This window comes from Balaenoptera ricei, chromosome 14, assembly GCF_028023285.1.
Source record: "Balaenoptera ricei isolate mBalRic1 chromosome 14, mBalRic1.hap2, whole genome shotgun sequence".
In the NCBI taxonomy this organism is placed as follows: domain Eukaryota; kingdom Metazoa; phylum Chordata; class Mammalia; order Artiodactyla; family Balaenopteridae; genus Balaenoptera; species Balaenoptera ricei.
In genome coordinates, this window is record NC_082652.1 from 82,936,910 (window position 1) to 83,225,267 (window position 288,358).

Here is a 288,358-nt window from a genome sequence, read left to right on the forward strand (position 1 = left end):
TTTAACAAGTGACAGCATGATACATTTTATTGAATATAAAAACAAATAAAATAAAGAATATAATATTGGGGGGTATTTTTCATTTGTGGAGACACATTTTGAAACAATAATTATTTTTTAAAAAAGCAAATTGTATGATTGACATGGAATTCTGGAGATGTTTATTTCTATAAGGAGGTAGATAGGGTGAGGGGCAGAGACAAGTGATTACTGCAAGGTCCTATCTCTTATTTGCAGTGGTGAGTTTGTAGGTACTTATTATATTTACAATGAATAAATATCAAGTAAATTTTTTAAAATGGTCATTCTTGGATCAGTGTTGGAAGTGCACCATGATTCAATGATTCTGATTAATCAAATTTTACGCACATAAAATATTCTTTTCAAATAAAATAAAAACTAATGATAACAGTTAATAAGACTATTGTGATGATTAAAAGTGATTACATGTGGAAGGAACTGTCAAAGAGTGAGTGCTTAATATTTTTTATGTGTTTTGTTAACATTTTTGTGATCTCTTAACTGTGCAAGTTTCCAAATAGAAATTATTTGCTTTGGAGTAAGAGTTCTTTACACTCTTTCATTCTCTACAGTTTTGAAAGAAATGTGTAATATATGCATTAGTCAGCATACAATTATACATACAAGTGGATGAAATTACCACATTAATATAATTAAAACTGTGCAGTCACAAACCTTCCACATAAATGCTGTATTCTGATTTGACAAAATTACTAGATATGATTTATAACAACTTAATATTTATTCTTAGGAAAAAGTGGGAGAGGGTATGGTTGGAGAATGGGCACTTAATTCTTGATGATGTATACTAATGAGAAAGTTGGACAATTACAAATTAGTGTTAATAAGGAACCAAATTTGTAATAAAAATACAATTGTAGACAGTATATGTGTATACATATATATATGCAAATATATATATATGAATTTTAATCATCCTGACAAACTTGTGAGGGAAGGAGATGCAGAGAACTGAGTTGGTTGCCTAATGGCATAACTAATTCAGGGAAATGCAGTTAGAATTCAGATCTTCCTAGTTTCCTATACTTTCACGTTTCATCTTAGCTATGAGTGAAAAAGTCAGATACCTGTAGCGGTACACAGGAATGTTATCCAGACAGCAAGTCAGCTTTGTATCTCCCCAGTATTAGCACAAAGTCAGGATATAAAAATAAATTACACAAATAAAGAGGTTCCATTTAGACAGAATCACCTCCAAAATGTACCACTTTGAAAATAACGCAATAGAAATATAGGCTACTCAGGGCATTAGTACTAAAAATACTAACCTTTAACAAAGACAAAATATGAGTGATAATGGTGTCCACATTTGGTACATTTTAGTATTGCTTAGAGGTGAAGCTAATTAATCATGATAATTAGCTTTAAATTCTCAGAAGTTCCCATTACCATTTCTTTAGCTTTTAGCATTAATATTTCATATGCATTTTATATTGGGAAATTCTGTCAGATAAACTGTTACTATGAAAAATATTTTTTTTACTTTGAAAATTAACTTATATGGTGAGTAATGTGAAGACCACTATTTCAATTTTTCTTTATAATTACTTTTTAAATTTTAAATTACCATTAAATTGCTATTGAACAGCTAAAGGATGAGAATAACTGTTCAAAATGGGAAATAGATCTGTTAGAAGTGAAATTTTGAGGCTTGGAAGATAATACTAGGGAAAATCAGCATATTATAAAATAATTCTTACTCTACTGAGTGTGTAGATACTTTTGTGTTGAGGGGATAGATGACAAAATGTATTTAGGCAACAAACTTTTTGTGTATTTGTGTTACATTTTTTTTAAAGACAGCTTTGAGAATAAATTTCAAGAATTTTTGTTAGACCTTTCTTACCTCAAATGCATCTGCCAGAAATAAATTTAAGTAAATCACAAAAAAACCCATCTTCTAAAAATCTCTACTATCTACAGGGTTTGCATATGATCTTGTCCTTAACCATAGGAAAAAGATTGATTCCCCAAAGGGAAATAAAATAATAGCGGTAGTCAGATGGCATCATCATTGCCTGTGTAATGATAGAATCTCTGGAAACAGAAACTTTCTTCTCAGGTGTTCACACTTACCCAGTTACCCTCACGGTAGGAGAATCAAAGTTTTTGTTTAAATTAATGGAGTTTTCCTCAAAGTGAAAATCTGATTTTTTTTTTAACGCTTTTTCGTTATCCGTGATTTACAATGTATGGTAAGTTCATTTGAGACATGTTCTTAAGAATGCATTCTTATGAGAATCGCTTAGGAAGATAACAAATTCCTAGAAAATAGAAGTTATACAAGCAACTTTTCCCTCTTCACCAGTATCGGTAGTGTGAAATGGGATAAGTTAAAAGTTTTTCTGTTTAAAAAGGTGTTGCTGCAAAAGCCATGTCCACAGACAAAATTTTCTCAGTTTTGAGGGACTTGTGGCACAGTCAGCAAGCTGTCAAATACGAAATAATGCCCCCTTTTTCACAGCGGGCACTTGTTTCTACAAGGCTGTCCAGATGTCCAATCAGGGATTATATTTCATAAAGTTCTTGGCATCTGGATAGTTCACAGATGACTTAGACAGAGATCAGACTGGGAAGTGTAAGAAACATCTGGGTCTTCTCCAGTCTCCCATTCCCATCTGCCCGCTGTGTAGAGACTGTTTCCCAGGGAAGGTGGGACCCCGTGTGAAAGAACCTGTATGGCTCAAATTGTTATATGGAAGAAAGCTGTCTGCCTACAAAGAACACCCGCTTTGGGTCTTTATATGAACAAAACATTGCTTTCATGGCATTACAGTGTTGAAATTTGGAGAAGGGGAGTACTTTTTAAAGCTGGTAGTTTAGATAAATGAACATAAACCCTATTTAAGATTCAATACTCCATTTGTGAGTATGGGGAGGTATAGTGATTGAATAAATATCTTCAACTGGCATTTGGATAACAGTGTGCTGTTATACATATTTGGTATTTTCCTCAGATTTCTCCGCAGTTGTGTGTCCTTAATACAGACCATCTTCACTCTCTAATCACCCTGCAGGCTTCGTGGACTTCTGGAGAGTTGATTCATCTTTGGGACTTCAACCTCTTTTAAAGCTCCATTGCTTTCTTTTAGAGAAATTCATCAACTTAACATTTTTATTTATATTTGTATGATTTCAGGTTTTAATACACTTATATATTTAATAACCCAACTCAAAATCCAAAACTAAATAAGAAATCATATGCTGAAAATTAGCCAAAAAAAATTCAACAATTGAAATAGGAATTCACTCCAGAAAAAGTTCATTCTCTGAATCAGTCTGACAAAGTATTAAAACAACTAAGTTTAGGAAGCTCAAAGAGATATATGAAGGAACAGAATCCCTTAAAAATAAATATAAATCCTGTGAAAGAATCAGAAACAATGAAACAAAACTAGGTAAAAGTGAATAAAGAAAGTCCAAGACCAAAGAAAGAATTGTACAAGAAATGATATGGGTTGATAAGCTAAACTAACTCTACTTAAAAATAATGTTGTATTTTTTATGGTTAGGAAAAGTAAAACAAAATTCTGGACCACAATAACAAGATGCCTAGCTAAAAGAAGTAAAGGGAGAATGTTAAATTTGGGTAGAATTTTTTTGTAGGAGAAAAACACTGAATAGAAAAATATATCACTAGGCCTTTATATTTTTTACAATTCTAGAGATTTTAGAAAAGAAAAAGGTAAATAATAGGCAATATTAAAAAATCATTGGAAAATATTATTTGGCATTTACATAAATCTAGAAGTAGTGGATAAATAATAGACATTAAAAATAGGAGAATAAATGAAAAAATTAAAACAAAAAAATGAAAATGTGAAGCAGAAAAGATATGATGACAGAAATTAGTTTAATATATCTGTAAATGATAAGTTTAAGACAATATTTTCAAACTGGATACAAAATTCCCAGGGAATGTACTCTGCATATGAACACCTTATAAACTATGCTATGATACACTATGCCCTATAACAAAAAAAGAGAAATGAAAAATATATGTAATTAAATGGCATGAAAATACTATCTAAAAAAGCCATGAAGTATTAGCACTATCAGAACATATTGTATTTTCCATTTAATTTACAAATACTACTATTTCTTGTTGAATAGCTCTTTTTATTGTTAGAATGAGTCCTTCTTTATCCAATTTGACGCTTTTAAACAATAACACAAAAGCAAATATGCAAAGTAAAATCTTATGTATACAAAATAAATTGACAAATTTATGATTATTGCAGATTTTTTAAAAATACAGTTTTATAAGAAACAGACCTTTCAGAACAATGTAATGTTCAATGCTACAATAAAACTATCAAAATTTAAATGATAGTTATTACTGAGCCTAATGAATAGAGAATATACATTTTTAAAAATCAACTTATATTAATATACATTTTAATTTTTAATTAACATACATTTACTAAATGGCAATATAAGCTCTCAGAAAGATCTCAACAAATTTCAAAACATTACTGTGACACAGAACATTTCCTCTCATAACAATTTAATTTTGAAATAAAAATTTTTAAAAATCTTTAAAAGTTTAAATGGTCTTCTAAAACTCTTGGGTGAAATAAAGTAATCAAAATTTTTTAAACAAAAATTAGTAAGTACTAAATAACAAAAAATGGTGGAATGCAGTTAAAATCTTATATTGAAGTATATATATATGTATATATATAGCTAAGCATACATTTATTTAAATGCATAAGAAAGACTGGAAATAAGTGTTAGAAGTTCAATGTAAGTTGGTTGAAAAGGTGTAGTAAGTATAAAGTATGGAAAAAGGAATGTTTCAAGACAGAAAATAGTGAAACACAAAAATGATCTGACCCAAAAAACCAAATACTGCTTTTGGGAAAAAGTACCAATAAAATAGTCTCCATTGAAGCAAGGATTATTAGAAAAGAAAGGAGAAAGGATTAAATAGCAACATTAAGAACGAAAGGGGAGACATAACCCCGAGTGGAAATTTTATAAATCATAAACGAATAGTTTGTACAATGTTATCACAGTTTATTTGAATGATCCTAGGAACTTTCTGAACTTACTCCAATTTTAACAGTGGCTCTTTCCGGGTAACAATATGCATTGATTTTATTTTTAATAAATTTCATGCATTATAAATAATTTTAATTATTGAAAAAAATTAAATTATCAGTCAACAAAATTTCAAAAGGAAAATTCCTTTAAAAATGTTATAAAGAAATCAAATATCTCAAGAAAAGATTCTCCAGTCCAATAAATGTGGTTATTTTTATCTTTTGTCATTCATTACTATAGTAATGTAGAAATCCAGTTACTGAAGTTATAAACCCTTATAAATCATTTATATTCTCTTTCATTCAACTGTAATCATGTGCAAAGGAAACAAAGTTTTTTTTACTTCCTTCCACGGTCTGATTAAATTACACTTATTAAAATTTTAAAAGTGACAAATAATATAGCTCCTTTCTTAAGAGCTTATGCCATAATCCCATCACAGAGTAGAACAGATATAATTCATGGAGCTACTAGAAAAAATTATATATATTCAGTTATAGAGAACACTCACGCTCAATATTCAGAATAAGATTGCTATAACATTTCCAGCACTTATTTTGTTTTAGTATGTATTAATATTAAACAGTTAACTAATACCTTTTTAAAATTCAATATTCTTGCATCCACTCTAGGATTTTGAAATTGAGTTAGCTGTCGTAGTGTAAAGAAAAATACTTTTCTTTATCTAAAAAGGAGTTCACGTTATTGCTTGAATGATGAGGAAAGCAGAAAGGACACCTTGAAGTACCCTTTTGATGGAAAATGGAAGCATCAATGTCTGTCATTTCCACAGATAATAGGTTGAATGTTTTTTGTGACCCAATCAAATGTAGTCCTGATTAGGAAGTTCCTCATTTCTGCAGCTCCAATAGTAAATCAATATCTCTAAGAGTCCAGGAAATGGAAAAAAATATATGCGTAGTGGGTAAAGCTCCCTTTCACAGATGGTTCTTCAATTAATGGTTGAGTATCTCAGGAGACAGGACAAAGTTACACTTAATTTTAAACCTACAATTAGTCATAGTTGTTGTTCTATACCTTAACGAAAAAACCTGATATTCCTGTGTCTAGCTCACTTTATTACTTTTGTTTTCCCAATCGTTGGACCAACACACTAGACCTGGTCCCTCCATTACACAAGCTCATTAATCTGCACTTCTTCATGATATTTATCAAAATTGTGTTTATGTAGTTCATTCTGTAATTAGTTTAAAATTGGTCTTCGCACATAGAATACAAGCTTCATAAGGGCACAAACCGCCAGTCTTGCCCACATTGTATTTTCTGTACCTAGTAGAGTACTATATGTTGATGACCAATAACTATTTTCTAAAATTTAATTTTAGCTCACTTTTTAGGCACCCCACACAACATATTTTGTCCCATGCAATATACACAACAATATCAGGATTGGAAGGTAGTTATTACAATCTTCACTGTTTTAATAAAGAAAGACAGTGAAGTTCAGAGAGATTAATTAACAAGATCCCACTATAAGTGACCAAGCCACCATCTGACCATTTTGGCTGCCTGTCAAGCTTGGACTCATCCCACTAAAACTTTATTTTATACTGTGTCTTTAAAGCCTGGAAAGCACTTCTGCATAGTAGCTGCTCAGGAAATGAGAGAAAATATCAGTGGGGTCTAGGAGTTAAATCCTAGCCTGACTGCCTTTCTGCTGGAAGACTCTAGGTAGGGAAGTAACTCCTCTGAATCTCGTTATCTGCATCTGGAAATGATACTCATTGATAAGGATGATAATTACTTTGAGGGTTTTGGGCCAAATTAAAAGAATTTCTTTATAAGGTAATATTTACTTGCACTTCCTAAGTGCCAGCCCTGTTCTATATATTTTGTGCAATGTCTTAGATTTAATCATTGCAAGAATTCTATAAGCTATGAGAAAAGGATTATGATTCCCCCGAGATTTAATGATAAAGAAGCAGGCACAGAGAGATTAGTGACCTGCCCCAAATCATGTATCTTGTAATTCACATGCAAGTTTCTTAACAATGACTGAATGAATGTTGAACAAAAGTTAGGCATTATTTGGTAAAGGAAAAGATGACAAAATAAGTGAATGAATTTAATATTCATGGTCTCATGCCCTCTGAGAACTGAAAATCTACTGGCAACCATTTAGGAAAATAAAACAATAATGAAACACATTGGAAGATCATTTCATGTTATGATAAGCATATGATGCTTGCATATTTCTCTTCAATTATCCAACTTTCCCACCTTTCATCAAAGGCAATAGTTTTTTTCCCCAACTACATTTTCTCTAGCAATAGAAGTGCTAACTTGTAACAATGTTTTAGGTAACAGAATATATAATAAATATACCTTATGATATAATGAAGGCAATGCCCCTTCTTCTAAAAAGAAGATGGTTTTCACAGCCCTACATGCTCACTTTTGAAAATAAATATTGCTTTGCTCCTCTATTTTGATGAGAAGTACTAGTCAAAGAGTATAAAAAAATTACTGTAATGTTATATGGTATTTCTCATCAGCACAGAACCTATTTTTCAAAAACAGATATCCTTTAATGGGCTATTATTTTACTTTTGTATGCAACAGCACAATAAAATGTTGACTGAAGTTGTTATAAAAGCAAAGGTGAAAATAGAAGACTGGAAATTCCTACAAAGTACTGTTCAAATTGTATAACAACTTCCAGTTCCATTGTAATAAAAAGTACTTAAGAAACAGAGATGACAGAGAATACAATCGGAGTTTCCAAATAGCGGCCTTAAGTTTCCACAATAGGAAAGTAAGACTCCAGAAATGATTCAGAATAGCGCCAAAGGGAGCCTTGATCCAGGATGTACAATACCTATTGGCATAATTCTCATAGATCACAGGATCAGAAGGACCAGTGGAGGATGGGAAAACAAGAAAGCTGTGTGTTTCTCTTCCAGGCAAAAGCAGAGGCAATTCATGGGAGGAGATGGACCTCTAGATTTTGTCTGAGGGATGCCCAACCACTCTCATGTCTGCAGATTTCCTTTATTTCCCTACTTAGAAGATATTGTCTCGGAATTTTTTTACTTGTAAACAATAGCCGAAGAGACCAGAACCCTCACCCCATACTGTCCTGTGAATGCTTAAAGTTTTACAGACAGTAATTTGAATAAGCAAAAGTAAACAACAGAGATGTAACTGCTTCATGATCTTATCTTTGATCCCATCATTGAGTAATGGGTCTGTGCTTTTTAAAACTTATGTAAATAAAGATCATCTTGGTATTCTGCTGAGAGAAGTGAGGTTATAAAACTTCAATGTTGTAATATAATAATTGGCTGCTAGCTATCTTAAAAAGACCCAAAGGAAGCAGATGGGGTTATCGGAGAGATATAGCCACCTTACACAGTTTCTGGGAACAAACAAACAAACTGGACAAACACATAACACATAATCATCCACAGGAAGGAAAAAAGGGGGAAGGAAGGAAAGAGTCTCAAATGCACATTTCGTGAAATTATGAACAAACATTAAAATGGAAACAAAGCTGGAAAGTTTCTAAGTAAAGCAAAAAATGTTTAATTGGAATACTAATATAATTCTGAGTAATAATTTTCTTTTTTCAATATTTTATTCCTTAAGGAGCCTACTTTCAGTTATTCTACAAATCAATCTTTCAATTATTATAAGTTAAGAGTTTTCATAATTATAGACTATGGATCATATGAATATATCTGGTATCTGTCTCTTTCTCAGTCTCTCTCTTTCTCGCTTTCTTCTTCACTTATTCTTAATATTCTTGAAAGCAAGATACTATTTCTCCACTTTATATGTCTTCATATCCCCAATCGCTTAGCAACTAAATAAATGGTGGCGGACTAGAAGGAAATGACATATTCCTGAATAAGTAAAAATATCTCTGAATCCATCTGTTATAACTACGAGTTAGTAGTGTGTGTATGATTTGACTTTACAATCATTTATATTTAAAACTGTAATTTCAAGGTCCCTTATTTGATGGCAGACTCTCAATTATCCATGTTCAGCTCACTGAATAGTAGCAAGGCATCAACAAATGAAAAAGATAAATAACCCCAAAGTTCTATTAGTTCCTAGTTTCAACCTTTTCTCCATTCTAACTTTCAGGAAAAGTTGTTAATAATAAATGACGTTTAAGTGTATTTGTTATACAACTGCCTCATTTCCTGGCCTATATTTTTATGGAAATGTTAAAGAGCAGTGAGATGATCAAAAGGTGGGTAATCACATACAGGCAGAGAGAAGAAAGAAGAGCAGACTGTCATGAAATCTAAACTATTGTACTCTCAGATAATTGATTATACACTATGCAAGGTAGTATATTTCATTTCTGCCTAGAATGGTTAGAATTGTTTAAGAATTTCTCCTTGGTGATTGAAAGCATGCTAAGCTCCTGGTGAATTTATGCCTTATAGCTATTTCTGGCTTTTCATGCAAGGAAAATGGAAAGCAGATCTTACTGGAAGGCCCTGTTGCCTCCAGAATCAATAATGGCATTAGAAGAAAAGGAGAAACTACAAAAGGAATGCCAAACAAAACAAAAACTCTGAATCACAGATCTTAGACCTGGAGACAGTAACAGATCAATGTTGTCCAGTGATTATCAAATTTTTAGGTTTTTAAAAGCAGAAGTCTTTTTTTTTTTTAAGGTGTATAAATGCCAATCAGTGAAAAAGACATTGGTGAAACTTCTGTGGTTGAAGCAGTGCTTAGAGCCTCGTTTCCTCAACCACTCCCCCATGGTAGCCTCTGATACTCCTTTACAAAACCCTGAGACTTCATAGAACAAAGGTGAGGACACACATGCTTTAATTGTATTGATGAAGAAGCCAAAGCACAGAGAGCTTAAAAACCTTTCTCAAGATGCAAGATGCAAAAATAGTATGATGGTCCAACAAGACCCAGCATCTGGGTTTTCCCACTTATTATCTTGTGCTTTTTCCACTGGTCCACCAGGCCCTGTGGGAAGACTTAGTTGTTTGGGCCTTTCCATTTCCATCACCAGGAAACCTCCAGGGAGAATGGAAAAGCCCTCCTTTGTCCCTCCACTCTCTCTGTAGCCTATCATAGCACTCATCATCTATTATTTATTCACTTATCCATGTCTCTGTTCTGAAAGTATAAAGCTCTTTGAGAAGGATTTAGACTTTTCCATCTTTGTATTCACCCCAAGGGGCACAGTGCCTGCCCTCCATGGGCTCAGTCATACAAACTTTCTTTCCTGCTATCTGCCCCATTGTGACCTAAATGAGAGATAATGCACATAGCTCAAACTTTGTAACATTTGATTTGAGACCTCTTTATAGGAGAAGAGTTCTTTAGCCATACTAAGCTGGATATAAATTGTATATTATGAACTTAACGATATTATAATTTTCTCACAGCTATTACAACATCTATTTGAGCTGAAGATTAAAAATAGCTTGTTATTCTGTTATTAAACATTTTAAACAAATTTTAATAATGTTACAAAGTAGGTTTGTGAGATAGAAACAAAAAATTGATAGTTCAAAGCTCTTACCTAATGCATAGTTAAATCTCTTCTGGTCTTACAAGAAACGAAATATCTTATTATGACATTATTATACAAAATGGAGCTTTCCAGTTTTCACCAAGTAAATCAAATGTTCACTGGCATCACTGAGTTGTAAGATACCCCAGGACCCTAACATAAACTGTTGAGCTGTAGAAGATAATGTCACCCCCTCTCTGAAAACATTTCCCACGGTAGAAGTCCTAAACAACGTAAGGTGGTTTAGATGTTCTTCCATGGTCTAGTCCGTGGCTACCTGTCTGACACCGACTCTCTCCTCTGGCCCCGTCCTCTACCCTCTGGTGGGATTCTACACTGCAGTCCAGCCCTGCTCTACTTAACTTGCATCCTAAGTCATGCTGTGCTCTCTGGTTGCCTACCCATGACACATACTGACTAGAGCTTTCCCCCCAGCTCCACCCCTGGCTAACTCCTACTCATCTTTCACTTTCTCCATATTTTCCCAGATTCATCCTCTACTTCAACCTAGCTTACTTTCATGCTTCTTCTGTGTAAGTCCATTGTAACACTTGCTTTCCAGATTTTAGTAATAATCACACTGCTTCTAATTGAGATATTTGACCACATCCACCACTAGACCATAGATTATGATGATAGAAATTTGATTTATCTTGTACCATAACTGTATGAGATTTTTTTTTCTCTGCTCTAACATTATCACAAACTCAGTTGCTTAAACAATATAAATGTATTATTTTACAATTTTGTAGGCCAGAAGTCTGACAAGAGATCCACTAGGTTGAAATCAAGGTGCTGACTGTAACGCATTCCTTTCTGGAGGTTCCAGGCAGGAATCGGTTTCCTTGCCTTTCTCAGTGTCTAGTGGGCAACCACATTTCTTAGCACATCACCTCTTCCTCCATATTCAAAGCCAGAAATGTTGGGTCAAGTTCTTCTTCCTTTGCTGCATCTCACCCTGAACTCTGAAGGCAAAGATTACCCACTTCTAAGGACACCTGTGATTAGATTAGACCCACTGGGATAATCCAGGATAATGTCTCCATCTCATCTACAGAGTCTCTTTTGCCATGTAAGGTAATATATTTATGGGTCTGGTAATTAGGGCAGGGACATTTGAGGGGGAGTCATTATTCTGCCTACCACAGTGATAGAGTCTACAGTGTCAATGAGCTTGGTTAATGTCTTGTGTTTTCATCTTCACACTAGTATATAAAAATTTATAAATTGACATTTGGAAATATGTCAAATTCCCAAATTTAATGTCACTATTTTCATTTTTGTTTAATGTCTGTCCCAAGTTGGTCACAGGATGTTACAGTGACAATGTACAAAATTTTCTCCATGGTTCATACAGAAGAAATGAGGGCAAAATTGAGCCATGACAGGACCCACAACAGAATATATATGACTGGATAGAAGTCCACCATGACACGTAGATGTGGTTCAGGGATCCTACATGTATATAGGATTGTACTGCATCATAAGTAATATGTAAAATCTACAACGGATAATTTATCTTTGCATCCTAAAAGTATTTTAATATCGTTTCAAGGATGGCTTATTTACTTTTTTGGTCTATCAAAATAATAAAAGAATATCTTTTTATTTTTAAATTTTATTTTTTTATTGAGGTGTAGTTCATTTACTGTCTTATTAGTTTCAGGGGTACAACCCATCAATTCAAAATTTTCATAGACTCTACTCCATTTAAAATTGTTGTAAAAGAGTGCCTATATTCCCTGAGCAGTACAATATATCCTTGTAGCTTATTTTATACATATAAAAGAATATTTAAAGAACAAGATAATTTTTAAAAGAGAAAAATACAGTAATAATTCTAGAAATGATAATTCAAATGATTCATCATGTTCAATTTCAAAAAAATCAAGTAGATATAAAATAAGCTATTACATCTATTGTTACTAAAGCCAGTATCACAAATTTAGTTTATAAAATATCATCTATCACATAATTTTAATAGTGCTAATTAGAATTTTATTGGTTACAGTTTTACATTGATTTAACTTGTAACTAGATTTGGTCTTTATGGTAGTAAAAGATCTATACACATAGGATGTATTACCATTTTGGGTTTTAAACATATTTATGTATTAATAACATTGCATTTGCCTCTAAAAGTTCTTGAGAATAATTAGTACTTTCTGACGTTCCTCAAATCTCTTGCTTGGATGTACTCTCATCTGTTCTCTTATCCACAGGATTGAATCTCAAACAGTATCATCCAAATGCTTAAACTTATTTTCATATGCATTATACTGAGAATTGCTGCAGTCATTTTAAAAATTTTTCGTGACTGTTCCACTTGTCTATTCTTCTTTATCTAATTGAAGCTCATCACGGTTAAAAAGCAACAAACAAACACGGTACCCCACAGTGCCTACGAAACACAAACCCTATGCATCCTAAGAAACAGAAGATCAAGGAAAATTTCAGTTAAAATTTTCCCTGGACAACAGTTCTCTCTCCTAGTGTATTTGTGACTTAAAAGAACATGCAGATTAATAGATTCTGCAAAAATCTTAACTACACTATCACCGCACTTAATTCAATCCTGAAAATAGTAGCTACCATTATTGTCTTATAAGCGTACTGACATAATAGTAATCTTTTTATAAACAAATTAAGTGGCAGGAGAGGCAGTTAGGGCTGGGTATTGGAATGCAGGTTTAAAGTGTCATCAGCTGTGTCAATGTTGTTACTTTTTTTAGGTTAGGAACTCAAATCTGACTAATTTTTAGCATATGCCATATTGCAGGTGGTTCAGAATCTCTTCAAAGTTCTGAGTGACAGATTTCTTAACTCTGACATTCCACATTTCCCCTGATGCATGGTACTCACGCAAATTCAAAGCCCATTAATTTATTAGCAGCATATAGAGCTATCAGAGACAATTTCAAGCCTGAGGGTAATACTATTACTAGTTGTTCAGCCCTCTCATTGTTCTTGGTAACATCAACGTAAGCCTTTGTACATTCGCATCCTACCTTTCCTATACAGCAGAGATATCAAATGTTCCAATAGCTGGGCTTTTGCCAACTCAAAAAGCATCTCATACAAAATTATTTTGAAAAATTAGACCAGGTCTCTGTAGCGTTTCCTGAATGTTGAGTTTCTTACGTTTAATACCAGTGATCTATCATACAACATTTTTATTACCTTGCAAAATTTTCCTTTTTAAATCTCATTTGGTATTTCCTGTTGTAGTACTTTGAAATTTACCACCTAGACATATTTCCCAGAACCTGGGCTGAAGTGAAGATTATCGGTTGCAAGTTGTGAACTGTCTTTTAAGTCCAGAAAATTACAATGTGCTACATCATTTTACTCCGGGATTTGGGTCATTAACCTTACAGACATTAATATCTTTTGGAGTCCTTGTAGATTTAGCTTCTCAGTGGTGTTTCAGTTGTTTTATATTGAAACCAAGGGGGAGAAAACTTTGCCTTATATAACCCTTTATCTTTCAGATTCATCTCTATATAATTGAGGGGTTGAAAAGCATGTTGTCTAAAGCTCCTTCTGTGTCTAACTATCAAAGTTTCCATAATCAGTAGACCAGAGCATTTCTTTCTCTGTCCATGATCCACAGCTACTTCATATGTTTCTCAATCAAGAAAGCAGCTATTTAGTATTTTTCTTAATATGCCAGTCATGGTTACTGGATGCTGAATTTATCAAATGTTCTGTTTTTGTCTTCAGTCTTCAAAAACCCAAAATATGTCAGGAATCTCAGTCAAGGGATGTGAAAGGACATATATACATTATCTAGGACTGGAAATGCTCTCATAGAGAAGCAAGGGGCTTGATGTTTCAAGCTAGCAGATTTCCCAGTACTTAAAAAATCGGAGTCCTGATTTATTTCATTTTGCCATTTGAATTATATTGCTGTCAAAAAAAAAAAAAAAAAAAGACGGGGACATAGATAGGCCTAATACTTCTTTTCTAATGAAGCCTGTGGTGGGTAGAGAATGTTTTTCTCTGGCAAGCAAATGGTTTTTGTTCCATGCGGTTAAGGCACTCCTACTCATCCCCTTCTGTGTACACATTAACGATTAAATACTACACGTGGTTCTTGCCACCAAATAGCTGAAGCTGTCTGAAGTTGCTACTGCTCCTTTTGATCCCCTGTGGAATTATAAAGAAAATAGCCACGTCCTGAAAATGTGCCACTTGGCTTCATCATTAGTATGTTCAACTAAGCAAGTGGAAAAAGTGAAAGTCATGACACAATGCAATTGAGATTTCAAGATTGCTGTACCATGAATACAGAGTCTTTCAGCCAGAGGAATGGGATCTGTTCAAGCATCTTCCTAAAGGATGCAGCTCACCTTACCAGCTACTCTGGAAACTAGAATATCAGCTGAGAGAAACATCACCTTAAGAGCAAGTCCAAGGCAATATCTGAAGGGGCTTTTCAATTCAGGATTTCATAAGGTTTAGAGAAAAAATATCTGAAGAAAAAAATGACCCTTTGGTATGAAATAAACTATCTGTTAATAATGGAATCACTATATTAAACCTGACTACTCAACTAGGTACAATAAATATGTGGGTAATGTTATATCTTAGGCAAGAACAACTTCCTATTATTGTCTTTCTCTTTTGCTTCTAAGGTAATTTTTAGACACTCTACCTACAATCTGTCCAAAAAAAAGTGTATGTGTGACACATACACATATGTATGACACATACACATATGTATATATACATATAAATATGTTATTTATATATACATATATGGTGATACATACATATATATATACACATATACACACACTCTTTAATAACACCACTTTCATTTTGCTTCACATAGAGCCATGAAAATGATAAAAATGTGATCTTCAATGAGATATTCTGAAGAATGCTTGCTATAACTTTTCTGTCCTGTGGTAGTACTGGTCGTCTTTTATATATTTGGCTGTTTTTCTTGAGACAAGTATCACTTCCAGGCTCAGTGTTTTCCTAAAATATTCCTTCAATCCAAGTCAACCCTTTACTTAATGGTTAACTCTTGATTTATAATACCAGGCATTAACCCCAGCCAATGCAGTTACAGGTAAAGACTTGCTTTCTTGCCAAAGTTTTACTGCTTAATCTGGAGAAAAATACTTGTAAGGAAGTAGAAAATGTATGCTTGGAGAATCATCACTTCAAATACTATGCTCATAGGAAGTACTTATATTTTTTTAACTCCACAGGAAAGGCAAGCTGTTCTTGAGAGTTATTACTGAGACGGTATCTTGTCTTGTTCTCCTTGAAGATTATAGTCCATATTAGAAATGTAAAACTGAAAAGAACTGACCTCTCTTCAGGCAAGAAGCCTCCTTTTCTTTATATATCACCTTGATTGAAAATAGTTTATGCAGACAAATAAAGAATCCCCAATTGTCTTCTTGAAGATCAAACATCTTGCTCGAAGGAATTTCATGGCTACAGCCTTATAAGCTCCTGTTACAGGCTCAGTCAAGAGTGCCTTTGGCAGTTACATGATCTTTTCTATCTGGGTCATTGCCTCCAAACAACGGGCTGAGTTTATCTTGATTTTGTCACCGAAGAAATTATTAAATAGAGAAAAATAAAGGATGTCATATGAATCTTACCATAAAGTAATTTTGTTTCTCAAAATCAGGATGACCACTCTCCCTCCCAACCCACCCCAGCTAGCCCAGGGTGTTCGTGGCTAAAGTCCATTGTTCTGGAATAATTATTAGTAGCACCCATTGTCACTCTCAGAATGACTTTGGTGGGGGTGAGTCGGGGGGGGGGGGGAGGGCGGTAACTGGGTAATATAATGTAGGGTCACCTATCCAAAAGGTAAACAAGAAAACATTCAGTTAATGAGAAAGAGGTAGACTGTTTACTTTCTTTAGCTGTCACTTCATAAGTGGACTAAATAACCTTCTGCAACATGTTATTTCTTTTCTAAGTTCATTCTAATAAAAATACATCCTAAGATGAAAAGAGATTACTTCTCTGCCCATTTTGCTTTCGGACTGTGTTCCAAAAACTTGAAAGAAACTGACATTAAAAAAAAAAAAAAGGAGGATGTGCTAGAGAGATCCTGTTTTGTGCTTCGATTCCAGCCTTGTAGCAATTGCTCTCGGAACAGATGTTGTCTTCATTCTTGATGCAGCAGCATTTCAGTCTTCATCCAAGGAAAGCGTTTCAGTTGTAAAGGATTTAAGAATAGAAATGGAAAATGATTCAGAGCAGAACTAGAAAAGAAGCAGAATGTAACAACATCATCATTCCCCTGGTGATTTTATTTCTAGAAGGAAGATTCTGAAAAACTCCAGGTATTGGGGCTCTGAAGCATCTTTTAAGATATATCCGCCTGGGACTTGGTGGGCTTGAAGACTGAAGGGTCTTACACTTTGAACATATTTTATCCTAAATACCTGTGGAACGACTTTCACATTTCATGTGACTTTAGGGGGTGGAGGGAGAAAGAAAGTAGACCAGATGGGCATAGAATGCGCTGAAAGTGAGCATTTTCATCTTTTTTGATAGGTATCTGTTTCTGGTTGTTGGAAATTACAGAGAGGCTTCTTGCCATATAAGGATGGGCATGAAAGTCTTTTTTTTTAAAACAATGATAGCCATAAAGATTTTACAAGGAAAAAAAAGTGAAAAAAAAATTAGAATAGCATCCAAGTTGTATCTGATTTGCTACGGCACAGTGTCCTCCCTCTGTCAGCTGAGTCTCTGGTCACTTTAAATTAGAACTAAAGCATATTGCTACACTCAAAGCCTAGAGCTGAAATATCTCTTGGTGACACTAGACTTTATAAATTGAATTCATAATTAAGCTTAAGCTTTTCATAGACGGTAAAATTCTTTCTTGCTAAATGTGTCTCATGATTCCTTTTTCTTCCCAATAGGTGATATTAGCCTGAGAGGAAATCTAAAACCTTCATCATTTCTGACAAAGGGAAACCACAGATTTTTTTTTTTCCTAAGTTGAACTTTCCGGCTCAGCAAAAACTCTTTAAGGACTCTAGCTACAGCTTAGTAGTTAGACAATAAACTTGTCTCTACTCTTCCATCATGCCTAGGCTAAAAATGATCAGATTCTTGATTACCTTATGGAAAGAATTGTAAATACAGAGTTTAAAGATATTTGTTTGTCTCTTTAATTTTCAAATAGCTGGGCCAGAAACAGCGATGGATGACTGTAGTGATGGTTGGTGTTGATAGAAGCTAGAACCAAATTTTCCCATTAATGAGTACTTTTACTCATTAATATTGATAGTATGTGGATTATCTCTAAGACTAAGGGGCTAAGTCTCAAAGTCTATGCAGGAGAGAGTACAATGTATTACAAGATGAAAAGATGGATTATCATCTTGTCCTTAACGTTTACATTATTCATACAGAGCCGGTATAGGAGCTATTAATGGTGGGAAAACGTATTACACAATCTAGAAAGCTTGCCAGGAGTATGATCTATGAATAACACACTATGACATGCAATAATTATTCTTAATCTTATTGTTTATGCAGTTTTGTCAATTAAATAGTTCTTATTTTTCAAACTCTTGAAAGAGATGTCAGTCTCTAGTAGCAAACAATACCAATAAAATGTTGTCAAAAAGATATGTAAAAACAAAATAACCACAATAATAATAATACCAACTACCATTTACTGAGGGTCTGATATGCACAGGCACTAATCTATGACTTTGCATGCTTTATTATCACTAAGTAATCCCTATAAAATCTGTGTTAGTTACTACTTTCTCATTTTATAGGTAGTGATGTAGCTTATCCAAAAGAAGGGAAGATGATTGACTTTGCTATAGGGATGTGTCCTCTCAGGGAATTCTAGTTCTTGAATCTGGTATCAATATTGTGGTTAACAAGTGAGCACTAGTTCTTTTTATTAAGCAAATTTCCATGTAACTGTTGCTATTAATCTACTGCTTTGTTGATACTTAGTAATTTTAACTTTCTGCAGTCGCTTCCTGATACCTTCTCTACTTGGGGATAAATGTCTATCCTACCCTTCCTTCAGACATCCTAGACCGATGTCCTCATTCACAGAAGTCAGGGCTGAGTCCTCATTAAGTGTCATGGGTCAACTCACTTGGTCAGTCTGTACCCTGGTCAGTGATTGTGGTTCAGTTTTATCCAAAAATACAGACTGTAAATGTGCCTGTACACACACACACACACACACACACACACATTGAGGTTGAAAGAGATAGAACCAATGGTAGAGTGAAATAAGACTTAAGGGCATAGTGTAATTAAGGGACAAGAAAAATTAAACAATTACAAGACAAAATACCTCAATAAAATTGAGCAAGGCACAGAATCCTAGACGCTGCTTTATTTATCCTGCTAAGGGTTGTTAACTTATATCATCACCAGGTCCTCCCTGACAATAATCTTTACAAGCGTTACCTAACTTTCCTATTGATTCTTTTCCAGAAAGGTTTTTCTCCCTCCTTTTCCTAATGGAAACATCAAAGAAGGAGGTAAACTCTACTGTGGTCACTGTCTGAACACTCCTGAAAGCCTAAAACCTAAGGGTTTAAGCTGATATGAGTACATATTACCAAGATTCTTCTCAGACCACCATATCTCCCAAATGCCCCTACATGGATGTGTGACTATAGAAAACAGAGACATAAAGCAGCTGGATTACCAGCCATTTGTCCTGACAAGAAAGGAATCCCTTGCTGTCTTTTTGCTGGATTCCAAACAAAAGGTGTTGATTTTATTTTATTTTATTTTTTATTAGAGTACAGTTGATCTACAATATTGTGTTAGTTTCAGGTGTACAGCAAAGTGAATCAGCTATACATATACATATAACCACTCTTTTTCAGATTCTTTTAAGGCATCGACTTTAAAATGCTGCCTAAAAGGAATTCTTGTTGAGAAAGCCTTCTCCAGCTGCTTTTGCATAAAGACAGCCCTTTTTTAAAACAAAAAATGCTCAGTTATCATTCTGGCTTAATTCTGTGGGATTGCCTGAACGTTTCTGTGCATTCTCTCTAGCCGAAGTCGGTGGGAAGACCACCTTGAGTTGTGCTAGTGACAGATGCTGAGTCACAACTGCCCACGGGATGTAGTCGTGTGTCCCGCCGGGCAGGTTGAGGAGAAGGATAGAATGAAGCCAGCAAGCCAGTCTCTGGGGAGGCTGACAAGCTAACTCCCAGACCAACGCACTTTAAGTTCCAACGTAAACGAAAGGCCTCTGAAGGAGAAGCGGTGCCAGGCCGTCTCCATGCGACTGCAGAATGTGGACCTATGTGCAGATGCCACTTACTGAAAAGTGCATTTAGTGTCCTCCTCAAGCCACACTTAACAACTACTGACAAGACAATCTGGTCTTGGCACCTGGCCAGGCCCTAGCAGTAACACAGTGTTTGTCACAACATGACTTTGCTGGGCAGGAGGCGTGAGGAGAACAGCTGACAGGAAGGGGGGTGCAGCTGTCACGTCCGCCACTGAAGAGGTGGAGTACGACCAGGGAGGGCTGAAGAAACGCCTCCAAAATAGACCAAAGCAGATCAAAGCGTACGTTCAAATGTTGGAGGCTAGCCATGAATGGCTCAACTGCAGAAACAACATGGAAACACTGGACCGACACATAGTAGTGAGGAATATAATAAGGTGGGCTTTTTTTGGGTTTTTTTTGAGGAAAACATGTAGGACAATGGAGTCTAAATCTTCAATTGTCATTAACTTTCACAACTTAGGGCAATGCCTGCACTCTCCTGCTTGCCCTTGGGTGTTTCTGTTTCAAGCGAGAGCCTCCGACATGTAGCTCACTCCCCAAGTTTGGTTTTTTAGGGCATCTACGAGTGGCTTACCTGGGATTCCTAATCTGGGAAATGGCAAATATTGTATTTTCTGAGTCCCACATTCTGGAATTCATGAAAGGAACTATATAAAATGCATTCATATGTCCTAAACACGTCGTGATTACTAATCAGTATGTTAAGCAAATTGGCAGGTGCGTTCGAATGCTCCAATTATTATTTTATTTATTGACAAAATAAAGATCCTTGCAGATTCACACGGAGCAGTAAAATAGAAAGGAGACCTCGGGTTGGCCAGATAAACAAGCTAAAATACCCCTAGCTGCAAAGAGAGTAATTTCAGAGCCAGATTAGCCCTGTAGCCTACAGGTATATCCGGAGGCTTCAAGATGTGTTTCAAGAAAGTCATGTAAACTCTTTGGCCAGAAACACCTGGGGAAACGTCTGCCTGATCTGCCCTGGAAACCTGTGGTTAAATAAACAATATCAAGCACATGCTATGCTTTGGGGTCTTTGATAGGCACTTGGGACACCGTTTAACAACATTAATGAAAGCAGTCAGAAAATGTTAGCTATATACCAGGCATCTCTCCATGTTCTACCTCTGTTAGTTTAATTAATTATCACAACAACAGTTTTATTATTGTAAGCAATTTTATTAATTGTGAACTACTTATTATTTCATAAATCATTATTTTACATTTGTTATTATTGTGAGGAGATTGAGACAGAGGCACAACACACAGATTTCCCAAATGTTCATTGTTTTGCATAGATTTGAACTTTTCACTCTCTGGCTCCAGGGTCTGGGTGGCAGCTGGCACCACACGGCTTCCCTGAGATGCTTTCGGTCCATTGCTCTTTATTCTGGAATCTCTTCTCTCTCAGATAATTAAATGTTGCTTATCCATTTTTACCTTTTCTCTTAATCTTTGAGTTTCTACCCAGGACCAGCTACTTGTTTGTTGCAAACTGATCTTATAATTCCCTGTTTAATTACTAAAAACTAAATTTTTAGAGTAAGAATATTTTTCTTTACTTCTAAAGAAAAATACTTCAAATGTAAAAAAATGAAAATTTGTACTACCAAATGAAGAAAAAGTACTACATCTGCAGATGAAGTACACGAAATGAGCTCCCAAAGAACAAGCCTATATAAAAATACCAGTGGCTTAATTTCATGGCTGTGGATGAAGAATTTAAAATATCTTTTTTTTGTTTGTTTTTAGTGATTTCTCAGCTGAGTTATGTCTTAAAGAAATGTCTTGGTTACCCAGAAGTTCCTTATACTAGCATACTTTTCAATGTCCTATTATAAAATTAATTAAAATAGAAAAGTAAAAATTATACAAATAATATTGGAATAAAATGTCCTATTAGAGATGTCTTCTACCTGAGTCCTGCTCTGACTACATTACCTATGGCCAAAATGTGTTTATAGAATCACCAGAGCTTGGCTGATTATCTCCTGCACACACACTTGTAGATAAATCAGACTTACACATTAAAGAGCACCCAGAAGAAGGATAGTCATGGAGTTTGGGACTGACATGTACACACTGCTATATTCAAAGTGGATAACCAACAAGGACCTACTGTATAGCACAGGGAACTCTGCTTAGTACTCTGTAACAACCTAATTGGGAAAAGAATTTGAAAATGAATAGATACATGTATATGTATAACTGAATCACTTTGTGGTACACCTGAAACTAACACAGCATTGTTAATCAACTATACTCCAATATAAAATAAAAAGAGCTGTGTGGCAATAATAACTCCTACTTCTTCCACAGAGTCAGGTATCAGTAAAAAGCATCCCTCCATTTATGTAATGTATCTAATGGGAGTTTTTCCAAACCCCACTTCTCAAGGAGCAGTCTCAGTCTTGCCAGTTTTTAACAGCACTCTTTCAATACAGAATTCACCTGCTACACTCTACGCACTCCCTCAGACCTGACACTCGTGCATCACACAGGGAGTCAACAGAGAGTGTGCTCTTCTTAAAGCTCTGATGTCCTTCTGCACCAGTTCTGGGCCAGAATTCTCTTTTCCTTTATGCATTCCTGCCTCTGGCTTTCCACTTCAGGAAGAGCCCTCTCTCTCCACTTGTCTCAGATAATAAGCATACAGAAAGCTACTTATCATTTCTTTGGTTATATCTACACTTTTTTAAAAAACTGGCTTTAAGCTCTGGGAAGGCTGGATTGCCTGTGTCTTTACTGGGATTTATCTCAGCATCTGACACAGCATCTGATGTATAATAGACTCAATAGAAATTTAACAAATGGATTAATGAATTACCATTGGGAATATTTGTGAATATTACCGGTCTTGACAAGCCAGACAGTACTTAAACCTCTTTTTCCTTTTTATTCCCTTTTCTTTTTATAACTAAAGTATACTTGATTTACAATGTTGTGTTACTTTCTGGTGTACAGCAAAGTAATTCAGTTATATATATTCTTCTCCATTATAGTTTATTACAAGATATTGACTATAGTTCCCTGTGCTATATAGTAGGACCTTGTTATTTATCTATTTTATATATAGTAGTTTGTATCTGCTAATCCCAAACTCCTAATTAATCCGTCTCCCCTCCTTAAACCTCTGTTTCTATCTGTGTTGGGTGAATTCTTTATAGAATTCTGGGTTATCAGTGCCCAGAGCACTTATTTTAAGACTTGCTTTTCTGAGCTGAGGGCATCTCAGAATTTACAGAACACTTTTCCAGGAGGCATTGTCATTAGCTAGACTTTCCCTCTGAACTAAAAGTGACTCTGTCCCCAGCATCTCCTCCTGACTGCTGATCTGGTAGCTCCTCGCCCACTGGGTCCCCTGGCTTTCACATCTCTGACTCTGGTAGATCTGAAACCCAGTTTCTATTCTGCTCCCCACACGTTGGACCTTAGATACCTTGGAGACTAATCTAAGACAACATTTTCTAGTAGAGAAAGTTTTCTTCAGTTTGCTTTTCTTTGTTCTCTGTAATACAAGCCTAAGTGTTAGCTCTTTTGAAGAGACATGGGCAGATATGTAGGTAAATAGATGCTGTAGGAATTTGCATAAAGCTATTGTCTAGGGATGTTAATATGACATATTACTTAATTAGGAGATTAAGCCTTTAGCAGTAAAAGCTCATCTCTACAATTACTTCTTTGAATCAAATCTGCTTACATAGAGTTCAAGAATTTTTGTACAGTGTGCCATTCTTAAAACATTAAAATGTGTTCATTTCATCTTTTATTAGTGTTTTATATTAGTGCCCCTGTGTATGTATACTTGCCTCCTAAGGAGAGGAATTTTTTAATATAACATAACTTAAATATAAGCCATACACATATGGCCCTTGTATTATCCCCTCTCTATATTTTGAGAAAGAAATAAAAGATGCTTTCTCTATATCATTTCCTATTCCCCATACTTGCGTTTCTACATTCCTCTCTCCATTCCTATTTTCTCCTACTTTAAGACAGCAATTGCTGTTGAAAGAACAGACTTTTCTAAGGAAAATGTGTTTTGCATTTAGTACTGCATTTCGGGTTTAGTATTGCCAAGATTGATGAAAGTTTCAAATAAATTCTGCTCTGGAGTGTGAATTGGGTAGGGGTAGCAGGAAGTTTTCTATCTCTAAGAGTTTAATTTCCTTTTCATTCCTTCTTTTTTCTAAAGTCATAGAAATTCAGGAACAGCTAGACTGTTTTTCTCCAATAATCCACAATTCCCAGTGGAAACACTGTGGTGGAGCTGTAAAATCTGGCTTCAATTTCTTGCTTAAAATCGGGGTGATTCATTCTCCAAACTCAAAGAGAATGACAGATAAGCATATAACACAGAGTTTGGTTGTTTGCTTTAAATTAAGTGTGATTTTTAACATCATAGGATATAAGCGCCATGTATGGCCAAAGACATTGAAAAATACAGTCATTCAACATGATGGATATGTGAAATACTTCTTTTCTTGAGGAAGGAAATGGGGGAGGATTAGTTAGTTTTTCGGTTTTTCAGAAGCTAGGGAAGTAAGTTTGAAAAGTTACTGAAGCTTCCACTTTTGGAAATATGACTAACTGAATGTCCTGAAAAAAATTCCTAGTTTTCAATATAAATATATAAATATATATAATAAAATATGTAAATATATATATATATATATATATATATAAATTCAGCATAGCTGAATTAGCAACAGTTAAGAGAAATATCAAAGGACAAAAGCCATTAAGCTAACCCCAGATAAATAAGCAGGTGCTGAGGTTGATGGCTCTGTGGGGTCACCTACAGATTTCCAGGGTCCTAGAGCTTTCAATTCAATAGGATGAAGGATAGGACAGTTGACAAAGTCTCTGGCCCATTCAACGTGGGGAACTGTATTAGAGGCACCACATAAAGTGGGCTTCTCCCTGAAACCAAATTCTACAGGGTGTGCACTGGAAAAAACACACACACCCAATGGGGATAGTGTGAAAACTTGCTTATTTCCATCCGAACTCTAGGTAGAGAGAAAATATCTGCCATATGAGATTTTAGTCATAAGCAGCCAACCTCATGAATGTATGGAACCCATAATCGCTGTGGAACTGAAAAAAATCCCAGATCAAGTACTAAATGGAAGCAGTCACAGCGTGGTGGTGACACTGGCACTTGGGTAGAACAAATACATGCATTTTCTAGAAAAGTGTTCTTAACTATTCTTAAAGCAAAGATGCAAAGAATTCCCCCAGGTGAAATTTCAAGGGATATGAGCTCAGAACAGAAAATACATGAGCAAACAAACCATTTGCTGTGTCAGTGGAATCAATGAAAGCAGAATCAAACATGCAAGAAACACTTTGCAACACTTTTAATTAATAATAAACACGAGTACTTTTAAATACTTAAGGAATTAACTTTTGAGAGAGTAACCAGAGAATAGTAAACATTTGGGGGAATACTGCTCCTATGAACTGAATTTTTGTGTTTCCCCCAAATTCACATGTTGAAGCCTTAACCTCTAATGTGATGATATTTGGAGATGTGACCCTTGGGAGGAAATTGTGGTTAAATGAGGTCATGGGGGCAGGACCTTGATCTGATCAGATTAGGGCCCTTATAAAAAGAAACAGCAGAGAGCTTTTTTTGTCTCTCTCTCTACCATGTGAGGACACAGAGAAAGAGGCTGTCAGCAAACCAGTAGGAGGGCCCCCACAAGAACTCAACCATGATGGCACTTCGATCTTGGACTTCTAGCCTCCAGAACTGTGAGAAATAAATGTTTGTTGTTTAAACCATGCAGCATGTATTTCGTTACAGCAGCCTGAGCAGACTAATACAACTGCAAAAGACTGTTCCTTCCAAAGAGGATTTGTGTTTACTTCGACCAGATTCCTTGACAGCTTCTTTTTTAACTTTCTTTCTTATTTTCTGGTCCTTGTTTGCTTTATGTGAAAACTGTAGGCCTAATTCCCCATATTTTGAGAATCATAGGCTTTGTCTTCTGACCTCTGTACAGCCCTTAAGGTAACAAACCCTCAGCATTAATAAGACCCCCCATTTGTCACTCCCACTGTGTAGCCAGATCTTCAGCACAGTACCCTTACCTGTGGTTTCTAACAACCTCTGTATTTCAGGACCTAAAGGTTTCCTTTACTTTCTTAAAAGTTCAATAGTTCATTATACAATCATCATTTTAACAAGTATTTACACATCTAAACTTCTTTGCTGTGGGAGTGTAACTTCTAACACCCCCCCTAACAAAGATGCTTCCCACCTTGTGGTTATGCCCTAGTTTTACATTATAGTTTGGAGAGACGGGCAATATAGAATATCCTTAGTAAAAAGTGAACTTTCGAACATGCTAGAAGGTGTTAAGTGTTATAAAAAATTAGACTGGGCATGTTGTGATTTTAGTAATTTGAGCTGACTCTGATAGAACTCATTAGGAAGGTAACATTTGAACAGAGACCAAAAACAGGCAAGGGAGTTGCCATCCCATATCTAGAAGAAGAGTGTACCCAGCAAAGCAAAGAGTCCTTGCAAAGGCCCTCAGTCAGGAGCATGCCTGGAATGTTCAAAGAACACAAAGGAAGCCAGCATGGCTGGTGGCCAAGCAGAAGGAGTAAAACGGACAGCAATAAGAGATGAGATCAGAGAAAAGTAACAGGGAGAGGTAGAGGGGAGGGTTATCAGGGCTGGGTAGACATGTCCTGTAGGGTTTTGGGTTTTTTTTCACTGCTAGGTTTTTCATTATATTTCGTGTAAATTTCTAGTTGTTTCCAGCTGGAGGTCTCACTGACTTTATGGTCAATATGATTGCCCTAAAATATTTCTCCCCCTTTTTTAATAAAGCATCTAGTTTATGAGCTGTACTTTATTTATTTAATATCAGTCCATGATATTATTCTTCTTTTATGTATAAGAAGATATCAGAATAGGTTAAGTAACTTGGCTACCACATCTTGTTAGGACTGGGGTGAATGCAGTGATCTTTCCACACTAACATATGTTTCCAATTACACTTTCAGTCTCCCTTGGGAAATGGATAGGACTTGTATCAGCAGAGATAAGAAACTGACATAGAGAAAATGAATACGATGGAAACTCAGAAGACTTTCTGGCATTTTTATTTTTCTGGAGCCATCAAGAATAAATCTTATCTTTGAAAGACATCACAAATCTTTCATTATTCACACTAATCATTTTCTGTATTCCTTAAGGTTGAATCATTTATCTAACATTCTCCTTCTCTTTTATGCTTTTACAGTTATTGGATTTTTTCTATAACATAACACTAACTGCTTTGTGCAACAATTCACATGATTTCCTCATTCAAGGGTAAGCACCTTGAAAGCATTAATGGTACCTTAGTGCTACGGACTGAATACACGTGTTCTCCAACATTCATATGTTGAAGCCCTAGTTCCCAATGTGATAATATTTAGAGGTAAGGCCTTTGGGAAGCATTTAGATTTAGTTGTAACCATGAGAGTAGAACCCTCATGATGGGATTAGTGCCCTTATAAGGAGGGGAAGGGACCAGAACTTGTCTCTCCTCACCATGTGAGGATACAGCAAGAAGCTGGCCATTTGCAAGCCAAAAGAGAGTTTCTCACCAAAAACCAACCAGGCTGGCACCCTGATCTTGGACTTTCCAGCCTCTGGAACTATAAGAAATAAATTCCTGTTTATAAGCCACCCATTGTGTGTTATTTGTTTATATAGCAGCAGTTAGTCATCATTGTTTTCCTATACTTGATGCAGTGTAGGGCTCCAAGTATCTACTCAATACTATTTGTTTAATGAATGATGCTGTATTGAAACCATATCATAATTATAATACTTGATGGATCTGGGGAAGGAGTTCATTGAAATGAAAGGAGGCAGTTGAAGACATATGTCCTTTTTAAAATTTGGCTTGGTGTCATTTTGATTTCCAAAATTTAGACATAATTTAATGGAAACTAATGAGGAAAATCTGCAAAAAATATATTACAGGTGATTGTTTTTCTTCTAAGATATAATTTGAAATTATGTTGTAAGTTTTTTTATGTGGTTTAATTTTTGTTTACAACCAGGTTAACAGAATTTCTGCCAACTCTAGTAAATTATGCATATGTTTAAAAAACAATCTAACAAATGATGATTTTTAAAGAAACAGGTTAAGACAAAATAACATCCATTCATATATTCAAGCAGCAAAATATCTGTAAAATAGACATTTTCTCAAAGAAAAAAAATTCCTAGAAATCTTATAAATGGACATTTAAAAAACAAAATCTACTCGTTATTTTATTCTAGATGTTTTATTATTTTGAAAAGGAGAGACACCCTTTATTCCCCTCATAGTTTTACATAATTTATTGGAATCTTATTAAATGACAATAATGTTTTATATTTACTTATTTTAACCACTAGACACTAATATCAGGCAACTCCCAAGTTGTATGTAGTATTCTATGGCTAAAGAAGAGAGAGATTCTCTTTTTAATGACATATAATTATGGCTGTCACATCACCACTCTTTTGGGGACAGTCATAATTTTAAATATTTTGTCCTATCATCATTACAAACAAGCATTTTCTTATTAGACTGATAGTTCAACATGGGGTGAGACAATATGATAAAATGTTTAATCTAAAGAAGCCAAATAATCTTAACTCCAATATACCAGTGGTATCCACTTTGGAATATCACCAGAGAACTCAAATTTATTCTCTCTCTCTCCCCTTCTCTCTCCTTCTAAAAATAATAGTTATTTTCAAGCTAGAAATTTACCTAAGAAATTAAAATGTTGGGTTAAAATTACTGCTCCTGAAGAACGTTTTGAAATCAAGCCAAAGTGAAATCCTCTCATTTTGTTGCACAGAGGCTGAGGTTTTCTTAAAAATCAGGCGTGCCAGATATTTGTGATTTAGATTTCATTTTCAAAAACTGTTCTGTCCATTTAAAATATTTTAAACCAGTAGACTGTGTTTATTTATTTATTTTTCAGATATCAGAATAAAAGTTCATCTCTCCTATCACTGAGTACAATACATATAGACTTCTTTTAAATACTTTATTAATTATGAAAATGTTAGCATTGCACTAGCTTAGGTCGTCTTTCTCTTTTTCTGCTTTAATTCTGACCTGATACGTGATAGTGTTTTATAGCACAAATTCTGAGTCAGGATTTTTCTCAATAATGTGTAACTATGATCCACGTTCCCCAATTTCAAATTGTCATGTCCATCTGCGGAGAGTTTAGTTAAGCTTCTCCAAGGTATTGCTGCCTCGGTGTCCATTTTGTCTGGGGAAACAGCCTGCAGGGACCTTGTCATAACCTGAGTGCCCCCTACAAGATCATGCCCTAGACAGCACCTGCTGCAGAGGCCCAAGCAACTGGAAGTTCCTGCTGTGACTTGCCCAGCAGCCCCTGTGATTGTAGTCACCCCTGCCTCTCAGCACCATTGTGCTTTATATGCCCCTCAGATAAAACCCCCATAGGGGTGGGTACCAAAACCCTGCTCTTTGGGTTTGAATTGACCAGTCTGGCCCTTGCCCAGGAACCCACCCACCCACGGGCCCTAATAAAGGCATGTGCCCAGGTCCTGTGCTCTCTGAACCCTGCCTTGATGTCCCCGTGTGGCTCCTGGAGAGCTGCCAGGTCCTTGCTCTGGGAATTGTGAGGACGAAACTCTATTTCAATCTCTCCTGCGGTCTGTTGTTGAACTGAGACTCACCTTCCAGCATTTTGTGCTCCACTTAACAAACATTAATTCAACTAAGTCATAACAAAGTCATAACACCACCAAAACAATTTCAGTCTATGCACTGATTCATCACAATAAATAGATGTGAAAATTGAACTTATTAATACACTCCAATAAAGTATCTTTACGATCTGGTTATTATACTGAATGCCATGGCAGACTTTGTGGGGAAGAAAAACATTCTACTTTGAGAGAGTCTGGAGTTTTTGAATTAAGTAGTCACTCCCTTCCCTCTCTCACTGTGGACCAAATACATTTCCCCACACTTTGATGTTGGCCGGACCATATAAACTTGCTTTGGCCAATAAAATTTTAGTGAATAGGATATAAGCAGAGGCTTAAATGTACCCAAGATATTTGGCTCAGCTATGAAATGCTGACAATTGATCAGGAGAACTTCCCTGGGATAGAGACTACCCTTCCCACCTGAGTCCCAGAATGAAAATAGGTGATACAAACCTGCACCCAACTCACAGCTAGAGCCACCTCTGATGACCTACAGACTCCATACCTGGAGTAGAACCATTCCAGTGATCCCACACTCATGCACACAGGAAAACAAAAAAACTTACTCTTGTACGCCACTGAGCTTTGCTTTATTACTTAGCAAGTCTGTGTCAAAAGCTCAGTAAAAACACGTGGACAGACAAAGGGGAAAGGTGGTGGGAGGGATAAATTAGGAGTTTGGGATTAACACGTACACACTACGATATATATAATAGATAATCAACAAGGACCTACTGTATAGCACAGGAAACTCTACTCAATATTCTGTAATAACTTATATGGGAAAAGTATCTGCAAAAGAATGGATATATGTATATGTATAACTGAATCACTTTGCTGTACACCTGAAACTTACACAACATTGTAAATCAACTATAATCCAAAATAAAATAAAAATTATATTAAACTAAACACTTGGACAGAGTTTGAAAACTACGACAATAGATCAAATAACTTTCAAACATTTTTTAAAAAGTCATAGAAAGGAAGGAAGGAAGACAGAAAGGTAGGAAGGTAGGAAGGAAGGAAGGGAAGAAAAACTGGGGGAAGGGAGGGGCAGTAGAATAAATGAGTAAAATGGGACAATTTTTTAATACTTACGTTAAATACAAAAAATAAACAAACAGCTAATTGAACTTTTCAAATACAATCCTAGGGGAAATACTAAAATCAGCCTGGCTTAAACTTTAAAAAAAATCTTGGAAATTTAACAGAAGTTTCATGATTTCAGCAGTAAATTTATAAGAAAAGGTTTAAGTGATCTGTTGTCATTCTTCAGGTCTTTGTTATCCTAACCACCAAAATGTGCTGGTAGGATTAAAAAAAAGATGATGTCGCAGAGAAAATTGTCTCTTAGAACTTGTAAAATTAACCTGAGGAAACTCTTTCTATATTTATGCTGTTATGTTATTACCTTGTTATGTGTATAGGCTCTGACTTTTAAGACCTTAGTATGTTAATGGTTCCTTCACTTGGGATCCAAAAAAAATATGAGTTTTCTTTTCCATTAACTCCTAGGTTTCCCAGATTTTTCTGATTTTCTGAATTATTAATAACAGCAGCCTCTGCTAACAGTTGCTGCCATCACACATTGATGAAGTACAGATCTGCTTCTAGCACAGTTAGCTGCTGTACAAAGTGAGTTAAAGAGACCTGACCCCTGCAATCTACAAAAAGTCAATCTTGTAGGGAGAACTGTGAGTGATGTGACTAAAATGAAAAGATTTAAAAAAAAAAAAAACTTGTGAAGCATAAAATAATCATTATACATGAAAGAAAGGAAATTGACTTTTATGTGGCAGTACAGTGTGGGACCTTGAAAAGACTTCATTAACCTAAAGAAAAATTTCAGAGATGTTTTGGAGGAAAATATTTTGGAACTGGAAGACATTGAATAGCTTGGTAAAATAAAGGAGGGTTGGACAGCAAAACTGGTAGAGCAAAGCAGAGGAGGGAAATGAGTTAATATCAATCAACTATTATTTATTTAGTGCCTTACAGAATGGCAGGCTTTGGATACTAATTCTTAAATTATTATTCTTGGGAAATAAAGTAGAAATTTTCGACCTTTATGATTTTCCTGAAACGTCAAAAACACACAGACGTATGCACAGCCAGCCATCCAAACAAAGCAAGAATTCTTCTTTTTCAGTAAAATATTCAATCCCCAGTATAATGGGGAAAACAACCATGAGAACCTTTGTCCAATTCATATTCTCACTGACAACCTCAAAAGAGAATGATTGCATTAGTTTTGACAGAAAATGAAAGTGTTGATGAAACTTACAGTTTACTAATAGATTTAAGACGACATCAGAGAAAATTTGAAGATTGGTCTCTCCATGAAACCTGCGACAGTGAAGTTTCTGAAATGTGTCTGCTGCTGTGAACTTGCTTTCACCATATTCCACCATATCAGAGAAGTACACATTAACGGTGTGTGGTTCTAGCGTTTGTGTTAAATGCTGTTCTCTTTACTGCTTGGAACAAGCGATGTACCACTAGATTTTGTTTAATCTGAGGTTAATTTCATCCTTAATATTTCCAACCATTTAAAATTTGACATAAAATTTCAGCTTCCCAGAGAGATATAAAACAGAATATTTCATGTACTTACTTGATACAGCATTAAAGGAACTGAAGCCATGAAAGTGTCCTGAGGCAATTTGGTGAAAATTTATCTTCACAGGGAATTGTCCAATTCGTAGTGAAATAGGATTGGAAATAATATTTTCTTCTATAAACCTTACACCTAGAAGACAATACATCTGTTTGATACGTTCTATTTGTAAAATTCTGATCTGTACCTACCAGATTGAGCTCAAGAGCATGTCGGTATTGTTTATGGCATATACATATACATACACCTTCCCCCAAAGCTGAATAATCACAGTGAACAAATATCACTTATTTGTTTAATTAGCCTTTTCATACTCAAAATATACCAATTACTGTTAGTTTACTTTATGGCTGAAAACATTTAAATATTTGAGATTTAGGTATTTCTCATTTCAATTTGACCAACAAAAACAAAATTTATTTTCCCCTGTCATCCAAAAATACATGCACACATATATACATATATGTAAATATAAATATCCTTAGTTTTGTGAATATGAGTATTAAAATATTTTTATGTTAAATTTCTCTAATCATGAAGTGTATTTCCCAGTGATTGCCACTATGAGGCTGACAATTTATTTAAAAAATCAAAAACCAAAACTAAAAAACTCCAAAACTAATGTGAAAATTTTTAGTAAGAAAACTATACAATGCCCCTGGTGTCACCCCTATGCTCAAACTTCCCATCAGATTGGTGAACCAAATCAGGGAAATTTTCCTCTACTTTTATACTCTTTGTCCTATTATTTCCCAGCATCTTCTTGATATTGACAAATCTGACAACATGCTCTTTCCTGCACGCAACAATTTTCCACACTCTTTTGTCAAGTTGCTTCCTTTCTTTACTTTGCATTTATCCCATTGTTTCACTCATTTCTACTTCCGAAAATTATACAATTCTTTAGATTTTCAGAAATCAGCTCAATAAGAAATGGCTTATAATCCCTTTGTTCCCCAACTGAATATAGTTTCACCCTTACTGGAAGGCCCAAACTTTCTGTGTATCTCTTTACCTTTTTTTTTTCTACAGTCTTCTTACAACAGTTACATGTATAATTGTAGAATAGGTTAGGTTATAAACTTTCAATTTTGGCATTTTGATTCATTATTCTTGTACCCACAAGCAAACCTTTTTCATTACTAATCACAAAGAAAATTATAACTTACTTTGGTTATGACTTAAGTAAGTAAGGAATGACCAAAATGGACATTGATAATACTGATAAAGATATCACTTAGCTCTGTGGAATTATTATATCATGTTGTTTCTAGTGACATATTGAATGCCAGCTACTTCCTTGCTCCAAACCCTTAAAAATGATAACAGTGTTATCATAATGATTTTATATATCCGAAGTCTCCTATATTTGTATTTATTTGGGAGAACACATATTTTTCTTAAGATGCAAAACATTAATTATAGAGCACATGTCAGTAGACAAATTACAGGGATGACTAAATGTTCTTAATGAGGCAGTCTGCTGACCTGTGCCTGATTCTGGAAGCCTAAAAGGTTTTAGACCATTCAGTTTTACTTGGTACCATTTTAAACCCTAGGAGCTGTTGTACAATGGAAAATTCTCTTCATAAGGACTCCAGGTTAGCAATTTTCTTCCATTCACTACACAAGAAGCACAGATAATTTAGAAGGTAGACAGCCAGCTTTTATGAGACAGAGAATTAATGACAGCACCTAAATGTTCCTTTCACTTACTAGTGTGCTTTCAGTGCACTGGGGAATAGTTAGAAGTGTATTAATGGAAACAGGTCAAAAAACGCTTTTACAATTATTACCTTTCACAATATAAAGGGTTTATCTGGCAATACATTGTCCTGGTCACTGTGAGTAGACAAAATAATTATTTATAGAAAGTAAAATTTACATTTAACATGAATGTATTTCTTTGTCAATTAGTCTGGGTAATGAGTTTTATTATTATTATTTTGCTTTCTGTAAAGTTAAAAAATAAAGTTTGCATTAATCTTTTCAAAGCCAATACCAAGAATGTAAAGTTCCCAGCTATGAATTAGTACTTTGCTCATTCACAGCTCTAATATCTTCATCACAAGTCTCCTTAGGTGTCAATATCAGGCACTTCTTAGTACTTTAGACTGAATTAGACATCAGTTTTGCCCTCTACTAGCTAAATAGCACACTGTCAGCACCCAGTATTCAATTATAAATACTGAAAAATTAAGTGAAAAGGCTAGGAAAACCATGAATTGTATGGGTCTCACAGATTGGTGTATGGAATATATATAAGATTCAGAGAGTCATTCTGAACAAAAGACAACTGGAAACTCCAGAAAAATACTAGGCAATAATGTATATTTAGTCTGTTCAAAAGTTTTAATCACAGGTACCAGGTACCAGTTACTAAATGAGGAAATCAATGTTGCCTCATTTCAGTCTTTGACTGGCAGATTACTTGTTTAGAGGCTTCATTGGGAGAGTGGTCTGCAAAACAGATGCTGATGGCCAAGTTAAATGTAACATAATTCCTTAATGTCTTTCCTCCATTACTGATATTATCTAGTATAGGAATGTAGTAGCCAGAGTCACAAAAAACAGGTTCCGAACCTACCTGCCCATTACAGATGTGTGGGGCTTCAACCATCTAGATTCAGAATTTGACTCCTCTGCTTTTTGACCAATGATATCATGTTCAATGCTCAAGTTCAGAATAGACCATGGTGTGAAGGCTTTAAATATTTCCTCCCCACATAAGATTGTAAAATTGTCCACTCTCTTTTCTTGTAGTAAGTCTCTGAGTATGTTAATTAAATTTACTTTGATGAAGAGAAGATGTCCAGAAGGGACCATTTTGAGATGTGTTAGAAATGAGGGATGGAAAAATGAATGATACGGCATCGTCAACATGGTCATTGAGATTAAAATCTAGTGAAAGATGAAACATAAAAAGGCAATCAAAATATAGGATGATTAATGCTATACATGAGAGATGCACGTATAAGAGAAACCCAATCCAGAACTACAGATTCTGACAGTTCTCAGAGAACATGACCTCCAGTTCAGACCTAAAGGATGAGTAGACAATAGCCTGGTGAAGGAAAGAGGGAAAAGAGTTGGAGAGAGAAAACAGTCTGAAGGGAGAACGTGTTTTCATGCAAATAGAAGGCACTCTGTATGGCCAACATGACATGTGAGAAATAGAAATGAGCAGAGAGAAACTGAGGGATAAGACAGAACCAGATTAGGAAGAGAAACATAAATCTTTTTAAAGGTGTTGGACCTCATTCTGAGGGCAATATGGGGCTTCTTTAAATGTCTTAAATAGGGAGTGATATGACTGGAGGATCATTTGGGCAACAGCAAATGGAGGGGCCAAGGCTGGAAATATGGTGATAGTTGAGTAGGCCGTTCTAGTGCTCCAACAAGAGCTAATGGTGGCCTCTAGGATGGTTTCAGGGGAGACAGAGGAGTGCAAATGGACAGAAGTATTTAGGAAGCAGTACTGAACTGGGCTTGATTAGCACCTGGCCATAGAGTGGGTGAAGGAAAGTGAGGCATCAGAAGTAATACCCAAGTTCCTAACTTCAGCACACTATGTGTACTGAGTTTAATAATCTGCACTTCATTACGGGTGAGAGTCAAGTCTGATAGAGGCAAGAGCCTCATCGATCCAAAATAAAAGGCAATGGTGATGATTCTCAAGAGTGAACAAAAGTTTTCTCACAATTATTTCTGGGGAAGGAGGTTTCAAAACGTTCTCCCCAAGCCATTCTCTGTCCTTACTTAACCCGCTGACGACTGTGAACATCTGCTGCCACTCTCAGGTGCTGTCACTTCTGTCACTCGAAGGTACAAGACTGACAGTATGGATAGGAATATGCCCTGTCTTTCAGATATTTGAGGCTAAATGTAAATTTAGAACAATTGATCAAAGGTTTTAAAAAAATAATTCATTATACCTTCCTATTTCCTTCTCAGTAGTTTGACTATTACTGATACAATGTATAGCTTCCTGAAATGTTAATTTTATCCCCCCTTCTGCTTCTCTTCATTTAAATAAGTATTTATTGAGCATCTGGTATACAGTAGGAATAATCATGAATGAATATTCATGATTTGCCTCCTGAGGGTGCTCACATATAATTCTTACCTATACAGATAGCAAGTAAAACACCTATAACAAAAGTACTTATTTTCACATTATCTGGTACAGGAAGACTGAGTCTAGACCAAAACAAGTTAGGAGGGCAGGCGAGAAGAATTCAAAGAAAATGTCAGCTACAGAAAAAAACCCCAGCAATCTGATGTTATTCTATGTCTGGTAGAAAAGAAAAACACTGAGTAGCAGACATAATTTAGAGAGGCTGGCCGGCTGACAGACAAGGATTCCAGCAATGGCCTTGACTCTCATAATCCCCCCTCCCCAGTAGATACCACTCAGTAGGTACCATTCCTTCCTTTACTCTTACTTATTATGGGATGTCTATGAGTGTTGTCTGATCCCATCTCATGGACCACAGCGCTTGGTTTAAGAGTGTAGAAGAGGGACAAAACCACCCCCTCAGAGTTTTCAAACTGGAACCGAGAGAGGGAAACTCCTTTTTTTATGAGAAGCTGGAAATATGTGAGCCCAATGCTGGCCGAAGATGCTCAAACTTTGAGATTCTTCTTATGGAAGAAACCATATATAATAGGAGAACATAAATCCTCTACACATGAAGGTGCGCAATGTTCAGGTGTCTGGTCAGTTTCTCTGAGCTGTTCCCATGCACGCTTTTGTACATTGCCTAATAATCGCTGTAGTTATTACCTGAGTTTATTCTTTCTGTTTTGCCCATGTAATTAAAATTGTTCTTCCTTCTGTATGTGGGGATCTGAGCAGTCCTGAAGCTAATCAGTCAAAGCCCACATGCTCAACAATTTCTATGAATGAGAACTACTTCCACTGCTTACATTTTGAGGTGATTCTGAGATTCAAATGAGCTTCCTTTGTTAGATGCAAAGTAAGTATATACGCTTCAGGTGTGTTCATGCTCTGAATATCTAAATAAGTAATCTGGAAAAAATAAGTGGAAACAAGAATTAATAATATTTCCAAAAGTTTCTTGCAAAAGAAACAAACTTGTAAATTCAAGGAACATCAATCACAATTCAGATGAACCTTAGGAAAAAAAGATTTTTACTGTGCCAGATCAAGCACATGTTTGCTTAAAACGTTTCTTTGCCCATCTCTTTAATGATACGGAAATCCTTTTACAGAGCTTTTGGTTACTTGTCCCCATTCTTGAGAAGTCCTAGATCAGTAAATTTTCTACTAGAAGGTCTCACTCGTTCACCATATAGTTCCATGTTCATTCTCTTAATACGATTAACTCTTTCTAACTGAGCTATGTCCCAGTAATTTCATTTCTTTCACGTTCTCTCTTGCGTCCAAATGCTAAACTATCTCTCCCCTCTCTCCAGCAGGGCCGCTTCCCTGCAACACCTTTCTGGGATAACCAAAGAGCAATTGATGACTTAGTTCAATACAATCTTTCCATATTGGAAACATCACCATCTTCTTCATTCACCTCATAGATTTATTCGTTTACATGGCTGAACATGTATTACTTTCTATTTTTCAATTTTGTTAGTACTGGAAATCTGAGGGTAAAATAAAACAAAAGTTGAGATTATATAATACAAAATTAATTACCTCCCAGATGTCTCTAGGGAATATAGGAGGAAGACTCAGAGAATATGGAATATGGCACTTTTTCATGCATTTTTTGTAATTGTGTGTGTGTGTTTTTTTTTACTTGTGGAGTAAAAACTAGTTCCTAAAACAGGGAACTAATTCTCAATATTTGAAAGTAGGAAGGTGAATAATTTTATAATCAGCCTTATGTCAATGCAACAATTATATATGAATTTCAAAGCAGCGGCAATGAGGTATGTTAAGTTCTCCAAGTCTTCAGATACCATTTTAATCTTTAACTACTTGGGTTTCCTCTTTAACAGAGACTGCTGAAGTGATCATCAGGGACAATATACCTATTTATTTTCATTTCAAAGCACTGGAAAATTACACAGCCTACATGGAGGGCTCTCTTACAGCTGTGAAGGAAGTGGAAGACTGACACTGGTGTGTCACAGAAGTAGGGGTGGAAACCTCAAAATTAAGCTGGGAATTTGAGAATAGAAAACTGGACCTCATCACACTATGATATCAAAATAGAAATGTATAAAATTTACTTTTTTGATGGCTAATTCACATAAATAATAAGTTTATCATGTATCCTAATTTCATTCTGTTTCAACCCTGGCAGTCAGGAAAATACAATTTTGAAGAGATTTAAAAAAATCATTTCTCACACGTAACTAAGTGCCTAATAGATAAAAGGAAATACCTGCATTATATTCTTTTCTGAAAGTAATATTAATTTTAACCTTCAAAATTTTGGTGATCCTTCTTTTGTGAATCATATCTTTGTCAGGAGGGATGACAGTAAAGTTGGCATACAAATTGACAGGTTAAACTTCATTTCTTAACCAAAACAATTTCTTTAAAATAGTATCATTGTTTTTGCCAAGGTCTCTACTACTGGTTGTTTCATTCTGTCTTAAGATTCTGCTTTTATAAACTCACTCCTCTACAGTACACACAATTTTGAAACTAAAGAATACAGAAGCTTATGGTCTAGAAAGATTAACAGGAATTCAATGAAGATGAATACAAAGAAATGTCTATTTGAGGAATTTAAAATTTAATTTTAAGCTTAAAATTCTAGTACTTATAATGATTTTTGAATGTCCTGTTAAGTATGATAATAATAAATTTCTCTTGAGTAAAGGCATTTTCTAAAAGACTCTGCTTACCTAGCAAGCAAGCACATGCAAACAGAACAGTACAACATCACTGCTATGGCAACTAAATCTAAAAGTTCTTATCGTGGTTCTGAAGGGGAAATTGAGCCCAAAGTGAAGGAACAGCATAAAGGGAGAAAAATCTGCTATGTTATTCCAGAGAGGTTAAGAAATTATTAGAAAAAGATATAGAGAACAGGATTTGACGAATGAGAGAAAGCAGGTAAGGTTGGCAATAACACCAAGGAGACCTGAATTCTAACCCAAAATATATTCAATTACATTTGGTTCAAATGTGAACCTTAAGGGCAACCTGTATAAATGTGTATTGACAATCAGATGGGAATGAAACATAATTTTTAATATATTACCATGTGGATTTTTAATCCTGTAGGAGATAAGTCTTTTTGGTCAGTTTCACAGGAGCATGGATTTTTTTCAGATGCACATAAAACTGAAATGTATATATTTAAAAAATATTTATCTTTACTACTTCTAAAACACTTGAGCACTCTTGCAGTACAAGGCATCAAACAAAAAAGAAAAGGGCGAATGAGGATGGTAGTGAAAGAAAATTAAGAAAATAAGTACATGAGAAAACTCCGAGTAAGAAAAGCTGGCAAAATTGTGTATAAAACTAAGCTCTGTTCTTCCAGGCAATAGAAGAATTAAGAAAGATGAAATAGATTACATCTCATTATATCATATAATTCTATCAATTTCACAATTTGTTAGGCACATTATCAGCCAAATACTATGCCATGCATTAGGCAAAAATAAATAAATTATGTACTGTGCCTTCAAGGGATACAAAATCTGTCTTAAATTATACAGAGTCACTCTTTTATTCCAGGATTTCAATATAACCCTCGTCTAACATTTTCCAATGTATAGAGTTGCCAGAACTTTAAACTATTAATCATAGATTCCTTTTGGTAACACTGTTTAAAGTTTTAGCTTTATATGTTTTATTTACTCTAATTTAAAGTCTTTCAATTAAATACGCTTAATATTAATAGATATGTCATGGTGGTCAAAATAAATCTATTTGTTAATGTAGCTTACATCTTAACAATGATATTGGGTGATCATATGAGTTTGGAAAAGGGAACATACCATACTTACATTTTGTTCCACTTCTAAAATATAATTGTGTAGAATACTATTGTGATACAGTTTAAATAAGGGTATGGACAAAATGCATGGTATACAAGCAACACATCTTCACGCCAACTTAATGCTGAAAACTGCCACAGGGTTAAAACAAACTAGAAGTCATAAAAACATAGAGCAATATCGTGACCATTCTGCTTTTCCCAGTCTTCCTGTGGTCAGTGAACATTCCTTTGAACTTCATCATAGGAGTATTAAAACGGGACGATGGAGTATACATTCTAAGACTAATGCAATTATAATTTGAGAAAGTATGTGTTTTTAATTATATCTGTTCTCTCTTTCAGGTAAGATCACAGTCCTTTGAAAGTAGGACCGCTTTTTTTGTTTGTCTGTTTTAAACTTTTATTGGAGTATACTTGATTTACAATGTTGTGTAAGTTTCAGGTGTACAGCAAAGTGATTCAGTTGGGATGAACATATACATACTACTATATATAAGAGAGATAACCAACAAAGACCTACTGTATGCACAGGGAACTCTACTCAATACCCTGATGCTAATTAATGGTGATATGAGCACAAATGGAGCAGGAAGAAATACAATAAAACACTAGAGAAAACAGAATGCCTTTACAAAGCTGGGCTCTTGGTGTTGGAAGACTGAAATATAAGACAGATGAACCTAAATATGTAGGTGTTGTTATTATTATTATTCATACTGTCTATATATTTTTTAATTCTCTGTATATTACACCACTTTGACATCTTAAAAAAGAAATTTTCTTGCTGGAAAGAGGCTCCCTCCATCTCTTGGGATTAGCCAGTTCTTAGAGATTCTTAAAAGGCCCAGCCAGAGCACGTCTTTAATATGCAAACTAACCAGTCCAGAGCCAGATCACCTCCACACCCACACCCCAGAGACAATATTCCTCTGCCTTTATCAGCCTGGGTCAGGTACCAGGCAACTAGGGACCAACCCTATAGCTTAGAGCCACCAAAATTATTCCAGCTAGCCAATCCTAACCATTTACGTTGCCCCGCTTTCCCCTAGGAAACCCCAATAAAGGCTCTCCCTCCCACTGTCTCCTGCTACTTGACTACCCTGGTATCTTTCCTATACGGCCCTGCAGGTGCATGCCTCCCATCTCTAGGCTCTGGGAATATAATAAACTTGGTTCTCCTGAGCTTTCCACCATCTCTTTTGTGGCCATATCTGACGGACCATCGCTTAAAAGTATCCGGAAAATTATCACTCAGGGTTTGGGGTACAGTGTTCAGTTATGAGTCACAATAACTCTTTTTTTTTAATCCATCCCCCACCCTTCCCTCCTGGTAACCATAAGTTTGTTCTCTAAGTCTGTGAGTCTGTTTCTGTTTTGTAAAGAAGTTCATTTGTATCATTTTTTAAATAGATTCTGCGTATAAGTGGTATCATACAATATTTGTCTTTCTCTGCCTGACTTACTTCATTCAGTATGACTGTCTCTAGGTCCATCCATGTTGCTGCAAATGGCATTATTTCATTCTTTTTAATAGCTGAGAAATATTGTGATCTTATGTCCTGCAAATCTCCCAATTTCTCTCTCACCACTGTTTTGTGTATTAAATGGGGTTGTTTGTAAATGCTAGTTTGTTTCAGAGGTTTATTTTTTAGGCAAAATGGTTTTAATTCCGTAGAGTATCTTCTCAATAATGAATTATCTGAATGTCTCAGAGTACCGTACAAGGCCAGCACAGCAATGCATTAGAAAAGGATGCTGAATCATAACAATGGAAGATGTTCTGTCAAAGAAAACTGCTCACAAAAATCACACACACACAAAAAGTTGTATCAGTTCTCAGCAAGATTTTCAAGTAACGTATTTCATTAGTTGATCTATCATGGGTACAAAAGCCATTTTCCTATTACTCTGTTTCTTGTCTTTCCCATTCTAACATCTTTCTCAGTTACATTGTCTACATGTGTGTCATTTCTAGCCTTTAGAGAAACAAACGAAATCTAAAATGTACGTGATTCTTTCCCCAGTATTTTGAAAACAGAGCTCAGTAAACAGCTTTATTAATCAGATTCTGTTAAAATGTTACCGAGTTGCTGAGCACCAAAATTGGTTTTTATCACAATTCTGTTAAGTAAAAATACTCATCAAGATTCTGGGCTTTAAAGTATTTCAAACATTTGGTTAATATTTTTAAAACTAGAAGGAGATTCTTTGATATGCAACAAAAAATTTACTGTTTATGTATACTACTGCTAAATTTCCATTAAATTTGATATGTTTCCATGTCATTTTTTATACCCATATTTTGTGGAGAATACCTCATTTTTGTTATCTTGAGTTAATCATGGTTTTATATTAACCCATCTTTAAAATAACAATTTTTTATATTAAATGCAATGTATGACTATTATATTTGGATAGAACATTAAAAAGTAGTTAACTCCTAATTTTCTTAGTCTAATATGATTACTTCAAATTTTGTTACACTGATGTAAGGGCTCGGTTATCAACACTACATCTTTAACTCAATCGAATATGCAAACACAGGATATTGTGGACATATAAGACAAATTTAGTAAACTAGAATTTTCTGGAACAAGGAGAAGGAATCGTGCACTGTTGAATTCTTACCCTCGTCTATATCACACTCCACCTTACCACCCCTGATATAGCAAAGTACCTTAGAGCTATTTATTTACTAAAACATCTGATTATTTTCAAAAGAAATAATCAAACTATCTGATAATCAAAATAATGAAAATATTTGACTATTTTCAAAAGAAAGAAGAACGTCCCTAAAAATGATAAAAAGTCTAAATTAGTCTAAGACTGCCAATTTAAAAACAAACAAACAAACAACAACAACAAAATTTGAACTAATTTTAGCAAAATAATTTTGGATAATTTTCATCCTAAAAAGTGAAGATATTAATTCTTAGGATGGAGATAACGGAATTAGCTCTCACTAGTTATGACCAGGTATAAAGTATCTCTTAGGTAATAAGTACACCTTGCTTGCTAAATAATAAACATAAGAGCAGGAGTGCACAATAGCAGTATCTGGAGAGATTTAAATCATGTTTCTCTGGTGCCTGTAAGGCTGAAAGCATTCAGGTTCCATCTAGCAGCCTTTCTTCTCCTTGACTTTTAGTCTGTGTAAAACACAAAGCAGGCACACTAGTCAACAAAAACAAGTTATATCACTCTCAATGAAGATCAAAATTTTACTATGTTCGAATAAAAATTAGACAGCTACCAAACATAGAATATGTGTGCAAAATTTGGAAGTGTAGTTCTACATTATGTATACATCACAAACATATATGTATACGTGATGCTATACTATATACTATACACATGATATGTAAGACATGAATGGTGAGGTACACATACTTAGCTTAATCCCTCAGTATACTATGTACAGCAGATGTTCACAATGTCTTATATAGTTTGGGTCAGAAGCATAAAATTTGACTATTTTGAAGGTTAACCCTAACTTTTTTTTGTTTTTTGAGACCCTTCAATGGTTTAAAATGGTCTATACAATCATAGGAGGTGTCATTTATTTAAGGAGAAACATGTTTTATCTTTTACAGAGATGTCTACTGAGATACAGCTGGGAATAATTTAATTTCCAGTGATTTGAGGAAATGCAGTGGCTTGAGTCTCTATCCCACTGCTTTTCTCATCTTGATTAGATCTTTTTTTGTGCAGCTAGTCTGAGACTCAACCAATCTGTCATTGACTATCTGACTCCAGCAAACAACTTTGTGGAAGCCTAAAACTTTTGCTAAATCATTTGTGTTGTGAATTTTGCCCGAGAAGCCCAGTTCCCCACCATTGTTCTACTAAGTTTTTCCTCCTGGTTTTTTGAAACAAAAAATTAAGCTGTTGTAGGCATGTGACAGCTTACCAATTTCTCAGTCTTCAGTAGATATTAGAATACTAAAAATAAATCCCCATTAATTTTTGATATAAAACAAGTTCTATATATTTTTATATTCAGCTCTTTAAAATATTTTATATATATAACTTCATATGTGTCTATACTACTCTACTATACTAGTTCTCACACCAAGCATTAAGTTCCTCAAAAGTACAAATTGGCCTCTCTTTCTTTTATCCTCATCATTTCTTTTTTTTAATACTTATTTATTTATTTATTTATTTTAGCTGCACCAGGTCTTAGTTGTGGCATACATGCACGATCTAGTTCCCCAACCAGGAATCGAACCTGGGCCCCCTGCATTGGGAGTGCGGAGTCTTACCCACTGGACTGCCAGGAAAGTCCCTATCCTCATCATTTCTTGCTTATATTGATAATTGAGCTGTGCTACAAACTGGAAGAACAATCTTTGTTATTTCCTGAAAGATGTCCAGTATTCAAGAAATTACATTAAACAGAAGTTAAATTTATCTAGATCTTGAGAACAAGAATTGTATCTGAATACAGAGGTACTGGCATTGCCTTACAACCAATTGGAGACAGCTAAAGAGAAAGAGAATCTGAAGAACACTGTGGTTAGGTAGAGGGGGAGCTGGAAAGGGATTTTTCAGAGGCAACCATGGTCTCCCAGTGAGACCCCAAAGTCCCCAGTGCTCTCTGCCACTAATATACTCTAATCAGATCAACAAGTACACTAAAAAAATGAGCAAAAATGGGGTACATGCTTCTCTTAGCCATGACCAGTCTTTTTTTTCTTTCTTTTTCACATCTTTATTGGAGTATAATTGCTTTACAATGTTGTGTGAGTTTCTGCTGTATAACAAAGTGAATCAGCTATACATATACATATATCCCTATATCTCCTCCCTCTTGCATCTCCCTCTCACCCTCCCTATCCCACCGCTCTAGGTGGTCACAAAGCACCAAGCTGATCTCCCTGTGCTATGCAGCTGCTTCCCACTAGCTATCTATTTTACATTTGGTAGTGTATACATGGCCATGACCAGTCTTAATGAGCAAGATGACCTTAAAGTGCCCCTCAGCTTCACCAAACTTTAGACAGGCTTCTTCCTGACTCTAGACTCTGATCTGCCTATTCTTAGAGTATTTACTTTAGAAAACTTATCATTGTAATTCTTTCTCTCCCTCTTTGAAATGTAAATACTGTTATGCTTTATTTATTTGACATATAGTTGATTTACAATGTTGTGTTAGTTTCTGGTGTACAGCAAAGTGATTCAGTTATACGTGTGTGTGTATAGATATATTCTTTTTCATATTCTTTTCCATTATGGTTTATCACAAAATATTGAATATAGTTCCCTGTGCTGTACAGCAGGACCTTGTTGTTTATCTATTTTATATATAGTAGTTTATATCTGCTAATCCCAAACTCCTTATTTATCCCTCCCCCACCCGCTTTCCCCTTTGGTAATCATAAATTTGTTTTCTATGTCTGTGAGTCTCTGTTTTGTATATAAGTTTATTTGTATCATTTTTTTATGTTCCACATATAAGTGATTATGATATTTGTCTTTGTCTGTCTGACTTATTTCACTTAGTATGATAATCTCTAGGTCCATCCATGTTGCTGCAAATGGCATTATTTCATTCCTTATTATGGCTGAGTAGTATTCCATTGTATATCACATCTTATTTATTCATTCATCAGTCAATGGATATTTAGGTTTCTTCCATGTCTTGGCTATTGTAAATAGTGCTTCTATGAACTTTGGGGTACATGTAACTTTCTGATTTAGAGTTTTCTCCAGATATATGCCCAAGAGTGGGATTGCTGGATCATATGGCAACTCTTTAGCTTTTTAAGGAACCTCCATACTGTTTTCCATAGTGGCTGCACCAATTTACTTTCCAACCAATACTGTAAAAGGGTTGATTCCCTTTGCTCCACACCCTCTCCAGAATTTATTATTTGTAGATTTTTGATGATGGCCATTCTGACTGGTGTGAGGTGATAGTTGTAGTTTTGTAGTTTTGATTTGCATTTCTCTAATAATTAATGATGTTAAGCATCTTTTCATGGGCCAGTTGGCCATTTGTATGTCTTCTTTGGAGAAATGTCTGTTTAGGTCTTCTGCTCATTTTTTGATTTTTTGTTCTGTTTTGTTTTATTATTGAGTTGTATGAGCTGTTTGTATATTTTGGAAATTAATCCCTTGTCAGTTGCATCATATTTTCTCCTGAAATGTAAATGTTTTTTAAAGTCTCTCTCCTGTTTTACAACTCAAACTGTCTCTCTCAAGTACCTAGGAGCCAGAAAGACAGCACCTCTATCTCCTAGTCTCTGTGGGAGGGTAAGAGCTAACTTTGATGGACAGCAATTAGCAAACACAGATAGCCTATGATCCCTCACCTCCACTCTATCTCCTAAAAATTATCCAGCCTGTGTTTCAGCTGAATTGAGCTGAAATGGAGTTCTGTCTGGGAAATTCTCTCTCCCCTATTGCAGTAGCTTTGAATAAAGTCTTCCTTACCTGTTTCACTTTGTCCAGTGCAACTTTTGCTTTAACACTTCTTTTGGTTATCTGTCCATGCAATGTTTTACAACATTGAACAAGACTGTAGGTTAATGTCATTTTTTAAATAAAGTTTAATTTCATATGCAGACTGAATTGATATTATTCATAAAAAACATACTTGTCTCATAAATATATATTTATACAGTGCTTTATTATTATCTCTCACCTGAAGCTTCTATTTATTTACTTCCAAAGATTTAAAAGACATTTATTGCTTTCAGAGCCATTACATTTAAACTGGAAGTTTAATTAAATTCATTCTTCACTGAATTCACAATCATTTTTTTTTTCTCTTGACAACTGCTTTACTTTTTCTCTCTAGACAATTATTAAAGTTATGAATGACAGGAGACATTATTTGGAGGTAACCTTTAAGATTTACTTTTAATGGTTCAAAATGAAGCTGTCCAAAAAAAAGTGAGGACTGAAAAAGGCAAAATTTAATAAAGGACTTACACATAAAGGAGACTAGAGTACAAAATTTAAAGGGTCATGCAAGTTAACAAAATGCATATGACTAAAAGAGACACAGTTTTATTTTTAAAGTATGACATCATAATTCTTGTTATAGCTACCAAATTTGACAACATACAAATGTTGGTTAGGAAGAGACTGGTTAAAGTCTGTAACAGTATTTTAAAAAGTATTGGAAAAGGGGAGTAAAAACATAAAGGAAGCATTAAGTTCTTTTAACTGATTAGAGGTTTAAAAAGTACTGGATCAATGTTCATTATTTTTGCTAGCTTGGCTCTTTGTGAGTTTTATTATTCTATGTATTAATACATTTGTAAGCAAAGAATGCTTTTTCCAAAAGTATGGCAATTTGGCTGCCCAGGTCCACATAGTTCAAAAGAAGAAAATGAAAGAAAGCTCAGGAATTATCCAAAGTGAAACAATTATTGTTCCTGAACCTTTTGGGTGGTCCCCAAAAGAATTTCCCTGGCAGGAGACTTTCGTAGTGTTTTAATGTAATAGATAACCATTCTAACAACTGCAAATTGACAAGCAAGCAGGGAACACATTGTAGGCCTGAGTTTTTGTAAGGATATCAAATCAATTCTGATCTTTTGGTTATTGCAGAATTATTTGTTCAAGGAGATTGTTTGTGAATGAAAGCCTAAGCTTTGTGTACATGCAAATTATCAAGTTCCCAGGTGCCAGTATTAAATGAGCATGCAAACTTAATTGCTTACAGTGTTAGAAACTTCAGGCTGGGAACTCCATGGGGTGAAACAGCGTTTAATTTATAGCAAAGGGTAAAAATCATGACACCTGTACCTTGTTTCTGCTATGTGTAATGGCTGGCAATATTTAACTGGCAAAAATAAGTTTTGAAATTTTACCTTGGGCCTTTTGGTATGTAAAGTCTAGAATAAAGAGGCCATAATGTTACAATCATAGACTCAGAGGATTTGAGGTTTTGCATTCAAATGTTTTTCAGTAGTCAAAATACAATAACATTTCAAACAAAAACAAAAAAACTCCCCATGATTATGGGATTAAACTGAATCAGAACTCTAGATATTGAAAGTGAAATTTAGACTTTATATGTAATGGTTTGTTACATTAAACATTTTTACTAGGGGGAAACTAAATTCAGACAACAATTAACAGGTACCATGCATTTCAATATGATAATTCCCTGTAACCATTCAAACTATATCTTCTAAATTGATAACAAAGCCAATTTATTATTTTTTAAAGATAGAATAAATTAAATTTAGGAAAGATGGAATGACTGTATTACACTTACTTATCTCCTCATCTAACATTAGTTTGCATTTAATAATAAAAGCAAAGAAGTTTAGCAATGCGGAATAGTCCCTGCTATTTCAGTATAACGTTCATATCTTTTGTGACACTGGATTGGTGGATAGAGTTGTTATATGGCTTCTCTCTGTCCTCGAGTGTGAACTACAGAACAGCATTACAGCTAAGTTTATCCATAAATGTAGAAACTTCATTATTTTCACCCAGTTATGTTTGCTTAGACAAGTGATAAAAATGGATTGCATTAGAATGCAAAAACAATAACAATATGGATTAGCTAGGAAAATGGTAAGCTAGTAAAGGACACATTGGGACACATCTTGAAGTTATTAGCCTCAATTAAAATGCCTAGAAATTAACAGAGCAAATGCATCATGCTGAGATGGAGTAACCTAAACTGTTTCAAATACTTAAAGTACATCCTAGTTGTGACAAAACTTAAGAAACAGAATTATTGACAATAATAGATCATTGGACACAGTATATTCACTCATTCATTTGTTTGTTTTTTTAAAAATGTTTTTTTCCTTGAGTTAAGATATTTGGAGAATATGAGAATTTTTTTTTTTGGAAAATTAGGTGGGAATAAGTGGCATTAAACTATTTATTTCTCCTTGCTTTGTATTACCCACGGTGCAGATAGTAGGGTATCTTCATCATTACACTGCTGTCAACAACTATAATAGATCTATCTTGCTATTTCAATGATGACTTGCATTGTCTACTCTTATTTTCTGTCTGGCAAAACATCATCTTCCCAATGCACCAAGATAGGCTAACAAGAAAGCTTATTCTCAAACTTGTGAGAACCTAAGGGAAAGTTTGGCAATGACCTCACCTTTGTGGGTGTCTTTTGAGGTTTTTGGCAGCACTTTTCATTTTGATGCTGCATTTGATAGGAAATGACATTTGCCTTGAGCTTTCCGTGCTAATACTGATTCCACTGGGTGGTGTCCAGATTGACTAGTCCATGGCCTTTTGGTATAATATTTCCTTTAAAGGAAGTTTAGTTTCAATTAAACAAAGGAAATGAAATGGTGATATGAATCAGGAGTGCCATAAATAAGCAATTTTTTGAGGCATTTTAACGAATTTTTATCCTATTTATAATTCTTCTGTTTTTAATGTTTTTAATATCTTTAAAAACAAATCTATGATTCAATTTTAAAGAGTTTTTACAAAACATATAGCATTCATTCATTCACTTATTAAGTTTTGGCCATCTTTTCTGTGTGCAATAAAAGCTAGTTGTAGAAAAATTATAAACATGCTCCATGAAGAGCCTATAATCTAGTGTGATAAATAAAACTGACAAGAAAACCAATTACACATATCCTGCTTAATAACATTAGAGGGATTAAGGAAGTTTTTGTAATGAAGGTAGAATTTGAACATAACCTTAAAATTGATTCAAAATATTTTCATAATAGTGACAGAATTTAAAGCATTCCACACGAACAAATAACAGCAGCAAAGACAGAATCATGAAGGTTACAGATATTCATAAATTTGGGGGGAAGTCTTAATTTAGAGTAAACATCTTTAAACTATTTATACAAACATATATAAAAAACTTTAAGGAGCCCAAATAAGTTATAGATGGCACATTGAGGGTTTCCAGTTTTCTGTGTTAATGGCAGCCGCCTATATTAAAAGCACTCTATTCCTTATCTAGAGCCATATAGAAAAATACTGAGAACAAATAGAAATCACCTGAAATTTAGAATAAGGAGAAGATTTATACAGTCAAGTGGGTAATGATATAAGCAAGACCAGAAGAATTGAACCTGACCATACACCACTGCTGGGTTTTGGGTGGAATGCAGAGTAAAGAGGACAAGGGGATCCTAGTAGTAGAAAGACCCAGATAACGACAAGGATAGAGCTCACCCCAAAATAGAACCATTTAGAAGTAGATGGAAAATTGGCTAATCAGAGCAAGCAAATGAAAAAAAGTGGGATCTTAGAATGTGCAGAGCGTAAGCAATAGCAGTTTTGCAAAGGTTCCACATTTGGGGAAGGCAGGCAAAGCATTTTGGAAAGCAATATTTATTAAAAGCAATATCCAGTAGTGAAGGACATAAAAAGCAAAGCGATTGATAGGCTTGATGTAATAAGATGAAATCTAAGAATATATAATATAGAATTTATAAACATACACATATGTATATGTGTATATATAGGTATATGAATAATAATTAAAAAACAGACCTTCACACACATAACCTAAAGGGATCATATAATAAAGAAACTGCTCTATACCCTAGCAACAGAACAATGAACCACTGAACCAAGAAAAAACAAACAAACAAACCAGAAATCCAATCTTCTTTCCCCTCTCTCATGTTACTCACAAGACTCTCCCTCCTGGTAATCACTAGTTTAAAGAATTTCAAGACATTAAAACTTAATAAGAAAAATAACATGCAAATACAGATAAATTTAAAGTAATATAAATAATATTTAGATATATATACTAAAAGAAAATAAAACAAAAGAACAATAAAAACAAAAGCAGCAACGAAACCTGGGAAAACTTTACATCAGGCAAGAGCCAACTGGAGAAATCAGCAGCAAACGGAAAATGTAACATGAAATTTCATTATTCATTAGAAATAATTACAAAGGTAATTGCAGATGCGATAAAAAAGAAACCACACCACAAATGCAAGATCCCAGAAAATGTAGCATAAACTAAGAAACATTTCAAATATTAAATGAGAAAACCCAGGAAATAAATAGAAGAAAAAATATAATTTTCCTGGAAATGAATACTAAATTCAAGTTACCGAAAGGATAATTGATTTGACTAAAAGTATAAGGAACATAAAAGATGCAGATGAGAAAAATCAAAAAAATAAAATACATATAAAGAAAGTGATTTGAAAGTATTAAAGAAAAGGAGAGTGCATCTTCCTGCACATTCTATACTACATACTTCTTACTGGATGCAAATGAGAAAGACTGTGGATAAAACAAGACCAGAGAGATCATTGTGATTATCTCTCAGAATTGTAAGTGTGGGCAGGGATTGTCTGCCTTGACAGGAAGAGAGCAAAGCCCCTCCTCTCCTGTTCAAATGATTCTCTCAAAAGTCTTAAGCTAACAGGGAGGGACGGGTATGTTGCTGGGCAAAGGATCTGAAGAAAAAACAAAAACACAGGAAAAGGAAACTCTTGAGCCTAGAATCCCAGATTAATTGTATGAGAGATATCCTAGTGCAGACAGAGGGGCAGAAACCTACTGCACAAAGTACGCCACATTTACATGGCAAAATTTAGCCCATGTAAGGACAGGCAGAAACACTGAAAAAGCTAAGCTGACACTATGTATAGAAAATTCCAACCAACAACAGCAGAATCAACACTTTTTTTAATAGACTAGTTTTAGATTCACAGCAGAGTATAAAATACAGAATTTCCATATAGTCCCTGTTCCCACTCATACACAGCCTTCCCCACTAGCGATATCTCACACTAAAGTGGTCCATTTGTTACAACTGATAAACCTACATTGACACACCTTTATCACTCAAGGTCCATAGCTTACCTCTGGGTTCACTCTTGGGGTTGTACAAGTTATGGATTTTGACAAATGCATAAAACATGTCCATCATTATATTATCATATAGAATAATTTCACTGCCCTTAAAATCTTCTGTGCTCCCCTGTTCATCCCTCTCTCCTCCCAGCCCCTGGCAACCACTGATCTTTTTACTGTCTCCTTAGTTTTGTCTTTTCCAGAATGTCGTACGGTTGGAATCATACAGAATGTAGCCTTCTCAGATTAGCTTCCTTCACTTAGTAATACTCATTGAAGATTCCCCCATGTCTTTTCATGGCTTGATAGCTCTTTTATTTTTAGCTCTGTACAATATTTCATTATCTGGATGTACCACAGTTAATTTATCTATTCACTTGCTCAAGGACATCTTGATTGCTTCCAAATTTTGGCATTTATGAATAAAGCTACTATAAACATCCATGTGCAGGTTTTTTTGTAGACATAAATATTCAACTTATTTGAGCAAATACCAAGGAGCACGATCGCTGCCTCGTATCAGAAGTGTATCTTCAGTTTTGTAAACAACTGCTAAACTGACTTCCAAAGTGGCTACACTATTTTGCTTTCCCACCAGCAATGGGTGAGAGTTTCTGTCGCCCAGCATCCTCCCCATCGTTTTCTACTGACAGTGATTTGGATTAGGCCGTTCTATTAGGTATACAGTAGTATCTCATTGTTGTTTTAATTTGCAACACCCTAATGGCATATGATATTGAGCATCTTTTCATATGTTTGTTTACCATCTCTATATATTCTTTGGTAATTTACCTTTCTATTCAGTTCTTTTGCCCATTTTTAATCAAGCTGTTTCTTTTGTTAAGTTTGAAGAGTTTTTGTATATGTTGGATAACAGGTCTTTATCAGATATATGTTTTGCATAGGTTTTCCCCTAGTCTGTTCCTGTCTTCCCATTCTCTTTACATTGTCTTTTTCAGAGCAGAAGCTTTTTTTTTTTTTTTTTTTTTTTAATTTTATTTATTTATTTATTTATTTATGGCTGTGTTGGGTCTTCATTTCTGTGCGAGGGCTTTCCCCAGTTGCGGCAAGTGGGGGCCACTCCTCATCGCGGTGCGCGGGCCCCTCACTACCACGGCCTCTCTTGTCGCGGAGCACAGGCTCCAGACGCACAGGCTCAGCAATTGTGGCTCACGGGCTTAGTCGCTCCGCGGCATGTGGGATCCTCCCAGACCAGGGCTCGAACCCGTGTCCCCTGCATTGGCAGGCAGACTCTCAACCGCTGCGCCACCAGGGAAGCCCCAGAGCAGAAGCTTTTAATTTTAATGATTTCCAGTGTGTCAATTATTTCTTTCATGGGTCATGCCTCTGGTGTTGCAACTAAAAAGTAATTGCCATATCAAAATTCTCCTAGATTTTCCCTTATTTTATCTTCTAATGTTTTTGTAGTTTACATTTTACAGTTAGGTCTATGATTCATTTTGAGACAAGTTTTGTGAAGGGTGTAAAGTATATGTCTAAATTTATTTATTTCATGTGGATTTTCAGTTGTTCCAGCAACATTCGTTGAAAAGAGAAAATATATTTCTCCATCATATTGCCTTTGCTCCTTTGTCAAAGATCAATAGATGATACATACACATTCTTTTCACATCCACATGAAGCATTTAACAAGATGGAACATATTCTATTCCATCAAGAAAACCGCAAAAGATTTTTTAAAATTAAAAACATACAAAGTGTTTTATTTGACTGCAATGAAATTTTACTAGAAATGAATAACAGATAGCTAGGCAAAGTTCTCAAATATGTGAAAATTAAGTAACTTAAAAATAACTCATATGTCAAACAGGAAATTTGAAAAAATAATATTTTGAATTAAATAAATTGGAAAACAATATTTTGCAATTTCTTATAAACAGCTAAAGCAGTTTTTTTCATAGTATTAAATGCTATAATGTAATATAATGGATCTTATTGAATTAAATGCTTATATTAGAAAAAATGTATAAGATTTATTATCTAAGCCTTCAACTTAAGAAACTAAAAAGAAGCAAATTTTAAAAAAAAAAGACAGATGGAAAGAATGACCAAAAATAATAAATAATAAAGATATTAGATATATAATAATATATAATAGATATAATATATAATATATAATGTAATAATACATAATGTATAATTATATTATATATAATATATAATTATATATTATAATATATAATTATATATAATATATAATTATATTATATATTATAATATATAATTATATAATATAATAATATAATAATATATAATTAGATATAAAATTTAAAACATAAAAAATAAAAATCAATGAAAACAAAATCTATTTCTTTGAAAAGAGAAAATGTATACATTTTTAGCACGATTGATCAAGAAAAAGAGAAAGAAGAAAGAAATCATCAATACGAAGAATGAAAGAGGAAACATCACTACAGATCCTACTGATATTAACATAATAGTAAGGATATATCATGAATGACTTTAAACCAATAAATGTGATGACTTAGATCAAACTCCTTGAATTACGTAAACTACAAAGGCTTACTCAAAGAGAAATAGGTAACTTGAATATTTCTGTGGCTATTAAAATAGTTAAATATGCAGTTAAATATAAAACCCATTTTCAAGGAAAAACAAAAAACAAAAACTCCAAGCCCAGATAGTTTCACTGGTGAATTCTACTACTAATGTTGGAAGAAATTCTACACAAACTGTTCCTGAACATAAATATATTGGGAATATTATTCTAAGTGATCATCATTGACCTTATACCAAAACCAGACAGAGATACTGCACAAAAGGAAACCTAAAAAGCAATCTGTTGTGAACGTAGATGTAAGCATCCTCAATGAACTATTAGCAAATTGTGCCGGGTAATATATAGAAAAGATAACACATCGTAACTAAGTGGGAATTTTTCCAGGTAGGCAAGGTTTGTTCAACATTCAAAAATCAGTCAGTGAGATTTATCCATAAAATGCTAAATTAAAAAATCATATAATTATCTCAATGGATACTGGAATACCACTGGACAAAATTCAATATCTATTCATATTAAAACTCTAAGAACAAGCAGTTAAAATCTACCATCTACCATTGGCATAATACTTTATATTTTCTTTTTTGTTCCTAAGTTCAGGAACAAGTCAAGAATGATTGTTCCTATCACTCCTATTCAATATTTTCCCAGAGACCCTAGCCATGGAAATAAGGCAGGGAAAAGAAAGAGAGGGGAGTGCATACAGATTGAAAAAGAAGAAATAAATGTGTTTATATTTGAAGATAACATAAGCATCTATGTACAAAATATCAAAGAGACTACAAAATGGCTTCTAGATCTAATAAATGAATTTAACAAGGTTTCAGGACACAGGTCAAAAAAAATATTAATTGGATTTCATGAACAATTACATGTTTAATTTTTAAAATTCCATTTACAATAGCATCAAAAATATAAAATACTCAGGTATAAATATAGCGAAGTATATATAAAATTTGTATTCTGAACATTATAAAACATTGATGAAAGAAATCAAATAGGATATAAATATAAGAAGAGATAACTTTGTTAATGGATTAGATGGCCAATACTGTTAAATGCACATTTTCTCCAAACTGATTTATAAATTTAAAAATTCTCAGTCAATCTCCCATTTTCTTAAGGTGCCGAAAAAGTGATTCTATAATTAACCTTGAAAAGCAAATGGAGTAGAATATGCAACACAATTTTGGAAAAAAGACCAAAATTGAGATTCAAACTACCAGAATTCAAGACATTATAAAGCTGTAGTAATTAAGACAGTCTACTCAAATGCTACTCTCTTCCAGAAACACCTTTACAGACACAACCAGAATGTTTTACCAGTCCAGTCAAGCTGACCATAAAATTAACCACCCCAGACACTAAGACAAAACACACAACTGCTGTAGGAGTTACTACGGTAAAGAAAGTAGGAAAAAGCTTTCCAAAGAGCTGGACTAGTATATGCAAAGTTCCTATTGAAAGAAGGAGCTAGTGCTAGAGAAAGACTTGTTTTTAATAGAGACCAAGGTTAAAAGAGGAGCAGAAAAAAAAGTAATACTCATGCAACATCTCTTAGACATCATTAAGAATTTGGTCCATACCATAAGAGCAATGAGAATGCATTCAATGTATTTTGTTTTAATGTGGGAGGCATCTTCAAATTTGCATTTTGAAAAGATTACTCTGATTGCATGGAGAACAAAAATGTTGCTGGCATTTGGTGGCTACTGCAGGATGCCCAGGGAAGAAGCCATTCAGTTGCAGAGCAATACAAATTCGGCTTCTAATCTTGTTATGCTTTACACAGACTTGGCAATGCTCTCCTGATTTTTGTATTCCCCCCAGATTGTGATTCCTTTTTCCTCCACCCTGGCTTGGCATCAAGGACCCATTACCTGAGTGCTGTGCTCAGCTTATAGGTAATAATCCCTCTGATCTCAGACTCCCCGTGCAAGAAGAACCTGGGCAAACACCGGGGAAAGCTGAGACAGAAACTGGAAGGTCTTTCACTTATTTTAAATCATACTCTTGTGGTCTGAGAGCTACTTAGGCAGTAGAATTAGTACAGGATAAGTTAAGAGTGAGGGACCAGAGGAGACAAAGGCAGATAATTGAACTATTTAATAAAATTAAATTCAGATGGAAAAGATTGTAAGAGATAACAGTTGGATATTCTCTATATCATTCATCACCTCCCTCCTTCTTTCCCTCCTTCTCTACCTCTCTTCCTTCTGTTCTTTCTGTATTTGCCTAAAACTAGGATAATCTAGTCTGGCTCTACAGTCTCAGTGAGATATCTTTAATGTCTTTATTATTCTGTTTATATATATGCACTTGGCCTTTTATTCTCTTTACTTTCTACTTGTCCACCTCTATCTTCTCTATTTACACCTTCCTTGCCAGCCAAAATGTAATCTCACTCTGAATACTCACCCTTTAAAGCATGTATCATACCAAAATGTTTGGAAGTTTAATAAAATAGTGTGACTCATGTTGATGACATTATTATTCTCAACTACAATTTCTGAATATTTATACGGTAAGATCCTATGCTGAGTATATAATATCAAGTGGTCCCTTCTATAGGAAGTTGTCGGCTAAATACTAGAAAATCATCCCAATTAGACTTGGTGTAAATTATGTGGGACATTTTAATAATATAAAAGTTAATACGAACTGAGGAGATTAATGTATTAAAGTTCAGAACGTATGAGAAGTGAAATAACTCTAAGTAATGCCAGCGTATATTTACACACACACACACACACACACACACACATTTGTAATTTACCACATGCTATACTCCTTCTAAGAAGTTGAAGTGTTTGAGTGATCAAATCTAAACTTGTAGGATTATTGACAACCACAAAGTGCTCATCCTGAGAGCTAATGACTTGCACTCTTTCTGATAACATGGCACTGGAGCTGAGAGTATTGGCTGGTCCAGTGCATTTGTTCCCTCTCCTTGTCAGCCTTTGGGTTATTTTATTCTACAAGTGTCATATTCCTGTCTGAAATAATTCATTTTGTCAGTAGCTTCAGGTTGGTGATGTCAAAGAATGTGGTAGCATAACTTTTGAAATTATATTTTGCCTTATGAATAACCAGGCTGTAATGTCGACTGATTCAAGAACCTGTTTAATCAGTAAGGCATACAATGAATATCCATCTTTTGCTTATCTTTATATTAGATACCATATTTATCAATTGCTTGCTACACAAATTGAGGTCAGCTTGCCAATCCTCATAAAGCTACAGTCTACTGCTCATTTTAATTTTTCCTAGTAAAAGCAAACAGCAGGTTAACAGAATCAAAATATAAAGAATTCTGAATTTTTCCTGAGATATAAAATTAAATGTGTAATTATTCAACTGCATAAGGAAGAGTTTACCATGAAGTGGATAGTTGATCCTCCAAAAGTTTTTCTAATGCACAATTTAAAATATTTATCATTTTTGCTATGCTTTCTAGAATAATATTGAGTGAATTATAGTTTTATATAATCTGACTTTTTTTTAGGAATCTTTAAAGAAGAGTACTTTTTAAGGAATTATTATTATATATGTACACACGAGTTCTGTTTTACACACACCATTACCATATGGTAATAAGGAATAATATTCCTTATTACCGTGTTCGAATAGAAATGATACATGCAAATTGTGTTTGGGTAGAGTGTGCAAAAATGGAGAACAAGCATATCCCCCAATGAGACATACCTGCATATTTCAGAATGAAAGGACATTCCATTGGATTACATTGCACAAAAGGCTGATAATTTCTTTAAACAAGAAAAGGCTTATATTTTATGAGAAATTAAAAGATTAATTGTGAGTTTCCTTGAAGTCCTAAAATGTGGTGATTTTTAAAATTTCTATCCTGTTTTTCCCACCTTTGAGATAATCATATTCTATGTATTAATGGTGCAATGTATGCTCACAATGGTAGTATCACAGAAATGTGACATTATTTGTTTTAGTTATTTTTCAAATGTCTTAAGATGCCTATAACAAAAGTAACTTCTATTTCCTGATTTTCAAAATGTCTAGATGTCTGATCCCTGGAGTTTCTAATCAATGGGACCCTTTTATATGCAATAATAATGTGTTTGAACACATAAGAAGATTTCTATTTCAAGGTTACCATTTATTCAGTCAAAACTTCAAGGTTATAAAATTGAAACCTACGGACACCAACTGCAAACAGCCAACTAGGCTTTGAGCTATAGCCGATCAAACTAATTTCTTTGCTTTGCTTCTACACTTTCTTTATATAGGTCTTATGGCTCCTGTCTGTGTCACGCTCCTAACCACTTCCAGTTTGGTGTTGCTCAATTCACATCAGTAAGTGCTCAGATAAACTCTTAATTTTTAAAATATTCATCAGTTTATCTTCTAACAGAGTGCAGGCTCTGGGGCAGGCTTCTCAGTGTTGCAATCGTGCAGTGTTATTGCTGGGACACCCTCTCTAAGCTTCCAGGTCTCACATGAAAAATGAGGACACCATCACTTCTGTGTTGGAAGGTATTCTTCACAACATGCTTTACTCTCACTATGCTTTCACAAACCTAGAAATAATGTTAGTTACAATTATCATTATCCTCAGTAATCTTCCCTAAAACTTAAGAACTAGAATGATCTGCTATTTCAGTTTAGCTGGGCATTCATAGGCCTGCAAATCTTGTTAGGAGGTGAAAGGAGCCTTAGGATTTTATTTTACTATGTTTGTGTTTGCTGTTGGTTCTCCCCTATTAAACAGAGCTAGTAATAGCTGCCAACTAGGATTATTTTAAAGTCAAGTGATATAGTGTTGTTTTTGTTATTTCTCTTCCTCTTATATGGGTAATGTGCTAAGAAAACATCTTCGATCTCTAGCTCCTTAGAAAAATCAGAAATTAAAGTGAGACCTACCAGCAAGGGGGACCTCAGAACATCTACCCAGATAGTAAAGAGTGTGCTAACCCCACTGGGTCAAAAGCTCCACATAGGAAAAAGTATAATTTACCTGAAACAAAACAAGTGAATGCTTAAATTGCAATGTGTTATGGTGATATAAGATAATGGCATTACCATTGTGCCTTTGGTGAACATTTTCTGTTTGGTATGTATTGTGCTACCTATAATGATTTTGTATTCCAACAAACTGGCAAGCATGATTCTCTTATCATGTCATTTCTTGTCCTGCTTCTCCCAACAATTTGTTCCTCTTTAAAGGGTCTTATTCTGGAAGTTTAACTGTTGTTTCTGCAAATTATAGGTTGCCAAGACTAGAACATAACATTTTTGTATAAAATCTACATTGACTTTATTTGCATTCAATTCCTGCATGTGTAATATCTGTTCACCCATCAAGTATAATTACAATAGGCGGGCTTGGAATTTACACACCTGAAAAGGTCACTTGAGTTAGTTCCAAAGCATCACACCTTTACCTAATATCCTTTCAGCACTGTCAAGAAGGCAAGTACCTCTTGCCGTTGTTTAATTTATGTAGTTTGTATATTAGCACGCTTAGTCATTTTCCATGAATGCTGTGAACATAAGCTCTTAAAACAATGACATGAATTAAGGTTACAGAACACTTTCACCCTTCATGCCTGAAAGTTTATTATGGAACCTGTTTGATGGTGACAACTTGTCTCCCCTCACTAGTGCTCAGTGCCCTGCATTTAAATGGGGGGGGGCTTTAATCAAAGAGACATATTTTCCTCCCTGTTAGAGCACTATAGTTTCACATCACAGTCACAGCCAGTGACATGCGGAAAGGTCTGTGCCCAACTATTTTTGACGTTAAACATCAATCATTTTTCCATCTGAGATTGAACATGCGCTATTAATCACCAAGGGAAATTGAGAATTTTGACAAAATGAATCAAATTAAGTGTTAAACGAATGTCATGCCAGGACCTTGTTTTAGCAAAGATGTTTGGTGGTTATATTTCACCACCGTGTTCATGCGGGTGTTTTTGCATTGTGTACGTATGTGCACTTTGATGTGTGAGCATGTATAACAATCCCATAGGGACATACAGAGAGAATCACATTGTGATTCATACAACCAAAACGTGCATATACTTCAACTGTCTGTGTAAATAGGAGAAAGCAAACAGTATTTAATAAAAATAAAATTGGAGGTGCTAATAAATACTCCAAGCAGAGTATAAAGACTGAAGACATCATAAGATAACAAGTCATGCATATGTTGTATGGTGGCTTCACCCTGAAGAGATGCAAAGTGGCAATGGGTCTTGCTGTTGGTTCATGCTGATGTAGTACTTAGCAGAAATGCATTAATTCATGGAAGTTTCTATTTCATGGAAAAATAAAAATAAAAATGGAATGTTGAGGTTTGTAATTAATGCATGTAAAGATTAGGAGAGAGAAAACTTCAATTGTCTCTACAGGTGCTAATTCCCTGCATGTCATCTACAAAAGACCTAAAGGTATTTGTTAAGTAGCCTATTGTATTCTTCACAGAATAGAATCGTTTTTATTGACAATGGGGCAGCAAAAATGTATTCAATTGTTATTACCAATGGCATACAGAGAGATTGCCTTAAAATGGAGCAAGGACAAAGACCCAGTAACAATTCTGTCTCAATCCAGCAACGTATACTTAATTGGTTAATACCACTGGAGAAGTTTCTAATCAGAAATACTTCTGTTTTTTTATGCAGGCAACTAAAAGACACTGCAAGGGCACACATACATGGTGATAAATGTTCACCTTTAGAGAAATGTGTAATGTATTTTGTAAGTGTTTGGATTCCTGTGAACATTGAGGGTCATAGTGATTTTTGATCTCATGACAGTAGTTCTTGGCAACTGTAAAATATGGGTATGAATTGCTAGAGACAATAAGCCATTTATAGAGATTCTTAATTGCCTGTTAACACTTATTTGATAACCTTTTCATTTCTCTCTAGGTCTTTTAGCATCTAACTATTAAATAATTAACACATAGAGGGTAGTAGGGAAAAGTGAAATGAAGCTAAAATGAAGTAAATATTGCGTTCAGAATAAAGAAAGTAAAAAATACTTCAGCAGGTATTTATTTAACAAAATTAATTATGTTAAATAAGAGTTATTATTAAACATTTTTGTTGTTTTGCTTATAATTAACATTTCTCTAATAACTTTAGCGTATTTATTAACATGTTAATAAGAATACCTAGTCTTTCTGTAAGATAATATATGTAGAGTCATAAGAAAGACTTAAAGTTTTTCTTCTAAAGTGATGCTAGGAAATTTTAACAGCAACATAAGCTTAGTGCAGGTTACAATACACAGCCTAGTTAGTACTTTAGATAAATCAAACACTTCCCTTGAAGACGTGAAGTGTTGCAGAAGTACTGTATACCTAATACAGCAGCTGGGACCAGATAATTGAGTTAGATGCCTGGTGGGTGATAAATCTAAGTTGGATTCATCCAAGATTTATGTGCAGAATAAGGTAGAAAGACAATCATAAAGCAAAACTAAACAAAGAATAACAACAACAATATTCTATGAAAGAAAAAAAAATGAGTGGGGGAAACAGTATCTTTTTTGCAAGAGTCCTAACTTCCTGGATAAGTACGTGTGCTTGGTCATTGTTTTCAATTAAGTATCATTGTACCACCCACTTCTGAGATTTCTCTTGCATTGCAGAAAAGTCAAATCTCCCAGGATCTCCTTCCTTGTGTACACAACAGGTTAGAATCTGCCAGCAATAGGCAATTACAAAAGATTTGGGGGCAAAAGAGAAAGGGAGGTCATTATTTTCCAGATGCAGTTTTAAATGCACATGAGCAGAGATAAGGTCCAAAATATCTGTGGAGAGATTTACTTGAGCATCACTGATGTTAATGATGGAGATTGAAATAGAAGGTAGAGCTTTCCAGAGGCTGGTGAGATTGACAGGGGTTTCAGGGTGAGATGATCTTGGATTTTCAGCAATTGCTGGCTGAGATTTTCAGAAATTCCTGCTTTGGAGAGGCAGGCTGATATCATTGGTGACAGCTTCTCTGACCTCTGTCCTTTCAAATTTACCAATGGTCATGTCAGCCTCTAATTCCTTCTGTTAAAACTTTTCATTCACCAATCACGTATTCTGCCTGATATGTTGAGCTCCATACATTCTCATTACTCTAGGCAGAAGATGGAAGGTTTGCTGCAATTCAGAATTATTTTTTGGAGACGGAGCCAAAAAAATTGAAGTTTACTTAAAGAAAGAAGGACATTTTTGCATTTTTTAAAATTTAACAAAAAATTGACTGTTTCTCATGCATCAAGCAAGGTCCAGAAAGTGGGGGCTATATCTGGACTGAAAGTAATATCCAAAGTCTCTGGCCTTATGGAGTTTCTAATCCAGTGGAGAGTGTAGTGGTAGTGATAGCAGGAGAAGGGTGTAAGTGGGGAATTCAGTCAAGGGGGCAAGATTGTACACAGGGAGTTTGGTTAGGAAGGAATTGCGAATATCCAGGTGAGATATGATAGTTGATGGAACCAGAGTGGCAAAAGTAAAACCTTATAAATTTATTTGAATGTTGACTCATTTTTTCATTCAAAAACATGTATCGAGTGTCTGCTGTGTGCAGGAAGGAACTATATGGGACACTGGAAATAAAACAGAAAAAAAAAATGATGTCGAACCTTACAGAATTTGAAGAAGAAACATGACAAATAAGTTGACTATGTATTATACTATGAGATTTTGTGTTATTGAAAAAAGACAAATCACAGTGTGTAAGAGAGAAGGAAACTGCTGGGGTGTGTGTGAGCAGTATTAATTAGGGAGGGCAAGTTAGGCTTCCTATCCCTGCAACCATATGCTTTGCTGGCCTAGACTTCTTAATTCCAGAGGGAAGAATGCTTCCATCAGGAAATAATTCCATTGAACAGGAAGTTGAGACTGCCATCCGGCCACGTTGTGCTCCTCATGCTTGTAAACCGACCGGCAAAGAAAGTAATTCCTGTGCTGGCTGGGGTAGATTGAGTCTGACGACTGTGGGGAAATTGGACTGCTATCCCATAATGGAGGCAAGGAAGGATATGTCTGAAACACGGAAGATCCCTTAGGGCATCTCTCAGTATTACTATGGCCTGTGATTAAAGTCAATGGGAAACTACAACAATCCAATCCAGGCAGGACTACTAATGGCCCAGACCTTTCAGGAATGAAGGTTTGGGTCACCCCGCTAGATTAAAAAAACAAACAAACAAACAAAAACACAACTAGATGAAGTGCTTGCTAAGGGCAAAGGGAATTACATGTGCGTATGTACATATATGTGTGTATATATATATATATATATATATGGTCATATATATAATATATAATATATATAATATCTTTGTTTCTTTCCTTTTTTATCCCCTTATCATGTAACATAGATGTATTGACTTTATATGATCGTATTTAAGTGTTGTCAACTTAACATCATAGTATTTAAGTTATAGTATACCAAGGAGAGAGTAAACATTTCTCAAGGACTTTATCTCCCCTTATGGGAAAGGGGTTAGTGCATTTTTGGTTCTATACAGGATAGTTGTATCATGTCAGATGGAAGTAACTCGTCTTTGTTTGGAGATTAAGTATGGTTTAAGGAGATGGTTTATTGGTACCAAGTGGACAAGAAGTGGAATTGTGATTGTTGATTTTATAAGTCAACTTGGCTGGGCTGTGGCATCCAGATATTTGTTCAGAGATTATTCTGTGTTGCTGTGATGGTTGGTTTTGGAAAATATTTACATTTAAATTGGTGGTCTTTGAATATATAGATTGCCCTCCATAATGTGGGTGGGTCACATCCAATCAGTGGAAGGCCTGAATAGATCAAAAGACTGCCTCTTCCCAGCAAGAGGGCATCCTCCAGCAGAGTGCCTTCAGACTTCATCCGTGACATAGGTTCTTCCTGGTATTCCAGCAGACTGCCTTTATATTCTAAGTGCTACTCTTTCCTGAGTTTCCAGCCTGCCCACCACCACCGCCACATTTTGAACTCACCAAGCCTCCACAATCCCATAAGACAATTCTATAAATCTCTTTCTATATACATATCCAAATCCTACTCTGGAGAACCTTGACTAATAGAGAAGATAAAGGAAAGACAGTAGCTGACGTATGGAGTGAAATCAAGGAGTTTTTCAGTACGGTAGAAATCTTCATAGGTTGATGTGAACAATCCTGTATAGAGAGGAAATAGATGTCAAAATGTAGGATATGACAGTGAGGTTAGCTGGGGTAATATCCCTAAGTAGATGTGAGGGAATGAGGTACAGTGCTTCAGGGATTCTGTTAGGAGTACGGATAGATCAGGAAGGTAGTGAATGGGAGGCAGAATATGTTGATGACATAGTGCCAGTGTGGTGAAGATGGTGAAAAATTATGGCATTCCAGATACATTTAGAAGGTAAACACAGCAGAATTCAAGTGGCTAGTATAGCTATGAATCCACAGAATCTTTAGTAAAGAAATTTATTTATTTTGTCTAGACATTCTTTTTCTAGACAACTGATTTGGGCAATCAACTCAGATAGACTAAGGATATAAAATAGAATATAAAAGTTGCTTTGGACAAAGATTTATTTTAAATTACCACTTATTAACTAATCCTAGTTCAATAACAAGAGTTAAAACAAAATACTCATGTGCTAATACACTATCAACTACAAACTTAGACATAAAATTTAGCACTTACGCAATATTACACACACAGGTGTACATATATATATGATATATTGGATATGCAATCTATTACATATCTCATACACATTTTAGTTCATTATGAATTATCAATTGCTTTTTACTAAGATGCTTTGGAATGCTTTTTAATGACAGTCAGACTGCAAAATGTGTTTGTGCTTTTATTTTAGAGGAAATAGTTTTCTTTCTTCTTTCCTTTTTTTCTTTCTTTGTCTCTTTCTTTCTATCTTTCCTTTCTTTCTTCTTTCTCTTTCTCTCTCTTCCCCTTCCTTCTTTCCTTTTTCCCTTTTTTCCTTCCTCCATCCCTATTTTCATCATTTAGCATAGTAAAAGTAACATAGTTATTAAGAGTTCAGTATGTGCTCCAAACCATGATAAGTACTTTAATTAAATTTTTTGAAGTGTAGACAAAGTTGTGCCTCTGAAGATTTTATGGTTTTTGTTAAAGAGACAAAATTAATGTTTATGAACCAATTAAAGGATAAGTACGAATGTTTAATATTGTCGGTGTAGAATAGTTCTAGGAAAGATGAAGTTTGGAAGAGGGAGAGACCTTTTTAGACCAAGTTTCATGAAAAGGCTGGCACTTGACGAAAGTATCTAGTATCATTTTAGCATAGTTATGAAATATAATAAGGTATTCATGTCTATATTGTCTTATAATATATTCTTTTCGTTTTTTCCCAATAATATATAGTACAATTCTCATGGGGTCTTCTCATAAGCTCTATTCTTCACATTGACAGTTACAGTGAATTTTAAAATAGCTCTTTCTGAAGTTGTCTACAGACAAAATTAGGTCATACAGACACACTGGCCAAAGTAAGAGAAAACTTGAGGGAATTACCCAGTGTTAGGCATACAACATGTCTCCTTACATTTTTGCTTTTGAATTTTTTGTCTTTCTTTCTGCATGTGTGTATGTGTGTCTGCACATGTGTGTTATGTATCTGCGATACAGATGCATATCAATATGTACGTATTCATACCCATATACGTAACACTTAAGAGTAATTCAGAATGTGGGTAAAAGCTTTTGATCTGTTAAAAAAGGATTAAAGAAGACAATTTAGGTGATACAAACAAATTTAAATTGAACACTTTATGAAGCAGGCCGTCTCCATTCCCAAAGGCTAGAAAACTGCAAAATAGGGCTGAAAGCAGGAGGCTTTATAGGATAAAGAATAAAGACCAAGGAAGAGAAAAATAGAAAATGAATAAGAAACAAGGAAGCCCAGAACGGAGCCCAGAATTGGCTTGGGGTTTGGGGATTGGCTGGCTAGATATACATGGTATTCCTGGTCAAGCAAAACATTTACAGGGACATGAACGTTATCTAAGTTTGCTGACTTGGCACCCAAGGCAAGAGCGGCTCCATCTTGGGCCAAGAAATTTATTTCAACAGATCTGAATGGAAGTGAATGCATCACAAATAGATCTAATAAGTCATAGAATAGAAAGACTAAATGGGTTCAGTACATGGAGAGCACAAAGAAATACCCAGGTATTGAAAGCAAACCTGCTTTCTTTCTTACAAGGAGCATTTTGATTTTCCAAGTAGAGTATTTGCTTAAAAATTCTGCCAACTTGTTATCTCCACTCATCCTTTTCCTTTACTGAAATGTGTTATTTGTCCAAATGTGCATGCTTTGTTCTCCAGGTTATAGCTTCTGCCTGTTTGGTAGGTCAAAAAAATATATATATATACTGTTCTCCAACTACTAATTTGATACTAGAAACTAATTTGGGATGTCTACAAAGAAGGTTAAATTTTACAGCAGAAAAAAAAAAAAGCAGTCTGTTGTTCTACATTATTCTGTGCAACTTTTACACTGATTTAAGCTGTAAGCTACTAGATGCTATTTATCAATCAAAATAACTCTTCTCTGTACTTCCCTTAGAGGCCAAAGTATCTGAGATTGGCTTCCCATTCAGAAGTGATCTAAAATGTCACACATAGGAATCAGCCTTTTCTTTGTTTTGATTTAGTTTTCACTTGTTTATGTAGCAGCACAATCTGCTGTTAATGAACTCAGTATGCAAAATCCTCTTTGGAAGGTATTACTACCCTTTCATCTCCACTGCATTCTCGCTGTGATTATTATTATCATTATCATAGACACTATTCTACCTACATATTGTACCGTTAAATGACCCCTCCACATACTACCCAGGCTGCCCCAGCATCCCATATTCTATAATATGTAATACACAGACCAAACTGTTTGCAATCATCTATTTAAAGATGGATTTAATTTCAAGTGTTTCTGATAACTAAGGTAAAATTCAAAGGCTACTATTTCTAGATTTACACACTAAAGGTTATGTTGGGAACACAATGACAGCAGTGAAATCCAATCCAGGTGGGCTGATTTCATACATGCAAGGCAACTCTCTCCTGCAAAATATTCCCTCATCTGCAAAGCTGATGCCTGCCATTCCGTTAACGAGGACAGGTAGTATTTTATTCCACAATACCACTGAAAGCTAAAAATACAAGTACTTCAGAGAGGTAGCTCATTGATTTATATTTATTCTATGCTGCAAATGACAGATCAAATCCTTTCCTGCAAGGAGGTTTTGTTACGAGGGAATTACAATTCTGAAAAGGAACAAAATTGACTGCCCCTGAGGGAGGTAAAGTTGTTAAGCAAGAGAAGGGAGATGTCTCAAGGCCATTGTTCCCAGTTCAACATTTTGCCTAAGGTCACCTTGATAGAAACACTGCTTGCTTAAGCATCCTGAAGAAGTAAGCTCTAGTGTTCTTTGAAGCTGAGGAGGGAACGTGCTAATGAAAGCACCATATTCTCACTCTCCATTCTCCTATCTAATGTCTATTACTGTTTCTGCCTAGCCGCTGAAGGATTATTTTCCTGACAACAGATGGGAGAAAAGAAGACAGAGATGCTTAAAAGTCTGCTTAATTCTTCCTGTTCCCTCTATCCAGCTCAAAAAGTAAAACATTTAGAATCATAAACATTTAATAGATATTTCCCTGTATCCAAAGTTTTATCCTATCTTTGCAGGGCTTTGGAATGTGAACTCTTGATTCAGGATCTAAAACAAACAAATGAAAAATCAAAAACACCTTACTTTAGCTGTGATTGTATAAACAAGTGAATTATTAATTTAATTGGTGTTTAAGGCACACTTGCCCAAACAACTTTTTTTCATGCTTAAGTACAGTTAGCCCTACATACCCTCTGGGTCCACATCCATTGATACAGAACTGGTTGTACTACATCATTTTGTATAAGTGATTTGAGCATTTCAGATTTTGGTATCCACAGGGATTCTGGAACCAATCCTCTGTAGATATCTAGGCAGGACTGTACAACTTCATTATAATAAATTATCGCTCAGAGTTCCACCTAGAAGGTATCACAGTTTTACAACGGCAAAATCATGTAGAGGCACTTGCTAATATTTTACAAATAGTAACTATAATCATTATTTCACTCACTGGCTAGGAAATGAAGAAACAAAATTCCTGTCACTTCCAGAAAGTCTTTAACCTCTATATTATTTTATCTTAATTTTAAACTTACTTCTTTGGGCCATATGTAAAGAGCTCCCAACGACTTATGACAATAAATATCTGAGGGTAAAACTTAGCTTTTTATTTCTTTACAAAATTCCCTGAGGTACTTTGGCGAATGAACTGAGAACCAGAAACATGGACCTCTACACTTTGCCTGGACCCCAATAACCTAAATCAAACCTTAATTTACTTCAACCTGACTTTGCTCTTTCCATCTTCATTAGCATTTATTCACTCTTCCAGGACTGTCCTTCCCAGACAACTGGCTTGATTGTTCATTACTGGAACTTTCTGAAAGCCCTAGCAACTCCTCAGTGGAAAACAGAACCCCTGACCAAAATCCAAGGTTAGGATTACTGTTTTCACAAATCCTGGGCTATTTTATCGTGTTTCTTCCTCAATCCTAGTCAAGATCCTGCACTGAAAGATGCACTTTAAACCAAACACCCAAATCGTAATGAATGCTGACTTTCCCTTCTCCATTCTGAGACAATACTTAGATGTGGAAAACAACTCAGCTTTGTCTCATAGACAGGTTGTGGTGGTGATGAACACCTGGAGAATAGCATGAGCAAAGGCATGAAAGCAGAAAACACGTAGGATGTTTAAAAAATGGCAGATGGCATATGTTGGCAAAAATGTAAATTGTCTGAAAACAGTTACAGAACATTGGAAAACTAAGGTAAGATCTTATTGACAAGGATCGTAAAGCTTAGATTACTTTTAGACCAATAGTTTCTCACTAAACTATGCCAACACTTTGGGATGTCTTGATCAACTGATATATGTGACAAAACTAATACATGATGGCATTAATTGAAATTTAGAAAAAATTTACTTTCCAAAAAAATAATAAAAGCCAGTTCAAAGTTTTCCATTTTATTTTACAGTGTCATATACCTTCTTTAATAGGCCAAGGCCACTAATTTGGTGACCATTTTTTCAAGAATTGCTGAGGTAGGAGACAGGACAGAGCAAAAGCAAAATGTTTTTTTTGAGCAGAAGCGTGTCAAAATCTGCATTTTAATGTTACTCCGACAAAATAGTACAGAACCCCGATTTTTCTGAAACTATGTGAAAAAGGAATATACCAGAATTTGTATGTATGTCTGTGAATAGAACAGTAAAGGCTATCACAATCAATTTCTAGTCTGAAAATTCCTAGTAGAGTGTTTGATTCTACTGCATTGACAGGAAAAAAGTCTTGATTGTACATGGTACCATGCTAGTCATAACACAAAGGGAAACTTTAGATAAATGTTTATTCTCTAAGCACTAGAAAAGATGCATGGCTTCTGGGAGGCATTGTTCATCATTCGAATAGAAGGAGCCACTGCTATCTCTCTCACCCTTACTTATCAAGAAGGGCAATGAAAGATAATAGCAGTTATCTTGAGACTTAATTCCATGTCTTCATGATACATCAGTAGAACTCTGTCTACACTAGGGATTTTGGATCAAAATAATTAAAACAATCAAGCAAGGGAGGGTTGGGACTATTTCTGTCTGGTTTACCTTTTTGTCTTATGCACCTGGCATGGCCCCAAGCACGTAACATTTATGTCAAATGATCATACAAATAAAGGCATTAAATCTGTACCAGAATATGCAGTCTACGTGATGGCAACAACATACAAAATGTGAAGTGGATAGAATAATTCTCCTCTCGTTTCAGTATATGCCTGTCTCCCACTGACCCAGTGCTGCCCTACTGTACTTGGTGTCTAAGTCCTATCAGTTCTAACCTTCTGTCACAGTCTGCTTGGGCTGCTTTAATAGAAGACCATAGACTGGGTAGCTTACAGATGACAGAAATGTATTTCTCACAGTTCTGGAGTCTGAAAAGTTTAAGATCAAGGCACTGGCACATTTGGTTTTTGGTGAGCACCCTCTTCCTGGTCTATGGATGGCTCTTGTGTCCTCACATAAGTGGAAGGGGGAGCTCTCTGGGGTCTCTCTTATAAGGACAATAATCGCATTCATGGGGGCAGAGTCCTCATGACCACATTACATCCCAAAGGCCCCACCTTCACGTACCACTGCATAGGGGTTAGGTTTCAACATATTAATTGTGAGGAGACACAACATTCAGTCTATAGCACTTTCCAAGTTTATTTCTAGTCAAGTCACAAGTGATAAACTAACATTAGCTTTAACACTAAGGTGTTAAAAGGAACAATGGCACTATACCACATTAGGGATAAAGCTTGTTAATCAAAGGTATGATACAATTATGCATTCAAGAGAATGGTGCTGGAGGAGAAGACTTTGGGGGGTTTTAGTAATTTCTGTGGATTTTCAATCTGTACTTCTAGAATATAACGAAAAAATAGACTATAATATGTATGTTAGAAACTGACAAATTGCACAGGCTTTTCCTATTCAGCTCATATTTATATAACACTGTGTTTCCTAAGTTGAAAACAGTAATCCTATTATACAATATAGGCATTATACACACAAAATATATATATGCAAATGTTTAAATAATTCATTATCACATCACCTAGAAAAATATAACTTCATTTTAAAAATATTAAAAATTAAGACTACTTTTGAAGACTGTACCCTGGCAATGACAAGGATACAATCTTCAAGTACACGAATTATTGCTTAGACAAGGTCAGTCTTAAATAATTTATGAGTTAGCAGGGATTTTATTTAGATATGTATCTGTCTTCAAAATATTCTTTTTCAATGGGTACTGATTGATATTTTTCTACAAAGATATCTTATAGCATTTTCCTTTATATCACTATCATTGCATTAATCAAATACGTCCTTGTGTATGTTAAAGGAATTTGGGTCTGTGCCTTATCTTTCCTATTCAGTACTAAGCATCTTGAAAGTAACAAGCCATATCTTGTTTATTTATATGACTGTCAATTAAGTTTTCAATATATTTGAGTTAAATTGCATCGGATACTAATAACAAACTCATGTAATGCTAACTAACTTTTAGTGATATGAATATATCATTTATTCCCTATAGTAAACCTGTGAGTTACATACGGAGAAACTGAGGCAGTGATAAGTGAGTTGCTCCTGATCATACTGTCAGTAGGGGGCCAAGAAAGGATTTGAAACTAGGTAATCTCTTCCTAGAGTCCACACTGTATACACTATGCTTTACTGTCAGTTGTTTGACAAAAGAAACCTACTATTCAGGAATTTACATAGCTTTCAATTCTGTATTTAATGTTCTTCTTTATTCATGTATATGAATATTCATTCATATTGATTCATATACATATTCATATGTCTCTATATATTCGTATGTGAAATCTTAATTACACATACATGTACGTTGTAAAAAATTCAAAATAAGAAATGTTTTCATCAAAAGTTCAATGCTTTTTAATCTTACAGAGGAGGAATAACCACTGCTAATAGCTGAGTGTATATTCCGTAAAACTTTAATTGTACACATATGCTGTACTTCAGGAGACATATAGAAGAATGCTCACAGCAGTACTCTTCAAAGCAATAAAACAGTGGAAACGTCATAAATGTCACTTGACTGGGAAGGAATTAATACATTGAGATATAGTCTTCATGGAATACTGTATTTGTCTTAGCTGTGTATCCTGGGAAGTGGGCTCTGAGAAAGCGAGCAGGTAATTTATTGGGAAGTTGACCCAGAAAGCTACAGGGAGGGCACAAGGACAGTGACACTAGGAAAGAGGAAAAGTCAATAAAGTGCATCAATGAGCTGGTTTCCAGTGCAGACAACTGGGGCTCATTTCCCCTGGAAACACTCTAGGAAACTGTGTGGATTGGATGTCAGAATCTCAGTGGTAAAGGTCAATTCATTCCTTCATTAAAAGCAGCCTGGCATACATGAACATATTCTGTGTGGCCTCAACAATCTGGTAGATGTCATGGAGTAGTGAGGTTCAAATGGCTATGTCTTATATCTACCTAATTCACTGCTACTTCTGAGCCTGACAAGTGTCTACCTGTCATAATCTTGCCTTGCACATAAAAGGGATTCAGTCAATACATAAAAATATGGATGAACAAGTGAACATACTTAGTATATGACTTCATAATCAGTTTTTTTTTTTAACCATGGAGATAACTTCTAAGAGATGTCTTGTGACTTCCTTCCTTTGGACCACTGGCCCAGGACCCTCGACTAAGCTGTGACTTCTAAAGCCTGAGTGCATCTATGTTAACATAAGATTCTTTAAAATTTGAGCTGCATGGTAATTCTGACAAATGGGAGATCTTTGAAACAGAACATGCCATTATGTTGTCATGAGAAACGAAGATCAGAATGCCTCCAGGTGAGTGCAGGGAGGATCATTTGACACAAGTCAGGCTTTATTGCCAATAGGTAAATAAATGAATCTCAGCTTTAGTCATCCCTCACTTAATTCATGAGTGATGAGGGGACACCAAAAGCAAGTACCTTTTAGATTGTTTGGCAGTCTATCAGAGCATAATCTCTTAGATACTTCAATGCTTTATAATCTATATTTTGTCCTTTTGGATGTGTTCTTGTTATCTAGACACTGCTCCTGACTTATCATCTTAGTCATCCCTATAAATTGAGTTCACATTATTCGTCTTGGAAAGATATTCACCTATATCAAATGAACATTTCAATAAGATGTTCCCATTTCATTTTCAGCTGATTTAAACCAGCATCTGAGCTCCAATTTGCAAGTTGAATTTGCTGGCTCTAAAATGCCACAGCTACAAACTAATACATAATTTGCTGTCCTTAATTCTCCTAGGATTTGATATCTTGCAACAGTGGGTTGGGTAAAGGAACATTCATATGTATTTCTTGAAGGGCTCGAAAATCATCTTCCCTTAAAAATGGAGAACAGTTTTAAGTTATGTGTACGCATGTATAAATTTAAACTGTATATGTATACCCGGAATAAAATCACACAAAGCAAGAGGATTATGCTTTATAATTGAAGGGTTTTGCATTGAATGCATTTCCCTACATCATATTTATGATATTTAAAATACTAAAATCCAGAAAGCCCATATTAGTAGACAAGTCATAAAAAGAATACATTTTTAATATAGTAAAAATGTAAATAGCAAAAAAGCTTCTCAAGCATTTTTAATATCTTACATATTAACAGTCACCTATATAGTAATAAGTAGCAGAATATTCCTCATATATTACATTTTTTCATTTAACAATTCCAAATTTAAATGTAATACTCATAATTAAATAAATAAATGGAAGTTTTTTAGTGAGGCACTCTCAGTATATATTGAAGTCTCATTTTACTAGTGGTAGCTGCTTCAATTATTTCCTTATATATGGTATTTCTGTAATGAAAGAGTAAATTATTTTGAAGAGAAAGAATTGTAGGAGTAGATAGATATATTTGCTATCAGACACAGAGATTTATCATAAAATATTTTTTAAAAAGTAGCCATTGAACATAATGGCTATGATTTAACTGATTTCATAATTTCCTCCTCTTTTTAAAGCAACAAAACGGGCAATCCAATATTTGGGCTTTTCTCTGTTGGTGATTTCACTAGTATGTATATATCACTGACAACATGATGGGCAGCTTTAATAACAATCTGTGACTCAACAGAGCTTTTCTCATTGTTGTCATTCACATATGCCAATATCAGCCTTCTCTCTCTGTCCTCGTGTCCCTTGTGTCAACAAAGGAGCACAATTACTTACAAATTCCTTTTCCCCTCATCTGAACGGAAGAATGCAACCTCTTCCCAGGCTCTGCAAAGACAGTCGGGTTTACACATGTGGCATTTTCTTGCACATAGCCTAGACTCAGTAAAGGATAGTGTTTTGTTTTCTTGTCCCTCCTGAAGTTGATGACCTGGACTGCAAGTCAGTTGTGTGTTAGAAGGTATTTACCATCACCTTGACCAACTGTCCTTTAATGAAGTCCTTTAGTAAAATATCTGCAGAGCAGTGAAACCTACAGAGATTCTGTAACTGAAACACGAAGAACAGAAATGCTTCTGAAGTACAGAGCTGAAGAAACTATTTGACATTGACAAATACATTATGTATTACATAACTACTATATTATGTAATCATATATAACATCATTTAAAATATATAGTTTTATTATAATATTGTTTACATAAATATTCTGTAGTGATTAAACATTATTGATACTTTGGCACTGCACCGAGTCACTATTATATTACAAGCATTTGTGCAAGAAGGAACAGTGAACCTAATATATATGAAATAGTGAGCATTTGTCAAACTAATTGAAGTATATATTCAAAAAAGCAATCTTATTCTATTCTCTCTAGAAAATTGAAATGAAATATGGTTATAACTTTTTAAATTATCACATAATAAAATATTATGCAGAGTTCTCAGAGAAATAAAAATTTTAATATTTGTTTAGAATCGAAATTGTGTAATTGGGGATTAGACAGTATGCTGCAGCTCATTTTGTCCAAGAGTTTTGTTTCAGAGATTGAGAAACATACACAAAAGAGTTACAGTTGTAGCTGCCAAGATTCACTAAGGAATAGTTCTGGTGCCAGAAATCAAGATCTCCAATGTCCACACACCTTCTTTTTTCCTAATAGGGTAATATAAGAAAACCCAATGAGCATGACTTTTTTTTGACTAATGTGCTCATGTAAATTAGAAATAAGTGTTCATTTAAGAAAAGGTATTACTTTTATGCGTATATAGGAGTGTATGTATGTACTTGCATATAGACACATTCCATTGTTCATTAATACTAAAATACTGGACACAATTATTTAAAATATTTAAGAGCAAATGGTTGGCATAAGGAATGTAACAATTTCCCTTATATGTCAAAAAAGGGATCGTATTAAAATATTTCTGTTGCTCTCTTACTTCATTAATGTCCTCTCTATAGTCCTATATAGCTTTCCTAGGGCTGATGTAACAAGTACAACAAACATAGTGGCTTAAAGCCACAGAAATTTTTTCTCTCACAATTCAGGAGGCCAGAAGTTTGAAATCAAGGTGGCAGCAGGGTTGGTTCCTTCTGGAGACTAATGAAGAAACAGTGCCATGCCTCTCTCCTTGCTTCTGGTGCTGCTGGAAAGCCTTGGTGTTCCTTGGCTGGCAGCTCCGTTCCCTCCAATCCCTGTCTCTATTGTCACATGACCTTCTTCCCTGGGTGGGTCTATGCATCCTCTCATCTTATAAGGACAATGAATTTATTGCGCCACTCTAATCCGGTGTGACCTCATTCTAACTTAACTAATTAAGTCTGCACACACCCTATTTTAAATAAGGTCACATTCTGAGGGTCTGGGTAGATATGAATCTGGGGAGGATACAGTTCAACCCTCTACAACTTCCTACCAAGGAATTGGTGGAGCAGTTAATATGGTGCTCTGGTAAGTATGATATTAGAAGCTTTCTTTCCACTCCTCCAGAATATCTTCGGTGATCTCAACTCTGAAAATGCGTGTTCTCACATAGTCGCAAAGAGCTTATTATATACACTGCCTCAGGAAAAGCAGAACTCATTAAAAAAAGCAGCTACTAACGTAACTCATAAAATTGTGTAGGAACATATAATAGTGCATTTTAGAAAACATTTTGGGGAATTCCCTGGTGGTCCAGTGGTTAGGATACTGTGCTTTCACCGCCGTGGACCCGGGTTCAATCCCTGGTTGGGGAATTAAGATCCCACAAGCTGCATGGCACGGCAAAAAAAAAAAACCATTTCGGTTGTCCATCAGTTCATCAGCTGTATTGGCATATAATTTTGTTTCATATCAGCATCTAAACTCTCTGCCAGTCATTCTTGTTTAATTCTATGAAAAGTTTAGAGAAAGACATTTCTTGGAAATTCCTCAAAATTTCCCTCTAATAGACATTAGATTTAAGAATCCTAGTAATTTCTTTCTAGTCATTGCAGGGCACTGGATTGTATGTATGATTTAGGGGTATAGAGAAAAAGGAACTTGCTTATGTTTTCTTTTCTTTTTTGGCCTTTCCACATGGCTTGCAGGATCTTAGTTCCCCAACCAGGGATTGAACCTGGCGGCCATGGCAGTGAAAGCACCGTGTCCTAACCACTGGACCCCAGGGAACACCCAAAACTTGCATATGTTAAATCTTACAATATATCTCTTTCTGAAATACCCCCTTTGATAATCAGGGTATACAGACTTACAGATAATTCTATTGACTGCCACATCATCACTCTTAAGTAGTTTCTTTTTTTTTCTGGGAAAAAAAATCTAATTGTGCTATCTAATTATCTAACTGTGTCATGTGCTTCAAAGCCTTGCCCTTTGAGCCTGAAGAAGAAAGAAAAAAATTATTTGGGTCTGTTTACAGAAATTTCTTCATTTATTTATTCATTTAATAAACAATAAGTACTGTATCTCTTATCTATGAAGCTATTTTTAAGTGTTGAGACTTTGGGAAAACAAACATCTGTGAAGATATATTTACATGGACTGAGCATATAAAATGCTCTAGAATTTGGAACTGATTTCAATAGATATTGAATCCAAGAGCCTACTTAGTTTCTTTTCAGAAATTTTTCTTAGCTTCACTTAAAAGTTATTTGGAAAACATAAGATAAGATTCTTGAGGTAAATAGGCAAAACTTAGAGTTCCAGAATTGTAAAACGTTGCTATTCTCACTCTTGCTGAGACAGAGTGGTTATTATTTCAGTTAAGGAAAATATTTCTAAGAGCCAAAAATTCAATAGCAACAGACTTTTAAAATAGTATTATAATTATAGACTGCAGAAGAGTTTTTACATGTATCTTACACCTGAAAAAAATGTCTGGCCACATCATTCTTTCAAGACATATTTTCATGTTTTTGTATCAGTGTTACATATTTTGATATTCTTATTTTTAAGAAATAGTCTCCCTTTAAAAATAAATGTACTTTGGCCATTGCTTTAAACCCATTCAATTCTTTATGTCCATATCTTCTAATTCTCAGAGAATGAGACAAAACATGTATTAAAATCAGTCATCTTCACTTGTTTGTCTACCCTTGATCTTTCATACTATCCTGATCTTTCCTCAAAACATCTTACATGTCGACTGAGTGACCCTACAAGTAAGGAAACATTGCTGAACATAAGCTGCTGAAAAACACCTAATATTAAAGAAGGTTGGATCACTCTTGCCAACATGATGTGGTTTGGGAATCTGCTTGGATTTTCTAATACCAGCCAATTCTGCCAGGAGCATGGTTAACTACACATCAAATGACACCTGGTGTAGCCCACTGATACAGAGCATGGGCAGAGTATAGCCATTCGCAGTGTTAAAACATTTGTGACTGTGAATAGATGAGAGTTTTATGAATAGCTATTTTTATTACAGGTATTATGTTGTAATATTATGGTTTTTTAATGAGAATTGAGTGAAAGGATTCTTCTTCATTTGAAGGAAAACATCAAAACTAATGTCTTGGGTGTGCCCTTATACAGCTGGAGTCCCAAACAGAATAGTCAGGAAAGAGACTTCAAACAACTATGGGATCATTTCAAAAAATGAATATTCTATTGGATCTTCTCTTACAGCAGATTTTCAAGAAAAAGGGAGCTTTTATCTCCAAAGTTACTTTGTTAAAAGTAGGCCAAAATGGAGAAAAATGATAAAAGCTTCGTGTGAAAATTCTTTTGCATGGAAGAAAATAATATTCAGATTATAGAAGGGTAAAAGAATGTTTGATATCATTGGTGGTCCACATGTAACTAAGGTGGTCCCAGACTCATTTTTTCCTTGTAATGAAATGTTTAGAGTGAAGTATATAAGATAACAAAGATAACTAAAATCAATGAATGCTTTATCATTTAAGAACTTGATGATTGAAATAGATGATGCTGAACAATATTCAATTAATCATTTTAGTCTAATGAGCTAATAATATTTTTTAAAATATTCAAGATCTTGTGATATTTTGGGTTTTTCAATCAGCATTTATAGTTGCTTGTTTGTTACTGCTTTTGTTTTTAATTGATAAAATGTTACACTAAAAAATAAGGAGAGGGCTAGGGCTTCCCTGGTGGCGCAGAGGTTGAGAATCTGCCTGCCAATGCAGGGGACACGGGTTCAAGCCCTGGTCTGGGAAGATCCCACATGCCGCGGAGCAACTGGGCCCGTGAGCCACAACTACTGAGCCTGCGCGTCTGGAGCCTGTGCTCCGCAACAAGAGAGGCCGCGATGGTGAGAGGCCCGTGCACCGCGATGAAGAGTGGCCCCCACTTGCCGCAACTAGAGAAAGCCTTCGCACAGAAACGAAGACTCAACACAGTCATAAATAAATAAATAAATAAAAGAACGTGAATTTCTTTAAAAAAATAATAATAATAATGAGAGGGCTAATAGGAAATAAACCAAAATTTTTTGACCGAGCAATTGGGCTTCTCTTTCCAGTTTCCTCTCCCAACCTTATGTGAAGTCAATAAACGTTTGCTCACCCTGACTTTCCACCCAGCATGAAACTGTAACTATAAACTACAAGATTTATTCTCAAGAGAAACTTAAAAAGAGAGGCCTTGGAATAATGATCAGACATGGTAGAAACAAGGGTTGAGGTACAGGGCTATGTGTAGTGGATCAGTTTAATTTTCATACACAGGAGTGGACAAGCCTCATGTTCTTTGTCCCACTTGCTCCTTCCATGCTGGCAAGCAGCCTAATGGCTGTCCTGTCCTCTCAGGCAGAGACTGCAGGATGTGTCTCTGGAAAAACAGAATGACTCTTGAAAAGACTCTTCTTTACTGCCTAATAACACAGCCAAAGTTCCAGCCTTGTCTACACACACAAAACATCTGATCAAATTGTCATGCTGTTCTCTTAAATAAGAATAGATATTCATGGAGAAATGAATATCTGAGAAAAAATTCTGAAATGAAAGAAAAGGACAAAATAATCAGAAAGGCACAAAACTCATAAGAAAGAAACAATGCAAGATCTGGAAGGAAACATCCAAAATAATTGTAACATACTTTGGGAGATAAGATGCTGCATCCATGAACCTAAAACACGATCCTAAAAAAAGAGGAATAATCAGGGATAAGATATATATATATATATATATATATATATATATATATATAGTTCCCCATTTGATTCATATGTAAATTTAGTCAATGATATTATGTCTCAAAGTTTATTCTCAAGAGATGTATTTCATGGGATGTCAAAAGATTTTAAAGAAAAAAATAGCCGATGAACAAATAACTTTGGTAAGTGCTGTGCAAGGTAAAGTTAATGGGTCTCTGTACTGAAAATTTTCTTAGTAATATTTAACATGATTATATGATAAATCAACCCCCAAGAAGGTACAACATACAGGGCTCCCCCAAATTGCTTGGCAATATAATATACCATTTTTTTGCAGATTATCTGATGATAATAGTGTTCCTCAAAAAAGACCATGGAGAAATGATGGCCTGTGCTGTTTCTTTATCAAGTTATTTCATAATATAAATTGCTTATTTAATTTTTGTGTATGATCTGAATAGTATATGATGTGCCCATTTCTTAAGGCAATATATTAAATTCTCATTTGTTTTTTCCTTAACTATATTCCTAACTTTGTCATACTGAAAATATCTTAAGGAATGAATGATTTAAGTTATGCTTATTTTTTCACTAGCTGCTGGAATAAGGTGTTTACTAAAAGTAATAATAGAAAAAGAAATATATAGGGAATATGTAAGAGGAGAAATTTTCTGTGAACTGTTGTGGGTTGAGTTTCTATGATTGCATAGCCTTGGGAGAGGGGTCAGTGTAATATAAGTTGTCACTGATTGAACCATTTATCTCTAAGTGGAAATCTTAGAGATAACCAAAGTCATTTCTCAAGAATAGAATATTTAAATAGAGCAGAAACCTGAGAACCCTTCAAGATTAAGTAAGCAGAGGAATTATGTTAAGATATAAAGAAGAATCTGCTCCCCCTCCTTTCCCTCCCTATTGTCCCCATTATACAATCTGCCTTTCGAGACTGAAACACTCACTAGGTCTTTCTCAGATATATTCCCACCATGTTTTTGTCACCCCTCACTCCTGTGGTCTCACACTTTTACCTCCTTAATTCTAGTTAATTCACTTTGGTTTCCCCTGGGCCCTCTCTACAAACAGCAAGATAATATTATTTACCTCTCAGACTTGTGAGAATAAAATGAGACAACGTATGAAAAGCACTGAGAAAAACACCTGGCACCTATCGTCAGCAGCGCTATTGGTAAATAGATTGGACTCAGTGGAATCTGTGCTATCTTATGAATATAATACCTTTGACTTCTGTCAAGACTCCAGAAAGTAAAGCCCATCTGAAAATCTTGGACAAGTACTATTTGGAGAACGAATAACATCATCTCCTTATGAGTTTTCTTTTAACAAGACAGAAACATGTATAAAAGTTTGTGTAAAATCTTTTGATACAGCAAATGAAGATCAAATGAAAAAAGCTGGATTTTTTGAAGAAAGGAATACAGCTGAATTATCAACATCACTGGGTCTTGGTTGCCCCACAAGGGATTGAGCCTGGGCCCTCGGCAGTGAAAGCGTGGAGTCCTGGCCACCGGACTGCCAGGGAATTTCCCAGAAGCAGTCTTAATATCTATTTAATATCTATCTGAAATTGTATATTATATTTTGTGACTTGACTTTGATTAAAAATCTGAACTTAAATATTTTTTAAAAGATATAAAGAAGAATCTAAACAAAACTAGTCCGTATATGCATCATACAAACAAGCAAGCAACCAAACAAAAATTGAACTGATAGATTGAAAAAATAAAAGGCATTCAAGACCTTAATTCTCAAAGAAGTAAGTTACATTATGTTCTTTCTTGAATTATAGCCTTCATCAAAACTTGCAGAAACTGGAATCCCTCAGAATTTACTGGTTATTTCAGTTCAATTGTCTCCGTCACCTCTCTGCTTTGACCTGCCTATTCCTCCTAGTTAAGGCCTCTCCCAATTACTAACACTCTTCTATGAACCTCGAGAACCCTCTCATGAAGAATATTACTTGGCTTGCCCAGAAGACGAATGGCATTTAGGCCTCTTCAGGAAACATATGATTCCTGGAATCACAGTGGCTGATTTTCTAGAAAAGAAAGATGACTTCTTAAAGGTTTTCTATCACATTTTCTATCACTCCCCCATACCTTCCACTGGCAGAGAGAGTGTATACTTTCATCAGAGTCCCAAAATGTGAATCACACAAACTATGTCAAAATTTTCATGTATGTAAATACAAATTTACATTGTTCAGAAAGGGAAATATTAAACTATGCCTCTAATTTTTCAAAGTATTCTGGCTCGACTCGAAGTAGGTACTGTTTTCTCCCATTTACTTGACTGACTGCCATGGTCCAGCAGGAGATGAAGATGGTACATCAATGGCAGACCCCTTTACTGGCAGTCTCCATCACTTTATCTTTCAATAAGCAGACACAAAGTAACTGGTGAGAGTGGGTCTGAGATGTTACCACATCCTGTCTTTAAACACTGTTGGCAGCCTAGGCCACCTGAGGGCCACATGTCTTAGAGTATATACTGTATCACTTATCTGATGTGTGAAGACCCAAATCACGTGTTTTATCTTGTTTTTTATTTCCCCACAGCCTTGTACTACCTGAATTTGTCTACTATCTTTGCTTATTTTTTACTAAAAATATTGTCAAAATAAACTCAATACTTAGTAAAATATCACAAATGATCACATATTCATCAAGAAATACTTCAATGTGAATTCCTCTAATTTTGAAAAAAGATATGCCTCAGTGAATTTTATTCTATAAGCTAATGCTTTATTATTTAGTAATCCTTATAAAGGAATAAATGTGTAAAATTTCAAAATATTCAACATTTAATGAGTTAAAGGTTTAGGCAACTATTTGAATAGAAATAGAAAATATAAACTATCCTTGCCTAGAGAGGGATTGAAATGCAAGACACGATAATCCATTGTTTAGTCATAATATTCATTTGCCTTTGCAATGATTTTGATTTAATGACTTACACTCACATAAAAAAATTAATGGAAAATAAATAAAGCAAGACCAAAGGAACTTAATTTATTTCTAGAACCAAATCAAAAACGAATATTTATCAACATTCTTAAAGTAAAAATTGAAAGTGAGCTTGTACATTATTATTCCAATATGATTCAACAAACATTTGTGTTCAACCTACATAAATATAGAGGCATCCAGTAGACACACACATCTTACTCATATATTCACCAAACCTACATAATCATGTATGTCAACTGGTTCTATTTCTACTATTTAGTTACGTGGCATCATCTTCAAAAAACACAGCTAAACATTGTGGTATTTAAAGTGTACTGGAAAAAGAAATTTACATGCATTTATTCTTATCAGAATTTCTTATAATCTGGCAGACATTATGAAATAGATATAAAGAAAATAATTAGGACATTATATTAATAGACACTAAGATGTTTAAAAAATACATACATGGGGCTTCCCTGGTGGCGCAGTGGTTGAGAATCTGCCTGCTAATGCAGGGGACACGGGTTTGAGCCCTGGTCTGGGAAGATCCCACATGCCGTGGAGCAACTAGGCCCGTGAGCCACAACTACTGAGCCTGCGCGTCTGGAGCCTGCGCTCCGCAATAAGATAGGCCGCGATAGTGAGAGGCCCGCACACCGTGATGAAGAGTGGTCCCTGCTTGCCGCAACTAGAGAAATCCCTCGCACAGAAACGAAGACCCAACACAGCCAAAAATAAATGAATAAATAAATAAATAAAAATAAAGGAATTCCTTTAAAAAATACATACATAATAGATATGATGTAGATGGATAGATGACCAAGAGAACTGATGACAAGAGATAGGAGAGAAAATTAGAAAACAGGAAATTGGGTATGTGATGTCAAGTTCCAAAATGTACAAATTTTAGTTCAAAGCAAAAGTGCAAAATGGAATCTAGTAATACCTCTTAGTTTCAGGAAGTTTCTATGTTCCTCAGATTTGTTCTTCTCGCATTATGGAGAAAGTTCTAGTTGCTCTCCAATACCAGCATTGTACATAATATCACATGTCTTTATGCTGGCAATAAAATCTTCAAATCAGTTATCTTGTATGGTTTTCCCAGATCCATCATAAAACACATGCTGATATTACATATAATTGTTGGAATAATATAAACAAGAACAGAAATATTTTTTAAAATTTCTAAATACTCTTCTTTAGTCTTTGTTCTGATTTCTGGTGGAGGTGAAGGAATTATTTTAAAATTGAAATTGTGAACATTTGATTTGGAAACTTGAATTAACATCACAAGAATTGTTGTTGCTTCATCACACATCTTTGGGCTTGTTCTCAGATTTTAACTATGTACCTTTAAACTCAATTGCTTAGGCTTCTCCTAGTCTAATAAAAGCCCATTCTTAGTCTTTCTAGTTAATAATTTTATTGAATACACATGTATAAATATCATAGGAATTAAAACTAAACCTCAGTTTTAGGAAGAATTTTCTGTGTTTTAAAGTGGATTATGTTTGATCCCCTTAGAGTCGCATTGACTTAAATTTTAAAAAAGTGTTTTTGGCCCTTTTGCCTTTTGAAAATATTTCAATTTTAATGGCTTTTTCTTCATAACTAGAACTTAACTATGCACAAAGCAGAATTAAATAAAAGTTAACATGTAAAGTCTGAATATAAATTTGGAGAGACTTATGACGACTTTATTATTGCTAGCTTAGTTTTATAGAGTCTTGGCTTTCTAATTATAGAAGTAAAGAACTTACTTCAGAATTAGTAAGTAAAAATAAAAGTCTGTATTACATAAAATACAGACGTTGAAGTATCTTTAGGTATTTCTTGATTGTACAATCCTGCAAGAGTGTTTATGTTGGAAAATGTATCATTTTGTTCTTCATCTCCTGCAAAGTTTAACTATGTTTCATACAGTAAAAACAAGATACATATTTTATTGTATTGAATTTCTTTTAGTGAAAATTGACAGTATTAGACTATGGCATACAAAAATTAGCTTTCACATGTTTTTGGAAACACACACACACACACACACACACACACACGGAAACCTGGGAAAACCATGCCAGAATATTGATTTGACGATCAGACATTTAAAAATATAACACATTTTTCTTCATTCCTTCTATATAATCCATCCTCTTTTTGAGTATTTTAAGTTTCATTTATCAGGTTATTCATTTATGCCATAAATAGTTTTCTGAACTGTATATTTAAAATGTGGGGCTTCCCTGGTGGTGCAGTGGTTGAGAATCTGCCTACCAATGCAGGGAACACGGGTTCGAGCCCTGGTCTGGGAAGATCCCACATGCCGCGGAGCAAATGGGCCCGTGAGCCACAATTACTGAGCTTGCGCGTCTGGAGCCTGTGCTCCGCAACAAGAGAGGCCGTGATAGTGAGAGGCCCACGCACCGCGATGAAGAGTGGCCCCCACTTGCTGCAGCTAGAGAAAGTCCTCGCACAGAAACGAAGACCCAACACAGCCATAAATAAATAAATAAATAAATTAATTAATTAATTTTTAAAAAAAGATACTCTAAAATGTGTTACAGTAATTTTTAAAAAACTAAATGAAACAAGCATTTATAATTCATATTTTTATTCTATTTAAAAAATTTTCTCTTTTAATACCTAACATGTCCATGTAGCATAGAGTAGTACTTCAAAGTATAAAGCAAACACTTAATACATTTTTTCAGGAAAATTTCATTTCTTTTAAACTTGTAAATCCTTTAACCTTCTTAAATGTGTTTAATTCCAATAGTCATAGATTATTAATATCTATATCACTTCAAAGCAAATATTTTCAACAATTTTCATGATATTTGCTAATTTTAAATGACACATTTTGCTGTCTAGAAATTTCGCCTTCATTTTCTGAGATGCAGTAATTATTTAAAACACCATGCTGGGATAATGGTATTAATAAAAAAAAAAGTCATTTTCTTTTCAGATTTGTACCTGCAATTTTTATGGTTGATATAATTTCTGAGACTTGTCTTATAGTACTCAGTGAGGGCAGAAGTGAATAGCGACAGATATGAAATAAGTTTGGCCATGACTTAAACAATTGTTGAATCTAGGTGATGGGTATGTAAGGGTTCAACACACTATTATATCACTTTTGTATGTGTTAGAAATTCTCTGAAATAAAGTTTTAAAAAATATGATAGAATTTATACATTGCTACCCTGTATCACTCCATCCTTAGTTTATGCTTGCCATAAAACCGGAGCATGATAATTTCCATTCTGAAACCAGGAAACTGAAACAAAAATGAATTGTAGTATATCTATACTTGGTTACACTACAATTATTCATATATGCAATATTTATTGGTTATTTATATCTACACATGTACAATTACACATATACCTGTATATATACATGATATACATGGATTTACATGAGTGGTAGCAACTTACAGATGCACCTGAGTGCAATATCACATGCCATTAGAGGAGAGAAACCTTCCCTGGGCAGAATTGCATGGAGTTGCAGAAGAAAACTAGAGAACATCTAACCAGCAATCTAGGGGAGAATTTTAGAAGGTGGACAGGAAAGTCTCTCTTAACCACATGCTGAAGTGTCTCCCTACTTCCCTAGTGAGGAGGAGAGAGCCGTTAACACAGAGCCTTGATGCAGGTTAATTATAGTGTTCTGCCCGTCTGTATCTCTCTCTCTTCTTCTCTTTGGTAACTTTTAGAAAGTAATATTCTGTTCTCATTATTGAGTGGGTTTAAGTACTGTCAATAAATTTTGTTGTTGTGTTTTTCCTTTTCTTTGTCTTGAGTTAAATAACTCCTTCTTTTACTAAACATATGTTGGAGTGCACTAAATATAAATTATATATGTACAAATAGAAATGATATTCAGACATTTCACATATTAGCATTGCTGCCAAAATTATTCTGCTCAGTGGGTAGGAAATATATCAATATACCTTACAAAGTGCTTTCTGTAGTTTACCATCTGCGTAGACTACACATGACATCTACAATAAACACTCACTTTTATTGAGCATATCTGGAAATAAAGAACTAACCACTGGAACAAAGCTTCAGATCTTAAACTATAATATATTCTAATATTGTCACTCTTTGTTTTCTGAAGAATTAACAATAAGAAATTTGCAACGATTCGTGTAAAAGGCCAAATGTTACTTGAGACATCAAGTTTCATCTTGGAAATGTAGAACTGGAAAGAGCATCACTAAATAAAATAAAAAGAAACAATAAAAAGAAATAAGAATAAAATAAATAAAAGAAAAGTGAAACACTGGACAAATTGCAAACTAGTGACTTTTCTTGAAACAATCAGACAACTGAAGATTCAGGGCCAACAATCCAGTATCTGGGGAGAGATAGGTTCCTACAGGGACAAAAAAGGAAAAAAAAAGACCTGAACTCTTGTGTACCTGGGCAGACGATACCAGACATCCTCTAAGCCAGAAAGAAGATGCAGCTAAATGTTTTTAATGCATTGCTAATGATCAAGCATGGGTGGTGTGAGAAGGTGAAGTCCTGGGGGCCTCCAGCAGAAGAAGGTTTGCCCACTCTTGCAATCTTTTCTTCTCTAAACCCACCAGGCATTTACAGGGAAGATTGGAGACAAATCTGCTGAGAGAAGGAAGAGTAGCCACCAGTGAAACTCTACTCATTCCCATCAGCCCTATCCACCCCACGGAACGAAAGCCTTATTATTTAGAGGAAAGAACAAGAAAACTTAGGACTGCTGGAAACTGTGGATAGAAGAAGGGGACAAGAAAAAAACATTTCTATCTGGGGGCAAGAGGCAGAAGAACCTGTAAAGCCACAGATCGGAGACCCAGGTACACAGTGCCTGCCAAAGGCTTAATCAGAGTTAATCAGAATAGCAGAGGAAGCCCCACCTTCAAATTCAGAATGGTGGGTACAGAGACGGAGAGCCAGTTGAAAAGAGCCAGCCTTAGAAAAGACCCAAGTACTTCTTCTGGAGAGTCCTAAATCTTTCCTGTTATCTTTTCTTCTTAACCCTTGGCATGTAATTAGTTTTTAAAAATCCCTACAACCCTCTAAATTTCAGTGTGTGATTTATTGACCAAAATAAGTCATTTATTATTATGACTACATGCATTTCTCATATATTTCATGCACCTACATGATTATTCTTCTCAATAACTATTCATACTTCAAAGATGGACGTAGTCATTCAAAAATATTTATTGAGTTCCTATTACAGGCCATCCATAGTTCTAAGTGCTAAAGAGATGGTGGAAAACAAAATATAAAGCAGTATCTATAATAAATAACAGAAATAAATACATAACATTGTTTCAATTAGTTATAAGTGTTATAAAGTAGGATAAGAGAGAGTGACCAGAGGCAGCAGAAGAGGCATTTTAAATTAGGTGATCAGGTGACAGCTGATAATGCCTCCAATGTTGGGAAGGAGTCAGCTATACAAACATTTGGAAGAAAATTAGGTCAGGGAAAAAGGAAAGAAAATATCAGACTTGATACTGTGTGTTCAAGTAGCTCAGAAAAGTCCAGAATGGCTGGGGTATAATGGAGCGTTACAGATAATAGCACAAGTTGAGATTGGAGAACTGGGTAGGTGAGTTCCAGATCATGGAAAGCCTTGTGGGCCATGAAAAAGTGTTTGTAGTTCTGTCCAAATTTAATCAGAAGCCACTGATGTATAATTAGAGGGATGATATAACCTCATTTAGGTTTGGAAAATATAATACAGTTCTTCTAAGGACTAATAAAGGAGAATAAGATGAAAAAAGAAAAAACTATTGTAGTAAATCAGGTAAGACATAACTAAGAACAAGGAAAATTATCCATTCTACAGATTAAGCATGTAATGACATTATTCTAGCTCTGGGGATAAATGCAAACAAGACCAGACTAATTAATACCTCCTTTCTAAATTATGTCATGAATCTTCCAAGCAGAATTTGCTCTTTTACGCAAGTTTCCATTACTTTTCATATAAATGTCTTATATATAATTCTTATGGATAGGGCTTCTTATGGATAGGATTGTTTATTTAAGTATCAGTATATTTTCTACACTTTTGTCCCCAAACCAAGCAAAAGTAGAAGTATTTCAGAATATATATTTTTAATTTTGAATAAGGAATGCTGGTGAAAATTCTTAAATTAACTGTAATCATGACTGAGCCAGACAGAGTCAAATGGTGCTTAGGGCAAATAATATTATAACAAAATTCCATCCTTGTTAATCCAAAGTAATTCAATTGACTAGGTAAAAGCTGATATTTTACATGTACTGTCCATATATGATAAGGTAGGAAGGTAAAAAATTGCTAGTTTTTTGGGGGGTTATAAATCTTTTTATAAAATCATAATGGTTAGGTTTCAGAAAAGCCAAGCGTGTCTTGATGAGCACAAAATTGATTCAAATAATTTGTACTTTGGCCTAGAGTGAGTGGTGGAGCCAGTATTTGAACTCAGTTGATTCAATTCTTGAAATATTTATAATGTATAAAAATATCTTCATATTAATTCTACTATTTTCTACTCAATGGTATTTTAGCATGTGATAACATACAAATTAATATTTTTCTTTTGCATGTATACGAATCGAATGAAGTGGCTGATTCAAATAAACAGTGAATTGGTATAGGGAAAAGAACTGTATTTGTCAAATTCTCACATTAAATGAATGGAGTAAAGAATGAATCAGCAACTGTGAAAATACTGGAGGTTGGTCTGAAATTACATGTCTTGTGAAAGTGAGAGAATTGACAATATTTTCAATTACTTTTCACAGCAAGAGTCCTTCGGCAAATCTATATCATTGAGTTCATATGCTGAGTTAGATGTTTCTATTGCAAAACAAGACACTGCTTCAGAAAACTTTAGGATGTGTGCCCTAAGAGCAGCTTTACAGAGATGTGTACTCATTCCTTGAGACTATTTACTAGTATCATAGTACAATATTCATTAATGATACATTAACTTATTCAGAAACTATTACCACCATCACATTTTCATACAAAATTATAGCAACAATATAATTAACTAGGTAAAATTTTTGATAGATATCCCATAACAATGAATTCAAGAAAGAGTTCTTAAATTTTTATACAGAAATAAAACCAGTTATGTATTTCTGTTCACATGTAAGTTTTGTACTCAAGTAATTCTGATAATTTCCGTAATTCTAAGAGCTAACTCTACTTACTTAGACTGATATATAAGTATTCTGGTTTGGGGATTATTATTATTTTTGAATTTATTTATTTTATTTATTTCAATTTTGGCTGCGTTGGGTCCTAATTGCTGCGCGCGGGCTTTTCTCTAGTTGCGGAGAGCGGGGACTACTCTTCGTTGCGGTGAGCAGACTTATTATTGCAGTGGCTTCTCTTGTTGCGGAGCATGGGCTCTAGGCACACAGGTTTCAGTAGTTGTGGCACGCGGGCTCAGTAGTTGTGGCTCACCGTCTCTAGAGTGCAGTCTCAGTAGTTGTGGTGCACGGGCTTTGTTCTCCACGGCATGTGGCAGCTTCCCAGACCAGGGCTCGAACCCGTGTCCCCTGTATTGTCAGGCAGATTCTTAACCACTGCGCCACCAGGGAAGCCCTTTGGGATTATTTTTCAATGCCACTTGAATGGGCCTCTTTGTAGCTGGTTTAGAGGTATTAAATTAGGTATCAGTCCTTATATGTTGCTACTATTGAAAAACTACGCACAGACACTGGTCATTGTTGCCGTAAATCACAGTTAAAATCTATAAGTAGATATTGTGTACCAAGAGATACCCAAGCAGTCACTGAAGTGTCAAACACACTCCTCTTTGTCCAGTAGCAACTCTACCTACTCAAAATAATCAGTGTTATTACAGTTTTTTAAAACAATAAATTATCTTTTAAAGAGACATAAACAAAGAAAAATATCTCATATATTTATCCAAGTTACTATTTCTGATGCTTTTCATACCCTATTTCCATCTGATATTGTTTTCTTACTGCCTAAAGCACTTTCATTTTTTTTGAGTGTGAGCCTACTGGTGATGAATTCTTCTAGCTTTTGTTCTTCAAACATCTTAATTTTGCTTTCATTGTTTAAAGATAGCTCTATCAAGAGTCACACAAGGTACTATGTACACCTTAGCTACTGCTTGGTATGATTTGCAGTAGTCCATTATGTGGCATGAACTATCCAGTTTTGCAAGGGCCAGATATATATTAAATACATCCTTTAAATCTTTAAGTGTGACACCAACATGTGTCATTCCTTTGAGATACAACATTGCTTTTTATTTACTACCTGGACACATGGAAGGGGCAGTTTCAGAGGCTTCCACATGAACTTTCCTACTATAGTAGCACTTGTCCCATTGAAGGTATGTTGTTGACAACCAAGCATGTCCATTGAAATTATACATGTGGAACCTGAAGAAATGACTAGAAGGCAAATCCATGTACACCATGGACACATTTTGACACAGATCTGGGTTAAAACTCCAGTTATTATCTAATTCCCATGTGTGCCATGTATCCAAGAGCTCTCAAAAAAACTTGGAAGTCCACTTTCCCCAGTGTATGGTTACCTTGGGAAATGGCCATAGGTTTCTTGGAAGACTGGGAAGATCACAGCTATTTACTCTTTTTCTGGTCTTACAAGCTCCTTCCAGTGGGGACCGGTCCTCCCCATCAGATAGAACTGACGTAGGTATGAAAAGATGGGCAACGTGTTGGCTTCAGCACCTCCATTTTTAAAAAAATTATTTATTTATTTATATATAGTTTTGGCTGCATTGGATGTTAGTTAACGGCATGCGGGGATCTTTCCTTGTGGTGCACAGGCTGTTCATTGCAGTGTGCGGGCTTCTCTCTAGTTGTGGCTCATGGGCTCCAGAGCACGTGAGCTCTGTAGTTGCAGCACATGGGCTCTGTAGTTGTGGCACATGGGCTTAATTGCCCTGTGGCATGTGGGATCTTAGTTCCCCTACCAGGGACCGAGCTGGCGTCCCCTGCATTGTAAGATGGGTTCTCAAGCACTGGAGCACCAGGGAAGTCCCAGCACCTCCATTATTAATCTCTTCTGATTATATACTAAGAAATACTATTTTGGCTGTCCATCAGTTTAGTTCCTGGAGACCCCAGGTACTAGGAGTCATCCCCATAGGTACCTGATGATCATATTCCTGATTGACACACCTATTTCTTTGAGACTTTTGATCCATTTTGCCACAGTTTGCTATGATAGTTCTGGCACCTCTACTCTGTTTAATGTGAACTATTTATTACTTTTGTCACTTTGCCCAAGCTTCCAAGAGCCATCAGAAGAGCATAATAGAGCTGTCACCAGGGTCTCTGCCAGTGTTTTGGATCTTGTATAGTGTTTACAATCACTTCTATCCAACTTTACATTCCACCTTTCTTGTTCTAGCATACAGGATCCATTCTTGGGCTGAGATTTGAGCCTAATTATTATACCGTGGTGGGGAGGGGGGACAATCCCTGTAGTGGGAAAGCATTTATCTTGTAAGGTATCTGCCGAATTTGAGTGTTCTGCCTTTTCTTCCAGCAAGAGGGTCTCTCTCTTCTAACAAGGGAGGGTGGGCCATATTTGAAGATTCAGTCGGTACAGGAGAAACTGAGAATTCAATGTTCTCAAATGCATCTATCAAGTTATTCTCATACCGAATCAAAGGGCCCCATTCCTTCCCTGTCAAGTGACTTTAATGTGAGACTTTCCTGAATGTCTTGCACTCTCAGAATTGTGTTACACCTGGTACTCAGCTGTGTCTGATTAGGGGCTGTAAGACATGAGGATCTATTTAAATACTGTGAAGTCTCTCTCTCACACTTGGCTTTAAATTACTGATTAATTATCTAGGCTTGTTTTTCCAGTTTTAAATGAATTGGTCATGCTGAGAAATAGCCATCCAGTTCTATAGTTGTTATTACTTCCATACCTTTCAAATTCCTGAGAGGGTGCCTGTATCCCATCCCAATTCAAACAAGTAAAAGTCTTTGGAATCACACTGTTATGGTCGCCAGGAACTTTTATTACTTCACCTACCACAGGAATGGTGTACTCCTTGCAATCAGCTGACACGTGATGCAAATCCAGAACCTCATGCTCCGAGTCTGCTTTCTAGGGCCATTCACAGCCAAGTGCCTTAGATCAGTTTCCCTAGAAACAGAGCAAAAGATGGGAATTCCTGTTTAAGTGGTTTATTGGAGGATTGCTCTCAGGACTAAGAGACTTGCTCCATAGTCAGCCTGCCTTGAAGCAAGAAGCTGTCATCTTATAGCAAGGTCTCCCCCAGGTGGGGACTGGAGTGGGGAAGGCCCTCTGAGTGAGGTGGTTCCCTTTGGCTTAAGGCAATTTTTTGGAAAAGGAGACAGCTTTGAATTGCTAACAGGCAATACTAACAGGCTGATAGGTGCCCTAATAGTACAAGGGGCCCCACCAGAATCCACGGCAGGAAGTTTAACACCATGAAAATTCTGTGCGTTTCTTGAGGCTGATGCTTTTAAGACATCAATTACACTCAAGAAATGTTTACTGAGCACTTACAATATGATAAATTTTGTGATAGGCAGAGTTCTCTATTCTTAAAGCATTAGACATCTAGAACAAAAGAGTAGATAGGTACTCCAGTTAGCAAAATGTAGGGCAGAATGTGGAAATTGCCTTAGTTCTAAAGTAAAGGGAGAATAGATCAAAGAAGCATTTATTGTAGAGAAATGCTTTCATGAGTATAATAGCTAGGGGTTTTCCTGATATTGTGACATATAAGAAAACTTGCTGTCCTTCATTGTGAAATTAATATGATGTCTCTATGCACGTTAGTTCTATAATTATTAGATATCAGGCTCTGTGGATATAAAAGTATAAAGGGTAAGACAGTCTCTGACTTTATGAAGTTTAGATAAATGTCAACATTACATTTTGAAGGATTTTTTTTATTTAACAGAAAAGTGAAAATAAAGTGGTTATAATTAGCAAAATTTTCCTAAAGTTTTTTTTGTTTGTTTGTTTTGTTAAACAAAAGATCTCTTAGTTTCTAGAAAGGAAGTGAAGCTTACTTGGAGTTTAAGCTAGTAAGAATGGCTGAGGGACTCCAAACCTTGAATTCCTTGTATACATTTCTTATCTTTCTTTGCATATTCTAACAATTACTTGTTAAACAGTATTGAAATGAAATACCAATATTCCAGTACTCCCAAACTTTAGTGAAATATAGTTTTATGTAGTGATATTAGGAAAGTGCAAGTATCAGGGAGGTATTTGACTTGGAAAAAAAATGGTAATGTAGAGTATACAATAGTCCTAGAGCAGGGTAAGACAACTCAGAGGACGAAGATGCTTAGAGAAATTTTGTATAATTATACTGATTTTTATTTTCTTCTAAATGATTGTTATAACTTTGGAGGCTCCTCTCCCTTTAAGAACTCTGTAAAGAGCATGCATGGGTATTATGATATTTGTTTTATAAAGCAGACTATTGCCTTAGAAGTAAATTATCTTTTCCAAGTGTGTGTAGATATTTGACGTTAGTTGATATGACAGCTGAGATAATACAATTTCCACCTCAAAGCTTTTTATAAGAACTATTGCCTCATGAAATTAAAATGTCCTTGATTTTTCAGGACAGTTTTAGAACTAGTATTTTTAATTATTGTACAAGCAACAGGTTATTCTCTCTCCCATGTATCTTGTCAATCTTTGTTGATAGATGTCAATTCAAAAGTATATGAGTTTGGACTGAAGTCAGTCTCCATTTCATGTTTGCATTTGAATTTAGGTCTGTCACAAGTGATAAAGAGTGATGAATGTGACATTGCCATGTTGAAAGATCATTAAATGTCACTCTGCCCTGGCAGCCAAATGGCTGGCAGGAAGTCAATGATGTAGACTCAGTGTGGAGCGTGGAGAGTGGAGATGGATCTAGGGCAGCACAGAATCATGCAAGCTGTGAACAATCAATCAATCATTTCATTCAGAGGAAGGGTGAAATGAGACTTGATGGAAATACTGTGTGAGTACCTACAGCGGTGGACATCTAGCTTGTAAGCGTTTTGATTTACACCTATAACCATCTAGTTGCCAGCACCTAGACTCATAGGCTGGGAAAACTACCTATTTGATCAATTTACTTGAAAATCTCCTTGACTTTAGATGTTCTTTATGCAGCTTACATCTTAAACAACTTTCCTAGCTCCAGAGTACAGACGGCCTGAAGTGACTCTGGTGTACAGTCAACCTATTAGAGGTACAATTTATACACCCCAATAAAGAAAGCACTAAATCTGCCCGGCAATGCTATTTCACTTCTTCAGTGGTTTCCCACAATTTGCGTATAATTTATTTAGCTTTCCACTTTACTTGCTGCGCTGCCATTTCTATGAATTGATTCCCTAAAGTTGCTAAATATAAATTGTACTTAAAACAGTGTGGAGGTGCTTACCCAATATTAATATTTATTTTCAAAAAGCTTTTAAAGCCATAACGCAAATATAGAGCACTTTTTATATGTTTATCCAGTAATTTACACCAATTGCATTTTAAATGTAAGCTAGAAAATAAAAAACATGGCCATTGGCTACTAGTAGGTATCCGTAAGACTGATAAATCTGTTTAATCTAGTTCACTTCCATTTGATGAAAATGGAGAGTATAAAATACACAAACTGAGGAGTGAAGTGAGAGGCATTATGACAGGAGATGGTTGCATTAGTGAGCTCTTTCTGTATTCATATATTTGACTCAGGGTATTTTAGCATGAGTTATGATTGTGTCAGTATAAGTGTACTGAGAATAATATTATCTGTTTCAAGTCATAACCATATTTTAAAATCTTTACTAGACTGTACAGGTAGCAGATATTCTAAATCAAATTCAGATAGTTATATTCTGAGGTAGAGTTAGCAACCCATTTTTTTCCTAAAACTTATGTCAATGAGATTCATAGAATTGGGCAGTATTCATTCAGCAATATTCAGTTGAATGAAGCTATCCAGCCCCTTTGGCAGAATTATCACTAAAGATGGAAATAATTGGATGGATATTTTAGCCTAATGTCATCAACAATTAAAATTATCCACTCAAATTCTCATGTTCCAATTTCTGGGGAGCAACAAGTGTTGTTTTGACTGATACTTAGAGTCCCATCTAGATTTTCCTACAGGAAGAGGGAAGAACGTCTAGGTGGCATGTTAGTGTCCAGGTTTTTTTGCAATTATGTTTTTATTTGAGGATCCATACATGGCATCCTGATTAAGTTTAAATGAATATTTTAGCCTAATATGCCTATTTTTAAAGAAGCAGTTATCCATATTGCCTTCATATTGTCATTAGATATCTACCTGCATCTGAATCCACCTTCCTTTTCAACCAGCATGCTGTGGGGTGTGTCTCTCCTATCAGATACTAGACCCTCTCCTTGCACTGTGATTTCTATCCCCATTTATCACTACAAAGATACTTCTTTTGGCAATTCCTCTCTTCTTACATCTTTTCTTTTCTCTCTCCCGCAGATCATTCCCTCACTATATTATTTCCCAACTAAGAAACATGAGAATCTCCAGTTACTCTTTACCTCTCCAAGCAACACTAATTTTTCTCTCTTCCTTCTTTCAGGTTACATTTCTCAAGAGTTTTCATTAGAGCTCTTCATTTTTTCATCTCCCCATCATTTCTTTTTTTAAAAAAAATATTTGAAACATAGCATACCTTCTGAAGAGTCTACAATTCTATGATCAGTTAAAAGAACACAAAAATTAGTGTTCCCAACAGCTAGCTGGAAGAGTTAGCTACCAGGACTTAGAAGTACCTGTGTGTGTTTTACCATTGCATTTCTTCTCTTGCCTCTAGAGGTAATCACTATCCCAAACTTTATTTCAATCTGTATGTAGTTAAATGATATATGGTTTAGTTTTCTTGCTTTTTACACTCATATGCACAGAATCATATGACATGTAATCTTCTATGGTGTGTGTCTATCAATCAATATTATGTTACATTATGTTATCCAATTCATCCATGATGATATCTTTAGCTGTAGTTTATTAACTTTCACCGTTGTATGACTACATCTCTGTGTGAACATAGCACAGTTTATGTATCCATTGATATTGTTGATGGAAGAGGCAATTTTTAAAACTTCAAATTCTTTGATACCCCACCCAGCCCAGCTAAGATCTATGTTCTCTCCCCTCTACTCTGGGCAGGTTTTATCTGATATGGCAAATAGATTATGACAGAAAGGAAGCTTTCCTTCCAATTGTAGGTAATATGTGACCATGGAACTTGCATCTTGTTCATGTGGATCAATTGTGCTTATTGCTCTAAGATGCAATTTTAGTAGCCCAACTACCCTGAGGTTACCATGGTGGAAACTAAACATATAGACACTCTGGTCAACAGTTTCAACTGATACCAGCCTTCTAGTAATCCCCATCAAGGAACCAAACACATGAGTGAAGTGATCTAGGACCCTGCAGACCAGCACATCTACCAGTTGAATACTACCAAGTAACCTCTGTCAGTGATGCATGGAACAAAAAGATCATCTAGCCAAGTTCTGTTAAAATCTCTGATCCCAAATCATGAGATCAACAAAATGACTGTTGTTTTAAGCCACTAAGTTTGGGGATAGTTAGTTTCGCTGCAAAAAATAAATGGAAAATAATTTTTGTACCTGGAAGTGGGATGATGCTATAACAAAACCTAAACTTGTTATGGGATAGGGTGGCAGTCAAGGACCTGAAGGGACTCTATTGGTGAGAGTTTGTGATAAAGTGAGAAACATGTATAGGAAGGTAGAGAAAAGAAGGCTCTTATTATATAGTAGTGGAATTTTGGCAACACTGTTGCCTGCAGTAATATGAAAAATAGGAAATCTTCCAAAGGAACTCAGTGATCTATTAAAGAGATTTCTGGGCTGAGTATTAAAGTTGTCACTTGCCTTCTTCCATTTTGCTTATCTTTGCTTAAAGAAAGGGATAGAAGAATGAAAGATATAACTTTAGTTTTTGAGTAGAATTTGGATGAAATGTTAGGGCCCAGCACAGTTTTTTCAACCAGAAAAGGGTTCCCCAAAAGAATGAAAGTCTCAAGGAAAAAATTAAATGCAACTCACTGTCAAATTGTCATCTCAGTGTGAAGATGGAGCCAAAGTGGTAACTATAAAAACCTTTTTAAAACCTTAGAAAGATTCAAGCTGATGCTTCAAAGACCCTTTCAGATAGACAAAGGCCTTCTATGGATCTCAAGATAGGCCCCACAGGTCTTATTTGTTAAATGAAAAGGCTTCTAAGAACCTTCAGGGCACTTTCCAACTGCAGCCTTACAAAATGCTCAAAGTAGAGAAAAACTTATCTCAGAGAGATTTGTGGATATGTCCTTTGACGGGTGGAATGGGTTACAGGTGGATACATAATACACTCATGCATTTTATAGCAATATATCAATTTGGTCTGAATAGCATGGAGAAAATAATTAGACTCCTAAATTTCAATGGGAAAAAAGCAGATTAAGAAAACTATTGAACTGAAAACACAGCCTCTTTCTCTCTTTTTTTCTTTCTTTCTTTCCTTCCTTCCTTCTTTCTTTTTCTTTCTTTCTTTCTTCCTTCCTTCTTTCTTTTTCTTTCTTCCTTCCTTCCTTCTTTCTTTCTCTTTCTTTCTTCCTTCCTTCCTTCCTTCCTTCCTTTCTTTCTTTCTTTCTTTCTTTCTTTCCTTCCTTCCTTCCTTCCTTCCTTCCTTTCTTCCTTCCTTCCTTCTTTCTTTCTTTTTTTGGAAGAAGGACTCAGAACATGGAATCAAGAGCCCAGAGGGCAAAATTAAGAACCATAAAGATTCATTCCCAGGAAGCAGTTTTGAACTTTGTACAAAGATTTGGCAACATGTGCCCAGCTGGTTTTCAGAATTGCTCTGAACGAGTGACTGCTGTGTGCATGCATGGTCCTATTTTTGGAGAGGGGTTTCTACTAAGGTGACCCTGTGTCATTCGTACAGGTTAGATAATTGGTTTCTAGTTCATACCTCTTTAGATCTGAGAAACTGGATGCGAGGACCCTCATCTGCATCTAGATTTGATTTGAATGAATATTCTAATCCTTGAGTCCAATCTTATGCCATCATGTGATGTGACTTTTGTGAGTGTTTTTGGCAGGAATTGCTTCATTTTGCATTTGGGAGTACGTGAAATGTATAGCCAGATGTATACATTGACATATTTTTGACAGACCTCCCAACAAGATGTGTAGTTCATGTTCCCTGCCCTTGAATCTGAGTGGTCTTGTGTCAGTTTCAACCTACAGAGTATAGTAGAACTACTTTCAAAGTTAGATCACACAAAATCATGTGGCTTCCATCTTGCCCCTGGATTACTTTCTCTTGGAGCTTTAACCACATGTAAGAAGTTTGAACACTTAGAAACACGAGGCTGGAGAGATGGCACGCAGGTACTCTGATCAAAACATCTGAGCCCAAATTTCCGCTATCCCTACTAAAGGGCATGGTGAGTAAGTGAAGACAGCCCTTCCATCGTCTGAATAACATCACATGACCTCAGTCAACGACACATGGAAATAATGAATCACCTAGCTGAGCTCTGCTGAGTTTCCAATTTCCCTTTCCCACAATATTCAATCCTTTCATTCTAAAATATATCACAAATCCACTACCATTTCTTCCTCTCAAAGAGGGTTTCTTTAACTTCAGTGCTTAAAATATTCGGTTCTTCTTTATTCTCTCTCAACCATACTTTATCTCAATCCCCTATTTTATCTCTTCAAAGCAGTTATAACTATCTGAATTTACATTATCTAATTATTTACTTATCTCTATGTTCATTATCTGCCTAATGAAATATAATTTTTCCAAGGGCAAGCATTTTCCTGTTCTTATTTATTTATATTATCCTTAAGCCAAGAAGAATAGCTTGTACTTTTGTAGATGCTTTATAAGAAAACACTGAATAGATGAATAAAGGAATTTCCACTGTCATCACCTGCTTCACCCACAGAACACTTTAGTAATTTTTTAAGAGTATCTTTACTTTTACATTGTCTTGCTTCAAATCACCATTATGTCTTGCTTGGGAAAATTCCAAAGCTACCTGAGAGATATTTTCTTCCTTTTTCAAACTTTTACCTTAAAATTGATTTTCCTCAAGGACATACTCATAGACCAAAACAAAATCATTAAATCTATGCTAGGAACATTTAATTTAAACAAATATCAAAATTCTTAACCATCGTTTGAAAGATAGTGCATTATTTCTCCTTTTTATCCTTCAGGTCTGTGCTTAAAAGTTCTCCCAGGGAGGTTCTTACCACGATCAATCCATCCGCAAAAAAACCAGTATTTTTCATCCATTCCGAGTGTCCAGAACAGCACGTAACACATACTTAGTAAATAATGGTACTCTATAAATAGTGAATGAATAAATGTATCAATCAAGGAACTGATCATATGTAATCAACATGTACACAAAGAATGACTTCATATGGAAGATATGTATAGCCCAATAGCTTTTTCCCCTCAAAACTCCATTGAAATATTAGTATATTATGTATATATATATATATCCAACTTAAAAATGCTGGATGATTCAATCCATGTACTTCTTAAATCCACAGGATGTGAAAAAGAGAAAACATTTGCTAAAAGGCAATTAATGCAGAGTTTAATACATTCATCTTTAAGCAACATTTCACTATTTCTTGTATATGTAGCAGAAATATTACAGGAATAGATACGACAGAGGCTTCCTGCTTTTAAAAAATCAAATCTGTTTATAGGAAAGCTCTATATCTAAATTTAAATAACTCCTTGCATTTACTGACCTTCTGCTCTAGTTAGATTGTTTATCTTATATTGTTTCCTACATAGAATTAAGTTAATTTTCATCACTATTCTTACTGTCTCAGTAATTAGAGATCAAACTACTAATTAGCGTAGTATGAAAGGTCATAAAAGTTTGAAAATTTTCTAGATAACAATTTTTATTCTTCCTATACCTTTACTTTGTTCCATTTCAAGACATGTTACATGATCAAATTCCATAATTTTATTTTACAATTGCAAAATCTCAAAATGTACACTCACATATTCATTTATTTAACACTTATTTGTTAATTATTTAATATGTTTCTGGCATGATACATATGAGGGACAGACACAGACACCATCTCAGGCCTAATGGTCATGATAGATCAATGAGGAGACCATCACTAAGTAAACCATACACATAATTCTATAAATCATGATTAAGTGGCAGGAAGAAAAACTACAGGTTGCAGTGAATATATACAAGTTAACCAAGTCTGAGGACTCAGGTAAGTCCTCCATGAGTAAATAGCATTTAACCCAAGGCCTGGAAAATAACCTGGTGTCATACAGGTAAGGGGCTGGGTAGGGGGATGGGAGTGGAAATGCAGACTGTGCCCCAAGCAGAAGGAAAGCATGGAAGAAAATCTATGTGTTTATTCTCTAAAGCATTTCCCATGAATGCCCAGATTTCTTCGTTTTGTATCTCATAAAACCTCTTAAAGATAAGGTATTTGTTACTTATTGTCTATTAATAAAACATTTCTTCCATGTGTCTTTGAATAATACATTTTTTATGACCACAAGTTTTGTAGTATACTATGCTTTCTTCTTTAACACTTAATTTTAAGATTCCTTTTTATTTCTAAAGAAGACTTGTAGGAAATTATGATTTTATTTCCATCACTTTTTAAGTGAAGATTCTAACTTTGCCCACAATGATTGAATACATCGGTCATCTGTGGCCTGCCTTCTTTCTTGCCAGGTAGATGATCTATCACCTGAGTAGTTAACCTATTGTTCACTAAGAACAGAAATGGTGCCCATCAGTACAACAGTGTACTGGTGGTGGAAGCCCTACATAAATAATGAAAAACTCACAACAGAAACTGCTTGTTCAGCCTCATTCTTTCTAAGTCTAACAAGAAAGGTCAAATACCCATCACGTGCACTTGGAATTTATTTTTTGCTAGCCCTTCCCATGAAAGTGCATGCCAAGAATATTCACTTTCCCAATCTCCACACTAATATCTACAGTAATAGCACCACTCCCTTTTATTTTCCTCTTTATTGAACTTCTTGTTAATTTTATGTTCCAGCTTTTCTAGTATAGCGTAATTTTCAAAATGGCCTTCTTTTATTCTTTGTTACTATAAAAATGATGGCATATGAATATGCCATGAATAGATAGTATCAGTAAATTCATGTTCTTTTGTTCATTTTTAACTGGCATACTAGGTGTTCATCTTGTCTTGGTCTCCTGGTCGTTTTCTTTCTTTCCTGACTCATCTGTTGAATGATGAATTGTTGATATTTATCTTCTGTTCTCTAATCTGCTAAACGCTGCTGTCTTCTAACGAATTTGGCATACCTTTGTATCTTTCCTTATACCATACTTTAAATTTTTAGCAATATGGTTGCTAAAATTTTATAAAATAGCACATGTCAGGATTCCCTGATTTCTGAGCTCTTCCTTAACTTCTTTTAGTATAATTATTTAAAAGCTATTAAATTGCTAATAATTTTATTTCTCTTCTATGTATATAGACAGGTTGTTCTAAAAAGAGCTCAGTAATTGAGCTACAGACACTTGACCATATTTTAAAATCGCATCCTTCTTTTCTTTCTTCTTTCTTTCTTTCTACCTATGCATTTTCACCCATGCAGCCATCAACAAAAGTTTATTGAATGACTGCTTTTGGCCAGGCACTTGTGCTAATTTCTGGGTATGTAGAGATGGATAAAATCAAATAATTCCTGCCATCAGGTAGTTTATAGTCCATTAAAGAAGGAAGATGCATAAATGAATAAATGAAGCAGAAATATAGTAGATTTATACATGGAGCTGAGTGGTGAAGGATGATTAAATGTCCATCTGTTAAATGATACATGGAAAGGACATTCCAGGCAGAAGGAGAAAAACAATCAAAAGCAGAATTGCATGTTGGTATCAGCAAATATGTTAGCATGTCTTATCAGGAAAAGAAGAATGAATATAAGGCAGGACAGATTCACTACTTCATGTCTAGAAGCTCACATTTTATTTTACATGATGAGAAGAGAAGATTTTGAAGAATATTAATTTGGGGTAGAAGAAAATCACATTTGGACTTTAGAAAATGAAATTTTGTTTCTCCGTTTTTTAAAGTCCTGAAAATATCCTACATTCTTTGTCCACTTTTTACAGACCTCTTTGTCCATTTTTTTGACCTTGGTATCACTTGATAAATAGCTCTTCTACTATTGATAGGTACTTATTTTGGTGTGATTTTATTCAGACATTTTTGTTTTATATTCATCATACTCCCCATGTTTTATGTTCTTTACAACTACTTCATAGCCTAGAATGAAAGCTTTGTTTGACTTGTTTTTTTTGCCATCCCTTTGAGTAAAATTTGAATATATTTTTGTATTTTGTCTTTGACTTCTAAAACTTTACTTGTTAAGACTTTGTTTTTTAATCCAGTTTTAGGTTCACATCAAAATTGAAAGGAAGGTACGGAGATTTTCCATATGCCCCCTGCCTCCACACATGCATAGCATCTTCCATTATCAACATCCCCACCAGAGTGGTGCATTCGTTGCAACAGATAAACATACATTGACACATCATTAACACCCAGAGTCCATAGTTTACATTAAGGTTCATTCTTGGTGTTGTACATTCTGTGAGATTTGACAAATGTATAATGACATATATCCACCATCACAATATCATACAAAGTATTTTCACTTCCCTAAAACTCCCTTGTGCTCTGCCTATTCATCTCTCCCCCACTCTCACCCCAGCAACCACTAATCTTTTAATTTTTTTTCATAGTTTTGCCTTTACCAGAATGTCATATAGTTGGAATCATAACAGTATGTAGCCTTTTCAAATTGGCTTCTTTCACTTAGTAACATGCATGTAATGTTTCTCCATGTCTTTTCATGGCTTGAGAGCTCATTTCTTTTTAGTACTGACTAATATTCCATTGTCTGGATGTACCATAGTTTATCCATTCACCTACTGAAGGACATCTTGTTTGCTTACAAGTTTTGGCAATTATGAACAAAGCTCCTATCAACATCTGTGTGCAGGTTTTTGTGTAAACGTAAGTTTTCAACTGCTTTAGGTAAATACCAAGGAGTGTGATTACTGGATCCTATGGTTAGAGTATGTTTAGCTGTGTAAGAAACTGCCAAACTGTTTTTCTGAGTGCCAAGACCATTGTGCATTCCTACCAGCAGTGAATGAGAGTTCCTGTTTCTCCACATCCTTGCCAGCATTTGTTGTCGTCAGTGTTCTGGATTTTGGCCATTCTAATAGTCGTACAGTGGCATCTTATTTTTGTTTTAATTTTCATTTCCCTGATGACATATCATATGGGGTAACTTCTCATATGCTTATTTACCATCTGTATATCTTTGTTGTTGAGGTGTTTGTTTAGGTCTTGGGACTCTTAAAAAAATCAGGTTGTTTGTTTGTTTTTTCATTGTTGAGTTTTAAGAGTTCTTCGTATATTTTGGATAACCATCCTTTATCCGATGTATCTTTCGCAAATATTTACTCCCAGTATGTGGTTTGTCTTTTCATTCTCTTGATATTACCTTTCACAGAGCAGAAGTTTTTATGTTTTAATGAAGTTCAGCTTATCAATTATTTGTTTTATAGATTTTATCTTTGGTGTTGTATTTTAAAAGTCATCACCATATCCAATTGAATTTATTCTTATATTATCTTCTACAAGTTTTGTAGCTTTGCATTTTACATTTAAGTCTGTGATTCATTTTGAATTAATTTTTGTGAAGAGTGTAAGGTGTGACTAGATTCTTTTTTTGCATGTGGATGTCCAGTTGCTCAAACACACTTTGTTGAAAAGACAATCTTTGCCCCAGTGTATTGCCTTTGCTTTTTTGTCAAGGATCACATGACCATATTTATGTGGGTCTATTTCTGGGCTCTCTATTCTCTTCCACTGATCTGTTTGTCTACTCTTTCACCAATACCACACTGTCTTGACTTCTCTTAGCTTTACAGTAAGAACTGAAGTCTGGTAGTGTCAGTCCTCCAACTTTATTCCCATTTAATACTATGTTGGCTATCCTGAATATTTTTTTTAGTTGGTATTACAGTAAGTCCCCTACATGTGAATGAGTTCCGTTCTGAGAGTGTGTTCGTAAGTCCAATTTGTTCATTAAGTCCAACAAAGTTAGCCTAGGTACCCAACTAACACAATTGGCTATATAGTACTGTACTGTAATAGGTTTATAATACTTTTCACACAAATAATACATAAAAAACAAACACAAAAAATAAAGAAAACATTTTTAATCTTACAGTAGAGTACCTTGAAAAGTACAGTAGTAAAGTACAACAGCTGGCATATAGTGGCTGGCATCGAGTGAACAGGCAAGAAGAGTTACTGACTGGAGGAGGGAGAGGAGGTGGGAGGTGGTAGAGCTGAAGGATAGTCAGCAATAGGAGATGGAAGGCAAGGTGCAATTTCACTCACGCCTGATGATGGAATGCACATTCGCATCTTTGAAAGTTCTCAACTTGTAGGTTCGTATGTAGGGGACTTACTGTATTATGATTTTATTATTTTGGGGTTTTTCTCCTGTTTAACTCAATGTCAGGTAAAAATCACAAGAAGTCCTTTGGGATTTGTGGAGATCAGGGATTATGGAAGTGAATTTAAATCTACTTTCTCCTTACCTCAAGGGTGTAGCCCTTTGAGTCCCCAGCTTAACATGGAGACAGTTCTTATACAATTCCCACCCTAGATTTAAATTATATCCCTATTTTTATACTTACTCCATGAGACTTTGAACTACAGCGTGCATTTGCTGGCTTGTCAGGACTGATAGGACAAAAATATTTGTATGCTCAAGTATAATGCCTGCATTTCTTTCTTTAGAGTTTCCCTGAGAATTTGGCTTGGCCCTATCCTATTAGCCTGAAGGCTCTTCTGAATGCATTCAGATCATCAAAAATATTTACCCAGCAGTTTTATTGTTTTCCTTGTAAAAGTCGGTCCTAATAAAGAACTTGATCCAAGTTATTAGAAACAGAAGTGTTCATCCCTGAATCTCTAGTACTTTATAGAGTACTTGACACAAATTAAACACTGCATAATGAAAAAATGAATTGTTGAGGAGTGCTTTTATCAATCATTTTTGGGCCTTAGTCACAAATTACACGTTTCATAATTGAATGAATTCGAAATGTTACTTCTAAAATTCTGGAAATGAATAACTTTTAGAAAATAAGCATCTCTGCCTCAGGTGAAACTTTAAGCTAAAAGCCTTCTGTTAACTTTTGAAGCAATTCTTCCATGGGTAAAATTCCCCAGTATGAAGCTTTCTAAAACCAACTTTCATGATTCTTGCTAATGCACATCAGCTGAAATTTAGATTTGGTAAAGTAACACTTAACAGAGCTTATTATTTATAAATGAAAAAAACAATTGATGTTTAAACATCAATTTGATGAAAACATTTTGGAGCTCAATGTCAGTTTCCTCAAATACTTTTCAAATACTTAAAGGAAGCATTTAATTTTTGGCACTGAAGTCAGTTAAGTCTTTTGTATACCTGGATAAAAATAGATAATGCATGAAATTGCAGTGAGACTTCTTTAAAGCTGCTTAAAAGTTTATATCAAGAATAGTCCATAGAATATTGTGATTCTATTAAAATATCAGAGAGCTTTTATAGAAATCTAACAAAAACTAATGGATAAAATATATCAAGTAGTTGATTTCAGATGTGGACAGCATAGATACTCATTGAGAATTGTATGAATCTCCATTAAGTACCATATACATTTTCTGATTGTGATGGACATACCTTAGAGTGACCTCCATTGAGTCATCATGCCTTTGTATTGGGTTCTTCCTTTGGAGTGTGGGCAGTAGCTATAACTTGCTTTGAACCAATAGAATGTGGTACTCCCGTGATTAGGTAATGTTATATGGCAAAAGTGAAGGGATTTTGCAAGATGTTATTAAAATCCCTAAGTAATTGTCTTTAAGTTAAGCAGAAGGTTAGCTTAAGTGGACCTGACCTGATCAGCTAAAAGAGGTTCCTGAGGTCAGAGACTCAAAGCAGCAGAGACACTGTCTTGCTGGTCGCAAAGAACAAAGGGCTATGTGATGATGATTACCCGGCACTGAATGTCGGGTGACTTCAAGGAGCTAAGCCCTATTACTTCAAGGAACTGAAGTGACTGCCAACAACTAGTGAGTTTTTAGAAGCAAATACCAAGGTCAGATAATATCACATCCCTGGCCAACTCCATGATGAAACCTTGTGAGCTTGAAGACCCAGTTAGCACACAGATACACTCCTGATACACAGAAACAGAGATAATAAATGTGTGTTGTTTAAAGTTGCTAAATGTGTGGTATTTTGTTACATAGCAATAGAAAACAAACACAAAAATATGCACTCACAAGTTCTTCTAGAAACAACAATATTGTAAGGAAATATTCTCCCTTCAAATTCTACCTGAAAGAAAATTTTAATAAGCCTTTATAAATCAATAACTGAATATAAAGTAACAGATTAAAATAATTGAATTACATTATTATAACATTTTAATGTCATTATCTTTTACTATAGCCAAAAACTAATTGTTAACAAGATCATTGTAGTGTGTTACGACCAATTGATTTCTGAACTGATCTCAATTATTCTTTTCAATTTTTATCTAATTAGACAATTGGTTCATGTTCCTCTCAGAAAATACATTAAAGCAAAATTTAAAAAATAATAAAAAAATAATAAATTCAAGAAGTTAATGAGGACATTTTGATCTACAAGTCTTTAAATATTTCCTACAACTTTCTGCAAAGGAACACACACACACACACACACACACACACACACACACAGAGTCAAATATTTATAAAATTGGAAGAATACTATTGTCATTCACTGTAATCTTTTTCCAATCAACTCTATATCTATACCATATTTAATATAATGTATTTCCATTTTAAATATTCATCTACATCATTATCTTTAAAATTAATAGTCTGTATGATATAAAAATATATTAAATATATTCCGTATTTCTGATTATATTTTTCTAAATTTCTTTTTATTTTAAACAAAACTGTAAACAACATTTGTTCACATGTATCTTAACACATTTTCTGATCACTTCATTAGGAACCTTACTAAAAATAGAACTCCTTATGACTCTATAGCATTAAATAGTCATTCCTGATTTAAAGATTACCCACATTGTTATACACTATTTTATATGTGCCTCTCATGCTGGTAAGAGTCTTATTTTGATTTGAGGCTCTTCAGTTAGCCAGACATATATGAACACTCTACTATGCGTGAGGAGTCCAGCTCCAGATCAAAACCCATTATGTGATCTTTCAGGCCGACCACAGACAAGTGCAGGACTCTCCCTGGCCGGTATCCCAGGGACGCTGCCCTCTCCACACCAGACTGGGTGCCTGGCCCTTGCACTGCAGTCTCTGCAGAGAGTCACGGTCAAGGAATCAGAGGCCAGCCATGCTCACAGACATCTTTGCATTTCTAGTCCAGATACCTCCTGTGAAAACCTTTTCATCAGAGGACCTTGACTGAGGCACTTTTAAGGTGTCTCCATGGAGACCTCCTTATTGGGATGGGGGAGGGACTTGACACTTTTCTCCACTTGGACTTGGTAGTTTTCTACTCCTAGTTCTTCCCTGCTCTCCTTCTCTACACTATCCTGGATCCATAAAATGGCAGGAGCCTTTCCTTTAGGGCCTCTCAAGGGGGAGATGACTCCCCCCATTTGCACTAATGCACCTGACTCTCCAGGTGCTGGTTCCTGGGTAAAAATAAAAGACTGGGGAGCTGTGCCTATTTTGGCCTCTTGTGAGAGAATAAAGCTTAGATTGTTATTCTCAGTTTGGCTCATTGTCCTAATTGACCACCTCAACACTTGGCAGAATGAAGAAAGTCATTATGTTGGTACAATCTCCACCATGCATTTGTATGTAGAAATGAAAATGAATAAAGATGAAAAAGATCATTGAAAATTGTTTTAAAAGAATTGAATAATATCATCAGAGCAGATGAGTAATATAATCAGAGCACAAAGAAAAAAAAAGGAAACATAGTCATTATTTTTGAGGAACTCACCAATTAGAGGATACTTTGACAAATACAAAATTTTAATTACAATTGAACAGATAAAAGTGTTTCTATATTTGAAATATTCAAAATTGTTTCATTGTGAACCAGAAGCAAATATATAAATATAAAATCTATCCTTCAGCATTAAGCAAATAATATTGGAAATGCATGAATGTTACTTATTGGAAATATTAGGAATCAAGCGTTTTCAATTATCTTACAATCTATATTCTGATATCAATAATGATTTCAAAAATTATACCTGTATCATTTAAATTTTATATTTATTAATAAAACAAGCCCAAGATAAGTATCAGGACCAGATGAGTGTCATCATTGACTATAAAGATGTATAAGGATGTACAAAAATAATATAATATCCTTTAGAACTTTAAGAGAACCATCTATCTTTGACATGCTTTCTCAATAACAGCTGTGGGAACAAAATGGAGAAATCTGCATCTATATTTACCTAACAAAAATAGTCTCTTTAAATTCAAACACATTGATATTTTCAAGTTATTGAACTAAAACAGTATGATTTTGATCAATTAGTAAATGCGATATTTATAACCCAAAATGTGTGTTATTAATGAATCATTGGATAGATTGGATATTCAACAGAGCATAGCCTTTTGCAAGGAGGAGAAAGTCACTGTCACCAAATTTACTCTTTCAGATTATTCTGGAGCCAAATTTAATTACCATCTCTGTATTTATCTATGACTTCTGTTCTCCAACATTTTGGGGTCGGGACCACTTCACACCCTTAAAATGTACTGAGGGGCCGGAAGCATTTCAGGGATGATTTGAGTAAGAACCTCCAGAAACATGCTCCGCTATATAAGGAGTGTGAACATTGGCAAAAATGGTCGAAAACCAATTTATTCAGAATGCTTATTCTAGAACTACTGCTGAATTTCATTATGAGCAGTGAGCTTCGTGGTGTTTTGTCTCATCTTTACCTCATCCCCTTTACCCCAGCTCTGAAGCAGCCTTGAAAACCAACAGCCCAAAATCCAGCAGCCTAGGGCAGGTGAAGAATGGTTTGGAGCTCTCCAAAAACACCACCCCTAGACGACTGTCACTTTTTGACCTTTCTGGTATCTCACAGGAAAGCTCCATTATCAGGGCTTGCCTTTATTTGACTTGACTCAGAACTTGCAGGATGGGATCAGCCATACCCCTAGGGCTTTCGTCAAAAACATTCAGGGGGGATTGTTTATCATCACAGCTGCCTGGGGTGGTGTTACCAGTTGGAGCTAATAAGAGGCTGACCAAAAAACTTGAAAAAAAAAACCCTGAAACATAGGATGTCCATAAAGGGCTTTACAAAATCTCTGACATGTTCCTGGTATTGTAGAAGTCCACAGGCACGTGCAGGGCTGTGTGTAGGCCTGGGAAAGCTTATGATATATTAATCCACACAAAAATATGCACATTCTCATATACACAGATAATCTCTGGAAGGATATGTATTAGAAAGTCCACACATTCTCTCAAGGGTAGAAATTATAGTGACTTTTTTCTTCTCTCCCTGGACCCCTATTCCTCTCCACCTTTCTTTCCCTCCTTTCTCCCTTCTTCTCTCCCTTTCTCCCTCCCTCTTTCTTTCTTTCTTCTTCTTTTTTCACTTATCCATTATTATCTATAATAACTGTATATTACTTATATTTAAAGATAAAAAGAAAGTGTATTTTTTAAATGATCTTTTTATTTTTACTATTTTATGAGTTTTCTGAGTGATTACAAAGCAAGGACAATAGAAAGTATAGTGGGTTTTTTGTGTTATTTTTTGGCCGTGCCGCGCAGCATGCGGGATCTTCCCTGACCAGGGACTGAACCCGCGCCCCCTGCAGTGGAAGTGCGGAGTCTTAACCACTGGACTGCCAGGGAAGTCCAAAAAGAAAGTGTATTTTAGACAGAAATATTTCTGACAGTTTTAATTCATTATGGGCTGCAAGTTAAATTAGTCAAGAGAAAATAGAATATATTCATTTGATCATCTAGTAAATTGGGATCTGCCAGAAAACATCTAGGTTATATCTGATAGCTCTTTCACTTAAAAACCTGTCTTTTCACATGTTTTGGAGTTACAGTGCTCTGAACTATTATAGATTCTTAACTTTAAGAGGTTGACAGCCCAAATAAGCAATTTCTTTGTTATGTTCAAGAATAGTCATCTCTTTATTCCTTCAGCCAATGATTTAAATCTGTTCCTCTTTAAGAAAGGTTTGGGATGGGTCTCATAATAATTGATTGAGCTCAAATGTATTTACCATTGAGCTCAAATGTATTTAACTTTTATCAGTAATATTTTGGATAATTCTGGGTCCTGAAAATAGTTAATGTGCCTTTTTTATAAATTTAAAAACTTTTTTTTAATTTTTAAAATACTTCAACAAATGAACTTAGATAATAAGTAAACTTTTAAATTATGTTTCTATTCTGAAACTTTTAGAGACATTTCTATTTTACTTTTGTTCAGTTTAAACAATATCCATGTATCTGCAAATAAGTACAACTGACTGTTATAGGTGATAAAAGTTGAGAATCAAAGATTAACAAAACATAATCCTTACATAAAAGATTATAAACAATGAAAAATAAGATTAAATATTATTCAGTACATTTTAAGCTGAAAATGCCTTAATTAAATATGCAATTGTTTTTCTTAGTTGAAGTTTATTTTCTCTGACCATTATGCATTTCCTATCCTTCAGTTGGTAAGTTATTTTATATAAATTGTAATTCATCTAAAAAATTAAGAAACACTCATCTGTAGTTTCTTCTTATAAGTAACATTTATCAAAAATCTACATAAAATATACAATTTTACTTCACTTTAGTGTAATATGGTGAAGCTAGTTATATTAGGTAACGATATGCTGTTGCTTGCATAAGTGCAAATGGAATCTTCAGCCAGACAAGTTTAATCTCATCCAGTCTAAAACACCAAATATTTAATTGTGCTAACAATACAGGTTTACATATTGGTGGCTTAACGCACCATATAAGCATGTGTTTACAGAATTAGATGATCAGTTTATTATGTTAGCATCCTGCTGACTTTGAAGAAAAAATACATTATATTCATTATGCTGTTATTTTATTCTTTGTGAGTAATGTGATAGTCCATTGAATATAACTAAGAGTTTGAAAAAGGAGAAATGCTAGCAAAATTAGACAATGGTATGAGCTGTTTCTCAATATAAAATAGCCACTTGCATAGATTTGATACAAGGCTCAGGTTCATTTTAGAGAAGAGAACTCTCTTAAAGCAAAAAACTGGCACTTACAAGCTTAGCCTCTTGTTGCAAAGCAGCACTTGAATTCAGGAAAAATGTCGACAAGTCATCTAAAAATAACACGGACTCTCAGGATCAACGCTTAGAATGAATTAAGCTAAAACTAAAGTATATCAGGCAATGGGACTATTAAAAAGTAGAATTAAGAAGGTTATTGATGTAATGATTATACTCGGAAAACGTTATCATCATTTTGATTGATATTGCAGATATGAAGATGTTTAAAAGTGCACTTAGGGACTTCCCTGGTTGTCCAGTGGTTAGGACTCCGTGTGTCCACTGCAGGGGGCGTGGGTTCAATCCCTGGTCAGGGGACTAAGGTCCCCCACGTTGTGTGGCATAGCCCAAAAAAATGCACTTATATATTGCTTTTAGAAATGAAATTTACGTGCAGTTGCACTGCAAAACCAGTCAGTATACAAGGTCTGGTTCTTGCCTATATGGAATGTAAAATATCATTGAGGAAGGAAAGAGACCCATGCATAATACAACTGTCTAGGATTTTAAGCAAGTCAAAAATGTTGAGTATTTGTATAAACAGTGAGGGCCAGGTTTAACATATGGCAGGAGAGTGTAGACAAAATGGGATGATTGAGTTAGAGGAACCACTAACTAGTTAGATTGGGTGATTAGAAATAACAATGTGTATCTTGGAAGCTGAATATAATCTTGAGGATTTTAAAATTTTTTAAAATTTTAATTTTAGAATTTTCTGATAATGATTATACTCATAGCTCTAGTAAATACGAATAAATATTGAGTTTTGTACCTTTTCATTTATTACAAATGTAGGAGTCAAAAAAAAAAAAAAAAAGAAAATATTCCCTGACTGGCTGGAAGTACAACTGTTTATAAAAATGATATAACCTCATCCATGGCTTTGGAGACCTATTTTAAGTTCAAGTTGCTCATCAGAAATTGGGAGAACCTTGGCAACATAGGGATGAAATGTCTCTCTTCTTGCTTGATTAGAAAGACTGAAAAAGCAGTTATTAACCTGGTAATATTAACTGGAGAATACTCAACATTTCTGAATGAGAAGATGTCTGTAGTATCTAGTCCTTTAAATAAAATAGAGTAGCCAGATACCTATGATGTCTCCAGAAAGAACTGCTGTGCAGATTGAATGCAACAATGAACAAGATACTTGATTAGTACCTAAAGAGCCTGGCATCGTACTGTTGCTGTTGTTATTTCCCTTCTGAATGTTTTGGATGCCGTTTTTGCATAAGCCAGACATCCCTGCTCTATGTAGTTTCACCATAGTTAGTTATCTGGGTCAGAGCCACTGTACCATTTGGCGGAGTAGCAGTGTGATAAATGAAGCACAAACTCAAGGCTAAAGGTTTGTAAACTGAAGTGTGGCTTGCGGTCTGTCCTGTGTATGTGAGACTTGAAAGTGATCACAATCATCCCCTAAGGAAATTGTATCATTAGCCATTCTAGTGCATCATGATTATACTCAGATATACATACAGAAGGTATATGTATATATGTATGTACACACACACACATGAGATAAAACATAATTTCAAACTACCAGACTGGGAATGAAGAGCAGCGTCAGAATCCAAGCCTAATAAAAACTGAAGACTTGAAATTGTCCCTGTAGTTACTCTTTCAAAAGGGCATAGATGCAGCATTGCAAAAAGCAATTGGCCTTTTCAGCTAAGGCCCTTCTTTCCCCAGATGGAGCCCGTGCATATGAATCTCATGGCCAGTTATACTTTCATTGTTCTCCATCATTTGTCAACCTGAGAAATTCCCAGCAATTCTCAGAATGGGTTTTCAATTTGGAAAATTATGTTGACGTAAAAAACAGCAAAGTTTTATAAACAGTTTATCTCAATGTTAGGATTCAGAAAAGATCATGACCACAGTTTTCACTTTTTGTCTATTTTGAATAAACTTAATCTTTGTTAGGAATGATCCAAAATGGAACATCATGTGAAACAAGAGTATTGAAAGCATTTTCAATATCATTTGGTTCCTCAAAGAAACAAGATTTGTATAAGTACAAGTCATTTTATGTTTGTCAATGCAGTTTTTTTTGTTGTAATAAACTTGAGTGAAATCACCTAAACAATTATAGGAAAAGAAAATTAAGATGAGATTTTGTAAAAAATCAATTCAAACTAGATTCAACAAAACCAGTCATTCTTGTCTCCTGCCAAAATGTTCATGACATATTAGTGCTAAGTAGTATTACCAATGTTTCAGCACAATAGTCATTATTCACTAATTTATGATTAGGTCCAATACCCAAAATTCTGTGCCAAAGACACTTATTTTGCAAATTTACTCCAAAGAAATTTTGTACACACTTAACTCAAACCTGCAAGACAAGACATTTCTTTAATATATTCAGGGCTTCCCTGGTGGCGCAGTGGTTGAGAATCTGCCTGCTAAGGCAGGGGACACAGGTTCGAGCCCTGGTCTGGGAAGATCCCACATGCCGCGGAGCGACTAAGCCCGTGAGCCACAACTACTGAGCCTGCGCGTCTGGAGCCTGTGCTCCGCAACAAGAGAGGCTGCGATAGTGAGAGGCCTGCACACCGCGATGAAGAGTGGTCCCCGCTTGCCACAGCTAGAGAAAGCCCTTGCACAGAAACGAAGACCCAACACAGTCAAAAAAAATTTTTTTAAATAGATAAATAAATAAATAATAAATAAACAAATAAATAAAGTAATATATTCAGAATGTTTTAGCCATTGCAAGCCCATTTAATTTAATAGAAAAAATACATATGTATGAAACTTTTCATAATGTAATTTTAATATTATTAAACCATATAGTGATTCTTTTCCATATGAGGATTCCTTCTACAATTGCATCAGAAAGTTGAAAAGTCATAAATAAATAAAATAAAATAAAAGTTGAAAAGTCATGGACCAGAATAGTATATGTTGCATTTTAAACAAATAGAGAAAAGTTTGACTTCAAGAATAGTTTGAAAGAATACAGATTTATCACTGATAATGATATACTAAACTCAAAGATGCACAAATATTTTAAATAAATGTCTTGCTTTTAACAGTAAAAAGTGATGCAATATCTAGCATAAAATGACGTCTGGCCAGCAAATCCATCCAAAGATATTTTCAGCTTTTTTTCACACACCTCCCATTGACAACATACAATAAGAGATAAACTCAAGAAGTAGTATCAGAGACTAAGACTTAGAATTTTCCTACCATTAGAATCAGGGAGGAATTAAATCAGAGATTACCTAAATTGGTTGCTCAAAATCCAAGAACAGTACTGTCTGAAATTAGGTCAAATGTACTCTATACTTTCAAATTTCCTGCCCCACTTTTACCAGACATTCATAATAACACTACCTGAACCAAATAGAACTTTGAACATGTGTTTCTCCACTTCATGACCATGCATTTTACAATCAGCCAAAAATGCTGATGCCAGATGATCACTGCATCTTCACCTTTCATCTTTTGGCAGATGAAAGTTTCTGAAACAATATTAAGCAAGGAATAAAAGTGAATTTGTAGTGTGATGCATTACTTTGGGGGGAAACTCTTCCAAATTAAGTTTTGTAGGCAGGGCAAAAACAAGGTACAATTTCGAAGCCATCATTTTGGATATTAAAATTCTTCACGTACTCTATTTTTCAGGGTATAAGATCTTACACTGAAGAACTTCTGGTTCACACAATGGTATAGATAAGAGCAAACTTGCCTTGTGGACCAAAATGTATCAACTCTGCACACTACTCACAGATGAAAATACACAGAGAAGATGTTATATAGAAGCAAAATATTAAGCTCATACTAAGTAAACTGTTCCTGAGTTTTATGAAGATCAAAATATATATGTATATTAGCAAAAATTTGTTATAGAAAAAATAAATTTAAAAAATGTCAATTATTAACATACTCTACAGTATTTTTAAATTGAAACTAATTAAATAATATAAATACCATTTTGTTAACATTGTTTTTCAGAGAAGGGCATTTTGAAATGTGATGAAGTCCAATTTACCTACTTTTTCTTTTTTTTTCTATTGAGAAATCTTTGCCAACTTCATTTCACCTTTTTCTGATTATGTTCATTTTTTTGACATGTTGAGAAAATTGAGCATATTTGTAATAGGTGTTTAAATGTCCCTGTCTCTCAACTACATCTTTCTGTCTTTTTCAGCTTCTGTCTCTATTTACTGATAATTTTTTTTCATGTTCATAGAACACAATTTCTTGGTTTTGGAAATGTATAGTGATTTTTCAATAAATGCTGGAATTTATGATTGTACATTGTCAAATGCAGAAATCTGGTGTATTTTAAAAATGATGTTGAACTTGGTTTTAACTACAATTTCCAAAGAATAGAGGGACTGTAGTCTAATAAAATTTCATGAAATACTTATTGTGCAAGAATATACAATAAAGCTCCTAGTTGTGAAACATTTTCTTATTTCCAATATTTTTATGGTTTTGAGACTATGCTTTAAAATCTCATGAAAAAAGAAATATAGAATAAATCTTAGTTCTGTTTGATCAACTCATTTTTTTGAATTTTATTTTATTTATTATTTTTATATAGCAGGTTCTTATTAGTTATCTATTTTATACATATTAGTGTATACATGTCAATCCCAATCTCCCAATTCATCCCACCACCACCCCCCCCTTCCCCCCTTGGTGTCCATACATTTGTTCTCTACATCTGTGTCTCTATTTCTGCCTTGCAAACCAATTCATCTGTACCATTTTTCTAGATTCCACATATATGCATTAATATATGATACTTGTTTTTCTCTTTCTGACTCACTTCACTCTGTATGACAGTCTCTAGGTCCATCCATGTCTCTACAAATGACCCAATTTCATTCCTTTTTATGACTGAGTAATATTCCATTGTATATATGATTAATTCATTTTTTCATGGAAGTCTAACATAAGAAAAATATGTGTGAAGGCAGCTAATTAAATTTCTGTAGTTTCAAAGTCAGGAGTAGCACCAAAGTATCCTGACCCTTCTTCTTGAATGTCTCTCCATGTTATCAAATTCTCCCTTTTAATGATATGGGTTTGTTCTTTCAAATCCAAATGGATTTGGTTTAACTTTCCACAAAGGCCTTTTATGGACTACATATTCTGGGTGTCTAAGAACTGACAAAAAATAATAATAATAATAAGATAATAGAATGATCTTGAAAATGTGTTTTCTTGATTTTTGGAAGAGTGACTGAATTTTCTCTTCTTTCATTTTTGAAAAAAGTGGACCATCAGTGGTCAAAAGTGTATCTTTTTTTTTTTTTTTTTTTTGCACTGACTTTAATTGAACTGCGTTTTGAGCCACACTGGTATTTCAGATCAATTTTTTAAAATTAAGTGTAAACAACTAATATTCAATATAGATACAGTCTAATTCCTGAAACATTTTTACCAGAGCAAACACAGCTAGAAATGAAATTGAGACTGACTTTGCAACTAAAGTACAGTAGAATACCAGAATTAGATTTAAATGACTTAAAATACATAATTAAAATGTGAAGAGCTCGAACTATTAGTTAATGCCTGCCTTCCTGTAATGTATCACTTATTTTGTTAATTAATCATTAACAAATGGTCTGAGCAATTTAGGAAAGAGTTTCATGTTTACTAGAAATAAACAATAAAGAGTGAGGTAAGCTGTTTCTAATAGGTATTCATATTCACATAGTGCTTATCCACTGGACTTGGGTTCCCTTTCCAAACACATTCATTTTGTATAGCATATTAGTACAATGTAAATATATTAAATGAGAACAATACATGAAATGTGAATAGTGTTCCTACAGTTATATATATATACACATGTATTACATTAAATTATCTACTATATACATTTTATTTTATATATACCAAAATACATTAAGTATATTATATACAATATATATCGTATACTATGAATAATATACATATTTATGTATATGTGTATATTATACCTGCATATATATTATTCATAGTATAATTTATTAAATTATTTAAACGTTATAAGTGAAGAGATATGCATTGCACCTGTGGTCCTATATCTCACTGTGTGAACTTATTTAGGTCTTCTGTTTCTCCATCCATGTGACAGGAAGGTTAGCCTCCTAAAATTTCTTTCTGCTGAAAAGCTCTAATTATCTATGTTAAATTTTTTATGTACCAGCCTTTTGGTAACAATTTTTATAAGATCTTACTATTTTAAAATAATTTCTGTATTTTGAGAGTAATAAGTGAAAACAGATTAATATAAATGTATTATCAACCATCCCTTTACATGAAACTATATAACAGAATATAAAAAATATTAAGGCATTTTAATTGATATAATGCCCTGAAGAGAATTGTTATAATGGCTGGTCTATGAGGGAGATGAAATATTTATTCTTAAGATCAGGTCATCTACTCAATTTGTCTGAGTTCTGTAGAGTTGCATATTTTCTACATAATTTTAGATACATTCTATCCATGTGAAAGACCTTAAATTAAACAATGTGCAACAGATTTCATCTGAATTGTGTTAGAAAAGTAAGCTGATCATGCCACATCACCTAGCTAGGCCCAAAGCAACTGAAGACAGAAAAATATGACCAGCAATAAATGCTAAAACAGCAACTTGTGCAATGTAGAACATTAACTAAAATCTTAAAACAGTTTATATTCCAGCTATGTATCAAACTGCAGATGTCATGTAAAATACATTCACTGTTGGAGATTACATGTCACACAGAAAGGTCTTTTAAGGAAACTTTCAAGGTGATGAGCCATAATAATAAATCAGCCAAATGATCCTCCTCTCTGGCTGATAGAAGAAAATTCTCCTTAAGATCAATCATTGTGAACAAGCCGACAACAAAGTAGCCTTGCTGATCTTGGGCCAGACTATGTGGAAGATTTCACACATCCTTGAAATGCAACTAGTATAAAAATTGCACACTCTTTACATAGACAATTTGGTTCAGAGAGAGAGAATGATAGCCTTTTGACCTCAGAAAAGAAGAGCAGAAAGCTCTGCAAAAGAGAGAGTTGTGTGTGTGTGTGTGTGTGTGTGTGTAAGATTTAGAGGCGAGAGAGAGATAGCAGGGGTTAGGTAAAGAGGAGACAGGAAGGGTCAGGGAAGCTACCTATTCTAATAGAACTTCCACAGTCTACTGAGCTCGACTAAGAGCTCAGCAACAAGAAGCTGGTTGGAATCGCTCAATTCCCTTAAAAATCTCCATCAACACCTCTCTATACACACTGCTTAACAAGGAAAATTGCCATCTTTCCCACTATTGTGTAAATTGCCATGTGAAAAGAACCTCAAGCCTCACTTACAAACGGATTATGGTTCCTAAAACTCTCCCTCCACACACGAGTTCCGTTGCATCAATGTACTTGTAATTAACAACTGAATAATTCACCAAGAGAGTCTCAGGATAGAAAACGGAGATTTCTGCTGGCAACACAGGAAGTTACATGCTTTACCTATAATTAAGAAGTCTGCTTAGTTTAAGTATAACAATCTATTCTGAAGGATCCTTCTTAGCCATCACCTTAAAGATATTTGTACTCTTTCAGGCTTAAGATAAACTTCAGTTTTCCTAGCTTGAAGGGGGAATTCTTGCCCTTGATGAAACCTAAGTTTCTTATTATCAAACTTGCTGAAACTTACTCGCCAATATTGAAATGAGTTGACTGTGTCATGGGTCTTGCCAAGGAAAAATATCACACAAAAGAATATGATATTTTCGTATCTAGCTTAATTGTAATGTTCTCTTAATCATCTACAAAGTTTCTAGTTAAGTGAATTTTGATCCTGTATTTTCATCACATAAATTATGGTCAGAAATCATACAATCCCCTTCCTAATAATCAACCAGTAAGTAAACATTATTTGTAAATCTTTCTCAATCTCTTTTTTAAAAAAGTTTCCACTTTAACCTTATGCATCTGAATTATTTTCAGTTATTTAAAAAAGCTAGACACTCAATTAGGAAATCTAGTAATTATATACAAATGTTTGAATAAATACCAATGTGGTTATTCTTTACAAGCTTTTAAGTTCAAAAATTCTAGTGAGGAGACTTCCAAGTTTGTCATGTTAATGCTTGTATTAATGAATAAAACATGGCATTTTTTCAAAAATATAATTTATGTCAAACCTTTGCAATAGCATAAGTCTTTTAATTTCCTTTCCTCATAATGAACATTACTGAAATGAATCAAGGACAAGGAGGAAGAGAAGTGACAAAGAAACCACTTGTATAAAATGAAGAACAACTTTTGTACATATTAACTGGCTCCGTGTGTGAAAAAATATAATCAAATATAATCTTCAGTTCTATCCTACCTATTGATGTTGGCTGACTGCAGATAAAAGTTTTTGATTATGATGAATTTTACTTTCCACTATTTTGTCTCCTTTCACTGAAAACATTTTCCATATGATTTTTATGTAACCATTTTCCATCTATAAGGTTTCATCATGAAAACTGAAATGTAACTCTGAAGTTGAACACATCATATACACTGCTTTCTATCATCTGGAAATCTCTGCATCTCTTAACAGAAATCTCAGAATCAAGGGGGAAAGAAGATGAATGACTTTATAGGATATTTCTTTTTCTTATCTTTAAAGTCAACATACTCTGTGTTTAAGGTGAAAAGAAGATGTATCTGAGGGATTATAGATTCCAATATATGTAGTTTACGTAGCATCATTATGCTGTTTGCTCTGGGGAAGACAAATCTTAAACTGTGCATTTGAGTCTTATAACAGCCCCTGGATGTGGCTAGTAAGACAGTTATAGCAGCCTGAGAAGCACAGAGGTTTGGTTATAAATCAGGCTCAGGTATTATAATAAAGTTTATAGAAGCTATATCAACAGCATATACCCAGAGTAGGAGGAACTACTTTTGCCTTCTTCTTGCCTTCCTGTTTTTATTCCTAGAGTAAGAACTTTTGAATACTTGGGAAGTTGGTCTCTAAGGCCCTTGTCTAGTCCCCGTGAGGGAGGAGTAATAATGTGGTCAGTGAGACAGGAATAAAAAGCACATCTGAGTGTGTAGCTCAGTCCTTCTGACCACTCTCTTTCGGGTGAGCTCGTCCTCAGGATATCCACTCTCCCTTCCACGCAGTAAAGAAATCCGGGTAGAATTCTTGCCTTGGAGAGGTGAATATGAAAGTCAGTCTTTCTCTCTCTCTTTCTGCCTCTGTCCCTCTTTCTGGCACACACACACACTTAATACAGAGCTGTATTTCTAGAGTATCAAACCAGATTTTCATGTGATTTCAGTCAAGGAACATTCAAGTATGCAGTATTCAAAACTCAAGTCAAAATGACACCTGCTAATTTAAAAATCGATGGTGATAAATGCCAACACAGGCTATTCTGGGCTTTGTTTTCACAGACTTTCTGAATGTAAGCTTAGAATTTCTAAAATGTGTAATGTTAAACATAACGATTTGAATTTAATTATTATGTGTCATAATAATTATATGATAAAATTCTAAGTGTTATATGTTTCTGAGGGTTTATGTACTTAGAAATATTTACATAAGGTTTGAGCTGAGCCATGGGCAAAAATTCTGATATTGTACAAAATGTCAAAGAAATGTTGGAGGATGGATCAAACTAACAGTTATGCAAAAATAAATCTGTAATGATGAAGATGAAATGGGGCTACAGGAAAAATAAATTAATTTGGGAAATGAAAGGCAGAGCAAAACACTGTAGGGCTGATGACAAAGTTTAATCAATATACTTTTATTCATGTGCAAGAAGATAGTAAAACAAACAGAAAAAGGTTTACCACTTTGCATATTATAATAAGTCTAGATTCTGAACAGTTTTTCTCATCCTTAATATTAATTAATCTACTGCTACTTTAGGCTTCCTGAAACACAAAACACTCAATATTTTTCTTATAAGATATCCTCATGTATTACATTGGCAAATATTTCTAGCAAATATTTAGGAAAATGATTGACACATAGTCATTTCCTATAAACTTTACATTCAAAAGAAGATACTTTTTATATCTTCAGCCTTTTCAAACAGGATCCATAAATCAAACTTTTGACAAAATCTGCTTTTAAATTCTAAAACTTACATTAAGTTAAAGAAAATTTGCTTCTCTCCAGAGTGTGATTATTGGACTCTGTAATCTGGGAAGTAAAGGTTTATAATGCAAAATTTAAAATTTATTAATGTTTTATTAGCGATTATTTTCAAGTATTATTGATACTTGTATTTTAGTATGCTGCAGGCAGTCAGTCCTTATAAGGCTGTATACTAACATCAAGGACATGTCCAGGCTTTGCTGACTATTGACCACAGTCTCTAACATCAGAGGAAGCATGGCCCTTCCCCTTGCCACCTATTAAGTTCCTCAACTTCCAACTTAAAGGGCTCTTACAAGGTACTGCTAAGGATGTAAAAGGAAAATCAAAATGGAGTCACTTTGGCTAAGAGACCTCTCTAAAATGAAGCCAGGAGGCCATCACGGATGTGTGACTTATGCATGGCTCAGCCTGGATGGAATGTGAACTTCGACAGCTGATTGTCCCAATGCAGACGTCCAGAACATATTCCCAATGTTCCAGAAATTCAAGATATTTATGGGACACTTACCCTAAAATCACTCATGACAGCCTTTCCTTTAAGGCAAAATATTTCCTTTCCTGTATCAGAGTCAATCATAATTCCTGCCAGACAACTTTAACAGCCGGTAGTTTTTTATAAGCCCCCGACTCTTTCTCTTCCTTAGAACACTTTTGGTTTTACCAGAATTTGTATTTCCTGAATTGCAATTCCTGACACTCCGCAGAAAAAACTCTTTGTTCTTTGCAGTCTCAATATTGATTATTGACTAGAAACTTCTGCCAAGGAGCTAGTGTGTTCTTTGGTTTTGGTAGAAGACGCAGATGTTAAAAGCTTTTACATTCAAATAATTATTTTGTACCTTCTCCTATTTGGAATTATCATTTAAAAGATTAACTCTTTGAAGGTCAAAAGTTGAAACCAGAGTGGACATTGTGAAGGAGTCTTAAGTAGGCAGCAGAGGTTTTCCTCAAGTCTAAGTGAAAAGGCTCCAGGTAACTTAAAAATAATCCCATCAAGAGCATCTAGATAGATTGACTAAGGACCAGAGTGAAGGCTCAAACTGGTACTAGAGTGAGATTTTTTAACAGTATGGATTCTTTTTATATCTCCTTCAGGTTAAGAGCAGCCTCAAGGTAGCGGGACAAGATTTAAAGATTTGGAGGTCCTTATCCTGCAAAGAACTTTCTCATTTAGAGCCTTCTATATTCTGAATGTGGAATTAGACACTGTCACCTTGACAGACTTCACACAACGACCTTTATAACCTTCAAGGCCATAGACACATTCATAACAGTATTCTTAGCAGACATATAAAAATACTTTGAGAAATAAAATACATTTTTTCAGCTTATAATGTAGCAAAATTCATATTATAAAAGTCACTGTATGCTTTGCTTTCATCATTCATGCATTTGTTTGGTATTGTGTTTCTGTAAGGACTACATATTTATAATTTACATTTCAAATATCCCACCAATGTTTTTCCTTCATCATTTACAACAGTTACAGAAATTACTGAATATATCACAGTTCTAGGGAGAAAGTAAGGCACTTCAAGCACTTACTTTAGTTAGGAAACAACGAAAAGGAAGCAAAAGGAAAGGTTTGTTGGTGATGAATAAAGTTAGGAGAGAAATTTTAGGAGAGGCCCAGCTTTGCAATGTAGCTCTGTAGTGTCTTTATTGCTATTGAATTGTCATTGTTAACCTACAGAGGGAAATGATAAAGGCACTTTATTGCTTTTTGAAACTTGGAGGGGGAAAAAAATCAGTATCTTAAATAAAGATTTCAATTCCTGACCTCACTAGCCTACTTTGCAACTGAACCAAAATCATTAATTTTTAGCCTCAAGTAAATGAGAATTCAGGATTTTCCCTCTGCATGGGAAAGTGCAATAAAATGGGACATGCTGGTAGAGTAGAACCACTGCATATGCAAATTCAGACACATTAGGACATTTCACAATGTCATAGTAAGTCACTCTAATAGGAAACTACCATGCTTTTTCTAAGAAAATCACGTTTTCATGCATTCTATGCTGAACTTTAGAAAAACTTTTTGTTTCCTAAGTCATTTAGCATTTGAGAGTTTGGATTCTTCTACAATTGCCAAATTTCTGCACCACCAATGATCATTATTTTTGATGTCTAGTATCATTATTTTAAATTGTCCCTTAGGATATGTGGATGTAGGATGAATTCAGAGACATAGGTTCTAAGGAGGAGACAAGCCCCCTTGACTGGTTGGAGTACAGCTGAGACAAATAGAAAGGCTGGGGAAGCCTGGATTCTTCTCGTGAGGAGAGCGTGCATGCTGACTAGCCCCAGAGTCAGGGCAGAGAGAGGTCTGCTGTGGCGGCTGTTGGGTTTCTGTGACTACCTTACTGTGAGACTTGGTCCACACCGAGCTGGAGGCATCACACTCCTCAATTTCAAACTCTATTACAAAGCTATAGTAACCAAAACAGCATGGTACTGGCACAAAAACAGACACATAGATCAGTGGAACAGAATATAGAGTCCAGAAATAAGCTCACACACCTATGGTCAATTAATCTACAACAAAGGACGCAAGAATATACAATACAATGGAGAAGTCTCTTCAAAAAGTGGTGCTGGAAAATCTGGACAGCTACATGTAACACAATGAGATTAGAACATTTCCTCACACCATATACAAAAGTAAACTCAAAATGGATTAAAGACCTAAATGTAAGACCATAGAACTCTTAGAAGAGAACACTCTTTGACATAAATCATAGCAATATTTTTTTTGGATCTGTCTCCTAAGGCAAAAGAAATAAAAGCAAACATTTAAAAATTGGGCCTAATAAACTTAAAAGCTTTTGTGCAGGAAAGGAAACCACTGACAAAACAAAAAGACAACATAACAAATAAGAGAAAATATTTGCAAATGATAATGCAACAAGGGGTTACTATCCAAAATATACAAACAACTCATACAATTCAATATAAAAAAATACACAACCCAATCAAAAAATGGGCAGAAGACCTAAATAGACATTTTTCCAAAGAAAACCTACAGATTGCTAACAGTCACATGAAAAGGTGCTCAACATCACTAATTATTAGAGAAATGCAAATCAAAACAACAATGAGATATCACCTCACACCAGTCAGAATGGTTACCATCAAAAAGTCTAAAATAACAAATATTGGAGAGGATGTGGAGAAAAGGGAACCCTGTACACTGTTAGTGAGAATGTAAATTTGTGCAGCCACTATGCAAAACAATACAGAGGTTCCTAAAAAAAACCATAAAAATAAAACTACCATATGATCTAGTAATTCCACTCCTGGGTATATATCCAGAAAAGCCAAGAACACTAATGCAAAAAAATGCACCCTAATGTTCACAGCAGCACTATTTTCAAATAGCCAAGATATGGCCAAGTGCTCATCAACAGACAATGGATAAAGAAGATGTAGTATATATATATACACTGGAATATTACTCAGCTATAACAAAGAATGAAATTCTGCCATTTGCAGCAATATGGATGGGCCTAGAAAATATTATGCTTAGTGAAATGTCAGACAGAGAGACAAACACTGTGATATCACTTATATGTGGAGTCTAAAAAATAATACAAATGAATGTATATGCAAAATATAAACAGACTTAACAAAATACAGAAAACAAACTAATGGTTACCAAAGGGAGAGAAAATGGAGGAGGGGCAGATTAGGAGTATGGGATTAAGAAATACAAACTACTATATATAAAATTGATAAGCAATGAGGATATATTGTACAGCACAAGGAATTATAGCCATTATCTTGTAATAACTTTTAATGGAGTATAATCTGTAAAAATACTGAATCACTATGCTGTACATCTGAAACTAATACAATATTGTAAATCAACTATACTTCAGTAAAAATATTAAATAACAAAAAATACCCAAAATAATTATCCTTCAGAAGTATAACTTTTGTGATTGGATACATCTGAAAATATACAATAATTAAAAGAAGAAGAAGCAGAAGAAGGAGAAGAGGAAGAAGATGAAGTTGCTAGAGAGGGAAAACTGCTGTCCTTGGCACAGTTGTATTCAGTTGCAGGTGTCAGCACTTTGTCATCAGTAATTTATGTAGTTAAAGGGGTAGGGAAAAGAGGGTATACGATTGCCGCTTTCTATTTCTGGGCCCAATTTATATTAAGTCTTCTGAAAGAACATTATATAATCTCCCTTATAAGAGCACATTCACATTTTACCCCACGGTTTAATGCATTTTGTAAGCTTTAGCATTAATATACCCGATTTTACCAGACATATATTAAATAATATTGTATACTCATCCATTTATAGCACATGTCTGTAGTCACAAGGTTCTGGGAAATGAAACCCTATAGAGCTAAAAGTATATCAGATGTGGCTGGGAAGGCTTTAGTTGATTAATCCAGATTTGAAGACATTTATTTTATTTCTTCTTTAAAATTATTAGCATAGATTTTTAATAATATTCAAGGAATATTCAAGTATACATATTCATATAAACTATCTTCCCAAATGTTAGTTTCTTAATTATATTCCTAATATCCAGCTCCATTTAGGACATTTTTATAGCAGGTAAGTCTGATATCTTAAGCTTCAGAAAGAAAGAACATTTTCTTTCACTATTTTTTAAATTCATTTTAAAACTCTTATTATTTATATTAAACGTTCCTGTTTCTATTTTCTCACCTAGTCATTTATTCCCACAATTTTCCCAACTACATCATCACATAAATCTTAGTAAGATCAAAATATAAAATATAAAAACCAAAGAAGAGTCTTTGGATTTTCTTTTATAGTGACTTTTTCAATGTAGGGTTTATGTTAGTCAGGAAGATGTCCATCAATTTCAATAGTTAGTTGTTGTTAGAGATGGGAACATAGAGCTATTGTCAAGAAGGCACATGAATCATAGTGTCAGAATTTTCTATTACAAATAGCAATAAAAAACTTGGGTCAGCAAACTATCTATTCCAACCCGCAACCTTTGCCCAAGGAAATTGCAAAAAAAGCTTTTCTTCTAAAAAAGATTATAAATAAAAATATAAATTTTTTTTTTGTAAAAAAATAGATATCTCAACCCTGTGCTATCTGTGATTGTGAGGTTGCAACCTACTCTGCTCACTTGATAAAGACATTTCAAGCTAAGAAAATAACACAGTAACTATATCTGTGTCCATGGAATCCATAGGGCTCTGGGAGAAGCAGAATGAAGCCATGCTGCAGAGGCAGACTCATAACTTATATAAGACCCCGAGGATAATAATCTTTGTTAAAAATAAGTGAAATTTTAAAATTTAAAAGCCACATGAGAAAACAAGTCATCAAGAGGTAGAATCACTGTAATTAGTATGGAAAGATCTGGGCTAATTACCAATCTGGTAAGTATAAAATCAGTATGCATAAAATGATGAAAGTAATACAAAAGGTAATAAAAATCAAAATGTATAACTTAATACCATGAAAAATAAAGAAAGCATGTTTGAAACGTGACCAAACTGAAATTCTAGTGTTTCAAATTATAATGAATAAAATAAAACACTTATTATATTTCTATACTCAAGTAAACCAGTATTCAAGAAGAGAGGTGGATTACATTTTAATTAAACGTAGAGATAACATTTTAATTAAAACAAAACATTGGCATCACCCATTTACGAATTCTAATGCATTATAAGAAATGTATAGTTAAGTAAGAAGGAAACCAAAGTCTCAAAAAAGATAAGAGCATGATACTGAGCAAACAAATTTAAATAAATAATAACCACCAAAGTCAATATAAAAATAATGGTAATTTGGGTAGTTATAAAAGCAGAGCTGAAATGCTCAGAGATCAGATTTAAAGCACTGAATAAAGGGAAACTTTGAGCTCTTGAAAACATTACACCTTATTAGGTCAAGATTGATTGTTAAAGACCTAGTGGTAAACAGAATGTATGACTCCCAAACTACAAGGATCAAAAGGAAAAGAAATATACATGAAACCTGATCCATTCAAAGTTTTGCCAGATAAAACTTAGCAAAATCTTACAGTGTGCATATTAGAACATATTGAAATCATAAAATATTTCTTCCGTTCAAAGTCAGTGTCTACTATCATTGCTACCTTTCTGCATTATACTGGAAATCCAATTCAGCTGAAAAAAATATGAAAATGATATAAAATGTAATAAAGGAAACGAAATTGTCATATAACTTTGATGATGTGATCCTTTGCAGTGTACAGCATCAGAGAAATCCTAAAAACTATAAAAAGTGATCAGCAAGCTTGTTGGATATAAACCAGTAAAAAAATTATAAAAGATTATTTTTTAAAAAAACTAATTTTAATAGCAACAAAGCTAAAGTCTTTTAGGATAAATTTTACAAAATTACTCAAATTTTGTAAAAAAGTATCATATTTTATTAAAGCCCATAAAGAAGATCTAAATAAAAATAAAAATATTCATAAACCTCCGTCACAAAGATATCATTTTTGATATCTTTTCATTTTTGATATCTTACCATTTTGATAACAATTACAATGCAATCAGGCCAGCTGATCCAAATGTTCATATAGAAGATGAACTGGCTCAAGATGAAATAATTTTCATTAAGAAAAATAAATGCCAAAACTTGCCATGTTAGATAATAAAGTTTATTATAAAGCCAGTAATTCAGTGTGGTAATGGCCTAAGGATAGAGAGGCAGATAGAAGAAAATTTATAAAGATGAAAGAAAAAGACCCATATGTATATTGGCACTTGGAGTATGATGAAGATGGCAATGAAAATCAATGGGCAAAAGATGGACAAGTTAACTGTAAGTAAAAATATTGTTTTATGATATACTGCAATATATTTTATGTAAAAAATACCAACAACATATTTATATTTAATGGATATAGCAACATATTAATAGGACCTATACACAACAATTTTATATATATAAATGTATACACACAGCACACGCATAAACCCATTATGGCAATTATTAACATTTTATAAATAGTGATTATATGTCTGTCTGATATTATTTGTTGTCTTGTTCTGTGTATTTGAATTATTTCATAATTAAATATTTTATTTCATATTTAAGGATAAATGAAATAAGAGTAAAGTCATAGAAAATAAAATATTCCAGCCTTCCACAGTGATTCTTCTGCAGGCAAATGTGTTATGTCACACTTAACACAACTGTTTTTATTCTTCAGTCCTCACCATGTAGTGCACTACTAATTACCTATTTGTGTAATGAAAACATTTACTGAACTTTTCTAGATTCAATAAAAGTGTGGAGTTTTTTTTCCCTTTCTAGACTATATTTTTTTAGATCTTGAATGTTATGTTGAATGAATAGTTTCCATTTTGCTTTTATCTCCTAAACCTGAGTCAGCACAATTCTATTTTCTGGCTATAAGAATGGTATTTTTTACTCTGGAAATCATTTGAGAGATTAGAGGATGAGAAGAGTAATTACCCAAAACACTAAAATCGCCCACAGTGATTTGTATGAATTCAGCCAAGTAGGGTGATTCAGTGACAAACTACCACCTTTATAACTCCAGGTAATAGAAGACAAGCAGATCCTCACCATCTGTACCTCATTTTATTTTCCATTGAGATGAAGTATCATCTCTCACCGTCTCTTGAGTTTTAATTCACCCTCTGAAATGGAATAAACCATCCTGCCGTTACAAAGCAAATGTACATGTGCAAGCGATTCCTGAGAGAGCTTGGCACCCTTTCCTCACCCTGCTGTCCTCTGCCCTCCTTTTTGATCCACTCCTGTTTGGAAGCCCGCCATTCCTCCCACACATAGGGCACTTTTGGCAGCTCGAGGCTTCATCAGCAAGCTGGCCGGCCTTAGCTGGTTATGGAACAGATGTTGGGGAAGTCACATTTTTGAAATTTATTTTCTCTGTAGAATAGAGGACAGCGTTTTTAAAATAATTTCGTCCGCATTACACTTTCTGCTCTTTTGAGAGTTACTCTCTTAAAAGGCAATTCTTGCAGAAGCAGCATAATATATGAATATTTTCTGCTAATCTCATTAGGCATTGAGTTGATGATCAGAAAAGGCGTCAGAGTCTAAGATACAACAAGGAATGGTATCCCTGGTTACACAACCAGAACAGGGTGTCAAACTTCACCAAGCGTTTCACTGAGGAAGAAAATACTGCTTAATAGCCATATTGTAGGTAGGTTAAATGAATAATAATATTTTAGCAACATTATTTAAGGAAGCTTATAAAGACCTATTCTCCCCTGTGGAAAATGCATGGGATGTTTAATTCATGACCTCTAACCTCAAAAGAACTTACAATGTAGTAACAACTACATTGGGAATAGAAATTCCCAAAGAGGGAATAGAGGGAATAGAAATAATAAAATGCAAGTTGGAAGAAATAAAAATGAGATGGAAATAAAATGCCACCTGTATGTAGGATGAGTATAAATAAAATGCCCCCTGTATCTAGTGGGAGTATGGTATACAGTGTGAGTACCGTTTGAAACAGAAGCGTTGGGATTGTTCTGTAATGTTTGGTTGCTTGTTTTTTATCTTGGTATTCACAGTTCTTTTCAAAGACTGAGTTGGTTATTTCTGAATATATGAGGGGGAAGCACATTTGAGTTATCTCTGTGGCCAATTTTGAAGTCTGAAGAAAGAATGGGGGATTTCTATTTTCTTTTAAGTGGATAGAATATTCACATGTGGATGCACAGAATGTTTATGTATAGCTAGAGGTATCTCTGAGAGAATCAAATTGTACGGATTTGAACAAGATTACTGCCCCTCCTCACCTGCCAAAGGATCAGATAATGTCTTTAGTACTTGATTATATCTCTCTGTAGCAGCTGAGAGATAAAGGGATGCAGATTTCCCCATTATAGTTGGGACTATGTCAGCCTTTCAATTATAATGCTATACCGTTAATGGTTTACAACTTAGTCATAAAATGTCCTTTCCCTCTGAGGAAAAGAAAAAACTAAAAAAGAAAAAAAACTTGGCTTATCAGGTCCCAGGAGGAGAACTATTTTTAAAAACTGATTTTTTTTAAGGCTGGCTATTTTAATTTTAGAGCATCTTTGAAAGAATGTTTTGAGGACATTTTCAACTCCAGAATTTTCAAAAAGGGATTGGTTTAATATGCATTGAGCCTTAGCTATGGAATAATTACTTGAAACTGGTGTTTATTTCCAATGTTAATATACTTTAATTTCTATGATAATTGGAGTTTAAAGTCCTATTTCAAAGATAGTTTCTGTGTCATGTGCTGGTAATGATGATTTAATCTCTGCTAAGAATCTTCTGAATGTAAAACAAACTGTGAGAATCATTTAAAATCTGATCTCTAGAAGTTACATATGGACAGCAAGATTCCTAATGTCAATTTTACACATAAAGTTTATTTTGATAACTTAAATGAAAGTAGACACTATGTAGTCAAGAATTTAACCTTGAACAAAAGGGGTCTGGCCTTTGCCCTTGGCTTCTGAGAGGTAATCCCGAAACCCTTGGAATGCCTTGCCTGACTGGAGGGTCTTTGTTTGCCTGGGTGCCTTAGGCAAGCCAGTAACAGTGTGCTCTAGAGAGAAGGCTGAAGCCATACCACCAATGGGATGTAGACTGGGGCTTTGAGCCACACAGTGTAAGTGGAAATCTAGCAGGGCTGGAGATGACAGGAGGCATGTGGGCAACCACTCATGCCTAAGTGATGAAGCACCGTAAATACTCTGGACTACAGGGCTTAAATGAGCTTCTCTGGTTGACAATACTCTGTGCATATTGTCACACAGGGATGGCTGGCTGGAAGCTCTGTGGTTGGTACCCTCCTGGGCTTTGCCCTGTATGTCTCTCCCCTGGGCTTATTTTAATCTTTACCATTTTTTTTTTCCCTGTAATAAACCACAACCATGAGCAAAACCACTTTCAGTGACATCTATGAGCCCTTCTAGGGAATTATCAAACCTGAGAGTGGTTTGGGGAACCTTCTGAAGTAGCAATTGTCAAAAGTGAAGTTGGTCTTTTGTGGGCTGTTCCCTCTAACTTCAAAGTTGGTTAAATGCTATTATTATTTTAAAATAATCATATTACATCAAAGACATTTCTTTGTTGCCTTTCGAATTATCTCATGGTCTGTGAACCCACCACTTGAAGAAGGCAGAAATTAGTGAAATTTCCTATAAAGAATTTCATTTGCTTTTTCTCCATATGTTAACCACAAACTCTACATCCTTCCAACATAAGTTATAAAAACAATAGCAATGGGAGTATATTTTCCAGAACTGAATTCCATTTGTTTCAGTAATTCTATGACTATGCATAAGTAATATATAGTAGAATTCTACCAGATTTATCCTTTGCTAAGTTTTCAGTCTTTTTCTCAGCAAATTATAATTTACTTTTTAATTTTAGTTTTTATAATTTAATATTATAATTATTTAGAGACATCAGATATTAGATTCAGAAAACTGTGCCTTTACAGAAATAAAGGTAGCCCCAAAGTAGTAATCTTGTCTCTTCTAAAGGAACACCTGGACTATTTGCATCCTCAGTCTGCTTTGGTATGAATGAGATACATTTCCTTTGTCTTCCAGCTCTTTAAAAGCTCTTCATAGCAATGGTCATTCCATGTGAGAATTATTAATTTATTCACTTAGCTTTCACATTAGATTGGTAGTGTTTTAGGGTCATGATCTGTGCATTTCATCTTCTTACGTTTAGTACCAGAGCAAAGCACCAGGGAAATATTAGACATTTTATAAATATTTATTGAATGAATGGATGAAATAAAACATATCATAGCCTGAGCATCTTGCCTACTGGTATATCTATTGAGTTGGAACCAATTCTGTCTCATAGATTTTGCCCCTTTTCTTGGCCATAAAGATATTTTTTCTTTTATTAAATACACATGTGCACACACACACACACGCACACACACACCAAACTCAGATACACACATAATTTTTTAATACATCTTTTAATGGCCTCTGACTTGTACTTCTACTTTGTTTCCTATACTACTCCTATCTTTATAAGAACTATATTTTATTTATTTTTTTCTAAAAGGAACTGACATATATATTATTTTTACTTCTAATTCAGTGGTTTTTAAAAATGTATTCAAACCTATTTTTCAATAACATCAAAAATGTAAGCATCAAAAAATGGAGAAATTTATATTACTTTTTTCTTTTCCATTTTCCAAAAAAAGTTTTGTTTCTTATTGCCAAAATTTCTATTTTTATTTCTTTTTCTAGACTTATCTTCATGAATATAATTATTACCCTGATGTTGTCTCCTCATTAATATGCATATCTCTCTCTATTTTTTCCACCATTCCTTTCATTTTTTGGCAAAATGAATTCTGGAAAGAGCTTTCTCAAGTTTGTTCTTCACATCACTAATTTAATTTTCTCTTTGGTATCAATGTTACATTTTACTGCTTCAAACACAGATTTTAATTCTACATTTATATCTTTATTCTCCTTGCAATTTTATCATATTTAAATACAGAGTACAAAATAAACATTAATCCTCTCATTTTCATCTTTTGTTTCCTAGAACACATTTCAACAATTTTAATTGAATGCAAAACAGATGTTTTCTAACAGTTACTTTGTTTGTGTACTACTATCATAATCACCATCTCTCTCTGTATTTGTTTTGTTTCTTTCAGAATTTTTCATGGGTTCATGTCAAGATGTTTATTTATTTATTTTTGTTCTTCAGGAATTGTTTCTAGATATGGAGATATTAATAATAGTTGGTTTGTAGATATTTCTTGCTTTCCTTAGTGCTCACTCAGTTGTCAGTTAAAATCCTCTTCTTATATCTTGAACAGAAGGGCTGCTTACTGTAAACATTTTCAACCCAAAAGGCATGGTGTTTAACAGCTCTTTGTTAAATAAAGACCCATTGACCCATTGCTTAATTATAGACAAATGGCTCCTTTTATCTTGGATAGTAAGTACAAGTAAATTGAGAAGAAAACAGACACAGAGATCAAATTTTTAGTTAAGTACATATTAAAATATAACATTTGAATATATAGGTATTTACATATACATTTATGTCAGTGTATGTATAGGTATACATGTGTATGTATAAGTGTATACATATATGTATATACACAAAAATCTTTTTATACAATATAATCGACAAAAATCAGTTGATAAATCCTTGGGCAACTTATAACAGAGTTTCTTCAAAGGTATAGGATATTAACTGAAGACATTCAATCAACATTTATTCCATATTTATATAAATATATCCAGTATATGTATTTGTTGATTTCATATATGATGCCACATACATTATATATTATATATCTAATTCCATATATAATACATTAATATAGAGGAGAAAAAAATATATAGAGAGGAGAAAGAGAGAGAGACTGACTACTGGTTGTGAAAGCAAGGAAGAAAACATGACTAACTTGGAAAGGAAGTTCAGAGTTGAATAAAAATAAGAATTAAAACAAGAAGTCCCAACTAGTATGTCATTTCCTTTGTGAAAACAGTTATGGTCCTCAGGGAACACTGCAGTGATGGAATACTATAATACCCAAGATTTCCCATGCCTAGATCAATATTCATACTTAAGTCACTGATATATTTCAATATAAGGTCAATATTTTGATAACAAATCCTTATTTTCCTATCTTTCACCTCTCTGTTCTATTTTGCATAAAATGCACTCCCAGTGTTCAGGACAGCATAAAATATATAGATTACTCACTATAAGAATTAGATTTGAGGGGAGGGAGACCTCAAGTAACTTCATGAAAATTTGACCAAAGTAATTCATTTCTCATAAGTGTATTATCTCTCTGATAAAGGACCTAAAGAACCCTGAAGCTGGTGATGTATAATTAAAACTGTGAAATATTTCATTTTACATTGCAAAGTAAGCCAATATTCTTCTTAAAGTTTAATATAATGAGTTCACAAGTGGAATGAATAAATAGACTAATATCTTACAACTTACTTAACCGAATGCCTTAATACTGCCTTAATTTTGTTTGTCCAATTGCCCCTTTGGTTTATTATTAATCTCTCACTATCTTTCACAGTCGGTGTTTAATATAATTCTATGCAAGGCCACTTGTAGAAAACAGAGCAATTAAGTATGCAATGGCCTGAGCTACAATCCAATAGTTCAAACATTTTAGGTATTTTTTATGAAACAAGCAAATAAAAAAAAAGATTGGCTCTTGACAGTAGCCAAGTGATATTGTTGAAGCTCTATTCATTAATTATTTATTAAGTACCTCTGAACCTGGCATTAGGCTATGCACTGTTGCCTTTCACAAATGGGTAATGACTTCATTCCTGGTCTCAAAGTGCTCATGGTTTAAGAGGGAATATTTGAAACAGATTCAACAACAATGCCTGGCTGAATGCAATAGTATCTGGAAGGAGGTAGGTACAAATGCAGAGTGAGTTTAGACGAGGAAGGTCTATCTGGTCTACAAGAAGAAATGAAAGTTAAATACACATTTAACCTCATCATATCCCAACATTTTCACCTGTAGAACAGTATAATAAAAAGAACCAACCTCATAAGGTTGTTATGATAATTAAGTGAATTAATGTATGTGTTTTCTCTTTTGGACTCAAAGAATGTATTCTATAAATGTTCAGTATTAATTATTAGGATTTTTTGCCGTTATTAGGCAAGGGAGAGTGAGATGGGAAATGTGGGAGAATTTCTTGAGCAACGTGGGAAGGGCAGTACAGAATGTGCACCTTGATTCATTCCTTTCTAATTCAGTAGAAGAGGAATTGATAAAAACATACAAGCTGCATAACAAGATATTAAGAAGCAGGTGTTTATAGTTGTAATATGGGTTGTTATTGTCTACTATTAATGCAGATAATACGACACTCTTTTCTAGTGTAAGGAGGACGGTCTTATTTCCTTCTTCAGGATCTCTTTTAAAGTCTCATCATTGTTGGGATAAATAGAGCTCAGAGGAAATTTTCATGTAGTATTTTTAAATGCTAAAGAATTGACGGTCAAAGTGGCTCCTTTGACGTGGAAAAAGGGAAAAAAAATAAAAATTACCGTAATAAAAATGACATTGTCGGGCTTCCCTGGTAGCGCAGTGGTTGAGAATCTGCGTGCTAATGCAGGGGACACGGGTTCAAGCCCTGGTCTGGGCGGATCCCACGTGCCCCGGAGCAGCTGGGCCCGTGAGCCACAACTACTGAGCCTGCGTGTCTGGAGCCTGTGCTCTGCAACAAGAGAGGCCGCGATAGTGAGAGGCCCGCGCACCGCGATGAAGAGTGGCCCCCACTTGCCGCAACTAGAGAGAAAAGCCCTCGCACAGAAACGAAGACCCAACACAGCCATAAATAAATTAATTAAAAAAATATATATATATACGTCACATTTTAAAAAAAAAAAAATGACATTGTCTTAGAGTTTATATATTTCTTGTCTGTAGTCCTAGAACTTAACTTGATAATCCATTGGAGACAGCTAGATTTTTAAATTTTATATTCTTATTTTATTATTAGTTCTAATAATGTTTCAAGAATGTTTAACATGACGTTGAAGGAAAAATTGAGAAATTCATTAATAGCAGTTTTTTAAAGAGTTCTTGAATAATTTGAGTAACAATACAAGTAAATCACATAATCATCAGAAAATATTTCCAAGTGTCTTTTCTATTCCTGTCAATATTCTTTGTTCTGTGATTGATCAGGGAAATAATGTAAAAGTCAACCACAACCCTCAAGATTTTAGCCACTTAAAATTGAGATGGTGATACTATTGATGAGAGAACTATTCAGTGTTGAACTCGGTGTTTCTGACAATATGAGCAAAAAATTTTGAAAAACAGAGAAGAGGCTGAAGTAAACGAAGAATGGAAGATGGAAATGGGACTGAAGCACCTCCACTGACACTAGGATTTGCAAAATGAATGGGATTTGAGTAATGAAATTCACAAGGGCAAGAACAATTGATACTGGTGCAATAATTCTTGATACCATTCACTTTACATGAAGTAGAAATTTATTCTATATTTCATCTTTTCTCTTTCTATATATACATGTATAAAATTTCAGCAAGATAGAATGGTATTATGAAGGAAAGTTGTGTCTGTTTTTTTTTTCTTTATTTAATCATGTCATACCATTTCAGAAAGTTTGCAACTTTTCATACTGTGACCAGCCCACTCCCCCATGTGTTTGCCATCAAAAATGTTATCAAAGATATTTGCTTTTTAAGGTGAAACAAGCCATATATCTCTTTTAGTGAAGTCCAATTGTAATTTCACTCTTTTTTGACCATTTGTATTGTCTTTTTCATAAATTGCTTTTTCAGAGTCTTTCCTAATTTTCATTGATTTGTTCTTAATTATTTGAAAAAGTTAATGGAATATTGTTTTACCATTTCACACATATTATTTTCTCTTTATGTGTGCCTTTTATATATATTACACTTATCTTAATCCACTTGTTTTTCTGTGATCCTTATAAGAAAAATTTATGAAGACATTTACTCATTTTTTTTTCTCTTATTGCTTAATGTTTATCTTTCCCTGTATGGCTTACATTTTCCCTTTCCTGTTAAAGAAGGTCTTCCCACCCCCAAGTGTACACAAATATTATGTAAAGTTGTTACATGTAAATTCTATGAATAAAGTCTATCAGGGGGTATTAACTATATTGGTTAAGCTTAAGAGTATTCAACAATGCTTCTAAGCATTTAGAAAATGTGTTGAAAATGTAAAGTTCATTGCATGGGTCGGCAGTTGCAAACAAAGGCTTTCAGTGTCATACAACAAGAAGCATTTTCTTCTCATGGATGTTCGTGTTGGCTGGGGAGTCTATGCTCTGTTGGCTGTGTGGTTATGGACTGACTCAGTACATTTCACTTGTGGTCGGGGAGGAGCTCTTTGTATGGCAATGATCACAGAGCAAGAGGGAGATTTCACTGCGCAAGTGTATTTCAAATCCCTATTTGCATTAGGCTTGCAAACATCCCTTTGGCCAAAGCAAGTCAGGGGCTGATAACCACGTTAAAGTTTGAAGAAGGAAGTTTCACCTTTAGTGGGGAGACTTCAAGGCAATGTGCATGGGGACAGGGAGGAGTAAACAAAGGCCTAAAATTTAATCTAATTCATATACACGTAGTTAAATACACACACATTCACATATACATATATTTATGAGCATAAGTACATATGAATATAAACTGTGGCAGAGTTTGTTAAGTGCCAAATGCTTAATCATAATTTTTAAAGATAATCTCCAAACAGCAAACTCTTTCTGCAAAGACTGAAATTAGCACTTCCGTGCAAAAATGTAGAATTTCATATCTTGTGTAAAGCATGGATCTTTGGAAAAGCTTTGCAAGAAAATTAACCATGCCTGTGTAACTGAAAAAATTCATCTGTGCCAAAAGTTACTTTACTCCATTTGGACAGCCTCACAACTAACCTAGTTTAACCTGGCTCTGCTCAATCAATTATAATAGATAGAAACCATATTTCATTCAGGAATCCAGATCGTGGTCTTCTATTTTGTTTAGCTTTTTCCTGTTTACATTTGGTAGTGAGAGACTTCAACATTGTATTTGTTACTTAACATATGTTCAGCATAATATTATTTAATCAAACCTTTTTAAGGTGTCTGTTATATCATTACCTGGAATGGTGTTTCAGAGTTACAGAACTGGGGAAGAGTTTTCTATAGTAATATGATCTCAAATATTTTTCACAAGTCAGATTATTAATAAGGTTTTAATTCACTTACACACACACACACACACACACACACACACACACACTGCATTTGATCTAATAAAGGCAATATTGATTAAAAAGGAAAAAACAGATCAGCACAGGTTAAATGTCAGCTGAATAATCCATAGACCTTTTAAAATGTATCATCAAATGATCAACCTAGAGGTAACCAACTGGTGCCAGAAAAAATGCCTAAAGACCTTGCCAAGGAGTCAGATGCTCCTACTGCTAAATTATCTCTGCAGATTGTCATGGGTCTCTTACAACTGGCACGCCCAAAGGTATTGCTCATACCACACCGCCTTAAGGTTTGAGGACAGGAATAAAGATGCAGACGTAAAGAATGGACTTGAGGACACAGGGAGGGGGAAGGGTAAGCTGGGACAAAGTGAGAGAGTGGCATGGACATATATACACTACCAAATGTAAAATAGATAGCTAGTGGAAGCAGCTGCGTTGCATGGGGAGATCAGCTCAGTGCTTTGTGACCACCTAGAGGGGTGGGATAGGGATGGTGGGAGGGAGATGCAAGAGGGAGGGGATATGGGGATATATGTATACACATAGCTGATTCACTTTGTTATACAGCAGAAACTAACACAACATTGTAAAGCAATTATACTCCAATAAAGATGTTAAAAAAAATTAAAAATAAATAAATAAAAATAAAAATAGTTTGCTTCTTATGGAGAAAATTGTATGCTCTGTATACATTTATTTTATTCTCCTAGGGAATCTGTCCTTTTTTGTTTTTTGAGGGTTTTTTTTTTTGGTAAGACATGAGACAGCATATAATATGTATGTAATAGACTTGCTTAACCTAAATAGATTGTTACATAAAAGTGACATGTCATTCATTGTTACCAGCCCTTTCTACCACTGGTTATATTTTTCCTTCACTCAGCCCCTTTTTGAAAATTGGCTTATAGGACTCCCATGAAGCGGGTGACATTAAAATGTAATCATCAGGTGTTTAAAATATCAATATGCTATGTATTGTGCAGCCAACAAAGAAACAAATGCACCTGCTTTTGATTTGTAATCTAAGTATTTTATTTACATATCCTGAGATAAATACTTGTAACATGAAGAAGTGAGTATTTAATTGAATTGTACGTAATTGACCATGCTATGATGTATTAATAACAATTAAAATTGTTGACATTCTTTCTAATATTCTTTGCCTTTCTCCAAATAGTATTTTGAGGTGTGTTAAATGCATGACAGTACTTCCCATGAGAACCAGTGAATTTAAGAAAAAATTTCTTAGTGTATTGCGGCAAATTTAAACAATTTTCCATTCTCTACAGCGACTACACTATTATTTTTCTCAATATGTCAGCAATCTTTCAAAATATTGGCTTTTATGTTTATCTAAAGATAGAAAAACTTTTGAAACTCTTATTTTTATTTTAAAAAGGACCTTATTTCCTTAGATATTACAGAGCACTGTGCCAAGTGAGAAAAAGGACTAGAAAGAACCAGAATGACATTATGTAAGGCTGATACAAAATAGAAGAGCTGAGATGCTTTGCTATAAACACTCTTTTTAATGTATTCAAAAATATTTTATAGTGTAGGTGGCACATTTATTTGGGAAAGAATTTTGAGGAATAAAAGAGTTTAACATGCCACATAATAGCAGCTTGTGTTGGTGATAATAACTGGGTTATACAGAGAATAAAGACATATGAAAGCCCCCCAATTTATTTTTCCTCTAGGCTGTTGAAAATTGAAGGCAGAACTTACTTAATTTAATGTCAAGTATGTTCAAGAACATACATATTGAAATTAAACATAAAAGAAAAAAAGTTGAGTCATTTACATGGTGTTATTAGCATATTTGTATCAGTCTTTAGCAAGTATTTCTTATTTAGAGGTTTTAAAATCAGTATTCTCTAACACAGAATCAGAATTCTGCAAAAAGAATAAAATAGATTGCCATTTCCTTGCTATACTCAATATAGGTTGCAATGATTTTTGCAGTGTCAGCATATATCCAAGAAGGTGTATGCATCCATATGTATGTATACAATATATCCATATAAGATCTAAATTATACAATATACCATTTATTAGATTCTGAAGTTAAATTTATAGTTTATATTGTATATGTACAAACTTATGTGCATCTCTTGGGAATTTGTGTTTCACATGTAATTCATATGCAATACTTAACCTAAAATTAAGCAATGTTATAATAAGTATATTGAGGGATGTATGTACATATTATAGAATATTATAGAATCCGTTAGAGAACCAGCTGGAAAAATGAGTATGGGATTTTTTAAAATTATTATTATTATTACTATTATTAAAGCAATGAATACCAGATTTTGAAAAGACTTTTAAAGCAAAGGATGATTTTCTTTAGCCAGCCAGAAGACTTTTCCCCTGGGACCTTGTTTGCCAGGAAGAGTACTGGGTGGGAAAATAGCAGCAGCTGGTAAGATAATGAGTCCACTTCACTGTAAATGAGTTCATTATTATTCCATTCCTGCAGTCTTATAATTCACAGTTGCATGTCATTTACACATAAATAAAAAATAGGTATTATATATAGCCAAACTCTGGCAATCTACAAGAGGAACATTTACAAACATAAGGGACAAACTGGGAAACATATGCAGATGAAGCTGGATGATAATGGAAAAATACAGAGTTTAAATGTTTCATAAAACAGCTCTTCTTATTTAAAAACAATCAAAAACTAAAACAAATCTGTATGAATCTGTACTTTTCATACTTGGGATTCAGCTTTGTTTTATCATTATATCAACCAGAAATAGGAAGATGATATAGTTTTTTAACCAATGGTGATTTCTCAGGAATTATTATTTTATATGAAAGAGACTCATGTTAGTACAACATGGAAAATAAGTCCACTTATACATAATTAATTAAACTTAACAATAATTGGAAGTAATATTTTTCCATTTCCTAAAGCTTTTTAACTTTAGCATATCATGGACATGCAAATAAGAGAAAAAAAGTATTGTATTAAATGATACTGGGATTTGGTAATGCATGGCTTCTTTGGGACAGTACAATGAAAAAGTGAACCTCAGAATGCTCACACCTTGGAAATTTAACCATTTAAACAAAAGTTAAATCCAAAATGACTTTGATATAATGAAAATGAAATATAAAATGAACATTTTAGTTAATAGCATTTAAATTGTTATAGACATTATCAAACATATATAATACATAAAAGAAAAACAGTTAAAATGGTTTAATATAAATCAGTTTAAAGTAAATCAAAATATGAGAAATATAAATTAAGACACCATATCCAATAAACTGGTAATATATTTTGCTAATTAACATAATACCTTAAAACAGAAAAACAAGTTTCATTCTAGTGCTGTTGGTTGATTTAAAAAATTGTGTCAAAATAAAATAAATAAGTTTTGTAACAATAATTTCATTGTGATGAAATCACTTAGAATATTTTGAAACTGTCAGTGTAGTATGATATACATGTTAACACAGTAAGAAAAAACATGTTGAAATACAACATAGTACTAAATTGTGGACCAGGAAAAAGGACATCAGAGATTTTCAGTGACAAGAAAAAAGATATTACTTTGATAGTTATTAAAATATTTTTAGTTTGGTCAAACTTTTTTTAGTTTGGTCAATTAAATTAGTAATTGGTGAATATTTTGGTAAAATAAAAATCTGTTTAAGGTTTTCAAAAAATAAAACAAAACTAGTAAAATATATGTCAATTGAGCTTATAGAAGATACAATTATAATTGTTTACATAATTACAGAGAACAAGGTGAAATTATCCTCATAACCTAGAAGTAAAATTATATTTAAAAACAATGTGCTCCCTTCCATTATTTTTTGAAAATTCAAACTATGTGGGCATATCACAGAGTTTGTTTAGGATGTGGGAACTGAGAAAACTACTACCAAATTAATCTGATGAAGGTCAGAGAATGTGATGCCTCTTTTGGGCAACAATCAAGGGATGCAACTGAAGAGTGAGAACTCTTGTTATAAGAGTAATGTAAATAAAATATAGGAAATTGTTCAGAAACAATTAATAGCAGGAGATACTGATTTATGAAAAAATATTATAGAAATAAACATGCTTAAAACAGTAAGCAAAGATGAACCAGCAGTAGCCAACAGTGTAATAATGTTTAAAGGGTAAAGAAAAGAGGAAGAATAATTACCTATCATAACATGGCTAAAAGGAGATAGGCAGGTTTTAGAAAATGGGAAATATACTTTATACACACGTGAAACATTTCCAAATGATGAATTTACTCTTGGTTTACAATAACTTAAAATTATTACCAGTACAAAATATCTTTCCAAGGAGATGGAGAGATTGTTTTGATCTCACAGAATAACACAGCATAAAGGTAAAAGCACTCGCTATCTGTTTAGTTGTAATAAATGGTATCATTTGAAGGACCACACTTGTCAGGAATTCCCACTCTTGGCCCCAAAGCCATTATGACTGCAATTGTTATTGGTACGCTTTACATACAACCACCACCTCCTGGTTCTGGTCCAAGTATCTCATTCAAAATTACCTTGACATGATTTGTATCTAGACCACAATAGCAACAAAAAGATCCATTGAAAATGGCTAAAACCTCATGGAGCTTACATTGAATAATTATATCTGAATCTGTATCTATATCATCAATAATTAAATATAATTGAGATAATTAAATAATTATATATAATGAGTGTATATATATGAAAGAATCTTTTAATCTAATCCATGTGCACTTGAGAATTCATGGACCCCTTACTAAGGACTGAAATAAGGTAAGATCTTGAATAGTTACCTTCCTCCATGACTTACTTCATTGTCTTCTTCAGAATACTCTTTTGTATCTTGTGCCTTTTGATAAAAATTAAAGAGAATTTTAGTCTTTTAGGAAGACTTAATAAGATTAACAAGTCCCTTAGAGACAGACTGAGATTTGTCTCATCCACTGAATTCTGCACACTGTCTGCCCAGTTACCCCCCAGCATGGGCATATCTTCCCATAGTGCTACCACTCTGCATTGTTTCTCTGTGGGTGCACTTCATTGTACGTTGGTGAGTCTCTGCCATACTGCAGTGAGTTCAGGAAATTCTGGCACAAAATAGAACTTTCTTTTTTTTTCCTTTTGGCCTCACTGTGTGGCATGTGAAACTTCCCTGACCAGGGATCGAACCCGTGCCCCTTGCAGTGGAAGCGCGGAGTATTAACCACTGGACCACCAGGGAAGTCCCTAAATAGAACTTTTAGCATTTGTCTGAACAGAAAAATTCTTCTCTATTACAAAGAAAGTCACAAATGTCATCATGCCTTGCAGGATGCATTGCAACACTGGAAATTTTCCTACCTGGCTGGAGAACTTGGTATTTTATGGTTGATTTGTTATCCGCTTGCAGTTCTCCTCTAAAACTGGAACACCTTTCCTAATTTTTTTTGTAAGGCATATTCTGCAAACTTTTGAACTATGTAATATCTTATCTGTGATAATATATGTGAGAAGAATTTGAATGAACTGTGGTATTATTCGAAATTTTGAAAGCTCAATTCTCCTTTCAAACATTTAGATTTATTTTGTATGTCCAAAGACACTGTATGTTATTCAAGCACTTTGAATATCTCCATAGATTTTTGGCTGCCGTGTGCGCTTTCCATTCTTCTACTTAGAAAAGCCAAAAGGGAAAAAAATAAATAAATAAAATGAAGGAAACCTTTAATAACTAGGAAGAATATAAATGTCACAAGTTATAACTGTTGGGAGTTAGATTACCTGTCAACTAAAGCATTGAGTGAGTATGTGAGCAAGCCTGGAATGGAGATTCTCAAGGGTGCTAAATATTGTTTCCTCCAAATGTTTGTTAGACTCAAGAGGGTGAATACTTAGCCAACTCCTTCCAAACTGTAAGGGAATACCATTCAATTCATACAATTGTTTCTTTCCTTCTGAAAATGCATTTAATACTCAAGATAACAACAATCAGTAGCTCTAGAAACTGCTCGTTGTTTTTTATTTTTAGGAATGTAAAACTAGACTTTCACAGTCCTCATCATTTTCTGGGTTTGTTGTCCTTCCATGTCTATAATAACATTAATATCCAAATTCCATTTGGTTGTTAGATTTAAAATGCATATATTGTAAGGGCTGGAGTCTTCCTCCACTGTAGTTGTGGAGCTTCTAACTATAATCCCCTTAGTCATAGACTCAATGTCTTTCAGACTCATTTCAAAATTATACAGAAACTGTCTGCACGTGCTTGGGAACGAGACAGGACATGAAATCAGCTCCAGCCTTTTCTTAGGAATCTATGAACAAGACGTTGGAAGGGGCCACCAGACCGCCTGCCACGCACAGGCACTTAGGCAGCCTCTCTTTGATGTTTGGTTGTAGAATCTGTCTTTGATGTTTGCCACCCTTTGTCAGGTTGGCCCCTAGGAACCATAGCTCCTGCTTGGTATGTCACCAGCTTCTCAAAAGACGATCCCCACCCCTTTCACTCTTTCTGTAGAAGTGAGAGCATGACCTCTCAGCCTCCTTACCATCATCCCATTCCCAGTCCGCACCATTGCCCCAGATGCCTCTGTACACATTCATCTGAGCCTTCACTCCACCAAAAATAAGGAAACAATAAACAGCCAGGCTTAATAGTCCTTGCAGATCGGATGTGGCGTGAAGATACTGTTGCTACCCGTCGTGTCCCACACTGCTTGGACTCAGTGAAGCACACCTCAATGTAGAGTTGCAAACATATAGTCAGGGAGAGGAGCCAACAGGACTGCCTCTGCAGGGCTCAGGTAGTTTAGATTTGCTCTCTTCACACAGGCATAGTTGGGAAGAGTGTTTTGAAGCTTTGGCACATAATACTCAACTAAACTATGAAATTGGAGTTGGAGTATAGAATGATTAGCAGCACAGTTATCTGACTGAAGTGACACTTCGGAAAAGTTAAAGTTTGTCTCAGGGACTTCCCTGGTGGTGCAGAGGTTAAGAATCCACCTGCCAATGCAGGGGACACGGGTTCGAGCCCTGGTCCGGGAAGATCCCACATGTCGCGGAGCAACTAAGCCCGTGCGCAACAACTACTGAGCCTGCACTCTGGAGCCCACGAGCCACAACTACTGAGCCCACGTGCCACAACTACTGAAGCCCACGCGCCTAAAGCCCATGCTCCACAACAAGAGAAGCCACCGCAATGAGAAGCCCATGCACCACAACGAATAGTAGACCCTGCTCACCGCAACTAGAGGAAGCACGCACGCAGCAATGAAGACCCAACGCAGCCAAAAATAAATAAATAAAATAAAATAAATTTATTAAAAAAAAAAAAGTTTGTCTCACATTCAGCTAAAATTGAGATTGAGAGTAAACCCTAGAAATAATTACCTAAAAAAAAAAAAAAATCATTTGCTAAAGTGAAGATAAAGAGATTTGATTAAAGAGAAATTGAAAATCATCTCAAAAGAGCACGATTATTTACGGACTAAGAGAGATAAAGAAATATAGCATCTTATCTAAAAGATAATAAAAATAATACCTCTTTATATTTTATAAAATCTGTTTACATTAAGGTATAAGTTCATACAAATTGTAAATGTATTTTATGTCATATAGTAAATATGCCCATCGTTGCCTAAATAGAGAAAAAAGTTGTACCAAAACCTATGAGCAGACTAATTCCATCACGTAAAATTATTAACTTTTATCAAGAAAGTGAGAAAAGTGTTAATAAAATCTAAAACAAGCTCTTTTTTCTATAAAGTTAGTATAATTTTTCTCTTTGTGAACGAAAGAAATATGTATTGTTTCTCTGTTTTGTACATAACTTTTCAGTGTGTTTTGATAATATACAATTCCAATTGTAGGACTATAGCAATACAATGGAATCGTAGAAAAATTTACACAGTGGCATAAAGTTTCCGGTAAACGGGCAGCCCTCCTAAAAATAATATTCACACATAGCAAAAGAAATTAAACTAAGCTAAAGAAGTGACTATTAATGTATTTAGAAACTAGAAACCTATAATTAAAATGTTTTAAATCAAATAGTGAGTTTAAGTTGAACATCAAAACCTGAATTCCAAATGTAAAGAATAAACTAGAAACTGAACTGGTAACAGCCAAAGCAAGTGATTAATTTTATTGAATAGAAAAAAGAATTAAGAAAAAGGGTTCCTTATCAATGTTTCCCCGTAGATAATCTTAATTCCCAAGAAAAAGACTGAAACTAATTCCTCTCCTTTATTACTGAAATAAAAAAAATTATCACAGGATATGTCCAGGGATTGGCATCTTTTCATTAAATATTATTAACATCCAATTAGCCATTTTGATTTCAAGACTCCTGGTCTTTCTCTAGTTAAAGTTGTGTTCAATTATATATTTTGTTACATTTGTTCAGCTACTTATAGCAGGATTCTTTATCTAAAAATCGGCTCTAAATTAATGACCTTTTGTTCAACCTTTTCATAACGTTCTTTCCTTCCTGTTCAAGCATTTTGTCCTATATATTGATTGCATGTTCTGTAAACCTGATTCTGCTCTTTGTTTCTTCTAATGAAAATTTCATCTATCAGTTGCGTTATTTTCCTATACGTTTCCTCCTTCATACAGATGTTTTTAAATTATTCATATTTGTTTGCATCTTTTTTAGTTTCCTTTTGATCTGAATCTATCACCTTATCATATCTCGTATCTCTTATTTTCTAACATAATTCTGAAATTTTATTGAAATAAAAAACCAGACTTTTTCCATATTTTCCTTCTATTTCCCTCAACATATTTTTCTCAAAAGTGTGTTTTTCTTCTGCATCTGCAGTACTGTTCTCTGTTCTCGTTACACTTTTTTTTTCCTTACTCACATTCAGACAAAGATGTTGGCTACATTCAGGTTGTATATCCTCACTTTGGTTTTCCTTCTTGTTCATAAGTTTGCTGTGTGAATCCTCCTCTCTGACCTTAAACTGCTCAGTGATCTTACTGTCAATAATCTACGTCCATAGCTACTGACATTTCTGCCAGGCAGCTTGGTGCCACAGTCCTCCGGGGTTAGTTGAAGCTTCACTGTGCTCTCCTTTTTTTCTGAGTCTTTTACATCTGGCATCTGTGAAAGCTACTCTTTACGGCCATGCTCTTCTTCTTTCCTTTTTTTAAACCACTGTGTGTCATCTGTATTTTTACTACCTTTAGTCATTGTATGGCCTCTGATCCTCTGGAGTGCCACAGCTCATCTGCACAAGTGAAAGTTTGCTGAGTGCTCATGGCCCTTCCTACCCCGGCCCTTGCAGGCATTCTCACAAAGTCTCCTTTACTGCCAGCACACTGATTTTCATCAGTCAGGACTCCTACATTGATCCTCGGTGCCATCAGACATAGTACTCAAAACTTCTTTGAATGGCTAATTTTCTGCTTCTTATTGGGAAGCTCTAAAGCTATCTTAAATTGCTTTAATGTTATTTACCATGTAGTTTTATCAAATTATTTGTATCTAACTTGCCAACTAGTTCTAGAATATTCATTTATTCCCTTGTTCATTATTAGTGCATCCAATCAATAAACCATTACTGAGGACCTACCTGCATATTTTAAGTACTTAGAGAAGCATCAGGAACTATTTGTTTGTACTGTGTTTAATGGATATCAACAATTGTGCTTCCAGATGCTTGGGTGAAGTCCTAGTGACTGGAGATTTATATTTGGGATTTTCTATATAGAAATTTGTGGAAACATCCACAATTAGTGGCAGAAGGTTATCTTGCACATAATGTGTTGTAACTATTCTTGTAGTTGTCAAACAGTCATTTATAAATACAGAAAGGAAAATTTTTCTGGCCACTTTTTGGGGCCACAAGAGGAGGGTTTTTCTGATGCTTGCTCTGGTTCATTACTTAGAGTAGAAAGTAATGATATACTATAATACGTATAATATTAAAGACTATGTCTTAACAATAAGTATAGGTAGGAATTTGTATTCTGACAGACGTGAAGGTTTTATCTATTAAGATATATGGGGAATCTTAAAAATAAAGTCTGGTTGGAGATGCAGCAGATGGCCATATATGAGGCTTTAGACAAGAAAATAATAGCAAAAATATTTGCAAGCAATGATTTAATAAAAACTTTTTGTAGAGTAAAAATCTTTATTTCTCTAGTTAAGGAATAAAGTTTCACATGATTGATGTAATGCTTCTGTTTTGTTTTAGACAATCTAAGTGAATATAAGCCTTTGATATCTAAAATCTGACAATCCTTCAAATGGTATTTATTTTCTAAGCTATAGATTACATTCACATACTTCACATTTACCTATATACATTCTCTTTTACATATGTATGTTTATTCATACACGTTATGTATATTCATCCAGCAGCATGTCATATCAGTGATAGCTGTCAACCCATCATTTTATTGGCAGTACTTCTATCCGAAATTTTACATTGAGTACTATTGGATTATGCATATACTTCACACAATACAAACTTTACATGACTTTTGAGACTACGATAATTTTAAAAAATGGAGAGTTTTTAAAAGGACAAAAGACAGGACTCGATTTTTGAAACCAGAGAGGACAAATCTCTCCGTCAGTTGGTAATCAAGTGTCAGTCAAAAGTTGAAACTGTGCTTCAAGTTAAGCACCATCCTGATCTCATCCTGTGCTGCTTCCTAATTACAAAAATCCCCTTCAGTTCTTGAAAATTAAAATTATGTTTATTTGAATCATTTATAAATTTCTATCTAACTGATATTGGTAATCTCAAAAAGAAACTACATAATGCAAAAGCTATGAATCTCAAACTATATTCCATTGTTAAGAAGCATGTGACAGAATATACACATACTTCAAATGTTCTCCCTTGCATTCATATCATTTAAGAATCATTTCTACCCCTCATTCTTTTTCTTCCCTTAGCTTCCTTTTGTTACATTTATTTGCTTGACCAGTTTCTGACATTCGGGTCAGAAAAGCTTTTCAAATGTTGTTTTTAAAATTGTTGCTTTGGGGACTTAGCAGCACAATCATTGAAACCAAAGAAGGAAGAAACCTTCCAGATTACTGAGTTCATTTCCATTGGAAAAGTAACAACTGATTCCTGACTTTGATAAGAGTTTTATGTGTCCCTAGCTACTCTCAAGTATTGCTTGTAGTTATTATTTTTAAGAAAGCCTACCTATAGCCAATAACTAGCTTTAATTTACCTTTCAAAAAATTCCCTCCTAAACTGCGGTGGGGTGCGGATGGTGTGTGCTGAATTGGGCGATTGGGATTGACATGTATAAAGTGATGTGTATAAAATTGATGACTGATTTAAAAAAAAAAAATTCCCTCCCCCACATAATTCTGATTATATGAAAAGCAGAATAGCTTTGTGTGACCAATGAGTAGCTGAAACTTGTCATAAATCTGACAGCTTTTATTGCTTTACTGTTCTATCAATATTTAAAAATTAAAGTAATGAAAAACTCAAGCTAGAAACTAGCTTGCTTATACCTTAAAGGTACATAGTTTGTGTCAAATGAAAACATTTCCTACATGAAAGGAAATATGTGTAAAAAATATCCATTATTTTACACATGTATTTCTTTATTATTATTATTTTTTTTTGAATTTGAGGTTATTGGACCAGAATGTGATATTCTCAACTGGACTATTATTATAAAATAATTAAAGTCTGAGCACTGCCCTTGAACTTAGAGAACCTGAGATTCATGTAAGAATCAAATAAATCTTTCATAGGCTAAAAAATACCTAATATAACAAGATATTGCTAGAAGCTCAATGAGATAAGAAGCCAATCAGTTTGTTCTTCATTGTAAATGCAACACCTAGAAGACTGTCTTGATACCAGTAGAGACTATTACTTTTAATATTTATTAGGGAAGCAAAATATTATAAAGAATTGAAAATTATTTCAGCCTCGTCTCTCCAAGTATTTCCAGGCTAATAAAAGTGTTGAGGTAAATGTTTAAACAACTAAAATCAAAGTTTGTTTATGATAGGGTACACATGGGTAGCTGAGGTGCTAAGATTTTCATGAGTTCATGTGAGGAGAGATCATTTTGGAACAGTATTATCTAGTCATTCTCTGTAGAAAGTATGAGATTTCAGTTTGATTTTAAGGAATGAAAATATTTAAGTAAGTGCAAAAAGGAAAGGAATGATAATATTTAGATAATGTTTACAAAAGAGAGATGATTCAAAGGCACGGGGGAATGGTTGGATAAACAAAGACAATGATAATTAACAGGGAGGAGACATCTCCTCGAAGAACAATTATTGGGAATATGGCTGTGTAGTGCTTTCTGGATAGCTATCAAGAAGCCTGAATGGTAGGTTGAGGAGTTTGGGCACCATTATAAAGGTTTAGAGGTTACTAAACAATTTCATTGATGGATGACATAGTAAAAAGAGTAATTTTAAAAGATTTGTCTAGTAAATATATATTCCATGAATCAGAGGGGAGATCTAGGAGCACAGAAACCAGTTAGGAAACAGACTCAATCATGTTGGCATAAGATGAATAAAAGTTTATCATTATTTATTTATTTATTCATTTATTATTGCAAACAGGGTGCAGCTGGAGCCCACAGGGTGTACTAGGTGGCTCTGGGTATGTGAGGTAGTAAAGTGCAGGTCCTGATAGAGGGACAGGGCAAGGATGGGCTGAGATGCACGGAGCATCAGGTACTACTCAGAAAATGGCAGAATTAAGACCCAGGCGCTGCTGCCTTGACTCTATTCCCAGAGGATGCCTGATCTTGTAGGTTCTCTGGAGTTCTATGGGGTTGCCAGGGGAGTTTGGGCATGAGATACACCTGGGGAACCCAGGTGTCTGAGGCCTCCTATTAATATTTTTACAAAAATGCAAAATAAATCGCTAATCACGTGAGTGAAATTCTGAGGGTAGGATCAAAGGACTGATGATTGATAAGGTATGAAAGCAGAGAGAGGGAAATAAAGAAGGATTTTAATGGATTCTCAAGGTAGCCCAGAGAAATTGATATTATAGAAATGGTTTCGTCTAGAACTGAAGTAGTAGAGGAAATGTTACCACTTAGTGCTTCTTTAAAAATATACCTAGATAAGTTTATTGTGTACACACAATTCTAAGTGCTTGCAAGTTCCTTGTCCAAAGAACGCTCCTTTTCAGTGAAGAGATGACAGAAAACTGCTTCTGATGCTACCCAAGGCACATTTTTATTGATTCATTTCAGAGGGTTAAGCCTTGGCATTTTCTAAGTAATTGCAGTATTTGAGTTCAATATTTTGGATTAACAGTATGCAACCATAAACTTATGTCAGAAGTTCTTTTAAGAGTTACTAGCATTTTCAGTCTAAATGTCCTAATGGATGAAATTCTCATAATTTCATTAGTTGTTTTCTCCTGCAAAAATATCTGTGTATGGAAGCAGTTAGAGAATATTCATTTCGGCTCTGTTTGCAATTAATGGCATTATCACTGATGACTTGAAAAGGGAAATTGAACCACATACAGCTGTCAAGATGAATGTCATGTTCAAATTGTTAGTATTTTTAATTTGCACAAAAAGACTGACAATGAAGATAATATATAGTTACTGGGCTAAAAGGGAACTAGAAAGCTCCTAAAATACAAAAATGTGTTACATAACAGATCTGAGCTTAATTGTACTTGTCAGATGCGACATTTTCCTGTTTTTAAAGCACTCATGAAACAGAATCCATCCCGGTAATGCACAGCCATTCTAATCAAGTTTTACTGTCAGTGTGGGGTAATTGGTGGTGGTATAAAAGAGAACCTTAGTTTCTACCTAGAAAGCCAATCCAAGGGTGGAATAAAATTATATTATTTATAGTCATAATCACAATCAAAAGGAAAGTAGTTTAGTCAGGATCATTCCTATGTTAATAGAATTTGAATATATGAAAAATACATTTCTTTTTTTTTTCTTTAATAACACATGATTTTTTTAGAATATGTGAGACAAACTACTAGCAAACTTTTGGTGGACCCTTTTAGATGAGTTATAACGTGGAAAGTGTCACACTGAGCTAATAAAGGTGAAATTTCCTAGGAAGTGAGAGAGCCAATTATTCAGAAATACCATCAGGTCACCTTGCTTGTAATTCTCAAGCATGTCTTTGGTGCATAAATTACCAATTCACAGTTCATGTTCAATATCATCCAATCTATGCTAAATAAAATGTTGGCTTTTATGGTCATCTAAACTGAAAAACCCTTTTCAGACACACAGTCATGAATAATGGAACTAGATAGACAAGCAAAAGTAGAAATGCCTTCTACTCTGCCTTCCTAAACCAGAGTTAAGCATTCTTCTAGATCTCATGATTATCCTTTATCCCACTACTTTATAGGGCTTCATTTTATCATATTTATTACTAAAATGTAAGTTTATGTTTTAGTTGTTCTTAAAATTTTCAAAAGTGCATCATGTCCTATATAATCTTTTCAGACTCTTTGAATTAATTTTATTTTGCAAAGATACACCCATATTGTTGTGTATAGCTGTGGTTGTGTATGGATTGCTATATAATATTCCATTGTGTCCATGTAACACTGCCTTTGCTATTTATAGATATTTGGATTGTTTCCAGTTTTTGATGTTATATAGAATGTTGTTGTGAACACTGCTTTACTCATGATAAATTGGCAAGTATGTATCACACAAATGTTATGTCTTGTTTGTATATTAACATATTTTTTCTTTAAACTAAATTTAACATTTAAAACTTGAACTAATGAAAAGTGGAGGCATTTCTTAAGCTTCTATGAAATGATACGGAGAATTTTATTCAAAGAAAATGTATTCTATAATCAGCTGCAGTATTACTAATTTTCAGAACTGATCGTTAAGTGCAGACTTTAGGTGATAGAAACCAAAACCAAGTTGAATTAAGTAAAATAAAAGAGTCAATTAACCATGAGTTTTTATAAGTGTGTTGGTATATCTCACAGATGATATGGACAGAAATTCCACTGGGATCAGAAATTAGAAACAAAACTCTGTTAAGAGTTTTTCGTTTTGTTTTGTTTTGTTTTCTTCTGGTTTTTTGTCTCTCCATACTATTCTTTATCTATCTTTATTATTTATATATTTTATTGTTTATTTCACACTTTTTAAAAACTTTTATTGCTTGCTGTGGTCTGAAGTTCACAGAAAGAAGAAAAATGGCCATCATAAACAGCTCCTTTAATACATGTCTTCAGAGAACTTTGCTGGAATGGTATTTTCAGCCTGTTTCTTAGCCCTTCCCAGAGAAGGACAGTTATTGGGTTAGCCTGTGTCAATTTCCCACTCCTGAACTATGTTCAAAACCTTGACAACTATGTCCAAAAGCTTGAGTGCCCCTATATTGTTGAGATTCCCATGGTAACTCTGAGGATGGATTTTGCAATTTCAAATAGAAGAGGGGATGGGAATTTTCCTGAAAAGAAGTGGGGATGTTCTGGACAAACTAATACATGTCAGTAACCTATAGTAATGCCTGTGCTTAAGCATCACCTGACTTTCTTCATCAGCTGTTTGTACTATGTACTAGAGCATCTATATCTATAGGTATCTATAGCTATATTTATGTCTATATCTATCCACCTATACCCATATATCTATATCTATATCTATCTATGACCAATTTGCTCAGATTTGACCAATTTACTCTGGCGGTGGTGGTGGTGGTGATGAGAACCCTAGCAGCATCCAATAATACTATATGTTTTTACTTGGGATGCTTTGTGGCCTGACTTCTTTAGTCTTATTATATCAGATGGACTATATTTTGAATAAGAACAAATGATTGATGCAGAAACCTTGAGAAACTCTAATAAAATGCAAAATAGGCAAATATATATTCTAATTTTGGAATCTTTCACATGATATTTATTTAGATAGTAATAGCGCTTCTAACAATAATTTATAGAAAATAGAAAAGAGATATGTTAAAAAAAGGAAGTGATCTTGTTTAAGAGAAAATTAAGGTGTTAGAAGACATGAAAATATGTTTTTATTGGGGAGGGATGTTGCAAATCATAGACCAATGAGCTTAATGTAAAATAATGGGTAATCTATTTCAAGTGAATTGTTGTTAAGCACTGAGAGATAGATGAAAGGGTTACTAAGAATCAAAAGGAATTTAATTAGAATGAGTTATTGAAGATTAACCTCATTTCAAGCTATAATATTATTGGTAAACAGACAGTCCAACTGACTATAGTAGTTTTTATATTTAAACTTCAGCAAAGTTCCAAAATCTTGCATTTTTCTGAAAAGAAATGAACTCTATGCCCCAAAATTTGGAAAATGAAAAGAAATATAAAAAAGAAAATAACTCAGAATTCAGAAACTCGGACATAACCACTTTTAATATACTGTTATATACCTTCCCAAGATTTTTTCCTCTCTATGTATTGGATAATGTATCATGTGAACTACATATATATAATTTTAAATATAAAATGACTCCTTATACTTGTCTGGTTGTGACTGTTTCTTTCAAGCACCGTTATTTTGTACGCATTTCCCATGTCATTATTTTATTAGAGTTATTTCTGCAAATATTTTATCTATGATTACACCATAACATATTCATGCAAGCTCCTACTATTTTTTTTTTTTTTTCTTTTTCTTTTTTTTTCAAGCTCCTACTATTGACCATTGAATTTTCCTCAGTTTTTGCTTTTGTAAGTAATATTGTTATTAACATAGTTGTTAATTGCTCCAGTTATTTCCTTAGAATATATTTATAGAAATGGAATTTATGCAGTCTGAATAATTTAAGACCCTTGATTCTTGTTGCCAAATTACTTTCCAAAGTTTGTAGCCATATTCACTTACACCAGTAATATATGAAAATGTCTTTCTTACTGCACCCACATTAGCATTTAGAATGATATATTTCCAAATCAGTAATGCACTTGACAAAGTCTTTAATAAGACCCATACAGAATGTGGGCTGGATGATAATGTAGACAGGAAGATTCATAACTGTTTCTTGTGTCTTTAATGATGACATAGCTATGACCTTGAAGTCTTGAATCAGGGTCAACTCCTGCAGGTTCCTGAGAAATATTTTGCAAACAGAGGATACTCTAGCCAAATGTATCTTCTTTACACTGAGTAGAATACTGACTGAATACTCCAGGTAGATTTTTGTCTTGGTAAATTGAATTGAAGGGGATGCTATGACTATAATTTTTGGCTAGACAAGATGTAGCCTAAACAACCTGATCAATGTTTCCCTGCAATACAGTATGGTACCCATTCCATGGCTTTCTATGGGTGACTTTGTGTCCTCCCAAAATATTGATAAGTGGTGGCTCTATTATGTGACTGTATTAACTGTGCTGGTACCAGCTGCATGGTGATTCTATGACCCCAGATAACTTTTCCAAGAGACAGGAAAAGTTCTCAACATAGTTATTAAAATAATACTACCTATATAATGTTTATGTTGTACTTGTTTCTGTTTAACTGCTTTCCATGAATTGATACTTATTTAATCAGCAAAAATCTGAACAGTCTATATAACATTACTCTTTTCAGTTTTTTCAGATGAGGAGAATGAAAGAGGGACATTGGATAACACATGCTCACTCCAACAGGTGGGAATCATGGAGCCCAGAACTGAATTCAGGCTGTTTGATTCTAGTGCCATAACCACATTAGTACCTCCTGTACAGACACACACACACCCAAAGACACATACACACACTCACAAACACATTCAGAATAGAAGACACTGGTTTCTTTTTATATATATATAAATTTATCTACTTTATTTTTGGCTGCATTGGGTCTTCGTTGCTGTGCACGAGCTTTCTCTAGTTGCGGTGAGCGGGGGCTGCTCTTCGCTGTGGTGCGCAGGCTTCCCATTGCGGTAACCGTTTGTTTCACTCATATGTTCCTGGTGGTCTCTATGATACCTTGGCCCACGATATAGGAACGGGTTCTGGTGGAGGACGGGAAGGGAAGGAGAGGAAAAGAAGTCTAGCATCCTGTTATGTCAGACCGGCTGCTGTTCCCTCCGCTTTGAAAGAATAGTGTCAAAACGCACTGCACTTGAGCCCGTGATCACAGCTAATTCACACTTTTGTGAGTCACTCAGACATATGCTAAGGGAGTGAGAAGGACACACCAGCAAGAGGGCTTTCTGAAGTCTTAATGTTGGAAGGAGGGGAAGAGAGAGATAGAAAGAGAAAGAGAGATGGAGACAGAGAGACTGAGACAAAAAAAGAGAGCGATCCTAGGAACAAATCTGCAGGACAGGAGTCCTTTGTGGGAGTTTTGATTGATACCAGGGATGGACTAATTTGGGACCTGTGCTGGTCAGGGAGGATCAGAGGGGCAGAGAAAGCAGGTTGCCTTACATGTGAGCTTACCTGATGTAGCAGAGTAAGTGCAAAGATGTCTGCCAATTTCTACCCAAATACAATTTTGCTGTGAGTGATTTAATGCTTCCAAGTCTATTTCTCCTTATTTTCCTTAGAACTTGGAGTATGTTTTCAATATTTTTCCATGCTTTCTTTTCTCTTTCTCAAGATCCAAATAATCAAACTTTGCAAGAACAGTGAAATGAAAATGTGACACAATGTGAAGGAGATCCAGCAAAAACCATGCTGTCCTGAACCTTTACGGCGGCAACAAACAGTCCTCAAATCTTAAGGCTTGCCTCAACAAACATTTAAGTCTTGCTCCCTTTATATGGGGCTGTGGGCAGCTGTGGTCATTCTCATGGTAGAAAAAAAGCTGAGATAGGGATTAGAAGGAGGAGGAAACAAGACTCACAGAGCTTCTAAACCTTGGGAAAATATCAAGCTTCTGCTAAGACGTATATATACTTCACCATCACTCACATCCCATTGGACAAAGCAGGACACACAGGTTAACCAAAGTTAAATGGCCATGGAAGTTTACCCCAACTACTAGACAGAATGGCTAAGAGTGGCAAGCACATCAGTGCTGAACTGTGTCCAGGTGTTTTCTCCATGGTAAAAGAAGTTTTCCACAGGATAAAATCAAGAACTAATTGCCTGCACTGATTTCTAATTTCCCTGTGGGTGAGGTTTTTTCTGTTGTTTTGATTGTTTGTGCATCTGAGATCCTGCAGTTTTGGGAGGGGCAGCCAAAGAGCTCCATTGGCAAGATCTGATAACTGCTTCTGAGGGACAACTGACCTGACCCCATCGTTCTTCATCCTGGTCTCAGGCAGAAATGTTTGGCAGTGAGGACATCCAGTTATAATTTTCTTTAATCAAAGCACTGAAGAGTAAGCAGTTTGTGTCTAAGGCCTACCTACTGTCCATGCTCCAAGGAAAAACGTAGTGACATTTTATACATCTCATTATTTTACAGAAAGAACACTTGTAATATAGCCAAAGTTAAATATCTCTTGTCTTCCAAACCATACTGATCATCCAAAGTTTTCTAAAATATTATCATATGCACCATAAAAATGCTATTTATATAAAATTCTCTAATATTATTTACCATTGCTATCACCACTCCCCATTTTCATCCCACAGATAAATTAAAGCTTTTAACTTTGCTTAGAGTATAATCTCAATTCCAATTTCTTCCCTATTTTTCTTCCTTCTTAATACAACCCTCAAGTCTGATTTGCCTGACTAGAATAAGAGTATCCCCTTGAGCAGCTTCCGCTGGGGCATCATCTGTCAAAATTATTTTTTGTTTTTTACATTCATAAATGTTATGTTAACCTCACCCAAGACCTAGTTCTGGACCCACCGTTCCAGTTTCAGTACATAGGGAATATAAAAGCATGTAACGGTAGCCTTGTAAATCAAGCAGCTTGTCTAACCAACCCGAAACTGGTTCTACATGTTCCTCTTTATTTGCATGTCTAGGAATTCTTGGAAGAACATTGGACATTGTTGACAATAATTTGTTGTGACTGTAAATTTCTTGTATTATTCTACATTATTCTTGTTTTATTCATTGATGCTTTCTTATTCTAGTAGCAGTTAACTCACCTAGATGTTATCTAAAACCTCTGTCTCTCCAGTGGGATTCAGTATCTAATACCTCCTCTTTCTTCTAATGTCTTCCTGCTATTGTATTTTTAGCCTGGGCCTTGTTTAGTTTGGTGGTCAGCCAAGGATTGGAGCAGAGATTATATTCAGACATGTGAGACTGCTCTCTCTTTGTTTCTTTCCTTCTAGGAATGTCCAATTAATTTCCAGCTGCTTTGCTGGCCTTGCACTATATCCTCTGACAATTCAAGCATATAAGACTTTAACTCTCTGCTAAGCTACACTCTATTAAGCAGAAAATTTACAAATCTTGCCGGGTGCAGCTCTATTTTTCAATAATAGATTATATTCCAGTTTCTGTCTACTTCACCAGACTCCCTATCATTTTTCCTGCACATGCATAGTTTAGCTTCAGCCAATGATATGGGCAGAATTTCATATTTATACTCTGAGTCTTACTTCTGTAGTCCTCCGGCTACCAGGAAAAGAAAAAATCCCTCTCTATTTTCAGCTGATCTACCAGCCTTGAGCTCAGTTTTTTGTTTTTCTTTTTTTTCAAATTAAACGACAAGGCTAACGGCCTCTAAAGCCGTCGGTGGTAAATAGCACACTTAGGTCAGAAAATTTCAAATCTAGATTCTTGTCCCTTCCAACTGCAGGGTTTTTTTTTTCTTAAACAAACTTTCTACTTTCTTATTTCTGCTTTTTGATGCGTTAAACAATATTTAGCCATTTTTAATAATTATTATCTGCAAAGGAGTCTGTGAACATTTCTCTGTCGACATTACCAAAAGTTTATTCAAACTTCACTCTCAATTCACTTTTATAGATTGTTAAATATAAACCTTACAGTAAGCTATTGCATCATTGCTCAAAGTTCTCATGTTTTTGTAACTTAAGCACATTTAAACAAACATTTTACATATATATATAGTTAAAGTTAGTACCTTAATTTTTTGTTAATTATACAGTCATTCAACCTCAGAATTACAGACTTTTTTATAAAATGGAAGTAATATTTTCAGATCTGAATATATATATATATAAAATTTTATTTCTATTTTTAAGATCTACATGAGCTTCTTAGAAAAAATTTTTTCTCTAACTTTATGAATAAGAAGACTGACTACCTAAAATAGTGTTCTTCTCTCAGTGGGAACTTAATACACTTGACTACAAGTGCAATATACCTGGCGTATTGAAAACCAAGGCTGTAATTTTCCACCTTACATATGTACAGACAAAAAAGTGACAGTACTAGAACATTAAGTACAAAATCAGAACCTAAGAAGCCTTGAGAAATGTGTCAGGGTTGGGGAAATTTTTCCAGTGAGAAATTATTATTCTACTGAAATCATTTCTATCATGGCAATATACTGATTTTATTTTTTATTTGACCAAAATTGTTTAATTAATTTATAATGTTATTACAGAATTTGTTAAAAATCATGTCATTTTAAGTAAGTGTAAGGTCTAAAAAAATGGGAAATAAGAAACAAATATGGTTCCTTTTATTTTTCAGGACAATGTTAGCAAAATAAATTAATAATATAATAAAAACATTACTGATTCATAAGTATGTAGGTACTTTCTTGAGAGTCTGAGTTTTTTCTTCCAGCAGGTTTATTAAGGTATAATTGACAAAAAAATGTATATATTTAAGGTATACAGTTTGATTTTATATACGTATATACTGAGAAATGCTTGCCACAATCAAGCTGATTTACACATTCATCACCTCACATAGTTACCTTTGTGTGTGTACATGCGGCGGGTGGTGAGAACACAAGATCTATTCTCTTAGCAAACTGCAAGAATGCAATACAGTATTATTAACTAAAGTCACCATGTCATACATTAGAGTTTTTGTGCAGTCTTCTAACATCACCTGTTATTCCAACAGGAAGTGTACGAGCGCTGCGTAAGCAAGCAATTTAAATCATCGTTCACCAGCTAACTTTTCCTTTGATAGTCAGTAACCCTAAATGTTACTAATGTTTAATGTTAATGTTTAATGTTAGCCTCACTGACTTCTCCATAATTAATTTCTTAGCTAATTAAATAATTCAGAGTAGGAAAAAAAGTAAACTTACTTAGCATCAACACATAAATCATTGAGCAAATTTAGGTAAAATCGATTTGGAATTCATTTAAAGGAAACTAGTAGCAAAAGAAATAAGATCAAGATTGGTAAATAAAGGGATTTACTATTTAATATGTTAATTATCCCACTTATAGGCCAAAAATGAATGAATTACCACAAAAATATTATTGATGACAATGGACTACAAATGCATAGGTCATTATATATATAATGATATATGATATTGTATGATGTTAACATAGAGTATGTAAAATTTAACATCTCGTGTGATACATAACAATTATAAAGGAAGCAATAAATCTTAGTTGAATGATCACTTCAAATTTATTACAGCAACGATTCCTACCTAGGAGTTGAATGACAAGTTCAATTCCTTATACATTTACATAAAGGAGGCAAATAAGAAAATTATCCTCTCAATATATAACCTAGGAACAAATAAAAAGACTCATCCCAGATATATCAAGTGAGTATTATCAAAGAATATGGGGGACTTCCCTGGTGGCGCAGTGGTTAAGAATCTGTCTGCCAATGCAGGGGACATGCGTTCGAGCCCTGGTCCAGGAAGGTCCCACACGCGCGGAGCAACTAAGCCCATGCACCACAACTACTGAGCCTGCACTCTAGAGCCTGCGAGCCACAACTACTGAGCCCGTGCCACAACTACTGAAGTCTGTGTGCCTAGCGCCCGTGCTCCGCAACAAAAAAAGCCACTGCAATGAGAAGTCCGCGCACTGCAAAAAAGAGTAGCCCCCGCTCGCTGCAACTAGAGAAAGCCCGCGCACAGCAATGAAAACCCAACGCAGCCAAAAATAAATAAATAAATGAATTAATTAATTAAAATTTAAAAAACAGAATATAGGCATTGGCTGCGTGAATGTCTTCCTCAATCAGGTGCCTCCAACCTGAGGCACTTGCAATCGTATAGCTTTTATTTCAGACAGGAATTCAGTAATCCTGCCCTACCTTACTGTTCACCCATCACTATGTTTGAAGGTAATTACCAACTATCCCATAGTAAGAGAAGAAATAGTCAATTTGTTAAAAGTTTTCACCAGGTTATGGTTCAGCTAATTTGGCAACATCTCAATTATTTAACTAATTTTTATTTCTGTCAAAAAGATTGGTATAATGTAGACCCAAAGTGTGTTGTGATTTTAAATTTACAACCCGTGAAAAACCTGCTCAAGCGTCATAACTTCTGTGTCGTCAGCAGCTACTGAATTCTCTGCCTGGTACTCACATCTTTGTGTAACCTCCTCCTCTTGAATGTGAGCTGGACCTAGTGACCTGTTTCTAACAAACAGAATATGGCAAAAGTGATGGGATGCCACTTCTGAGATTAGGTAACAATAGATGATTGGGACTTCCATCTCACTTGCAAACGCTCTCTGGTGCTTCTTGTTTGCCTAATTTGATGAAGCCAGCTGTCATGTTGTGAGCTGCCCCTGTGGAGAGGCCCATGTGGCAATGAATTGAGGAGGGACTCCAGCCCACAGCCAGCAAGGAACTGAAGACCTGAGCTCACCAGCACACAAGGAACAGAATCCTGTCTACCTGAGTGAGCTTGGACGCAGGTCCTTCCCTAGTCAAGACTTGACTTGCCTACAACACGAGCCAACATTCTGACTGCAGTCACGAAAGAGACCCAGAGCACCCAGTTAAGCCCAAATTCCTGACCCACAGAAATTACGAGGGAATAAATTCTGTTGTTTAAGCTGTGAATTTCATCTAGTTATTAATAGATAATTAATACAACATCTACACGTTCTCAACAAGCTTGGCAAAAATTATTAAACTGCATTTATTTTAAGGTATATCTCGTGATTGATGCTAGAATGCCAAGAAAATTTATAATGACTGTATTAGAAGTGTATTAATATTCAAATATATAACTTATGGATATAATGTTGGATGATTTGTTCATGTCTTTGTTCAGTCGAAACGGGTAAAAACCTTTCACATTTTAAAACAAAAATTTATTAATTCTGAAAATGTCCTTCATTTAGATGAAACACTAAAACAATTTAACTTTGTATTTCTATTTTGAGATGATCTGCCATGGGTTTCTTAACCATACCTGCTGTTAGAATTATATTTTCATTTCATTTATGATATTACCTGTGGTGGAGAAATCAAAAAAAAAAAAGTTACTTGCTTATTTTTTGGAGGCACTATGAATACTCATAACAGTTTGTAAAAGACCAATAACTAGTCTCTTGATTCTCAGGTCAGCGCTGTTAGGGGACCATTGACAGAAACAGCGCGTCCTGGACAGGCATGAAAATTCCCACTTACCTAAGTTGTCTCACACCAGGAGCTCCCGATAAGGAACACGGAACAAACAAGCCGCCACAAAACCGATCGCAAATTCGGGAGGGGCCGGAAAGAGGGAGGAGAGGCCAGACAATCTCCCAGAAACCCTTGCTGCGGAATCCATCTTGGCTGAGAGATGCGCACGCCACCCGGAAGGGCCCTGAGTGGAACGAAACGTGGCGCGAGGAAGATGACTGGCCGGAGACAGCCCGGAAACGAACCCCCGTCCGTAGCCCCTGAGACTGAGCCACGAGGCAGAGCGTCTCTCCCGGGGTCCATTACGCGGCTGCTCTCAGCGCCGGTGCCGCTTGCAATCACGTCTTCTGCTCTGTCGGCACGTACGTCTGCTCGGACAGTTCATTTTCCCTTTTAGGACATGAGCCTACTCTCGGGCTCTGGAAGGGGTTCTCCCCCAACATCTTTGGCACCCCAGGGAGGACCCCTACTCCACGACTGACATCCCCACCTCTGGGTGCTCAGGGACCAGGTCACCTGCCGGCGGACCAGACCCAGCGGCCGCTCCCGGGACCCTTTTGTCCCCGGTCTCCTCCTGACACGAACAAGTGACCGCAGCGCCCTGACTGGGTAAGGAACAAGAGACTTTGCTGACCTCTTGTTCCCTCCTTCTCCCTTTCCTCTCTTCACCCCCAGCCTCTTTCCTACCCTCCTCGCTTCCATCCTGTTCCCAGACACAGGAGTCTGGTTGAAGGGCCTCAGTTATCTGGGGCCTGGCGCCTCATCACCTCCCGTTGGCGGAGAACTGGAGCTGATTTCTGTGGGGACCGAGTTCCATCCTCCCTCCCAGTGACCCTAGAGAAGAGTCCTGTAACGCCTGGGTGTCCGCAGGGGGCGGGAGCTGCCCCTAAGGCCACCCCTTTTGTCCCTTCTCCTTCCCCTCTTCTTTCAACCTGGCCCCCTTTTCTCCCTTTGAAATCTTTGAAAACCCGAGAGTTTCCATTTACTCTGCCTGTCAGTACTTGGATCTGAAGTTCTGAGTCTTCGTAGGAGGTTTCGTGAGAGACTGAAATCTTTCCTCCCCGTTAATTGTGCATTCTGTTCCTGGGGGCATAATCCGGCGACAGAAAACCTCAGTCAAGCTCCCTGTTTCTGTACATTCGGTCATTGAGTTGTCCATTTGACCCAGTGCGTCCGGGTGGAAGTGGTTGACGGGGTTCGATACAGTTGGACCTGGTCTTGGGTGAAAATTAAAACCGTAGACGTCTGTCTAGGAGTGAACTCACCTGATGGAACCAGCCCTGCGGCCCCTCTGATTGTGCTTATACTGAGCATTTTCTATATACTGCGCATATACAATCAGGCACCCTGGGACCGGCAGAGAGCTTACAGCCTCTCCAGAGTCACAAGTAGGAGTATCCACCCCGGCACTGGTCCCCTGATAATAGGACACGGACTATACCGCCGGTTCCAATGGGAAACAAGCCTAGTTTCCCTTTGGACACCCCACTGGCTTGTCTTTTGATTCACTGGAAGGGGTGCCAGCTGGACAGATTGAAAGGGAAAGAACTTATCAGATATTGCACTCAGGACTGGCCTATGTACCCCTTGGGGGATGGGGAAAAATGGGCCCCCTCGGGGTCATTAGGACTTAGCACCATTTTGCAGCTTGGTTTATATTGTAAACATGAGGGCAAGGAAGATGAGATTCCCTGTGTTCAAGCCTTCATGGCCCTCTACCAAGACCCCAAGAAAAGGAGAAAATATAAACTCAGAGACCCTGATAAATGCCGCTTCAATGTCCTTTTGGCAAAGGCTGGGATGGAAGACCCCCTCGATGTTCTCCTAATTCCCCCAGAGGGAGTGTTAACAAGAGCTCATTCTCAGGCCCTGGAAGGGGTCTGCCTGGCAACAGAGCCCTTCAAATACAGGTTATCTCAAAAACAAAAGCAACAGAAAAGTCATTACTTGGAATTACTTCAGGGGTAACACCAAGTCTAACAGATACATAATTTTAAACAAAAAAGAAATATCCAATATCTTGGGAAACTGAAATAGTATCTTTTTATTTCCCTCGTAAGAGAATTAATTCAAGACTATCAGTGGTTCTTCACTGCTTCTGTTTGATCTTTTTTGAGGTATTCATTTTAGGGATAAGAACATATATGATGAAAATGCTGAAGAAATTTCAGATTTATTTTAAAATGGGAATAACAAGCATCCCTCTTGAGTATAGCCTTTGAATACATAATACAATGCTGGTGAAATACTAAATAAAGACTATCTAAGTATGTAGTTTTACCTTAAAAGGGACTACATTATAGGCTGTAGTTTATAACCAATATGTTTCTACAGTTTTAATAAATGTAAAGCTATTTATTCCATCTGTGGCTGTTTTATCTTGGATTAAGACAGCCTTCACAGTTGGAAGAATGTTGTTTATTTTGAGAAGCTCTGACATTCCATCCTTCTTTTTAATCTTTGCACTGAAGTTAAGACTTCTGAAGTTTAAAAGATGGCTCTGTAAGCCCTGAGGGAAGAAGGAAACTTCCTGAAAAGCAGAAAATCCAAAAGGAGAATCATCTTGCTTCCTAAATTGTGGTAAGAGAAAATCACTAACTGTTTAATGGAAAACTTAGAGTCATATAAACTCCACTGTCCCACACAATTCTTGCCACCTGAGGAAGGGAACAGGAGGAAAACTGACAGTGAAGAGAGGTAGCAGTTTTGATACTTTAAAATTGGTTCTTATCTCACACACACACACAAATGGTAACTGTGTGAGGTGATGAATGTGTTAATGGACTTGATTGTGGTGAGCAATTTCACAATGTATATGTATGTTAAATCATCACATTGTATACCTTAAACAATCATGTCACACAACCTAAATACATACAATTTTTATGTGTCAATCATACCTCCACAAAGCTGAAAATAAATCCCAATCAAAGAAAATCAAAGATACTTCCAAATCCCAAAAACTAAATCACAAGGAAACTAAACACAAATTGAAAAGAAAATTTAGCATACACTTGAAGTTTATGCATTTTCCTTCAACCTTTCCCTTACATATCACTTGTCAATATGCAGAATAGTCTGTTGCAGTGATTTTTGAACAAGAACTATTTCCCTTTTTGGCTATGAAGAATGGTATCAATAGAGGTCACAAAGTCCATTTGCGATAGAGCTGGGGTCAGAATCTAGCCTTTCTAATAACATCCAGTGCCCATTCTCATAATGTAGTCTACAGACAGGTGGAGTTACTAAAATGTATTATTTCAATAAATAAAGTATAAATTGAGGTATAAGAATAATGTCTTATATTCAACAGATCTGTGGTCTCCTGGTAGTTCCCCGATTTTTGAAACCCCTGAGCCTTCTATTCTATAAGCCACATTCCTGTCTTCAGACATCTCTCAAAAACTTCCAGTGTGATGCCATAGAAAGCATAAGGGTAGAACCTGGTTAATTATTTCTAATTCTAGCTTAACCATTTTTATATAATTGCTAAAAAGTATAACTGCATTCATGCTTGCATCTCTGCTCACCAGATTTGACATGACAGCTCCACAAATCCTAAAGGTGTCACTATATCAATATTCTCAATGGTTCCAGGACCATGTGCAGTATTTGGAGATATTTTTGAAATACACTTGATAACAGGATATGGAAAAGAAGAGGACAGAGAATAAGAGGAAAGAGAACATGAAAAGTTGAATTGAAGCTTTATAATTTTACGTTTATGAGACTTTTCAGTGACCTGAGCCTGTACTTATTGAAAAGCGTGTGATAATGTTGCCCTTGTAATGTAAAGCAAATAATTTTGCCAGCATCCATCTTTTTCCTGTCAAACATTTCAAGGATTAGGGTCTTTGTGGCAGCTTAAAAGCCTTTGTCAAAGTTAACAGAATCTCATTTTTTTTTTTCTTCCACATTTGTTCAGGTAAAAGATGTGGATCCTTGATAAGTGTCTTTATCTAGTTGCAGCTTGTGTTATCACTATTGACTCTGCTTTATAGAGGAGCAAGTACATTTCACGAGGACCTCAAATATCCTTTCTATTTTTGATCAGTATTACACAAAACATTGATAGATTAATTGTGGGGTGGGGGGCAGACTTAATGATTATTTCTTAGATCCTATGCTTTGCAGAACGTTCTGTCTGAGCACAGCATTCCCCAGATTGGGGGAAGATGAGAGAACAGTGTAGATTAGGTAAGTTCTAAAGAAGCTACAGGGCCTGGAACCTGGAAGGGGCAAAGCAAACCTATTTAAGGAGATGGTGAACTACAGTAGGAAGATTACACATTTGGAATAAGATAGATTTCAGGTCAATTCCCAAATCTGTCCCTTAGCTCTGTGAACTTGGACAAATTACTCAGTGCTTGTGAAGCTCAATTTTCTCCTTTATAAAATGTGATTAATAATGGTAACCTCTTAGGAGTTTTAGAAAAATTACATGAGCAATTCTGTGTTAATCCCTTGGTTCAGTGCTGGGTGTGCAGTAGGTCTATTAATTAAAGCACAGGCTACGCCGTCATGACAAAGATATAAAAAATGCAGTGCTTCAAACAGATGACAACATATTTCTATTTCATGACAGTCTGGAGAGCAGGGGCCCGGGGAGAGTAGGCAGCTCAGCTCAGCAGGAAATTCAAGGACAGACGCAGCTTCCTTTGATCTTGCTGCTTTGCTGCCCTCTTAGTTGTTGTGTTGACTGAATGTTCAAAGCTGACTCACAGTATGTCAACCAGAGTCCCAGTAAGAAACAGATGACACAGTCCATTGGCCTATTTGAAGTGAGCGTAATAAAGGGACAATTTACAGCAGCAGGACAGGGGGAGAGGAACCAAAAAGGTTTGGTGTAACAGGTAAAAGGAGACCACAGCACAGCCTCTGGCATCTTGCTTGAAGGGACAAGAAGAGGGAGAAATTACCAGAATCTGTGGGAGAGAGCCATCCAACAAGACCTGTGATTTTCAGTGGAATGTAGCAGCAACTACAGCAGTCCTGGAATGGGCGGAAGCAGGGGAATAAATACCTGACCTTGTTCTCTTCTTACCCTCTGATCAGCCCTGGAAGACACATTCCAAACCCTGATCCTGAGGACAAGTGAGCCTGTGGATGCTGTTCATAACATCAGGCTCCCAGAGCACACAGTGTAACAAAGGGGCAAGAAGAAAAAAATAGCATGCACGGTTCATGACTTTTTTCCATCAGAAACCATTTTTCGTCATTTATCCTGAAGAAAAAATATATGTTCCCCAAACAGACAACATACTAAGTCCCATCAGCTATTGTATAAGCACAGAGCGATGTCCATTCAGTCACACTCTGATCTGACAACTAACTTCAGTTACTATCTGCACTTGTCATATGAGAAAAAGAAGGGAACATGAACAATGAACTAATATAAGTCGTAACTGCTACTGGCCCCTCTCCTCTTTCCACCTTCCGGTTGCCTTCTGGCAATACCTTGGCTGGTCTGGATTCTTTATAGGACTGAATAACACAAAGCTTTATTCCTTCAGTATCCATTGGTCTTGCCTTCATAGATTTGCTTATCAATTTCATTCCTAGGAAACTTGGGATGGATTAGCTATTAAAAAGACCCAGTCAATCAACACATTGAATTCTATGCCACCCCTGTTACTAATTGCTACCATTCTATACCTGTGACCAGCTTGTCTCTGATTTTAAGTGACGTAAAATGACCTCTACCTACTATGATCTCATTCTTCTCATTTGGATCAAGAACCTAAATTAGTTGTGGTATTTCTCTTTTTCATTTCTAGCCTAGAGAGAAGAGCTACCCTAAATCTCTCAAAGATACTGGTGCCTCTGTCACTAAGGCATATTTTACTGCTGTGACAAAGAGAATGCCCTCCTGGATTAAACCATTCCAGTGGATATGGCTTAAGACTAACTTAAGAGCTTATACATAATAGATCCACTTCAGTATTCTCATGCTTGAGCCCGTGTACTCCTTCTTCTAGAATATGTCAGAACAGGGCTGGTATTTCATCCTCATTGACTTTAGGTGAAGCAGTTAGCCCCCTCACAGAATATAAGTGCCACTCCCCAGGGCTCAAGCCAACATCTTAAATCCAGAACACTGAGTAAGTGTGCCCGTGTCAATAAATTCAGGTTGATAGGTCTTATATATTTTGTATGCCTTTTCTAACACCTTCAGAACACAATTTCATTATGATTGTCAGGTTCTTGTTGATCAGCTTTGACAATGTCATGTAACTTTTCCAGTATATAGGCTATTTTCTGCCAAGTCTTATGCTTTTATATTGGCAATAGGCTAGAAAATAACTTATTATGAGCTTGGAGGAAAATGAGGAGTTATCAGGTGGGTGCTGGAGAGAATCCTCTTAGAAGGCAACTGCCCAATATACAGTAATTTAAATATTTTTCAGGTAGGAAAAATCTAGTTCCCTCAGACAAAGGGGAGACTACTTCCAACAGAAAAGGAGATTCTAAATAATTGAGAGTTCAGTTTCTTAGCTTCAAGTGTCAAATACCCAATATCAGGGTTTCAATCTTTCCCCATCACTCCCCTTACCTTAGCATCACCTTACCTGGTGGGAATGAACATTTAATTGGTGCTACAGTTCTGCAGCCTATGAAATCAGCCTCTGGGTCTGACCCTCAGTCTTATCTTCCCCACAAAGATTTGCTAACTTTGCATCCGTAGTATGAGTTAAACATCCAAGGTCATCATTTTGGTGTTTTTTTCCTACGTATCATTTTTAGGGACAACAGAAGGAACCAGCTTACCCCACAATTCTTACATTTACTGTGATCTCCTGAGTGACCGAAGTACCATAGCTACCTTATCCATAGATGCTTTTATCTGTATCCTCTTTTTCCCAGCAAGGAAGATGCCATATATGTGAGCAAACCTTTCCCATAAACATACTTACTTAAGGGTCTGTTTCCTGATACAACTCTTCGTACTGTTTACTATATCAATCCAGGTCTCAGAAAGTAATGTTGCAGGTGGGGGCGGGGGAGACATTACACTCAAGCTAAAAATGAGAAGAGTTTAATAAAGGGGCTAGTTACAAAGGTATAGGTAGGTTTAAATGAACTCAAAGATAAAGGAGCTATCATCCTGCCTAGACCTGAAGAGGAGATGAGAGAACTACTTCTAAAACGCAGAAAGGATAACCACAGGTGAAGGTGGTCTTGAGGAAAAGAACACAACATCTGGACAGAGAGAGAGATGAAAGAATAAATTTCTCCTCCCACCAACCAGTCTTCCGTTGACCAAACCCAATTGGGAATCAGAGCACCTGGGAATACATAAGAACCAATTTCCCAGGGCACAGAAAAAATGAGTGGTGGCTCTAGAGGGGTAAACAGAAAATATCCAGCCCTACAATTAATTCCAGGATCCAGTCCATGAGAAGAGAAGGAGTACCAGAAGAGAAGCAATGGCTTTTAAAAAATGACCCAGAATGTGAGCACTTAGATTCCTCTTGCATCTCTTTGGTCAAAATTTAGGCACATGTCCACAATATCAACGAGAAAGACTAAGAAATATAAATTCAAGCTGAGTGGTCATATGTACAGCTAAAACTTGGGGGTTTTATAACTAAAATAAAGAATAAAATGAATATTGAGGGAAATTTAGTGAATTCTGTCATAGTAGATTGTCAGGAAATGTCAATAATAATTATTGTTAGTAGTGGTATTAGTGGCAAAATAAAGTAAAATGATATAAATGGAATATGATTATCAATCATTTAACACATGTTCACTTACTGTCTACTTTGTGTCCAGAACTATGCATTTGACAGAGGTTATAGAGGGATCTCTTGCACAATCCTTACCTTGCTAAAGTTGGTTGAGTCTCCATTCCAGTTACCTCTCTGTCAGTTGTATAGATCACCTCTTTAGGGCAAATAAGAGAAGTAACTAATGTATCAAAATGTATTTTCATGGCAGGAAAAAGGAATATGGTGGTTAGGTCGAGCAAAGGTAATAGAATCCTGCCAAATTGGCATTAGATCTATTTAGTTAATATTTTTAAGCACCGACTGTGTTCCAACAATGATAATTTAGCAGTTAATAAAACAAAGGTCCTGTTCTCTTAGAGCTTATTTTTTGGTTGGGGTTACAGTAAAAATACATATATTTCAGGCTGAGAGATACCATTTTAACCAGGATTGTTAGGGAAGTGCTATCTAAAAAGACAATACTTGAATGCAGTGTTGGAGAAATCCACAAAGAGAGGTGAGAAGAATATTTAAGGCTGAGGGAAAAATAACTCTACATGCCTTGAGATAAGAGGATGCTTGTCATGGATAACAGCCAGTAGCCCAGAGGAGAAACAAGTGAATGGAGAATGACACGATACGAGGTCTGAAATAGGAATGGACCTGATTGTGTATGTTCTTGTTGTCCATTAGAAGATTTTGGATTTTATGAATGTGAATTGCATCTTTTTTTTTTTTTAAACTTTGGGTTTATTTTATTTATTTATCTATTTATGGCTGTGTTGGGTCCTCATCTCTGTGCAAGAGCTTTCTCTAATCGCGGCGAGCGGGGGCCACTCTTCATCGCGGTGCGCGGGCCTCTCACTATCGCGGCCTCTCTTGTTGCGGAGCACAGGCTCCAGACGCGCAGGCTCAGTAACTGTGGCTCACGGGCCTAGTTGCTCTGCGGCATGTGGGATCTTCCCAGACCAGGGCTCGAACCCGTGTCCCCTGCATCGGCAGGCAGACTCTCAACCACTGCGCCACCAGGGAAGCCCTGAATTGCATCTTTTAAAGAGGAAAGTGGCCACACATGATTTCCCTTTTACGTGTGTCATGCTGACTTCTGTGAAAGAAAGCATGGTGGTGTGAACATAATTGTGGTTTGTGGTAGTAAGAAGTGGTTGGATTCCACATATATATTTAGAAGGTATGGCTGGTAAAAATTGACTTAATGTATTAGTTTGAGATGTTTCTGAGAAAAAGAAGTTAGGATGACTCATGTTTCCAGGCTAAACAACTGAGTAGATACGGGGAGGGAAATCAATGATTTGTTTGGGGCCTGTTAAATTTGTGATGCAAATATATTCTGATATTAGCTTATATGCTAATGAAATGTTAATTTTAAGTTAGAAAAGAAATTAAACAAAATAGTCCAGTATTTACATTTTTTTCATAGCTGGGATGGTATACAAGGTTTAAATAGTTGGACATAGATTATTTCTATGAAAGATACCAGAAAGAATACATTCAATGCATTCGCCTCTCAAATTCTGTGATGAAAGAAAAAGTGGTAGCCTTTCACTAAAAATGTAGTACTGCCGATCACTGGCCTTAATTCATTTCTTTCATTTTAAATCATTCAAATTCTAATGAAGGATGAATTGTTTCTCTTGACAGGTATGATTTACTAAGTCATATTTATGTTTCAAAGAGGTGAATGGCTCAAGAGAGGTCATTGGGGTGAGCTAATGTCTTCTCTTATTCTATTTTAATTTATGTTTTATACAGGTGATAATGTTTATGTGTTTGAAAAAAGGAGTGTACTTCAATTAAAAAAAAAGAAAAAGAAGTGTGATTTATTTGGGTAACAGAACTGACATCAGCTTAAATTCTTTGGTGCTCAGTGATTTTATATCCTATATTTTGGTTTTATAATAGTGTGAATTAATTCAATTTGTAAGGTGCTGTAATAGAACAAAGGTAATTATGAAGGATGTGTCAGCCTCAGTTAAAATATTACTACTTTAATGTACCTCGAAAAATATTTCTTACTGTAATTGTGGTGAAAGAAACCATATTTTTTATAAATCTCTTTTTGGAGGTAAAACATATCTGAAGTGCTTATTGTTATGTAATAATATGCAAATAATAAAATATGCAAAATAATTTTCTGCCTTGCCTTATATGCAAGCAAAGGGATTAGGCATGGCTACAGATTAGTCTCACTGGAAATAGAAGACAAATGAAAAAATATATATGCATACTTATTTATACATGTTAGAAGATATACCTAACTGCAGAAGCATTATGTAGAGATAAATTTTAGTTTAGGTCCTTAAAGAAGTATGAAAAACACCCAGTGAAGAAACCTCAACACAAACCATTAACTAAAAAAGTTTAATTTCAAATGTATGCTCTTCTTAAAGAATTCATCTTCAAATATTTTACCACATATATATGAAACACACACACATATTTTTTTCTTCTACACTGATTCTTTATTTCCAACCTCCACTGGCTTAACATGTTTGTGATTTTTGATTAAACAAAATCATTAAAAAGTAGAAATAATGTTTAACCAAGTATCTGGGCATCCTGTGATCCAGTCAAGTTGACACATGAAATTAACCATCACAGGAAGCTACCTGTTTCTTAAGGCCTGGACCCAGAAAATGGCAAAGTATAACTTCCACCACATTCTGTTGGTCAAGTAGTTCCAAAAGCCCATCCAGATACCCCGAGAGGGGACACAGACCCCACCACTCTCTATAAGAAGGCACAACATTTGCCGCCCTCTTTAATATACCACAGTTCTCAACTCAGGGGATAAAAGAAGTATTCTTTATCAGCTACCTGACAATATTATCCATTATTAATTATGGTATTCTTGTGATATAAATTGATCAATAATAAATTTAGTGTTTTGTTTACATTTTCTTTGTAAATGGTAGAAACTGGACCATAAATGATTAATTTCCTTTACCTAGTTCTCCCGATGAATCCATGGTTCAAAAACAATTAACATATTAAATTGTGTTCTAGAATATTTCAGAAATAAATTAAAAATACATTTGCTCAATTCAATTTAAAATATACATTGAAACCCTGCCATAGGTTTTATGACACACATAGTCAAAAAGACAGCTGACCTCAAGGAGCTGACAATACAGGGAATGACACATGAAAATAGCCATAATACAAGCCTGGGGGGAAAAAGCACTAAATTCAGTTGCGTTACGTGCTCAGGGGTGTTATATATTTGTATTTTCAATTGGAACATATGCTATAAATATTTTTATAGTTTTTGTTGGCACGTTGGAGCTCCTCAAAACACACATTGAAGACCTTTTCTCTTCTCACTTTTTTTTTTTAAATTTGAAAATCTCATTCATGATGCCACTTCAGAAACCAATGACAGGGCTTCTCTGGTGGCACAGTGGTTAAGAATCCGCCTGCCAATGCCGGGGACACAGGTTCGAGCCCTGGTCCCGGAAGATCCCACATGCCGTGGAGCAACTAAGCCCGTGCGCCACAACTACTGAGCCTGTACTCTAGAGCCTGCGAGCCACAACTACTGAAGCCCACGCGCCTAGAGCCTGTGCTCCACAACAAGAGAAGCCAACACAATGAGAAGCCTGCGCAGCGCAAGGAAGAGTAGACCCTGCTCGCTGCAACTAGAGAAAGCCTGCGCTCAGCAACGAAGACCCAACACAGCCACAAATTAATTAATTAATTAATTATTTTTAAAAAGGTAAAAAAAAAAAAAAATGACAAATTGTATCCCCAGCTCCGACACCCCATCTTAGCTGCAGACAATATATCCAATTGCATTAAAAACACCTCAAGTTCAATATTTCCAAATTCATGTTGCTTGCCCCCAAACCTGTTCTCTCTCCAACGCTCTTTATTGTAGTTCCCATGGAATTGCACAAGCCAAAATTAGGACTTTGACAATCCTGTCTCCCTCAATCTCCATACTATATTTATTTGTCTCCTCCAATGTAAACCCTGATTATGCCATTTTTTTGTTGCATCCCCTGTGCCTGGCATATGTTTTGCTGAATGAAAAAATTGCCCCTGATTTTGGCTTTATTTTGGAAACATTTTTGACGAATTTATAAAACCAAATGGAATTCTGAAGTGCATATGGCAAGCAACATGTAAGAATATATTTTCTTAAGTTTGAACATTTATAGAGATGAATCAGTGCGGTAGGGATTGTTAAAAGCAAAAAGTATATATTTGTACAAAGAAATACATCTTGTAGATTTGGGGGCTCACTTTAAGAGTCTTGAGGAAGTGTACAGGCTTTTTCCCAGAGGAAGCACTGCATTTAGCACTTCTCTGAATTCACAGCACAGAAGTAGTCAGGAGACTTTATAGTTTAGTCACCAACAGAGAGACATAGCAAAATAGCACAAAAGACTGTTTCTTACACAGTGTAAATCATGTAGCAAGAATGAATAAGATTTTCTGTTTTCTGTATCATCAATATAGCTGAAAGAAGTTCCTCTGAGACAGGTAACACAGAAGGAGACAGGCCATTCAGATGCCATTTAAACTTTAAACACTGATGGGCCAGTGCTGTTATTTCACCTTTTCCTATTTATCCAGTTTAAAGTAACCTCGTAATGTTTTTATCTCTTTCTGTGAGGGAATCATTTTTCTCATTGCTTTATAAAATTTCTTTACTCCTAAATTCCTTTAAAAAGTGGGCTTTGGACAATACTTTTTCACCTGTCCTCAGCTTCCATGAGTTCTAATAATATGTCTAGTTGAGAAATAATTTTCTATTCACTTTTCTGTTTTCTTCAACAAATTTGTCAGGTTCTTAAGCTTGAATATTGTTTTATACATATTCTTGTATCTCCAGTGCTTAACACGGTTCCTGACACACTGTAGAGAACTGACATTTGCCTCCCTAACCAATAAAAAGGGAATGTGGTGTCCTGATAAAACTTAGGAAGTGAAAATAGAATGCTACTCTGAAGGAAGGACATAGGAAGTAATACAGAATACCACCAAAAGAGAAAAGCAATAGGGAGAATAATGCGGAGTTTAAAAAGTCACATTAATTGTTTCGCTAACTTCCATTTATTATTTTTTTACTTTAGTAAAACACTTAAGAAAATAAGTTCATCAGATATATTTTCAATTCATTCAGAGTGGTGTATTTCAAGCACGTTTCCAGAACTTATATTAAGAAATAGATTATGTGTGAAAACTCAGTATTCAGATATACACAGAGACACACACATATACACAAAATGGAAAAAACATACATAAAGGATACCTATTCTTACTTTATGTGATGAATTCTAAGGTTTCACCTTTATTTTCTATCCTATGTCCATCTTGTAAATTGATTTCACGAGTCACTAGAAGGTTGTGACCTATAATTTGAAAATACAGTAGTAGGTGAGGAGAGTTCTAGAGGCACCTATTCAAGGCAGCATGGTGTGCAGAGCATTTATAAACAAACATTTGCAGGCATGGTTAACCCTGCAGTGTTCTCCATCAGCTATCGGTGGTGAAGCAATAGCTACAGCGGGGAAATGATGAGCCCAAGGTCATTAAATGTACAGGGTCCAGACTTCCATGAAAACTCTTCCTCTAGCAAAACCACATCATTCATATAAAGGGACTTCTTGACTCCTTTAATCAGTTATGTTTTGGGTCATTAATTTAGGTAAATGACTTTGAGTCACTATGTCTTGAATGAGTCCAAAATATTTTAGAGGGCAAAGAAGATATATCTGATTAATGCCTGGTTTATAAAAATTAAACAACTTTTGTTATCAAAAGGATCCTTTTTAAACCTAACCTATTTATTGTGATTAAATTCCACCTTACTAGATTTCACAAAAGTGATTTGATATTACAAAGGAAGATCCTTTGCATTTATAGAATAACAGAATTTTGAGCTAAAAGCACTAGGTTGGACATTTCAGTTTTTTTCCAACAACACTATTGATATAAGAAAAAATTGAAATTCTTTAGAGAATTTTTAAATTTAACACGAGATTTTTCATCTTTGGCTTAAATTAAATTTGCGTTTTCTACGATAAAAACCGAAGCAACTTGAAAGAAGTCAAGACGCTTGGAAGTTTATAGATTTCTTTTCTGAAGATTTAAATAAATGTTGAGGAGTTCACAGAAATAAACATAACATGGCCAGTGAAATATGAATACATATAATTACTGAAGTGACAGCAGGTGAAGTTTTGGACATTACATTCAGACACATGCCCTGCAGTCTAATTTGAAATACCCAATTCTTGAGATGCTACCTGTATTTTCAATGTAGATCTAGAATGCAAGAGCATATTCCAAAGTCAAAACTGAAAACGTATAATAGTTTCAATATACCTCATCATGGCATGTTATGCTTCTGTGGGTATATTTACTTTGGATATTTTGAAATGAGTAAAATAATATTTTATAATACAATGTAACTATTACCATAAGAAGAATTGCTGAAAAATGTAAACCCCTCAAAGAGATGTGCAGTTTATTAAAAATCAATAGAAAAAAATATAATGCTCTAGAAGCAGAGGTGACAGTTTTACTAATAGCCAAATTATCTACTAATATTTAGAAAAGATAAAGCCTTTCTCGACCCACGTTCGTATCAGATTTACACTTTGCCCTTGATTTATTTTATAATATATTGAATATCGACAACAACAGTTAAAAATAGGCTATATTTTTGAGGCAGAAATTAAACAGAAATATGTGTGCAAAAGAAATTCAATATATAAATATAAAAAACGTTCAGAGTTACACTCATCATCATTTTAAAATATGGTTAAGAAGAATATCAAATATGAGAAAAAATATGGGAAAACTTTTTAAATTACAAAATATATAAATTCATGAGGATTGTCATATGTTTGAGGTGTTTTGTCTACCTCATGTTATATTTGTGTATGTTAGAAAACTTGATCAATCTGAGATGCAAACAAAATGTAAAAATCATTAAAGGACAAAAAAATAACAAAACTACGATTAATGATTTTATCTTAGGTTTTTTGCCCATCAATTTGATATTATGTAACCAAATAAATTGACAGAGGCTTAAACATTATAAGACTTTTAGCAGATGTTTAATTAAGCTTTAAGTTCAGTAGCTGAAATTACTGGAGGATAGTAGTTAAGGGCATGGTCCCTGAATCCAAATCCTGGTTCTAACCAGTATTCCTAATATGTGTGATTTTCGGTAATGTATTAATAAATCTCTTGGTGTCTTAGTTTCCCAAAACGCAAACTGTGGACATACATTTGTTAGGTCAGTTAATAAAGGTAAGAAAGTGTTTAGAACAGTGACTCCTATATATTTACACTATATAAGTCTCTGATTTTATTGTCTATTGTAGCATTAGGACAAAGATGAAATAGATGTCCATCAATAAATTGACTATATATCTGTGGATTATGAGGCATATAAAGATTATAAGAAAAGGTAGTACACTTAAAATTTAGGTGAGTGCAAAATTATACCTATGTAAGTCATAAAGAAAATAAGCTAGAAATATTTCTATGTTAATAATATTTGGGCATTGTATGATTAAATTAAGAATCAATTATTAAAATAATATTTGACTTTAAAACTAACATTTTTACCACTCCTTCAGTAAATGTGGCAAAGTAACATTTGTTACACATTTTCCACTCTGAATCTTTAGTATGCAGGTATGGTTCCCTGATATGCCAAGAAGAAAGGGATATTTATGTAGCAGCCTGTTTCATGTCTTAGAACAAAAAATAAAATCATCATTGGTTTGGAAAATTTTGATAAAGTGAATACTTTTAGCAGTTTCAGGAACGACCCTAAAAAAATGAAGGAGCCAGGATTTCCACTGGCCAAATTAAAAAGAAATCAGAATCATAAAAATAATTGCAGTAAAGAGAAATAAGCTGATTTTTGAAACCATAATTTCATAACAAAACGAAAAAGGTTACCTGTAAGCAGATGTGATTGTTTTTACTATTGTTTATTCTCTGTCTTAGAAAATGGAAAAGAGAGGAGAGCAAAAACTCTGATTAAATCAAATTGTCCTAAAATAGAAGTTAGAAAAGAGGACAGACCTGTACCAGGAGCCCCAAACAATAACCACGTAGAAAGTTTTCCAATAATTGATTAGCTCATGTGGGAATTCACAAATAAAACTACATAGATCTTACTCCTCATCTGTCAGGAGATAAACACAGATGAGAGCAAAACACACAGATGAGAGATAGTACAGGTTATGTTGGCCAACTGGGAATGAGACTGTATTCCTGTTTTTCTTTTTGATTCTGCAATAAGATTGTAACTCATAAAGATTCCTGAATAAATATGTCCCTAGCCATAGGAAAGTATCAAAAATAAATGGAAAGTTAAATCTAGGAAGCTATAAAATAATAACAGTAATAATAATAAATGGATTACATATTGATAATTACAGTAGTGATTTGGAAAAATGCGGGTATAGAAAAGTAAATATTAAACTTGTGATATTAATACTTTTGTAACCAGTTCGTCTTTGCCTTGTAATCATTTAAAAATTTCGCAAAGCTAGACTACTTTTAAGTGCATCTAAATATGGTAAATTTATAATTTTAGTAAAGTTAAAGGTTTAACAATTAATTAAATTATTTAAATTAAAATTAAGAAAAATCTTATTGATTACAATTTAACCAATATTTACACATCCGGGAGATTTAAATGTTAACTATAATTTTTTTCTCTTTTTGCTTTATTACTTGTTACTTGTATTTAAATTTTTAGAGGAATACTGTTTAAACAGTTCTGTAACATGAATTAATTGCACAAAAAGTGCCTTGGATTAAACAATCTGCTTAATAATGTATAATTTTACTATAACTTAGCAACCCTAGGAACATGTTTATAATATCAGTATATGAAGAGCCAGTGTTTTGGGCCATGCTGTGTGGCTTGCGGGATCTTAGTTCCCCAACCAGAGATCGAACCCAGGGCCCTGGCAGTGAAAGGGCAGAATCCTAACCACTGGACCAAAAGGGAATTCCCAAACAGCCAGTATTTCATGTCTTTTGCTTTTGTTTTAGTTTTTATTTTACCTTATGAACGATTGTATCATATAAACTGTTTTGACATGGGATGAAATAACCTTACAACATTGATGATGATATCTAATAAACAGATTTTCACTGGTGATGTTAATGATGGTGCAGAGAGAATAAGATTTCTAGTCAAATTACAGCTGTTTTGAAAAAATAGAACTTTTTGGTTTTAGAAGCTAAGTTCTGAACTAAGTTCTTTTTAATAAAGCTGTCCTACAATTTTTTTTTAAGAATTAAGAGCAAAATTGCATGACTAACATTTAAGTAAATACATTGTATAACACTGAGTATTCAGTCTGTTGGATTTAGTCAGTTCTTTGACATGAACATCTTATAATCATTTTATACACGTTTGAGACTGTTTTCCAAGAGGAAAGTCCATACGGCCTTTCATGTTTTATAACACTTAAAATATTACTAACAAAATAATAGTGATGAAAGCACTAATATGTGCCTTCTCTCTTAAAGGATGCCACAGGATTTTAAAAGTGTTGAAATCTTTTGCTTTTAATGTGACTTTTATTTTGTCATCTAATAATTGTAACATTTAAGAATAATCTTCTAAATGATGGTTATGCTATTATAGGCCAGTCATTTCACTCTGGGTTTGTAAGGTTTGAGGAAAAAAGCAAAAAAAAAAAAAAAAGATTAGGTTTTGTGGAAAGCATTTCTAGAACTTTCTAGAAAAATTTTACACAATGTGAATATCATTTGAAAGCACTTGGGAAGCCTATTTGCCTTGTTAAAATAGCGTGGATCTCTTTGATTTCTATGGCATATGCATGGCCTATCACTCTGAGACGTCTGGTACCGTGCAGACAGCATTCTGCAAGAGGACCCCATTTTAATAAAGGAAAGTAGATTAAAGGACAGCTTGAATTTGTTTGCATAGTACTTTCACATCTACTTGACATGGATTGTATTTACCCGCAGCCTGCAGCAAAGAGGCCCACTTCTGGAAGGAGGCAAGAGGTGTTCAGTGCAGGCAAGAGCTGGCTGCACCAGACCCAGCTTCTAGGCCAGGCTCCCCAACGCATCAAGCCACCAGCTTTGGCACACACGTTAATCCTAGTGATACTCGCTTTTGCCATCTGGAAAATGATAGCAAGATCAGATCAGTGGTTTTCAATCTGCGCTCTGCAGAGTTTTAATGGATTCAGAGTAGCAATCTGAGGACCCCCACGTGGGGAGGACAGACTGTGTTTTGATCTGATTTTTATATTGGAGTTTGCCCAAAGGTTTCTGAGATTTAAAAAGGTACAAGCTGGTTAAAATAACTGGATTAAATGGTCTCTAAGGTTGCTTCTGTCTCTTTTAGTCTGTGAAATGTATTGCCATTCTCACAATAGTCATTTCATAATATTAAAAAGACTCAACCTGATTTTGATTTACTGTATCTGCATAGGGGCATAATGTTCTACTTTTTTCAGTGAAAGCTTCCTAGTAAGGTATTTCAGAGCAGACCTCCTGTGACTTATTACATAATGGATACTCATCTGAGAAAGGAATACATTTGACAATGTCCATTTTTTAAAAATTTAACTTTAAATAAAGGAGTATCTTTCTCCATATGTCCTATAATTATCCTCAAAGAAAACATGTTATAACATATGCCATTTCAATTCACCACTTCTGTTAGTCTTCAAATTCCTCCAGATTAGCTTGTTTTAGAGGGATGAATTTTTGTACTTAAAACATTTAATTGGGAAAGGAATCTAAAACATGAGAAAATTTTAAACTCTTTTTACAACTGACTAAATATAAAATTACAATTATGAAACCATTTATGCCTCTAAGTAGAGTATCAGTGTTCCTAGAAAAAATGGCATATGATACATTTCTTATTTTGTGAGGTTACTGAAATCTTTTTCTATGGTATTTGACATGATATATATTATTTTTAAAGTATAGGTATACCTCAGAGATATTGTGGGTTTAGTTCCAGACAACCACAATAAAATGAATATCACAATAAATAGAGTCACACAAATATTTGGTTTCCCAGTGCATATAAAATCTCATTTATATATATATATGCATTGCCTTATGCAAATATTACTTTAAGTGGAATCTAGGGATGTTCCTTTGTCGCAGTTTTATAGAAATGCCAGAGGACTCTATAGCTGGAAACACATCAGCAATTATTAAATACAATTTATTTTTTATGTGAAGAAACTAAAAACCGGAAAATTGAAATTTACAGGGTACTCAAAGGCAAATACTAATTAGTGATGGAACAAGAATCTACATTTTTCTTTTTCAGAAGAGTTTCGTCCATTCTCTTAAATCTATTTTAAATGTAGATATCCTATTTTTATAGAAGGACAAATAAATACAAAATATACAAACTGTCAGTTTCCAAAAGAGTAATCACTTATTATCTTAATTTCCTTTACTGTTGGGTGCATAGTGCTATCCATAATCGAAAACATAGATTGATTCAAATGGAAGAATCAAGTACACATTGCTGTAAAGCAAATCTAAAGCACGTGACAGCAGGGAGCTATTTATCAAAGTCTTCATAGACTTCTTCCTGTTATTTTTCAGTGTCTTGAATGACAGTCTTTCTAACATTCCAAATCTATCTTTGATAGACCCAACCTCTCCCTTTAAGATACACACAAAGAGGAACATACTTCAGGGTATGTTTTCCAATCACCTCTAGGGGAAGAAAAAAAAAAAGTCCAGAAGGCTATTACCCTGGCTGAAAAACTTCAAGCTCTTTCTCTTCTGTGGTGAAGCAGCTAAAATTGCTGTTCTCTTTTAGCCTTAGTTGGGTTTTTGTTTTGTTTTGTTTTTTTGTTTTGTTTTGGACTCTGCTCCATGCATGAAACATTTTGGAGTCATTCCAAGATTTGGATAGTTTATTTTCAGAATTTGAGGACATCTCTCTCTGTCTTTCTCCTTTGCCCGATTTTTAGTGTCACATACCAGCTACTGAATTCACCCTAAAGTCTTCATTCTGATTTGTTAAGACTGAAATATTAAGATTTGGGTCTTCCCACAGACAGGAAGCCATAAAAATTGGAAAATGACCTCCTTCCTTGTTCATTTTAGTATCAACTCTACTCATTTCTACTTGTTTTTTTTGTTTGTTTTTTTTTTTCTCACTGTCTTATGACTTTATGTAGTTGGTTTTTAAACATTTTTTCCAGAGTTACAATTGTAATCTTTGGGAGGATTGGGTTGGTAAGAACTATCCCTCTGTTACTGGAAGTTGAGTACCAATTCTGTTTTGGTATTTTTAGCCCATAATGAAATCTTTTTCTACTAGCTGACTTGGATTTGATACTACTAAAGCTTTGTTAACTCCACAGGGCAGATGTTTTTAAAACTTTCTAATAAGTTTTAGCCATTCCCTGCTTTCCTTCTATCCAATTAATTTAACTCCTAATAACTTACTGTTTATGTTCCTCGTCAGTTGCATGTTTACTCATTCCGGTGATTTAGCTCTTTCCAGAAGTCCTCCATCACCACGGGCTTAAAATTACATATTTTTTCTGGCTCTAATAACTCTTATAAGGAGTTATATCAGTAATAAATCTCCTTTCCAACAGCTTTCCTTGCAATTACATGGCCTTTGGTCTATCATTGTTCTAGTTATTTATAAGATCAAAATATCCTCTCCATTTATAATTTAATTAACTAACTAACTTTATCCAGTACCTTCTCAATTTTCCACCCACCCCCATGCACATATTTTATTCCAGAAAAGAGTTTAGGTGAAACTTTTATTTAATATTCTTCTAAATTTTCAAATCTAATTAAAAATCCAGTGTAGCCAAGTATCTATGTTGATCTTCCAGCCCGGAAAACTCTTTTATATCCAATGACCCTAATCTCTGGTTTAAAAATTCCATCAACATATCTAACACAATAATTCATTTTCATCAGAATTTTTAGGTTTTTTAAATTTAAGAATAGTTACAAAGCATGTAAGCTATGAAATGCCAACTCAATAGCTTACACCCTTTAATGTTCAACAAATGATAATTAAATTTACAAAACAATGACTTTGTAGTTGATGAAAGCAAATCAAAAGTAATAACCCTTGCATTCTAAGTTGGAAAACCGATCATTATGTAAGTTCTTATGCTTTCAAAAATATTTGCTTGCAGTTGTCAGATATGAGGGTAAAAACTGATCATAAACACAAAAATGAAGCAATTACAAATTTTGATAACTGCTACAAAAGGCACAAGGAGGCAGAACAACACAAGATGGGGTATTTTAGGCAGAGAAGGCCTACAGAGCTGTCACTTCAACAAGGGGTAATTTGTAATAAAAATTCAACCATGCAGAGAAGGATCAATGAATGAGTACTGGAGAGAGGGTTAATGGGAACCAAAGCTTTGAAAACCATGTGTGGCTCAGCATTTTATAAAGAAGTTTTTAAAAGTTCTGGATTCCAGGGCGGGAGGGAAAAAAAGAGAGAGGGAAGTAAGAATGAATTGCTGGAGCTGATTCTGAGGGTAAGAGTCAGATCATAACAGTACTTGTAGGCAAACATAAGGAATTTAGATTGTTAAATATAGTGATAAATTTTTGAATGATTTTAAGTTGGGGAAATGATATGTTGTGACCTCCATTTATACAGAAACATTCTGGCTTCTGAATGGAGAATGGACAAGAGAAGGATCCCAAGTAAAGCAGGAGATGAGCAAGTTAATTCTCACAATTTCAGTTACGTGTTTCTTCCCGCAGTTGAAACCAGACATGTCCATCCTTGTAGCCTGTCCCTCAGAGAGTCATACTTATTCCCCCAAATCCTTAGCCATTGGGTCCAAATTTGTTCAATTAAGCTTTTATCTCAGAGGACTTGGTAACCACAGTAACACAGCATACAAAGTGTTGGTTATCTGTGCTTCTCCCTAAATGCCCAACTTCGATAGAATTAAGCCTGGATAAAACTATTGGTGGGGAATCAAAAGTCATGCTCTCTAGTAGATTATTCTTTAAAATATGCTATTTTCTGCAGAATGAATGTCAAACAGGACCAGAGAATTGCATTGAGTTTTAAATATATGTAATTGTTACCATTGCTTTACAAGTATAATGTACTACATAAATAATGTAATCCTGGTTCAGAGTTGACTTGTCTTATCTTTCCAACATAGTAATGATAAACAATTTAGGGCTTCCTCTCTCAGTCTCTGAAGTTCCTTGTATAGCCCTAAAGCCTGCTCTTGAGTACTGTTGTTAAAGGCAAAGAATCTTTTATTCTGACAGCCCTGATATCCTTTGCATTTTCTACAAGTGCGTGAAAGGAAGATATTGTGTGAAGGGATTTGATTTGTAACACAATAGCTGCTTTTCCTCAGCTGAAGTAGAGAGCATGGAACACATTTACATTAAATGTGTGCTCTTATGAAGGAAGAAATAAGCATTTGGATTTGAAATATGTTGAACACTATTGTTGTGAAAGGAAAGTCATTCCGTTCAGCTGTGATATTAGTTCTAACTAACAAAAGCTCACTCCAAGCGTTCATTTTCTACTTCTGGGTATCTTGTTGGTTAAGCTTTAAATCTTCCACATGGTCCCTTTCTTCCCTAAGAGGTAGATTTCAGACAATGTTGGCTTTGCTGTTAAATTTTACAGCTCAATGGTAATAAAATATCAAGGAAGCTATTTCATGGCCATTCAGCAATGTAAATAGATGGATTCAGAACAGAGAAATATATCTGGACATGCAACTCACCTAACATATGCCCTCATTTAATTGATGACAGATCTATTAGCTGCACAATACAAGCCTCAAAATGGATATTGTGCATCCATCCTAGTTACAGGTTTTTTGTTTTTGTTTTTGTTGTTTTTTTACTGTCAAAGAAACATTTGAAAGATACCGAAAGGTTAAACTACTGGTTGTCACAGTTTATAGGAAACATTTGAATAGCAAATGGTGGGATAGACCAAAAATGTAGAGCTTGAGTAGCTTCTTGGGCCCCAGGGGACAGAATAATGGACTCAAGCATAGCTGTGTCTCATTTACTAAAACAACATTACCTTTCTTCTCTCAATAAAAGGAGACTCTGGTAGCATGACTCTATCTACAGCAATAAAAAGACCATGATCAATGCAAACACAGTATCATGTCTTATTCTCATTGTCTTTCTACTTGTTGGGATGAGTGTTAGTGACCCTGAACTCCTTATATGGTATTTGTGCTTGACCAGGCAATATGGCTACCTATGTAGCTTCTGGCAATAAAAGAAATTACTTGATATTTAAGGTCAGCTACATAGGTCAGTCTGCATGTCAGCATACTCTAACAGTTCCCTCACACCATGGAGACATTAGGTTGCTTTTGGCTGTAGTAAAATGAAAAATCCAACTCAAATTGCTTTTAAAACAAAAGGAAGTATAATATTGATTCTTATAAGTGAAAGTCTAGAGGGAGAGTCATGTTTACAGTTGACTTAATTATTGAAGGTTTCAAGCTCCATTTTATCACATTTCTCTCATCTCAGCCCTGGTCTTAACCTTTGTGTGCCTGGCCTTAACCTCAGATCATCAAAATGGCTACAGAAATTCCAGGTGGCACATCTGAATGACAGACACTGTCCGTTCCTGTTAATCTCAACTCAAAGTAAAGAAATATTGCAGAAACCCAGCAGAAAACCTCTCACATCTCATTGGCCCAAATTATGTCAGATGCTCTTGGTGTGGGGAACACCACACACTGATTGGGTTTAAGTCTGATTCCTAAAGGAATCAGTGGTGACGATCAGGACATTTCCATAATAGACATTAAATAATTAAAGTTCACCCAGAATGGATATGGGAATATTTAACACAATGTAAAAGTCCCCTCATCCCTGCCTTAAAAATGAGAATTTCTGACGTGGCTTAACAAAACACCATCATTAGGATATAGATTTTTCATTGAGCATTGGGGAAGGCAGAATAAATAAAATGTCCTCCTCTGTGTGATACTCTCTTTGATTTGGCCCATCCTTTATTACATGTGGCACTGTAATAAGTCCTATTGCTTTCTGTTTTGGAGAGTTTTCCTGCCACTGAAAGGCCTAGAAGGATCTGGATGTGGTAAAAGCAGACATATAAATATTCTATTTGTTTTCTAGACCATGAAATAAGAGTCTTCTCTTTCCTTGCTCTCTCCAGCAGGCATAGCAGTAAGATCTAGAGAAACAAAACCAGACTACACCCTGAAAGACACTTGCTAGAAAGCGGAAAAATTAGCCTGTTTTCTATGTGGGTCCAAGGAGAACATGCATCTCGTATGTTATACAAAACATATTGAAAGAATAAGACACTACATGAAATTTGGATCATCATCCATAACTAACAATAAAGGTGGAATTGCCTTTATGATGGTGAACAGATAACCCTTATGAATTTAGTGCAGTGGAAGGTGAGGAATCCAGGGTCATAGTCTAATGGCTCTCCTTCCCTAAGCCATTTATTAGCCTATCTACCTTAATATACAAAATATGTAATCTCATTTATACTGATCTAACTTAAGTTTTAAAATGCCATTTTATGTGGTAAAATAATATACTCAATTTTTACCTAATATGGAGCATCTTTTATTTATTTTTTAATGCTAAGGTGTAATCTACCCAATCATTATACAATTCTGAGCATTCAACGTTGCTTTTCATGGATGGCATTTATATTTTTGCTTGCTTTTCTACAGCAAGAGAGATGAGTAACAAAATCATGCCATTACAATTGGTTTTCTTTTGCTAGGAATTCATGAGTTTAAATATTATTTGGAACATTCTCAGTATTGAGAATAAATGAGTCAGAAAAGGGTACAGTATTGAGTTTCCATTTAAAAGGGAGGTAAGTTCAAATGTCTGGAAATATTGTGTAATAAATATTGGAGGACTTGACAAGAGATAAAGAAAGTTGAAAAAGGAGCAATAAATTATTATATCCAAAGCCTTATTTTCCTTATATGAAAATATTCTATCTAGGCTTCTCCAGCTGTAACATGCTATGAGTTCATGATTCCCTACTGGATAACATTTGATCTGCTATGAACTAGAACAGAGTGGGTCTCCCTAGGTCCCTTGCAAGTTTCTTATCTTGCTCTTAATAATGTCCCAAATTATTTCCAACATGATATCATAATTCTATCTTTATAAAAATTTCTCCTTAGAAAGCACCTTCTGGTTTTGACAATTCATGAGCATCAAGATATAACTGATTCATTAACATTACTTCTTTAATCAGGGTTTGGCTTTTAATAGAAACAAGAAGAGATTCTAAATCAGTGCTGTCCATTAGAAACATAATGTCATCTACAAATGCAAGCCAGAGACATGCTTTAAAATTTTTTAGTAGACACATTAAAAAAAAGTAAAAAAAAAAAATTGATAGTACCATTAATAATATATTTTATTTTAACCAGTATACATTTCAACATGTAATTAAAATTAAAAATTACTAATGGAATATTTAATATTCTTTTTTTATACTAAGTCTCCAAAATCTGATATATATTTTACACTTACAGCATATCTCAATTCAGCCACATCTCAAATGCTCCTTAGCTGCCTGTGTTTGGTGGCTACCTAACTGAATAGTGCAGCTCTAATGAATAAAATCTTAACTCAGTGTTGAACATCATTGAAAAACAGAGTATTTATCAGGGTGGAGATGGAGAGACCAGGGAAGAAAGGGAAACAGTCTTAGCTCGGGTTGCCATAACAAAATACCATAGGCTGCATGGTTTAAGCAACAGAAACTTACTTCTCACAGTACTGGAGGCTGGGAAGTCCAAGATTAAAGTGTCAATATGGTCAGTTTTTGATGAGGACTCCTTTCCTGGCTTGCAGATAACCACCTCCTATTTATGTCCTCACATGGCAGAGAGAGACAGAGAGAGGGAGAACAAGCTCTCTGATATCTCTTCTTACAAGGGCACTAATCCCATCATAAGGACCCCACCCTCATGACTTCATCTAACCCTAATTATCTCCCAAAGGTCCCATCCTCCAGATAACATCACACTGAGTGTTTTCAACATATGAATTTGGGGTCAGGAGGGTGTGAACATTCAGTCCATAACACTGTTGCTTTGTTTCTATATCATTATCATTACTCCCCTGACCTGTGAGTTAAGGATTGTAATGACCATACTTATGCTTTACTCTTGGCTTTTAGGGGAGAGGATTTTTTTTTTTTTTGAGTTGTTTTGTTTTTTATAAATCCTTTTATACATATCTGTAACTATAGAATATAAAGGAAAGGTGGTTGAAAGAGTTAAGTAGAAGCATATGCTCTCTTAAGAAGTGTTAATGAGAAATTAAGTGGAAATTGTTTTACCTGGGAAATAGCACTATCCTCTTTGGTCTACTTATCTTCTTTAGTGTTTTTAAAGTAGAAACAGAGAAATTGTCTTAATTGGGAAATATTTTAATTAAGGAGAAATAGGTCATTTGGGGAAAATTAGCTGACTGGTTAGTGATTTAACTTTTCAAGCACAGATTTTTTTTTTTTCCTGAGCTCCCAGATCTTATATCAAATCTCTTGTAACAATTTACTTTCTGTGGCTTACAAAAGAGGTTGAGATAAAACTGGCTTAGCATCTGAATTTTGTTTCACATTATGTTCACTGTATACTGATCTAAAACTCTAAACTCATCCACAAGTATTTAGAATATTTGATTCAGGGCTAAAATCGTTCTGCTTTACAAATAATGAAGATCATAGTAAGTCTGATAGTATCAGTTGTAAAACAACGATACATGATTGAAAAAATAACTTTCTCCAAATACATCCCGATTACTCTCTAAGTAGATATACAGAGTTTTTGTTGTTATATTACAATTGAAAAAACTGAGGAAAGAGTAATTGTTTAAGGTCAAGCAAATAATTTGTTTTGTATCAAAGACTTTTTCTTAAGTTACCTGGTTCCTAATGCAGTGTTTCTTCACTGTGTAACAATGAATATCCAGATCCTTGAAATTCAGTTATCTGTCAGCATTGGCATATTGCCGCTAAATCACATCTTAAGGCTTGGTGACATGGGTATGTAGATGAGCTGCTATATAGGGTCTTCAGATTTTCCACCACTTCATTCACATTCAGTGTTCACTTAGGCCCCACTACATAACAAGTGCTAGCCAAATGGCTTCTACCTTTGTCTCTTGAAATCTGAAGAAACTTGAGTGCAATTGAATGAGATTAATTTTCCTTTTAATAAATAGGTATTCATATTATCTGAGTTACTAAATTTTTCTTAGCAAGCGTATTTTCAAGAGAAAAAAATAAGAGAAGGTAGAGGAGGAAGAAGGAGAGGAAGGGGGGGAGGAAGAAAATATAAGGAAGAATATTTGGCTCTCATAATCCTAGTAAATTGTAGGAAAATCTCTCATTCTCTACAAATTCAGGAGTTTGGTAATTCAGGGCCATTCAGGAAACACTACAGATTACATCAGAAAAGATATGTTAATTGATTAAACTATCAGATTATTGTTCTCTTGTTTATTTATAAAGTCAGAATCTTCCAAAAATACTCAAAATAATAATGATCCACCAGTGATCCACTAGTATCGATTTAGCAAATTATCCATCTGCAGAAAGTATAGTAACTTTACAAAATTACTAAATTAAATCATTCGAACGCTTTGTTTTTAAAAAGTGGATGATATATTAGGTCAAGGATTCTATTTAATCCATTGCCAGAGGGAATATTTTGAATGTTTTATTCTCTTAAAAAACACTATAATATGTGATTTGAATTGAGTGTTTACAAAAATATGCACTTTTTCTACAATTTTTATTTTAATAAACCAGTGGGAATTGTTGAGAATGGTGTAGCTTTTTTTGTAACTTCTTCCGTCTCTGGTGTAGAGGATCAAAGGCAACCAAATAAAATCAGGTTGTAAAAATGAAAGAAAAAACCTCATTAAGAAGATCAGTTATTAAGTTAAGGCTAGAGAACAAAGTTTCATTTTTTGTCAAAATTAGTGTGGTACCAGGGAATTTAGGGGCCTAATTAACACATTTCTTTCTGTATACTTGTATTGATTTCATGAGTGGTCACAATTTTGAGTACTTGTTTTATATCAGATACTTTACTTTTATAGATGAGAAAGCTAAGGCTAAAGGAGGAAAAGCAAATTCCCCAAGGTCAGAGAGTTAGTATCTGTTAATTCTGACCCAACTGAGTGTAACTCCACAGTTTAGGCTTTTAAAAATCTCGCTAAATTTCCTCACCACTTTTTCCAAATCTTAATCATGATTAATTCTTTGTGTTGCCTATAACCAGAAAATGTACCTTAGAATAAAGATGAATTGTACCCATCCATCACCACAAGTGAGAAAGCAGCTTATTTTAAAATAAATTACAAGTGTGCCATAACATTTGACATACTAAGAGTACCATAATTTTCTCCTCATTCAAACAGCAAACAGTGAAATAACAATTTCATTGTCATGTTAAGTAAGTTTTAATCAGACTTACTAAAGAAACTAAGAAGTTTAGCTTTTCGTAATATAGAAATATAATTCATATTAGGATCCTGATTATTATTATTATTAGTGATATGGCATATTCAAAATGTTAAATTGATTTTGGTTAAGCAGTATTACAGATGAAAATCTGAGGCCTTTCCAAAGCATACTTTAGCTAGTTTTGACTTGCTACATGGCTAGATCTTTGCCAAATCTTTGGAACAATGCCTTGTAATGTTTGAGGCATTGACAACTTCCAAATGAAAACATATTTTAGTGATGAAATATACAGATTTTCAAAGCAAGTAAAAGAATTTAAAAAGTCCTATTTGTAAGATTGTATCATTCTTGTGATTGAGAGAAAATGTCAAGGAGGTACTACATTTTTCTCTTTGAACCAGCTATAGAAGTTGAACTGACCTCTTCATTGGATATGAAGGGTGAGGCACTATGTTCAAGGTCAGATGAGATGGTAACACAGAAAGATAAAACCAGAGTCCTTTTTATTTTTCAAGAAGATGAAGGATCCATCATTTCTTGAAACTTAGAGAAATTCAACAACAAATATTTTCAAACATTTCTTTGAGCAGAAAATATGAGCTAATTTCCATGGCAGGCACTGAAATTACAGAAATGAATATGATATCATCTAAATATTGGCATAGCTTAATCTTTGTACCAGGCAAATGATTGCTAAGGCCACATCTTGTAGATTGGACATCTGTGTATGTGTAGTGAGCCAAGGGCTAGCAATGTCCAAGTTATACCCAAATAACTTCCCTAATGAAATTTTCACCACTGACACCATCCCTTTGAATATTATCACCATTTCCAAGATGCCACGACACTAAGAAGGATTTAAGCAACATGTCTGTGCTCCTATCAGGAGAGAAAAAAGCCAGGAGGACTGGTCTATTTTCATGGGGAAAATAAGAATGACAGACTTTCTGAAAAAAAAAAAAAAAAAAAAGCAACTAGTTTTGCCAGCAGGAAAGTCATTATCTATGGAATGTTTTTCGCAGAATATGCCTGTTTCTTATTTTTCAGCTTTATTAAAATATTATAATTAACATACACAAGTGTAAGATATTTAAAGTGTATATCATGGTGATCTGTGTATACATTGTAAAAGGATTATCCCCATCTAGTGAATTAACACATCCATCCCCATGCATATTTACATTTTTTGTGTGTGAGAACATTTAAGTTCAATCCTTTTAGCAAATTTCAATTATACACTACAATGTTATCAACTATAGTCACCATGTATATTAGATCCTCAGACCTTATCATCTGATAGCTGAAAGTTCGTACCGTTTTACCAACCTATCTTCCCCACCCCTTAGCCCCTGGCAATCATTTTTCTATTTTGTTTCTATGAGTTGGACTTTAAAAAAAAATTCTACATATAAGGGATACCATGTAGTATTTGTCTTTCTCTGTCAGACTTATTTCACTTAGTCTAATGCCATCAAGATGCATCCATGCTATTGCAAATAGCAGGATTTAATTCTTTTTCATGGCTGAATAATATTCCATTGTATATTTTTATCACATCTTCTTTATCCACTCATCCCTTGATGGACAATTAGGCTGTTTCTATACCTTGACTATTGTGAATAATGCTTCAATAAACATGGGAGTGAGTACAGATATCTCTTTGATATCCTGTTTTAATTAACTTTGGATATGCCTGGTTCTTTAGGATTGCTCATGGTAAACAAGTTTCTAATTTATGGTTTGTAGGGTCTGACTCCCAGGAAAATATTCTATCAGCCACGTAACTACCTGAATATAAAATGAAGATGTTTAATAAACTAAATGACTCTTTGTGTGTGTAAGTGAGGTGATCACACTACCACCTAGAAACTGTATCTATTTCTTGGGCTAAAGTACATTAGATATGCAAAGAAAGGACTGGGGGACTTCCACTAGTAAGGCATGATTATGGTTAAGACTGGCTTGATAATTTGGTTCTTTGTGTTATCTCACACTCTTGAGAGTATGGAATACAGCTAATCCAGAAGATCAGTAATGTATAGAGACGTGTATATACTATATTTTTCTCCATGTAGTTTTACCTCTTCTCTCTGCCCAACCTTGTACCATTCCACATGTCAATCGACTGTCCAGATATTTTATGAAATTCCTTGACATACATTTTGGTGGGGCATAAAGCAGAAACATACCATGTAAACTTTTCTTTCTTAAGTGAAATACTGATAGTGAAAAAATGTCCCAGTAATGATTGGGATGGAACTTCTCATCAACCCAGCAAAAAAAGAGCTTCAACATGCATTTAAATTTATTTAAGAAGAATAAATAAAGGATATTTATTCTCCTGGGATTTTAATTTTTTTATTTTTTTGGTTCCCTGACAGGGAATCTATTGAGATTTTTAGACTGAAACCCGTGTTAACCCAGGAGCAATTTACTACTGAGTCAGAGAGAATTAGAGAGAGGATACAGAGGTAATAAACAAGAGGGTAGATATAGATTATTTTCAAAACATGAGAGACAGAGAATGATCAGCATATACCAATAAAATGATTTTTAATATTTGTCCTGTGCAATCTCTTTAAGTCACATGTGTGCACACACACACACACACACACACACACACACACACACAAATGATAAACAGTGTTTAGACCATGGGCTCTGGAGCCTGGCTTCAGTATCCAGCTTCACCAGCCACAAGACTTTAAGAAAATAAACACAATGTCCCTATGCCTCAGTTTCCTCATCCATAAAATAACAGTAACATAGTAATAGTAATTTCCTCATAGAATTCTTGTGCTAAGTGAGTTAATACATATAAACTGACTGGAATATCTCCTATCCCATAGGAATTGCTCAGTAAGTGTTAGTTATGTTTTCTTCTATACAGTGTTTCAGTTTTCAAAGCATTTTTATAAAAGAACATTTCTTTACAAGTCAGAAGTATTTGTGTGACCATAAATTTGACTACAAGGTATCTGATAATCTTAATTAAACAAACAAAAACTATACAGTTGGATTAATTGCATATTAATCAGTTAGTTTATTCAGTTAATTTCTACCTAAATTTCTAATGCTGGTTATTAGCGTATGAGGCTTCTCTCTGCAAATTCTAAGGATTGTAGAGTTATGCTTTCTTTCACAAAAAATATCAGTCTTTATGATAAAATATTACAATTTTCATGATCACTGCTTAACTGAACATTTTCCTTTGAGGGAAACACTCTAGACCCATTGGTGAAATTTTGGGAAAAACTTTAGTCATAGCAGTACCCCATTTACAAATAAAATCTGTACCATGTTATTTCTTAGATGATGTATTATTATTTTTCTGTTACAACATAACAAGTTACTACAAACTTAGCAGCTTAAACAATACCTATTTTTTAGCTTACAGTTTTGAGGGTCAGAAATCTGGCAGGATGTGTCTTGGTTTTCTGTTTAGGGGGTCACAAAACTGTAATCAAGGTGTTTCCTGGGGTGAGTTCTCACCTGAAGAGTCTGCAAGAAATCTGCTTCCAGGTTCATCCAGGCTGCCAGCAGAAGCCAGTTCCTTGCAGTTGTGAGACTAAGGTCTCCATTTCCTTGCTGTCTGTAAGCTGGGGTCACTCTCTGCTCTTAGAAGTCACCTGCATTCTTTCTCACGTGGTCCCCTTCAAAGCTGGCAGAGGTTGAAAGTCCTTTTCGTATCTTAAATCCCTGTCACTTTTTCTTCTGCCACCAGTCTGAGAAAGCTGTCTGCTTTTAAGGGTTCATAGCATTCGGTCAGGACCACCTGGAAAATTTCCCTCACTTAGCATCAACTGTGCCATATAATATAACTGAATTGCAGAGTGGTGTCACATCATATTCATAATACTGGGAATTAGGGTGTGGAATTTGAGGATGGGGCCGTGATTTTTAGGATTCTGCCTTCCACAAATGATGCCATGGTTGGCTATAATGGCTCTTTTTCTGAATTCTCATCTGCTCAAAGTCATCATCAGGGACAGTATTTCATAGTTCTAGGGATATATTCTTTGGGGTCTCTAGACACTTTTAACAAAGGATAGGCAGGAGCTAGAAATACAGATGTAAGCTGTAAGAATTTTCTGGTAAGCGATCTTGTCCAGCAGTGAAACAGGTTAAGTTTTGATGTAATAAATTTGATATTTCACAGCATATTTGGCTGATAGAAAATGACCTCTTGTTATAGATGGTATGGACATTAATGTGAAGTTTCTGCTGTGAAGAGAAAGACTAGACTAAGTGGTTTTTAAGTTTCCCCCCATGCTGATATTGTATGATTCAATGATTTTGAGAATGATTTAACTACGTAGCCTCCTAAATGTGATTTTTTATGATGAATAGTATTGACCTTGAATCAGTTAAAATAGATTAAAAAAAACACAGGAATTTTAAGAAGAAAAGAACATAAATACGATCTAAATTTCTCACATTTTACATATGTAAAAACTAAAGTTCAGAGAAATCAAATGACTTTACCAGTTTCCTCAATAACAGATTTTTGGACTCTAATCTAATATTATTCTCCTATTCACATATGTTTGGCTACTTGGCCAAACATAACCATAGAGAAAAATGTCAGGATGAGGAATGCCTAATTTTGACAGTGGACTTTTTCATTTTCCTTGCAGTCTTTACAACTGAAAACTTATTTTAAAAAACTTGATGAGGCCAGCAGATTCACCTCTATTCTGAGTGCACAGAGACTCAACGAGGGCAAGATGAACTTGTAATGAGAGGTAACTAAATGGGTATAAAAACAATTAATTAAAAGAAGACCTATTAGTTTTTACTAAGACATTCCTGGAAGAAAGCAGAAATTCTGTGCAGTGTAATCTATATGACCTAGGGTTTTGTAACTGAAAACGATAGAATTGTTTGAGAAGAGAGATGATGCAAGCAGAAGGCATGCAGTGGTAGTGAAGAATACGTTCAGCAAGGCGAACCTGGAGGGAAAAGGCTCGTCAATATTCTTTCCAATATGTCACAAAGGCAAATGGGCACTGATCTCAGAATAGGAGATACTGAAAAAAAGAAAACCCTATGGTATAAAAAGTTAAATGTCTCTATGCCATATATTTATGGATATGAATTCACTTCAACAAACATTTATGAGAGGCTACTATGTACACATCCTCAGATTAGGCACTGGGCAATGCAAAAAGAGAAGAGCTTTTGAGCAAGTAGAAGTGGGAGGAAGTTCACAGCTAACTAGAAAATGTTACAGTTGTAACAAATTCTGTAATATAAACACAAAGTAGTACTGCGGGATCACAAATGAGGGAGTAACTAAATGAGACTAGGAAAGCCACAAAAGGACTCACAAATATGTGAAATTTGAGCTGGTCCTTAACATGATTCAATGGGCTAAAATGAGTGGAATGAAACGTCATTTAGATTGAAGTGGGACGCATTACCATGAGCAAAACCATCGGGCCATTCCACACGCATGCTCAGATCAGAGAGGGAAGAAGTGATAGGGAAAAACAAGCACACAAACAGTAAGGTATTTTAAATCTAGAGTGGGAAAGGTCTTGATTATTAAGTTGATTGAATCTTCTTCTCTATTAATTAAGGGAAAATATGAGTAATAACTGTAGAGTAATAACTTATTACTCTAATAAATTATTAGAGTAATAACTTTAGTGGAAATGTGGGGGAAAGGCACATGAAGGATGTAAAATGTGGAGCCATGGAGACCTATTAGGAAACTATTCCAGATGTTCAGTGGCTTTTAATAAGGAATTTACATCAAATAATGTTGGGCAGTATGAAAAGAGACTGAAGGATTACAAATATCTCATTTCTTCTTCTCTGATTCTATATTACCTTTTTTACTTTCTTGTATTCAGTCTTTATTTTGAGTTAACCTAATTAGAATAAAAGATGTAATCAAAACAAATAAGCAGCTCTACATCTTAGAAAGTTTGTATTGCCTTCTAACATTTTCTGTCCACTCTCACTAGATTTTGTTTTAGCTTCAATTATATGAAACCATTTTCTGAAGATTTAAAAACTCTTAATAAAAGACAACCAAGGTTCCATCAATATGTAGTTAAAAAAATATATATTCCTTTCTTTATTCAGAATCCAAGTCATAATAAAGCCTTTGATTGAGCAATTGATATGCTCTGTGAATTTGACTTACACTGGTTGATATACACATGCTATGTAAATGCTTTCAAATAATAATTCTTCCTCAAAATATGATAATACTGTAGATTAATATAGTATTGATTTTAATATACCATCTTTGTTTACTTATTCCCAAAAAATGCTCTTTTTAAATGACTCATAAAAATACAAATGGGTGGAATTTCAATATTTTATATTATTGTGGTTTTACTGAAAATAGTAAGGGCACAATATATTTAGCATTAATTCTTAATTACGTTTTCTGGAAAAGTAATGAAAAAAAGCTTTTTAATACCAGTCATATGCCTGTAACAACATTCACTTGTTTTAGAATAGTTTCTTATTTTTTATTAATTTCAACCTCATCTACTGCTAAAGAAAAATTCCAGATACTTAATTTACATAAATGCTTATATCACAAGCCTAACCCTTCATATAAATCAGTATGATGAGAACACAATATGATTCTGTATTTTGGTAAATGACTGACACTGTCTTTTTAACTTCTCATAACCACGCAGAAAGATAGATGTTATTTCATCATTTAATAGATGAGAAAATTGATTCTAAGTGACTAAAAAATCTATCAAAAGTCTCTGTTAGTAAATTGGTATATCATGATTCAGATCCAAATCTATCTGCTCTTTGTTTCCCCAATATTCAGATCCCCATCTTCTTTTCCAGTGTACCCCATTTTGTTTGGGGTTAGAAAAGTGTACATTTGCAGATACCTCCCAAATACTCACTTGTAGCTATCAGTTGCCCTTTGTCCCAGTTACAGACAATTGAATATAAATAAAAGTCTACTCTTGCATTTGATCCGTGAAATTTCTAGAAAAGCTATCCTTTTCCTGTTTAAAGTGTTAATTTGGACCAATGGTCAGTGTCTTCCTACTCCTCCTCAACTGCAATTGCTAGATAGAGCAACACGTGAAGACACAAGCCACAGACTAAAGACAGCAGAAGAAAAGAAGACTAGGTCCCTTGTGACATAACAGAGTACCATCCATGCACTACCTGCCTCTGAACTTCTTTCTGTGTGAGAAATATATATCTCTTTTTCATTAACCTGTTGTACTCAGGTTCCTATTAAATGCAGCCAAAAGTAATATCAATGACTGACATAACATTAAATAGGAAGAGATTATGAACTACATAGTTGAAATGAGTTTGTTAACATCAACTGAACAAGTCTAGTTTTGAGTGTCTGAACAACCAAAATTATCAAGGAAACACATTCCATTCCATAACAATAAGGAGATATAGATCAGGATCAGCAATAGGAATAGCCTAAAATTTAGAGAACCTACTCTCTGTGAGAAAAGACAGTAGGTGCTTCATATGCATCATGGTTGATCCTCAGCACAACAGAGATGTCACACTAATTAAAAAGCAAAGAAAGACAGTAACAAATAAAATGTTATTAAGAATCAGTGCTGGACTTCCCTGGTGGCACAGTGGTTAAGAATCCACCTGCCAATGCAGGGGACACGGGTTCGATCTCTGGTCTGGGAAGATCCCACATGCCGTGGAGCAGCTAAGCCCGTGCGCCACAACTGCTGAGCCCACGTGCTGCAACTACTGAAGACCGTGCACTTAGCGAGAGAGCCCATGCTCCACAACAAGAGAAACCACTGCAGTGAGAAGTCCGCATGCTATAACGAAGAGTAGGCCCCGCTCGCCGCAACTAGAGAAAGCCCGTGCACAGCAACAAAGACCCAACGCAGCCAAAAAAAAAAAAACAGGCTCAGTGTTTATGGAAAAATAAACATACATATATAGAGAGCTACATAATAAAAATGTTATCTATGGTCATTTTTGTATAATGGGATAATGAATATTTTAAAATACTTAATGAGCATCTTCATCATTAATTATTCCTCAAACTAAAATTATTATTGCATTGAGATAATAAAAATAATAGCAACATCAATAAATACAGTACCCTCATACAAAATTTTGTCTACATCTCAGTTCTCTTCATAATCTCACACAAATTCATAGATGCAATTATTTAATCAAAGTAAATTAAGTGTTCATTATCTGTTTTTTGTGTACTCTACCAACTCTGAAATGTTATCAATACTGGAATGTTCTCTTAGTCATTAGGCTACTTCTGGTACAAGTAGATTCTGACACGGGTTTTCAGAATCTAGGGATGTATATTGGCCATCATCACAGGCATATGCAGTCAATTGCCAGGTACCACCTGCCTTTATAAAAGTTTATGTTATCTGACTCTGTCCCCATCCAACAACAGACAGTTGAAAATCTCAGAAATGGCTCCAGAAGCCCTTCCTCAAATGGAACTAAAATGGATAAGGGGCATTTACTGTTAAAAATTTATTTTAGAACTTAGACTTTTCTTTCTCTCCACTGCCTGGTTCTTTATAACCAATTTGGTGATGGTTTTATTTGGAGTCAATTGTTCAACTTTTTTTTTTTCTTTTGAGTTGTATATAGAGCATGGCATTCTTGAGTTATTTGACCTTGGCCAATTAACATTTCAGAGACATTATGTAAATCAGAAAGCTGCAGTGTTATGGGACCAAAGATATTTGACTTCCCAAATTCCAGCAAGTGAACACCAAGAATACAAGAAAGTATGAAGCCAGAAAAAAATGTCAAGATGATAATATACCAAAATCATCATCATCATTATCACCACCTTTACCAGCATCATAACCAAGGCTCTAAACACACTCCTGAGAAAGATGAAGATGAGGCATCCTGGTGAGAGGGTCCAGCCATATCTCAAGTGCTTAATAGTCACATGTGGCTAGTGGCTACCATATAGGCATAATTCTAGAACCTCTAGGTTGTCAGGCTTACCTCAGTAAAATTAGGAATTCATTTGTTAAAGTCCTTCAATAAATATTTTGGGTTTATTTTATTACATTTTAATGTATTTTTATATGTTCAGAAATCTTAAATTTTTATGTAGTTTACTTTTACGTTTTTATTTATTCAGTTGCTTTTATACCTATAACATCCTTTCTAGCAAAGTATTGTTTATATGTCCAGCTATACTTTCTTATTTATAGTTTACTTTTTGTCTAAGCCTTTTAATTTTGTCTTGGCTGGTTATGGTATATGATGTAATGTAAAGATCAGTAATCTTCTAAAAGTTTAGATAATTTTCTTAGCAACATTTTTTGAATAATCCTTTATTTCCCCATTGATTTGTAATATCACCCAATACATAAATTCTAGTAGAGGTACCTTTTTTTCCCCTCATTTTTGACTATTCTTTCTATTTCTTTTAGAATCACTTTGTCTAGATAAATATCACATTAAATTTTTTATTGGAACTACATTAAATTTATAATTGTCATGGGAAGAATTCCCACCATTTCTTGATCACCCTATATTTCACTGATCACCTCAACCATTACACTTCAATATGCCATTCTTTAACCTATGCCCTGTTTAACTTTCTTCTTGGTATTCTTCCTCACCCAACACTGTATTGCTTATTGCTTATGATTGGTATAACCAATTACGTTTCATTAGGGAAATCCTATTAAAGCATAGTATCTTTAAAGCCTAGAGCAATGCAAGCATGTAGCAGATTATTAGTAGATACACACTGTACTAGGAAAGAATGGAGAATTGAGTTATTTACAGTTTCATTTCTGTCTTCAAGAATCCTGAATTAGAATAATATAGACGGCTGAGCAAATATATAATAAAAATAGATATAGGAAGTTATAATTTAAAAATTTTCAGGCAAATAACAATTGCTGAGTGAATACAAAATGCCAATATTATTTCTGGAAGCTATATCTTCTTTCTCTTTGTCTTCCCAGTTACTTAAAGAGATTATCTGTTTGGTTTTTAAAGGTAAGCTACCTGAAGAACAGGCTCAGAGGTAGTATGTAACATATTCAGATTTAAAGTAGCATATGGGAGAGATCAAGTCCAAAGCTTTTTTAAAAAATTTATTTTATTTTTTACCTCTTCTATGTGTGCAAATAAATTAACGAAGCAAAACTTGCATGAGTTTGTTCCTGGAGATGTGCTGGGGAATTTCACATATATCATCTCATTTAGCACTGATAGCAATTCTTAAAATATTATAATCTCCATTTTTTTCTAATAATTGAGGCTAGTTTGAAATCCAGATAGTCCTACAAACAGGAAAGATTCACAATAGAGACTTGACCACACATCTAATTTGCATGGTGGTGAGTCATCATGAATGACCATTTCAACATTTTCAGGAAAATATTTATGTCCTTATTCTTTTATTTGTCACAGAAGTTTTCAATGCAGATAGAATTTCCTTGATGATCAATCCCATTCAGAAAGGGTACAATGAACAATAGTGCTAGCTGAAGAAAGTTGAGGCAGAAGAGTTCTTCAGTCTCATGTGGACTCCACAGTTTTTCCAAGTTTCTCACTTTTTTCAAATTGATTAAAAGGAACCATTTAAAAAATACATAGAAGACAGGACACTTTGAATCTTGTTATGTCTTCTTCACAGCCACTGCTTTATTTTGTGCCAGTTTATGTACAACTAATAATCTACCCCACAAATTCATTCAAGCTACAGTGATTTAATAGGGATCTGCATCTGTAAGTTTTAATTGTCTGTTTAATCAGGCTGTGAATAAACCAAAGTAGGTTAATTTTTAAAATCCTATTTGGAGCAAATGTTTTAACTAAATTTGAAACTTAGCCAACACCTGGTGAGATTATAGGAAAGAAGTAAAACAGACAAACTGACTAAAATTGTGTTCACCATTATCTGTCACTTGGCTTTGTTTTGATAAATCAACAGTTTTCTAAACACAGTCCTTGCAATTAATTAAAAGGGGGTCGTTAAACCAAAAGCCGTGTTATTTTAAATGTAATTATTTGATAACAATGTGTTGTTATGCCATGCTAGTTTCAAGAACAGATACTTGGAAATACTGGTTGAGACAATATTATGATGTACCAGCATAGTACGGTACACTGAATAGTTAAGACACCATATCCCCTCTGTCCTGGTCCTCCTAGGTTTGTGGGTGTAACTGAGTCCTTAGTATATTTTTAACTGTTAAAGGAATATGTATTTTTATATAACATGAAGGCGTAATAGTACAAGATGTCCCTAATGTGTGTAGTTAATCTCTGCCCATTACTGCAGTCCTCCAGGGATGGCAGCTCACAGTGCAATGTGAACACTAATTACTTTCAATATTCCATACTTAGGAACTAGTCTCTTTTCAAAATTATTTTCCTACAATTATCACATGGGAAAAGCAAAGCAATATTTTCAACTACAGAATTGGAAAAGGAAACTCAAGTTCACTCAACATTTCACTCAACACTGGGGACAGTACTGAACATTTATTGCAGCAACAGATGATACTAAAGTTCTGTCTTTGAAGGTAATACACTGATTCCCCAGAGAAGCAATAACCAGCTATTTCAGTATGATAAAAGAAAGAGTTGTCTTGTTTTAGTACTTGATCGAGGTACCTACATTTGGAAATTTTATGATCAAAACTCACGATACAGCATTTTACAGCAACTATTTCACTTAAAAGCTAGAGCCTGGATTCTCCAGGCGCATTATTCTCGTTGTTGTGGAGAACATCTGTTGACTGAAAGAGAAATAGCATGAAAAGAAAATTAAAATCGTAACTCAGGTTGAAGGAAATTACATGAATTTTATTATTAGGAATAGATGATACAGGCTATTAAGTGGTACTGGGATGGTTTATTATCTTTGGGTAGGTGATATTCATTATAGCAGCATAAATTACAATATTATTTTAACAATATAAATTATTTTTGATGCTGTATACTTAAAATGACTATAATTGATAAGTTCTTATATTTTATTAATTAAAATTTCTAATTTAATGAAAAGGAGGAAATTTTACTTACATTAAGTATATGCCTACTTTTTAAAACTTCACAGTGTGTACTTTTAGAATCACTTATGTGTTCGCTTGAGATATTTTTCTGGACTTTGTATATAATTACCGTAGATTTAGCTGAAACAAACTGATTCTGATAGATTTTTAAATAACCCTAATGTTGATTATAAATTATTTTGATTTATATCTGCAATATGGTTCAAATTTATAATTTCACTTGTGATATCTTTAGTTGATTTCAAAATATCTTAATATAGATAGTGTGACGTGTTTTGTCATCAAATAACATTATCAAAAAAGGGAAAAAATAATCTATAGAATGAGAGAACATATTTGCAAATCATATATATGATAAAGATCTAATCCCAGAATATATAATGAATACTTGAAATTCAACAACAAAATGACAATCAAAATCTAAAAATTGCCTTGATAGATTTTCTCCAAAGAAGATATACAAATTGCCAATAAGTGCATGAAAAAATGCTCAAAAGCATTAATCATTATGGAAATGCAAATCAAAATCACAATAAGATACCACTTCACACCCACTAGGATGATGATAGCATTAAAAAAATGGAAAATAACAAGAGTTGGTGAGAATGTGGAAAAGTTAGAATCCTCATACAATGCTGGTGGGAATGCAAAATGGTACAGTTTGGTGGTACCTCAAAAAGCAAACAGAATTACCATATGATTCAACAATTCTACTCCTAGGTATATGCCCAAAGATCTGGACATGGAACTCAGACAGATACTTATAGCACAATGTTCATTGCAGTATTATTCACAAGAGCCAAAAGGTGTACACAACCTGTGCCCATCAACAGATAAATGGAAAAAACAAAATGTGACATGTACATACAATGAAATATTATCCAACATTAAAAAGGACTGAAGTTTTGTTACACAGTATGAATGAACCTCAAACACAGTATGCTAACTGAAAGAATCCAGACACAAAAAGTCACATATTTATGACTCCACTTATATGAGATATCCATAATAGGTACATCCAGACAAAAAGGAAGATTGGTGGTTGCCAGTGGTTGAGATAAGATGGGAATGTGGAGTGACTTCTTAATGGCATGGGGTTTCCTTTTAGGGTGATGAAAATATTTGGGAACTTAGAGGTGGTGGTTGTGCATATGTGATGTACTAAATGCCACTGAATTATGTACTTTAAAATGGTCGATTTTATGTGATGTGAATTTTACCTCAATTTATTAAAAAAGCAGTTGTTCGTTTTCTGCAAGGTTGTGGTGTGAGGGGTAGTGATGGCAACGCTTTTGAGTTGCCTGACTCCTGTGCTCTCCACCTTTAGGAAAATATTCAGGAGTCTGTGCGCATATCCTGGTCAGATGCCAATACCAAATACATATACTATACAAACTATATATCCCCTTTTACCCAAAGAAATAACATTTCTCATGGTTTTTTTTTTTTTTTTTTTACTATAATTAAAGCACCAAATGTATAAATCTTTCCTGGATAATCACTTCTCCTGCTATCCGTTTCATTAACACTAAGCTGCATTTAGTCTTATACTTAATGAATTTACTTTTCAACCATTTAGTCAACAAATATTTATTGGGCACTTATTCTCTGTGCATGGGATACCTCAGTGAATTAAACAAAGATCCCTGATTATAGGGATTTTACATTCCAGCAAACAGAGATAGACAATAAAGAATGAATATAATAAATAGTTTATGTAATATCTTCATAGAGGCTATAGGAATAAAAAGGTTTAGAGTACAGTAAGGAGACTGGGTGATTGTTCTGTGTAAAAGTTTTAATAGAACATAAAGTCAATTGGGTAAAACCAGTGCTGCCTTTTTTTCACTTGATTGTGGAATATTATAAGGGTTATATAATGTTATAAGGGTTATATGTTATATTATAAGAATTCATAAATTAAACATAAACAGTGTTGTTTTTAATCTTTTATTTGCACTATTCCTTTCTTTGCATTTTGGAAAATTAAGAACAATTTTTGTTATTTTTGTTTGCTTGTTTTCATGGTACTTTTCTCCTTTAATTTTGACATAGATCATATAAAAAAGCATATAAATTAAAACTCACCAAATCAGCAAAAAATAAAGAGTATACTGGGGTAACATTAAAATCTTTTAAAGTAATTAATAATGAGGTTGAACCAATCTTCTTATATGTTTATTTGTCTCTTGGATTTCCACTTTTACACAGTGCCTGTTTATTATTCATCATCAATTAAGAGGTAGATTGCCTTTGAAAACATGTGAATATTTAAATTAACCTTTGCTTGGGATACTTATTAAAATAAATATTTATAAGTAGTTATAGATATGTTTTACTCTTGAAAATCTAAATTACTAATTAACATATCATTTTACTTTATTTAACACTTCCTCAAAGCAAGCCAGTTCAAATATAGTTTACCCACATCTTTAAATCAACACTTTACTTATGCATGCTGCACCTGCATTGGGAACCATTTCTAAGGTCTTCACAGTCTGTTGACACAAATGATGTTACATCAGAGTCACTATCCCAAGTGTTCTGTTTGTGTTCCCAACAAAGGAAGGATCTTCAGGACTCTGGAACATTCTCACTAATAATATCTGAGGAGGTATTTTGAAGGTTCACAGACCTAAGCACACACTGGAGTTCCCACTCTATTTTTGCCCTGTACTTTCTTCTATCCCAGTTCACTATGGAAGAAGCCCAGAGCTGCCTCAGTTCTCTGTTGCTTTTGGAACTCACAATGAGAAGACAAACATCCACACTAGAGGTGGTACATACCAAGGCTTTCAAACTTTCCAGTCTCCTCCTTCCAGACAGTGTTGAGTGCTTTACAGAAGAGCAAAGGGTCCATTTCCCAATGATTGTTTGTACTGTCACCATCTGAAATCTGAAGCAAGTACCCTGGGTATATTATACATTCTAAAACTTTCTCACAAGAAGACAACTTCTTTAGCACTTTACCTCTAATACCTCCTTTCACATGGAATGAAATTCTGTTCAAAGAGGTCTGCCAGGGCACAGATACCATACTTTCCCTTCTACTAGCTTTATGTGGTCTTAGAGTCTCCTGACTGGTCCACCTCCCTATCCAACCTAACACAAACATTCAATAGAAAACCCCTCGCAGTGCTGACTCCTGCTGAAAGATTTTCAGGCAGCACCCAGGGGCTCACCATTCAGCAGGCATTCAAACTTGAAATCTTCATTCTGCAGCAGGAGCACATTGCTAATTTGGACCGGTTTTGATCTGAGGCTACCACCGATTGGGTGTGTGATTGGAAAAACTTCCTTTTTCCAAGTTTCTCAGTTCCCCTCTTTAAAAATTGAGGCAGGTAATAAGAATGTATATCAGTGTAATTAAGATAACGCCTACAAAATGCCTCAAGCATAAGCCAGGTGTATACTTCACATTTAGTACATTTATCTTTATAATAAAAAGATGGAATCATGAATTTCTATGTTATTACTTTCGAACTTTGGAAAACTCAAAGCCGCTTTGCTATTTTTGCTTGTTTGTCTTTATTAGAGCTTCCTCCTTTAATTGTGAAATATAATGTATAACAAATACATCATTTAATACCCATCAATTCAGCAAAAGTCTAATAGTACAACATTAAAATATTTCATGTAGTTAATAGAGAGGTTGAACACATATGTTAATTTGTTCCTTGGATTTCCACTTTTGTAAAGGGCCCTGTTTAAGCATATAGTCCAATTTTTATAAGTCTTTTTCTATTGATTTATAGGAGTTCTTTATGTATTTTTTATACCAATTCTTTTGTCAGTTATGTTTGTGACAAATATCTCCTTCCACTGTCTATATAATTTTGTTCCCCTTATTTATCAGGCTTTCAATTTAATGTGATTAAATTTATCGATAGTTTTCTTTGCAAAGTATTTCCTTTACTTTTTGATCCATTGAAATAATTTTTTCCTGTCGTACCCTAGGATCAGGAGAATATTTGCCTATATAATTTTTTCAAAGATTTATAGTTGGAACTTTTCACTTAGTTCTTTAATCTACTTGGGGTCGATGTTTTTGTACAGTGTATGATAGAGGTTCATTTTTTTTACCTGGTAAGGATTTTAGATAACATTATTTTCAGCACTGCTCTACAATGTCACTTCTGTCGTATGATGAAGAGCCCATATGTGAATACATCTCAGGTTCCCCTTTTTTTTTTCAAGTGGTCCATTTGTTTCTACTTGTCCGTAGCCACATTTATCACAAGGACTTTAAAAATAATTATTTTCTGGTAGAGAAAAATTCTTTTACCACTTCCTTCTACTTCAAAAGAGCCTTACCTATTCTTAACTTTTGACATCACATACACATTTTAGAATTAGCTTGTCAAGTTCCACAAAGTCCATATAAGCAAATCTAAAAGGACTTTGGTTTGTCCTAAATTTATTAATCATTTTGAGTTGAATGTATACTATCTTATAGCTTTGTACAGCAACATGGTATCTTCCTCCATTTACTTGTCTTCTTTATTGTATTTCAATAGAGTTTTATATTTTCCCTATAGAATTATTTGCATCTTTAAAAATATTTCTATATAATAATACTTCTATTTGTTTTAACTGGCATCTTTCTCAATTTGAAATTTATCACTCACTTGTAAGTAGATATCAGGGTTGGCAGACTGTAGCCTGTGGCCAGATCTGGCCCTTTTCCTGGTTTTGTAAATAAACTTCATTAGAACACAGTCAAGTACATTTGTTTATGTATTGTCAGTACTACTCTTGGGCTGCAGTGACTGAGTTGAGTAGTTTTGAGAGAGACCTTATGAATTGCAAAAACCTAAAGTAATTATTATACTATCTGGCCATTGACAGAAAATATTTGCCCACCGTTGGCATATAGGAATGTACTGATATTGCTTTTTTTCCTTTTCTTTTTTTTCTTTTTTTTGCATGTAGCAACCCTTCCAATTCCATTAGTTAATCTGTACACAATTATATCATCTGCAAGTAATAACAGATTTGTTTCCTTTTTCTAATTCTCTCTTGCTCTCTCTCTCACTTTACTGAGCTGGCTAGAATTCTAGCACAAGGTAGAAAAGAAAAGATGTCTATCACGTGGATAGCCTTGTTATTCTGTTATATGTTTTGAATATTTATTTAAGAACATCTATTTATATTCCTAGTTTGATATTTTCTTTTAGATTTGGCTTTTTCCAAACTGCTTTTTTTTTTTTTTTTTTTGCATCAGTTGAGAGAATTGCTGGATATTTTTCATTCTACTAATGTGATAGAATACATTAAATGATAATTTGCATTTCTGGTACAAATTTAACTGTATCAAGACGTATTTTCTTTCTTATCCCTTTTTAATTTGGCCTAGTTCATTTTGATTTTTTTCAAATTTTTGGTGTTCTCAAGAATTTTATTAGTTATTGTCAGAAGGATGATTAGTCTGAATAAACTAGTCTGTAATGCCAGAAATGAAGTTCTGTTTTTATGATTTTGAATCATTAAAATGTTCAAAGCAGTATCTTCTTCTGTACAATTTTATCTTTAGACCCTTCAGAAAGGGGAGGTTGACTTAAAATCAGTAAGTTTTTAAAATTAAGAGCTCAGTAAGGAATTCATTTAATTTGTGGTTCAGACTTTAGGAATAATAAAACCATTTCCTTCTTATATTAACTTTAATGTAGAACTATTGCATATTCTGTTTTTCATGTATGTATTTCAACATAAACATAAAACAGGTATTGTTTATAAAACATACAATATTTAGAAATGGTAATTTTGCCTCTAAAATAAAAATCTGTGATGTATTTTTGCTAAATTATATTGATCTCTATGTGGCTGACCATTATTTTGAATGAAATTATTCTAAGTATATTTTTCTGTAAAAACTTGCCGTCTGTGGGTGGTGTTTCCACTGTTAGTTCAATTTTCAAAATTTCGCTATGTATTTTGGGTCATTTATCTGCAACTTTGGCTTGGGTAAGCATCAGAATTGACTTCTAAAAGCCTATTCCATGTTTTGATAGGTTCCTCACATGTGCACTTTGTAAATGAAGAAGAGACATAATGTCGATTAGTATCAGAATTACAGATTCCCTTGACAGCCTCTCTTCTCAGGGATTTTCCTGATACTCATCAGAGTATCTTTTCCTGTTCATAAATACGGGGTTCTCTCTGAGTTTTATCCTCCCACACTGTTGAGTAGTTCTGTGGGATTGGATTGGGTCTGAACTTGGGACAAAGCAGTGAGAAAAGAAAGAAGAAAAAATATTGGAGATTCCCTTCACATTCTTCAAACAACATGGGCCCTTTTCCCAATTCTTCTATCCAAGGGGTAGGGTTTTGCTTTGTTTTGTTTTTTCCTACATGTCCAGTTTACTGCTCTGCTACTGCAGTGTAGTTCTTCAATGAAATCTGTCCTCAGGGAAGGGCTGAAACTTTAAAAAGAAAAAAAGAAAAGGAGATGAAGAAGAAGAAAGAGAAGAAGGAGGAGGAGGAGAAGAAGGAGAAGAAGAAGAAGAAAAATAAGCAAGGATTCTCTGCACATGTTCCAGGTCATAAGAGCCTTTTTGCCATCCCCTGGTTAGAAATTTAGGGTTCCTCTAGAAGTTTTACTGAGTATCCCATCATGCAGTTCTATAACTTGGCCTGACTTTGGGTCAAAGCCAGGAGATAAAGGAGAAAAAAAATAACCCCTGCCACCAAATGGGTTTAATTTAAAGATTGATCCCCCTCTCACTTCACAAAGTCTGCCTATTATTTATTTTTTTGTCTTTAGTTTTTTTGTTTTTTAATCCAGAGGTTTTTATTGTAATCATCTGGTAGCAAACAGCCTTGTAGTGAGCTTTCTCCGTTTTGGCTGGAGCCAGAAATATATTGTTTCATTTTGAATGTTTAGTTCTTAACCCATATAAATAGTATTAAGAACATTTGACTTATTTTTTCCCAAAAGTTCTGTCACTGGTTACATGATTTATTAAATACTCAGTCCCATTATAACTGACTTAAATACCACATTTTTCATACATTTATCATATATGAACTTATACCATATACATGAATCTGTTTTAGGACTTTATCTTGTATTATAGTGATCTGTTCCAATATTAATGCAATGTTGTTCAAATGATTGATCATTTTAATCAATATCAATATGTGATATTTTCAAATATCAAATATAAATATAATATCTCATGAAAAAGGCTTCACTATTCATTATAAGATGTCTTGACAGTGGTATTATTTTATTTTTCAGAAAACTTTAAATTCATAGTTAACATTCAAAAACACTACAATTTTGATTAAAATTATTAAATGCTTAATCTATCTTAGAGAAATGGCATTTTAAAAATTATTTTCTCATTAATAATTATTTCTCCATTTAGTGAAATATTATTTATGTCTCTCAAGAAAGGGTTTTAGCTTTCTTCAGAAAATAATTAAAGTGTTTAAACTTCTTAAGTATTTTTTCATCAGGTATAATTGTGAAGATTTTTTCCACTTTTATTTATAACCTACAGTTCAAAAGTGTTTCTATCTGTATAAACACAGAAAACTTCGTCTAAAATTAAAATAAATTTGATGAACTAAAATAAAGCAATGCTTTGTATTTATGACTATCTTTGTTGAGTCAAGAATTTCAAAAGATATTGACCTTAAAATTCAGCACATTTTGCTATAAATATTTGCATTTGTCTGAGATGTCTGTTTTTCTTTTATTCATCTGTTTTTATAAATATTTCAACATTTTACCAAATTGCCATTTGATCTCTTAGGACTTTTTAAACTGGGAGGGTATTGAAGGGGTTCAGAACAAATCTCCCCAACATGTGCCACTATTTTGAGTTGTGGACTATTTTGCTGAAGGCAATCAAGACCCAGCAGATTCAAGAAAAACTTTTACCTCTCTCTCTTAACTGCCTAAAAGAATTTAGTTAGAGGAGTTGGTTCAGGAAGAGAACTATCAGCAGAGATAACTACAGAGAACATGAGCGAGGTGTGGTAAGCTGGTGGAGAGCTGACTGAGTCTGGAGATCAAATTCCTCCATTGTCTCTGCATAGCATGGCAAACATTTGTTTACCAAACATTCGTTCACCAAACATTTGCTCTTCCTGTGTTCCTGTGCATTTTCCTCACCCCCCTTGAAGTTCCAGACTCCTACCCTGCTTCTCCTTAAATCAAAATCTCATATAAGCCTCAATTGCCTGACTGCACGTGGGCCTCATAGTCTTAAAGGACTCCCGTACGTATGCAATTAAATTTTCTCCTATTTATCTGTCTTATGTCAATTTGATTATTAGACTAGCCAAAGAACCTAGAAGGGTGGAGGGAAAATTGTTCCTCCCCTACAGGATAAAAGGAGTTATTTTGTATAAATAAAACGTTTGGACATTTTTATGAAATTTGTGAGAATGGCCTGGAATCTAGTATGTAGCAGTTGCTCCATGGGGTCAGACTCACTGTGGGACTTCTGGGCAAATCTCCAGCTTTCTAGCAAGATAGTTAGCTCAGAGTCTCAGAGCTTGTGCTTTGGGCTGAATTTTTTTCCTTTTTCTGAAAATAGGAGAAAAATAGTGAATATTCAGGTTTAATTTCAGATACTGTTCTTTTTAAATACACAATATTGCTAAGTGAATTAGTAAATATAAAGTAAATGAAATGATGCCCAGGATATAAAAATCATTTTTAAAAAAGCAATCACCCATTTTCTAATAAAGTTCTATTTCTACTAAAACTTCTATTTGACTTATACTCTTTTCTTATAAATTATATATAAATTGAAAGTATATAATAATAATAACAGGGAATTTAATATTGTATTTTTATAGCACTTCACCTAAGTCATAATAGCAAGATGTTGATGTTTAAACACCTCACAGGCAGATTTTGGATCCTTCATGATTAATCAAAGCATGTGTTTATAGATATTAATTTTAAAATCCTTTCTTGAGTTATCGCCATTGTCTTAATTCCTCTTCGCTCTCGCAAACTATCTTTATTATGCACGACTTCACCTCACTCAGGAGTAATAAAAGCAATTATTTAACTTTATCTTTTCCCTTTTGAAAATCTGTAATGGGACCAGCTTTACCTACCAGCTGTCGTGAACCCTGCAAGCTCACCGTAAACTCAATCCCAACCACTAACTCCCTTGCCCGCCCTTTCTAGAGAGATTGTAAAAGCTAAATATGCCCTTTTTTAGCCCCTATTGCAGATGGGGTTTACTTATGTCACTGATTTGGCTAATGAGATGAAGGCAGGAGACTCTTGGCACCACCATGGAGACATAAACGTGATGACCAGAGCCATGGCAGCTGGTCACACCAGGAAAGAAAAGCCAAGGGAGTCACAGAAATAAAGCTGGAAGGGCATCAAGGAGCTACAGAACCAACAGCTTCACTGACCCACATGCTTCTTGTTACATGAGAAAATTCAACTTCTATTTCCTGAAGCTGACATTAGTGAGACATTCCAACTGATCCACCAGCATTACTATTTCCTGAGGGTGTTATAAGGTGTTACTCCCATCCTGTACTTGAATGGTTGGATGATATAAAATCATAAATAAGTAAATAAATAACAAAATAAACAAGCAAAAATTCTTCCCAACGTAATATAAAATGCCAGAGGAAAGCAGTAATTGCCAAGAATTCAGAATGCATTCCAGCTGTTTCATAAGATCTTATATATAAATTATATATATGTATATACATAATATAATGTGTATATTATATAATATAACGTAATATATATATGTTTTCTGTTTGTGATTGCATAAAACATGTGGAGGAGTATTTTTATAAATCACATTTGCATTAATATACTTTAAAAAATAGATATATTCCTGTGGTATAAAAACATAGTAGGAAATTCAGATGTTGTTTTCTAAAGGCACAATGAGAAGTCTCTCTCTTTGCTATCCCCCAATCACCTAGCCTCCTCTCCTGAGACAACCTCTCAACCTCTACTATTAATGCTTATATTTTCTCTCATAGATATTATTAATCTGTCTTTAAAGGTGTGTGTAAAATATGTTTTGTGTCTGTAAAATAAAAAGCAGACATTTAATAATACACTTGTCACCTCTATTGACCCTACAGCCCTGTGACTTTTATTGGTAAGAATGTAAAAATTGACTGTTTCCTGTTCTGCCTTGGGGGTCTACCCAGTTTTGCCTCCACACAGTATCCTGAAGCTTGCATTGGTCAACAGCTTGCTATGATTTAGCTACACAATTTGTTGGTTTTATTTTGGGATTTAGAACCTCCTGGATTATCCGACTTCCTCCATTCCCCACAAAAATCATTTGAAGTTTGACTTCTCATACCATTTCCTGAAAAGAGGCCTTAGTGAGCTGAGACCGTTTTCCTTCCTTGGAACTTACTGCTCTTTCCAGCACTACTGCTGCAACTCATATACCACCACCCCAACTGGAACAACCTGTGGATTTTGTCCCATTTCCTATACACAGGCAGGGAATGGTATGTGACACAAATGCATATCAAACTGAGTTAAATGAGATTAATTAGATGTTGCTTTGGTATGACTCTTTTACTTAGATTTATGTAAATTCTATTTGAACTAAACATTCAACCTCTAAAGACATTTTGCTTTACTTATTCATCCTCAGCCCCACTGGGGGAAAATGAAACCAGTTATTATTCAGTTAATTGAACTGCTATTAATTTGCTCATTCCTATTGAACTCAAGGATAGTATACTTTTCATTCTGATACACTCAGATACTGGTACAGAACCTGATTCAATAAGTGTAGTGATCATTTGCTTTACTCAATACTCAGTTTATTGGGAGTTCCCTAGAGGTCCGGGGTTAAGACTCTGCTCTTTCACTGCCCAGGGCATGAGTTGGATCCCTGGTCTGGGAACTAAGATCCTGGCATGGCCAAAAAAAGAAAAAAGAAAAGAAAAAAGAAGAAAACTCGGCTACTGACCAAGTATGAGTTTGCTAAATTAATTAACAATATTTTCTGATTTGATCCTATGTGGCACACGATAGCATTTCCATAACTAATCACTTTGTAATACAAAATTTTTGTTGGAATTACCCTACAATTTGCTAGGGCAGTGTCAGTTGTGATTTCTCCTTTTTCATTTCTAATTTTATTGATTTGCATCCTCTCCTTTCTTTTCTTGATGAGTTTGGCTAAAGGTTTATCAATTTTGTTTATCTTCTCAAAGAACCAACTTTTAGTTTTATTGATCTTTGCCAGTGTTTCTTCATTTTTGTTTCATTTATTTCTGCTCTGGTTTTTATGATTTCTTTCCTTCTACTAACTTTGTGTTATCTTTGTTCTTCTTTCTCTAGTTGCTTTAGGTATAAAGTTAGATTGTTTATTTGAGATTTTTCTTGTTTCTTGAGGTGAGATTGAATTGCTATAAACTTCCCTCTTAGAACTGCTTTTGCTGCATCCCATAGGTTTTCGGTTGTCATGTTTACATTATCATTTCTTTCTATGTATTTTTTAATTTCTTCTTTGATTTCTTCAGTCATCTCTTGGTTATTTAGTAGTACATTGTTTAGCCTCCATGTATTTGTGTTTTTTACAGTTCTTTTCCTGTAATTTATTTCCAGCCTCATAGTGTTGTGGTGAGAAAAGATGCTTGATACGATTTCAATTTTCTTAAATTTTCAGAGCTTGATTTGTGACCCAAGATGTGATCTATCCTGGAGAATGTTCCATGCACACTTGAGAAGAAAGTATATTTTGCCAATTTCGGGTGGAATGTCCTATAAATATCAGTTAAATCTATCTGGTCTATTGTGACATTTAAAGCTTGTGTTTCCTTATTTATTTTCTGTTAGGGTGATCTGTTCTTTGGTGTAAGTGGGGTGTTAAAGTCCCCTATTACTGTGTTACTGTCGATTGCCCCTTTTATGGTCGTTAGCATTTGCCTTATGTATTGAGGTGCTCCTATGTAGGGTGCATAAATATTATACCATAGAAATACAAAGGGTTATAAGAGACTACTACAAACAACTATATGCAAAAAAAAAAAAAATGGATAACTACGAAGAAATGGACAAATTCTTAGAAAGGTACAATTTTCCAAGACTGAACCAGGAAGAATTAGAAAATACAAACAGACCTGTCACAAGTAATGAAATTGAAACTGTGATTAAAAATCTCCCAACTAACAAAAGCCCAGGACCAGATGGCTTAACAGGCGAATTCTATCAAACATTTAGAGAAGAGCTAACACCTATCCTTCTCAAACTCTTCCAGAAAATTGCAGAGGGAGGAACCCTCCCAAATTTGTTCTACAAAGCCACCATCACCCTGATACCAAAACCAGATAAAGATATTACAAAAAAAGAAAATTACAGACCAATATCACTGATGAACGTAGATGCAAAAATCCTGAACAAAATACAAGCAAACAGAATCTGACAGCACATTAAAAGGATCATACACCATGACCAAGTGGGAGTTATCCCAGTAATGCAAGGATTCTTCAATATATACAAATCAATCAATGTGATATACCATATTAACAAATTAAGGAATAAAAACCATATGATCATCTCAATAGATGCAGAATAAACATTCAACAAAATTCAACACCCATTTATGATAAAAACTCTCCAGAAAATGGGCATAGAGGGAACCTACCTCAACATAATGAAGCCCATATATGACAAACCCACAGCAAACATCATACTCAGTGGTGAAAAACTGAAAGTATTTCCACTAAGATCAGGAACAAGACAAGGATGTGCACTCTCACCACTATTATTCAACATAGTTTTGTAAGTCCTAGCCATGGCAATCAGAGAAGAAAAAGAAATAAAAGAAATACAAATTGGAAAAGAAGAAGTAAAACTGTCACTGCAGATGACATGATACTATAGAAAGAAAATCCTAAAGATGCTACCAGAAAACTACTAGAACTAATCAATGAATTTGGTAAAGTTGCAGGATACAAAATTAATACACAGAAGTCTTCTGGCATACACCAACAATGAAAAATCAGAAAGAGGAATTAAAGAAGCAATCCCTTTTTCCATTGCAACAAAAAGAATAAAATACCTAGGTATAAACCTACCTAAAGAGGCAAAAGACCTGTATGCAGAAAACTATAAGGCACTGATGAAAGAAATCAAAGATGATATAAACAGATGGGAAAATATACCATGTTCTTGGATTGGAAGAATCAATATTGTGAAAATGACTCTACTACCCAAAGCAATCTACAGATTCAATGCAATCCCTATCAAACTACCAATGGCATTCTTCACAGAACTAGAACAAAAAATTTTACAATTTGTATGGAAACACAAAAGACTCTGAATAGCTAAAGCAATCTTGAGAAAAAAAAATGGAGCTGGAGGAATCAGGCTCCCTGACTTCAAACTATACTACAAAACTACAGTAATCAAGACAGTATGGTACTGGCACAAAAACAGAAATATAGATCAATGGAACAGGATAGAAAGCCCAGAGATAAACCCATGCACATATGGTCACCTAATTTATGACAAAGGAGGAAAGAACATACAATGGAGAAAAGACAGCCTCTTCAATAAGTGGTGCTCGGAAAACTGGACAGCTACATGTAAAAGAATGAAATTAGAACACTACCTAACACCATACACAAAAATAAACTCAAATGGATTAAAGACCTAAATGTAAGACCAGACACTATAAAACTTTAGAGGAAAACATAGGAAAAACACTCTTTGACATAAACCACAGCAAGATCTTTTTTGATCCCCCTCCTAGAGTAATGGAAATAAAATCAAAAATAAACAAATGAGACCTAATGCAACTTAAAACCTTTTGCACAGCAAAGGAGACCTTAAACAAGATGGAAAGACAACCTTCAGAAAGGGAGAAAATATTTGCAAATGAAGCAATGGACAAAGTATTAATCTCCAAAATATACAAGCAGCTCATGCAGCTCAATATCAATAAAACAAACAACCCAATCCAAAAATGGGCAGAAGACCTAAATAGACATTTCTCCAAAGAATATATACAGATTGCAAACAAACAGATGAAAGGATCCTCAACGTCACTAATCATTAGAGATATGGAAATCAAAACTACAATGAGGTATCACCTTACACTGGTCAGAACGGCCATGATCAAAAAATCTACAAACAATAAATGCTGAAGAGGGTGTGGAGAAAAGGGAACCCTTTTGCCCTGGTGGTGGGAATGTAAATTGATACAGCCACTATGGAGAACACTAAGGAGGTTCCTTAAAAAACTAAAAATAGAACTACCATATGACCCAGCAATCCCACTACTGGTCGTATACCCTGAGAAAACCATAATTCAAAAGGACACATGTACCCCAGTGTTCATTGCAGCACTATTTGCAATAGCCAGGACATGGAAACAACCTAAATGTCCAACGATAGATGAATGGATAAAGAAGATGTGGTACATATATACAATGGAATATTACTCAGCCATAAAAAGGAATGAAATTGGGTCATTTGTAGAGGTGTAGATGGACCTAGAGTCTGTCATACAGCGTGAAGTAAGTCAGAAAAAGAAAAATATCGTATATTAATGCATATATGTGGAATCTAGAAAAATGGTACAGATGAGCTTATTTGTAGGGCAGGAAAACAGACATAGACATAGAGGATGGACATGTGTACACGGAGGGGAAAGGGAGAGTGGGACGAATTGGGAGATTAGGTTTGACATAAATACACTACCACATGTAAAATAGATAGCTACTGGGAACCTGCCTTATAGCACGGGAGCGCAGCTCGGTGCTCTGTGACGCCCTGGATGGGTGGGATTGGGAGTGGGAGGGAGGTCCAAGCGGGAGGGGTATAGGTATACATATAGCTGATTCACTTCATTGTACCACAGAAACTGACACAATATTGTAAAGCAATTTTACTCCAATAAAAAATAATAAAGTTATATGTTTTCAAACGCAAAAAAAAAAAAAATTCGCTAGGGCAAAAATATGATATATAGTATACTAATATGTGCTTATTATTAACATGTGTATGTGTGTAAATAGTGTCAATCATTTTAGAAATTGAGTGGGTCATATGGAAACAGTCAAGACCGTAAGCGGTTTAAATTTGGCTGCACCATCCAGTGACTCCACTATCTTAAACACTTGTCTATGTTAATGGAGTGTCTCTGATACCTTCTGTCTTAATTCTTTTACCCTGTGGGGTAGCGAGCTGATAGTTTTGAAAAATATCCCCTCTAGATCAGCCTCGGCAAGGACATGAGTTGCAATCACTCAACAATTCAATAATAACAGTATTTCTGTAAAGATTTTTCTCAAACACTCATTTAATAAGCAGAGCTATGTTGACACTTTAATATCATTGCTAACAGCACACTTTATTTCTATGGTCAAGGAAAAGTGAATCTATGAGTAAATTCTAAGGGCCAATTTTTTTCTTCTCTATTTATATCTTAAGAAGAAAACAAAATATTCAAAACTTACATTTTCCTACTCAAGATGAACCTTTGAAAGAAAGTATGAGTTGTGTCTCTCTTAGTTACAGCACAACTCACTGGAATTTTTGAAGAGTATTTAAGATACATTATTTTCTATAGGCAGCTATTTATTTACAGATGATCTTTTTGCTATTGAACCAACAGTGAAACAGCTATACTCAAAAGTAAAAAGTCTTTGAAAATATAGGCTATACCTTTTATTTCCTCTGGGTTAAAATCAAACACTATATTGTACACATTCTCATTAGAAAATGTGATCTGCCCACCACTATATAAAGAATTTGGGGGGCTTCCCTGGTGGCGCAGTGGTTGAGAATCTGCCTGCCAATGCAGGGGGCGCGGGTTCGGGCCCTGGTCTGGGAGGATCCCACATGCCGCGGAGCAACTGGGCCCGTGAGCCACAATTACTGAGCCTGCGCGTCTGGAGCCTGTGCTCCTCAACAAGAGAGGCCGCAATAATGAGAGGCCCGCGCACCGCGATGAAGAGTGGCCCCCACTTACTGCAACTAGAGAAAGCCCTCGCACAGAAACGAAGACCCAACACAGCCATAAATAAATAAATAAACCCAAAAGTTTAAAAAAAAAGAATTTGGATTCTAAAACTCAAGCACAGAAACTCAAAATATGTATTTTGAAAGGCAAAAAGGATAAAACAAAGAATAAAGGATTATTTGTCTCAGAACTTCAGCATTTGTAGTGAATTTATCTCTTTATGCAATCTAAAAATACCATTTGAAAAAAATAAAAATAACATTTGACTCCTGATAATCCTTGGAAATAGTTGAACAGTTCCATAAGCTAGCTATAGTGGTCAAAGAGAATGGAGCTATAAGTTAAATCCGAAAACTAAAACAAAATAAGAAACACTATCTTTGATCATAAAACAAAGTTCTTGTTTTTTTCCCTATTTTGTAAAGCTCAAATTTTATCAAGGCCTTAAGTAGAGACTGTAGATGGCAAGTTCAGAGGTATTAATGTTGTATCTACTGTCAGAGAGGAAGAAATTTTCCTCTCCCCTTCTAGGTTCTTCTGGCTGGTCTAAGAATTAAATTAACCTGAGACAGATTTAATAACATGTATACATGGGAGAGACCCAGGAAAACTGAATAACTTACTAAAATTGTTGAAGCCCTCATCTTAAATACCATCTTCAGCTAAAAACAAAAGAGGATGTTGTGGGTAGTGGTTTGGAACTTCAAAGGGGAGGAAGGTGATTCACAAGGAAATGGAAAATCACATGTTTGGAAAACAAGTGTTTGCTGGGCCAGGCAGAGACAGGGGATGCAGAGTGGATTCTGATCTCTAGACCCTGCTGAGTTTCCCCATCACCATACCCAGCTTGTATTGTTTGCCGATATCTTTGGTGATAGCTCTATTCCGGGAACAGGGCCTTTATCCAAAATGTTTTAGGCAGTTAAGGGGGAGGTAACAAGAACAAACCTCTCAACTCTTCTGTTTCTTAAAAATCCAGGCTGAATTAATCCTCATGCCAAACAGACATGGGGTGGCAAATTTTGCTCCCATACACTGCCAGCAAGAAGGCCATTTATAAGGCTTGATTTCACCCTTTAATATCTTATGGTGATGTCTCTGTTGCTAAAAGAATAATAATATTGACCTTGAGAAATTAGACTACTGAGACATCAGTACAGTGAAAAGATAAATAGACTTAGATCCAGAATAATTAAATTACAAAACCATATTTTCACAGTAAAATTTGGAGAAAAAATAGAGGAATCTAACCTTCATTTTAACTACAAATACTACATTAAATTAAGAACAAGGGAAATGAAAATTAACAGATGTGACCTAGTATTTGAGTATGAAAAGAAAATGCAAGAGTCAGCAGGTACCATTTAAGGAGAAACTAAATTGTGGAAGCATTATGTTAGGTGCCTTATATGTGCTTTATGTATTTTACTATAATGCCTTGTAAGTTGATATTTTTCCAGTTGTACCAATAAAAAAATTAAATGAATTACACAAAGCCACATCACTTATACATATGCATGTATCTATTCTTTTTCAAAATTCTTACATACATGTATATGTATAACTGAATCACTTTGCTGTACACCTGAAACTAACACAACATTGTTAATTATACTCCAATATAAAATAAAAAGTTAAAAAACAAACAAACAACAAAGCCATATCACTATTAAGTGGCAGGCCCAGGGTTTTATCTTGATTCCAAAAACCATATTCTTTCCTGTGTACTACATCTTTGAAGAAGGCAGTTTTTAAGATTAAATTTCAGAGCATTCTTTACTTTGCAGATGAAAATGAATTACTATAAAGAATACAAAGGCAATCCACGATATGTAAGGCATGTCACAAAGCACACTCAGGACTTTCTTTGGTTTTCAAGTTGATTCACTAATATAGCACCTTCACTATAGAGTGGAATGATGGTTCTTTGATCAATGGGACCACCTCATTCAGTCATGCCAAGTTTAAACTCAGAAAACCATAAAATTACTCACTCGGTGTCTTTCTTAAAATGAAAAGTAATTTATCACAAACAGTTGTGCCTATAGGCTTTAAGCCTGGTATTTGATAGTCTTTGGCAAAAATCCAGTCATGAGGCTTATTACAATGCTTCCTATATAACATTGGCAGAAATACAAATAAATATTTTGTTCCAATGTCCCTTTAATCATTATATAGAAGTCTCTTAAGTACCACACTACCCCAAAGTAAATTCTGTCATATTTTCATAAAGGTATAGAGAGGGTACTTAGCTTTACTATTTAATGGCTGTGGATCATGTTATAGCCAGGAATGCAAGAGGCAGCACAAAGACTTCTAGAGATGGATGATCTCCCTAGGAACACACCACAGGACATGTGTGATTTATTTCTCCTAAATATCTTGTAATTTTCTAAAACTGTTTAATATCTGTGGTATCAGAAGATAAAAATATAATTTACTTTAACTCTAGGAGAGCAAGGTAAGGTAAGGTAAATTCATGGAGTGGAAGAGGTGCATGCCTGAACCAACAAATTAGAAAAATTAAATACATTTAAAAAGATTTCTTCGATTATGGTTGGTAAATCAGGGTCTTTCCTAAGACTCTAACTAAATATTTGTTGATTCATGCTATGCATCACTATATACTATAAAAATAACAATTTAAAAATATTGATTTCCAGTATTGAAAAGTCAGTATTCACTAATATTAGTTATATAAATATATATCATTATGCAGTATAATTATTAAAATTCATTATTAGAGAATATTTTTTAACATATAAGCTGATATTCATTAAAAAGCAATTCAATATGTTTTGTATTATTTCCTATTCAATTTGTAGGAAGAAAGACATAAGGTAGAGGATACGTTTTGATTCGGAAAAGTGATCCTCTTTGGCCACAGGGATCAACTTAGTCAATTTAGTCAGAGAATATGATTGAATATAAATCTCATTATTCAGAGCACTAGAGAAGGCAAAGCAATGGAAAGAGTTATAATCCTTGAATTCTTAAGTTCTGCTTGTTGTCTAAAGGAATATTGATTTAAACAACAAGGAAACACAAAAAGAAATCCACACTTCACCAGGTAGCAGAAGTTCAAGCAGCTTGGAAACCTATCTGGTATAGACTAGCTGGGGCTTTCATGGCAATTCTGGATGCATATTTTAGCTCTGTCCAAACTGATCCTCTCCCTTGGCCCCTTTATTCAAATCCTTGAGTCAGATCCCACCATCTCCTACCCCTACCAATGGGAGGGTTACTGTTCCTTGATGTTTCCATTTGTAAAATTCAAATAATGATGCTGCTGAGTAAATGAGAGTCATGTGTATTAAATACATGGCAAAACACAGAAATTCAAAAGAGTTCATTGAATTTGGGTAAAAAAGTATCTTAGGGTTTGAACATCTTATCTAAAGATAAGGATTAGGGCAGTTTGTTTAGCAAGAAAATACAAAACTGCATGGCAAGTGGCAGAATCATGTGACATGACAACTGTCAGCCCACACTTTCAATACATTTCAGGTGAAGTGCTTTTTGAATACTCTGTGTTTAGAGCAAGGTTACTCAAGGCAATATTTTTAGAGGACTTTACCCAATTACTTATACACTCAATTTCCACCATTCATACCACAATCTTCAGGCTGCTCACAAACTAACAATTTTGATGTATACTTTTTCAAAAGCAAAATGTTATTTAAAATATATAAGCAAAGATACTTTATACCTTTACAAATTACTAAAATCTGCAATTTAAAACTATTGCAATAATGAGTTCAATCTCTCTGAACCTAATTTCCCTAAACAATAGGATTCAGCAGCAGAAGGTAAGAGTATGATCTTCAGAGTCAGGTTGCCTGGAGTTACACCTTGGCTAGGGAGCTGTTGACTTGGGACAAGTTACCTAGCCTCAGTTTTCTCACCTATAAGATGGAAGTAATAATAATATCACCCCTTATAAGTTTGCTTTCAAATGAGCTAGCAAATGACGAGGGTTTAGACCAGTGACTGGTGCAAAGTAAGTGCTCGGTGTAGTTTAGCTGCTTTTAAAAACCGTTATTAGTAAATGCCTTCTGAGTTCACCTTCAACTGTTATTTTCTAGGATGCTTAGATTCCTTTAACTTAAGTTTATAGATTTAGACACTCAAAACAGTGAAAACTTCTGTTAGTCTCCTTTGTCTTTCTGAATCCCCCAATGACAGCTCCTGGTGCGCACCAGTCACTGGGAGTCATGAGACTGAAGAACGAAGATTCAATTCAGTTTGACAATATTTCGTGGGTGCTAATCATTTACAAGATTGACCTTGTGGGGAAAAGCAAAGATAAATAAATTGCTATTTCCAATTTTGAGTTCATATACTGATTGAAAATAGCTCTAGGTCAAGAAATATCTCATATGAAGCAGCAGGTAGAAATATAAATGGGGAGCACTGCTGAGGGAAAGTGGGTGCATCCTCACGCTAGGATTTTATGCTGACACAGTACCTTTCAGGCAGTTGAAGAATAGGAAAAATTTAGTTCTATATCCACTAAGTAAGATGGAAGGTGGTGGTAAACTGAGAGGAAAAAGGATAAATTAAATATTGTATAAAATGTAACCAAGGGCTTCCCTGGTGGCACCGTGGTTGAGAATCTGCCTGCCAATGCAGGGGACACGGGTTCGAGCCCTGGTCTGGGAAGATCCCACATGCCGCAGAGCAACTAGGCCCGTGAGCCACAACTGCTGAGCCTGCGCGTCTGGAACCTGTGCTCCGCAACAAGAGAGGCCGCGATAGTGAGAGGCCCGCGCACCGCGCTGAAGAGTGGCCCCCGCTCGCCGCAACTAGAGAAAGCCCTCGCACAGAAACGAAGACCCAACACAGCCAAAAATAAATAAATAAATAAATAAATAATAAAAATAAAGGAATCCTTAAAAAAAAAAAAATGTAACCAAGAAAGCTCTAGAACAAACCAAGTTTTCAATCAAAAACATTTTCAAATGTTTTTACAAATGGAGTCGGGAATTAAAAGAGGTGGTTGAGTCCCATGCATATCTCCGTACCAGTGTATCCACACAACACTTAAAGAAATAAATCAGGCCCTCTGACAAGATTACTTTCTGTGCACAGTGCTTCTAGAGGAGGGAAAATACGTTGTATGAACACATTCCTGTATGTGTGTATAAATATGTTCTACTTCAAAGATAATTTATCATGTTTTAAACTTCCCATTTGAAAAAAGAACACATATACAATGTTTCAAAATCAAGTTTTCTCTTCTGCAACTTGTTTAAGGATGACTAGGGACTGGGTGTTGACTTTGATCGCTTTGGTGATTTGGACTAAAACAAATATCGTTCCATATGTGAGATAGATATATACAGAGGAAGAAGGCCAGGATGATTGAAACAAAACATCACACCTGATACCATTCAACTAAGCAGGAGAGGGGTATTAAAAAGTGTTTTGGGTATGTGGGAAAGATTAATGAAGGAATCCTTGAGATTTAAGAAGAGAGATCTTTTAAAGCTAGCTGAGCTACTGTCAACAAGCAACACAAGACAAAGGCTCTGAAATGGGAGATAAAAAAAAAAAATTTAAGTTAGGTCCTTATAAAAATTCAATGTAATGTACTTGAAATTTTTCTCATGGTACTTTTGCAGTTGGAATGATTCCAAAGCAAGTGGCTTTAACCAGAAAAATCTTATTTCTAAAAGGAAGCTGACATCCTCCTTCACTTGAAATCATTCTGCTAATGTTGATAAATAGCAAATCTCTATCACAGCATCATTGTGAGATATGAAGTGAAGAACTATCTGCAGACATTATACTAAGATGCTTCTTTGGTAATATTAAAAACTTGGACTTTGCCTCCAATAACGCCATTCACAATGATAGAACAAACAAATTATAGTCCGTATTTTTTTGCTTCCTCCCATTAAACAGTTAATATTCAGTTACTGAATATTGCAGTATGCTAGGCACTGGGTTAAGTAAGACATACAACACACATAAACCGCATCGCATACACATAAAAGAACAGGATAAGTCCACTGAAATTATGTAGCAACTTAGGAATATAAATCGTTTTCTAATTTTAATGTCTGAAATTATGATAAAAGGGAGCTGGGTCATCATCTGAATTTTGCGGCAGGGATTTTTCTAGTACCAGCTGTGGACACTTCAGTTCACCTTTGGGCAGACTACCATAAACTTTCTTTAAAGAAATCTTAAGGTATCAATCTTTCCTTAAAATTTGATTATATATCTCTGGATTGGTTGTCTATGCCATTTGTATACAATTGAGAAAGTCTGTTGGGTTATTTTCCAAGGTGCAGTTTTATGTTTTTCCTGACTTTGTATATATAAAGATGGTACTCTGCAGAAAGACAGTTATCTGCCTTGAAGGATAAAGACGTGTGTGTGTGTTGAGTTACTAGCTAGAGGAGCCTGAGGTCTTCTGTTTTAGCCATGTGGTTCAGAGCCTGAGCACCAAAGTGACGCTTAGAATGTCAAGAAGAGGGCCGTTTCATTGTTTCTGCACAAAATGAGCAATGTCTGGCCTCCTGCATACTTTTTACATAGACACCGTGATAACATCAAAGGCACCTGCAACAGTGGCAGCAGAGACGGTCCTCTGGGTCAGTTCCAGGAGAGTTAGAAGTACAAAGCAGGGCAAACTACGCTGGATGCATTTGGAGACCAAAAACGATGGTCCGGTTTGTAAGCAAGCAAGAACACTCTGAGTGATTAGAGAAATTATTTAAGGAACACTTTTCATGAGAAAAAGATAAGACATGGCAATATTGAAACATTTTACTTTTTTGATTAGGAAATTAATCAAATTAGTCCCTGATTTTTTAATTAATTGTATACTCCCCTTTACTAACTCTGCCTGGCTTTCTTGCTGTTCTTCTGACACGTCACACTTACTGATGCTTCAGGGCCTTTGCTCTTATTGCTTCTTCCACCTGGGATATTCTTCTCTCAGACCTTTGCTTTGCTTTACCCATCACTCCATTTATGTGTACTTATGTGCTACTTCCCAGAGAGAGTCCCAAGATCACCCTAACTTGAATGTTTCTCTCTAGCCATTATTCTCTTCTGTAGTTCCCTACTTATTTTTCTTCGTATTACTACTTGGCAGTATAATATATATTTATTTAGTTGCTTTTTTATTTCAGTGCTGCCCCAGACTAAAGGCACAAAGCTGTATTATCAGAATTAGCAGAAATAATGCTGATTATTATCCTCAGATATATAAATATTTTCATTATTTTAATGTTCTGTATGCTTAATAGTGAAATGAAAAAAAATATCAATAGAAATGGAGAATATAAAAATAAAGGTGAAAGAAGATAACATTTGACAGAGGAAAGTTGTAAAGGAGAATAAGGGTATGGTATTTAAAGGCACACATGCATGGGATTGATTTCCCCTTTGCAGAAGGGGAGTCACCACATTCATTGTGATGGGGAAGAAGAATCAAGAAAATGACTCAGGATTGGAGGGAAGTTAAAAATTGCTTGAAGGAGTGATTTTTTAAAAATCTATGTCATACCTTCTATTTTCTCATTGAAGAGGAAAGTGCAGTATTCTATCCAAATGTGGTATGTGGATGGTGGTGTTGGGGAAAGTGGTAAAGTTAATCAATAACCACTATAGAAAAGAGGCAGTGCAACTTACTAGGTAACTTTGAGTAATATGCATTTTATGGATTTACTTCAGGGACAATACACAGTTTGGTTTTTAAAGTGTACAACGTTGATTGATTGATCCAAGGTTGGGCATTTACTGTGTGTGTGCACTTGTGCATGTGCAGGCATGTAGGCGGGCCGATTAGGTAAGCATGTTGAGAACATTTGGCAAACAATTAGTTGTAGACATTGACCACGGGATTTTAGCTGAGTAAAAATTAGGTGAAAAGAGGAGGTGCTTGCTAGTAGGAGAAATGACATAAGTCTAAGGACAGAGGGTTTTGATATTCTTAAGAACCATGGTGGAGACTATAAAGAGGTAAGAGAAGTAGAAAATTTGTAGGACATAATACGAGACTGGGCATAGAACATTTTAGAGGTTGAGGTGTTTTAGGTATCTCAAGTGTTAATATTCAAGATAGGAGGGTAAAGTGGAAAGCAGATGAAAATCACTAAAAAATCAAGAAGTTAAGGAAATAAAGGTGATCTTATTGGATTCTAAATTAATGTGTAGAATGGAAGAAAGTATTGTGAATAAGAACACAATGTCCCCAAAGAATGAGAAGAATTCAGTACTTAGAAGACCATAATAAAATACAAAATAAAAGATAATATGGAGAAGTAGCAGAAGCAAGATTTTTACATGAGGATAAAAATATTCCTCAAAATAGACAATTTCTTAGGCAAAAGGAGACGTAGAAATGGACTTGGGTTAAGGTGTAACTTTCAATATAGTCTTAATTTAGTGGCCTTAAGAGGGTTTTAGTCAAATAGGTAGTAATGTTGGTGGTAAAAATCAATCCCCAAACTGGGTTTTTATTTTGTAGTCATGTTATATGTATAGTGTGGCTTGGTGGGCTTTCTGATCCATGCATCAATCAGAAACCCAAGCTGATGAAGGCATTGCTCTACTGTAGCTACATGTTCTGGAAAAACGTCTTCCACTGTTAGCTATGCAGAAAAAGAGAGAATGGGAGAGGTACTCAAAAATATAAAATGCAAAGATCAAAAAGAGACCCACATTACTTATCCTCAAGGCCGATAGCCAGAACAAGTCACATGCCCCTGACTACTTGAAAGGATGCTGGGAAATTTGGGGAAGTAGTGCATATCTTTTCCAATAAGGGATAGGTGAAATTAATTAAAGGGAGACATGAGAATACAGAAAAGTCAATTTATATTCAGCTACAGAAATATTTTGGGGAAAAATGTGCAAGTTATATTTAACTACCATTATCTGAAAACTAATCACATGTATAAACATTTGAATACACACAGGACAAAAATAATGTGATTAATCTTACCATTTACTTTTTAATTATTACCTTCTTTATACTACATTGATTATGAGTTTGTTTCTGAAAGTGTGTGTCTTGGTTTGATCTGCTAAATAAGAACAGAATGCTAAAGGAATACATTATGTTACAGCTATTAGCTGTTCACATAGAAGGGTGTTATTGACAGCTACACTTGTCCCTTTGTTTGACTTCCCAGGTAAGTAATACTATATTAATTTATTTGGATTGACCCTTGAAAATCAGTTTCATCAGGCATGATTCACCAAGCAGCTGCACACTTCACAACAGCAGTTAGGAGAGACATCTTTTTATATTGGATAAGAAAAAAGATAATAAAATTGTCAAAATGTATTGGGGAAAAAAAGAGAAAGGTTTGTTCAAGATGTTGACCTTTTGGTTTCTGGATCGGATTTGCTTACTGAAAGAAAAATAAAACTGAGATTTCGGTACACACAAGAAGTATAATACCCAGGATGAGTAAAGAGAATTGATTACAAGCTGAGTAAAAGCAAAAAAGAGAACAAGCCAGAGAGGAAACATGTTCGGCTGTTTCGGTTGGAGAGCTTCTTTTTATTAGCTAGGTTTTAGACTTGCTTGATATTCAAAACGGTTTTTTAAAATTTTGATTTTGATTTTGGTTTTGTATTGGTGAAAGCTTCCCATGTTCACAGAGTTGAGATTTAATAGTGGTTGGGAGAAGCAAAATTAAGCTTATTTCTTATAAAATGCCCCACCTTGAAGGGTAAGAATTGCTTGCAGTGAAAAACTTTCAAATATCATCCTTAGTTATCCCCCAAGGAAACACTTTTCTTTCACCTACCAAATTTTCTGCCTATTTTTCTAGTTTTTTCAGAGTATCCATCACTGTGTCACATGAGAGCTGTTACTATTTCCCAGTGTTATTTGAACAGATGACCAGGGTTTTGATTTTCTCTCTCCCCATAATTAAAGCTTTAAGTTGTCATATCACTACTTGAAGATTTCTGATAATCTTACTAAAATGAATCTATGTTAAACCCAAACAAAGTCTGTTTTCCTGAATTATTCTTTGAATGCCATTTTAAATCACTTCAGATGCTGTCAATTGTTTATTGCAAAAGGATGACATTTCAATGGTAGGCTTCTTTTGAAATTAAAGAATTTTCCTTAGGGATGACTTCCTTAGGCTGTGGTTGGAAGTCTCAATAAAGGTGGCTTTATTTCACATCTTAAAAAAAAAAAGTCAGGTTTTCCAGGAGTAGTAAGAAATAAATGAATTTTATCTAGTAGCACCAGAACACAAACACCCTTCAACAAACAGGGCATGGAATTGTGAATTCCTCCGTTGATATGCAAGAAACACACACTGGATAGAAACAGATTTTACCAAATCTATGCTTCTCTTTAAAGTTCCACTTAACTAGTTTCTTTTATTCTTGAACTGTCCTTTATTCACAGAACCCTGAGGTGAACACCAGATCTTCACCAGTTGCTATTTTATGTTTAGGATTATGAAAAAAATGTAAGTTTGTGTTGAACCAAATTGAATCATTATTCTGAATCTAACAATTTCAATATTAATTATGTTTGTAGAATGTCAGCTGGGAGATACTTTCCAAGATTTTAGCTGACAATGTTTTGGACTGATATTAAATTAATTAATTGATATTTATTGAATACCTAGGTCATTCATAAGCAAGATAGAACACTAAAATATTTATTACTAACTCACATTTTAAGTTTATGTACATTAGCTTTTAACTTTTCTATATTACAAAGAAGTTCTATCTTCAGAACTTACTTTCTGTGCAATAGGGCCAGTCTGTTAATGAACATGTTCATTTCTGAGGCTTTTAGAAATTGTTTAAGGAATAGTTTTTGCTGTAAAAACTTGTGTTTTTGTGTATTCATGAGTTCTTTTAAGTCTACTAAAATGCTGATGTGTGCCAGAAGGTTCGCAATGTCCATTTTATTGTTTTCTGGGTTTTTTTGTAAATAGAAGTTACTCTGATTAAAAGTTATAATTAGTATACATAAATGAAAATTGGAGCAATAATGGAAGAGAAGTGCTGTTCATACACAAGATAATGAGGTAGGTTTTTGTTTATTAAGGGAAAACATCAAGTTTTGACCTAGAGTAAAGTGTCTGGCCATTCCAGAATGAGAAAGAGAAGCATGAAGGACAAAACCTGAATGGATGTAGAAAGTTGTAAGTTTGCACAGAGAGATTTAATTTGCTTTGAGATATAGTTGGTGCAAAAATGAGTCTGAGAAGAAGCGACAAGATATGTTACAATTTTGCCAAACTTCGAACTCAAGATTCAATGAAACAAAAATTAATTACATAGGAGTGAGTAAACTGATGGGGGTTGAGTATAGTTTTTGTTTTCTTTTGAATATTCTTGTTGTTGCTTTAGTGTTCCATTTTCTGGCTGTATTAGGAGGCCCTCTTTCTTTTTAAGCTATCTATAACCCAAAACAATTTAGTGAATTATTATTTTGTAAGCTAAAATAAAACATTTTAAAATGATTATCTTATGCTCTGTCTGACCCTCCCATCCCAGAATTTGAAACTCTTATGAAAAAATTTTACTTTTCATGGCAATATAGTTACATAGATTCATAGTTGCATAGATTCAGTAAGAAATTGTTCCCTTATTTATGAGGATGTAATTGGAAAAATTTGTTTCGCAATCAAGGACTTGCTTGGAATGTCATATTTAAGCATGATGCTCATTTAGTCAGATATGGCCAGAGACTTTTAAGTCAACTGAGGTTGAATTTACAGAGCAGTGCTCACAAAGCCCTCTAGGAAAACTGTACTGGTACCTGGCTTACAGGAATTCCAGCCTTAGAGGTCAGTAAGGAAGTTCACTTCCTGACAGACTTAGGAAACTTAGGATATTTTGGGGACTGAGAATTCACCTAAATGTATAGGTACTACAGGTAAAACCTGGTGGAGAGAGTCCTTGGCTTGGATTCTAGCCTCAGTACAGCTTATTAAGATGATTTTAAAATCTTTATCTGAGATTCCTTATGAAACTTACAGCAAAACAAACTAAAAAAAGGCCATGTGGTAAATTTACATTCTTCCTATAGCTGGGTAAATAATCAGTACAGATCTAATGAGAAGAGCCTTCGTTTGTGATTCAGAATAATCTTTCTTTGAAATTATTTATCATAGAATGAGGGGAAAACCTTAGGGGAAAATAAATGTGTTTCCATAAAGCACTGCATTTTCTGGATCATACAAGGCCATCCATGTCTGAGCTATTTTACCACTACTGTTTACGTACAACACATTTTTGGGTTATTCAATTCTAGAACTCTTCATGGTTTTTGAGCTATTTTACAACTCAGTAATTTTATGTCTATTCTTTGAATTCTCTTTTGAACTATTTATAATGTTTTCCTAGTTCCTTCACTGAATGAGTTAAATAACATCATTTAACAAATGTTCATTTTTATATCTATAAGACAGTCATTTCAGCTTTTTTGAAAATTACCTTTAAATATGAATCTTTCTCTAATATTGTGTTATGGTTTTATATTTTCTTCCAGAATTAATAACATTTATATTATTGAATACCGATCTTTTTGTTTTCTTGCTGTTTATTTTCTATGTTTATTTATATTTTGTTTTCTAAATATATGTAAGTCATTTATTGAATAGTCTATGCTCCATATTTCATCATTTCCAAATACCTATACATAGAGTAATCTCTTTCTGGACCTTTTCTTCTGTAGAATTCTATTTCTGTAAATATGCCCACCACCAGACTGTTTTACTGTGTTTGTGTTACTTTATTTTTTATTCCTATAATTTTAGAGTAGTGTTTAATACATGGTATTTTAAGTAATCTGTTCCTTAAAGTTTATTCTTCTTTTTTAGAATCTTCTTATCTCTCCCCACACAATTACTCTGCAGATGATCTTTAGAATCTGCTAGTGAAGGTTCATTTAAAAAACTCTATTGGAGGCTTCCCTGGTGGCGCAGTGGTTGAGAATCTGCCTGCCAATGCAGGGGACACGGGTTCGAGCCCTGGTCTGGGAGGATCCCACATGCCGCAGAGCAACTGGGCCCGTGAGCCACAACTACTGAGCCTGTGCTCTAGAGCCCGTGAGCCACAACTACTGAGCCTGCGCGTCTGGAGCCTGTGCACTGTAACGGGAGGGGTCGCGGTGGTGAGGGGCCCGCGCACCGCGATGAGGAGTGGCCCCCGCTTGCCACAGCTAGAGAGAGCCCTCGCACAGAAACGAAGACCCAACACAGCCATAAATAAATAAATAAATAAATAAATAAATAAATAAATAAATAAATAAAAACGCTATTGAATTTTTACAATGACTGATAAGGAAAGAAACTAAGAGGCATTAAAGTTTTTTGTTGCAGTCTTCACTGAAAAGCTCTAAACAGACAAATTGTATCAAGAAAACAGTAACTTAGATGTTAGGTAAATTAAAACATATATTTTTGAAATTTTAATTGTAATTTATTGTACTGTACGGAATTGAAGCGCTTACTACATTGATTATCAATGTGGCAGATCTCATGCTATTTTTTTATATACTTATATGTTCATTATTTTTTAATGCACTCAGTTCAATATAAGGCAAAACACATTTTTAGAAATTAAGTTTAAATTTTTTTGTTTATTATAACAAAATAATAAAAATATTATTATACCCTACAATGAGATCTGAGGTCACAAAGTAGTACCTTAGTTACCTCACACAGACATGTTCTTGTTATTGTTTGTTTTTAATTTTTGGCCACCAAAAAATTAAAGAAAAGTGACAACTTTTAAAAATAGAGAGCAGTGAGACTTCCCTGGCGGTCCAGTGGCTAAGACTCCATGCTTGCAATGCATGGGGCGTAGGTTCAATCCCTGGTCGGGGAGCTAAGATCCCACATGCCCTGCAGCGCAGCCTAGATAGATAGATAGATAGATAGATAGATAGATAAGAATAGAGAGCTGTAATATAAAAATATACATTTTAGACTTCTTATTAAAAATGAAAGTATCTGGCAACACTGGGCCAGCCATACCAACATAAATGTTCAAATAAAAAGTAACAATCACATCTTAGCTAATAAAACTTTATTGGGCTTAAACATCTCACAATATAAAACACTTACTCTTCACTATTCCATTACCTTAGTGCACTAATACAGTATGATTGTATTTCCTACTCATATTGAAGATAAAAGTGGGGCAGGCAGCTGTTGGAGGTGCCGATCATTGGAAAGTAATCAATTCCTCATTGAAGTAAGAGGAACCCTCTGACTCACAAGGCTTCCATCTCTTCAGCTATGTGGCATGTTAAGGAGTGAATTTGTCACATTTCTTTGCTCTGCCCCATGCTTGCTCTTGATCATTTAGAATCACATGTACTGTAAATAAGAATGGAGCTTTTGTTTCTTGTGCCGATTGCCAGCCACTTAGGTAAAATTTTACCCTAAGTTTACTCTTTATAGTTCTAATAGAAGCTAAGAGTCGTATGAACTTTGACCACTCAATCTGCTATGTTAGAACTGTCAAGTTTTGATATCGTGTAGCTTATTACTCATTTGAACATATACGTAGAACGAAGTAGGTAGAAATTCAAAAACTATAACTCAGACATGCAAAAGAGTTAGATTGCTCCCAGCTTCCCTATGGCAACAACCTCCAAGCAGAGCATACCTGGGGCCTTCCCTCTTTTCACTATAAAGCTTTCTCACTCCCCTGTCTAACTTTGAGTCTCTGCCAAAGGCAAGTGATGATGGCTGACTTTCTTGCTAGAGCAAGGAAATTCCCTCTTGTCTGTTCTCTTTTGGGTCATCTTTGCAGATTTCTATAATACCTCATAGATTGCATTAGTGCTCCTGTGTCATGCAGCAGATTCCCCTCAGAGCTCCAAACTGAAAATAAGGATCTAGCTCCTTCTACTTTCCCCTCAATCTGTTTGAAATTCTTAGCATCTCTTACTCCATGACACGGAGTTTCATCTTAAGAACCAGTCATTACCATAACCCGGATCTTACCTCTCCTGGGTCTCCCCACCACCTGCTTAAACATTGTTTTCATAGGAGAGTTGAAGAAAAGCTGCTTTGATTCATCCTGTGTCCTGCCACCACCTGACTGATTGTGTACATGTGACAGCGCTTTATTTTAAGCTTGCTGCAGGAAGCAAGACTTCTAATAAATTTAATTCAAACATTTCCTTCAGCTGGAAAGTTTTTATAGAAAAAAAGAAGGTGACCTGATAATATTTTTTTGATGAAGTATAAGAAAGGAAATGTCTGGTTAAAGGTAATTAGGCTCTTCACAAGACTGCAAGTTAGCTTTCTGGGCAAATCCAACTCAACATAAGGGAACTTGATCTCATGGATTCTTTTAGAAATTGCTCAAACATTCTCCTTAAAAAAGGTTGTTAATTCTAGCAAACAACTAAGTTCTGCTCCAGACCGCTTCTTCACGAGCTTAGACAATTTTTTTTTCATTTTCTTTTGAAATCATTTTTTTTTAAAGCTCTAGCATGTTAGAGTACATAATTACACCGTTTCCCCATTCAAAAAAGCTTTTTACTATGGACTTAAGAGAAATCTCTAATTTGACAATCAAGGTTAAGTAATTATTTCTGTTAGGTGGCATTCACCCTCCCCTTCATTTATGCAGTAAATTTCAGCCTCTTGGTCTATACTTAGTTATAGACCAAGCCTAGCATAGGCTTGGTCTATAACGAGCAAGTATAGCCTCTTGGTCTATACTTGCTAGTACAGCAAAAAACTGTAACAGGGGGCTGTGTGTAGGGATGGAGGAGGTAATGGCACCCAAGTCTGGTCGGGGGGAGTCACAGGTCTAGAGCCTGGGAGGGCTGTGCTGCGGTCTGGACTCCACATCTATAGGCTGGAGGCTGGGCTCTGCGATCATCCCTTCAGGTGAGGCCCCAGACTGTACTTCCTAGCTGGATGGTGTAGCGGGTCTGACTCTGCATTAGGCAGGGCCGCAGACAAGGCTACACTTCTGCACCAGCCTCCGGCTGCGCTTTGGTGCCAGTCAGGGCTCCAGATGTGGTCCCAAGCTGGGCGGGGCTGCAGGCTTGGCTCTGCGCAGTCCTCTGCCTGTGCTCTGCTGTCGGAAGAGGTTGCTGGCTAGGTCCCTTGGTCAGGTGAGGCCACAGGCTCAGCTCCACAACTGGGTGAGGTCACTGGCCAGGTCCTTTGCCTGAGAAGGGATGCAGAATGTGAGCAGAAATCGGGCGGGGCCGAAGGCTGGTCTCCGCAACCAGGCGGTACCATAGGGTGGGCCGGGAGGCTGCCTGGGTGAATGTCATTCAGTCTCCCTGCTCAAGTCACGCCCGAAGTTACACTCTACAGTTGGGCGAGGCCACTGGCTAGACGCTCTGCCTTCTGGGGGCTGTAGGATGGGCTCCAGGGCTGCCCAGGGTCTCTGGCCAGGCTTCCTGGTCAGATGGGGCCGGAGGCTGTGCTCAGCAGCTGGGCGATCCCCGCCCGGCTGGAACTGCAGACTGGGCCCTGTGGCAGGTACGGCCCGCTGGCTGGGTGTGCAAAGCCGGCCAAACTGCCAACCCAGCTCCCCGGCCAGATGCGGCCACCGGCTAGGCTCTGCGAATGGGCAGAGTCACCGGCTGGGACCCGTGCTCGCTGCCAGCAGCGCAGGAACAGGGTCCACGGGGACCCCCGCGCCGGCGGCTGCAAGCCCCGCCCCTCCATCTCCCCGCTGTTCCGGTCCCGCCTTTTCCGCCCGTGGTCCCCAGAAGCGGAGACCCTAGTGGGTCTCCCGGGAAGCGTCCAGAAACGCTGAGGAAGCTGGGGATTCGCCTTGGACTCTGTTTTGCACCGGAGACCAGGTAGGCAGGGGCACCCTCTAAGGGCAGCGCCGGACCGGCCTCTGGGAGGGGCACTGGCGTCAACCGCTCCGTTTGGTGAAACCGCTCCTTTCACGCTTCTAACAGTGTTTGTTGGTGTTTGTGGTACAAAGAGATGCTTCAGCCTCACCCCCAGGTTCTGGGCATTTCACAAGGGCACCTCCTTTGTGGCTCATTGCTGTCTGGCCTTTCTGTGAGGAGGGCTTATGTCGGGGGCCACCTGTGCTGCCATCTTGCTGAGGTCACGAGCTCAGGTGGCTTTTCCAAAGCTCCTACCACCATATTTAATAACTATTTTTATAGGAAAAAATCTTGAATTTTAACATTTTTAATAGTGAGATACTTTCTTCAGAAATTTCATGGCCAAGACATAACTTGGTCTAGATATCCGTTCTCTCAGTGCAGTATAAGTTAATGATAGTAGTTTCCACAATTTCCCGCTGGTTTATTTTATTGAAATTCAGAAACATATTCTCAAGTGTTTGTTGGTTTTCTTACTGGAAATGAGCCTCTTGCTCCTAACCGTTTCATTCACTCGGGGTTTACGTATTATGTCTTGTTTGAAAAACCTGTAGGGTAAGGTTCTTGAACAGGTGAATCTCGAACAGAGTTTGAGACATTACCAAACATGCTTCTATGACAGTTTGATTTGATTTTCATGAGAATCTGCAATTGATAATTCAGATTTTTTTTTCAGTTGGCAGACAGGGAAAGAAGGAGTAGTTATATTTAATTAATAGATGTAGTGACACTGATAACTCAGGTAAGGTCAATAAAATATTGAAGAAACCAGTTGATTTTCTGCAGTTGCAATGCTTTTTGAAAGCTATTTACAAATATTGTGGAATGAATTCAAGCCAATCTACTTCCCATTTTACGTTGTGTCTCACTGCCTGAGCCGTTCACCATCTGTGCCTTGATTTCTCAATTACATGCTCTAGAATTCTATTTTTTACATTGTTATATTGTTTCCGTACGAACAAAAAAGGCATTTTTACATCAATAAAAAGGGAGAATTTCTAATTTTCTGGTTAGTTTTTTTAGCAGAATTGGAGAAATAAGTATTCAAAGCAACAATATATGGCACTTACACATTTATCACAAGTATAAATAGTTAAGTCAATTTCATGATTCACACTGGCCCAAACTTATCAGACTCCAAAATCCCTGGAGCTAACTGAAGCAGCCCTCTTCTTAAAGCATGAAACCCATTACAGTAATCACAATAAGTGGTCACATACATGAGGATATACATTGCACTTTTTAATAGTTCTGCTTGTTAGAATTATTCTACTTTGATAATGAGTTGAGATTTTCCCTCTCAGGAACCCTTCCATACCCTTGATATGCACTGTGCCCACAATTTTGCAAGATGAGTTTTATTACTCTATTTGCAAATGAGATGCTAAAATTCAGAAATATTGATTTTCTTTTTCAAGCTCACAGAACTAGTAAACAGCAGAGCTAAAATTCCCATCCCACTCTGCTTCACTCCATATTTTCTTCACTTTCTTGGTTCTCTGATCATATCTCCTTGGGTGAATTTCTATGCCTTGAGCTAAGAGTGGCACAAGAGAAATACAGAAGGCACTTGTTGGGAAGACAATACCAAGTATGTATTTATAGCTTACCCGTGTAGGGCCTAGTTTGAATACAGTTATTTCTAGAATTGCCATATGCAGTTCCCTAATATATCTCTCCTGACGACCACTAATAAATCAAAAATTAACTTTGGAGCTTTTCTTCAGATTGAACTGATGAGACAATTAGAATAGAAAGTTGAATAGTTGTTACCTAATGCATATTTCCAGATAATAAAAGCAAAACACAAGTTAAATTACTAGGTGATTTAAAAGGTTATTTTATGCTGTATGGACTTAGCCTTTGATTCATTTTCTGAAGTACAAAGGATGAGATATGGTCTTATCTGTATATCGAACATTTATCAACTTTCATTCGTTACTGCTACCATTCTTAACTGAGTATAAAAGAATAAACTACTGAGGTATGTTAAGTAAACGAGGCTGCCAAATAGATGTCAATAAATAATCTCGATAAGACTTGCAATTTTTAATTAGTTCAATCAGCACTCGTGGAGAACATAATTATCACAAAATACTTTCTTCTGAAGAATGTCCCATGTTTAAACATACTTCTGAAAAATACCTTACAGGCCATTTTTATTTAAATGTAGACTTTTCTTCCTCTTAAGAACAATTTCTAAAGCAAAAAAACACGTGTAATATAAATACTTTGAAATGAAGTAAAAATATTCTAACATTCAGTGCACTTTTAAAAAAATGTCCTTCAAGGAAAGTTTCTGCCAGACATTACCAAGAGTGTCTTATAAGTTTAGATAATCGTTTCAGTTACAGAGGTAAAATAGCTCATAAGTCTCTAATTATATAGTATTCTCCCTATAGCACACATAAGTTGCTAAAGCTTTCATTTGGTGGGTCATGTTGCATACTTCAAAAGTTAAGCAGTCTTTATAATGCCTCCCATGCACAGACCAACTGGGGATGCTATACCCAGAAAACTCTCAAAAGTCAATATGAAACAGTGATTAGATTATCAGCCATCTAATTTAAACTCATAAAATAGGAGAATTTCTTCAACTGTGTATTATAATAACATCCAATGAAACATTTGTTGAATATTTTCTATGCAGGAGTCATTTCCCCTTTATTGCTATTTAATGTAACAGTCTTCTGAGGTAGGCATTATGATTAGCTCAGTTTTATAGATGAAGGAACTGGCATACAGAAAGGTTGCCTGACTTAACTATAGTCTCAATGTTAAAAAGTAGTGGAACTGAACTTCACAGCCAGGCTGTACTGCTACAGAGCCTGAACAATTACCCACAACATAGACAGCCTGTTGGTTGATTGCCTACATGTCTATTTAACTCATTAACTGCATACCCTGAATGTTGATCACCTTGTTATATCATCATTTAAGCAGATACCGAATGGTAAATCTCACTATTCTAAACGGGGAAATGCTAATATTGCCAGTAATTGAGTTTTACTCACTTATTAATAGTAATGTTCATAGTAAGACTACAAGTGATTTCAATTACAACTAATGCTAAAATGTCTCTTAGTATTTATTATTTTGTGTCATGAAGATCTTTCAATACACAACAGATATAATCTTAAAATTGTACCTTTGAAGAAAAATCTATAGCAATATTATTGTCATTGTAAAATTACTAGAATTATGTTGAATTACTTAAGAGCTCACTTCATGGAAAAATACTAATGGCGTGGTTATGCATTATTCATGAAGAATTCATATTCCCATAAACGAAATTCCTCATTCTGTGCACTATATGTATCTTGCCATTTCAGTAATATCGTAAAACATATAAGCATAAAAAATTCTCCATCCTTCCCATCCCCATTCAGTGCAAGCGAACTTAGAAATATGGAGAAAATTTAAATCACTCATAAAATTTGCCCATATTTTCTTTACAGGTATGTTTAAAACTTTACCTCTATTTTAGGAAAAAAATGTCCCTAAGTTTGGAATCAGATATCCTAGAGATAAAACTATGTTTTACAACTAAAATCTGGGTAGTTTCACAGGAATTTCCTGACACCTTCAGATAATGAAATAATCTTTTAGATATTTAATAAGAATTAAGGAAAATACTGTGAATGGCAATAGCGCTGGTCAGTAGTAGACATATAAGAAGTATGTTCTGAAAGAAAACATAATTTTAATTAGGTATAATCATACTGTAGAAATAGAAAATATTCTAGTATAAAACTTCATGTTTTTACTCATTTGTATAAAACTTTCCTCAATACTTTGATATTGAAAAATTGTCAGGTATCATGACAGGCACAGAGGATATAATTATAAATAATTAGTTGTATTATGAGCACATTTTGGATAAGTATTTGATCTACACGTTTATAAAATCAGTAATGTTAATATTCTTAAAAAGGAAAAATATCAAGAAAGCTTAAAGAATGGAGACTAATATAATGGAGACCATTCATATAACCATAATAAAATCTAAATATAAAATTTCTTATTAACACTTGGAATGTTCTTTTCTCTTTGAAAATTGTCAATGCATAACATATTATCTTTTCCACTATTTAGTTTATAGATTACTTATAATTTAATAACATGCCTTTTTTACTTTACATGACAGCTTAAGCATTTTCCATGTCATTGAAGATTCTTCAGAAACACGATTCTTAATGGTAGTTTAAATATAGGAATAAATGAATAGAAAGCAATACTGTGTTCATGGATTGAAAGGCTCAGCATAGTAAAGATGTCAATTTTCCCCTAATAGATATGCTGATTTAATGTAATTTCTATCAAAATCTTAGCAAGATGTTTTTTTCAATATAGACAAAATTATTCTAAAACAGTGTGGAAAGACAGAAGAACTATAATAGTTTAAACAATTTTAAAAAAGAATAATAACGTGGACGGAATCAGTCTACTCAGTTTCAAGATTTATTACATAGCTACCATAATCAAGACGTGGTTTTGGCACAGGTGTAGACACAAAAATCAATAATAAAAAGTAGAATAGAAAATCCAGAAATAGACCCACACAGATATGCTCAATTGATTTTTGACAAAGGTGCAAAAGCAGTTCAATTGAATAAGACTTCTCAGCAAATAGTGCTGGAACAATTGAACATCCATAGGCAGAAAAAAAGAAGCAAGAGCTAAGTCTCACACTTTATACAAAAAGAAATTTAAAATAAATTATGGATTTAAATGTAACCATAAACTATTAAACTTTTAGGGAAAAAAAGCTTGAGAAAATCTTCAGAATTTAGGGGTAGGCCAAAAATTATTTAGGTTTGACACCAAAAACACTATCTTTAGAGGGAAAACTAGGTAAATTAGACTTCATCAAAGTTAAAAATTTGCTTTAAAAAATATTCCATGAGGAGATTGAAATGACAAGCTACCGACTAGAAGGGAATTATTCACAAATTACATATCTGACAAAGAACTAGAATCTAGAATATATGAAAAAGTCTCAAAACTTAACAGTAAAAACACAATCTAATTAGAACATGAGCCAAATATACAAAGAGATATTTTACCAGATATGCATATGGCAAATAAGCACATGAAAACACGTTCAACACCATTAGCCATTTGGGAAGTGTAAATTAAAAGCACAATGAGATGTCACCACACACTTAACAAAATGGCAAAAAAAAAAAAATTGTGACATCAGTTGCCAGTGAAGATGCAGGGAAACTTGGCCATTCATACATTGCTAGTGGGAATGCAATAGAGTATTTATAATTAATAACATGCCTTTTTTACTTAACATGACACCTCCACCCTGAAAAATAATTTGACAGTTAAAAAAAATAACTAAATGTGTAACTACTACCATATGACCTGGCAGTCCCCTCCTGGACATTTATTCCAAGAACTGAAGGTTTATGTTCACAAAAAAATACCTGTAAATGAATATTTAGAGCAGCTTTATTCATAATAGCCAAAAACTGAAAACAATCCAGTTGTCCTTCAACAAGTACGTGATTACACAAACTGTCGTACATCCATACCATGGAATACTGCTCTGCAATAAAAAGGAATGAATTGTTGGTATACATAAAAAAGTGGATGAATCTCCAGAGAACCACACTGAGTGAAAAAAAAGACCAATGGCAAAAGGTTACCCACTGTGTGATTCCATTCATATAACATTCTTGAAGTGACAAAAATTATAAAGGTGGAGAAGAGATTAGTGGTTGTCGTGTTTGAAAATGGCTGACAGGAAGGAAGTAGATGTGGCTATCAAAGTTCAGCACTTTTATAGGGATCCCTGTGATCACAGAAATGTTCTATATTTTGACTGTATCAGTGTCAGTATCATGGTTGTGATATTGTACTATTGTTTTTCAAGAAGTTACCGTTGGAAGACACTGGGTAAATGATACGGAGGATCTCACTCTATTTTTTTCTTACAACTGCATGTGTCTCTACAATTATCTCAAACTAAAATGCTTAATTTAAAAATATTTTTCTATCCTATGGGACTTCCTTGGTGGTCCAGTGGGTAAGACTCTGTGCTCCCAATTCAGGGAGCCCGGGTTCTATCTCTGGTCTGGGAGCTATATCCCACATGCATACCGCAACTAAGAGTTTGCATGCCGCAGCTAAGAAGTCCGCATGCCACAACTAAACTTGCCACAGTGAAGATCCCGTGTGCCGAAACTAATACCCAGCGCGGCCAAAATAAATAAAAATTAAAAAAATAAAAATATTTTTCTATTCTAATCTGTTTATTTCTGATGAACTTTAGGTTTTTTGGGTTTTGATTAGTATTTTATTTCGTTAAGCCTATAAATTAATTTGGGAAGGTTTCCTTTCTTTACAATAATCAGTCCTCCTTTCACAGGTTTTACATATTTTTTCTTCAAGTTATTGTTGGTGACTATTTAATGAGACATTATTTGTAATTAGAATGCTGCCTGGATCATAGTTAACCATCAATAAATTATCAGTTGTTATCTGACATAAAATAAGCACATGGTAATAAGTCTGATATAAAGATGTAACAGACTTTAATAATATAGGATTTTCCTACCAAATAGAAAACATTAAAAAAAAAAACAGCTTTATTTAGCTATAATTGATATGCCAAAAACAGTGGAAGCCTTTGACGGTGACTGGGATGGGCAGAGCTGCGCTTTGGTTTTCACAGCTGCATTTTGTTCTTGGTTGCTGATTCTAAGATAGCATGACTGACTTAGTAGATGACTCACTCACAGGGTAGCTGTGAGTTGAGAAATTTTAATGACAAAAATGCTTGAATGGAAGCGACTGGTTTGTAGTCTATCATTGCCATTTATTTAACTATGTGTCCTTAGACAAATTATTTGGCCTCGCTTTACTGTGGTTCCTAATTTGTAAAGCAAAAAGTTGGGGTGAATTGATCTTTTGAATTGCCTTGGATTTTGGAAGACTGTAATCCCACGAGAATTGACTTTATGGGTACTTTGCATCCCCAGTGCATTCATCGCCTCGGGTTCATAAACATCCCAGTTTAGCAGTCTCCTTAGCATTACGTGGTTCCCAATGCAAATCACTGGACTGTAAGACATTTTCCAAGGATCAATGCTTCCAGCAGTCATCTGGGAGGCACTGTGAGATATTTTACATGTTCCTTGAGCACAGATTATCTGTCTTGCTCATTCTTATGTGTTCTAAAGATTTGGTTCTTAATCTCAGAGGAAGAAGAGGGCATTGGCTTTTAGTTTGGCAAGAATTTCCCACAACTACCTCATAAGTTTATCTTTTTTGCAGACTTGAAAAACAAATCTTGGTCTGCCTACTGGAGTGAGCCATACATGTAATTATCATCTAGCAGGTGTGTTGAAATAGACAAAAATATTTTGAACCACTGCCTAAAGTAGATAATGCAGTATCATTTAGAGACTAGATAATCAAAATGTTATTGAATCAAAGTAAAATACCGCCTTTATATTAAACTTGGTAATTCTCAATATAATTTCATTTGTCCAAAGATTCGCTTTAGTTATAGAATAGAGCTTACTGGAGCATTTTTTTCCTCTCACAGTATTGACTGGAATTAAAAACAAAACTATAAAAATAAAGGATGTCTTTCAGCCTTGTTACTGAAATGTATAGGCGAGTCATAGTCTGTAGTATAATGTAAAGATGTGACGACAAGAGATTCCATATTTTCTGTGATATTTGCTAAGAGCATTCTCACATATTATTTATACCAAATATGTATGACTAATCAATTATTGAGAAATTATTAAACAAGATCCCAACCCATCATTTACTATAGTAACTGCAATGAACATATCCTTCTCCGTTATTCATACTGATTTCTTCTAGAGATGCTGACAAGGGCACCATTTTGTCAAGAATGAATATTATAAAAAATTTTAAAAGCTGAAAGTTCACAACAATTGATCAAAGAATAGTACAGAACAAAATACTTTTCTACTCAAAAAATATTTAAAAAGCCTTATTGATGCCATTTGAGGTTTCTTAGAATAAAGAAAAACTAGTTTTAAAATTGACTGCCAAATTGCAGAACTTTTAAATAACCAAAAATCTATTCACAGTATTCCTAGTGTGTTTAAACACTGCTTGATACAATTTAGTGCAGCATGATGTGGGCCAGCTGAAACCAATCCCCAGGGGACATACCTTAGTAGGCTATTTTACCTAGAGCATATCTTCATGACAAAGACTGGAAGACAAAGATTGAGAAAATAGTGCATGTAGTGATGATGTGATAACAAAAAGTAGTGTGTGCTCAATGATTTGAGTTTTATTTTGCAGACAACATTTCAGTGCTGTGGTTTGGTCGATTTTTTTTTAACCTGGTCTTTTTCTCTCTACCCTACCCTAACCATGGATATATACCTATTCTCTTTTTGTATTTGAACTATATAGTGACAGTTCTTACATTGAGTCATTAAACCATTGGGAATTTTTTAGGGGAATTGTGTGAAATGGAGATCAAATTTATTTGTTTCTAATTGTTTTAACACCATTTACAGAATAGTCTGTTTTCATCTTTTGTTTTTCAATGCTGTTAAGGCTTATTGGGTATGCTTGGAGGCCCCAAAGCAGTAACTATCAACCATGTCTTCCTCTTAGACTCAGCTGAGAAGCTTTTGAGCTTCCGATGCTTGAGCTTCATCTCTAAAAAGTCCAAGTTGATTGGTCTGGGGCAAGGCCCAGGTGTTGACATTTTAATCACCCAGATTATCCAAAGTGTTAGCAGGTGGAGCCCTGCTAGAGGGTTAAACTGCTGGAGTCTGAAGCAGGTTCTGTCTTATGCTAATTGTGACATTGGGAGTTACTTCATATCTCTGTGCCTCAGTTTCTTCACCCAGAAAATCAGAGTATTAATAGTTCCTAACACAGGGAGATTCTTTAAGAATTGCATGATAAAATGCAGAAGTGATTAGATGTAATGAGGAAAGTGGTTGTGAAGAAAAAGATGTAGATGTCCCAGAGGAAATGACACAGGAGAAAATTTCCTATTAAAATAATTCAGAGATATTTCGTGACACTGAAAATTCAAAGAATAAAATGTTGGATGTTGATCCAAACTTAGAGGAGATTTGTCTCACTTCATATCCTAAGTTACATAATCAGAAGGCTAGCACTGTTCAAACTACTCTTAATAAGTTTTTTACAAGGACATAAAACACTTTAATTCTCAACGTATCTAATGTTTTTCTTTAAGGTGTACTAAATATATATTATTTTTATTATTTTTGTTAATTTCCCTGTACACTAATAACCAACAATAAGAGTATGTTTAATGTTTTCACAAAACATTTCATTGGTTATGGGACCAATCATAACTTTTTTCCCCTTAACAATTAAGATCACTTTGTATTTTGAGTATACTATTGGAAATCATTAAAAATATATTTATTCAAATCTTTTTTGAAATTATTCTTCAAATGTGAATAGAAAGAAAGGAAGGAATGAAAGATCATCTTATTTTTGGCAATTATGTCATCTTGTACTGATAATGGTAGCCCTTCTAATTATGAATTAATTTAGAATATTATATAGTACTAGAAATCTTTCTAAGCATTTCTGTTTACGTCTAAAAATGCCATTTGGATTTGTGTGTGTGTGTGTGTGTGTGTGTATTTAAGATTATATAATCTGACCTACATTCTATTTTTCTTACTGTCACAGAGGGTTTTTATTTTTTTTGAGTGATAATTTTTTATCCAGCAACAATTTTTATTGCTTTATTTTAAGCAGTAAATATTCTAATATGCCAAACATTTCTCTAAGAGATCTGCTTGTATTAACTAATTGAATCTACATAACAATTCTCTAAAATAGATATAGTTTAGATCCTACTTTAAAAACAGAGAAATTCAGCCATAGAACAGTTAAATAATTTCTCCAAGTTCACACAGCTAGAAAATAGTGGAGCCAGAATTTGAAACAAAATAGTATAATTCCAGAGTCAATATCTTCTTAGTCTAGCTGCCTTCCAAACTTATTAAAAATACTAAATATTGAATGCTAAACTCAATTCAGGCAACCTAGTCTATAAATCAACATTTATATTCAACAAAGGTTTTTAATAATGATCAAATAAAGTTATTATTATTCTCCTTATTGTAAAAATTCTAAGTCACATAATTTATTCTCCTATAACTATCTCTTTATATTAAAAACTCATAGTATTCTGATTTCTTTATAGTGTACCATGATTTAGGGTAAACCATTTCTTGATAATTTAGCTAATAGGTAGATGTTGGAGCTGAAAAATGGTCAGAGTTACAGAAATTCTGTTTCAGAGTCTCACTCTCATTCTGCCAGGGGCAAACATCTGTTGATACCTGTCATCACTGGTATCAGTCATGTTGTTAATTTTTCCTTGTTTTAGTATTCCCCAAGGTCATCATTGATCACAGGATGTCCATTACAATTTGGTTCTGATGCTCTGTGTGATGATCTTTTGTTTCATTTGTTCTTCTTTATTAGGATCATAAGGGTGTTGACATTCAGTTGGTGTTTCACCAGGCAACTGGCCTGCTAGTTCTTATCTGTCACAATGTCATCATGAAAACTTTTAATTTGCCCAAGTCATGATGCCCTACATAGTAAAAAGAAGCAAATTAGGACACATTATAAAAATAAATTTAAAAAAACACAAAGAGAGAGAGAGAGAGACAGAGAGGATTCAGTTGAGCTGTAAAAAATACTATGCTTAAAGTACAGAGGCCCATTGTATATATCATGATAGTCATTATAACTAACTGCTGCAGCTCAAGGTTATTAAATATTTACCTCCATGATGCTTACATATCTATTCAAAATGTGCAACCCCCCAAAGTGAGTTTCTTGCTCCACTTTGTCATAACTGTCCATGAGAAAATGGTGCATTTAAGTTTTAAAAATTTTATCTCTATAGAATGTTTAAGCATGCCTTCTGTTCAAGAATGTCAACTAATTTTGACCAGAATATGCATTAGTACTATCGTTAATTATTATCATGTATTTGAATATAGATCAATCAAATAAAATCAAAACCTAAAGTTTTCTATCAAGTTTTTATAGTCAATTAGAATTTACAACATGATTTGAAGCAAAAAAATTAGCAAGATTCTGTAAATAATACCTAAAATGTCATGAGATTTGTATGACTCTAAAACATTGCAAGACTGGTATTTTAATTTATTTTCAGGTTTCAAGGAACAGAAAAATCAACCTTTAAATTTAAATGGGGGGCGGGGCTTTTTTCAGCCATGATAGAATAATAGGAATCAATTTATATTCCTATCTAATTTATATCTAAAACAACTAAAAATAACACCAAAAATATCAATGATTTTCCTACATTAGGCATCAGAGAAGGCAGAAAAGTGGTCCCTGAGAGAGAAGAAACAAGTGACTTGTGCCTTATGATTGCCCAGGGCTGCTGCCCAGATAGAGGCATGAGATTGACATGCAGGAAGGGAGCACTCAGGCCAAGTCTGGCAACTTTCCTGAGTTGAGGAGAGGTACCTTAGAATCTATTGGGGTCAGAAGGATGTAATCCATGGAGTAGAGTACTAAAGGGAACAGAGAAGCATGGAAAGAAACTTCTTGAAAAGGGCAGAGGGTCCACCTCTAGTTTTCAGCTGACTACTGATCAACAAAGGAGTATATGAGAACTCTTGAGGCCAGAAAAGAAAAAACTGAAAGAAGCAGAGGAAACAATTCCAGGAAGAGTTCATGCCCCCCCTGGCCAAAGTGGAAAATCTTATAACCCACAGGGTTTCACAGAGAGTTCTTAGAAAGATATTGCCTCTATAGGGAGTCAAAATAGCCCTAGACTAAAAGTTGCTGTGTTCCCACATGCAAAGCCTAAAAACAAACTGTTTCCAAGCAAGTTAGTTTTGCCCCAGAGCAAATTCAAGAACATTTATAGGAATATAAAATTATGCAACACTCAAAAAGGCAAAATTTGCAATCTTTAGCATCTAATAAAAAATTTCCTAGCATAGAAGAGAGGCAGAAATATGACATATATAAGCAGAAAAATCAATGATTTAGAAATCACTGAGAAATTACACAGATGATAGAAATAGTAAACAAGGCTTTAAAAACATTTATTATAACTATCATATATGTTCAAGAAGGTAGAGAAAAGATAGAGCATGTTAAGTAGAGGTATGAAATATATTTTAAAATAAAAAAATTAAACCTCTAGAGGTGAAAAATACAAAGTCTAAGATAAAAAAATACACTAAATAAGATTAAGTAGACACTACCAAAAGGTGAAAAAAAATTACTAAACTTGCAAAGAACATATCCAAATTAAAACACAGAAAAAAACCCACAGAAATAAAAGGATATAAAACATCAGTAAGCTGTAGGAAAACTTCAGGAGGCCTACTTATATGTAATTGGAGTCTCTGAAAAGTGGGGTGCAAAATAAAGGAATACTGGATGAAATTTTTCTAAGTCAGATTAGAGCTACAAGCTGTTGGGAAAGGCAGACATGTGCAGCTTGCTCAGCCCTAGCTTGGCTGCATGAGAGTGTGCCTTGGACCTGAAATATCTTCTAACATGGAAGTTAGGAGCCCTCATAGCCTGTGCTGGGCATATTGCCTTGTTTGGGAATATCTTTCCCTGTTCCAGGTTTGACGTATACTTCTTTGTTTTGCTTAAATAATGTGTCGTATGGCACCTGGCCAACCCTGCTGCTTTATCTGCTCCTGGTGGGGAAGGAATGGCATCCTTTGCCTGCAGCACAAGAGGGGTGCATGCAGACCATCTCCTTGCCTTGGCTGTGGGGTGACACCTGTTAGACATGGGGGACCGACACTCACTGTAGAAGCTGATGTTGCTCTGTCTCTTCTCTATGTGAGTGAAGTGTTGTTCCATCCAGTGCCTGTATGATTTGTGTCTTTCATGGTGAGTCTGCTACCTGCAAACCAAGCAGCGGGTAGATATCCTGGCACTGCTGCTCCTGGTGGTAGGCAGCAGGAGTTACTTGCTTGACATAACCCAATAGATCTAAGATGCCCAATAAGCAAAAGGAAGGAAGGAAGGGAGGGAGGGAGGGAGAGAGAAAGAAACGAAGGAGAGAGAAGAAAGGAAGGAAGGGAGAAAGGGAAAGAGAAATAAAGAGAAAAAGAAAGAAAAAAGGAAAGTAAGTTACATAATCAACTTGCTTAAAATCAGTGATAAAGAGAATATCTTGAAAGTAACTGGATAGAGGTGGGGTGGGGTGGATATTCTGTACAGGAGAACAAAAATAAAAGGACAGCAGACTTCCTGATGGACACAATGTAAGCAAGAAAACAGAGGAGCAACATTAATGTACTGAAAGAGCACATCTTTCAACATAAAAGGTATACCAAGCAAACTTATCTTTTTAAAAAAAGGTGAAATAAAGACTTTATCATATATTAAAAAGCTGAAAAAGTCAGAATCAGTGACATGCTCTACAACAAATGTTAAAGGTAGACCTTTAGGTATAAGGAAATGTTATCAGAGGTAATATGCAGTTTGTAAATATGTAGAAGTAAGATATATATCATAGTGCAAAAGACTGGGAGAGGGGGAAATGGAGGTATACTGTTGTAAGGTTTTATACTATGTGTGATGTGGTGTAATATTACTTGAATGTAGACAATGATAAATTAGAAATATATACTATAAATACCAAAGCAATTGCTCAAAAAAGTATGGAGTAATAGATAGCCAATGCCAGATACAATAAAATCATGAATTACTCAATCAAAAAGAAGGAAGAAAAGAGAACTAAGAACAAGTAAATAAGTGGAAAATAAATAGCAAGATGGTGAATTTAGACCCATCCCTATCAATAATCATATTAAATGTAAATGGTCAAAATGTATTAATTAAAAATGAGAGATAATAAGATCACACAAAAAACCAAGATCCAACTATATGCTGCCTTGAACTCCAACAACAAAAGCAAACAAACAAAAAACCTCAAAAGACTTTAACTATAAGGATGTGTATAGGTTAAATATAAATATAAAATAACATATTGGGTTAAATAGCCCAATATGTTAAGTAACACTAATCAAATGAAATTGGAGTCACTCCATTAGTATCTGTGGTTGACAGACCTTTGAGTTGCCCTGTGATCCTCACCCCCCTGATGTTTGCATCCTGTATAATTTCCTCCCCATGAGTGTAAGCAGGACCTGTAACTTGCCTTGGCAAACAGTAAATGTCAGACATGAAGGAATTTTGCAGATGTAATTAATCATTATGACTTTGAGGTAACTGAAAGGATGACCTTCCTGGGTGGGTCTGACTCATCAGTGGAAGTACAAAGCCCTACCTGCAGAGAGAAACTCCCCGTGAAGGCTTGATGAAATGAGTGGCCATGCGGGAGAAGTTTGCATGACAAGAAACTGTTGGCAGCCTCCTGGACACAAAGATAGCCTCTAGCTTACACTAAGCAAAATGCCAGAAACTACAGTCATACTGTTGCAGGGAAATAAATTCTGCCAACAACCTGAATGACCTTGGGAACGGATTCTCTCCTAGTTAAGCCTCCAGATGGAACCCATTCTAGCCAACATCTTGGACTATGAACAAAGCAGCCAGATAAGCTATGCCTGGACGGCTGACACAAGGAAACTGTGAAATAATAAGTGGATGTTGTATTAAGTCAATAAAATTGTGGTCAATTGTTATGCATGATTAGAAAACTAATACAATATCAGACAAAGTATATTTCAGAGCAAAGATATTATCAGAGACAAAGAAGTTTATTTCATAATAATTAAGTGGTCAATTCAGCAAGAACACATAAAAATCCTAACCATTTAACATCTTAATAACAGAGCTTCAAAATACATTAGGCAAAAACTGATAGAACTGAAAGGAAAAATTGAAAAACACATAATTCTAGTTAGAGATTTTACCCAAAAGAAATGAAAGCATATGTCCATACAAAGACTTGTACATAAATGCTCATAGCAACTTTATTTGTAATAACCAAAAACTGGTAACAATTCCAATGGCCATAAACACATGAATGTATCAGGAAACTGTGGTGTATCTCTACGATGGAATTCCACTCAGTAATAAAAGGGAATAAACTATGAATTCATGCAGCAACATGGATGATCACAAAGTAATTATCCTGAATGAAAATAAAAGCAGAAAAGTGTATAGTATAGTTCCGTTTAAAAACAAAAAAAGGACATCTAAAATTCTAGAAAATGCAAAATAATTTGTAGTTACAGAAAGTAGATCAGTAGTTGGTTGGCATGAACTGGAAGTGTGGGGGAGAATGGGAGGGAGAAGCCAGAAAGAGTCATGAGGAACTCTGGGAGGAGATGAGTATGTCCATTACCATAGTTTTGTCGGTGGCTTCATGGGTATATACATGTTCAGAACTATCAAATCATATACTTTAAATATGTGTGGTTTATTGCATATCAGTTACACCTCCATTAATCTATAAAAGTTTAAATTGGGATAAGTTTCATTGTAAAATCAGAGTGTACTTGTAAAGAATTGATTTATACCTTTCTAATAAAATTACTGTAATGTACTTATAACTTGTCCACTATATTGTAGTTTGGGGAAGAAAATTGAAAATAGGAAAAATAAAACCAAAATAAAAAATCTAAATAAATTAAATAACAGAATTTTCTGTACAATTAATAGTTCAATAGAGTCTTTTTTTAACATCTTTATTGGAGTATAACTGCTTTACAATGGTGTGTTAGTTTCTGCTTTATAACAAAGTGAATCAGTTATACATATACATATATCTCCATATCTATTCCATCTTGGGTCTCCCTCCCTCCCACCCTCTCTCCCTCCCTATCCCACCCCTCTAGGTGGTCACAAAGCACCGAGCTGATCTCCCTGTGCTATGCGGCTGCTTCCCACTAGCTATCTATTTTACGTTTGGTAGTGTATATATGTCCATTGCCACTCTTTCCCTTTGTCCCGTCTTACCCTTCCCCTTCCCTGTATCCTCAAGTCCATTCTCTAGTAGGTCTACGTCTTTATTCCCGTCTTGCCCCTAGGTTCTTCATGACCATTTTTTTTTTGTTTGTTTTTTAGATTCCATATATATGTGTTAGCATACGGTATTTGTTTTTCTCTCTCTGACTTACTTCACTCTGTATGACAGACTCTAGGTCCATCCACCTCACTACAAATAGTTCAATTTCATTTCTTTTTATTGCTGGGTAATATTCCATTGTATATATGTGCCACATCTTCTTTATCCATTCATCTGTTGATGGACACTTAGGTTGTTTCCATGTCCTGGCTATTGTAAATAGAGCTGCAATGAACATTGTGGTACATGACTCTTTTTGAATTCTGGTTTTCTCAGGGTATATGCCCAGTAGTGGGGTTGCTGGGTTGTATGGTAGTTCTATTTTTAGTTTTTTAAGGAACCTCCATACTGTTCTCCATAGTGGCTGTATCAATTTACATTCCCACCAACAGTGTATGAGGGTTCCCCTTTCTCCACACCCTCTCCAGCATTTATTGTTTGTAGATTTTTTGATGATGGCCATTCTGACTGGTGTGAGATGATATCGCATTGTAGTTTTGATTTGCATTTCTCTAATGATTAATGATGTTGAGCATTCTTTCATGTGTTTGTTGGCAATCTGTATATCTTCTTTGGAGAAATGTCTATCTAGGTCTGATCCTTTTTAGTCTACTCTATTTTATGTATTTTATAGCACTTATTACCTTCTTTTATATTATATTATACATTTACTCATTTACCTTGTTTATTGTTGTTTTTTCTCTCTCTCCATGTGTCTTGTTCACTGATGTCACTCAACCCCCACAAGCACAAACCAGCCCTTTAATTAAAGTTTGTCATATTGAATTGACTCAGCTGTATTATCAGGAGAAACATAGAGCAAATCCTTCCCTGGTTATCAACCATCCTTCTAGAAGAGAGTTTTATATAACACAAAGTGGGACAAAGAACCCTTCATAGAATTTACGCGACTATCTTACACTCTATATTGTAACTGTGAATCCTTGAACAACTAATAAAATTAAATGAACCTTAGTTTTCTTAAACAGTAAAATGGCTAAGTGAGGTAAAATATGTGAAATAGTTAAAAAGCTAAATTAGATAGAAATATGTGGAATGCCCACCATAGCCCCTAGAAATGCACTGATAATTAATTAAAATATAGTTTTCTTTCATCCTTTCTCCTTTCTATTTTCTTTCAGGTTTTCAATTTCCTTGCCCTGGCTTTAAAGAACAAGTTTTGTTTTTGTTTATTTTTAATGCATATTTATTGCACACTTTGTCGTACTGGTTAGTATTCTGTTATAATGTCATGTATTTAGTGCCTGCAATGATCCTGAACTTTTAGCAGTAGTCTGTTAAGAATAATATAGACACCTCAAGAAGCAAATTGGTATTGGTCCAAATGTCACTCATTCACTGTTACACTTTAGGAGGCAAATTGAACTTTTTCTCTGCTAGAAGACTATGATTTATCATTAATAAGAGAAGATAACTTTTAAAAAATTAATGTAAAGATCTCCAAGTAATCTACATCAGTAAAAACAAACTTGATTTTAGAAATGATTGCTTTTGATAGACAGGCATAATTTGTTTCAATGTACGGATGAAGAAATCAAGGTTACATGAGCTATCTAGGTACAAAACTCAGTCAATCAATCAGTCAGTCAATCAACATGAAAGTCATTCATGTTATTCTTCCCACTTAGTTCACTTTTCTGATACCCAGCAGGTGCTAGCCCAAGCCTTGTCATATAACACTGTTATCAAATATTCACAGGAGGATTCTATCTCTCTGCCTTAAACAGAGTGTCTAATATCTTTGACTTCAGTTAACGTATCCATAAGGACTGCTAAAAGTGTTTTCATGTAGAATGCATTGAGATTCAGATGTATGGGAAACATTTAACTTTTATATATATTTCTATATATATATATTTTACTATTTGAAGCATTTGTGGAAAGGTATCCCACTTGGCTGTATAACAAGCTCTTCCTTCTACTCTTTGAAAGTGTAAAATAGAGTAAAGGAATCCATCTTAAAGAGAAGTATGTTTGATGACTCTCTCCACCCCTTTTCTGTCCAATCTTACCACGAACACTTTAAATAACAGAAGATGAAAGTGTGTGCCATATAAGTTAAAGATGTTTCATATGAGAAAAAAAGTTTATCTTCGATAACTCAGAAATATTCACATGTATTTCTGTCTATATTTCCCAGATCACAAAACTCAGTATTTCTTTTCTGTAATGTTTTCCACTTTGCAATAATTTTTTTCTCAAAACAAGATAAACCAAGCAAACATCAAAACAAATAGAAAAAAATTAAAAAGGAAATGCATTCAGGATAATATAGCATATATTCTTAAGGATTACTGCTACACTGAACCTAGCTCTAAGACTTAAAACTGAGAAAGAGTAGTATTCTCTCCAAGTACCAGAGAGCAAAGAGATGATAATGTGAAGTGGCAACTGATCAACCTGTGACCCATAAGTAAATTAAAGAATGAGTATGAATTATTTAGTTCCTATTAGGTCCCACCTGAGAGTTATTTTGTATATCAGTGAATGAAAGAGAGAAGTAAAGATGGAGAGAAAAAAGAAAAGAACATTTTTTAGCACTTACCAAAGGCCAGGCAGTTGGCTATGAGGTTTTATATAATATTTTATGGGATTTAATTTTCTCAAATGACCCTGGGGGGTATAATTGGATCTATTTTTCTGATGCTTAAATATGAGGCTTGGCTCAGTTGAGTCTTTTTAGACTTTGTCAGGTCTTGACCTTGTTGGCATCGCTCGTAAGTGGCAACACATCAGTGGATGAGCCGAGAGAAAGGTATCTGGTGAATACTATGCAGTGGGAGGAAAATGAGGTTATAGTCAGGGCCTGGGATGCCTGATTTATTAACAGCATTCAAAATATGGTTGATAAGTTGGCTGAAACGTTATATAAGACCTACAAAGCTTATTTATGGTGAAAGTCTTTAAAACCCTAAGAGGACAAGTTTTTGCCATAGAGTAATAATTTGAACATTAGCCAAGTCAAGATATATTGGATTTTCAGTTATTAAGGACTTTTGTTTGTTTCCCCATTCAGATTTAGATAAAATTATCTGACACAAAGTTTGGGAAAAGGAAAAATAGGTGATAACAGCTTAGATTCTACCAAAAATGCTGATTGGTACAGGAGGTCTAACAAGATGGGTGTCAGAAGTGCTTGGGGACCAATAAACCCTGCATGGTTGCTTTCCTTAGACAGGTGGCTGCAGAAGTCTTACATTATAAATTAAGGAAACAGTTGCAACTCACCTTTAAACGTCAGCGTTCCTGTCAGAGCCCTGACAAGGTGATCTGTGGCCCTGACTGTTTCAGCAACTGTTCAGAGGGACATTTTTAGTATCAGATAATTAGTTTAAACAAAATACATTCCACTGCCACTGAGTTGAAGCCTGGATTCTATTTCTTCCCTTGTGCCTGGCTTTACAAGTTGAGCATTTGTTTGGACAGAGAGGTTATGTTTTAGTGTAACATATAACTTGTGATTCAAGGCCAAACAATTAAAGGACTAATAACAGTGTAGAAGATACTGTGATTTGAGCCACAATCATTCAAATAGAAGTGCGATTCCTCCTAAGTGTTTCATCTTTGCTTTCATTTTATTAAGGAAATGAAACTTGCTATTACTTTACACATTCATACATATTTTGTACTTATACATGCCATGAACTTTCCTAGTGGATAAACAAATCTAGATACAAGTATACTGGATATTTTTGGTAGATCAGGCCCTCTTGGGTCTGACTTTTCATGTGTCTTTAGAAGTTAAAAAAAAAAAAAGAAAAGCATATTTTAAACTGGCTCTGCCCTGGAGAGGCTGCATAACTTTGAAACTTTATTTCCTCATCTGTAAAGTGATGATAACATCTAATGCGTTAAACTAGATTGACATATGTGAGCCTCACATATATGAGTATGTATTGAATCCTACTAACTAAATTACACATCTAATATAAACATTACCAACTAAAGGGAACAATGCCTGAGAAGTACATAGCACACTGTCTGGCACCTAGAGGGTACTCAGCATGGCAGCAGTGATGATGATGATGATGATGATGATAAAGGTGATGGTGATTATTTTTATGATTATGTCAGCAGGCATTTTACTATCTGCTCAAATAAGCACAGGATCGATCTTAGAATCTCATAAAGGTTGTTTAATATAGTTTTAGCTTGATTTTTAACTGGATTGGTTAAATTAGTTGCACGACCTTAAATGAGTTGGACGCTGGGTAGCAGTGACTTAGGAAGTCAGTGGTGAAATGTTTAATGAGTGAACTGTAGCACTAACAAACTTGCAACTGGGTACCTGGAGGGAGGGATTGGAGAGCAGTGAGCTCTGAGAGCCAAGCTGGAGAATCAGTCAGGTGAGAATGGAAAATTACTTCCTTCTGATTAGAAACAGAGAGCCATGGGGATTTGTTTTGCTGATGAGCAGACACGTAACATAATAATGGAGATGTCTTTCTTTCTGCTTCTGCCTGGAGAGAGAGAAACAGAGAAAGTCATATAACAAAGAGTGAGGGGAAATAGAGCAGGGACTTTCTAGATGATTAGGAACCCAGGAAAGCAAAAAGGAGAACCATCTCCCAAATAGACTTAGGAGACTGAAAAAAGGAAAACTGCCAGCAGAAAACTCACTCATAAATTGTTTTACACCCACTTGCCTTGGAATCCCCAAGTTGCTGTTACGTAAGTGACCCAAAAGATTGTTTTGGTCTAAAGTTATCTCCTAGATGCAGCTTGGTAGCGTGGGAAAAGAAATGGCTTTGGATTCAGGTGGACCTGGGTTTCTGCCGTGGCCAGGTCCTATATTGATAACTTTGTGCAAATTACTTAACCTCTCTGAAGTCCAGCTTCTTCTTTAGTAAAAGGTAGATAGTAATAACATCCTGAAAGTGTGTGGTAAGAACAAATAAAAGTACAACTTATGTAAATAGTTTCTTGCAGAAAATACTCAGAAAATGCTAATTATAATCCACCGTCTAAGACCATTTCCTCTTTGTCTCTTCTACTGATGCATCTTTCTCCTTCCTTCCCGCAGGCTTCTCTCTTCCTGCTTTGTTCTTAAAAAGCAATATTTGTCATTCCTACTCAATATTGGCTTCTCTTTCGTCTTCAATAATCGAATATATAATGATGCTTGGCTTCAGAGATTGTTTCCTAAACACCAGATCTACATTAAAAATACTAACGAAATTGCTATCTCTACTTGTATGTCCTGCAGGCATAATGGACTCAACATGTCCCAAAGTGACAGCATCAGATCACCTCTTAACCTCTTCCTTCTCTTCCAATAATCACTAGCTCTCTTCATGGTTTTATAGCACTATTTATTTTGAAAGCTGTAACCCAGAGGTTGGCTCCTGTATTTATCACTTCCAACTTGGTAAAAAATCATGTTCTTTCTAATATTTGGAAGCTAGACCTATTGCCAATCCCTTTGTTTAAGTCTATGTCATCATCACCTAGACTAATCTCTTAAAGAGTCACTTTTCCTGTAAACTCTTCCCTCTCCAGCAAATCACCAAAATTTGTCCTGGGTTTTGTGAAAGTCAAACATTTTATAACCAGGCACAATTAAGCTATACAAAAAAAAAAAAAAAGAAAGAAAGAAAACTTAGCAAAAGAATCTGATCAATTAGAGCTAGAAAGATATGGTACATGATTACACTAGGTTGCATTACAACTGGTACTAGGTATTGGTTTTAAGTTCTCACACCTAATCAAGTAAGAAGTATAATTATCTGTAAAGCATTTGTACATAAAAAACATCAAAATCTTCACTGGAGGCTTCACTCTCAGCTGATGACATTAACTTGTACTTTCCTGGAAAGATTGCTGTCAGTCAATATGAACTCACTCATCTTCCCTAGTTTCTATAATAAACTACTTTGTATATTGACTCAGCATCTTTCTCTCTTTTTTTATGTATGAAGTAGTTTCTCCTGTTATTGCTAAAACAAATGTGTGGCTTGAGTCATATTGTGGGAAAAGCATGCTCACATATATCAGTGATCCATAATGTGCAAATTGTAAATTTAGGTTCTGCCATCCACATTATTCTTCTATAAATTATTTCCTTCCACTGGTAAACCTTCAGCCTTTTTAATAAACTGCCCCATTTGTTATCCAAAGCATAAATACATAATATATTCTTTCCTAAATGAAAATAAACACAATATAACAAACAAAAACAACAACAAAAAAAGTTCTACTCCTCCCTCATACAACCTCTTTCCCATCGATTTTGAATGTCGTGAAGGAGCAGTCAGCCTCTGTAGCTTGCACTTCCTCAGTACTCTCTCCTTTCAATCTGGCATATATTTCCACAATTTGTTGGAAAACAACTCTTTACAAGACACTATTTGTAATGTCTTGACTAGTTTTAATTCCTTAAATCCACGTAGCTGGTATCAATCTTCATCCTACTTAGCTTTTGAGTAGCATTGGGCATTTTAGAGCATTTCTTAAAAGTGTTGTAGAGAATCAAACTTCTGCCTTGTGTTTCAAGTTACTCTTTAAGAGTAACATTTATTTTACTTGTAAAATGACTTTTTCACAATGTGGAATGCTAATAGATATGTATATATTTTTCTAAGAGAATCTTCAGTATTCGTACTTGATTGTTAATTAGAAGTGGATCAATGAGGTCATAGTGGATTAAGTAATGCACAGCTGGTGAGTAAATTCCTATTTCTATGATAACCATAGTTTACAACCTTAACTGAGTCATTGATAGTCTAACAAATGTGGTTTCCTTAAATAACATCCATAGTCTAATATAAGACAAATGTCCTCTATCATACTAAGTGAAGTAAGTCAGACAGAGAAAGACAAATATCATATGATATCTTTTATATGTGGAATCTAAAAAAATGAACTTATTTACAAAACAGAAATAGAGTCACAGATGTAGAAAATAAACTTATGGCTACCAGGGGGTCAAGGGGAGAGGGATTAATTGGGAGATTGGGATTGATATATACACACTACCATATGTAAAACAGATAACTAATAAGGACTTACTGTATAGCACAGGGAACTCTACTCAATACTCTGTAATGACCTATACGGGAAAAGAATCTAAAAAAGAGTGGGTATATCTATATGTATAACTGATTCACTTTGCTGTACAGCAGAAATGAACACAACATTGTAAATCAGCTATACTCCAATAAAAAAAGTTTTTAGAAAAAGACAAATGTCCTCAAAACTATTAAAATGTTCATTATTATAAGAAAACTATGTGCCCCTTTAGTAAACAGACTTAGACTGAAATTTGATTTATGATCATAAGGTATGAAAGAATCCATAAGGCAATCCCCAAATGGGCAGACTCCCAAATGCTCATTTTAGATGCAAACATGGAGGAAATGGAGGAAGACCGACAAAGTATTAGTTTATTCCAGAGAAAGAATTTAGGACCATGGAAGACAATGAAAAGGGACACCATCTAGAGAACAGAACTTCTTGTTGCCATATTGGATTAGCCTCTGACAAACCAGATGCCTTCAATGCTTATCTAACAGGATGGCATTTGTGTTATAGACCATGTGGTTTTCCTCTTCAATTTTTTTATAAGATGCAGCGTTAAATTATAGTTATTCAGTTCCTTTACTACCTTTATAAACTGAGTATGTATATTATGTTTAGTGTGTTGGACAAATCTAAACCTAATTTAAACCAATACATATTTTGCTGGTGACTATTTTTGTCATAAGGGAGACACGTGACTAAGTTGACTTAGACTGAAGAGAAGGGTTTTATCATGGGTAGGAGAAATGTTCTTTATCTTAGGCAGGGAGTAAACAGGGAAGTGTTTTGGCCTGGCTTTTGCAGACAGTTATCCTAAGACCACCAAGAGAAAGTAGTCTTAGAATGAGGCTAATGTTGTGGACAGAATAAAAGAGAGAATAATTCTGAGTTCTAGATGCCACTATTGAAACGCTCAACCTACCAACCCTGTGTGCTGTTACCTGAGATGATGGACTTAGTTATTTTGAAGACTGAGACATGGTTTCTGCTACTTATAACAGATGATATCTTAATTCAGACATTATTTTAAATCAGCTCCTTATATTCCCTCTTCTGCCCAATTTCTTTATTAAAGCCACTTCATTTCTTTTCATTTTATCTTCTTCCCCAGTAGCCAGGCCTAGAAATCTTGGAGTAAATCTTGACCAGTTCCCTTCCTACATCCTGCATATCCTACTATACAAGGCAACCAAGTGTTGCTTCCCCTTAAACGTCCCTAAAATGACTCTATTCCAAACTACCGACTGTCACTTCGTATTTGATCTTCTGCTCAAGTAGAGATTACAGAAAACCTCCTAGACATGCAATGTATTTTAGGTCTGTCCATCCTTACTGGAGTAATATAATGCTGCTCATGTAATACTGCCAGTCTGATCTTTTAATGTCCCTAATATAATCCCCTATTTACAGGTTCTATTTATTTCCAACCACTCAACTAAGGCAGCGTTAGTGGAAATGGAGCTAATGATGTGATGTTGGAAGTGAGTTAGATGACAGAACTCAAGTTCCATCAGACAAAACAGTTCCTCCTATGGTTGTGACTCTTCCTGAACACTTTTCTCTATTTGTGGCAAATAATAAAGATATTTCAATATTTGTTTTGTGACTACTTGCCTTTCTGGCTATATTGTGGGATTTCTTGAAGGTTTAAACCATGTTCTACCTTTTTCTTTTTTTGCACTACTTATAACACTAGTGACCACATTACATATCAATGGAACAATCTGAATATTGAATAATAATGACAACTAGGAAAAGGCATATGTATCCTTTTTCTATTGCCGAGTAACAAATTGCCACAAATTTAGTAACTTAAAACACTGTTTATCATTCCATATTTCCTGTTTGTTAAAAGTCTAGCCAATCTGTCTGAATTCTCTGCTAAGGATCTCACTGGGTTAAGTCAAGACATCAGCCAAGGCTGTTGTTCTCATCTGGAGGTCTGGATCCTCTTCTGAGTACAGGGGTTTTTGATAGACTGTTTATTTCTCATGCTTTCCTGTGAAGCCCTCCTTCTTCAAGCACATCAAATCTTTCTCTTGCTTCAAATCTCTTCAACTTTCTCTACTGCTCTAAAGGGCTCATGTGATTACATTGGGCCTACCAGAATATCCAGGATAATCTTCTTATCTTAAATTCAACTGATTAATACTGTAATTATATTTGTAGAGTCCTTTTTTCAAGTGACATAACATTTTCATAGACACAACACCAGGGAACAAAGTTCATGGGGGCCAAGATTCTTCCAGTCACAGCGTGCATAAGGCATATGTTAGTTGAACACAGCAGAGTATAAAATGTATTACGTTATGATTACAAATGTGTAAAAAAATATGGGTAGGCAGAATCAGAAAATTATTCTAAAATATTAAGATTTATATAAATTAATTTTTTCTATGTATAAAATATTCTTTAATCTTTTATAATTTATAGAATAACATAGAAAAAATATAAACACCAACATAAGATTTAAGGGATTAAAAATGCATCTAAATATTTATTAGTAGCAAGGTTTTAATTTCTGAGTTTATTACATAAGGTTGAAATTTTTCCTTGATTTAGAAAAGCTTACAGGGTTATTTTTCATTTTGTTAGTTAACGATAAATAATCTTTCTTGTCACAATCACCCAATAAATCAAATATCTAATTTGTGTAGCTGAGGCAGAAAGAAAAAGGCGTTATTACAGTGCTAAGGGAAGAAATGCAGTCATATATTAACTCAGCATATGTACCCTGGAAAGAGAATGGGTGATACTGTGATATGTTCAAAGATGTCTGTGGGTAAGAACAGTTGACTTTCATTCTAATCTTAAGATTCTGAAGCAAATGTTATAATTGAACAAGTACTCATATTAGGGTGAAAGGTATGTTTAACAACTATTGTGTATTAATAGAAATGTTAATTTATTTTTATCTGCCTTTAACTCTAAATTCTTTAACATTTTAATCTTGTTAGCTATTAATATCTAATAGAAGGTATTATGCAAATCCAGAGAATTATCTGAGAATCTTCAAAATGAAACATATCTTTACAGATGGTGTGAAATACTGAATTGTTTTCAATGTAGTATAGATTAACAACTGTCTAAACAGAAGCACACTTGAAGGACTGCTTTCGTTTTCACTGGTAAATCATGAATTATTTTGAGACATATTAATTTAAATTGGATTACACTCAATAAAAACAGAGCTGTTTCCACATTGTAAATAAACTTTGAAAATACACATGAATAAGCAAACAGCCTTTGGGATGTGTGTGACAGTAGGTGTGTGAACATATTTTTAAATAACTTATGTTTTAAAATAAATTTAAAGATTTTCTACATTTTTCCTCCCACCTCTCAACATCCAAATACACTTGTGGTTTTGTGTAAAAAAAATGCACACTCCTTCCCGGTGGCTAAGGATGAAAAGACTGCATTGGATTATGATAGATGGGCTTTATTCCCCAAGCTGTTTAGAGCTGTGAAGTGATTGTGGGAGTTGACAGGGTTGATACTTTGTGATGTAACTGGAGATAATCAAGAGATTTTTTTATACATTATTTACACATGGCTTCTATCAATTCAATGGCACTCAAAAGAGCCTATCCATAGTTCTCTGACTCTGCAAGTAAGGTTAAGACAAATGTATTTCTATACAATATAGAAGAAATGGTGTGAAATTCATATTTTCATTTTTAATATATCATGATTTTAAATATTATAGAATACTATTTTTATTTTTAATTGTAAAAACAGCATGCCTAGGTGAATCATTTCCTGTTCTAAATAAAATAATTTCTTGTTCCTATTTATTAAATGTTCTTTATCCTTATGCTATTTTACTGTAAAATTGATAAAAGAGATAAAAATCATAAAAAAGAAATGTCAACTTTGTATAATTCAGTATTCTTTTTTTAAAAACTATCTTTACTCAGTTTCTGTCTCTCAACTAAATCTTTTCTTATTTGAAAACTCCAATTGGAAGGTTGGCAACAGGAAAAGCCAACACTCATGCTAAGAAGGTGCTGTTGAGAGCTCATTTGAAGAAACTGTGAGAAAAAAAGAGGAAAGCATATGTAGAGTAAAAAAAATACTACTTTCTTAGGCAGCAATGTGGTTAAATATTGTAGTGATCAACTGTAATTAAGCAAAATTAAAATCAGGTAATTAGATAAAACAAAATAATAATGCAGTGTGTAGATGGGTTAAGTAAACATTTTTACTAAGTAACAGTTTTAATTGCCTTTGTCTACATTCATTATGACTATAGCTCTTCTTCAGTTCTTGATCTATCTCTCCCTTGATATATATGTAGTTTATAAGAGGAGAATATTTTATTCATTCTTATGAACTTTTTACTTTTCTTTTTCATCTTTATAGATGGATAGATACATAAGTAGATAGATAAATATACACTAAAACCTGCCATCTGCTAGGCACTGGGAACAGGGAGATCTAAAGTCTACTGGCCAAGTTGGAATAGGGAGTAAAACAAATAAACAATTACATAAATATGGGAAGAGGTGTAAAGTGTAGAGAGTGAAGGAAATACACTAGAAAACTCACAGGAAGCACCTAACTGCTTGGAATGGTCTGGGGGTATCAGTGATAAATGTGTTCACTAATATGACCAAGTATATGGATAGGTCAGCAAAATATCAGAAATAAAACATGTGCTTCACTTGGGGAAAGTATGATTTGAAATATCCACAAAAGGCTGTGAGAACAATCTATCAGGTCAAGGGAATACACAGATTGTTATTAATATTTTTCCTCACAAATAAATATGAGCTGCTCTGTCTTGACCCAGACCATCATTTAGGGTAGTTTAAGTGGTGAAGTAAAATGACCAAAGAAAAAGTGTGTCACCCTCCCAGTTTCCTTGCCCAAATACGTAGATTAATCTAACAATCTAATTTGGGAAGGTGGTGGGATTCAAGCCTTCCATCAGGATACAAATATGTTTAATCTACGTATTAATATATTATAAATATATTTTTCAATATATTTATAGGGTTTCAGTTTACACATTACAATATGAAATCTAAAAATAGATTGTCCCTAAATCCTAGCGTAAATGAAAGACAAGGTCTCTCTGGGCTCTTTTATAATACTCTGGAAATCCTAAGTTTACAAGAGCACAGCTAAGAAGCAGGCAGAAGGAGATAAAAATGGTGAAGGCTGCTTATATCCATAGGTGTAGGGCCAGGGAGCTACAATAAATAATAAACCGAGGCTTTAATAGTGGAAGTGAACAGTTAAACACCAAGTAAATGTAAACGTAGAGTGATAAGTTATGGCAAAACGCATGTCAAGTGTCTTGCAACTGTATTTCTGGACTGTGACAAGACAATTAATGAGGGTGGCAGGAAAGTCAGCAAATAATGCATTATAATTATCCATTGGTAAGTGCAATGCATATATTGATCAAAGTCCAAATACCTCCTGCATTAAGGAGGGGCATAATGGAACTATAATTACTAGTATCAGTGGAATCCCAGAACAGTTTCTTCAAGGTCAATCATAGTATTGAAATGTGAAAATGTTGGGCAAATAGCCCAATTAGAAACATTTATAAGTTTGAGATAAAGGAAGCTGAAAGACAGCTGAGTCAGTAAAAGATAAGAATTTTCCATTCTTAGTACTTGCTGGGGTTCTGATTAGCCGATGTTTTAAACTGAGATTAAAACATAACTAAAGGGGAAAAAAAGTAATGGAATACTCTCGTTTTTTACAGTGAAGTTGTATATTGTGTGTGTGTGTTTGGAGGAATATAAAAAATTACATGTTAAGTCATTTATCCGTCAAACGGGAGCAACAACAAAATAATTTACTTGCTACAACTGAAGACAACATGAAACTACATAAATATTACTTTAAATTTTACTTATCAGGATTTTAAAAAGGAAAAATTATGATACATGATAAAAACCCATATTATTCCTTGTTTTAAGAATCGCTATGTACATCTCTTTGGTGTGTCAGTATTATTGATTAGATTAGATTTGGTTTACTTCAGGATGCCTCAAACCAATTTAGTTTGCTAGCCTTAAGTGTTCTAGCTGACAGATCACTCTTCCTCGTGTCAGTTAAAGGGAATTGCAATGATTTTTTTGAACTCCATAAAACATGTCATTAAGGATTTCCTCTATGCCAGGCATGACTATTGCCTTCAACCCTACTTTGACATTTCATTTATTCAAGGGTGTCCTTGTTGCCTTTCCCTCCTCTAAACTCAGTAATTATGGTGCCATACTATTTAGCCTTAGAGAAAGATTTCCAGAACAATTCCAGATAGTTCAAAATTCAGCAAGCTGTCAATCCATTTGCTCCAACAATGACAAAGCCATTTATATTGTAGAAGGATTCTACAGCTTTATGAGGCAGTATGAACTCCAAGTGATATTTTAACCCAAAATTTAAAATATCCTCTTCTCCGTTTGCAAAAAGTTCTACCTAAGCTGCTTTCAGTGATGTATCTCTTTAAGTATTCCTGTCAGTATTTATTATAATACCAATTTAAAATGGGCTATATGAATGAGCCTTTTAATTCTGCATCAATACTGACAAACTGAACAATAATCAGAAGTATTAAATATGATTTGACATAACCTCAAATATTTCTCTTCCATCTCCAAATACTTTTTTTTTTAAGTTCGTGACCTTAGATAGTACCATTGGCTACTTTCATTCGTTATGTTTAGCTACCAATCAACTCGTTAGCTCCCCTCATTTACTGAATGACTGAATTCCCTTCCACCATTTCTGGGGTCATTCCTGATAACTTCAGCATCACAAGTAGCACAAGGTCTTTGTGCCAGTTGTTTTACTCTTTGATCCATTCAACATGACGTGTAGATCCTTTTCCTCCTCACCTCTAACATATATTTTCTCTACCTCCTTCAACTACCTATTCCCATAGGATTGGCTTAAATCTTTACATTACCAGGTAGCTTCTTCCTCAAATTGAACGTATCACCCCATTTTCCTAACTCATGAACTCAATTATTCCCATGTCAACACTCTAGCACTCCAGAAAAATTTTCTAACCCACTGCTACTTCCGTTTTTCCAGAGGAGTTTCAACTGAATGCATCAGCATTTTTTAAAAAAGAAAGAAAACATATATAAAAGGAGAGGAACATTAAAAATCATAAAGCATAGTCTAACATACAAAAAAAAGATTTTAAAAACTAGTGCACGATAATTCATTTACTAAGGTTAACGATATGTGAAGGATTGGAGAGAAACATGTTTGGGGAGGAAAATGAAAATGAGTCGTGTTCTGGCATCCTAGGTTTTATCCAAATGAAGATATCAAGTAACCACTGCATTGTATTGCAAATATATGTGTGTGTATTATCTTAATATTATAAAAATGTTTCTCATTTTTAGATTTCACTTCCATTCCATTTCTTCATTCCCCTTCATAGCAACACTCCTCTCAAGCTGCCTGTGTTTGCTGACTCTGCTTCCTTTCTTTCTTAGTCTTTTCAGTCCCCTCTAGGCTGGAGGGGTCTCCATGAGTTCACGGTGACAAGTCTTGTCTAGACAATTTGTAAACTGTCTCTTCTCAGATCCTATCTCCATGTCCTGGGGAGGCAAGCCTGGAACAGCACTCCTCCCTGATAACTCTTCTTCCGGGACACACTGTCCTCTCTTGGTTTCCGTGAGATGCCCTCTCATGATTTTCCTCCTACCTTAGTCACTGCCCCTTCTAGGTCTGTGCACTAGATGCTTTATTCTTTGTCTCCTAATGCTGGAATAGTCCAGGGCTCAGATTTTGGCCTCATGCACTATCTACACACTCTCTCTAGGGGAGATCTCCAAGGGAGATCTTATTTAATCCCAAAACATTATACACCATGTAAAGGTCATTCACTGTTAAATCAATAGCTTGGGGCTTCCCTGGTGGCGCAGTGGTTGAGAATCTGCCTGCCAATGCAGGGGACACGGGTTCAAGCCCTGGTCTGGGAAGATCCCACATGACGTGGAGAGACTAGGCCCGTGGGCCACAGCTGCTGAGCCTGCGCGTCTAGAGCCTGTGCTCCGCAACAAGAGAGGCCGCGATAGTGAGAGGCCCGCGCATCGCGATGAAGAGTGGCCCCCGCTTGCCGCAGCTGGGGAAAGCCCTCGCACAGAAACGAAGACCCAACACAGCCATAAATAAATAAATAAATAAATAAAATTTTAAAAAAAATCAATAGCTTGATCACTGAAATTTCCTGGAATCCAAATGCGTATAGTGCAATAGTTACTTGATAGCCTTATTGGATGTTTTATAAGCAGCCGCAACCTAGCATGCCAAACCGTGACTCTCATTTTTTCCCCAAATATTTTTCTACTCAGTCTTTCTCATATTAGTAATCTTAATAAATGTGCTATCTTTCTCTACTTTTATTTCATTGAAATTTCCTAAAAATTTTATGTAAACATACACAATATTTCAAAATTTATATAATAAAATTTTATTAAAATTTATAAAAAATATTATTACCAACAACAATAATGAAACTGAGACAATCTTGATGCACATCTCTTTTCCTTACACTCAACAGCAAGGTCTGCCAACTTTGTCTCCAAAATAGATGTGAACTTTTACTATTTTTCTGCATCTCCACGGTCACTACCCTAGTCCTATCATTCAACTTTAATGGTTCCCATACAACGTTCCCAGAATGGCCTTCTAATGTACATTAGATCATGTAACTTTACTGTATAAAAGTCTGCATGATCCCTTAAGCATTCAGAATTAAATCCAGTATCTTTAGCATGACTTACAAGCCTTTCATGACTTAGTCTTTGCTTATTACAACTATCCCTCTCCCCCAAATACAATCCAGCCACCTTGGTCTTTCTGTTCCTTATTCTAGCCATAGTTTCGACCACTCTGCCTATAGAGATTTCCATGACCAGATATTTCTCAGTACTCCAATGTTAGTGCAAATACCAGTGAAATCAAGTAGATGTTTAGAAAGTGAGTGAAGAGCTACATATGTTAAGATGATCAGAGGCTCCCTCTGTACCACTTCTTAGTTCATTGGTTTCATAGAACTTGTCACTGCTTGAAATTATCTTACTTACTAGTTTGATTTTTTTCCCGTCTCTTTCTGCCAACTAGAATTTATGCTTCAGGAGAAGAATGCCATTGTCAATATCGCTGATTGTTGAAGCCTCATCACCTGGAACATCTCGTCATAGGATAAGCTCCGTAAGTATTTAATGAATAAACCAAATAAATGAACATAATTGTGAATATTTTCTCATTATAGAATCAAGTTAAAGTTTTGTTCTAGGCCTTTAACATCAATTTATCATTTTAATGTGTTTTTAATTTGATATGCCCAATTAGGATTAAATGTATAGATCCAATGATTCCTATCATTTCCTAAAGTCAACAAGGAAATGAGGAAATAATAAACTGTAGGTGCTAAGTCCAACAAACAGGCCCTTCTCATTCAGCTTCCAAATGTGACTCACACTTCCTGAATTTCCTAACGGTTATGTACATTTTTTTTCTGAGAAATGCCCTAAGGCATTCAGTCTCAGCTTCTATTGAAGGCAGTGGCTCTCTACAACTGCTGTCCTCAGCAGCTCTTATTCAGACTTCGGACTCTGCTTCCCTTACCAAAACACCTCTCATTAGCAGCTCTTGGCATCAGTCACTCTTCAGAGTGCCGAGACAATTCTGTGGCTACTTTATCCTCTTTGTACTCACACTAGTGTCGGTGTCTCACCCTTAGCATCACAGCCCTTTGGAGTGGATTATTAACCTGCTGTGAGAGCCTTTCCTTCGTATTGTAGGATGTCTAGCGGCATCCCTGGCCTCTTCCCGCTAGATGCCAGTAGCTCCCTCCCCAGCTGTGACCACCGAAAATGTTTCCAGATAATGAAGAATTTCCTTAGGACCCCAACTCACCCACCCACCCACCAGGTTGAGAACCGCTGCTCTAGTGGACAGCTCATAGAAAGAGACTTTCTAGAAAATAGCTCTTCCCTTGACTTCCATGACTGATTCCCTCTTATTCTCCACCTACCTGTCTGTCTGCTTCTTCTTTGTTTTCTAAGAGAAATGATATCCTGCAGTTCCTCAAGGTTCAATCCTTTGTTTTTCTCTTTTCATTTTATATGTATCCTAGGAAATCTGGTCACCCATAACTTCAATATTAACTTAAAAGCTGTCTTCTCCAGAAAGATCCCAAAAGTCCCAGTATAGGTCATATGTCTTTGTTACACACTCTTTTAAGCCTGTTGCTTTCTTTCACAGCACTAATCTCAGATTGTAAGTCTTATGTAATACATTTATAATTATGATACTGTTTTTATTAATGTCTGTCTCCTACATAAGACTATAAGCTCCCTGAGAGCTAGATCAGTTAGATATTTTGTATGCCGTGTATGCCAATAAGACTCAAAAACACTAAACCGAGTTCTAGGAACAACTTGGATTTCCCCAGGCTAGACATAAAACCTACTCTTTGAATAGCCGTCTTAACTAAGATTATTTCTGACAATTACTGCTTAGTTATTTTCAATAAACTCAGTACATTCCAATTCTGTAGATTCAGTCTTCTCTCACTTGCAAGATTTATCTTGACGTAAAGCATTCAGTACTATCAATAACTTCATTCAGGAAAATGTGGCTAGTGTCTGTTAGGTTTAGCCAGGAGGTATGAACCATTACTCATTTGTTTCATTTTTGTTCCACAGGATACAGCCCTTTTTATGTACTCTCTCTTTAGGTTTATTATTTTTATTTTAGATTTTCTTCTTGTCTCTATTTTCAGAAACTGGCTTAATTTTGGGTAGTTTCCTTCTTTGGTGCCTGAAGCCTTTGTCTGTGCTCTGTTGCCTATGGACAACACTTCTGGTAGGCTAATGGCCTGAATCATGAGTATGGCTCATACCCTGACAACACACTTACCTATTGGAAAACATTTCTTTTCTTATGGTTCAAGCTTCATGACTTGAACTTTTTACCTTATCTTAACATAAACTGAAATCAGCACCCCCTGTGACCTTATAAGGTGTAAGCAATTCTAAAGGTTAGTCCTGAACCTTCCCTAATGCCTTACTACAAAGAAACAGATACCCCTCAAGTATAAGTACAAAATATGACAGTCATTTTTACATATATATTGTCAGAGGTATATACCATTACCAAAAAACAGAGATAACAATGGAAATGCAACTTAACGCATCAAAATTATTTTATCCATTCAACAAATGTTAAATGAGTGCTGATGCTTTGGCATTCTTGTAGGCTTTGCAATATATCAATGTGCAAAACACACACAAAAAAATAAAATTTAAATTAAAAATTCTTGCTCTGAAGGATTGTTTCCATGAGTAACACACAGTGAGGATGTAGTTGAGTGATTTTTTTCTTTCTGATCTTCAGTATTCTCACTTGTAAAGTGGAGATTAATTATATCAAATTTGCATGGTTCTTGGAAAGACTAAATTGGACAGGGAGGGAACTGGTGTAGTGCTTGCAATAAGAGGATATCAGTAAATGGTGGTTTTTCATTTATTTATTTATTTTTAGATTATTCCTAAGTTCTCTTCCAAATTTAACACATGAGAATCTGAGCTATGCATTAAACATGGGGAAATCTTATGACCCTAACTCTCTATGTACTATTACTGTAAATAAACTTAGGTCAAAATTATGAGAGCCTCCTCAGAAAATTTGATATAATTATGATTTATTCAAACCTGATAAAACTGACTACAGTAATAGTTGTTTTACAACTACAGGTTTTTAAAGTTTTTGTTTGTGCTTTTGTTTTAAACAGAAAGAATTAAAATTCAGTTGTAGGGATGGCTGCACTTCTGGTAGAGAGTAGTAAACTCCTAAAAATGATCCTCTCACAGTTATGTACAGGTGCCTCCCTGTTAAGTGTCCCCTTAGGACACTCACCATCAGGATGTTGAAGTACAGGGTCTGCACTTTGAAAGCAGGGGATGCTTCCTTACATTTTGCAACCTCAGGTGCCTTGCCTACCTCACCCACTCTTAATGTTCCTATTCAACTTGGTCACAAGTTTTGGAGAGGAAGAGTAAAACTTTTATTTGCAGATGATTAATTGTGCATGTAAAAATTCCTAAGAAATTATTAGGAATAATAAATGAATTAAGTGAGGTTGCAGATTGCAAGGGCAAGAAAATAGTAGATTAATTGTACAATAAGCGAATGGAAAAATGTCATAAATATTTACATTGGCCTCACAAAGTATAAAATGTGTAACAAAGTGTGTGGTAGATACACTGAAGACTAAGAGACATCACTGAAAATTAAAGAAGACAAATAAATGGAAAATATGTCACCTTCATGACTGGATGACTTAAAGTTGTCAGGTTAGCAATACTCCCTAAATTCGTCTTTAGTTTCAATGAAGCTGAAATCAGAATCGCAGCAGCATATTCAAAAATTAATAGGGAAATGAAAAGGGCCTAGATAGTCAAAACAATTTTTAAAAAGATGAGCAAATTTGTAGAACTTACTACCTGATTTCAAAACTTTCTCAAAAGCTACAAAAATTGGGAGACTGTGTAAGAATAGACATCAGTCAATGTGATTTATAACTTAAAAAAAAAAGAAAACAGAAAAGCAATTAAAAATAGAGAAAAAAACTGTAAGGGCAAATACAAATTAAAAATAAGAGGCTTAATTTTTCCTGTTGAAAATAAGGGAAGAAATTCTTCCTCACTCTCTTTTTTTTAGAGCATGTACTTTAGAAAACTTGTAATTATAACTTCTTTCTCAGTCTCTTTGAAATGTATGTAAATCTTTTCAAAAGCTAAATAAGCCTCTCACCAGCTTAGCAACACAGGAATCTCTCTCTCAAAGACCTGGGAACCATCTCTTTGAAATGTCATCATCAAAGAAGCTAACACCCCAGTTTCTGGGGGGATGGGGCGAGGGGTGGTAGGAGTCTAACTTGGGTTGAGGTCTTGCTCCAAAACTATATCTTGTCATAAAGATAGGAGAAGTGAAAGAATGAAACACGTAAACTACACTTAAAATACTTTCATTAGGTTAGGAATTATGTCTCATACACAAGTATAAACTGCAAAGTACTGAGTTCTCCTAAGTGTACAACTGAAGAATTTAAACTTCCTTTCAAATCCCACCTGTCTTAACCTCCATCCTTTCAGAAGTAAATTAATTATTGAGTAGAGTATGTGAGGGTCTTTCAGATGAGAGTGTAAAACCAAGGTCTTGTCTACCATGTGTGGATATTAAACATCCCCTGGCACTCTTTTACAAAGAGTTAATCCTGGTGTGACCTCGATCAAACTTCTTTTTTCTCTTTCATTATAGCTGGCTCCAATACCAACTCATTGAATTCTGTATCATGCCACTGTCCCTTTCATAGAGGTAATCATAAGCCTTAAAAAAGATCTAGATATCAATCAAAATTAGAAAAATGCGTACATTATACTGGTTTCTTATGCAGCGTTTAATAAAGTGCTACAATGTTATATTTATGGGGCACGCATACATATTATATTTATATATTACCTATACTGTATGTAATAGATAGATAGATAGATTTTCATTTGAGATAACTAGAGAGGTGAGTAATGCATCAAATACCTGCTTAACCCTAAGTCAGATTTATATCTCTCCATAAATGGAAATGGTTTCGTAGTTTTATATCTAAGAAAATTAATAATTAGCTATGCAGATTTGATTTCTTCCAATATATAAGGTTAATACTTATGATCTAATAGAATGATATCCATATATTGAAGAAATGTTAAGCCAAACCCCATAGAGTAATTGAATATCTTTTTTGGGGGGGGGGGGTAGGAAGCTAGATCATCTTGAATAGTAAATAATCTATGATCAGCAAATCTGTGATTTTAGACACTAGCCAAGTTTAATTTTTTCAAATTAAGGAAAAATATAGGTAGAGCCTATATACTTAAAACAGAAAAAAATAAATCTCAAAGAGTATGGCTGTGGTCCCTGAAAGATGGTAATCTAACAAGCTATATGTTGTTTAATGGCCAGTGAATCAATAAAGTTTTCAGGAGTTCATCCATTTATTTGTCAAATCATATTAAATTTTTACTTAATTTTGTAGACATGGTAATGTGAGTAATTACTAATTCTGTCCATGAAAGAGAGAAAATATAACTTTGAAATAAATAACATCACTGAACAATGGTTGTTAATTTTTATTTGAAGCTATCACTAGAAATTGGAAGCTTGCAAATACCTGATTAAGAATAATAAGACTTGGGCTTCCCTGGTGGCGCAGTGGTTGAGGGTCTGCCTGCCAATGCAGGGGACACGGGTTCGAGCCCTGGTCTGGGAGGATCCCACATGCCGCGGAGCAACTAGGCCGGTGAGCCGCAATTACTGAGCCTGCGCGTCTGGAGCCTGTGCTCCGCAACAAGAGAGGCCGCGATAGTGAGAGGCCCGCGCACCGCGGTGAAGAGTGGCCCCCACTTGCCGCAACTAGAGAAAGCCCTAGCACAGAAACGAAGACCCAACACAGCCATAAATAAATAAATAAATAAATAAAATAAACCCAAAGTTTAAAAAAAAAAAAAAAAGAATAATAAGACTTTTCCATGAAGTTACTTTATTAATGTTCATTCTACAATGTTTATTACATGCTTTTTTGGATTAACAAGTTGTTAATTTGGTTATAAAATGTGAGCATCCTCATGATTAAATGTTCCTCCAATATAGATGATAAATTATGGGTTCAGAAGAATTTACCTTTTCTTATTTGAAATATTATTATTCATCACTCTTAGTTCCCTTATAATATCCTTATTCTCACTACAATTCTTTTTTTTTTTTTAAAGGGTAGCAATTTATGTGCATTTTTTTTTAAAGATTTATTGATTGATTGATTGCTATGTTGGGTCTTCGTATCTGTGCTAGGGCTTTCTCTAGTTGCGGCAAGCGGGGGCCACTCTTCATCGCGGTGCGCGGGCCTCTCACTATCGCGGCCTCTCTTGTTGTGGAGCACAGGCTCCAGACGCGCAGGCTCAGTAGTTGCGGCTCACGGGCCTAGTTGCTCCGCGGCATGTGGGATCTTCCCAGACCAGGGCTCGAACCCGTGTCCCCTGCATTGGCAGGCAGATTCTCAACCACTGCGCCACCAGGGAAGCCCTCACTACAATTCTTAAAAGGTGCTCGAAAAAGGCATATAGATGAGTTATAGATTTCCACTGGCAACTTCACAAAAAGTGCACTCAGCCTTTATTCCATTACAATCTCTATAATTTACATTAAAGAGCAAATCGAAACTATTTTGTGTTAAATAAGTTGTATAATAAATGACACTTGGTCAAAGGCAACAAACCTCTTGTCTAACCTTTTACGATATGCTGAAGTGTCATATAATTTAGTCTTACACTTTGGGATTAGGTAGAAGAAAGAAAAGTGAGTCGTAGCTATTTGCTTCCTATCCCCTGATGCAGTCGGATAGCTCAGCAAGTTTTCAGGACCTAAATCTATGTTCCAGGCCTATTTTATAAAGAGATCTTATTTGTGCTTCACTAACTAACCCGCTTTACACCAAATTTTTGATATATATTATTGTAAATTTCAGCATGGCTAGAAAGGAATGACCGCATAGAGTAATTGCTTGGTGATCCCGTTTCAGAAAAGAAAGTCCGGGGGATCAAACCGAAAGCTTATCACCTTTGAACTAACCGATTCTTCTGCCCCAAGTATTCTTCCCCCAGATACCCATGAAGCCTGTTTCCACCGTAAGCTTGTCTTTCCTAAACTGTACAATCGCTGTAAGGCTTTTTCTGACATTTTAATTTAAATTTAGACCACATCCCTCATCTTCCTCTTACTCTTCTCCCTCCCTGCTTTTCTCTCTAAACCATTTATCACCTTCTAATTAGCTATACTGCGCCACATTCCCCTACCCAAAATATGTTTGTACACTTGACCCTGGAACCACTCCGCCCGTCGTCACACAGTTGAAAATCGGAATACTGCTATCTCTGCCTCAAAACAAAAGAAATGACTCATCCAGGGCAGGAAGATGAACAGTTTGCATAGAATCGGACCAAATTCTAGTTTTTTTTTTTTATTCCACATATTGTGATCTCTAGTCAAACACAAGCTTTCCCCCACATTTAGTTAATGATCTGTGAAATAAAACTACTGTAAAATATGGACATATACGTGGACCTGTGAAGTTCAAACCCATGATGTTCAAGGACCAACTGTAATTTTGGGTGAAAGAGGTGAATAAGTAACAAAAGGCCTCTGTGGCCCCCTTGCCTCTATGTAGCACACACAATAAATATTTTCCATAGTCTTGTTTGATAATATTAATGACATTAATTCTAATAATTTGAATATAAAACCTTTTTTCTTCCATCCATGTCATTTAGAAAGGTCATCTCACTACCAAGTTAAGCTAAATAACCATATGAATTTGCCAAGAAACTTGCAAACTACATGCATCCATGTAAGTTGGTTGTCATGAACCACTGTGTGCCACAAAGCATGATGGCACAGACACCAAAGCACTGAGCGTCTCCCATCCTTAAGGTAAGCCCTGGGCTCACACGCACTGTGAAATCACATTTTTGAAATGCAATTTGACAAACATTTACTGGGAACCCATAGTTTTACTCTGAAAGATTTGTCTATCTTTTTCTGTAATAATTTAGTTGTTACTGTGAAATATTACAGATATTTCTAGATGGGCAAACAGGATCTGATACTGCATTACTAGTTCCATTAAACTACCCCTTCTCCATCCTCTTAAGAGCCACACTAACATAGACATTGATAGATGCATATTTTTACTCTACAATATGTGTTTGCATATTCTTATGCACTGTTTCATATGCTGTAAAGTAAATCTTTACTAGGATATTTATTTTGTAAAATGGTGCATTGCAAAAATTAGAAGGTGAAAATTGACTAAGAGATTGTTATATTATTCTTTCCAAAAGTATATTGACAAAATCATCTCAAAATATCAGGAATAAAGTTTTGCTGAAATGGCAGTTTTGTCTAATTAAGATAACCACTTTTTACTTAATTAGAAATAACCAAGTGCTAATTTGGTTTTCTCTTCCTTTACTGAATTATACAAAGCTTTAATTTTCATTTTGTTCACCAACATGTTCAGTGGTACAAGAAATTTCAAACCAAACAGTTTTCCAAGTGCTAAATTTATTTTTTCCATTTGTAACTCCCTTAATCTGATTTGGAAGTATGCAGTTTAAAATGTTAAGACTGCAAAACACATACTGCATTTGCTCTTTGGAGCAAGACTGCCAGCTGAAAATGACCATAGACTGAGAAAAGTCTTTTTTTTTTTTTTTTGCATACTAATAAGAGTTTATGGTTTCTATTTCTGCAGATGGTAGTCTGTCTTATTTCATAACCATTTTAGAGGTAAAAGAAATCTTTCCAGGTTTCTCTCTAGCACATATTTGTTAGACCTAAAAAAACCCACTTAGCTCTACTTCTTACTTATTCACTCTTCACCTCTCTGGTATAAGTGGAACATCTTCCTTGGGTGCCAAAAATAAAATTAATAACTCTACCTCTTACTCTCATAGAAGACAGAAGCTTTATTAAGGCTTCAGAGAAAGAAAACAGTATTAAATATTTCAGTGGTTTCATAATTTTCTAGTTCGTGTTTCCAAATGTCTCTTATCAGGAGACTGTTCTGCAAGAGAATCAGGAAAGACTAAAAGGGACGGGGAGTCCCACTGCTGGGGCGCTGGGCCACCTTCCCTAACAGAGAACGTGCAATTTTTCTATATGCTTCAGTTTTTACCATCTGGATGAGTTACAGAATTTTGTAGGTCATTATTGGCTATAAACCGTGTCAAAGTGGAAAAGGAATCTATTGGCAGCCTCACAACCTCAGGCAGCTTGGAAAGAGAAAGAGCTCCTCAACAATATAAAAATGCAATTTAAGAGCAAATAGCTCTCTGATTGCTGAGCCGTACTGGGAAGACTCAAGAGAACAAGAAGGCCACCCATATGTGTTCTTAATACATATGGATGTTCTGTTCTACAAGTGTTAAAAAGATTTATAATTTGACTCAACTATAAATGCATGTTTTCTGACTAGGGCAGAGATGGTAATAGGTATTTGGGCTCTAGATTAATATCCTGCCATCAAATGGCAAGGTATTTAAGATTATTGAATTGTATGGGGCCCAAGGTATTTATTGATGTAAAAGCAACAGCTCTTTCTTTCAAATGACCTTTTAAAAATATTGTTTTCTATCATAATGAACTGGAGGAGTTAATAATAAGTGAAAGCGTACAGCAAAATATTACCTGACATACTGATTTATACTTCTCTGAGTGGTCCTACACAGCCTACTAGGGTATTGATGTCTAGGCCAGCAATTTGCTACCTATGGAGAGTATTCAGAAAAGCCAAGGCCCCATCCATCAGAGAGCTTCCTGTGGAGCAGGACAGTTTGATGGGTGGCTGGCTGCAGCAGGTGGCCCTGGAGGTCAGGCTGCCCACTACAGGCTGCCACTCTGTTTGCCCCGGAGTAATGTTGCCCCTGAATCTCTTGAGTAGAGCTTAATAGGAACTGATCCCAAGGGACAGCAGCCTGGCTACTTTTTGTCAAATGTTTACTCTTGGAACAAGCTCTGAAGTTTTTTGTTTTTTTTATGGTGTTTTAGTTTGCTTTATAACAAAGTGAATCTGTTATACATATACATATGTTCCCATATCTCTTCCCTCTTGCATCTCCCTCCCTCCCACCCTCCCTATCCCACCCCTCTAGGTGGTCACAAAGCACCGAGCTGATCTCCCTGTGCTATGCGGCTGCTTCCCACTAGCTATTTATTTTACATCTGGTAGTGTATATATGTCCATGCCACTCTCTCACTTTGTCACAGCTTACCCTTCCCCCTCCCCGTGTCCTCAAGTCCATTCTCTAGTAGGTCTGTGTCTTTATTCCCTTCTTGCCCCTAGGTTCTTCATGACCTTTTTTTTTTTTTTTTTTTTTCTTAGATTCCATATATATGAGTTAGCATACGGTATTTGTTTTTCTCTTTCTGACTTACTTCACTCTGTATGACAGACTCTAGGTCCATCCACCTCACTACAAATAACTCAATTTCGTTTCTTTTTATGGCTGAGTAATATTCCATTGTATATATGTGCCACATCTTCTTTATCCATTCATCTGTTGATGGACACTTAGGTTGCTTCCATGACCTGGCTATTGTTAATAGTGCTGCAATGAACATTTTGGTACGTGACTCTTTTTGAATTATGGTTTTCTCAGGGTATATGCCCAGTAGTGGGATTAGCATTGAAGTTTTAAGGTGAGATTGAACACCTTGACAAAGGCAGAGTGAAACAACATCCAATACCCTAGGAATGAGAAGAGAGCACGTTCTTCTGTTCTTTTGCTCAAATTCCTAACAAGTTGTGTGGGAAGCATATATTCCTTGTGGCCTATCGTCTTCTAACATCTGAGGAAAAAGTAACTTCTATGTGTACAACTTGTACAATGTGGGGGAATATAACCATACTGCCAGGTACAGAGTGACGGGGACTAAATAATTCAGAACCTAGTTTCTTTCTTTAGTCTCCTCATAAAGTGCTTTTGGCATGTGATTAATAGATATTGTGTTAAATCTAAGTGGCAAAGTTCCAGGTAAAAACTTAGATGTAAACTCTTATCTTTTTCTTCGTATCTAAAACATACACACAGAAAGGAGCAAATGAAGTCTCAAGGCCATACTGCTCCAGCATTCAAAAGGACAGAATTCAATGTCCTATAGGGTGCATGTGCCCGAAACCCAATTCAAGCATATTCATTATGTTTAGGGCCAGAAGGAGGTAAAACGCTTCTTTCATCTATAAGTTGTGCTAAGGCCTAGGTAAAATCATATGTTAAAGCCAAAGTCCCGGTTTTGAATTTAAAATTTTTAAGTACATTTGTATTTCATCCATGAACATTTTTATTTTGTTTAATTGGAGTCTGATTGCAGTTGCTAAGATTAGAAATACTACATCGTTTGTATTCACTGGCATATTACATGAACTTTCAAGTGGTCTCCACATGTGTATTACTTACAAATCTCCACCTTAATCTTTTTTAAGGCCTCTGTCTTACACAAAATCACATACAAGATGTGTTCAGTAAACAATATCAATTAATAATTTAATTGCTCATCTAGAATTAAAATAGTATCCTTATCTATCTATTCTGCTTTAGTAGATACCATTGCCATAAGAAGGAGGAAAGTATAACCTGATAGGGACTATACATGCTATTTTTTATTCTTTAACATCTCTCAGGACTGAGAGCAGAGATGATATCCTGCAGATAAATGATTTCAATTATTATTACATATGCTTCATATTATTATTTTGCATATTGTGTTGCATGAAATAGCTCTTATCAAAACTGTTGAACATTCTCTTCAATTAATGGCTGAACTACTACTTTAGGCAGGATGGGAAATATACAAATGATGGATACTGCTGGGTATTAGTACGAATGCAGACAGATTAAGTTACTTTTTTTACCTTGGTCCTTTACCTACATACGTAAGCATGCCTACATAGCTATAGCTATGTAGGTAGCCTTTGCGCTCATTTAGCGTTCTATGATAAATTTTTTAATCCAAGAGAATCCTTCCTTCTTTGCTTATGACTGTCCTTCTGCTCACCTCTGTTTCTCCTACTGAAGTTGTCTTCCAATCTTTGATGATCATTTGGTATTTAACGACTAATAATTAGCTACACAATGTATGTAAATATTACAAACGAAATCTTAATTTATATAAAAGCTTCATAAATGGGCACATATGGGTTCCAGCTTCTGCATGTCGTAGCTCAGTGCGTTTGCTTTGCTTTCTAGCTGGAGCAGCCCTTGCAAAGGTTTGCTCCGTCACCAGTGTCTTTGGGACAGTGCTCTGGCTCTCTGTTACTGCTACACACCCACACTTCGCCTCCCTCTGGGGGTTTCTGTGTCTACTGAGGCCCTAGATTGTTGCTGTCCTCATTGGTGAACTTACCCCAGGGGAAGCAAGAAATATAAGCAACTCTTCTGCCTCCTAAACACCAAAAAGATTCAGGAGCCTGCAACATTGGTCCATTTTTAGGAATCCAGAAATTTGAAGCACTCTTGAACATCTTCTCTGAGATAGAAGGTAAAACATTGCTCCTCACATCCCCTACCTGACAAAGATTACAGCATTTGGGACTCTTTGATTTCAGAAGTAGCATGGAAATACTGCCTAATCTATTTATTAAGTCACTTAGCAGATGTGATGATTAATTTTATGTGTCAACTTCAGTCTCACAAGTGCCCAGATTAAACATTATTTCTGGGTGTGTCTGTGAGGGTGTTTCCAGATGAGTTTAGCATTTGAATCAATGGACTCAGTAAAGTCAACCCACCCACGTGGGTGGACATGCAGTCCATTAAGGGCCTGAACAGAGCAAAAGGCAGAGGAGGGAGGAATTCACCCCTTTTGTTCCTGCTTCTGTGCTTGAGTTGGGACATCTTATCACATCTTTTCAGGCCATCAGACTGGGATTAGCACCACAGGCTCCCCTGGTTCTCAGGCCTTTGGATTCAGACTGAATCACACCATCGACTTTCCTGGATCTCCAGCTTGCAGATGGCAAATCATTGGACGTCTTAGCCTTCATAATCATGTGATCCATCCCCACGTAATAAATTCCCCATATATATGGTTCTGTTTCTCTGAAGAACCTTGACTAATATAGAAGGCAAATCATTTTGAAAGTGACCCAGAGAAACAAGGGCCATATAACCAAATCCAATTAATGCTAGAGATACTCTCATTGTTAAGGATGCTGTGTATCTTTGACAAGCCCCTATAAGAAAATTGCAGAGCAGACAGGTAAGGTTGTGAAGCATGGCCATGTCATTCTGTGTCAAAGAACTGTTCCCCCTTTAACACACATACACCTCTTAGGCTATTGGGCTTTCATAAGAACTGAGTGCCTGACCATGGGACTCTAGGTAATTATCCATTATGAGCTGTGCATTATCATATTATTAGATCCACCAAGCATAATATCAGGCAAACACACCAGTATTCCATTGTCAAATAGAAATGCTTTATTTGAAATGGACCAGGAAAAATTGAGAAAGCATATGTAAATTGCATGAGTGTGTGGCTCATGTACCTATCACGCCACGCCCATCATTAGATCTGTTGTACTGATGCTTCTCCCTCAACTCACACCTATGGCCAACTGACAGAAAAGGAAATAACTTGGATCTGTTTCACAGGGTGGTTGGTGTGATATGTTGGTGGTGGTCAGCATTGGACCCCTATCAATTTGCAGCCTTCTAGGAAGCAGCTAACCTTGTGGAGAGAAATCCTCCCAATGGGAAGAGCTGCAAGTAGTACACAGGTTTTTCATTTGATACCAGTGAAGAAATGAATGCACATTAACTCCTGGGCAGTAGCGAATGGGTTGGCCAGTGTTTGGGCAGTGAGAAGATGCAAGACTGGAAGATGGAGAACAAAGTAGTCTGGGGAAGAACCCTGTGGATGTCCCTATGGAAATGGACACAAAGTGTATAGAATTTACATTAATGACCACCAAAGAGCATCCAACCAAGAGGAGGCTGTCAACTAGTAGGTGGACAAGATGACTTGACCTTGGATGTTAGCCAGCCTCATTCCTTGGCCATTGACTGCTTGACCCCTGGCCCATACGGGGTGGCCATGGTGGCAACTCTGCGTGGGTCCAGTGACATGGCTTTCACTTCATCAAAGCTGATACAGCTATTGGTAGTCCTGGATGCCTACCTTGGCAGCAGCAGAGAACAAAGCTGATTCCTCAATATGGCATTATTTCTTCATGTGACCATCAGTTATCTGGTGGAAGTTCCATTACATTGGTCCCCTTGCCCCTGGAGGAGGCAGCTATTTTTCATTACTAGAATCAGTGTTTGCTCTGGATAGAGATTTGCTTCTCTGTTCAGAGTGCCAGCTCTATGGACTTAATAGTTCTACACATATCGCCTCAGACCAAGAAACCTTTTTGTAGCGGATGACAATGGGACAATGGAACTGGTCTTACGTGCATTATTAGCCACACATAGCCAATTTGGGAGCTCAGCTAAAAGTGCCAACTCAAGGAAAATAATTTGTGGATTTGGGACACTGTCCTCCATCGTGAGGTATATGCACTGACCCAGTGGCTTATATAGAAGTACTGTATCCCCAATATCTGCAATGTATAGGTACAGGAACCAAAGGGTCAAGCAGACCTGGCTTCTGTCACCACCACGTTCAGGGATTTAATTGTGGAATTTAAGCTTTTCAGTCCACAGTCTTAAACTCTACCAGTTAGAAGTTCTGGTTCCCAAGGGCAGAAAGCTTCTGTCAGGTTCCATTGAACTGAGAGCTCTGACTGCCATCTGATCACTTTAGTATCCTTTTGCCAAAGTACCAGAAGGCAAGTGAAGGAGTCACAAGACTGGAAGGGATAATCAACTCTGATTATCATAAGCTTCTGGGGAAGCTGCCGCACAGGAGTAAAGAGGAGGAAGTCTGGAAACAAGTGCATTCACTGGGATGTATTGTGGTGCCCAGTGATGGCTCTAAATAGTTCATTTCAGCAACTGTGCACCGACAAGGGTAAGATGCCTAAGGACACAAACCCCTTAGGGGTTCAGATTTGGATCATACAACCAGACAAGCAAACCAGACCAGCTGAAGTGCTGTCCAGGGTGAAGGAAATTGAGTGTTGGTGGTAGAAGAGGGACATGCTGGTTATAGTGATGGACTCAGGAGCAGCTATGTAGCACCTCTTAGTTCTTTTTAAGAGATGGCAACTTGCTAGCACCTGATGGAGTCTATTCTCCACCTTCCCATCCCACCCCAGTAAAAAAGTCATTTTTGATTTTGACGATGGCCATTCTGACCAGTGTGAGGTGATACCTCATTGTGGTTTTGATTTGCATTTATCTAATGATTAGTGATGTTGAGCATCTTTTTATGTGTTTGTCGGCAATCTGGATGTCTTCTTTGGAGAAATGTCTATTTAGGTCTTCCACCCATTTTTGGATTGGGTTGTCTGTATTTTTTGATATTGAGCTGCATGAGCTGCTTGTATGTTTTGGAGATTAATCCTTTGTCAGTTGCTTCATTTGCAAATATTTTCTCCCATTCTGAGGACTGTCTTTTCTTCTTGTTTATGGTTTCCTTTGCTGTGCAAAAGCTTTTAAGTTTCATTAGGTCCCATTTGTTTATTTTTGTTTTATTTCCTAGGAGGTGGGTCAAAAAGGATCTTGCTGTGATTTATGTCAAAGAGTGTTCTGCCTTTGTTTTCCTCTAAGAGTTTTATAGTGCCTGGCCTGATATTTATGTCTTTAATCCATTTTGAGTTTATTTTTGTGTATGGTGTTAAGGAGTGTTCTAATTTCATTGTTTTACATGTAGCTGTCCAATTTTCCCAGCACCACTTATTGAAGAGGCTGTCTTTTCTCCATTGTATATTCTTGCCTCCTTTGTCAAAGGTAAAGTGACCATATGTGTGTGGGTTTATCTCTGGGCTTTCTATCCTGTTCCATTGATCTATATTTCTGTTTCTGTGCCAGCACCATGCTGTCTTGATTACTATAGCTTTGTAGTGTACTCTGAAGTCAGGGAGCCTGATTCCTCCAGCTCTGTTTTTCTTTCTCAAGATTGCTTTGGCTATTCGGTGTCTTTTGTGTTTCCATACAAATTGTAAAATTTTTTGTTCTAGTTCTATGAAAAATGCCATTGGTAATTTGATAGGGATTGCATGGAATCTGTAGATTGCTTTGGGTAGAATAGTCATTTTCACAATATTGATTCTTGCAATCCAAGAACATGGTATATCTCTCCGTCTGTTTGTATCATCTTTGATTTCTTTCATCAGTGTCTTATAGTTTTCTGCATACAGGTCTTTGGCTCCTTAGGTAGGTTTATTCTTAGGTATTTTATTCTTTTTGTTGCAATAATAAATGGGAGTGTTTCCTTAATTTCTCTTTCTGATTTTTCATTGTTAGTGTATAGGAATGCCAGAGATTTATGTGCATTAACTTTGTATCCTGCTACTTTACCAAATTCATTGATTAGCTCTAGTAGTTTTCTGGTGGCGTCTTTAGGATTTTCTATGTATAGTATCATGTCATCTGCAGACAGTGACAGTTTTACTTCTTTTCCAATTTGGATTCCTTTTATTTCTTTTTCTTCTCTGATTGGCGTGGCTAAAACTTCCAAAACTATGTTGAATAGTAGTGGTGATAGTGGGCACCCTTGTCTTGTTCCTGATCTTAGGGGAAATGCTTTCAGTTTTTCACCATTGAGAATGATGTTGGCTGTGTGTTTGTCATATATATGGCTTTTCTTATGTTGAGGTAGTTTCCCTCTATGCCCACTTTCTGGAGAGTTTTTGTGATAAATGGGTGTTGAATTTTGTTGAAAGCTTTTTCTGCATCTATTGAGATTATCATATGGTTTTTATCCTTCAATTTGTTAATATGGTGTATCACATTGATTGATTTGCATATATTGAAGAATCCTTGCATTCCTGGGATAAACCCCACTTGATCATGGTGTAGGATCCTTTTAATATGCTGTCAGATTCTGTTTGCTAGTATTTTGTTGAGGATTTTTGCATCTATGTTTATCAGTGATATTGGCCTGTAGTTTCCTTTTTTTGTGACATTTGTCTGGTTTTGGTATCAGGGTGGTGGTGGCCTCGTAGAATGGGTTTGGGAGTGTTCCTCCCTCTGCTTTATTTTGGAAGAGTTTGAGAAGACTACATGTTAGCTCTTCTCTAAATGTTTGATAGAATTCACTTGTGAAGCCATCTGGCCCTGGGTTTTTTGCTTGTTGGAAGATTTTTAATCACAGTTTCAACTTCAGTGCTTGTGATTGGTCTGTTTATATTTTCTATTTCTTCCTGGTTCAGTCTTGGAAGGTTGAACTTTTCTAAAAATTTGTCCATTTCTTCCAGGTTGTCCATCCTATTGGTGTAGAGTTGCCTGTAGTAGTCTCTCAGGGTCCTTTGTGTTTCTGTGGTGTCAGTTGTTACTTCTCCTTTTTCAGTTCTAATTGATTTTAGTCTTTTCCCTGATGGGTCTGGCTAATGGTTTATCAATTTTGTTTATCTTTTCAAAGAACCAGCTTTTAGTTTTACTGATCTTTGCTATTGTTTCCTTTATTTCTTTTTCATTTATTTCTGATCTGATCTTTATGATTTCTTTCCTTCTGCTAACTTTGGGTTTTTTTTGTTGTTGTTCTTCTTCTTCTTTCTCTAATTGCTTTAGGTGTAAGTTTAGGTTGTTTATTTGAGATGTTTCTTGTTTATTGAGGTAGGGTTGTATTGCTATAAACTTCCCTCTTAGAACTTCTTTTGCTGCATCCCGTAGGTTTTGGGTCGTTGTGTTTTCACTGCCATTTGTTTTGATATTTTTTGATTTGCTCTTGATTTCTTCAGTGATCTCTTGGTTCTTTAGTAGTGTATTGTTTAGCCTCCATGTGTTTGTATTTTTTACAGTTTTTTTCCTGTAATTGATATCTAGTCTCATAGTGCTGTTGTCAGAAAAGATGCTTGATAAAATTTCAATTTTCTTAAATTTACCAAGGCTTGATTTGTGACCCAAGATGTGATCTTTCCTGGAGAATGGTCCATGTGCACTTGAGAAGAAAGTGTATTCTGTTGTTTTTGGATAGAATGTCCTATAAAGATCAATTAAGTCCATCTTGTCTAATGTATCATTTAAAGCTTGTGTTTCCTTATTTCTTTTCATTTTGGATGATCTGTCCATGGACGTAAGTGGGGTGTTAAAGTCCCCTACTATTATTGTGTCACTGTCGATTTCCCCTTTTATGGCTTACCTAACTAATTTTAAGGGGTGCTAATGTAAGTGATATTGTGTTTTTAATTTCAAATTCCACTTGTCTGTTGCTAGTATATAAGAAAGTGTTTGACCTCTCTTTTTTGGAAGCGTTTATCTTAGAATGCCTGTAATTATAAACTCTTTCTCCGCGCCTTTGGCATGTATAACTTTTAAAAGCCTCTTTCCAGTTTGACACCACAGGGGTGTATTTGTCAAGGGTCTGGGAACCATCCCTTTGCAAGGTGACTAATGAGGAAGATAGTGTAGGCATCTCACTTAAGTGGATACCTTGCTCCAAGGTGTAAAACTACCTCCTGTCATGAAGATATGGAAAGTTTACTTTTCCTTTGGGTAAAGCCAGTTAGTAAACACAAATGGTCTAAGGTCTCTGCTCCCTTACCCCAGCTCTTAAAAGCCCTGTTCCTTTTGTTTCGCTCAAGTCAAGGTCAGACTTATTTGTGGCCTTTGTCCCCTATCTCAATATCCTTGCCTGCTTAGCTTTGTCCAGTGCAATTTGTTGCCTTGAAAGAGATCATACTGTTTGGGGTGAAGGAATCAGGAAATCTTTCCTGAGAAGGTGACATATGATCAGAGACATGGATAATGTGAAGGACTGACTGTTGTAAAATATCAGGAAACATATTCTAGATGGAGGGGGAAGCAAATATTCTCTGGGGCAGAAATGGACTTGGTATGTTTTAGGAGCAGGATGAATTCAGTGTAGCTAAAATAGACGGAGAGAAGAATAGCAAGTGAGATGCAAAAGATTCATCTTGGTTGTGGAGGCACTCGTGGGCCATTTAAAACATCTAACACCTCGCCTTTATGAGATGAGAAGTCATTTTCACTAAGGGAGTTGCATGCTCTGATCTGTTTGTAAAAGATTATTCTGGATTCTAAGTGGAGAACAGACTCAATGAAAGTCAAGAATGTAAGCATACAGACCATTTAGGAAGTGGTCCAGGCAAGTATCGGATAATGGAGGCTTGTTCCAGAATATTAGCAGTGGATGTGGAGATGTGGAGTTATAGATTCGGCTATAGTTTAAAGGTAAATGTAACAAGACTTGATAAAAGGCAATGTTGGATGAGAAGATGAAAAAAGAACCTAAAATAATGCTTAGTCTTCTAACTCAGGAAGTGGATAAATCGTGGGACCAAAGATTTGGGACACAAAGCAGCCTTTTCTGGAGGGAGTAGGGGATCAAGAGTATTGTTGTGAACATAATGGATTTGAGATGCCTGCTCGATATTCACATGGGATGTCTAGTAGAAAGTCCCATCTATGTATCTGTGATCAGTGAGCATTCATGACTGGTACGTGAACTTGGTGTTATTGACTCCAGGGCTTCCCCACAGTCAGAGGAGGGGCAGGGAGAAGGAGGAGGAGCAGTGAGGTGTGGTTCAAAGAGTTACAGGTAACAAGGGAGACAAATCATGCAAAGAGATTATCTAGAGAAAATTATAGGAGTAAATGGTTAATATAGTCACTTTTTTATATGAGTAAGAAGCAGTCAACTCTAACTTCTTTTCTAGAACTCAAATATTTTAAGAGAAAGAAGAAATGTAAAACGTGTTTAAAAAAAAATTTTAACTGGAAAGAAAAATAAATGAACTACTATTAAAAGTCTAACAGTCTGTAGTATTATTTTCACAAAATGAAATGTTGGTGTATTAAAAATTATATAGTAAATATCGTATGATAGAATTCACGTCTCCTCTAAGCAAAATGTTTATTTTCTAATCAAGTTTGAGCTTTTATTCCTTCGATGTCCTCATAAACAGAATTGCAGATTTGGGCATTAATAGCTTCTTGAGTCAGTCCACTTAAATTATTTTTAGTATGTGAAGAAAAAGGCTAAATCTTTTCCAGTCAATCAAAAACAGGGTATTTTCTTAATAGATGTCATGTCTCCAATTATTCAACCAGTTTGAAATTTGTACATTCAAAATTACATACTCCTATGAAACAAGACAGATAATTTTGGATTGATCATATTAAGATATATACC